Raw genomic sequence first — 270,186 nt, 5'->3', positions numbered from 1 at the left:
ATTTTGCAGAGTTTAATTGCAGTTATTCCAGTCAGGAAGATTTAATTGGATTAAATTAATTTAAAAAATAAAGATTTGTCAGATAACAACACAGAATTGTCTTATTCATAGAGAAGCCCCTAGAGTTGCCTTTTAATTCTATCGAATTTGTCATTAAGAGACAATGGCTTATACCACTCACATTATCAGAAGTCACATTAAGAAGCAGCTTTTAGAATTTGGTACATGATGCAAGCACTGAGCAGTAAGGTCAGACACACAAGAAAATCAACAATCCATAATCTTGTTGGATCAATGCAGTCTGAGCAGACCTTATTCATGCTGCGGATGACTGAATCCATTACTCTGCTTGCGTGTTTAAAGATAGAGAATGCAGATTCTCGCAGAGAGCCACCAAGAGAAGGTATGCCATTCCTGTGGTTGAATGTCACAGTAAGAGGTGGTGTGAAACTAATTTTTTTTTTTTTTAACTGCAAAGAGCTATTGTGAGTGTTAGGAAAGAAAATGTGTGTGGGTGAAAGTGCACTGTAAATTCCAAACACCAATCAGATGGGTCAGATGGGAAGCATTTATATTAGCATTATTTTTATTGTTATTAAAAGCATCAGAGGACTTTTGAAGTCTCTCTTCTTTCCTTCCTGTTTGAACTTATTTTCTTATTACACTCTAATACGATGACATAGATCCATCAAAAACTCTGACTGCATTTTGCTCTGTGGCTCCGTTTCCACCCTCTAACTTCCCTCCAGTGTGCTTCTTTGCTCTCTTCCTCTAAGCTCCTTTTTAAGAGCCTGACTTCCTTCAATGTTAGAGGAGAAGGGGAAAAGCACAAAAGTTGAAACATTTATATAAGTCAATATTATTAGTAACTATCATCTTTTATAGGTAAACTGAACCTCACAATTATTAGTCTATGTGGGTCTCGTCCAGACGGCAGCACTTCCCCTTAAAGATACAGACAGCCATTCAATTTCTTTGGTACGCTTAATGGTTAAATATTTTTCGTTTTCATTTTTTAAATCAGAAAACAGGGCTGAAATAAAATTTTTGCTCCAAGGAAATGTCTGTGTTCAGCTAAGCATGTGTTGGAATTTCCCAAAGATTATACTCCTCTTAGGCCCAATAAGTTAGAGGGAAATTTTGATTACAGTGCCTGGTACTTGTGGAGAATGTGATTAAAAACTGATTAAAGGCCTATCAAAAGATGTAGTTGAGATACTGGCTGTAATTTTAGTAGTTAATAAAAATCATGATCTCAGTGTTTCTGAATTTCTTTTGAAACTAAAGAATATATACTTGATCTGAGGAAATAAAAACAAGCAAAAACAGTTTATATAAGAACCTCAAAGACAGTCCTAATGATCAGTTTCTAACAATCGTGTGTCTAGGGGAGGAGAGGCCCCAGCAATCCTATGTTAACCTTTATGTATTTATGGCCTTTATTTTATATATGTTAAGAGGTAATTTGACATATAGTTCTTTTTCCTTTTCTTTAAACGGAAAACACATTGAATGCCATTGATACACTATGGGAATAGAATACTAATTCTGTTAGGAAAAAGGTGACATTTACTTGGTCTTAATTTAGAGAATAATTTATGTAAATTATTTTTAAAAAGAGCAGAGGATGTCAAGTTTTCCTGATAAATTTCAAGTGAGATCAACACATTCATTGGCCCATCATTCCATATTTATTTCTTTTAAGCTTTCTGATTCTATTTTTATTATTGTTAAGCAAAAACTATTAAAAAATAGTCTGATCACATCTTACAGGTAATGAGTGGTCACCTTGAACTCAGTCCTGAGAGTTTTGTTATTTGAGACCTTGTATTTGAAAAATACCTAGAACTGGCAACTTTACTGATATGCAGCTCACTTTATGCATTTTCATTAATTTATTGGAAGTGGATGTGATGTCCACAGAAATATGTTAGAAGGGGCTTTTGAACTATAGTACCATGTTCTTTTTTGTTCCTCTTCTTGTGTAGAAACAGTTTTGAATACACTGTCACATATAATTATTTATGAGAAAATAACAAGTTTAGACCATAGTTAAAGAAAAAGAAGTGAAGACTAAAAAATTAAAATAGACTTTGCCACATTTTCAACAAGCCTGGCACTTTTCTTTTTTGTTTCTATTTTTTTATTGTTGGAAAATGTTTGTAGGGGACCTCGAGTGAAACAGACTTAAAGACAGAATCACATTTTAGATGAATGTGGAGTAAATATCGTTCTTTTTTTGTACGCCTAAGAAACAAGTCATTTTCTGCCTTGTATTATTATTGTTTTTATCCTATCATATTTTTTGTTGAGATTCCAAATCTTTTGAAAGTTTATATCCCTTACCCAAGGTGCAGCCAAATCCTTGGCATATAAGTGTGTTAATATCAGATAAATGGAGAACAACTCAGTTTTGTACTTCACATCTCTATCACCATGCCTACCATCAGTTTGTAGTCTATTGGAGGAGAAAAGCTTGAGAGCTATAGCACAAGGCAGGATGAAAGAAATACTTTAAGTAATGATACAAGCAAAATGATAGTAAATTCCAAAGTAGGAGTAATAGCGTAAATTTGGGGATAGAGGAAGGAAGGGGACTGGGAACCTTCATAAAAGGAAGCCATACTAAGCCTAAATTTTTAAGGATAAGGAGTGTTTCCACAGGCTAAGAAGGTAGAGGAAACTTGTGTTTCCTGCCTAGAGGCTGAATAAAGCACTTCCCGTGTGGGGACTAGAAATCAATCCCATTAACCTGGAGCTTCTCTTCCTGGAGCAGTGGGGCCACATCACCTTTGTTCCTGGGTAGCTCTGAGGAGTTCAGACTTTGTTTTGCACAAGGAGAAGGGGCTAGTGAAAATTTCTGAGCAGAGAAATAATATACCGTGCAATATACATATATAGGAAAATGGCTCCGGTATTAGCAGAGAGGGTGGATGGAAGCCGGGTTTGGCAGTTGAGATATGTGAGCCTCTGAGGCTGGAGTGGCAGTAAGAAAGGAAAGGGGAGCCAGATATGGGATACATTGTGGGAGCACATGGAGACTAGAAACAATCCTGGTACTGCCCTCATCATAGCTGAGCCTTTCTCTTCCCTGTAGAATGTAGTTGAAATCCCTGACATGACACACGGAAGTCCTCTTCCTTGCACTGTTCCTCTTTCCCCTTTATGGCACACTGGGCTCTACCTGTCTAGACCTCTCTGTTCTTCATGCTCTTGCATAGCCCTTTGATTCTGAATATTATATTCCCTATGCTAGACGTATCTTTCTCTTCCTTCTAGTTTCTGAAGATCTACTCAATTTTTAAGAACCCAATTCAAATATTATCTCCTTTTTGGATGTTTTCCTACCCATACCTCTCTTGTCCTCCTTCCTGGGGATGCTGGTGGATGTAGTTGCTCTCTACCCTGCCTTCTAGAACAATAGGCTCATCTGTCTTTTATAAAGCTATTTTAGTAGCATGCCACCATACATCTATCAGAATGGCTAAGAGAAAAAATAGAGAAAATCCCAAATGTTGGTGAGATTGCTGAGAAACTTGGCCATGCATGCACTGCTTGTGGGAATATAACATGGTATAGTCATTCTGGGACACAGTTTGACAGCTTTTTTAAAAAAAAGTCTAGGGGAGCCTGGGTGGCTCAATCCGTTGAGCATGGAACTCTTGATTTCAAAAGCTCAGTCATGGTTCCAGGGTCATGGGATCAAGCCCCATATGCGGCTCTGTGCTGAGTGTGGAGCCTGCTTAACATTCTCTCTCTCCCTCTTCTCTCTGCCCCTTTTCCCTGTTAATGCTGTCTCTCTCTTAAAAATTAAAAAAAAAAAAAAAACCTTAACACTGAAATACCCTATGATCCAGCACTTGTGCTCCTAGGCATTTATCCAAGAGAAATGACAGTGTCTACTCACACAAGAACCTGTACATGAATGTTCATTGCAGCATTATTTGGAATAGCCAAAAATTGGAATAAGCCCGGATATCCTTCAGCAGGTGAATGGTTAAACACACCATGGTAAAACACACTGTGGACTACTACTCAGTAATAAAAAGGAACAAACTACTGATACATGCAATAATTTGGATGAATCTTTCAGGTATTGTGCTCAGAGGAAAAAAAGTCAGTACTTAAAGATTACATATTGTATGATTCTATTTGTGTAATGCTTTTGAAATGACAAAATTTTAAAAATGGAAGACAGATTAGTGGCTGCCAGAGGTTAGGGATAGAGGAGGGGGTGGGAGAGAGGTGGGTAGAGTTATAAAGGGGCAGTACAAGTCTTGTAGTATGGAATTGTTCAGTACCTTAACTGTCGTTGTAGATACAGGAACCTACATGACTGATACAATTGTGTAGAACTAACACACACACACACACACACACACACACACACACAAGTGAGTACAAGTAAAACTGGTGAAATCTGAATAAGATGGGAGGATTGTATCAATGTAAATATGCCAGTTTGATACACAGCAAAACCTTGGATTGTGAGTAACTAGTTCTGCGAGTGTTCTGCAAGACAATCAAATATTTTTAATAAATTTTAACTTGATAAATGAGCGATGTCCTGTCATATAAGTGGTACATGATACTGAACATCACATGATCACAACTGAGCCAATGGTTCTTGAAATTGACTTTGATATACAAGTGCTTTGGATTACAAGCGTGTTTCTGGAGAATGCTTGCATACTTTACTGTACTATAGTTTTGCAAAGTGTTACCACCGGAGGAAATGAGACAAAGTATAGAAGAGGTCTCTCTGTATTATGTGTTACAACTATATGTGAATTTATAATGGTCTCAATGAAATTAAAAACAAACAAACAAATAAAAACCTGCCCTGATTATGTAAAACTGAAAATTGGTTACATGGCCTTGTACCTGAGGGCAAATACAGTGACATATATCTTTGCACTCCTAACCCCTAGTAGGTTGACAGACACATGATAGGTGCACAATACATAATTGCTAAGGTGACACTTTTAATTAAGAGACATGAATACAAGGTACAAATTTGAGTTAAGGTAGATAAGATCTCTCTCTCTCTCTCTCTCTCTCTCTCTGACTTTCTTACTCTTTTTTCTTGAAGTGTTGAATTTGAAATTTGAGTGGGATATCCAAATTAGAGGTATCTAGCAGTGTGTCTATTCTCTCTAGCATTCTAGCTGAACAACAAATGTTCTAGATGTGACTCTATGGTTCAAGGCTGTATGTATGTAGCTCAGTACATTTCGTGAAAAGGACTTGATGAAGCTTTCATAGTCCATTTTTCTCTAATACTGGATATTCTACCTGACCAACTGAAATTCAAACAAAATTATCACATTCTGAATTGTCTTCTCATTTTATAGATGGAACCTATATATTGATTTTGATCCTCAGTTTAAATTCTTAACTCTTCACCAAAGGGATTATTAGACGTTTTCCCTTAAATCTAAGGGGTCAGGTATAGTTTTTAATTAAAGATCAATTAAAAATGGGCAAAATAATATTTGACATGAAATCAAAACATTAGTCAATGGTCAAATATAAATTCAGTTATATGTATTATTGTTATATATCCCTTTTAATATTGCTTTGTAGGAAACTGTTGTCTGTAAAACTAGGGTACAGGTTTTAGTATCACAGATTCTAGAAAGGAACTTTAGTAATCATTTAGTTCTGTGATCATAACAATCTTAACAATCTTGATTGTCTTCTCAAGAATCTCTAGGCATTTATATTACATATGCTCCTTCAGCCAGTTCTTGAGTTTTATCACCTAGTTGTTCACAGTTATTTCTTTTTTTTCTTTTCTCAGAAAATTTTTTTAATTTCATTTTTAAATTTATATCCAAATTAGTTAGCAATAATGATTTCAGGAGTAGACTCCTTAATGTCCCTTACCCATTTAGCCCATCCCCCCTCCCACAACCCCTCCAGTTACCCTCTGTTCTCCATATTTAAAAGTCTCTTATGCTTTGTCCCCCTCCCTGTTTTTTTATTATTTTTGCTTCCCTTCCCTTATGTTCATCTGTTCTGTGTCTTAAAGTCCTCATATGAGTGAATTCATATGATATTTGTTTTTCTCTGACTAATTTTGCTTAGCATAATACCTTCTACTTCCATCCACATAGTTGCAAATAGCAAGATTTCATTCTTTTTGATTGCTGAGTAATACTCCATTATATATATATATATATATATATATATATATATATATATATATATATATACCACTTCTTCTTTATCCATTCATCCATCAGTGGACATTTGGGCTCTTTCCATACTTTGGCTATTGTTAATAGTGCTGCTATAAACATTGGGGTGCATGTGCCCCTTCGAACAGCATACCTGTACCCCTAAATACCTAGTAGTGCAATTGCTGGGTCGTAGGGTAGTTCTATTTTTAATTTTTTGAGGAACCTCCATACTGTTTTCCAGAGTGGCTGCACCAGCTTGCATTCCCACCAGCAGTGCAAAAGAGATCTTCTTTCCCCGCATCCTTGCCAACATCTGTTGTTGCCTGAGTTGTTCATGTTAGCCATTCTGACAGGTGTGAAGTTGTATCTCATTGTGGTTTTGATTTGCATTTCCCTGATGATGAGTGAAGAATGTTGAGCATATTTTCATGTGTCGGTTGGCCATCTGGATGTCTTCTTTGGAGAAGTGTCTATTCATGTCTTTTGCCCATTTCTTCACTGTATTATTTGTTTTTTAGGTGTTGAGTCTGAGCAGTTCTTTATAGATTTTGGATACTAACCCTTTATCTGGTATGTCATTTGCAAATATCTTCTCCCATTCTGCCGGTTGCCTTTTAGTTTTGCTGGTTGTTTCCTTCACTGTGCAGAAGCTTTTTATTTTGATGAGGTCCCAGTAGTTCATTTTTGCTTTTGTTTCCCTTGCCTCTGGAGATGTGTTGAGTCAGAAGTTGCTGTGGCCAAGATCAAAGAGGTTTTTGCCTGCTTTCTCCTCGAGGATTTGGATGGCTTCCTGTCTTACATTGAGGTCTTTCATCCACTTTGAGTTTATTTTTGTGTATGGTGTAAGAAAGTGGTCCAGGTTCATTCTTCTGCATGCTGCTGTCCAGTTTTCCCAGCACCACTTGCTAAAGAGACTATCTTCATTCCATTGGATATTCTTTCCTGCTTTGTCAAAGATTAGTTGGCCATACGTTTGTGGGTCCATTTCTGGGTTCTCTATTCTGTTCCATTGATCTGATTGTCTGTTCTTGTGCCAGTATCATACTGTCTTGATGATTACAGCTTTGTGATATAGCTTGAAGTACGGGATTGCGATGTCTCCTGCTTTGGTTTTCTTTTTCAAGATTGCTTTGGCTATTTGGGGTCTTTTCTGGTTCCATACAAATTTTAGGATTATTTGTTCTAGCTCTGTGAAGAAGGCTGGTGTTATTTTGGTAGGGATTGCATTGAATATGGAGGTTGCTTTGGGTAGTACTGACATTTTAACGATATTTGTTCTTCCTATCCAGGAGCATGGAATATTTTTCCATTTTTTTTGTGTGTGTCTTCTTCAATTTCTTTCATAAGCTTTCTATAGTTTTCAGTGTATAGATTTGTCACCTCTTTGGTTAGATTTATTCCTAGGTATTTTATGTTTTTTGGTGCAATTGTAAATGAGATCGATTCCTTGATATCTCTTTCTGTTGCTTCATTGTTGGTGTATAGGAATGCAACTGATTTCTGTGCATTGATTTTATATCCTGAAACTTAGCTGAATTCATGAATCAGTTCTAGCAGTTTTTTGGTGGAATCTTTTGGGTTTTCCATATAGAGTATCATGTCATCTGCAAAGAGTGAAAGTTTGACCTCCTCCTGGCCAATTTGGATACCTTTTTTTTGTGTGTGTTTTCTGATTGCAGAGGCTAAGACTTCCAATACTATGTTGAATAACAGTGGTGAGAGTGGACATCCCTGTCTTGTTCCTGACCTTAGGGGAAAAGCTCTCAGCTTTTCCACAGGAGTTCTTTCTTATGTCCAAATGAAATGGCTTCTATTGGCAAAGACTATGTTGTATTCATTTTTGTGCTTCTGCAATCTCTTGTGTTAGGCAACAATGCAGTACCCATATTATGTGTTTATTGACTGAATCAATGGCTAAATAAATGCTTTATTTTTGTCCCATTTTCTCATGTCTCTTAAGGAAAAGAAAAGCAGACCCCCCCCCCCCATTATGATCAAGTCAGCCCTTAGTCTTCTCTTCTCCAAGTTAAATAACTGGAATTAATTTAACCTTTTCTCATAGAGCCTAATTTCCTTTCCTAATTAATCATCCTTACCATTCTCCTTTGAATCCACTTTAGCCTTTATACATCCTTTAAAAATTTATCACCAGTTGGACCCTCCATTACAATAAGGGCCTCATTAATTTAAAATATATTAGCTTCATTACTTTGTGGCTTATGTCCATTATTTGTAACCCAGTTTTTCTTGGACCACATAACCCTATGACTATTTCTGCCACACTGTAGGGTTTTGATAAATATTTGTGGAGTGACTGAATTTGGTCATGTTAATATTTGGTCTTGTTATATGCCTTTCTCCTTGAGAAAAGGTTACCAAGCTATGTTCTTATCTGGCCCAATATCTTACAGATGTAATGAAGACATCTCTTTTCTGCTTTTATTCAAAGGGCAAAGGAAACATCCTATTGACAGCCACAAGCTTTCATAATTGCATCCCCGTGACAATGAACACATTTCTACCAGGTCAAGCTTGCCTACCTGATCCTGTCTTCTCAATATCTTCTTTGAACAACTTCATGTGGTTGAATTCCTAGTAAGCCCATTATACCAAGCCTGTGGGTGTGATCAAGCACATTTGAATTCTAGTGGTGAATGCTGTGCTTACTCTGACACCTTTGTCCCATAATAATATCATATTACCTTTTTTAAAACATAGATATTATTTAGGTATTTAGATTTTTAAATTTAGTGAAAAGCAGGAACTGTGTTTCACTTACCTTGTGCCTTATACAAATGACTTGGCCATAGTAGGCACTCAAGTATTTGTTAAACTAAAGGCTCAGTGAGTGAATGCCTTTTTTAAAGCTTACATTAGTTCAGTGAGGGTGGTGTATTTAGTTTTACTAAAATAGCAAACAATAAATATTTGCCAATTTATTGAAGCTGCTATTCTTATGCCTTTGATACAGGAAATTTGGCAAATGTTATTATTTTAGCATTCTTGGATTCTATTTAATTCACAGTCTGTTATTATACCAAATAGATGTTGGTACTTTCCCAGTGTTTCCTAAACTGGGAGTTGACCCATAGGGAGATCATGGGCTGTTGTCAGGAAGTCACAGAGACAGCATCTCCAGTCCCCTGAATAGCTGCTTGGAGAAGAGGCAGTGAACTGTGGGTGACCCAGCATTCTCCACCTACTGCCTCCCCTCGGGCACTTCCTTTCAGATTTGTTGTGATACTGAGAGGGAGACCAGAGCTACTGCAGGATCTGTAAGATGACAAGTAAACTTACATTTTTGGGGACAGTTGATATGAGCCATGGAAAACCCAGGGGAGTCCACAGGATGAAAAAGTTTATGAAATCCTGGGGTGACCTCAGGCTGATGCTAATTGAATTCCCTTGACAAAGGATCTTAAATGATGTAGAGCAGTTACTGTTTTTAAATGAGTGCAGGGAAAACAGTTTTCCCAGGGTGTTTCATTGAAGACCAAAAGGTCACTCAGATTCTGCGGTTACAGTCATGTGCAAATCAGTCTTTGGATTAAGTTAGGACTTAATCCAAGGGATCTGGAATTAGAAGACTTGGGTTTGGCTTGGTAATTGTATTGTTCTTATTAGCTGAAAACAGTGTGATTTCATTTTAGCATCAAGGCTTAAAATGTGTCAAGCAAAACATTTGAATTTCTATTATTTTTAGCAGAAGAAGTTCAAAACAGTCTATACATCTACAGTCTATTAACAATTGGCAGCAGACTTGATTTATGTTTGTTGCACACCAGAGTGCAGACTTTTACCTTTCTCTGTGTTTTACACACCTCACAGAACAACCTCACTCAGACTTATGATGTCTCCCATCCCTGTAGATAGGGTTTTCTCAGGACATACATAGTTCATGTCCATTTTCTGCAGAAATTATTAGTAGCTCCCTGCCTATCATTCTCAAAAATGTCCTATAAAGAACTCTTTTTTGAATTCTAGACTGATGGGTCTTCTTAGACACCTCAACCTTGATATGACATCGACATTCTACCCTCTGTATGCCAATACTGAACTAACTATATCCTTGGAACTCCTTGCTTTCCTATATTCCTTGTTTCCCTTGTCACTCCCCAGCTCCTGTGATCTCCATATGCATGTTCCTCCCCCATTGAAATCCATGACTCTCTACTCTCATTGGAATTGTTGCCCAGAAACTTTCTGGGTACTTCTTCTCTTTCATTGAGGATTCTGGGTGGATTCTTGCTCACAATCTCTTCCCCTCCTAGTCCCACTATCTATCTGAATTACTTCAGTGTTCATTACATGACTGTGGCATGTAACACCATTGGTTGCCCAAAAGCCATCAGCTGTTGGGTTTTCATCCCAGACAAAGGAAATCTGCTTTTGTTTATGTCGGAATGTGCTTAGCTCCAGGAAGAACATAAATGCTGATATTTTCTAATTTGCTGGTTACTCTGTGGGTAATTCTAATGTGCAACCAGGCATAACAGTCATGGCTCCAAACACATCACAGTAATCTCAGTTCCCTTTGTAATGGTCCAAGGCTGCTCACACAACCCAGTTAGGGAATTTCTACAAAAGTTTTCTGGGAAAGTTTTGCTTTTATTATAAAGAAAAGAATTTTATAAGAAAAAGTCTTTTTGCCCTTTACTTTCCTTCTTTTTTGGATGCTCTCCGATGATGATGCTTTTAGCTGTTGTAGCCATCTGGAAACTCTAAAGTGGTAAGTCAACCTGCTGAGGATAGCAGGATAGACAAGGGTAAAGATCCTGGGTCTCTGATGCTACTGTTTAATCTATAAACCTAGAATCTGGCTAACTCTGGAATTTAGGTTAGGATACTGTAAATATTATTATGTTAAAATCACTCTGTCAGGTCTTACATATTTGCTAAAAGCATACTTATGATAGATTTAACCTCCTTAGAGGCCAAAACTGGAGGTCAAAGAACTTTTTCTGTAAAAGGCCAGATGACAAATATTTTAGGTTTTGTGAGCCATATAGCATCTGTTGCAATTACTCAATGTTGCCATTGTAACACAAATGCAGGCAGAGACAATACATAAACAAATGAGTGTGGCTGTGTTCCAATAAATTGCTATTTACACAAATAAGCAATCAACCAGATTTGACCTGTGGGCTATAGTTTGGGGACCCCTGTCCTAAATCTTCATTAAGAAGTGAAGGAATCAGCTTCTAGAGGGCTAACTACATCTTTTGGTATTTTTTGGGTAAGATAAGATTAGCATCCTCTTCTAGGGCAGTGTAGGAAATTACTGCCGAATTGGGAATTGAGTACAGGGAATGCAAACAGACATGGATTACCTGGACTCAAAGGTAAGAGAAAGGACTATGGGGAGACAAGAACCTTAGGCAGGACTCCCATAGAGGTTTTACATAGTCATTAGTAATTCTAGAGATCTTTGTGTCATGTGAGTAGAGAGAAGGAGACATTACCTATATTACCAAAAGGTTTATGGAATTTCCTGAGGCATCAAAATCTATTTTGACTCAGAACTTCAACATTTGTTATTTGGAGAGAGAAAACTTTCCTGGGGTATATAAATGATGGTGGGAGGACAGAAGGTGTGACTGAGAATCTGATTTATCAGGTTGGGCTTCTGTGGGTCTCCTACTGAATGCACAGACTTTTCTTTCTGTAACGGTTGTATATAATGGACCAGTTTTTGCCATAAGATCTGGTCTTTCTTTGATAGAGGCACCACCTGGTTTTAATTTACTGATTCACACACATTTTGGAGGGAGCCTAATGCATGCTACTTGACATCTGCAAAGAGCCTTTGCTGGAATATGGTGGAAGTGTTCAGCTCTGTGTTGTTGGTATTTCCCTTGTGAGGTTTCTAGTTGGACAATGAGACTCAGTAGGGTTCCTGGTAGAAGAAAAGGAGCCCATTCTTTAATTCCATAAGTCCTCCACAATGGTCCAAGTAAATAGGGCAAGGTTGCTTTTTTCCCCTACTTTCCCATTAAGACTATCTTTGCTTATTTAAATTTGAATCTATTTGTGTAAAAATCGTGGAAGCACCATGGTTACCTTTAGGGAAAAGAAATGGGAGGCTGGGAAAGGAGGTCAGGGAGACTTAATTTTTTATTGAGTATGTATAATATTTGAAAATTCTATCAACTTATATTACTTTATCCAAAAAATTTCTTTTAATTACCTATATTTTTAAAACTGCTGGATGCATATCTGTCAGATAGGGTTGGTAGATGAAGCTAGGAAAGTACACTGTGAAATTCATTTCAGATCCTGATCCCTGCTGGGGACAACTATGTATTCTCACACATTTAGCTGTGACCAATGTTTATGATCATTTACAAAAGAGTGCATGCATCCTGGCTTGCCTATTCACAAAAACTGCAACATAAACACTGATAAAATTACACACCATAGATCTATGAAGCTCATCCATTGGAACTTAATAGCTTGGTAATGTCAGTCCCAGTGCTTGCTAGAACCATAGCCCTTTGGCCCAGGCTGTCATTTTCAGGACTACAATTCTTGGCCTCCATATGTCCATAGTTGACTAGTGAAAGTAGGAGCTGATGGTGCAGTTGAGTGGAGGCTAAAATTACACACATACAAATGTCATGAGATGGAAAAGGAGTGGTGAGGGGACTTGAACAAATAGAAGTTATAAAGGAGAATGAATCGATCAGTAGAAGTTTTGAGCTAGGTAAGTTACGGAGTTGATGTTGAGCCATTTAGTATTGGAGGAAAATTAAGAATCTGTACCACCATAGAAATATGATAATGATGTGATGTGATGGAGGTGTTAGCTAATACTATAGTGGTGATCATTTTGCAACACAGGCATACCTTGAAGATATTGCAGGTTTGGTTCCAGGCCACTGCAATAAAGTGAATGTCACAATAAGAGTCAAATTTTTGGTTTCCCACTGCATATAAAAGTTATGTTTACACTATACTGTAGTCTATTAAGTGTGAAATAGGATTATATCTTAAAATGTGCACACATTAATTTAAAAATAATTTACTGCTAAAAATTTCTAATCATCATCTGTGCTTTCAACAAGTTGTAATCTTTTTGCTGGTGCAGGGTCTTGCCTTGATGTTGATGGCTGCTGAGTGCTCAGAGTGGTGATTGCTGAAGGCTGGGGTAGCTGTAGAAATTTCTTAAAATGAGACAAGAATGAAGATTCCTACCTTGATTGATTCTTCCTTTCATGAATGATTTCTCTGTAGCATGTGATGCTATTTGGTAACATTTTACCCACAGTAGAACTTCTTTCAAAATTGGAGCCAATCCTCTTAAACTCTGCTGCTGTTTTATCAACCAAGTTTATGTAATATTCTAAATCCTTTGTTGTTGTTTCAACAATATTCACAACATCTTCACCAGGAGTAGATTCCATCTCAAGAAATCACTTTCTTTCCTCACCCATAAGAAGCAACTCCTCATCCGTTCAAGTTTTATCGTGAGGTTGCAGCAATTCAAATATAATAATGAAAAACTTTGAAATATTGTGAGAATTAGCAAATTGTGACACAGAGACATAAAGTAGGCAAATGCTGCTGGAGAAATGGTGCTGATAGACTTGTTCAATGCAGAGTTGCTGGAAATCTTAATTTGTAAAAAACTCAATTATCTACAAAGTGCAAGAAAGCAAAGCACAATAGAATGAGGTATGTTGTAGATAAGTGTATCAAATCAACATGTTGTACACCTTAAAATTACACAATATTATATGTCAATTATATGTCAATTAAGCTGAAAGGAAAAAGAATCTGTACCAAAAGAAAAAGAGGTACAGAGAGTAATCGAATACCTTCAATAGTATTGCCTTTACAGGGAAGATGTGTGTACTTTGCTGCAGAAGTCCCTAGAGTTTCCCCCAATGCAACTCCAGTCTTTGTGAAATTCACTTGTTTCTGTTCTTGGACTCTCATGAGGTATCTGTTTTTGTTTCTTTTTATAATTAATCTACTTTCCTTGACTTAGCCTGAGTGAGTCTGTGTTCTTTCTTTCCAAAAAACTTTATTTAAACTAATTGAAATTCCTGCTCTGGGCTTTAGTTGTTTTCACCCAAATAAAGAGTCTCTTTAGCTAGAAAGGCTAGGATCATCTTATCATCCTTAATGGTTACGCCATGAATCTTAAATTCATTATCTCATGTTGATGGAGAATATATAAAACAACTCCAATAACCAAATGATATTTCAAGATCAACAAGTAAAAAGTGCAAATGATATTATAGATTGAATATAAAAGAGAGTGTATATCTGGGAGGGAGAGGTCACTGAGTATAAGAGGAGAGTACAAAGAATCAGCCAGGGTCAACCCTGAAAAAAACTGAAAATACTTTTTCTGTCTATGTTTCTCCCTACCTTCTCCAGGCACACATCTTGCATTCTATGTCTATAACTCTTAGCTCCCACAACCACTCTTATTTGAGCTGCCATTGTTATAACCCATCTTTCTTCATGCACACCTTGTTTTCATACGTCAAGAAAATTGGAAGCTCTCGAACACTCTAAGTAGAACCTAAATTTCTAGTGCTCAAGGAATTAGAAAAAGGTGAAAAAGCCCAAAGTTAGCAGATGTAAGGATATAATAAAGATAAGAGGAAAAATAAATAAAGTAGAGAACAGGAAAACAATAGAAAAGATTGATAAAACTAAGAGTTTTGATTCTTAGAAAAGATGAACAAAATTAACAAATCTTTAGCTACACAGAGTATTTTATTCTAGGTTTGAGATGCCTATAGAGCCCTGTAAGGTAATGTAAAGTAATGTAAACATAATGTAAACATACATTCTGTTTTAGTTAAGGCAGGGAAGACAGCTACTTGCTGTAAAAAACAACCCTCAGATTTCAGTGGCTTAACATAATACACTTCTCACTCATGTTACAGAGCAGATTAGGTGAGGGATCCAGTCCACTTCTACTCTGTGGTTCCACCATCCCCTAGTCCTCCACTCAATCATTTGCATTTGGCTAGAGGAGAATGTATGAAGAAAGAGTGTCCATTTAAAACCCTTTCAACCTTGGCTACTATGTCACTTGTTTACATTCCATTGGTTTAGATCCAACAGGGCTGGGAAAAGTAGAGCCCAGGAAGAAGAGAAGAACACAGATATTGATGAATACCAGAAATCTCTACTATGTGCTTTCCCCTATATTTTGGAAATGCCTTACCTAGTCAGTATTTTGTTTTCCACTTTTAGATAATCATAAGAAATATTTTTCAATGATAGAAAAGCCCCCGTAAAAATGCAGTGATAAGTGGCAACTGGCATTCCTATTAGTGATAGGAACAACCAGAGGTAAGGGTAAGAACTGTGACAAATAGGAGAACACATGCCCCATCTATTAGGAGTAGCCGTTACTCAGCTCTGATTATTAGCATTAGGAAATATACACTCAGTTTTTCTAGATCTTACGATTTCTCAAATGAAGTGCCTGGTTTTGTATGTGAAATATCCCATTTTCAATATACAATCTCAATTATAAAATAAAAATTGCTCATTTTGGTTTCCTATAATTTATGAAGTAATTCTCAAGAGAAGTGGCAAATCAAAATTGTGTGTGTGTGTGTGTGTGTGTTAGAACCAACTGTATTGCATATTTTTATATACTTTCTATCATCTCTGTCTTCTCCCTCTACTCCCTATTTATTGCCCTTGGCCACCGTAAGGTATTAGCTGATATAAATGTAAGAGTCTGCCCCTAGGTATTTGCATCATAACAAAAGATCCTTGAAAACACACACACAAAAAAACCCTAAAGTAATGAATTTCCAACTATAAAATTTTATATATAACTAACTATTAAGAATATTTTTCAGTAGGAACTGCCCCATGACCTTCCAATCACATCTTGTGGGTGGCATCCATTTTATCTGCTTATAGGAGTGTGTTGGTTGAAAAAGCCTTTAGTTCTGTAAGCATTAAGGTGTTAGATCACCATCCTCTGATGACCTGACTGACTCTGTGTTTAAAGCTCTAGAATGAGTTAGAATATCCTCACCACTCTCTGTTCAATAATCCTCGCCAATATTATTTGGCAAATGTCCGCTCTGTGAGCAGTGACTGGCACTATTATGGACTGAATTCTATTTCCCCAAAATTTGTATGTTGAAGACCTAATTTCCAATGTGACTGTATTTGGAGATAGGGCCTAGAAGGATGTAATATAGGTCAAATGAAGTCACAAGAGTGGGGCCCTATTACTAAGGTGTTGGTGCCCTTATAAGATTAAGAGATGCTATAGCTCACTCACTTGTGCTCGCCCTCTCTTCATGTGTGCACAGAAAAAGTCTGTGTGAAGACAGTGAGAAGGCTTCCATAAGCCAGGAAGAGAGGTTTCACTAGAAATCAACCCTACTGTCACTTTGAACTTGGACTTCTAGCCTCCAGAACTACAAGAAAATACATTTCTGTTGTTTAAGGTGCCCATCCGTGTTATTTTGTTACATCAGCCTGAGCACATGTCACCTGTGGTCTTAGAGTGTTAACGGGCTTCCATGAACATGTAACTTACTTTGGGAAATATGTGAAGACATGTTAGAACTGAAGCACAGATCTTTCAGAGGTTTCAACGTGATGGTTCACCAGAGACATTTGGCTTACGGGTTAATTTTGCTTAGCCCAGTCCCTTTAAAATGTGAATTGGAGTGTTTTTAAAGAGGCATGCATTCTCCAGTTTCCCACAGTTCCCAGTGCTCCTTATGTATCACTCATGACCCCCTCCACACATTTATTTTTTGCTTAGTCCCTGGAGACACTTGTATGACCTGGAATGAGCCCAAGTGTCCTTATTTTGCCAGTGATGAAGAGGTATTGGGAGGAGGTGACAGAAGTGACATAAGAGGTAGGAGGCAAGAAGGTAAGAACCTGGGCCTGGAAAGAAAGAGTGTAAGGAAATAAGATATCAGGCACAAGGCTTGTGTATAGGAAGTGGCCAATCCAACCAGGGCTGAAAAGACTCCTCTGGATTGGTGGGTAAATGGCAGGGTGGCAGAGCCTTCTCTTGGCCCTTTTCTTTTTCTGATGTTGGTAGCTCCTAGTACCTGATCTTCACATTGAGACCATAAAAATGCCAGATACTTGCTTCCCTAGCATTCCTTGCAGCTAGAGATGACCCTAAAACACACTTCCAATGAAACATAAAGGGAAATGTAACTGTTTTCTTCCCTCATGTAAAGAGAAAAATATATAAGCAGTGTCCCTGTCCCTTTCTTTTTCACTTTGGGTGCAGTTGGGTGAGTGAGTACAGTTGGGGCTGTACTGTACAGCACAATCATGGGGCAACTGGCTGGAGGATCAAAGCCAACATGTAGAAAAGTGTAGAGCAGAAATGTGGAAAGAGACTGGGTCCCTGGGAACATTATTGATCTACTGAACAACCACTAGGTCCGCCCAGCTTCAGGCTTTCTTGTTACATGAAATGTAGAGCAAACAAAAAGACAAAACAAAATAACAAAACCCTTTCTTCAGGCTACTTTCTGTTGGGCATTTTGCTAATTGTATCCCCAAACATCCTAACTGGTATACTTAGTGAGAACGGGTCCAATGGAGCAGTTCTAACCGAACTGGGCTAAGAGAAATTAATCTGTAGGCCAAAGGTATCTGGTGAACCATCACTTTGAAACCTCTGAAAGAACTCCAGTGCTTCAGTTCTAACTGGGATAGGAAGTGACAGCTGTGGTCCAATTAAACTGAAAGTGAAGGAGAGAGACAGTGGCTTGGCTGTGAAGTAAGGCAGAGAAAGAAGAGATTAAACCTACAACTTTCTTCTAAAAGGCAGTATATGTGAGGGTGAAGGGTGTAGACTCTGGATTCACAAAGACACTGGCTTAGATCCCAGTTCTACCTTTTGTTGTTGGGAACTGGTAATTTAATCTCTCTAAGCCTCTGGTTCCTTATCTGTAAAGTGGGGATTTAAGTGTCCTTATTTTGCTGCTGATGAAGAGGTACTGGGAGGAGGTGACAAAAGATGTGACGTAAGAGATAGGAGACAAGACAGGTAAGAACCTGGGCCTGGAAAGAAAGAGTGTAAGGAAATAGGATATTGGGCACAAGGCTCAAATATAGGAAATGGATTGTGTATACACAGAGGATTGTTGTTGCAAGGCTTAAGTGAGTTCACATAGGTGAAGCTCTTAGCACAGTGGCCAGAAGCTGTTCAGTACAGTTAGCTATGAGCTAGACCATCACTGACCTTTAGCCTTTTATATCTGCTCTTGCATATCTCCATCTGGATTGCCCCATACCTACCTCAGACTCCTGGTGCCTCCTCTCCCTTCTACCATATGCTCTTCCTTTCTGCTAATTAGGAAAATGTCTTGGGTGTAGCAGAAAGACATGTGGCATGCCGTGTGAAGCTACATGTTTGGGCTTGGATAGATTTAATTCACAGAGTATGCTATGTGCTGTCTGGTTCTCCAAGAAACCCAATAGAAGCTGATCTCATCCTACTGATTGAATTTGATGACATGCTTATCATTTCCTTTTACAGTTTTTATGGTCCAGAATGACTCTGTTGCCAATATCTTCTGATAGAGGGAATTACTTTTCCAGGCAGTGCAATCATGCTATTTATCAAAAGAAACACTGGACAATCACAGTGGACTTCAGCGCTGTGTCCTGAGCCATCATCTGGCCAACTCTGGGCAAGAAACTTCTTTGTTCTTTAGAGACTGAGCTCTATCCCCAAGCACTAACAGAATCGAGATGGAAGAAGTTGGAATTCTTCATCTTGGTATGTAAAGAATAACTTACTGTTTATGCATATTAAGGGACATTTTTAAAAGAAGCAATTATAGGATGTTTTGTCCCTGTCTCGCCTGATCTCTGAGATCACCTGACCTCTCCATTTTAACCTTGGTTTTTTACATGAGGGGTGTTTGTACTCTATGTTTATGAATCTGTATCTATTAAAACAAACACTTTATGTGTAATTCATTCATTTATTCAATATTTACTGAATGCCTACTATGGTCCTGGCATTGTTTTAGGTGCTGTGACACAGTGAGGTTCCTGCTCCCAGGAAGCTGAACCCTGGCCTTGAGATACATGGTAGGACAGACATGGGTTGAAGGCACTGGGGTGCAGCAAAGGGGAATGTTCCAGGAAACAAATGGCAAAATTGTTCTGAATGGAACACTGGGTGTAGAACCTACATTTCTTAAAGTGTCAAGGATGCTATAAAACAAATATCAATTTTTCTATCATGCTTCTAACTATACCATTTACTATAGCATTGAAATATTCAGAGCTCCTATTTAAATCAGAAGCTGTTATGCAATCATTTCTGAATGAAGGCAGTAATGATTAGTTATAATATGGTTTATTATATGAAATTAGTAAAACCTGAGGCCTCAAAACATAATATGCACCATAAAATCCTGATACAATGTGGTTAATCTATTCTTTGGGGTTAGCTCAGTCCCCCTCAATTATCATTATAAAAAGCTTTCACTCCAACTAGAAGAAAGAGCAGCTTAATTTGTAAAAGAGTTCTATATGCTGCTGCCTTAGTTAAACAAAGACAGAAAAGCAGGAGGATGGAATGTGGATTTGGTGAAACACTGGCATAGAATACAAAGCAGCAACGAGTCCTTAATATAAATGCATTCCACTTTAATAATTACAGGTGAAATGAACTATTTTGGGGGAAGAATAATGGGAATGAATCGATTCTATTTCAGGTTAACATTTTGATGTGAGGTTTTAAGCATTTGTAATTCCAAGTTAAGAAACACAGAATGTGGCATTTTTCATTTTTGGTATGAATTTCTCTGTTTATGGATACTGTTTCTATATGCAATATGTATTTTTTTTTAGTATAACCATTTTCCTTCTCACTTTTTTTTTTTAGAACCACATCCCTCCCTAAACTACCCTGCATCCCTTGCATTAATCCCTAGGCTTCTTGAGGGAGTGAGTCTCCATAGTAATCTATGGATTCTATACCCTATCCAATGTCTTTTTCAGGGATTTTAGAAATGGGAATAAAGCCCATTCTGCCTGTCTCGCTCTGAATTGCTGAGGCTGTAAGATGTGATACTGGGGGTGGTGCTAGTCTCCATATTTCTTACCATGTGGCGTGGTCTCCACAGTCCAACAGAAGATGAAGCACAAGCCCAGAGGAGCAAGAGGAAAGACAACACAAGTCCTTGTTCCAGTTGTTCCCAGGTTCAGTGCCAGATTTCTTTTCTTGAATTGTGTAAGACACTCTGCTATCCTGATTTTCCCCTTTTTGATTCAACTAGTTCAAGTTGGGTTTCTATCACATGCAACCAAGCAATTCCTGACTAATGCAGTCACCCTTACTGCTGCCCTATATGAGCTCTTCAATAAATTCGGTCTCTTCATCCTACTTTCTTTTCTTTTCTTTTTTTCTTTTTAAGATTTTATTCTTAAATAATCTCTGCACCCATTGTGGGGCTTGAACTTATAACCCTGAGATCAAAAGCCACATGCTCTACCAACTGAACCAGCCAGGCACTCCTCTTCAGCCTACTTTCTAAACCTCTTTTGTGTTCCTGCCTCCATACCTCTGCCTTAAGATCATCACCATTCCCTCCCCTTATGGAAGCTCAGTCTTTACCAGCATCCAGCCCAAGTTCCACTTTCCCTGACTACCTGGGCAATCTCTCTATCCTTAGAACTTACATAGCCTTTGTTCTCTATATATGCTCACTGGCACTTTCACTTTCCCCAAACTAGACCACAAAGTCCTTGAGCACTGAGGCAACGTATCCTACCATTGTGTCTCTCCAGAGCCTTAAACAATGTGTTTAGTTTTGATAGGATGATGTTGCCAGCTATTATTTTATAGATAGATGATAATCTTGAACTTATAATTTAAATGGAAGATTAACAAATATAATGAACTCAGTTAGCTGAGTAATTATTTTAGGATTAGGTTAAACTGAATGCCAATAGTTCTTATAGTGATGACTTCTATATAGAGATATTGTTGTATAAGATGTACACACTCTGTTTGGCAAGGAGGATGTGTTTTGAGAAATCGGACCTCTAATAATGCCACACAGGATTGTTAGAGCACAGCTGTCAAGACCATGCATTCCTGGCATCTTATGACAGTAACCTCTTCCATTTTCTTCAAATGACTTGAAGTCATGACATGCTTCTGGCCCAATTTTCTTCTAGGTGTTTTTCAAGCAATAGCAGGTCAATTATCCCAGGCTACAGAGATATTTATGATGCCATTCTAATGTCACTGTATTTCCACAACCCTGGGATCATCTGCTGAGTTTCACCCTATGTTTTCACATCTATTTCTTTGAGGGTGACACCAGCTGCATTACAACTAGTATAATGATAGCATCCAGCATGACATTTTCCTTGCTTTCTTTGGGCCATGTCCAACTCTATCACTTTCAAATGTTATGTTAGCCATTAAGAATAAAAATTCCTGACCAGACCCAAAATAATTGGCAGAAATAAAGACCGAAGAAAGTAGATACCATGCAGAACATGCTTACTGTAGGAGAGCAAGGCAACATACTCAGAGGCAATGGTTTTTGCAGTATGTGTCTCAGCTCTTATTGGCTGAGTGCCTACAAGTATAGCTAACACTCAGAACATGGGGGGAATGTTCAGTAATAGAGAACCGAAATGGATAGTATACATATATTGATACATGTGTATGTAATTTGGGAAAATACTTCAGAAAGATATCACTTTATAAATTTTAGGGACAGAAAAACAGGGTTAAACCTGGTAACTTAGAAAATGGAGAACTTAAATATAGACATATACTCAAGTTACAAATATGGCTTCTTTGCTAACTACGAATGAAGGATTCAAAACTCAGGACTTTGATATACATTTGTGAAAAGGAATGGAAGGAGAGAGGTCCTGAAAGGTGAAAAAGTAGATCACAAAAATAACAGACTGTAGGTCATAATACCAAGGCAGTTACAAACCAGAGGTGGGATGACCATTGTTCTAGTTAATGAAGACAACAAGATGGAGAAAGACCTCTGGATGAGCAGCATAGGAGGAAGTGTCAGAAATGTCTGGGTCTCTGCGTTGGGCATGGACTTGTTGGGATTGCATTCCCAGGCTGCAAGACTCTGAGGAGCAAATAAAATATTCTCTCATGAAAACCCCTGACAAGCCTCCATCCTGGTCAAATGACTCTGGCCATCTGTATTATTCAAAATAGTTTGGGTTAACTCAAAAATGCAGAGAAGCAGTTTTTCCTTGAAAAAGCTAATGCCTATAAGCATTACATATGGATAAAAGTTAGCAGGCCATCGTAGGTCCACTGGATTTCATCTTAATAAGAACTTCCAACCTTAATTAAAAAAAAAATTTTTTTTTTGCTACTCAGGGCAAATTATAAATTAAGATTTCAGCTTCTGGCACTGCAAGATCAGAAGAAATGCTGAACACTACAGTTTTGAGAAATGAGTACAGTAAAATACAGAGGAAAGAAGTCTCTCGTCCTGTTGTGTTCTTGAGATGACAGCATAATATGGTCACATCCCATTTAATTCCTAGCTAACTCCAAGGCTTCCCTCCCCAGTAGGGCCAGCCTCATGGATCTACAAACCTTGCAGTGGTACATGGCTCTCCTCCCGGAAGGGGCCCTGTGCTTGCTTTAATGTTTTGCTGTTGCTGTTGGGACATGCTTAGCAATTTTACCTTTGAACTTGTGTTTTGTAAATAGAGCCTGAAGGGGCAAGGCGCACACTTGTGAACAGAGGCGCTACTCCAGAGGTATGTACTGGAGGGCACAGATCTTCAGGTGCCAGAGGCTGCAGGCAGCAGTGTATACATGGAGTATCACCCAGCATAGACAGAAAGCCAGGGGTGGTCCAGGATGCCAAGGGGATCCAGAGGAGATGGCTGTGGCTGGACCTGGGTCTAGATTAGTGGTGGCAACAGCAGGGCTGGCAGCCTTGGGAAAGGGGAGGGTGTGGTGGAGGCCAGTACTGGGACCCAGGTTGTGACACTGGCTTGGTGGTTCATCTTGGTAGCTGGGCCCAAGAGCTTCTGCACAAATATTAATTCTCTAGACTGAGCATGGGTATAATATCTCCTGGCACCGGGGTACCTGGGTGGCTCACTCGGTTAAGTGGTTAAGCATTCAGCTTTGGCTCAGGTCGTGATCTCATGGTTCGTGGGTTTGAGCCCCACATCGGGCTCTGTGCTGACAGCTCTGAGCCTGGAGCCTGCTTCAGATTCTGTGTCTCCCTCTCTCTCTGCCCCTCCCCCTCGCCCCACCTGCAATCTGTCTCTCTCTCTCTCTCTCTCTCTCAAAAATAAATAAAGACATTAAAAAAAAAAGAACCACCGGCACCAAGGAAGTAAACTTTTCCTACAAATAATTACAAAACAAAAGCATATCATGGATATTGCAGTAAAGCATATTAGGGAGTTATTATCACTTTTCAAAGAGTTTAGAATTTCTGGGTTTGAAAACTGCTGCAACAATGTGAAACAAATGTCCACAGGCTTATAAATAGAAATTAAATTAAAAAAAATTTTTTAGTTTATTTATTTTTGAGAGAGAGAGTGGGGGGGGGAGGTTCAGAGAGAGAGAGAGGGAGAGTGAGAATCTCAAGCAGGCTTCACACTGTCAGTGCAGAACGTGATGTGGGGCTTGAACTCATGATCCACAAGATCATGACCTGAGCCAAAAACAAGAGTCAGATGCTCAATTGACTGAGCCACCCAGGTGCCCCCTAAATAGAAATTAAATTTAAGGATTGTCCCATTAGAAGGAAAAGAACACTATTTTCACATGAGACTTCAGACGAACCAGTTACTAATGAAGATGACAATTGTAAAATTGATTTTTCCTTTTAATTGAAAATACAATAGAGGAGTCTGGGGGAAGATGGCAGAATATGAGGACCCTGGGGTCTCCTTGTTCCACATTTACAATGAGATATCCACATTCAAGTAAAAAAAATGGGGAGAGTGATCAGAAGACTGGTAGAACAAACTCCACAACTAAATATAGAGAAGAAGCTGTATCTGAAAGGCAGGATGGGAGCTGCCTGCAGGAGGGAGGTAGCTGTGTGCATGGAAAGGACAGAGAAACAGGCCCTCACACCAGGGAGCTCACACGCATAAGGTTAATCCCCATAATTTTTGGTTTCAGAGGGATTGAATTCCATAAGTTTGTAAAACCAGTGAGACTTGGAACCTGGAGCTTTAAAAGTCAGCTGACTCAGCACTAGGTGAGCCAGAAGGGTGAGTGATAACTGAGTCCCGGCCCTTAAAGAGACAGAAGCCTATGCAGAGAGGCAACATAAAAATCACAGTTTACACAGTGCTGGGGGCAAACAGGAGACAGATCTGTTCATACTGATTTTGGAGCATGTTGGGGGACTTTGAAAATGAGGGAGGTAGCAGGCATCATTTTCCTCCCCTGCCCCCCGGCATAAACACAGCGCCCCCTGTGGGAGATAGCGCTGCACAGACACTTGCTATATAACCAGCTAGCAGTGTGCCATGCCCACAAGTTCTCCTGAGGACTCGCCCACTCCAAGGCTGCTAGCCATTCCTGGGCTCAGGAAAATTTTGTTAGCATGCATGCCCCACCCAGCTGCTAGCCACACAGCTGCCACTGCACACCATGCCCAGCTGCATGCCCCCGGCTGCCCCAGCACACAGCCCCCAGCCACTGCAGCACTTCCGGGGATCCAGCATAAGACTAGTGACCCAGCACAAATTTTGCTAACATGCCACCCTGCTTCTGAGTTCCCCAGCAGGTACACCCCCTCAGAGCTGGCCTTCTTGGGTGCCACTAACACTACAAAGAGAAAGCACATTCCACAACAGGCAGAGAGCCAGTGCAGACAACTGCACTGAAAGGAAAAGTGACTCAGACACAACAGCAGGGCATAAGCAATGAACATAAGATACTGTCCTGAAGGGCCACATCCTGGTAAACAGGAGACAGTGCCCTGCAGGACACTGAAGGACCTCTTCTTCATAAAGCCACTACTTTCAAAAGTAGAAGACATAGCTGACTTTCTTAACACACAGAAACAGACAAAAAGAGGCAGACAAAATGAGAAGACAGAGAAATTTATCCCAAATGAAAGAATAGGACAAGGCCACAGCCAGAGATCTAAGAAAAACAGATATAAGTAACGTGCCTGATAGAGAATTTATTTATTTATTTATTTATTTATTTATTTATTTTTAAATGTATGAAATTTATTGTCAGATTGGTTTCCATACAACACCCAGTGCTCATCCCAAAAGGTGCCCTTCTCAATACCCATCACCCACCCTCCCCTCCCTCCCACCCCCCCATCAACCCTCAGTTTGTTCTCAGTTTTTAAGAGTCTCTTATGCTTTGGCTCTCTCCCACTCTAACCTCTTTTTTTTTTTTTCCTTCCCCTCCCCCATGGGTTTCTGTTAAGTTTCTCAGGATCCACAAAAGAGTGAAAACATATGGTATCTGTCTTTCTCTGTATGGCTTATTTCACTTAGCACATAACACTCTCCAGTTCCATCCACATTGCTACAAAGGGCCATATTTCATTCTTTCTCATTGCCACATAGTACTCCATTGTATATATAAACCACAATTTCTTTATCCATTCATCAGTTGATGGACATTTAGGCTCTTTCCATAATTTGGCTATTGTTGAGAGTGCTGCTATAAGCATTGGGGTACAAGTGCCCCTATGCATCAGTACTCCTGTATCCCTTGGGTAAATTCCTAGCAGTGCTACTGCTGGGTCATAGGGTAGGTCTATTTTTAATTTTTTGAGGAACCCCCACACTGTTTTCCAGAGTGGCTGCACCAGTTTGCATTCCCACCAACAGTGCAAGAGGGTTCCCGTTTCTCCACATCCTCTCCAGCATCTATAGTCTCCTGATTTGTTCATTTTGGCCACTCTGACTGGTGTGAGGTGATATCTGAGTGTGGTTTTGATTTGTATTTTCCTGATGAGGAGCAATGTTGAGCATCTTTTCATGTGCCTGTTGGCCATCCGGATGTCTTCTTTAGAGAAGTGTCTATTCATGTTTTCTGCCCATTTCTTCACTGGATTATTACACATGGAAAATCTGATAGACTCCACCAAAAGTCTGCTAGAACTGATACATGAATTCACCAAAGTCGCAGGATACAAAATCAATGTACAGAAATCAGTTGCATTCTTATACACTAATAATGAAGCAACAGAAAGACAAATAAAGAAACTGATCCCATTCACAATTGCACCAAGAAGCATAAAATACCTAGGAATCAATCTAACCAAAGATGTAAAAGATCTGTATGCTGAAAACCATAGAAAGCTTATGAAGGAAATTGAAGAAGATACAAAGAAATGGAAAAACATTCCGTGCTCCTGGGTTGGAAGAATAAATATTGTCAAACGTCAATACTACCCAAAGCTATCTACACATTCAATGCAATCCCAATCAAAATTGCACCAGCATTCTTCTCAAAGCTAGAACAAGCAATCCTAAAATTCATATGGAACCACAAAAGGCCCCGAATAGCCAAAGTAATTTTGAAGAAGACCAAAGCGGGAGGCATCACAATCCCAGACTTTAGCCTCTACTACAAAGCTGTAATCATCAAGACAGCATGGTATTGGCACAAAAACAGACACATAGACCAATGGAATAGAATAGAAACCCCAGAACTAGACCCACAAACGTATGGCCAACTAATCTTTGACAAAGCAGGAAAGAATATCCAATGGAAAAAAGTCTCTTTAACAAATGGTGCTGGGAGAACTGGACAGCAACATGCAGAAGGTTGAAACTAGACCACTTTCTCACACCATTCACAAAAATAAACTCAAAATGGATAAAGGACCTGAATGTGAGACAGGAAACCATCAAAACCCTAGAGGAGAAAGCAGGAAAAGACCTCTCTGACCTCAGCTGTAGCAATTTCTTACTTGACACATCCCCAAAGGCAAGGGAATTAAAAGCAAAAATGACCTATTGGGACCTCATGAAGATAAAAAGCTTCTGCACAGCAAAGGAAACAACCAACAAAACTAAAAGGCAATCAACGGAATGGGAAAAGATATTTGCAAATGACATATCGGACAAAGGGCTAGTATCCAAAATCTATAAAGAGCTCACCAAACTCCACACCTGAAAAACAAATAACCCAGTGAAGAAATGGGCAGAAAACATGAATGGACACTTGTCTAAAGAAGACATCCGGATGGCCAACAGGCGCATGAAAAGATGCTCAACGTCGCTCCTCATCAGGGAAATACAAATCAAAACCACACTCAGATATCACCTCACACCAGTCAGAGTGGCCAAAATGAACAAATCAGGAGACTATAGATGCTGGAGAGGATGTGGAGAAACGGGAACCCTCTTGCACTGTTGGTGGGAATGCAAACTGGTGCAGCCACTCTGGAAAACAGTGTGGGGGTTCCTCAAAAAATTAAAAATAGACCTACCCTATGACCCAGCAGTAGCACTGCTAGGAATTTACCCAAGGGATACAGGAGTACTGATGCATAGGGGCACTTGTACCCCAATGCTTATAGCAGCACTCTCAACAATAGCCAAATTATGGAAAGAGCCTAAATGTCCATCAACTGATGAATGGATAAAGAAATTGTGGTTTATATATACAATGGAGTACTATGTGGCAATGAGAAAGAATGAAATATGGCCCTTTGTAGCAATGTGGATGGAACTGGAGAGTGTTATGTGCTAAGTGAAATAAGCCACACAGAGAAAGACAGATACCGTATGTTTTCACTCTTTTGTGGATCCTGAGAAACTTAACAGAAACCCATGGGGAAGGAAAAAAAAAAGAGGTTAGAGTGGGAGAGAGCCAAAGCATAAGAGACTCTTAAAAACTGAGAACAAACTGAGGGTTGATGGGGGGTGGGAGGGAGGGGAGGGTGGGTGATGGGTATTGAGGAGGGCACCTTTTGGGATGAGCACTGAGTGTTGTATGGAAACCAATTTGACAATAAATTTCATATATTGAAAAAAAAAGAAGATGTGGTATATATACAATGGAATATTAATCAGCCACAAAAAAAAGAATAAAATTTTGACTTTTACAATGACATAGATGGAGCTAGATAATATAATCCTAAGTGAAATAAGTCAGTCAGAGAAAGACAAATGCCATATGATTTCACTCATATGTGGAATTTAAGAAACAAAAGAAACAAGCAAAGGGAAAGGAGAGAGAGAAACAGCAAAACAGACTCTTAATTTTAGAGAAAAAACTGATGGTTACCAGAGGGGAGGCAGGTAGGGGGATGAGTAAAATAGGTGATGGGGATTGAGGAGTGCACTTGTAGAACTGAGCAACAGGTGATGTATGGAATTGTTGAATCACTATAATGTACACTTGCAACCAGTAAAACACTGTATGTTAACTGGAATTCAAACTAAAACTTAAAAAAGTAATTGGTAAAAAAAAGAAAAATACAACAATAGAATATATTAGTAGGTGTTTTGAATTATTTACAAATTTATGACACCATTTTTATTTTCTTGTACAATCTCCATTTCAGAAAATGTTAGAGGAAATACTTAAATGCCACTGTACTTATTTACATTTATAATTAAATTCAAATGCATGAAACTGATTTTATGGGGAATTATTCTTTTAAAAATTTTTCTGCAAGAACCATTGGCTCCTGATCTACTAAAATTAATAAAATATTATTTATTGTATTATAAAATTAAGGACCAAAATATTTTCTATAATTTGTCCATTTATTTTGCTACTTATGCATTGCTATTTTCCCTATTACATTTAATAGGTAAAAAGATATTTTTAAAGGAAAAAGGTTTATATTTTAGTAACTTTAACTGTACTTTCCTCTTCTTTTTGAACAAGAGAACTTGCATTCTTTTTTAAGTTTATGTATTTTGAGAGAGAGGGAGAACACAAGAGAGAGGGAGCAGGGGAGGGGCAGAGGGAGAGAGGGAGAGAGAATCCCGAGCAGGCTCCACCCTGTCAGCATGGAGGCTTGATCTCACCAAGTGTGAGATCCTGACCTGAGCTGAAATCAAAAGTCTGACATTTCACCAACTGAGCCACCCAGGTGCCCTTGGACCTTGCATTGTTATTTTACACTCTGCCCCGCAAATTTTGTAGTCAGAACCTGCTCCCTTGAGCGGTGACCCCTCCATGAACACACTCAATATCTCCTGCCTTTAGGACAGTATTTGCCTTGAACACAAAGAATTGAAGAAACTTAGGGAGCTTGACTCTCTTAAGTGTCAGTATTAGGTCTCCTTGATGATAGTCTCTTTTTGATAATGACTTCTACTTTGTTTTCAACATCATCTTCTCTATACCTTGGTTTTTGTGCCTGGATTTCTGCTCTTCTTTCCAGCTTCATTCCTAACCACTTTCTTACCCCTACCCCTTCACAACAAAGGAGAGACTATTGAGACACCCTTAGTTGTTGGTACATGAAATGAGGCAGTTTGGAGAGGCTCAGTGTTGAACCAGAACCATCTATTTGAGTGGAACAGGTTCTGAAAGAGTTGACTATTTTGCTATAGAAATCTCAGAAAGACATGCCTTTGTATTCAGATGTATGATCCCTGGTTGTCTCCATCCCTATTTTCCCATTCTTCATCAGAATAGACATTTGAGCAGGGCATATGGCTGCCAAGGAAAAAACTACATTTCCCAGCCCCCTTTGTAGCTAAGTGTGTCTCTAGGACTCAGCCTGATCAATGGGATGTATGCTCAGACTCTAGCAGCATTAGATGAATTTAGCAGCACTAGATAGCAGGTACATGCTTTTTTCCCCTTCTTCCAGGATTCTGCCTGAAAAATGAATATGATGTCTGGAAATCCAGCTTAGCAGAAGGACAAAGGGATGGTGGAACATAAAGTTAGAGCAAGTTTTTGTGATTCAGAAAAAAGCACCCGTTCTGTAAATCCTTTATTACCAGATGCAGAAAAACTTCCATAGTAAATTCAGTCTGTTCTAGGAGAATGGCATTGTTTTAGGACTGTGGAGTACACATTCTGCACAACAAAACACAACTTGTCTATAAGGAGTCTGGGCCCCTGAGGACCTCATGGAACAAGGTTTCAGTACCTCCCATAGTTACTTAAATCTGGACTTTTATATATGAGAGAATAAACTTTCTTATTCAAGCTATTCAAGGTTATTTGGGGTTATTTGAAGCCAAATCTAATCCTGATATGATGACCTATATTGCTTATCACCATTTTAATGTGCTCTAGTATAGTTGCTTCTCAAATCTTTTTTTTTAATGTTTATTTATTTTTTGGAGGGGGGAGGGCAAAAAGAGGGGGACAGAGGATCCCAAGTGGGTTCCACACTGACAGCAGTGAGCCCGATGTGGGGCTCTAACTTACAAACCAAGAGATCGTGACCTGAGCAGAATGCTTAACAGACTGAGCCACCCAGGTGCCCTGCTTCTCAAATCTTAATGTTCATATAAATCACCTGGATATCTTGTTATAGGGCAGGTTCTGATTCAGCAGGTCTGAGGTGGGGCATTTCTAACTAGCTCCACACAGATCACCATTTGAACAGATCACCATTTGAACAGCAGGTTTTTTATGAAACCATACATACTGCTATCTCTTCTTGAGTTAGGAAGAGAGAGACATCTTGTTGTTGTTGCTGTTTTGTTTTTTAGTTTCCATTTTTAGAGCAAGAGAGTGGGGGAGACCGGCAGAGAGAGAAAATGCAAGCAGTCTCAATGCCCAACATAGATCCCAGTGCGGGGAGCCCAAGGCAGGGCTCCATCCCATGACTTTGGGATCATGACTTGAGCCAAAATCAAGAGTCAGATGCTCAACGGACTGAGCCACTTAGACACCCCAGAAGAGAGACTTCTTTTAACTTTACCAGCCATTGTTGTAAAGAGGTAGATCATTATTTTTGAGGTCTGATGAGAAAAATACCACATTATACATTTCTACAATTTAGAATCCTTTTAAGATGGTTTCTCACAGTGTAACCTGTTGACCACTTGTGTAAAGAAATTGGTTAGAGAAAAACCTTTCTAGGGGGAGGCAGTTTGTTAAAAATAGTGTTGTCCTCTCAAGGCAGTTATTAAATCAGAAAACCTGAGTATGGGATCTCAAAATCCATGACTTTAACCAGCTGCCCAGGTGATTCAGATGCACTGTAAATTTGAGAACTCCTGCCTCAAGAGAAAGGAAAGGCAGGCAAATGAAACTATAAGGGCTTTGGCCAGCAAGACTTCTAAACATATCCACTGCCTCGAAGAAATGCATGATGACTTGGTGAGAATGGGAAATAAATGCAGACTAGAGCCTGGAAGTCCCTAGGAGCTGGAGAGAATAAGCATGTCCATGGACTGTTGATACAAAGCCAGAACAGGTAAACCCTGAAGGGATGTTGACTAAATGTCGGTCACTAGTATTGGGAGCTAAAACACTCACACTGAAGCCATTGTTTTGATGCTGATGTAAGAAGAGGAGACCCACCTATAGGCAGCAGGTAAGTTTATTTTACTTGATGTCTTGGGAACACAAAATAAATTCAAATAAAAAAACAAATTTAGAACAACAAATTTCAGTTCCAAGGACCAGATTTTTTTTTTTTTTTTTTTTTAATTTGAGAGAGCGAGCAAGTGAGTGTGAGCTGGGGAAAGGGGCAGAGGGAGAGAGAGAGAAAAAAATCTTAGCATAGAGCCTAACTCGGGGCTCAATCCCACATTCCTGGGATCCTGACCTGAGCAGAAATCAAGAGTCAGATGCTCAACCGACTGAGCCACCCAAGGCGTCCCAGGACCAAATTTCTTTTACAATTTATCGTTAGCCTTTGGCTTATTAAAATTGAAAAATTACTCCTGGAAAATGCCTAACAAATCTACATTTTGTGCAACTTAGAAAAAAGATCTTGCAGAGCAGGTTTAGGAAGAGGAAGTATTTTGAAGCCTTTATAAAGCATAAAATGGAAAGAGAATTTCCCCTTTAACTCTATTATTACTAGGTTTTGTACCAAATGAGTGTGGAGGTGCAATTTATCTCTAATAAAACTTTGTTCAGAGACAGTCAGAACTTTGCTTCATCATTCTTGAGGATGGAACAACTCTCCTTCACTAATGCCCCCACCCACCCATTCCTCACTATCAACAATTTTACCTAGTGACCCACAGCCCTCCAAATCATAGAATCTGAGATCAAAACACCTACCATTCTGATCAACTCTCCAGGATTTGAATCTAACCTACAGCCTGTATAAAAATGGCCCAGGCTAGTAATGGAGACTTTCTTTTCTCCCATGCAGTTTTCACTTTAAGGAGGAAAATCCAAATTTATCTCCTCATATATTTTACCCCTTGTATGTCGAACTTTTGAGGGCTGCTTCTACATGACACCTCTTTAAATATTTAAAGAGAACAATCAATCTACCTTCTTTCTTCAGGCTAAATATCACCAGTTTTTTTTTTTTTTTCCATTTAGGTTGTAGAGGACAGAGGAACATTTATCTCCTTTATTATAGCTACTGTATGTCTATTAATACAACTCAAGGTCGTATTAGTTTCTTTTTTGGAGGGAGAGTCACATGTTGACTTATATTAAGCTTGCAATTGAATAAAATATTCATGCCTTTTCCACAAATGGTTCTGGGATATCACTGTCTCTCTGTCTTGTTGTTTTGCAGTTTGGTTTTTGAGTTGGTTGAATTTCGTCCCTTTTGTACCATTCAGTATTCTGGGATCCTAGCTTTTCGTCTGTTTCTTCCTGTCACTGCATTTGCTTTTTCTCTCAGCATCATGATCTGCAAATATGATGACCATGAGTTTGATATTTTTACCCATGTTGTTGCATAGGCAACATTCTGTACTCCATCACTGGAAATCTCTTTTTAGGCTGGCAATCACCCAGTAATCAGTACTTGAGGGTCACTTTTCTAGTTATAGATTCTTCTACATGTCCTAGTATCTGGTTCACATCTTTGTAACTTGACTGCAAAGATCTTCTGGGAGATTTTGCTTAATTCCTTTATACTATCTGGATGCACTGTAACTATAACATTTCCCTAAGTCAGTCCTTTAACTCTATTAAAAAAAACAACAACAGGGGCGCCTGGGTGGCTCAGTCGGTTAGGCTACTGACTTCAGCTCAGGTCACGATCTCACGGTTCTTGAGTTCAAGCTCTGCATTGGGCTCTGTGCTGACAGCTCAGAGCCTGGAGCCTGCTTTGGATTCTGTGTCTCCCTCTTTCTCTGCCCCTCCCCTGCTATCTCTCTCTCTCTCTCTCTCTCTCTCTCTCTCTCAAAAATAAATAAATATTAAAACAATAAGTAAATCCAATCTATTTTATATCAAAGTCTTTACTTATCCACCTGGGCTGGGACAATGAGTTGATGGTAGTGAGCAGATTGTGAAGGGCCTTGAAAATCATGATAAGGGGTGATGACTGTTTTGCAAACCGTAGGGGATTCCTGCAGGGGAGCAAAGGAGCAACATAATTACATGTAAGTGTAATGTATCCAGATGGACGGCAGCTGCCCAGGTGCCTGGAGAAGCTGACATCCAGAGGTCTGAGAAACTGAGGGTATATCAGAATAGGGCTAGCATGTGCCTAATATATCAAAGAGGGATGAAGCCAAGGCCATTGGTTTTTGGTCAGGGCACATTTTCCTAACTGAAATGATGTTCTTGAGACATTGCTGAAGCTTTTTCAAAATCAGAGAGGTTGTAAGTCTACTTGCTTATGTTGAGCCACAATCTTACTCCTAGCTACTGCCTCCTATTTGTTCTGCTTCTCTCTTTATGAGCAACTTTGAAAGTTTATTCCTCTTTCTGTATAAGAACTTAAATATTTTAAAACCATGCCCATTTCCTTTTACTCAGGCCAAACATTTCCAATTTCTGTACTAGAAATGTTACTGACTTAGCATTATCTGAAATAAGGGAGTTAGTCTCTTATGCAATATACCTTATTAGAAAAATGTAAACGTAAATTCAATTTTCATATTTTATTTTAATCTTATTTTTGAGCCAGTAAGTTTCAATATGTGAAAAAAATTCCCCTGAAGTATCTTTAAGATTTAAAAAACCCATATTTTTAAAAAGATGTGAACAATACCTCCCTAATTTTCCTTGCTTCCAACCAAGATTTTCATGAAATAAAATCTCCACTAAATAGACTTTTTGGAAAATGGAAAAATTATGATTAATTGAAATTTTTTGCCTGAAAAATGTTTTTTTCATTGTTTTGGCCTTTAATGTTGAAAACAATTTCCTGACATATATATGCTATGAAGATATCCTAGAAAGAGCATAGTTAAGTTCTTTCCAGTTCATGAATTTTGTAGTAGGTTCTGCTATTGTCCCACTTATTCATGGTAGAAGCAGTTAAAAAACAATCTGTTTTTTTCAGACTATTGTTTACCAAAATAGCAAGAGTCAACCAGGAGGCAAGTAGAAACAGGTGAAGGAGATAAAAGGGAGAAAGATCTCTTGATGTCTTGGCTGGAGTAAAGGAGCTAAAGGGATTTAAAGTAAGATTACAAAAGGGACAAAATAGCAGCCATTGATGGATAATGAGTTTAGTGTCAGGATGAGGACTTTAGCTTTGACATCATAGACAAAATAGAAGCCACTGCAGTTCTTAAGGTGAGAGGGAATTAATTACAATGTCAGGAAAAACAACTGGTCGGCTCTGTGCCCATGAACCAAGTGAGCCAGATCACCTGGGAGCCTGCAGTAAACTGGAAGTGAGATGTTAAAGCATGCATTTTGATGGCGGTGAAGATAATGACAGAAAGGAGTTGTAGAATTTGTTGGACAAAGGAGAGAAGTCATTTTGTATATGTTAATGGTGCATTATGGGCTGGTGCCTCAGAGTTGTTCTTCATCTATCGACACCAGATCAGGGGTTCTCGACCTGGCCCTCTTGGCATTTGGGGTTAGGTAATTCATTATGGTAGAGGGCTGTCCTGTGCCTTGTAGGATGTTTAGCAGCAGCCTTGGCCTCTACCCACTAGAAGACAATAGTACTCTGTACCCCTCAGTTGTAACAAACAAAAAAGTCTGCAGATATTGCCAAATGCCCCCTGGGGTGCGGGGGCAAAATCAACCTAGCTGAGAACCAACCTGCCTTAGACCCTTCATTTGGCACAACCTTAGACCCTTCATTTGGCACAACCACCCTGCCATGTCCAGCCCCTGGAGAAGCTGTGCTGATAGTCAACATTTTTTTCTGCTGATTAAACTACTACCTCTGACTGTCAAAAGAGAAGGAAAAAAAGGTTGGAAAATGGAGAAAGGACCGCACATGCTTTACGGTTTTATTATTTTGTAAAAATAGTAAACGTCTTATGAACTAAAGTAGGATTTACTTTATTGCAGTTAGAAGGCTTTTCTTGCCCTCGTTTTCTGTTTAATTCCTTCCTTTAGCCCATATTTTCTGCTTAATTATTATTCTCTCATTTCTTGAATTTTGCCTTTTTACTCTGCTTTGATGTTTTTCCAATTTTCTGAAATCTCTGTATTTTATTTTGTGACTACAAATCATTTTCAGAAGCACAAGAAGTATTAATGAAGAACATCAAACAATCTTATTAGTACTATATCACTTTTAGTAGCTTAACTCCACATTAAAAAAAGAATCACAATTTCGAATTCAATACCAATCATTTCAAGTATTTATAACCTCATTTAAAAAACTAAGTGTAGATTAAAAACAAAATTGATTACAAAGTGGTGAGTTGAAGCCATTATCTTTTATGTGTTTTTTATTTTAATCAATAGGTATCATTTTCCAGGGAATTATAATTTTCGGTGTTTTACCATCTGTATTAATCTCTTGCTTATGGCTGATTTCTTTTTTCTTTTTTTTAAATAATTTAACTTTATTTTTTATCTTTTAAAATAAATTAATTAGTATATAGTGAAGCAATGATTTCAGGAGTAGATTCCTTAATGCCCCTTACCCATTTAGCCCATCCCCCCTCCCACAACCCCTCCAGCAACCCTCAGTTCTCCATATTTATGAGTCTCTTTTGTTTTGTCCCCCTCCCTGTTTTTATATTATTTTTGTTTCCCTTCCCTTATGTTTATCTGTTTTGTCTTTTAAAGTCCTCATATGAGTGAAGTCATATGATATTTGTCTTTCTCTGACTAATTTGCTAATTTTGCTTAGCATAAGCAGTTCCATCCATGTAGTTGCAAATGGCAAGATTTCATTCTTTTTCATTGCCAAGTAGTACTCCATTGTATATATATACCACTTCTTCTTTATCCATTAATCTATCAATGGACATTTGGGCTCTTTCCATACACTGGCTATTGTTGATAGTGCTGCCATGAACATGGGGGTGCATGTGCCCCTTTGAAACAGCACACTTGTATCCCTTGGATAAATGCCTAGTAGTGCAATTGCTGGGTCGTAGGATAGTTCTATTTTTAGTTTTTTGAGAAACCTCCATACTGTTTTCCAGAGTGGCTGCACCAGCTTGCATTCCCACCAGCAGTGCAAAAGAGATCCTCTTTCTCTGCATCCTCGCCAACATCTGTTGTTGCCTGAGTTGTTCATGTTAGCCATTCTGACAGGTGTAAGGTGGTATCTAATTGTGGTTTTGATTTGTATTTCCCTGATGATGAGTGGTGTTGAGCATATTTTCATGTGTCAGTTGGCCATCTGGATGTCTTCTTTGAAGAAGTGTCTATTCATGTCTTTTGCCCCTGGACTTTGCCCATGGAAAATAAATTCACTGGATTATTTGTTTTTTGGCTGTTGAGTTTGATAAGTTCTTTGTAGATTTTGGATACTACTCCTTAATCTGATATGTCATTTGCAAATATCTTCTCCCATTCTGTTGGTTGCCTTTTAGTTTTGTTGATTGTTTCCTTCGCTGTGCAGAAGCTTTTTATTTTGATGAGGTCCCAGTAGTTCATTTTTGCTTTTGTTTCCCTTGCCTCCAGCAACGTGTTGAGTGAGAAGTTGCTGTGGCCAAGATCAAAGAGGTTTTTGCCTGCTTTCTCCTCGAGGATTTGGATGGCTTCCTGTCTTACATTGAGGTCTTTCATCCACTTTGAGTTTATTTTTGTGTATGGTGTAAGAAAGTGGTCCAGGTTCATTCTTCTGCATGTCACTGTCCAGTTTTCCCAGCACCACTTGCTGAAGAGACTGTCTTTATTCCATTGGATATTCTTTCCTGCTTTGTCAAAGATTAGTTGCCCATACATTTGTGGATCCATTTCTGGATTCTCTATTCCATTGATCTGAGTGTCTGTTCTTGTGCCAGTCCCATACTGTCTTGATGATTACAGCTTTGTGGTATAGCTTGAAGTCTGGGATTGTGGTGCCTCCTGCTTTGGTTTTCTTTTTCAAGATTGCTTTGGCTATTAGGGGTCTTTTCTGGTTCCATACAAATTTTAGGATTATTTGTTCTAGCTCTGTGAAGAGCTCATGGCTGATTTCTTAAAAATAAATTCCTTCTGTAGTGGAATTAGCATTAATTCCATGCTCTTCACAACTCAGTTTTCAATGATCCTCATTTCTTTGTGGTATGCTTTTTCCCCAAGAGATGTAAATCTTCAATATTTTTTTGCTCTTTGAGGGACAAAGGTTTGCTAGAGTGTAACGTGACTTCCCCACTACAGCATTTCCAGGTGTGGCCATTGACCATTATCATGGGGGCTGGGGGTGGGGGGGGTGTTTTGGAGAGATCATCCACAACCTGGTTGGGACCTATTAGCCTGGGAACTCTAACCTGTACTCCCATTTCCTCAACTGCCCATCCTCTGCATTTCCGGAACCCTGATTTTTTTCCCCCCCAAGAGTACCTAGTCCTACTTAGGAGATCTATCAACCAATTGTAATGTTTGCAACTTACTTGGATCTCAAGTCAAATAAACTTTTTAAACACACACATACATCCATGAGATAATTGGGGATATTGAATACTGCCAGGATATTTGTTGATGTTAGAGGCTGTTCTTGTTTTGTTTTAAAGGAGATAGAATTTTATTGAAAACACTGCAAGGGAGAAGTGGGCAGGACAGCAAAGGAGAGACTACCAGGAGGCAGTGGTGGAAGGCTGTAGTTAAGGCGGGAAATGTGGAGGTATGGGAACTCCTTTTTTGGTACCTATGGTGGGTTGTAAGTAGCCCATTGGTCAGCTAGGGCTTATGGATATTCTTGAAGTGGGCCACCTAATGAGCCTGTTTGCATTCAGCCTGGTGGTCACTGTGGGCCCTTTTACCCTACTCAGGTTTCCATTGCTCAAGTCTGTTGACTAAAAGTGGCCTCTACATTCCCCCCTGACAGATCAACAATGACAAATCTTTGGCATTTGGGCAGAGGTCTCATCTTAGGAGCTGCTTCCTGCTGGACGGCAGGCGGGCAACTTGGGCGGTGTGATGCACTGTCCATCAGCTATAGACTGGAGCATGGTATTCTATCAGTGCCGGTAGGCAATTTGAAATTACCTGGTAGCCAGGTGCATGGAATTTGGTGGGGGGGGGGGGGGAGCGGTCCTCTGATGGTATGGACTGGAATCCTTGTGAAATCATCATTTGTATATGGAATTGTTGGATTCACTCATATGCATAGGAACATATTTTGCCTGTCGATGAAGATGGCAGCTAAATCCATGGGAACAAAGGAAAAATTGTGGGACTTGAAAGAAGCCAGGCGGCTAAGAGTTGGCCAGCATTAGGAAAAGATCCCAACCAAGTCCATAGTGTGTGCAGATTTGCCCTGGACGAGAGGCTGCTGCCAATTGAGCTATATGTTGGGAACAGAGGCCTTGGGAGGATGGAGTGGAAGAGGAGAGAAGAGGAGAGGAGAGGGGAGGGGTCCTTTTGCCCTCATAGGCCTGCATAGTCCAACCTGTTCCTCTCAGACCTTCAGACACTGGGGAGCTGCCCTGGCCTGAGACCTTCAGTTGTCTGAGGAATACTAGGGTTACACTGCTGAAGGCTGAAAAGAAAGGAGAAGGAGGGAAGAATACCTTTGAAGGGCAAAGGGGAGAAATCCCTCACTCTTTAGGGCAAGAGCTATCCAGTGGGTTCCCCCTGGGGCTTTGGATCCTCTTTGAGGCATAATCTCCGCAGGAGGTAGTCAGTTCCCCAAGGAGGAGTCGGTCTACCAAGGGAGAGTCCTGAGAAATTCCTGGAGAATCTGGGGAGAGTCCTGTCCAGGCAGGCAAAGGCTGCCCATGCGGTGTTAACCAAAAGTAGTGCGACCTCATCAGGTGGAGCCAGCAGCACAGGCAGTGAAGGAACTCCCCAAGGAAGAACAAAGGAGATGGAAGTTTATTGAATACACTGAAAGGGGGAGTGGGCAGGACAGTAAAGTAGAGACTGTTGTTTTTTTGAGATGTGACAACTGCATCACGGTTTTAGTGTTTAGGAATCTTTATCTTTTAAGGATATGTTACTGATATATTTATAAATGGCGTAGCATGACAGCTGGATTTACTTCAAAACAATGCAGTGGTGGGGATGGGGAAATGAATGATGCAGATGAAAGGAGATGGACCGTGAGTTAATTGCAGAGCTGGAAGGTGGGTACATGGGATAGGGTTTATTTTCTCTCTTCTTATGTCTATGTTTAAAATTTCATTTTCCACAAAAAATACACACCATTGTATTTAATGACAGGAAAAGTTAAGGGAAAGAAACACAGGATGCAACCACCTCCTGGTGGCTAGGTACTTAGGGAAGTGACTTCTTTCCAGCCTGTGGGGATAATCTTGATTGGCTTAAGACAAGTTTTATTTCCCTTTCCAGTGATTGAATTAGGCACAGTATGTGATGTAGTTGTTACCTGTGGGGTAAGAGAAAGTTTGTTGGAGGCTTTAGGGAAAGTTTCTCTTAAACCGAGGAGAGAAACATTAGCCAAGATCCCTCTTCGTCCTTTGGCTGTGGTTGTGAATGGGCATGATGTCTGGAGCTTTTTATGGCTGTTTTGTGACTCTGAGGGGTCTAGCCTGAGAACAAAATGAGAGAGACACTGAGGATGGCAGAGCAGAAAATGGAAATTTCCCAGATCCTTGATGACCTTGTTGAGCTACTGAAACAAACAATACTGGATTGTCCTTCTGTCTAGATTTATTACGTAGAATAGTAAATGTTCTTATTTTTCTTATTGTTTAAACTATTTTAAGTTAGAGTTCGATTTCTTTCCTTCAGAAAGCATTCTAAGTAGACTATGTGCACACTCTGTAACACAGAAATTTTACTCTTTAGGTATATACCCTAAAGAAACTCTTGTACATGTAAGCCTCTTGGAGACATGTTCAAGTTGTCTATTGGCAGTTGAATGGATTAATGAAATCTGATATATTCACGTAGTGGAATATGATACAGCAATAGAATGAGCAAACTGCAGCTCTGCACATCAACCTAGCTAAATCTCACAAATGTGTATTGATTTTTTTTTGTTTTTTATTTTAATGTTTATTTTTGAGAGAGAGAGGGAGAGAGAGAAAGAGAGAGAGAGAGAGAGAAGCAGCACAAGTTGGGAAGGGGCAGAGAGAGAGGGAGACACGGAATGAGCTGTCAGCACAGAGCCCGACATGGGGCACCAACTCATAAGCTGTGAGATGATGACCTGAGTGGAAGTCAGATGCTTAACTGACTGAGCCACCCAGATGCCCCTCACAAATGTATATTGAATGAAAAATGTTGGACAAGAAAGTTTATGTGTAATGGTGTGATTACATTAAATGAACAAAATTAAAAATACATTGTTTGGAAATACATATATATCTAAGTAGTAAGGGTATAAAGTAAAGTAAGTGAGCAGTTACCCCTGAGAGAGTGTTTTCCTTTAGAGAAGGTTGTTAGTGCAATCTGGGGGAGCATGTAGGATGTTTACAAGGTACTGGCAGTGTTATTATTCTTTACCTGCATGGTGGTTTCATAAGTGTTGCTTTGTTATCTTAAAAAATGCACATCTGTTTAATTTGCTCTTGTGTATGCATTGATGATATTGCAATAGATTTTTTTTTTAAGTCTTAGCCAATACAAATAGTGTTGTGTATTAGAAATGAACTGGATATGGATTTAAAAAAATGTAAATGAAGATTGCTACTTAAATTAATCTTGCTTTGAGCATTTCATTATCATTATTATAAACTGAGCTTTTGTTTCTGTAAATGGAAGAGCTGAGATAATGGAATCACTTCTGAACATTTTCTGTTTTTCCCATCAGATAGCACCTCATTCTGCCTTTCCTTCTCTTTTTCAAGCTTACTGGCTATTGGCCTGGAGTACAAACCACGTGAAACTTGTGAATTTGAGCCTGGTGTCATAGAAACTTCTGTAGTAAATACAGCTATAAGAACAGCAGGGCCTATTTGAAAGCCCCAAAATAACATCATTAGGCAGGGCCTCAGGGAAGAAGTTCAGTCTCCTTGAGTTGACTGCCTTCAATTCTCAAATTGCCCTCTCATTCTGAACTAGGTTTTGATCCATTTTAAAATCTCTTGTTCTTGGTGGAATGATATTTTGGTCCCAGGCTTGTAGCTTATGCTTCAGAGAGTCTCTCTGAGACATTGTCACTCTGAGAGATTCATTGAGTATTTAGGGAAACATCTATTCAAGAACAAAGGAAAAAGTACTTGACCATTACTTCTGTGATACTGATTTTTTTTTTCCTCTTGTAGATTAGTGGAGTTTACAGTTGGAGAAAGTCAGAAATGTTCTGACTACGTCAGTTTTATTACACAGATTACTTTTCTTTGGCTCACCTACTTATACATATTGTCATTTTTTCTTTTTTTAATGATAGAAGTTTAGAATAATCTCTTAGGTAAAGACAGTGAATGAAGGGGTTTTCCCAGGCAAAATAAAGTGTAGGAAAAGGACTGTAAGTGGTTTAAAAACAAGTTTTGGTAATCATTGGTCAACACTGGGCCAAAAGAGTCATGGTTTGGGGATAAAAGCACTGAGCTACTGAGACAACCTGAGCTTTATCCTTATGGAGACAATGTGGTGTGAATTGTGCCACCTTAGTGAGAAGTTGACTCTACACTTGACAGGAGCCCTAAATTAAAGAAGCAGGGCCTTCCATTTCTAGAGGACTATCTCAGTTTCCCTCCCCTTTTTCCTTAGGATTTTAACTAAGTGCTCACAGAAACTCAAACTCCTGCTAGAATTCTACATGCTTTCAAAATCCATGTAGAATGAAAACAAAGACATGAGCTCTCCTGTTCATCAATTCCTCACCACTTTATTTACGAAAAAAACTTTTTTTTTTTTTTTTTTTTTAGTTTACTTACTTTGAGTGAGAGAGAGAGCTCACACGTGCATGAGCAGTGGAGGGGCAGAGAGAGAGAGGGAGAGAGAATCCCAAGCAGGCTCCATGCTGTCAGCACAAGCCTGATATGGGGCTCCATCCCACGAACTGCTATATCATGGCCTGAACCAAAACCAAGAGTCAGATGCTTAACTGACTGAGCCACTCAGGTGCCCTTACCACTTTAAATCATCATTTGGCACGTTTATATTTTTGCTTAGTCCCTAAAAAGCGTTCAAATTTGGGACTTCTAGTTGATAGAATCAGGAGAGATTAGGGAATTAGCAGTACCTGATGCTTCCTGAAGTGCAGGATTTGCAACCAGAAGAAATTATACAGGAAATACAGGGCTACTTGAAAATCCTAAGTGTAGAGTAAATAAAACAAGTACTTATTACTGTAGAAATATGATAGAATTGGTCATCTTAAAATCTCCTATAAACCCTTTATATTAAGCGAACAGAAAATGTTATAGGTAAATTTAGAGTATTTTGAGCATGGTTTGCCAGGTAAGGCAAACTTCAGATGTTATTTCAAATGTTATCTCATTCTACTGTTAGGTTAGGAAAGCTTTTCTAAGTGGAACATAGTATTTATTGCTTTATCAGTAGAAATACTGATAAAAATACAGTAGTTAGTTCCTGATTATTAACGTTTGTTGTCCTTTTCAAACTTAGATTCAGTGGACCCTGGTTGCTGACGGATGAAGTGTACTCTTCTTGAGTGGGAATAATTTCTATCGTCTTTAAAGATCATCTATGAGAAGCAAAATGGTATAGGTAGTGCGGCGCTGGGCTGAGAGCCAGGTGGCCTTGGTTCTGGCCTAACTACCTGTGTGACTATAGAACAGGCACATACCCTGTTGGGTCTGTTGTTCACCTGCAAAGTGAGAAAGATTGAAACAAAGTATCTCAAGGTTTATAATTGGAAGTTCACAGCAACATGTCAATGGTCAGAAATCTAAAATATGACCCCAAAATATGAGGACTTGTGCCATACAAATGCTTACTGTCAACATGTTAGGACTCAATAAACGTAAAAAAATAAGTCAAAATAATCTCCAATGATATTATCAGTTGATTTTTAAAAATCACTTTATATTCTTTACATAACTGAAGGACCAGTTTTTCACCTTCTATGGTTGCTCAACTTTTTTTTTTTTTTTTTTTTTTTTTTTTTTGAGAGAGAGAGGGTGCAAATGAGAGACAGGCAGAGACAGAGAATTCCACAAGGGGCAGAGAGAGAGGAAGAGAGAGAGAGAGAGAGAGAGAGAGAAGCAGGGCTCCATCTCACCAGATGTGGGACGTAAACTCACAAACCGTGAGGTCATGACCCCAGCTGACGCCAGATGCTTAATAACTGAGCCACCCAGGTGCCCGACACTTTTTTTTATGTAACTTAAAAAGCATTTAAACTTTTAAACATCACACAGACATCTACTTCTAAACTATAAACTTAAATTTAGATACAATGAGAGTGAGTCAGAGTTAAGTGTAAATTCCATTTTAGAATTCAAGCTCATTCCATTCCTGTTTGTCACAGCCACTTCGTAAGCTACTTGAAGTGGGCTCTAGACCTTTACTGATCTTCGTCTGATCTTCCGCATTCTTGCCTGGTCAGATCACTTAGTACTGTACTCAGGTGCTATCATTCTCAAAGATGAGGTTTTTGACCCATCCCCTGGGTTGTTTTTCACGGTGATGATGGATTTATGATAATTGATCGACATCTATTGCCATGCCCTTGGGAACAATGGCACACATTTTTTAAAGGTCTTACTGTGGAATTAAGTCAAACTAACTGACTTCTATGCCTCAAACCAACCCTCCCCCCAACTCCAGCATTCATCTATTGAATGTGTTAAAATGAATGAGTGATTAGTTAAGTACTTAAGAGTGTGAAAAGTTCAGTCTGTAGCTGTGATCTGCTTGGAACAGCTGAGGTACAGAGTAGATTCTCAGATTTTGGGATGTCAGCAATGAGTGAAATTTCAGAAAAACAAAAATTGGGGATGCACAAAGGTTTGCTGACTTGATTTTGCTAGGTGTAAATATTTAAAAACCCATAGCCACCATTAACATTAAGAGAAGTCATAATTTATAACAGAATGAACTTTTTGTACTAAAAAGGTTGTAAGGATAATCTTCAATATTAGTATCAACAAATTTAGGATTTTTTAAAATGTTTATTTTGAGAGAGAGAGAGAGTGAGAAAGAGAGTGAGAGAGAGTGCAGGGAAGGGGCAGAGAGAAAGGAAGAGAATCCCAAGTAGGCTCACACTATATACATTCAGACCTCAACATGGGACTTGATCCCAGGTACCCATGAGATCGCGACCTGAGCAGAAATGAAGAGTTGGGCACTTAACCAACTGAGCCACCCAGGAGCCCCAACAAATTTAGCTTTATGAAAACTTCACTCAATCTTGTGTTCATCTAGCTTTCCAAAGCAAATGTTGTAATCAGTATACAAATTCCTGTAGGGATTTTGATTGGAATTACATTAAATTTAATTTATAAATTTAAGGAGAGAAAGAACTTTTTTTTTAAAGTTGAATCTTATCTATGAACATGGTTTGTTTTTTCTAATAACTTAATTCTCCTTGACGCTTTCAGTATAATAACTGCATTTTTTAAGCTTAAAAATTTCTTGTGTATTTTAGGCAGTTTTAATTGCATACTTTTGAGTTTTTGTTACTTTTTTTAAACAGAAAAATGAACAAAAGTTTAATGACATGTACACTTCCTGCATACATGAGAGAGACCCAGGAAAACCGAGTAACTTCTTTTTGTTAGTATTTTGGATGGGATTTTTCCCCCATTAACTTCTAATGAGTTATAAAATGTAAAAATAAATATTAGTGTTGGAATATCACTTTGAATCCAGCAGCTTTGCTGAATTAGCTTCTTCACTTTATATCATTATGTTTTGTTTTTCTTGGATTTTTTTATGTAGTAAATTATATCATCTATAAATGATAGTTTTATTTTTTCTTTTCTAATCTTTAGATCTTATTTGCTTTCTTTTGCATTGGATAGGATAGCTATTTAAATTCTTATAGATGAGGAAAATTAGCTTTATATATGTAAATGAGAAAAATGGTAGCATTAGAATTTGTCCAATATTTTAATTCTGAACAATTTATAAGACTATATATAAAACTTAGCAAAATAGAGTATATCATATTACTATTGCTTGAGACAAGATGTTTTCTCAATTCTGCACATAAATTTTACTACATAATGAAAATTATCTCTTATTCTTAATTTCATGAGAATGCTTCTAGGGGTACCTGGGTGGCTCAGTCAGTTAAGCATCTGACTTTGGCTCAGGTCACAATCTCATGACTTGTAGACTCAAGAGCTGCGTCCGGCTCTGTGCTGACAGCTCAGAGCCTGGAACCTGCTTCGAATTCTGTGTCTCCCTCTCTCTCTGCCCCTCCCCTGCTCACTCGCGCACGCTCTCTCACTCTCTCTCAAAAATAGTAAAAATTTTTTAAAGATTAAAAAAAAAAAAGAATGCTTCTAAAGTTTGTCTCTACAAAAGATGTTTGCTGTTTGTTTTAAAGCTCTTCTTATGGAAGTTTTCTTCTATCCCTACTTACCAGGACTTTTTTCTTTCTTTGAATCTTGAATAAGTATTGTTGCATTTTTATCGTGTCTTACAAAAATCCATTGCAATGATCATTTTATGATCATTTGATATGGCCAAATGTATATATCTTGTCCTTTATGCTTTTCTTGTGAGTTTTTAAATCTCTATTTTCCCCTACATTTTCTAATGATGAACTATTCTTACAAGTCTATTTGGTCATGTTGTATTTTGTTATATAAAGCTACATATATTTAGATACAAAGTTAGACTTGCTTAGCTAATACTTTTTTATAATTGTTGCATTTATGTTCACAATGAGATTTGTTTCTTATTTTCTTGAACTGTCTTGATTTGGCATAAATATACTAACGTCATAAAAATCAGCATTTTTTTTCTCTTGTTATTTTCTTGAAGAATTTATATAAGATGGGAATTATCTGTGCTTTTAAGTTTAATAAAGTTATATGCTTCTGGCTTTGGGGGAAAGGATATACTAATGTTGGATTTCTTTAGTAAATATTGACCGGTTGAGGTTTTTTAAATTACTGATTGTTCAATACTGGTAGTTCGACATTTCCTAGAAGATTTTCCATTTTATCAAATTTTAATATTTGGTGACATTAAATTTTCTAATACACCTGTATTATTTTTTCAAATCAAAATTACCTATAACGTTACCCCTTTTCATTACTGGTATATTTAATTTGTGTGCTTCCCCTGCCCACCCCCCACTGTTATTCAGTGGATGCAATTTCTTTTTTTCCTCTCTGGGAAATGGAAAATTTCTTTCTAAATCTGATATTCTGCAATATCACTACATTGCACACCAGTGTATTTAATTGGCGTTTTAAAAATGAAGACTCAAATCTTTCTTCACTTCTGGAAAATTCCCAACTATTATCTTTGTAAATATTGAGGAGAGACTCGATTTTATTCTTTATCTGGAATGCCTCTTAGAAGTGTTTCGCACCTTCTCATACTTCCTTTCATTTCTCTTAATGAAATCAAATTTTTTTCCTATTCAATTATTTTTTTCTGTTTCATTCTGAAAAAAAAAATGTCCTTAGGTTTCTCTTCATATTCTATTTTCAATTGCTTTTAATATTTCTTCTATTGAGCTTTTTAAAAAATTTCATTTTTATATTGAGAGTGAGGGAGAGAGAGAGTGCTCTTGCATGCATGAGTGGGGGAGGTGGAGAGGGAGAAAGAGACAATCTGAAGCAGGCTCCACACTCAGTGCAGAGCCCCACTCAGGGTTCAATCTCACAAACCATAAGATCGTGACCTGAGCCAAAATCAAAAGTCGGGTGTTTAATGGACTGAGCCCCCTAGGTGCCTTGTCTATTGAGTTTTTTAATATCAGTTTACCATTTTATAACTTTCTGTTTCACAAAAAAAGATTTCTTTATATCTTGGAAGACTTTAAATGTACTCATTTAAGCATCCCTTACTCATTCTCTTATTTCTTTGCTGTGAGTTATGTCTGTTGTCTATTATCTTGATGCAGACATTCTCATATGTTTTACCATTCTTCTCTGTGAGCTCATTTTCCTAGGGCATTATCTTCTCTTAGAGCTCACTTGCGGATACCCTGGATTGTGGAGATTTCCCTTTTTAGCTTTCCTTAGGGGCTTTAAATATCCCTGAGCAAGCTCTTAAGTTTGTGTTTGACTCTGAACTTTTTGGTAGTGTTAACTAGGCCTCTGCAATCATGTGACACATATCCAAGATTCTGGAATCACATGGCTTGAATAGATGATTTGCTTATCAAGTCCTGTTCTCTTGCTTGAAGACCAACCAGTTTTTCACCACAGGGGTAAGACAGGTAATTCTGACTCTTATCCTCAGGTTAGTGTTAACATACACACTCTTGGCTCTGTTCATTCCCAGGATCTGCCTCTTTACCATCAGTTGCCAGACTTCAGCTCAAAATGACTACATTTCTGGCATCTGGGTATTTCTCAGTATTCCTTTCATCCACGCTATGTACATAAATATAAGTGTAGTTTAATATATTTTATTTAGTATTTCTAGTTTACTTGAGTGCAAGTGAGGATTTCAGGTATGTACTTACTATGTCCTGTTGGCTTAGAAATCTCCACAGTGTTTCCATCATACAAACACAGAAAGAAATTTCTTACAGGTCATACGTAACTCATAACTCATAAGGATGAGTTATGTTTCTTACCACAAATCTTAAAACTGAATGTTTTTTTAGCCACTATGTAGTTTGGGTACAATTTTTTGCTCACTTCTAGCACCTACAGCTACAGAGTCCTGACTGAGCTGCATTTATGTGAGATTTTCCTTTTCTCTGACTCTCGACTTTTAATTTTGTACTTCAGCATTTAATGAGCTTTTGTAAACTTTCTCATTTATTTTTGTAGAATGAGGTGGCATATAAATAAAATTCTGTATTATAATTCTGTTTATTTATATCTGTTGGCCATACAAATCATGACCTCAAGAAGTACAAGAACTGGATTCCTCTTTGAATCTGTACGGGCGGTGTAGTTCCTAGATTGTAGCTGGTGCTCAATAAATGCTGGTTGAGCGAAGGAATGAAACACCGGTAGTATAACTCTTATTACAACCCTTTACTTATTCTTCCCTTTTCCTTTTATGTGTCAGCCAGGCAAAGTGCAGGTCTGGTTGTTAAGAGTATCAGTGCATGTGGACATGTATTCTCCTTTCTAGAACAAACAAAAATCCCAGACTCACTGTCAAATATCTAGCCTTCTTCCTCATGTATTTTCATTGGAAAATTGATTTGTTCTTTATCATTTATTCAAAAACCATTTTTCAGAAAATTGCTACTTGTCTAAGAACTATGGTAGGCCTCAGTAATTGAATATGAACAAGGCACAAGTCTCTGACTCAAACCTTGCAGTTTGGTAGGTAGAGGAACACTTGCTGGCAGATATTTTAAGCTCCATTGAGAAGCTGGACTGGAAGGTAAGGTCTGCTCAGAAGCCTGAGGGGAAATACATATGGATGGGGTTGGGGAGGAAGACAACCATGCTCAAGTCACTTTGTAGGAAAGGCTCCTACTTGGGCACAAACAAGAAAGAGTTAAGGGGATGAAGTCTTTGTGTTGGAAACCAGTTGATAGAAGGTCCTTGAATAGAATTCAGAGTTCTGCAGGCAAGAGTTGAAAAGCCGAGTCTAAGTATAAAGTCAAGAAATAGTTATTTTTGACAATTCTTAAACGGCAAAAGTAGGGTTTCAGAGGTCAGCAAGATGCCACAAGGCATGCAAAGTAGAGGCTAGAGTTAAATCTTTGGAACAGTAATGCAGGTATTACTGTCTTTTGTTTGGGCCTGACGTCTTGGGTGTTAAATATTGTTATGGACTAAATTATGTCCCAAAAAAATCCATATGTTGAAATGGGAACCCCCAATATGATTGTATTTGGAGAAAGGATGTTTAAGGAGGTAATTAAAGTTAAGGCCTTAAGAGTGGGGTCCTAATCCAATAGGAGTTGTGTCTTTATAAAAAGAGGGAGAGACACCAGGGATGTGTAAACACATAGGAAAGTCAATGTGAGGATATAGTGAGAAGGTAGCCATCTGCAAGCCAAAGAAAAAGGCAAGAAACCAATCCTGTCGACAACTTGGTCTTAGACTTCTAGCCTTCAGAATTGTGAAAAAATAGGTTTCTGTTTTTCAAGACACTTAGAAGTATTTTGTTATGACAGCATTAGCAGACTAATATACATACTCTCTTTTTCTTAAAAGAATTCTAATATGCTTTGGACAGTAGGTTAGTCTTTGTCATCTACAACATTTTACACTTACTCAGTCTTAATGGTCACCAATATCCATCAAAATGTATTTTTCAAAGAGGTATTGTACATCTTATTCTTGCCCTCTCTCTGTTCCTAGCAGGAGATGGGCACAGCATGGTCTGAGGGCAAGGCCCCAGACAATATGGGGAACCAGCTTCCCAGCTTCTAGCTCTGTGCAAACACAGGAAGCATTAATTGCTTACGGCCTCCCTGTCCTTATTGTAACATGTGTGGAACTTGTTACTTTCCATTTTGCATATTGATTATTTCTTGCTTTGCATTCCTGTTCTCAACCTGTATCTTTTGATTGTGTTTCTCCTCTTAACTCTTGAATATATATTTGTGAGCTAAGAAGAAAATGTTATTCTCCACTCTAACACTGCTTTGAAGTATACAAAAATTGTCATTTATTAGAGCAAGTCATTTAAATAATACTAAAATGCATTATTTGGGGTTCTTAAAAAATGTCATTCTTTAAAGATTTGTGAGGTGAGAAAAAAAACCAAACCAAAATGTATCACTACCAAGCTATGATAAAACTAAAAACTTTTGCCAAAGAACACTTGCATAATGAAACAGTTCCTTTTCCCATTAACATAATTGTTTTGCATTAATAGATTTGTTAGTAATGAATTAAATACGGCATAGACCTTTATTTTTCTTTTTTTCTGACCCAGAGCAATAGTCTGCCTTCCTGTAACTTTCATTTATTGGTTCTAGGCCTTCATCTGGATCTGGGCATAAAATGTGAAATCTCTCTTCTACCTGACAGTACTTCCAATATCTCAAGATGATCATCATTTTCATTGATACATCAAATGTGCCATCAAAGAACCCATATTTTTTTTTCACTTTGGCCAAAAACTGTCATGAGAGACTAAATCATGTGCTTAGCTGAAAGTTAGATGTCAATTCACTTTAATTAAATTCAAGTTAGTGAGATGTGCAGGGCTCTAGAGAATAATGTCACAGTTCCTTAGCTGGCTCATACCTCGCTCTCTGTCCCTAATCCATTCTCAACTTGCTGACATTTCCACAGGTACTTGTGCTTAGACTTCAAGGACATGAGGCTGAGACTTCACATCCCTTAGGAGTGATTATTTCAAAATATTTCCCCTAAACATGTCATGTGTTCCCACATTGTTGTGCATTGCATATGTTGGTCCATCTACCTAGACTGTCCTTCTTCCTCTTGACCATTCTTCAAAATTCAGCTCAAATCTAGTGAAAACTATTCCTTAACTCCCCCAGGAAAAGTTCATTGCCCCCAATTTTCTGCTCTAGACACTTGGTTCATGTCCTTCTTCTATCCATTATGTGACTTAAATGTCTGTAAGGGTTTTGAGGGCAGAGACTCTGTCTCTTTAAAATTTTGTATTCTAGGGGTGCCTGGGTGGCTCAGTCAGTTGAGTGTCTGACTCTTAATTTCAGCTTAGGTCATGACTCCAAGGTCATGGGGTCAAGCCCCATCTGGGTCTCTGCACTGAGCATGGAGACTGCTTAAGATTCTCTCTCTCTCTCTCTCTCTCTCTCTCTCTCTCTCTCTCTCTCTCTCGATCTCTCTCCCTCCCTCCCTCCCTCCCTCCCTCTTCTTCCCTCTTTCCCTCCCTCCCTCTCCCTCTACCCCTCTCCCCTGCTGGGCATGCTTGCTCTCCCTCTCTCTCTCTCTAAAAAAAAATTATATTCTCAGTAATTCGTTTATTGAGTTGACCCTCAATAAATATTTGTGGGACACATGTTGCCTGGAGAATGAATGCATGCTCAGATAAAGCTTAAAAACCACAAATTTTTATAAGACAACTAGTCTGATTGAAAAAAAGATAGTAATGGTGGAGGTTGCCAGTAATGAAGGACAAAATCTTTGGGAACAAAACTAATGGCCTCAGATGATTCTGTACCCAATCATAGAGTGTTCAAAAGGAAAATCATTGAGTTAGTCCCAAGGCATATCATGGCCATGGCTACGTCTGCCACAGAGTGGCCTCACAGCACACCAGCAACTTCTTCTGCCTTGCCTTTCTGGGAAGTTCATACTTGACAAGGTTTTGAGTTACACTGCCCTGAATTAGTCACCCCCAGGGTAGGAAGTCCCTGCTTCCTATCCTCTAAGTATCAACACATGTACCTGTATTATGACAGCCCAACTTGTAGTTTACTGTGGCTGGAATTGGGCTAATCATTTATCATATCTTTTATTACACGACCCTCTTTTTCAACCTTTCTTCATGCTGCTTTTCTCTTCCTTCATCATGATTTCCTCTCTTCTTCCTCAAATGACTTTTCCCTTTTCTCTTGCACTTGCCCTTTCCCCTCCTTAAAATCACTTATATCAATAGCCTTTACTATCAAACTGAGGCATGATTTGGGATTTCGGTGCTCTGGGTTTGTTCCAATAATCATCCCATGCTACTTCCTTGTCTCATTTACCCATGCAAATTAGAGAAATATCCACAAGGAAGAGTTTTTGCTTTACCGTAGCCAACTAATTTTAAATGAAATAAAATCTATACTCTTAAATCAACTCTTGTGTTCCAGAACAATATCAGGGGCCCTGGGAAGATAAAAAATAAAAAGGTAATATTTTTCCATCAAAGAACATGAACAAAATCAGATAATCCCAGAGGTGCCTAGACAAGGAGTATCACCCTTGGAGCAGACAGAGGCACAGATGAATCTTTCCTTTTTTTCCCCCCCCCCCATATTCTTGCTTCTGCCTAGCTGGCAGGCTGCCCTTAGGTTGTGCAATGTGGAGACCAGGCGTCTCATACTGAAAACAGTAGGGCTTCTTTCCTTTCTTCTCTCCACTCAAGAGAAACCTTTGGGACTATGATTAGCAGTACAATATGTCTGTGAAGAGAAAGAGTAGGAAATTATTTCAGCAGATAGTAAATTAGGAGCTATAGAAGAACATGGTATACATGATCCAGACCAGATCCAGGTCTTTAGAGATAGTGTGATTCGGGTAGAGGTGTCATGAAAGAGAAGGGGATGTAGGGTTTGGGGAAGAGGAACTCTTTGGAACCAAATGGAAGGTGTCCTTTGGCACTTTTATGCCTCAGCCTGACCTTGGGATGGAATTATGTCATTGCTCTACCATTTCAATTATTACTATGAAATGTGTTATACACAAATATAGATGTGAACCATTCTAACAACTCCAGGATATTTGAAATGGAACCACAAAATAAATGGACATAATTTGGAAATTTTTGAGATTTCAAGTACTGGTGAGGATGAGAAGCAGTAAAGATGGGGATGCTTTTATATTATTGAGGAGAGTTTAAATTGGTACATAACTTTGGGGAACATTTAGCAACATTTGGTAAAACTGAATACTCGTGTAGCCTTTGACTCAAACATGTCACTGCTAAATTTATATCCTAACGTGGAGGTGGGCAAAGTTTTTCTGTAAAAGACAAGATGATAAATATTTTCAGATTTGCAAACCATCTGACAGAAACTCAGATTCTGTCACAACTACTGAACTCCACCACTATAGTGTGAAGGCACCTATAGACAATGTATAAACAACGAAGCATGGTTGTATTCCAATAAAACTTTATTGATGAAAACAGATGGCAGGCCAGATTTGGCCCACAGGCATGGTTTCTGATCCTGCACTAAAGAAACAATAATATACACAAAGGTAAATGTACAAAAATTTTCAAAATGGCACTGTTGGTAATAGAAAACAATAGAAACAACCTTAATTCCATCACTAGAGAAATGGACAAATGAATTGTTACATATATGTTCAATGAAATGCTATAACAGAATAAACAAGAACCCTATATCATCATGGATAAATCTCACATAATGTTTATATAGGAAGGATGCAGACATAATTATACAATGTAAAGTTTTAAATATAGAAAACAATTATATTGTTTTGAGACACATGTAGTAAAAATACAAAGACATTTTTGAGAAAGACAAACACGAAATTTAGGATAATGATAAGCTATGTGGAGAAAAAGGTAGTGCTGCCAGGGTGGGACACATTGGAGACTTAAACTGAGATTTAATGTTTTATTTCTTAAGCTCATGGAGGATAAACATATGCGTAAATGAGTGCTCATTATATTATATCCTAGACTTTTTGTATGTCTCAAATATTTTATGATTGAAAAAATTTCTAGGGGTTTTAATTTTGAATGCCTTTGCATTGAGCTGCAGCTTTTGACCCGATATGCAGTTGCAATTACCTTATCTCATTCAATGGTGTGGCCCACATCGTCAGTCCAGGGGTGTTTGATAGCACATTTAACATAAAAACATTTGTGCTGGACGATGAAAATGCTTTCAATAGCTCTGGTCTTTCAGCAACACTTTGATTTGTGATTGGAATAGGTTGCTATGGAAAATTGCTGGCTGAGAGGAGAAAGGGTTTTTAGGATTTTGTTTTTCCATTTATTCATTTTTATACTTTACCATGACTTCAGTTTTCTTGACTAGATTCCATGGTTTCATTGTTGTTCTGTTTGGTTTTCTTTTTCTTTGAACATTCTAGTAAGAGATTCACCAACAATCTTTGTCCTTTATTTCACATCTTAGTTGGATGAGTTTAGGTCACCAAATCTTCCAAGTTAGGTGACTTTCTTGTTCTCCAGAGAGGATGAGACAAATTGGAAGTGCCTTCTACATGGGGAATTGATTAAGTTCAGATTTTTCCCACACTGGGAAGATGCTGATTTGGATTCATAGTCATGATATGAGTCAGCCGCAGCTGGGAACATATCGTCCACTTACAGTGAGCTGTTCCATACTTGGGAAAGGTGACAGATGGACGGGGCAGGAGAGAGAAGTATTGGATTTGTTCTAGTATTTAGGAATTTTTTCCATAAATACATGCCTTGGACTACCACTCACTTTTGCATGGCCCTTAGGCACAGCTGTCTGGGAAGGACTCTTGTTTTTGTCTGTACTGGGCACAGAAGAAAAATGGTCTTTGAAGTTGATGAAATTGAAATATCTAGGAGAGATTCTAGCCAACTGATTGTTGACATAGAAGCAAATACCATCAGGGCATCTCTAATGTAGCCTATATAGGCAGGATTGAGTTACAACAAAGACTAGAAGCATATAGTTTGTATGGTTGTTGTGCTAAAACAGTGAGAGTTAATTTCAGTGTGAATTGGCCTGTGTTTATTCAGCACACTGCATTCTATTTTCTCCACAGCTGTTCACTGCCATACATTTCTGATCCAAAATACAAAGTTGTCCAAAAATTGTGGAACACATTGACCTGATCTTCCCACTAGGGAAATAGCATTACAGGAAAGATGAGATTATTAGAATAAGGCTTTTGTGGGAAATTCAATATTTCTGGATTTGTAGGAAAGATTAGTTTCCTACCTCTCTCTACAGCAATTTATCTTCATTATTAAAATCTGAGACTAACAAATGTGTTTTCCAACAAATGTAACTTTGATATTCAAAGAATTTAATAGGACTCTTGAAAACTGAAATGGCAGCAAATATTGAATTAGAAATTATGAGTAATGAGAATGAGGGTCATGGGTATGGAATGCAGAGTGTAAACACACTAACTGGTAGTAAATTTAGTAGAGGGGTCTAGGAAAGTCTCAGCAACTCATGACAAGATCTATTTAAAAAAACTCAAGAAAGAAATGTATTTAATTACTTATAGATGTACATGATAAATAAAATATGCTGTCAAAATATTGCTTGCTAAGATGCTTTACTTGAAGGTATGTATAAAAAAAATTACCAAATTAATGCACTCTTACAAGAAGTGATTACCTCTTAGAAGGAGAAAGAGTATAGTGTGTCGAATAAGAGCCTGGTGTTTGTAGCTAGGTTCTAACCACTATAGATACCACCTTGCTAGTTTCTCTTTGAAATTTAGTTTTTGCACCTGTAAAGAACAGATTAATTACTTACATTCATTATAAAGATTTAATAAGATACTATAAAACAGTGTAATTCCTGGCACTGCCAATCAACACTCAATTCATATCTGTTACGACTACATTATGTAATTGTCATGTCACATTTCTTATTAGTAGAACTAAGGTAGACAATTTAGTTCTTAATTGAAAGAGCAATCTGAATTAATGAGATCTGAATTAAAGAAGTTTTTCTCTAGCAAGTTTGGCATTTTGGATCTCCAAAGACAATGCTTTAATTAATTTTAAGAAAGCATTTTATTTATGTATTTATTTTTGAGAGAGAGAGAAAGAGAGAGGGAGAGAACCAAAGTGGGGGAGAGGCAGAGAGAGAGGGAGACACAGGATCCAAAGCAGGTGCCAGGCTCTGAGGCATCAGCACAGAGGCCAACACGGGGCTCAAACCCATGCACTGTGAGACTGTGACCTCACTGTGAGACTGTGACAGTCAACTGACTGAGCCATCCAGGTGCCCCAGGAAAACATTTTAAAGTAGCTACTGTGTATAGTCAACTATGAAATATTATGGAAGAAGAATTAAAAAACAGGGATTTCCATAGTTTTACATTATTTCTTTGAATTTATACCTTTTAAAATGTCAAAGTTACGCTTGTTGAGAACATTAAAACTATAGAATGTGCTTCTGATTACAAATAGCCACTGCCAGGGGTGCCTGGGTGGCTCAGTCATTTAAGCGGCCAACTTCAGCTCAGGTCATGATCTCACGGTCTGTGAGGTCGAGCCCCGCGTCGGGCTCTGTGCTGAAGGTCAGAGCCTGGAGACTTCTTCAGATTCTGTCTCTCTCTCTCTCTCTCAATCTCTCTCTCTCTCTCTGCCCCTCCCCTGCTCATGCTCTGTCTCTATCTCAAAAATAAATAAAAACATTAACAAACAAAACACAAATAGCTACTGCCATAGGAGAATTAAAGTTTATTAGCTAAATTGTGTTTTAGAAAAGTATTTGGAATAATAGTGCAGAGATTAGCATTTTCTTATTCTTCGTTACAAGAACTTTTATGTTTCTCAGTTGGTTGGGTTTGATTTTGGCTTCCCAGTGGGTTGACTATAAAACTCAGAAGGACATATGATTGGAAGGAGAAGCAGAAATAATTTTGGAAGAAGTTGGGCTATTCTTTGGGTGGAGATGGGATCAATGGGAATTTATTTTCTCATTGGGCAGGAGAGCAAAGAGGAAATACAGTGCTCTCTGAACAATTGTCAACCCCTTAAAAAATGAGCTCTGGCAGGGGCAGTACTGAGGCAACTCCATATGCCTTCTTCACAAGGAACTTTACTGGAAAGAATGAGAATAGAGCTGGAGGAAATGACCAATTCTACATGACAACGGAGAAGTTTTCAGGGGACTATCTTTTACTGTCTCCTGAGAAATGAATGCATTGTGTGTAAAATGAAAAACTGTATTTCATGGTGGTGTTATTCAGATCACCTAGGATTTAATATGATTGGCTATTGTTGATAATGCTGCTATAAACATCAGGGTGCATGTGTCCCTTCCAATCAGTATTTTTGTATCCTTTGGGTAAATCCCTAGTAGTGCAATTGCTGGATTGTAGGGTAGTTCTATTTTTAGCTTTTTGAGGAAACTCCACACTGTTTTCCAGAGTGGCTGCACCAGTTCGCATTCCCACCAATGGTGTAAGAGATTTGCCCTTTCTCCACATTCCCACCATCATCTATTGTTTCCTGTGGTATTAATTTTAGCCATCTGACAGGTGTGAAGTGATATCATTGTAGTTTTGATTTGTATTTCCCTGATGATGAGTAATTTTGAGCATCTTTTCATATGTCTGTTAGCCATCTGGATGTTTTCTTTGAAAAAATTGATGTCTTCTGCCCATTTTAAAACTGGATTATGTGTTTTTTGGGTGTTGAGTTTGATAAATTCTTTATATATTTGGATACTAACCCTTCATCAGATAGGTCATTTACAAATATCTTCTTCCATTCCAAAGGTTGCCTTTTAGTTTTGTCGATTGTTTCCTTCGTTGTGCAGAAGACTTTTATCTTGATGAAGTCCAAATAGTTCATTTTTCCTTCTGTTTCCCTTGCCTCTGGAGACATATCTAGAAAGAAGTTGCTAAGGCCGATGTGAAAGAGGTTACTGTCTATGCTTTCCTCTAGGATTTTAATGGTTTTCTGTGTCACATTTAGGCCTTTCATCCATTTCAAATTTACTTTTCTGTATGGTGTAAGAGTGGTCCAGTTTTATTCTTTTGCATGTTGCTGTCCAGTTTTCCTAACACCTTTTGCTGTAGGGGCTATCTTTTTTCCATTAGATATTCTTTCCTGTTTTGTCAAAGATTAGTTGAACATATAGTTGTGGGTCCATTTCTGGGCTTTCTATTGATCTGTGTGTCTGTTTTTGTGCTGGCACCATACTATCTTGAACACTAGAGCTTTGTAACATAGTTTGAAGTCTGGAATTGTGATGCTTCCAGCATTGCTTTTCTTTTTCACGATCACTTTGGTTATTTGGGGTCTTTTGTGGTTCCATACAAATTTTAGGATTTTTTGTCCTGGCTTCTGTGAAAAATGCTGTTGGTATTTTGATAGTAATTGTGTTAAATGTGTAGATGTTGGGTAGTATAGACATTTTAACAATATCTGTTCTTCAAATCCATGAGCCCAAATGTCCATCAACAGATGAATGGATAAAGAGGATAGAGTATATATAGTGGAATATTACTCAACCATAAAGAATGAAATCTTGCCATTTGCAACAACATGGATGGAGCTAGAGATTATTATGCTAAGTGAAGTAAGTCAGAGAAAAACAAATACCATATGATTTCACTCATATGTGGAATTTAAGAAACCAAATAAATGAACATAGTGGGGGAAAAAGGGAGAGGGCAAACCATAAAACAGACTCTTAACTATAGAGAACAAACTGAGGGCTGCTGGAAGGGAGGTGGTGGGAGGATGGGTTAAATGGGTGATGGGTATTAAGGAGGACACTTGTGATGAGCACTGGGTGTTGTATGTAAGTGATGACATTAAATCCTACATCTGAAACTAATATTACACTGTATGTTAACTAACTGGAATTTAAATAAAAACTTGAAACTATATTTAAAAAAAGGCCTTACATTAAAGTTACCTTTTATTTTTAATTGTTTCCTTTGCTATGCACAATTTTTTTTTTTATTTTGATGTAGTTCCAATAGTTTATTTTTGCCCTTGTTTCTCTTGCCTCAGGAGACCTATCTAGAAAGAAGTTGTTCAGGCCGAGGTCAAAGAAGTTAGTGCCTGTGTTCTCTTCTAGGATTTTAATGGTTTCCTGTCTCACATTTAAGTCTTTCATACATTTTGAACTTATTTTTCTGTATGGTGTAAGAAAGTGGTCCAGTTTCATTCTTTTGCATGTTGCTGTATAGTTTTCCCATCACCATTTGCTAAAGAGACTGTCTTTTTTTTCCATTGGTATTCTCTCCTGTTTTATTAAAGATTAATTGACCATATAGTTGTGGGTCAATTTCTGGGTTTTCTCTTCTGTTCTATTGATCTATGTATCCGTTTTTGTGCCATTACCATACTGTCTGGATCACTAGAGCTTTGTAATATAACTTGAAGTCTGGAATTGTGATGCTTTCAGCTTTGCTTTTCTTTTTCAAGATTGCTTTGGCTGTTTGGGGTCTTCTGTGGTTCCACACAAATTTTAGGATTGTTTATTCTAGCTCTGCATAAACCTTCTGCCCAAAAGAAAAAAAGAGAAAGTAAAGAAAAAGAAACTGATAAGTACAAGCAATTGAAAAGTCATATAGTTTTCTCCTGAAAACATCATTGTGCTTAGAGCAACTTTCAACTAACATCTTCGTTTCATTAAGATGTAAGTTTAATAAGTAGCAACAAAGAAAAAAAATGGAAAGAAAAAAAAAGCTTTAACATGAACGTTCTTTAAAATCCATAGCTCTATACATATATAAATTAATATTGTGGGAAACTTCAATGTAAGGCCCATATTTAACTCCATACACATTTGTCATTTGTAATTTTGGAAGTACTTTGTCAAGGTTCATTTGAGGATCTTGTTTTTTTTGGAGCAGCTGGTGGAATAAATTCGATGCCTGTTTTGTGTTTGTTGTGTGAGTGTGAGTGAGTGAAAGAAAGTAAAGGAAAAAGGAAACTGAATTAAGTTGACAAGATCTCACCAATGGATGATTAGTAGAATTGGCAATTCCATATTGGTAAGTATTCTCACTAACTTTTACAAATTTAGTTCTTACATACATGTGTTATGTCACATCACAATCTTTTTGAAGAGTTTCCTCTCCCCCACTCTCCGTCCATTTAGTTTGGGTGGGGCTCACACTGGCTAACTCTAAGGAAGAGGATATATTTCAAGTCAGATTAATGACCATATCATTTGTCCTTGGTCACTGTGATTGGTTCAGAGTTGGGGACAAGATGTAAGGTAAGCCAATGCTATCTAAATAGGCTTGCTAAACTGGTTTAGATCATTTCCATCTTTTTACAGAAACCTTGACTGAGAATAAAGCAGATACTGAGGAAAACAGGGCTGTGAAATAGAAACACAGTGTACTAATGATATCATGTGGGACCCTGGATCCAACTATTCAAAAGCCAAATTCAGCTCTTACATTCCTAGTTATATGTGTCAATGATTTCATTTTTGTGGTTAATTTATTTTGAAGTTGGTGGCTGTCATTTCCAACAAAGATATTCTTTTCCATTTTCCTCTCTTCTTCCATCTTTCCTTTTACATTTTCCTTCCCTTTCCTTTTTATCCTTTCTTCTCTTCCTTTCCCTCTTACTTAAGAGTTCTTCAAAAGAAACTACAGCAAATAGGATCAGGTCATACAAGGCACTGAAAACTAAGATAAATGTTGGACTTTATCATGTATATCCTAAAGCTATTTTATTTTGGAAATACATAGCATGATAAGAGTTGTACATTAGGATGATTATTTGGGTAGAAGTGCATAGTAAACACTGATAAATGAAGAGAATACATACATGAAGAGTGATGAGGGTGTTACCTAAACTTAAAGAAAGAGTTATTGCCTTGGTGTGTTAATCTATTGGGATAGAGATGTAGGAATAGATACAAATAATAAAAATTTTTAAGAGAGACATAGGTGGAAATTGCTAGCTAATCAAATAAGAGGGATAACGGAGAGTTGAAGATGATTCCGAGATATTGAGTATATAATGATTGGGACTTGGATGCAATAAAGGATTATTGTAAATAGAGAAATGGTAGGGAAGGTGAATTCATTGAAAGTTGAGTTTTGTTCTTGCTGAATTTGAGTAAGGACTTGAAGAAACTGGTTTGGAACTCAGAGACATCATTGTTGAAAATAGCAATTTGGAAGTCCTAATCAAAGGGATCCTTGATGTGGGCTAGAAGAGAATGTTGTAGGCAAGAGAATGCATTTCACAGAAAGAAGCGTAACTGAAACCTAGTGTATCCTGACAAATGTTAGCTGCTATTATTGTTGAAGAGTGAGCAATAGTAGGGTGCTTTCTTAATGTGGTATTGAATTCACCAGGGGACAGAATGGAGATGCAAAACGGGAACCAACTGTCAAAGCTGCATAGAAAGTGGAACATGCACACTTGCTGTTATTCAATGGCACAAACTGCTCTGCAGTGAATGAAAGACACCTGCAGTGTTGTAGTACAGTGCAGCCAAGACACCAGGAAAAGCAACAGAGCCTATTTTAGAGACTGTTTTTAACCAGCATCAGGGGTCTGAGTAATGACTCTGTCACATGTGATCATGACTCTCACTTATCAGATGGGAATACAAATCTCATGAGACTTTTTTAGGTGAAAAAATTCAGAATGTCCACAATTGAAGCAAATATGAGTAATTTTTGTTTTAGTGTTATCTGATGTCATTCTCAATAACAATATTAAATTATATTAAACATTTTATGGTAAGCATCAGAATTAAAATTTTATTAACAACTAGCTATCAAATACTGGCAAACACTTTTTCCTAAGAAGATTACCGTAAGAAAATAAAGAAAATATCTGTTGTGAGGATAAGTTAATAAAACCATATTTATGAGAAAAAGATAATGCCTTATGGAGTTGATCCCTGAGACAGGTACTCTTAACACAAAAGCAAAAAAAAAAAAAAAAAAAAAAAAAAGGTAGTTTTGTAGTTTTGTTACTTTACAAAATGTTGGACTGAACATTACCAAGAGTCAAATCCTGAGTCCACACATGGTGCAGATTAATCAGTAGTAAGTATATTATTGTGTCCATATAATAAAAGTTAAATATCTTTAGGAAAGAAAATATAGAATCTATGTAGACAATAACAGAGTTGAAAGATTTACTTTCCATTGATTGGATTCTCTTAGGTCAACTTCTTAAATTACTTCTAAGACATGTAAGCCATGCTCCAGGTCAGAATCACTAAGGCTTTTAGCTATTAATCCCATTCTTAGATGTCCTGTCATAAAGTTCTAATACCAGCTTTGTATTCATTAATTGTAAAAAGTATCAAGTACTAAATTGACCCCCACTTCCACCTCCAAATTTGTATGTTGAAATGTTAACCCCCAGTACCTCAGAGGGTGACTGTATTTGGAGATTAGGTCTTTAAAGAGGTAATTAAGTTAAAATGAGGTCATTATAAAGGACCTAAATTTAATATGATTGGTGTCCTTATGAGAAAAAGAGATTAGGACACAGACACACATAGAGGGAAGACCCTGTGAGGACATAGGGAGAAGACAGCCATCTACAAGCCAGAGAGAGGTCTCAGAAGAAACCAGCCCTGCTGGCACCTTGATCTTGGACTTTGTGTCTAGAATTGTGAGAAATAAATTTCTGTTGTTTAAGCCACCCACTCTGTGTTATTGTGTTATATACAAAAGCCCTAGAAAACTAGTACAAAAAGGTATGATTTTGAGCTTTCACTCCAGGTATTAAACTCCTGATTGTAACAAGATAATTAAACAATCAGACAATAAGCCGGATAAGCCAGATGATTTTTTATTGATTTCCTCCTTTATAATTTGCAGTTGTTTGGGAAAGGGAAGTTTGTCCATTTATTTGCTTGTAACCCAGAGGTGGCTGGGATCCCATAGTCATTCTGGTTTTTTCCAGGAACAACCTTGAGGCAGGAATCCCTTTTCTCCTTATCCAAAAAAAGAAATTGATGTCATAAAACAAAAATGTACATTCTGGTGTACTTTGGGTGGTCTTCCCTGGGTAGGCAATTCTCTGTGCTCTCTATATTGTCAGAGATGATTGCTGGGAGAAATAGGCACTGTTTGCATGATTCCACTGGCAGAGGACAACTGGAGGCTCATGCCTGGAACTCTTGACTGCTGTCCTATGTGCGTCTTTCCTTGGCTACTTTTTGACCTATAACCTTTCACTATAATAAATAATAACCATGAGTATAATGGTTTTTGCTGAGTTCCCTGAGTCTTCTAGCACTGTGTTGAACCTGAGGATGGTCTTGGGGAAACTCAAACTTGAGACTGGTGCCAGAGAGGGTCTTAAGGACCCTCTGACCTTGCATTAGGTTTTAAAAGTGAAGGTGGTCTTAGATACTCCTAATCTTTGCACTAGGTCACTCACCTTTTCTTTCTATCCTGGAGCCAGGGCCCATCCTGAGGTGCATTAGCTGGTGGTGGGTGGTAGAGAAAGCCACACCTGTTTTTGTTCTATAAGATGAAAGGGAAGGGAGGTATATGTCTACTGAGCTCTTTTCTTGTGGGCCTGGAAGATTAGATAAACAAAGAGACTCTGATCCCCTTGTCAGTAGAACCTCATGCCTGGTGATAGTTGCCTGTCATCTCTCTGCTATCTGGTGGGCTGATGGGATAGAGGGCTTGGCATTTTTTTAAAAGTTTATTTATCTTGAGAGAAAGAGAGAGAGCACAAGCAGGGGAGGGGCAAAGAGAGAGGGAGAGAGAGAATCCCAAGCGAGCTTGGTGCTGTCAGTGCAGAGACTGACAAGGGGCTTGAACTCATGAATCGTGAGATCATGACCTGAACCGAAATGGAGTCTGAACCTTAACTGACTTAGCCACCCAGGCACCCTCAGAGGGTGTGACATTTAAATCAGGAAGTGGAAAAGGGAGTGATAACTCCCAGTTCAATAATGGTTTTTGTTTTATTTTTTCTTTTATTTCCATTCTTAGACTAAATTTTGTTTTTGCTATCTCACAGTTCTCTTTCAGGTGAGGTATATTCAACATCTTTATTATAAAAGGGTGGATTCCTTAAATCAATTTTTCAGTTTATATAACAAGTAAATTTACTTTGGAGGAGTAGTTTTGTTATGAAAACCTACTATACTTTGCTTTTAGAGTGGCCAGCAATGGGAATTCTTGGAATGAATTAATGCAGATTTGGATATACAGTTGATTTTCATTGTTGCAGTTGTAGTCTATACTGTACTCATGTTGTGTTTTATAAAGCTGCCATATACACTGAATTAGTGAATACTGAACCATTGCCCCTAGGGAAAATACATGGTTAGTTTCCTGCCAATGACTGGTCATAGCATTGTATCAACTGATCAATAACCTTGTTTTATGTATGCTTCTCTGTAAAGACACCTTATTTAATATACTGTTGATTCAGTAACTTTGACCTCATGGCCAATAACACTACAACTTATGCCTGAGAGAAGCTTATCTAACACATTTTTTTTCTCCCTTAAGCACATCACAGCCTTCTTGCACTCAGGAGCACTAGAAGCACTTTGACACTACTCTTGGGCCCTTTTAAACTGTAGAATCACTGACAAAAGGCACAAAACTGTGAAAAATGTGCACTAAATAGATCATGAAAAGAATACTTAGTTACAGTATGAGAGCTGAAACAAGAAGGCAGAACATTGCATTGTTTGACCTCATCTGGGAACTTGCACATGGAGCAACTCAAATTTTTGGCACTCGATGCCTACTAATGCCTGCAAAAGTCCTGCGAGTATTGATTTTGGGCTTACAAGTAGATTTTAGCAAGTAGGCAAATTCACAAATAATGAGGATTGACTATCATCTGAGGAAAATGATGATTGTTCTAAAATATCTTTAAAAGGAAATTGGTACTTTGGTTATGATGTTAATGTCTCTGTAAGAAATGAGAGCTTCTTATATTTTTCCCCATCATTCCAAAAGGGATAAGGCCAGAATCCCTATTCCTGTGACCTACCTAATGTGTCAAATGTGTGCTATGAGAAGTCCTCAGTCTTGGTAAGGAATTTGGCTTGTTTGCTAGATGGTATTCCATTCTCGGGGATGTGAGGATCCATGGACTCTCTTTCAGGAATAAAAGTTATTGTGAGGAGAGAGGTAGAAAAGGAAAGAAGAAGATGGTTTCTAGGTACTATTGATTAAAAAACAATCTGTGAGTCTACTTAGATTATGACTAAAGTAGTAAGATCAGAACCTCTCCAGTGATGGACTGATCCGGACTGCTTTTCCAGCTGTTGTAAGGCATGACAGTAGGGCTCCACTCTTTTTTCCCCCCAATAAAGACTTTACTTCTACATATTTGCAATAGAGATGCCATCATCTTTCTTAATTGCTTTGCCAGAAGGTTCTGCGAGTATTGTTACAGTTCATGGATGACCTCTGAGCTGCTGACTGCAGTAGATTGAGTCTTCAATCAGGAACAATAATAATGGTAGTGAGTACTCATGGAAAGCTTTTTATGCTCTAAATTCTGTTGTAAGCCCTTTACATTTTTGAAGGCATTTCAACCTTATAATAGGCCTTTGAGGTTAGAAATAGTATCATTCCCAGTTTCTGGATGAAAAAAATGAGGCATAGTTTAGGTAATTTGCTCCAGAAGACATACATATAGTAAGTGACAGATTTAAGACTCAAACAAGGCCATCTGCTTACAGAGCTCATACTCATACTGTTCTTTCTCAAGGAAGAAGCAAACTTAGAAAATTTTTAAGTTCAAATTTCACTTGTCTAGATGCTAAGATTAACTTTTTTAAATTGAACTAAAAGCTGTATAATCTATTATAAAATAAAACAAAAATGAGATGCAGTTACTGACAATATCTCACAGTGTAGATTTGAGTAGTTTGGGTTTATAAAGTGTTTATCCAACTTTAGCGTTGGATAATTAGTGTTCAGCAATCTGATGACCCATATGATAATCCTCATGTGCAGCAAGTAGAACAGGGAGAGGATGTAAGGATCCATTTGTGAAGGTCTTCATATTACAGACAAGGAATATGGACAAAGGATTGGAGTGCCCAGTGAGGTGGATAGTGAGAGACAGAAGTCTAGTGTCCTTGGGGAGGATGGCCAGGGAGGAGTGTGTTACTACAAGAACTCAAAGGCTACGGCCAGGGTGACTGGTAATCTAAGAAGGGCTGGATAGACACAAGGCCAGAGGAAATACTGAAGGATAGCTGAGCCAGAGAGGAGTCAGAAGGCAGAGGGGCAGATAGATGTTGAGGTTAAATTACATGAGCAAGACAGGGAAGCCAGAAATGGCAGAAGTCAGCATAAGGAGCATTTCAAAAGGAAGGACTGAGAAGTCAATAGCAGGTCAAAAGTCAATGGTCAGTTTTGGACAACCTAAATCTTAAGTAGGCAGGTGATTGGGGCTGCAGAATGGTGGGCCCAGTGAACCCACAAGGGGTGTGGATAAGAGGCTGGTGTCAACCCGGATGGAGAGCTACCTGGTAGGACAGGAGGAAGGGCAGATGGGGCACAAGGATGGAAGTAGAGAAGCCAGAAAAATGTCCTTGGCACATTTCTAGATAGAATCAGAGACCTGGGAAGAGGGTATTCCTTTGTTTGGGGAAAATAGATGGGTCCTTCGGTTACCCAGGAGTTCTATTTTATAATTTACATAGTTGCCTTATCTTTAACCAGAGCGATGTCTCCTAGAACTTAGTTGCTTTTGGGGGGAGGAAGGATGTTTCATGTTTCTTTCCTCTGCGTGCAGTTAAATAGCTGTGCCTTATGCTGATATTTTTTCCCCGGGTAATGTATGATTTTGTGGGGAGAAGGGAGTAAGTGTTGAGAGTTCTGTGTAGGAACTTTGTATTTGAAAGGGAGAGTAGGAATGATCATTACTTTATGCTGGGGAAGAGATCAAAAAAAGCATTTAAAAGGCTTGTACAATTCAACTTTGATTCATTTGTTCAGTGAATTGTGGTTGAGCTCACTTACCACATGGAGGATTCTGCTGTGGGAATTACTCTAGTGAGAAAGACAGATATGACCCCTGGACTCCTGGAAGATACATTGAGTTGCTAAGTTAACTGAATAAAATTGTCTTCTTAATTTTTGGTGTCCTTTAAAACTGAAAACCTCAGAATGTACTGAAGTGTAACTTCTAAGCTCTGCTGTAATTATGTCATGGATGATAGTAAGACTTTCTTTCTTTCTTAATTAATTACATAAGACCACTCTCTTCTTCTGAAGGTAGAAGGTACTATTCTCCTGAAGGGACATTACTATTGCCAGTTATCTTGTAAAAAAACAAAAAAAAAACCAAAAAAAACAAAAAAGTTCGTCCAAGAGTAGAAAATGAAAGGGAATTAGACCCTGGACCCTAGGGAAGGATAAACAGTTCTCTGGGGCCTCAAGTCTAGTTTCCAAGAGCAAAGAGTCAAGAATACTTTCATTGGTGGGAATAAGTTGGTTTCTGTCCATGGAATCCGCTCTTGGATTAGTCAAGGAGATACCTGGATGGGCCTAGAACTGCTGACGTTGAAAGGAACCATGGCTAGTAGGATTGTAATTTACTTTGTTTGCTATATTTCAATGACTTTTCTATGCTCCTTTAGTAGAAAATTTGTCAAAAGTTGTCCTTTGGTCTCTGCTCTCTCTGTAGAGAATTAAGAGGATTTTAATTGTGCATTTGGGATGCAGCTGTGAAAGCAGCATGGCAATGGGTACTATACTGGATTGAACAGTGCCCCCTTCCCCAAATTCATGCTATCTCCAGAAGCTCAGAGTGTGACTTTATTTGGAAATAGGGCTATTGTCGATGTAATTAGTTAAGATGACCATACCCCGTAATTCAGTATGGCTGGTGTACTTAAGAGGCACAGCGACAGACGTGGAAGAGAATATGTGGAAGACAAGGATGAGGCAGAGATCGGAGTGATGTGTTTATGAGCCATGGGGTACCAAGGATTGCCAACAACCACACCAGAAACTAGGAAGAGGCAAGGAAGGATTCTCTCTTTGAGCCTTCAGAGAAAGCATGGTCCTGCTGACCCCTTGATTTCTGACTTCTAGTCTATAGAACTGTGAGAGAATGACTTTCTGTTGTTGAAACCACCCAGTTTGTGATCCGTGGTTATGGTAGCTACAGAAAACTAATACAGACTCTTATTCACATGTGCCTAGAACATACCATTAAAATGATAGAGGACTGTATTCCCTTCTTCTAAGAACCATAAGAGACTCTTAAAAAAGGGTTTATGCGATCTGAAGAGAAACTAGAGCACGAGAGAGAGACTCTTAAAAACTGAGAATAAACCAAGGGTTGATGGGGGTGGGAGGGAGGGTTAAGTGGGTGATGGGCATTGAGGAGGGCATCTGTTGGGATGAGCACTGGGTGTTGTATGGAAACCAATCTGACAACAAATTTCATATTAAAAAAAAAAGATGTACATTTTACATTTCTGAAAAAGGGGTGGGAATTACAATTATAGCCTACATTTTTAATGTAATTGTTGCAGGAATAATCTTACCTCAAACAAGACAGGACCTTATTTTCCCCCCACAGTTCAATTAATTTTTATTTTATTTCATTGATGTGGCACAAACTTAAGATGTCCTCATTCCCTCACCCCCTAAGATTTATAGCTACATTTCAAAGTACATGTGTAGTAAGTACTACTGTGTGGAAGGGGGTAAAGCTGCATTTGTCTGGGCAGCATCTTTCCCTGCTGGGAATGTCCATCCTCCTCTCTAGGTATCAGTCCTTGGTCTCTGTGGGTCTATTGAGATTCTCTGTTCCTTTGCTCCTGGCCTTCCAGGTCTATTGGTATTCTTTGGTAAGTGCAAACCATGCTAGGGTATAGAGATCTCTAGGGTGTTGTCTAGGGTCCTATTTCCTACATTAAGTAAACAGCTTCTCTCTTTTAGTGTTTGGGGATTGGATAGAATATTTTTTTAATCTCTACCTTTTTGCTGTCACCTCTCTTCCATGTGGTTATGAACACAGCCTGGTGGCTCTGAGTGTAAGGTAGGGAAGGGAAAAGTGGGGAAATATTGGTGGGAAATTATCAGTTAGCTTTCAAAAATGCTGTACATCTACATTTCTCTTCTAGAAAAATAATTACTAAAACTACCCTCAAAAATCCTATAAAAGTCATCTTTCTTTTCTAGGTGGCCCTCTCAAGCTCCTCCTACTCACCCACATCACCATGCTTTGCGTCTCCATCCAGAATGTGTTCTTCGAGGACAGTAACTCCCACAGGCAAAGCAGCATCTGGCCGTGTGGGTGATCTATTCTTCAGCCTCTCAAAGATGTGTAGGTAAGTCTCGCTAAAGTTACTGCCTCCTCCATCTTGGGTTTGCTGCTTGTTCCCGCTAAAGTTACTGCCTCCTCCATCTTGGGTTTGCTGCTTGTTCCCCCCATGATGTTCTCTGTCCTTCCAGGACAGTCCTACTATCTCCAGGTTGCTCAGGCACCCGCACTGGCACAACAGTCCACTTGGAATAAATCTCTGTTGGGCCTCACATAAATCAAATACTAAGCAGCTCATTGCTTAAGGCAGTAGGCAATGTGGGCTGGTTCCCATCCTGGAACTGCAGGCACATTTTCTTTCACCTGAGAGTCCAGGAAAAGTCTCAGAGTCACTCATGTCTGGCTCAATGGAGAAGCTAGACTAAGGCAGCCAAGGTGTGTTCAGGTCCTGTGTGATGCCATTCATGGACCATCTCTGGTTTCTGACACCATCTAAGTCCTCCCTAGCTTCTAGAGTAGTAGCTGTGAGTTCTCTTTGTGAGCGCAGTCTACCATGCAATATCTATTTTTCCCTCAAGCAAAGAAAAATGAATGGTACAGGTGCCTTGAAGCTCTTAGAGATTTTGGAACTGTGCAATAATACCCTTCATGGGTTTGCTGACCATTGGATATGCGAACTTAAGAAAGCTGTAGATGAGAATCTCTCATGTCACAGAAAATAAGGATCTTGGACAGTTCAGAGTAATGGATGTGGGTGAGAAAGAAGATAGCCATTTTATCCTTGACTCAGATGGTAATACACTCTCTCAATAAAGGATTATAGGGAAAGGGCTAACCACTTAAGGGGTAACTAACAGAAGAAACCAGGAAGGAGTCCAAACAGATTTACTAGCCATTAGGGCCAATGTATAGTTGTAGCTTCAGAATCCCATCCTTTTGAAACTTGACCACTCAAAGATTACTCCATAATTAATCAATCTATTTTCTTTGGGGGATCCCTTTTTAGATATCAGATACTTTCCCAAATGACAGCATATCTCTATTTGTACTAAGGGGACTAAGAAAAGGATTCATGTCCTTGCTTGAATCAATAAAAAAGTAGTCTTCTTTCATGGTTGGTGGGCATGGTGAAACATCAGGAATCAAAGATAGAGAGCTATGAAGATGGAGGGGGAAGTAGGGCTCCTCACATACCCACTTGCATACATTTCTCTTCATAAATCTCATTTTTACTGAAGGATTAAATAATTGCAGGTTTGATTTTTAAGAGGCAAAAGAGTATAATACTAAGAAGTTAGAGGTATTCTGGTCATGTCACATTTGGCCCAACTCCAGAGCAGAACCATCTACCTTATGTGACAATGTCTGGTTGGGGCAAGTCCTAATGAACTGCTATGTGATCTTCCTACTTATTCAGGAGTGTGGGGCTTGCTTCACTTGATTTGTGGGCTTAACAGAAGGATACAGTCCAAGGACTGGCACTACCAGTCAAGAGAGCTTGGCTTCCTTGGCTCTATTGGCTGCATTGCCTGCATCATCAGTGAATTATTTGAGTTTTAACTAGCATTGCTGTGCTCATTTGGGGTCTTACATGCCAGATATCAATATTTCAAAATTCTCTTTAAGAGGTTTTTTTCCATATACCAAATATTTGAGAGGAAACATTCATCTGAAATACTAAACATTTTAAAAGGGGGAACAGATTTTTTTTTTTTTTTTTTTTTGCATAATGGGAATGAAGAAACTAATCTTTTTGGAGAAAAGCACTTTCATTTTTGAGTAAATGTGCATGAGTCCTATTTTGCTACTGATTGCACATTGGTAATTCTTGACTTGTACCATTTCTGACTTGTAATCTAAGTCTAAACTTAGATACTTTGGATTACTCAGATAGTGGATGTGACTGTGTCTCTGTAGGATGGTTATGGTATTTTGAGTATAGTGCTGGAATATTTTGATCATTCATGCTAATACATTCATTCAATGTATTGTGATGAGCTCTTTCTCATCCACACTCATGTTTCCCTATGTTCTGAAGAAAATTTATATCCCAAGCAATGCTTATAGGTATTTTTGTTGAGGGGGAAGGAGCATGAAGGGGACAGTTTATGGTCACCTTAAACTTGAGAAATTCTGGGTTAAACAAAAGTGGAGCAGGTGTCTTTGTTGAAAAACTTTTCTGAACTGTTCAATATGCTGTGTACATATTTTGAATCTCTAGTTTTCCTCTCCCTTTTTTTGGTAGAATATCCGTTAATATTATTCAGGATCCTTTTTATGTCAGAGAGTTCGGGAAACACTAGTCAATTCTAGGGATACAATGAGATGCAATTGTTTAATCATGACCAGAGGGATTTTAGCCTCTCACCAGATGGTTGTGAAAGTAAAGCCCCTGGAGCAACTGTTAGCTCCTTTTTTGGAAGGCCTGATGAGAAAGATGTCTCTTTATCTCAGATAGCATTATATAGACTTTTAGAGAAGGAAAACGAACCAGAGGACCTGTAACTCTGTGGCTTTGGAATGCTGTATTTTAGAGCATTTTATTAACATACCTTTGTCAGAAAATGTTAGACCGAATCTTAAAAAGTGTCCTCACTGTCTACTGTTGTACAACAATTTCGCCAATATGTAGTTTGTTAAAACGACAAAGGTGTCACAGTCTCTGTGAGTTGGGAATTCAGGAATGACTTAGCTGGATTGTTCTGGCTAAGAGTCTCTTAGGAAGTTGTAGTCAGGATGTAGGCAGAGACTGCAGTCATCTTAAGGCCTGGCTGGGACTGGAAGGTGTGTTTCCAAGTTGGCTCACCTACATGTCTCTTGGCAGGTGACCTCAGTTCCTCACCACATGTATGTCTCCTTAGGCTGCTTGTGCGTGTTCATGACATGATAGCTAGCTTCACTGACCATGAGTGATAGGGGGAGAGAGAGAGAGAGAGTGAAAAGGAAGCTGTGGTGCCTTTCAAGATCTTGTCTCTGAGGTTGTATACTGTCACTTGTGCTTTATTCACTTAGAAGTGAGTCACTAAGTCCAGCTCACACTCAAGGAGATTTAGGTTCCACCTCCTAGAAGGAAAAGAGTGAAAGAATTGTGGACATATGTTAAAGCTACCACAGGAGGTTTAAATAACAAGGACATGAGAAGAGGCAAAATAGGGCACTGCCTAGACTATTTAGTTCAGCACATCAATGCCATCATCAAGAATCCAAGTTGTTTCCATCTTCTGTTCTGCCATGCTTAATGACTTGGCTTTGTGTTCAGGTTAGTTCCCAACATAGTTGTGAAATGACTGCACAAATACCAGCTGTCCTGTCCAGTCACAATATCCAGAAGAACAAATGGATTGCATCTTCTTGGTGTCATGATTTTTGCATAAGGGAACCTTTGTTGGGAGCTCTCCGTGGCTTTCTGTCTTGCTAGTGGGTCAGAACTACATCATATGCTCAAGACTAAACCAATCACAGACAAGAGGAGGGAGATGGCCACGAGTGTCTTAGGTAGACTTTTGTAGTCTCAGGGTCAGGACACATGCCCTGAGGTGGTGGACCCTGAAACAGATTAGAGTTCCCTTTACAAGGAAGGGCAGGAAATGACTACTAGGTTGACAATGAACACGTAGATTGCCATGGATCCTTCACCTCCCTCCATAACAGTCTTCCAGTCACCATGCCATGTGTACAGGACAATGTCACCTCTTTTGTAGAATATAAAGGCTTAGGGACACCTGGGTGGCTCAGTCGGTTGGGCGTCCGACTTCGGCTCGGGTAATGATCTCACAGTCCATGAGTTCGAGCCCCGCGTTGGGCTCTGTGCTGACAGCTCAGAGCCCGGAGCCTGCTTCGGATTCTGTGTCTCCCTCTCTCTCTGCTCCTCCCCTGCTCATGGTGTGTCTCTCTCTGTCTCAAAAATAAATAAAAAACATTTTAAAAAATTAAAAAAAAAGAATATAAAGGCTTATACTTTAGACAGAAGATCAAATCTGGGGAACCCCTCAGTTGTTGTTTATATAAAACTCATTCTAGTTAAAAGGTCTAAAAAAATGAGAAAATATAATCTCAAAACACATCTTTAATAATATTCAGTGTTGTTGGAAGAACAGGTTAGAGATGAAACTAAATTCACCACTCACAAGAGAACTATTATACCAGTGCGGGTAGGGGTAGGGCTACATTTCTTCTCATTGGTGTTATTAACAGAGTAAAATTTGCCATTTGTCCTCATAGAAGCCTAACACTGAAAGCAAAGTCTTGAGCTGTGTATTAAATGGTCTAGTATTGAATTGGCTGTCTTATATGTTATTTCTCCTCAGTTTCAAACTTCTCAATGCTCTTGCTAAATTAGAGCCCTGCATAAGGCATTGCTCTTGCTTCTCTATGCTCTTGAGACCTGCAGAGCTATTCAGGTTTTCAGCATTGCTCTCCCAAAGTGAATCTCTCCAGCATTTTGTCATGTCTCAGCTTCAATCCGTTTTAGTAATTTCATGGAGTTTTTACAACTGCTGGACAACTGCTTGAGACAAATTCAAGGGAACTGAAGGGAGAGAAAAAAGCAAAAATATCTGCCCTTGTTAGGAGGAAGGCTAAACTTGCTTACTGCAGAGGAATTTGGCTAGGTGCTTTGCATTTAGTATGTTTTTCTTACTACTTCCCTTCCTTCCTTTCCTCATTCATTCATGTACTTATTTAGCTTTGAGTCTACCTAAGGATTTCAGTTTCTAATCACTCAAGGAGCAAGTGAATAACTGGGAGTAGAAAACATTGTTTGCCACACAGGAGTTACCATGACAAATGGAGTAGCATAGGAATTCCAGTACACAGAATTAATTCCCTCAGGATTTTGCCAGCCCTGAAATTGTGTAAAAGTTGCTGTACAGATTTCTTATTTCCTATAGAATTCTGTCAGTCATGCACATGTTAAGAGAAAGAAAGATTTAAAAAAAAAAGCCAATTTGACAAAATCAGGGAATCGAGCTTAAAAGTGTCTAAATATTTGTGGCCAGCACAAGCTCCTTAGAGCATGTGGTGGGGAAAGGCCCTTGACCAGAGGCCAGACCTCTGTAGACGTGGTTTGCTGTTGTTGGCTTCTGAGGCCCTGAGGCTGACCACCAGGGTAGGTGGAGGACTAAGGACTTCTTGATTCCTCAACCCATTGGCTTTCCCCGTTAAAGGGCTTTGGCAAAATTCCGTACTGTCTTAAAGTTTGCCTTGTTTGGATTATATATTTGCTCCAAAAGGCATAGCACTTTATAAAATATTCATATCATTTCACAAGATTATTTTGCCAAGATTGATTTGGAACTAAAGGCGTTGTAGGACCCCATAAAAAGTTAAGCTCCCACAGCTAGCTACCTGTTCATGGTCAGTCCAATAGCCATTTTCCTCTCTTTCTTGCAAAGGAAACTCCAATCTACCTCAGATACTCAGCGAGTATCTACCTCAGGATAGATATGCTGATCACTCACTCAGGAATACATCTCGATCTATATAAGTCACTCATGGTAATTCTCCTCTTGCCTGCGATTGGTTTAATCTTGATCATGTGATGCAGTTATTTCTACTTGCAAGACAGCAGAAATAAATGTATCATGTAAAATATCATTTGCTAAATGATCCTTTTCCTTTTTTTGTTGCGGGGGGGTGGGATTAGGGAGAAGAGTGTTACTTACTCTACCATATTGGCCCTGATTGGCTCTAATTCTAGATACAAAACATACACATTTACTACATCTATCCTAATGGAAAACAAGTGTATAATGATTTAAAGAGTGCCATGTTAGACAATATTCCAGAATAGGTGTGTGTGTGTGCGTGTGTGCGTGTGTGCGTGTTTTAAACTGGGACACACATACTGCAGGGGATACATGAACATTTTCCAGAGAGTATGTAAGCTAGGATTGTTTTAAGGAACAAACTTCCATTCTTTAACTTCTAAATGAATTCTTTCTTAAATTGGCCACCTAAGAATATGTCTGTAATCTATAGGTTCTCTCTTCCCATCTCTCCTTCTATAGTTACCTCCCTCCCACTTTATTCATTCTAAATTTGACTCTGATGCATTGTTCAGGACTATCAAGGTGCTCAAGGGACAATTTGAGACTTCACAGCTCATAGGGAGCATTGTGTGTGTGTGTGCGTGTGTGTGTGTGTGTGTGTGTGTGTGTGTGTGTGTGTGTGAGAGAGAGAGAGAGAGAGCGAGAGAGAGCTTCTAATAGAAAAATCTTAAGTGAGAAACATGTTATTTCATCAGGTTTCAAGCTAAAGTCAAGACTCCTTGCTTCCATTATCTGTGTTAGAATTGGAATTCAGAAGTCAGATGGTTAACCAGGAACACAGATTAATACATGCATTTCAATTAAAATACAATGTCAGATTTTTTTTTCTGACAAAAATTAAGTCTGTTCTGCCCAACGGATTTGAAAGTGAGTGCTTTAATTGCTATTTTCCCCCTAAGGACAGACAATTTCTATAAATTAAAAAAGCTAAGTCTGAGACTTCAAGATTTTGAGGAAAATCTATTTAAAGCATGTATATTATATTCCAGAAATCACAACCTTTTCAACTATTTAAATTTATGATAAAAATTCTAGATGTTAAAAATTTGTGGGGTGTAAATAGTTTGCAAAATTCTTTTAGGGGATGTATGACTAAAAGTATTTGAAGACTTGTACTCCAAAATGCTGTATTATGTCAGATGGAGAGGGATAGGAGTAGCCCGTGGCAAAATTGTGAACTGAGGAAGCCTCTGGCATTTATCCCTCCCTCTTTCTCCACTCTAACTTTCCCCTGGAGAGTTTGTTTTCAAGATTTCTGGCAGCAGGGCTTACCCAGTCCAGAGCCTCCAAGGCTGCAGATATCTCCATAGTCCTTGCTCTTCATTCCATTCTGGGTTTCATTCCCTCAGAGCCCTGACCTCCAAGAGCATCACTTGACTCATCTTTTAAACTAGTCTACCAGGTTATATAATGGACATTGGACATTCTTTTATGACTGCCATCATGTGGTTTGGAAATTTCCCCATCATTTGGGTCTTGATTGTATGCTAAGCCTGTCTCTCATGATAAAATCTGAAAGTTCCAGATACTCCCTTTTCCAACTCCTCACAGTAATAGACATCATCACTTCTAAGCACTTGACACATAGTAACTCATTTAATCCTCAATAATCTTGTGAAGTAGATACTATTAACAAATTGATGCCGTTCAGGAATCTGAAGCACAGAGAGAGAAAGTAACTTGCTCATGGTCACACAGCAAGTAATTTGAAAAGCCAAGATTTGAACTCAAGGAATTTGATTCCAGAATCTAAGTTCTAAGTCACCATACAAACGTACATGGCCCAAGTTCAAACACATATAATCACTGCAGACTTTGGTTCAAGAGCTGATATTTAAGAAAAACAGTGATAAGATAGTCCACCTAGGACTGGGAAGAGCCACTGTCCACTACCTGGACTCTCTAAGGACAGCAGTGACCATGAGTCCAGGGCTGGCTCAGAGTGCTGGCCATATAGAATTCAGCTTGGAAAGCCAGCTGGGTAGTTGTGGATCACTTCTAGAATGTGCCTATGATTGTGGCTTTGGCCATGCAACTCTCTACCTGGTTCTCTCTCTCTTCTGATAATCCTGAGAAAGCTTTTCCTCTTTCTTTCTTTCTTTCTTTCTTTCTTTCTTTCTTTCTTTCTACCTATCTATCTAGCATCTATCTATCTATCTATCTATCTATCTATCTATCTATGTAATTATATAACTCTTTATAATTACATTTAGAACTAGATACTATATAGAATATGTAGCTCCTATATATTATATCAGCCAGAATAGGCTCCTATTGCTTACAACAAAGGACCCTGATGGTGAGCTTTTAAAGGTGGGGGGGGGGGGGTTCTTCCCTTATATTCTTTTTGGCTTCCACCAACATCCCCTGCCTGGATCAGGTGCTCAAAACACATTTGTTACATGAATAATGAGCTGATGGACAACAAGGTGTTCGTGGGTGATAATAACTTACAGGGGCAACTCTTCTAGGAATATTAGCATCTAGATGAAGCCCTTAATGTCCCAAGGCACTGGTTGTAACCTACTAATGGGCCTTGAAATCAATTTAGTTGGTTGCTGTTAGCATTTTAAAAAATGAAATGGATCCATTTGTAACAGAAAACATTGGAAAATAGAGTGCAACACAGGTAGGAAGAACAAATCTTATTTTACCAAATGTTTGCTTTGATTGTGTTTATGTTTTTATGTGTTATGTTTTATGTGTTATGTTTTATGTATGAGCCTGTGTGTAGGCATATGTTGGTTGTGGGGTTACTATGGGCTAAAACTGATTGAAAACCATGGCCATAGGGTTCATGTGACTAATAGTGTGTTACATCTTCTGACAGAAGAGCAGCGGGAAGGATTGAGAGATGGTGTTCTGAATTGCCTTAATGATTGTCGGTACCACAAAATACAAGGCGGGTCCAAGAAACATGTAAATATTCTCTCACACTGTAGTAAGGTGGAAAGAAAAGGCCACAATTCACTTTGCTCCTCTCACTCACTCCCCTGCCACACAAATACCTTTTTTTGGCAAGATGAATTATATCTTAATCATCCATTCTAGAATACAAAGTAATTACATCTGGGTGAAAGGCTACTAAAACTTGTAAATTGTTCTGTTCTCATACAATTTTTTGTATATAATTACTAGTATATTTTCAAGTATAAAATATTCACAGTAATATACCAGTATATCTGTATTTCATGAATTGCCTTTCATCTACTTGCCCTCAGCTTCATCCACATGTGTACCTCACGACTTAACAGGGTGTGTGTGTGTGTGTGTGTGTGTGTGTGTGTGTGCACCTCTAATGAAAGGGTACACTTAGGTGACCAGTCTTATGTTCCTAACCTGAGTGTCCTTGGACATGGCTGCCTAAAATTTGGGAAGGCTGTCTGTAGTGAGGGGCATGCGGCAGAAAGACACACAAAAGACATCAAACCACTTTGCGTGACATGGAAGTGTGCTGGGGAGAGAAGCACTGACTGAGACCCAAATGCTCTTGAGCCAGTTCCCAAGACAATGTTGTGCCCTTTTTCTTCATCTGCGATTGCCTTCTTTGAAGCTTTACCCAAACCAGTCCAGTCAGTTTTTATTAGGCTAGTGTCTTATTTGGCTAGCCTCTTCCCTAGAGGCTGACTCTGAGAAGAGAAATCATGGGCAAGTAATTTATTAAGGAAGTTCTCCCAAGGGAAGCAGGAAGGAAGTGGAGAGAGCACTGTAAGAGAAGAGTGTGAGGTGTGATTTCAGGCCAAGTCTACGGAGGGTAGAGCTCCCTTGACCAGAGACCAGAAAGCTGACTTTTACCATCCTGTACCAGTCATTGGCTTAGGACTACTCTGGGGGAATGCAAACTCCCAGGCATGTCCAGCTCCCTGTGTGTGTGCATCTCAGCAGCCTGAGCAGGTCCTCAAAAGAAAAGTCATGATAAGGCCACAGAAAGCAACAGCACAACAAAACCAACACAAAGGCACAGAAAAGGTCAAAGGGATCCAAGGGCTTCAGGGTGGATTTGTAACATTTGCTATATCCAGTTAGAGTGGCTATCTGTGCCTATACTTAAAAGAACTTTTTTTTCATGTGGAATGATTTGATATTTGTTTAATATTTGTATATATTGTGAAAGGATCACCACAGTAAGTCTAACATCCATTACCATATATGGACTTTTATTAATGCCGATGCATAGTTGAAGAGAATAAGTGAAAGTGAAAAGCAAGATTTTTACAAAAATTAGGAAGGCTACTCCCGAGAGTGATGTTGGGCACATTCCTAGTTTATATCAGAGAAGACTACACATTTAAGCTTCTCAAGTTTAACTACCTAAGATGGAAATGTTCTGCCTTAAAGATGTATTCTTTAAGCAGAAGAAGAGAGGCTGAGAACTCTATTTTTCAATAACTACTTCTGCTAAAGACCTACTGATGTCTTGCCTACATGGTTCTCTATGGTGATCCTTGGATCTGAAGTAAGAATATTTCCCTTAGCCTCGTGCCTACTTTTGCACTTGACTGCTATTTCCACTTCTATTTTTTCCTATTTATTTTCTAGGATACTTGCATTCACTTTATCCCCTAATTCAAGCTGGGCATCCTTTTAGTTTTTAAAAGTATATCTTGAATTTAAGATGCCCTCATACATCATTAGGTAACTTTAAAAGCTGGTATTATTTCAGAGTGGAATCTGTTCTACTTCTCTTATCCTCTCATACCTTGTTAATCTTGTGTAGTGATAGGACCATCCCTACTATCAGAGCAAGAGATGCTGAAAAGAGAGAACTGAGAAATTGCCCTTTCCCTTTTGTGAAGTAGAAAAACCTGTTCTCAGTACCCATCATTTCTCTGCCTTATTGTCCTATTAGTTCCTTCTTTTGGTTTCTGGTTCTCTCCCTTCTGGTCATTTGGTGTCATCATCTTATTCTTTGGTCATATAGGGTCCTGAAGTACAGCCTCCCCTCCCTGTTAATGTGGGAAGATGCCTATTTAAATCTTAAACCTCCTTTTCTCCCATTACAGTGTACCTACCCTGAGTTCTATTTATACAAGGTCATTGTTGCTGCTAGGAGATAGCTTGATGCTTTTGTCAACTAGTTTGTGGTAATGGATTAAAGACAACCTATTAGTCCCACCATCTCCCCAAAACACCTGCAGATTTAAGAGGAATACTTTAATAGGACTCTCTCAATGAGGCAGTGTAGTGTAGTAGAAGGAATGAAGTCTTGGATTTGAAATTAAAGTGACCTTGGATCAAATCAATCTCTTTCTTATTCCCTAGGAGATCATCCGTAGTTATGTAACCTCTCTGAATCTGCCTAACCTGCCTTTATAAAACTATAAAAAGGGGATCCCAACACTTACTTACCTCCCATATTTTGGGGGCTATTTAATTAAAAATTATAAAGAGTATCTAAGTTAGTGTCTGATATGTAGTAGATGTCTTATATATTGCAACTAATACATTAAAAATACTGTAAACCAAATAATGCTGGTAATCTTCATGAACAAATATTTCTTAGGCACTTTGTACAGAAAGAAAGAAATACAAGTGGTACCTCTGAAATTAGATTCTACTTCACCTATGCACTAAACCAGGTGTTTTATAGTCTATTCATCCAGTAGCCAACTCTTCATTTATTTGTTAACTTACTTATGGACTTAGTAGGTACAAAAGGCTGGGCTGGGTACTCTGAAAGATATAAAAAATGGGTACATAGTCCCATGTTGGCTTATAATTGAGTGTGGCGAATCAAGTCTTTAGGCATTTTGGATATTGGAAAGGCAAGATATTGATCCTCTTTGAAGTTTGTCTGTGAAAGTTCAGAGTCCAAGAAAAGAGACAAATCTGTATCTTTTAGGAAAATTGAGGAATAGATCATTTTCAGATACATAGAATAGATTATAAGTCAAGCTCCAATGGTAAGGTCAGTAACTGGACACAGTAGATAGGCAACAGATTAGTAGTCAAGGGCATCAGGAGAACAGGGGAATGTGCGGAGTGGATAAAGAGGCTTAACAGGTAAATCATGTTCACCTGAAATGCGGCCAGGCAGACCCTAGCCCATCTTGGGTTTAGCCACTTGTGGGAGTCACACCACACTGAATGAGGGAGCCAGAGAGAAGAGTATGATAAACGAAGAGAGGAAGGAAAAAGCTGACGAGTGTTGTCATAGCAACTTATACCAATTCATGAAATGGGAAGAAAAAGTGGACAAAAAGTGAAAAGACTGTTTTAGTTTAAAAATTGGATATTCTGGGGTGCCTGGGTGGCTCAGTCGGTTAAGCGACCGACTTCGGCTCAGGTCATGATCTCGCGGTCCGTGAGTTCAAGCCCCACGTCGGGCTCTGTGCTGACAGCTCAGAGCCTGGAGCCTGTTTCAGATTCTGTGTCTCCCTCTCTCTCTGACCCTCCCCCGTTCATGCTCTGTCTCTCTCTGTCTCAAAAATAAATAAACGTTAAAAAAAATAAAAAAAAAATTGGATATTCTAGCATAAAATTTGTAATGTTAGAGAAATTAAGCTTACTAGATGTACATCTGTATAAGGTAGATGGTACAGTGCTTACCGTCTGAATTTTAGAGCAGAAAGACTGGAGATTACGTTTGTTCTTGCCACTTATCAGCTGGTTACCTTTGGAAAGTTATTTGGCCTCTTCACAACTTAATTATGCCATCTATGAGATAAAAACTAGAATTTGCTCATGGGATAGTTCTGGATACTAAATGAAAGGCTGTGTATATATGTCTCAGGACAGGGTGTGGCACATAGTAGGTAGGCAATGAGTATAAGTTATTTGGGGTTTGGATTTTACATGTCTGTCTGGAGGTCTCCTCAAGCTGATGCAGCCTCTAATATGGTTGTGACTATTTTTATGTCTTTAGCTGTTCATAAAAATAACTTTCAGACACTATGACCAAAGCCAAAAAGAAGTTATGTTAAGCCTGAAGAATAGTAGCACACTTATGAGTCATTTAATCTCTTTGCCATTTCTTTTTCTTTCGTATTTGCGAATTATTTATGGGATTTGTGCTTTTGGGGAAAAGTCCAAACACATCTCCAGCTCACTTAGGCTCCTGGAGGGTCCCTTCAGGGACCAGAAGGATTTCTGCCACATAGGAGGTGCTTGGTCAGGATTTGTCTTAATGAATGGCATTGTAAATGTGGATGATACCAATGCAGATATTTGGTATTTATTGGATTGAACTAGCAATAGGTAACGTTCCTGGGAAAATGCATAAGTCAAAATAAGGAAAGCAAATAGGTCATTTATCCATCAATTTACTCAGAAAAATGTATTGATCAGCTGGCATGTGGCAGACACTGCTCTGTGCACTTGGGATAATCCAGAATAGCGGATGAAGGGATGATTTCTAGAATACTTGGCAGCCAGTATCACTTGAACGCTAATGAGAACTACCACTAGTGATGGTAGAGGTGCTCTTCTCTGCCAGGTGATGCTCCCCCTGAAGCATCCCGGACCAAGAAGGGGTTGGGGTGATAGAAGACCATTGAGGGATACACACCAGTATGTATATAAGGACGAGTCAGAAATAATAATTTTATATTTGGAAACTTGTGTTTTAGAAAGCCAGGTATACTGATGCATTCTGGCAGTGAACAAGACAGGTAAGTCCCTTCTCATGGGGTTTTCTTTTGGGCAAGTTACTCCAATGGCATTAGAGGGCTTCTCTCCTGGGAGTGCCTTGTAGTCTAAGGTCTTGTAGTTTAAGGCCAAGTTCCTCCATTCCACAGCCCAGGGCTGTGATAGTGACTAACAGCACCATGCCCAAACCCATACTTGGCAAGCATTTTTATCCTTAGCACCAATCATACTGTTTAAACCTTATCTTAGAATTAAAAAAAAATTTTTTTAGAGGTGGGGGGACAGCAAAGAGAGAGAGTCTTAAGCAGGCTCCGAGCTCAGTGTGGAGCCTGATGAGGGGCTTGATCTCAAGACCCTGATATCATGACCTGAGCTGAAATTAAGAGTTGATTGCTTAACCAACTAAGCCACCCAGGCACCCCTTAGATACAATTTATAATTTACCATAAACTTCTTCTCATGGAGGAAGCCGATTCTGAGAAGTCTGTGGGTCCTTCTGAGTTGTTCAGTTCTTAACATCTTTTTGGTTGTGAGGATACCCTCCTACCATTCCCCCATAATAAAGACAGCAGCCAATTAATTCTCACACATTGACTGTCTCTGATATTCCCTGTGAGAACTCTCATTATAGAAAAAAGATGATTTAACTTACCCTTATAGAGAAGTGACAAGTTCTTTATTTAATCTGTATTTATAAACATTTAAAATGCTTTTATGTCAGAGACTAAAATTAATGTTATCTTTCTTTGGTACCAAGAGTGAAAATTCAGGGTGGTATATGGACAATCAGAAGTGCAGATGGTTTTACCAGGGTATAATCAGGATAAATTTGGCTAGCTGAGGATAATTGAATTTAAGGAAATGGAAAATATAACATTAGTCTACGAAAAATTCAGTCATTTATATTCTCTTGTAAATGTGCATTATATGATAACAGTAAATCATATGGTGCCTGCCTGACTTACTAATCAAGTCAGTCTTAGATGTGGAAAGAAGGAAATCACAAAGCTGTGGCCCAGACATTTAAATTATAACTGCCTACCTAATCCACAAAAGGAGGATTTTATGTTTAGAATTGCAGGGATGATAATGCAATGATGGCAGAGCAATCTGTATCCAATTGTGGCTCACATGTTCATCACAGAACTGTCAGATGAATTGTTACTGTTAGATCTGTTATCTATCTTTGATTGGAAAGACTGAGAGAACATAGATTGGTATTTAGGCTCTGGGTGGAATTTGTATCAGAAACTGAAAATGACATGTAGATGGGATATATTTGATGTGTCAGCCCTTACGGAAGGATAATGGGGATTTGCACAAATATACTTCTCTGCTGTAATCTCTGTTCAAGTATCTCTGTTGTCTTTTTGGTGCTTTTAGATCATAAAGACTTAGAAGCCACTTGGGCTGGAAGTGGCTTCACATGGGAAAAGCAAATTTACCACTCAGTTCATTACCCAATGATATAGCAGCAAGCTGCTCAATTCAGTGATAGAGAAGCTGGTCATATTTCATTTTGTAAATGCATAAAATAACTCTTTAATATATAATCCTTTAATTAAGCAATCTTCAATATAAAGATCAATGTTGTTTAAAATACTAATAACAAAACCAAGCCCAAATGAGCACTTTGTTGTTCTGCTCTTAATCAGGGAAGAAACTCAGCTCTATCTTCTTGCACCATCTCAGTTTTTCACAAGAATTTGTCTTTCTCTCTGTGTGTATATAGAGGGGTGGGAGCTAGGAATATAACTTAAAAAAATTGGTATTACTGACAAAGGTAGGGAAAGCAAATATTATACAGGTAAAAACAGACACAACCTCAGTAAGTTTTTAAGAGCAGTTTTAAGACATATAAGAATTCTAAGTTCTTTGCTTTTAAACTATAGGCTTATATATTTCCTAAATATTAAGAGATTATTGGGGACGTGGAGGCGGGGGCGGGTGGGCTAAATGAGTGATGGGCATTAAGGAGGGCACTTGGAATCAGCACTGGATATTATATGAATCACTGGGTTCTACTCCTGAAGCCAATCCTACACTATATGTTAACTAACTTGAATTTAAATAAATTAAAAAAATAAAAAGACTATTAGTAGATGTGTTACCCTAATTTTTTTCCCTAAGCAATAGAAGTATTTCCCTATTTGTAGAAGTAGGTAGATGAAGTGATTTTACTGTCCCCTCCTCCTTCTCCCCTCCTCCCCTCTTCTTCTCACCCCCTTCATCTCTCTCCTTCCCTTCTTTCTTCTTCTTTTAATTTAACAGGTATTTATTGAGAACTTGTTATGTAAGATATAATAGCCTAGATATTATGAAGTTAAAACTTTAGGATCACATGATAATAATTAATATTTACTTAAGTGCTATTAGACTTTGGTTATGGCAATTAGAAAACATATTTCTAGGGGCGCCTGGGTGGCGCAGTCGGTTAAGCGTCCGACTTCAGCCAGGTCACGATCTCGCGGTCCGTGAGTTCGAGCCCCGCGTCAGGCTCTGGGCTGATGGCTCGGAGCCTGGAGCCTGTTTCCGATTCTGTGTCTCCCTCTCTCTCTGCCCCTCCCCCGTTCATGCTCTGTCTCTCTCTGTCCCAAAAATAAATAAAAAACGTTGAAAACATATTTCTATGAAATCACCTACAGACAGGAGGGATAAATTGCTTATTAATTTTCTTAGATTGATTTGTACTTCTGTGGCATTTTCACTTTGCAATTTAATTGATCCTTTAAGTTAAATTATGTCTGAACTGAAATTCTCCAGTAACCTCTCTTTCACTCCAGTAAAAGGCTAAGTTTTCACAATGGCTGACAAGGCCCTACACGATCTGTCATGTTGCCTCTCTAAATTCATGTTATTCCTTTATCTCCCAAGATTATGGAACGCAGCCAAAGTTGTGCTTGGAGTAAAATTCATAGACTTCAATCTCCTCACATTAACAAGAAAGGATTTTAAATTGTTAATTAAGTATTTAATTCAAGAAACAAGAGAAGAAATCAAGCAATCTTTCACTAGTCTTTGATTAGTGGGAATGACTAATTTCACTAATCTTTGATTAGTGGGAATGTGGGTAATTTAATTTTCTTCTTTGTACTTGTATGTCATTTGCTACATTTCCATAATAGCATATATTACTTTTTAAATCAGTAAAAAAATATTTTTTTCAGTGCAGAATAAAAAATTTAGGTTAGGAAAAGGGAGTCTATTAATAATGGAGAAAAAAAGTTAGAGTAAACCCACTAAGCTTGGAAAAAGAGAAGATAATTCAGGTTTCATAGTCTGTCCCACTGTTTGAGTCATAATAAGACTGTGAAGTAATCATGGAAAAGTTAGGATGCCAACAAAGAAGTCTCAGGAAGATATCAGCTACGACAGAGATGAGCCAAGAAAGCAGAAGGAAAAACAGCATGTTTAACACAGAAGGCAGCCACATTAATTTTGTCAAGCATGGGAAAATTAGATTACAGAGAAGGAACATAGGAAAATATGTCTGGGTTGAGAACCAGCTCAGATTCTCTTCAGGAAAAAGTCAAGCAAGAGTTCACTTTTGGTGTCATGTGGTGTGAGTTAGACTGTAGAATTCACTGGCAGAGTACTTATTTTCAGTACTGGACTCGTTGTCAAAACACTTATGTTCCAATTATGTTTTTAATATTTACCAACATAGGACCATGGCCAGATCATTGACTCTAGTTGGACAGCAGTGTCCTTATTTTAAAATACATATGCAAATATCTGCCTTTCCCATGTCCCAAATTGTGGTGAAAATAAAATTTCATCAGCACAGGAAGTGCTTTGAAAAATCACAGTGTGTCATTGGAACGTAAGATTCTGTTTATTTTTAATAGTGGTGTATGCTGACCTCTGTTAGAGCCAGGTTCGATTCTAATGAAATGACACCTGTCCTTCAAAACCAATACTATAATCAAGAATTCAATAATACTAAATGACATGTATGATGATAAAATGTACTGAATATTGAAAGAATAGATGGTATTGGGGCACCTGGGTGGCTCAGTCGGTTAAGCCTCCGACTTCGGCTCATGTCATGATCTCGTGGTTTACAGGTTCGAGCCCCGTGTGGGGCTCTGTGCTGACAGCTCAGAGCCTGTAGCCTGCTTTGGATTCTGTGTCTCCCTCTCTCTCTGCCCCTCCCCCCTCACGCTCTGTCTCTCTCTCTCTCTCCTTCAAAAATAAATAAATATCAAAAAATAAACAATAAATAAAAGAAAGAATAGATGGTATTTAATTGTGGGTTCCTGGACTCTCAAGGAGGAACAATAAGGAATTATATTGTGACCCAAACATCTGCTGTGAGTTCCTATCCCTGCCCTTTGCCCCACCCCAGTGTCTAATAGATTTGCACTGAATTTTGCATTATTAACACTTTGAACAGTACACAGGGGTATTTGCTCAAGATTTTTTGGTGGAAAACAAAGTACAAAGGTCAGTCTATTTGTTAATTGATGTTAAATGAGGCTAATCTTAGTCAAATGTAATGGGGAAATCAGAAGCTATGGGAGGCAGGACATAAAATATGTAAGTTATTCCTCAGAAAATGAGCAGATACTCTGGTTTAAGTGGTTGGTGGCCTTTCCTGTGTTGATTATCTAAGTTCACGCATAGACATCTGGATATTCGTTGTTACTATATTTGTATATGCTGGTTGATGATCAAATATACAAACTTTGTAGACTCAGGTATCCAAATGGCACTGGTACCTGTTACACAACTTCATTTGGATGTTCCAGAGGCATCTGAAACTTAACACACCTAGAATAAAATTCTTGATTTTTCCCTCAAAAATCTGTTCTTGCCCTAGTCTTCTCCATCTTAGTAAATGACCACCATTTACTCAATTGTTAAGCCAAAACCCAGTTACAATCCTTGATTCTTCGGTTGCTCTCCATCTCTAAAATGTGTTGTGATCACTTCAGTTTATCTCTACTGCTGTGACTACTCCAGCATCTTGCACACACACTTTTTCAACAGCCTCCCACTAATCTCCCTGCTTCCTCTCATGCTGCCCTGCTCTGAAATCTAGTCTCTACTTAGCAGTGAAGATGGTATTTTTAAAAACCTAAAAAGAAAACAAAAATGTTGCTCTCTTTCTTAAAATACTACGATAGCTTTAAGTCACAATTATGATAAGATCCAAAGAATTTACCATGAGCTATAGCGGGGTTGATACTCATCCAGGATACACTGGTACAGCCATATGGATTATTTACAGACAGCGCCCAACCTGATTGGCTGATGTTCATGCCACATGAGGTGTTCTATGTTTTGTCTATTACTCCTGCTTCTAAGGCCTTACATGAGCTAGTAGTTCTCAGCTGGAGAATTTCAAATGTCCTAGAGGACATTTGGCAAAATCTGGAGACATTCTGGGTTGTCACAATTGTGGAGTGTTACTGGCATTAGGGAGGGGCCAGGAGCAATGCTGAACACCCTGCAGGACTCAACACCCCCCTGCAACACAGAATCATCTGGCCTTAAATGTCAATAATGCCCAGGATGAGCCACGCTGAGATCACTCTTATCCCTGCCAGCCTCATCTGTACTGCTCTCTCTCTCTCTCTCTCTTTCTCTCACTTATTATGCTCCATTGCCTTCTTGGTCTGCCTGGCAAATGAATACTCCCCCAGGAGTTCTCTATCATATTATTTGTTTAATTTTTTTTTCCTAACACTGAAGCTGTCTGATGTTACCTTGTTAAATTATTTGTTGTTTTTTCTCAACCACTCTGACCTCGAGTGTAAGTTACATGATAGAAGAAAGTATTTCTCTGCCTCAGCGTGGAGAGCAGTGCCTTGATATTTGCTATGTGTCTATCTGTCCCTTTCATACCCATCCTTCTCCCCCAGACTCACTTATTTTTCACTATTGCCAATTCCTAAGCTCCGCTCAATCCCCAGTCTCTAAAGGGTGTAGTGAGGTTTTAGGATAAGATAAGCGTATCAGTTTCACACATCATTGGGTAATAAAAAACAGTCAAAAGTGTATTGATTAGTTTTTAGTCCCCATCAGATTGTCTCTGATTTAAAATGACTGCTTTGTCAACATCCCCAGCATCAGCAGCATAAAGCAACTTCAAAAGGCATGATAACTAAAGACATTCCCCTGAGCCTTCTACTTGGATGATATTCTAAGACTTGTTCACCAAGATTGTTTGCCTAAGCATCCTGTGCTTAACTTGAGTTATAACTTTCCTGGTGATTAAACATCTTACAATGCTATTACAGAAGATCTGATTTCAATTTACCCTGATAGCTGTGTAAATATTGTGATGACTCCTAACTTCATGTGAACAGCCTCCCCATCCTGACCTTGAGATAACTCCACTCTGGTCATAACCTTAAGGCACATACCCACAGGGGTGTCTGCTCTTGTCCATCAACAATTACAGTCTCGGTGCCTGAAAATAAAAGACATTCAGGCAGCCCGGATCATCAGTACAGTAAAGAGCTGGCCAACATTTGAGTTGCTTTGGAATCAGTAGGTTAGTTTGTCTTTGAAATTAGGAAACCAGGTTAAATCACCAAAGTACTTGTAGGGCATCTAGGTGGCTCAGTTGGCTAAGCTTCTGACTTTGGCTCAGGCAGTGATCTCACATTTTGGGAGTTTGAGCCTCTCATTGGGCTCTGTGCTGATAGGTCAGAGCTTGGAGCCTGTTTGGGATTCTGTGTCTCCCTCTCTCTGCCCCTCCTTTGCTTGTGTTTTCTCTCTCTCTCTCTCTCTCATAAATAAATAAACATTTTTTTTTTAAAGTAATTTTGCTTTTGAAAAACTGCTTGGTTTTCCATTTGGTTTGATTCTAAAAGGTCAAATTTCAAGGAAAATCACTACTAAATCCCCCAATTTCACCATATTTAATTTTGCTTCAGCAGGACCTCAAACAAATGAATCAAAAAAACCAAAGCAAAACGAAACAAAAGGAAAAAAAATCGCACAAGGTGTGCTGACAGAAAATGTAAACTGATTTTAAGCCTTTATCACAGAAATGTCCACTTTTCTTGAAACAATAAAATTGTTCATCATAAACAGAGCTATTTATATTGATTATATTTAATATGCTGTATTTGAAGTAAGATAAGCCCAGAGTTTTTCAAAAATTTATTATTATTCTATTATTATTTACAAAACTGGAGTAATTCACAAGTTGGAGTTACTGTATTTTTTAGACCTCATAAAAATTCTGCTCTTATTACCCTTTTTGTCTCATGATAACTATAAGATTGTAAAAAGAATTGTGAATGCTCGGGCACTCCCAAGATTAAATGGTAAATCAGCTACTTAAATTCAACCCTTGAGATAGATGTATCTTCAGACACCATTTGATGTGGCCTTAATTTTCCATTGTGTTATTTTTTTTAATGTTTGTTTATTTTTTAGAAAAAGGGTGAGCGGGGCAGGTGCAGAGAAAGAGGGAGACAGAGGATCCAAAGCAGGCTCCGCCCTGACAGCGGAGAACCTGTGGGGGGCTTGAACTCACTAGCAGAGCTGTGAGATCACAACCCAAGATGAAGTCAGACACTAACAGATTAAGGCCATCCAGGCAGCCCCTTAGTTTTTCATTTTCATGTTCTAAAATGATTGAATAGTTTCCTTGTAAGTTTTTGCTTTGGAAATAAGGAATAAAGTTTCAGTAGAAACATTTTAAAATGATACTTGACTGTCCCCTGAGATAATGCCCAGTGATAACCTATAGAGGAGAAAGAAAGTGTTCTAAGAGCTTATCCATTTTGTCTTTGATCGGTGAAACAACTGTACTGCTTCTTTTCTTAAAAGCCTCAATTATTTTCTTTACTCAACTTACAGTGTACACAGAATCTCCCAGCTGTCCGAGTATTGCCCAAGTATCATGTTTTTGTGTTATTTCCCTATTTAGTTCTGAACTTTTATATGGTAATCACAGTGAAAGCAAAGAGCCATTTTGATGACTGGACAGAAATTATTTGCAGCTGCGGGGCTTTTTAGCCTGTGTTTTGTTTTCCTGGGATTTGGATGATCTCTTCACCTAGACAGGAAGGTCTGGCTGCAACTGCCATATAACGTAGCAAACCTTCTGACTGAGCTGGACTTGCTGAGTCGTGTCATGAGACCTGCTGCTGCGATGTCAGTGGCAAACATGGGGAATCAATAAAGTTGTTTTCCACTGGAGTTCTAGATTTTTCTCTAATTTAGTGCTTGATTCAGTTTTTCAGTATTTTCCTTTCATGTAGTAGAAGATGGGCTTGACTTTTTAAAAAAATTTTTTTTAATTTTTAAAAAATGTTTTTATTTATTTTTGAGACAGAGACAGAACATGAGCAGGGGAGGGGCAGAGAGAGAGGGAGACACAGAATCCAAAGCAGGTTCCAGGCTCCGAGTGGTCAGCCCAGAGCCCAACGCGGAGCTCAAACTCATGGACTGTGAGATCATGACCTGAGCTGAAGTCAGACGCTTAACCACCTGAGCCACCCAGGCGCCTCTGAACTTGACTTTTATTAATAAAAGATTCACTAACCTTCACATCCTAAGAAACCCAAGTCCTCATAGGGTTGACGGAAGCCTAAACCAGGGTCATGGATGGTTGCTCTCATGGATGGTTTCTCTGGGGCAGCCACTCTCCAGAGCCTCACGTCAGTCTTCTGAGTGGTTTTCTTCATATGCACAGAGGAGAAATCAAGTTTTTGAATACATAAGACTGTAGGCACTCTGCATGTTAAAGTCTTGACCTACATTTCCTTCAGGCATTCTCACTGTATTCTTTGCAAAAAAGGGAGGAAGTTGAATTTTTTTCAATATATCTCAACCCTCTTTAATTTTTAATTTTTCTTTAATTTTTTAACATTCATGTTTTTTTGAGAGAGAGAGACAGACAGAGTGTGAGTGGGGGAGGGGCAGAGAGAGAGGGAGACAGAATCTGAAGCAGGCTCCAGGCTCTGAGCTGCTAGCACAGAGCCCGACATGGGGCTCGAACCCACGAGCCATGAGATCATGACCTGAGCCGAAGTTGGATGCTTAACCAACTCAGTCATTAATTTTTATTTTTTAATCTAAGTAACGTATTCAGCATAGTGAAAAATAAAATTGTTTAGACTTGCTTACAGTCAAAATTTAGAGTGCATCCTCAAGGAGATTCTCAGTGTAAATGGTGCGGGATCCTCTTCATGTTAGAGTGTACGGATTAGTTCCCTTCTAGTTCATTCTGAAATGTGGCTTCCCCCTCCCTTTGTCATCCAATCCATCTATTCAATATATTTTTCAATAGGACCCCAGGTACCATGTGCAGATCACATTGTTATTAGTAATTTAAATGAGTGCCCTCTGTTATTATATTTATTTCCCTTCTTCCCTAATCCCCATTCCCATTCCTTTCCACCTGCCTTTCCCCTATTGGAAACCACAGTGATGTATTCACATGTCCTTTAAATATACAGTATGCAATTTTTATAATATGCACCATTGTGTTTTAGAGTTTTTCATTTATATAAGTGATCTTGTGCTTTTTCATTCTGTTTCTACTTTGTTCACTAAATTTTCACTTTATCACTTTTCTGTTGCTACCTAGTGTATCCTGGAATGCATTCACTCCTCCTTAATTATCTATTTCCCTAAGTTTCTTCTAGCTCCCCACTACCATAATGACCACTGTGTACATATGCAAAGACTATTTGAACACACGTACCCAACAGACCTATGTGAGAAGGAAACTTACATGTATCCCAGGAGTGTAATTGCTGTGTCATAGGCCATGCACATCTTGCCATTTTCTACCTTTGATGTATTTACTGAAACCCATCAATGTACTGATAAACATCACCCTGCTCTCCTTCTCTTTGCTGTTACACATTTAATCATTTTGTATTCCTAAATCTTTATTTCAGTGGAATCTTGAGAAGGATTGGAGGCAAATGTGTGTGCTCAATTTAACATTTGCACTGGAGGTCAACCAATCTTTTTTCCAGTGCATTATAGATAGTTGGAGTGTGGCACAAAGAGAACGACTAAGAGATGGGGTGGAAAAGACATTCCCGTTGATGTTAAGCTGTGTGCAATTGGCCATAAACTTGTCATTGAAACGCATTACCTAAGAAGTGGGACACTGACTAAAAGGAAAGATTGTATCTAACTAAAGGTAGGCATTGGCAGTCATTGTTGTTTCATAATTTAGAGGCAGTAGACTGACTTTCACCCCAAAGCATGACAATATTTCTGGAACCAAAGGCCTGTTGTCTTAGCTGACCCTCGCCAATAGGCATAGGGATTCTATTCCAAGGTTACCGTTTTTCTTGAGTACTACGACAAACCATGCCATGTTAAGTCCTAAAAGTAAAACAGTTTCAGTAGTTCATTTGACAGGACTTTCCCTTTGATTTTAGGTGGTTTTGTGATTGCTCGAACAAGACACCTCTGGGAATACTGCCATGAAGTACTCAGAATTTTGTTCCCTGGGCCACTCAACTAGGTGGCTATGAGAGGGTTAAATCTGATTTGTACTTGGAAAAAACTAGAGCAGGACTTTATAAAAAGGTGAATGCTTTGCTATCAGGGTCTGCCTACATCCCAAAAGCAATGCCCATGGTCATGTCAGCACTTTTTAAAATTGGAGTTTTCTGGGTATAACCTGTCAGGGACGTCTTTGGTTGGATTTGAAGCAAGTGAAAGTGGAAAATAGCCAAGCAAACCCCAGATGACAAGGTATTCAGCTACACTTCAAGGCACTTAACCTCCCTTTTCCCATTCTTTACACTCATTAAATTGTCCAAAGTACAGGTAACGATTCCGCATTGTTCAGGGTGGTTGTCCCACTGCAGTACTACTCTGCTTTGCCCAAATTGGACTTCTGCAGCTCATAGGTATATCTCATGGGATGAGTGGAAGTGATAGCTTGTAGGTCTTGTGATCTTGGGGACTGAACACTTGATTTGGAGTCATGATTCTATTACCCACAATTGTCTTATCTGTATACTGGAGGTAATGGTAATACGAGTCTCCTTGCTATGTTAAAAGCTGCTGTGAACACCAAATAAAGTGATGTAACTAAAGGTCTAAAAGGTTTGTGTTCCTGATGTTAGGGGTTGAAATGTGTCCACAGTGCCCCTCTCCTGGATTCATATGTTGAAGTTGCCAATCCCAGGACCTCAGAATGTGACTACAGTTAGAAATAAAGTTTTTAAAGAGTTGCTTAAGCTAAAATGAGGTCTTTAGAGTGGGCCCTAATCCGAGATGACTGGTATCCTTACAAGAAGAGGAAATTTGGACACATGATACACCAAGAACACCCAAAGACAGAGGCATGATCATGTGAGGACACAGCAAGAAGGTTGCCATCTGCAAGCCACTCAGTCTACAGTATTTTGTTATGGTAGCCTGAGAAGACTAATATACGTACTTGCTAGTACGTTGGAATTAGTCGCTTTCATGTTATTCTCTTCATCCTTCACAATTCCAACAAATACCCATTTAGCATCTAACACACTGGACTAACTACTGGATATACAGAGGCAACAAAGAGACAGAGACATCATACTTGCCTTCAATTATACAGACATATATTTTCTAATAATACCATCCATTCTGTGGTTTGAATCCATCCTTACTATTGTTTACTTTTCAACATATTAAAACTTTGTGTATTTATTTTGTTAACTATTTTCACCTCTGGAGTGTAAGCTCCATAGAGCAGAGAGATTTATTTTCTTCAATGTTTTATCCAAGGTTACTAGAACAGTGTCTGGCACATAGTGAGGGATCAAGGATATTTGCTGAATGAGTAATTACAGCTTAGGCCAAATAACATAAAACACATGAACAAGGTGTCATGATCAGGAAGAACATATGGAATATCTAAGGCTCAGAGACAGTCAGAACCTTCTCCACAGTCACAGAGCCTGTGCATGATAGAGGCACTCAAGTGGGAAGCCTGTGGGGTTCTAAGTCTCCTGCTGTTTTCTGCATCTGTTTGCTCTCTTCTAAAAGGTTTCTTTACTTAGGTCTTTACGAAGATTAGCTAAAAGCTAAAACTATAAAATAAACTTCTTATTTAGCATATTAATATTTAACATTAACAGACAGAGCAGCAAATGATAAATAATATACAGATAACCTTGGGCTTAATAGTCAATTACTCACCGTGGCCTTTACCAGGGGACATTTTGACATGGTCTCTGGCTAAGTCTTGGCCTGGGTCTTCTTGTTCAGTTGTCCCCATTCCATATCTCCAACCAGAGTTACCCATAATTTAAACTATCCTCTTTGCTTCCAGTATCAGTGAAGTTCCTCCCTGTGGTGGACACCTAAGGGACACCACTCCACTTCTCTCTCCCTTTCACATAGCCATAGCTAGGTCACCATATTCCAGTATGGCTCTGCTTGTGCCCCTGGTCACACTGGGTTGGCCAGGGGGAACTTGGTCATTGACTCAGCTTGGTCTTGAGGCCATAAATCTTCTCTGAGATTTATTCAGTATCTCTTTAGAGTCTACAACTATGAGATCTAAAACTCAGGAGTTCTATCAGCCATGCTTTCCATCATGTGTAGCAAGTGTGATGAATGGAGCCAAGCTGAGGAGCGGGGAGATTCCCAGCAGTGTTCAGGTCCTTGGTCCAAATTATCCCTCATCTTCAGTCCCTTTGCATTCTTAAGGCTGAGTTTTGTTAAATTCTCTGGTATCATTACAAATAAGATTTTCCTTTTCACTATGCTAGTTCTTTTTTTTTTTTTTATTTAAAAAAATTTTTTTTAACGTTTATCCATTTTTGAGAGACAGAGACAGAGCATGAGCAGGGGAGGGACAAAGAGAGGAAGACACAGAATCCAAAGCAGGCTCCAGGCTCTGAGCTGTCAGCACAGAGCCCCATGCGGGGCTCAAACTCACGAACCACAAGATCATGACCTGAGCCGAAGCCGGATGCTTAACCAACTGAGCCACCCAGGTACCCCAACACTATGCTAGTTCTAGTTGGTTCCTGTCATGTATTTACAAAAGCAGCCTAATTAATACAAATTCCAGCCTCCCTGCCTTCAGTGGCTCCAAGTGTGTTTCCGAAGAGCAGGCTTTCTATGCTAATTGCACAGACTTATATTTCTAACATTATTTTAATTTCTGTCTAAAATTTCTACTGCACAGAAAAAAAAACCTGTGATAAACACAACTTTGCCAATAATTTCACCTTATGGACCCTGAGTATGGCAGTGGGGAAGGCTTCATAGGCCTTTTTTGGCTTTAGGCAGGAAAAGGATGACCTGAATGTCGTCTGTGAGGATGCTTCATTTCTCGACACAAATGTCACCTCTAAAGATACCCCCTCCTGCTGCTTTTGTCCTGATGTGGAGTTAGCTGTTTCGTGGAACTTTGTAAACTCGAGAGAATTAATTCAGCAAAGATTGGTCAGTATCTCTGTGTCCCAGGCTCTCTGGTAGTAGTGGGGGTTAAATCCGAAAAAGACAGGTTTGATCCCCCAAGGAGTTCACAGTGAGGCAGGAGAGGCAGACAGGTAAACAAACAGCTACAGTGCCATCTGGAAGGTGTGCTGGGGTGAATGGAGAAAGGAGGAAATGATGAATTTGCTTAATAGGGTGTATTCAAGGAAGGCCTCATAGAATAGGTTATGCAGGAGACGTGCTTCAGAAGATGGCCAGAGCTCACAAGACAGAGCAGACAGGCGGCTGAATGCACAGAGACCGTGCAAAGACATAGCAGAGCCGCGGCACAACTGCGGACTGCTGGGGGTTACAGTGAGCGGGACAGGGGAGAGGGGAGAATGGGCAAGGACCCAGTCATAGGAGACCTTTGTACCCTGAATTTAGGTGGTAGATCTCTAACTTCAGTGCATATGAAAGTCTTCTGAAGACATTACTAAAATTCAGACTCCTAGGCCCCATCTCCAGAAATTCTGACTCAGTAGGGCTGGGGCAGCAGCTACAAACCCTAAATTTTAAGAGATCTTTCAAGCGACGAATACGTTTGTGGGTCATAGAGAAACACTTTCTTTGAGAGTTACTGGTTCAGAGGATAGGAAGTTGTGAGAGGGTTGTCATAAGCCAGAGCGGCACCATTAGGTTTTGTTTTACAGTGATTGGAGAGAATGGTTAACATGTGGAAAACATGGCAGGATGGCCATGGAGCCTCCTCAGGGTCCAAGAAGAGCTAACGAGGCCATAGCAGAAGAAACGGAGACAATAGGACAGACTGAGAGATCTGAAATAAACAGAATTGATAGGGCCACCTGGGTGGCTCAGTAGGTTAAGCACAGTCAGTTAACCTCTTGATTTCTGTTTAGGTCATGATCTATGGTTTGTGAGTTCAAACCAGAGCATCGGGCTCTGTGCCAACAGTTCGGAGCCTGCTTGGGATTCTTTCTCCCTCTCTCTCTCCCCCTCCTGAATGCTTGCTCTCTCTCAAAATAAAATAAATAAACTTAAAAAAAAAAAAACACCCAGAATTGATAGATGATAGTATCAGATTAGGTGTAGGTAATTAAGAAGAGGGTATCTGGCTTAGTTTAGAAGGATTAGATGGGTTGTACCAGTAACCAGAATCGGCAACATGGTAGTACAAGCAAGTTCTGAGAAAAGATGGTGAATTCAGTAATTGGCATTGTACAAAATATGTCACTATTTTATTATTAGAGAATGAAAATCAACTTAGTGTAATGGTTAAGAGCACAGACTGCTTGCGTTTATATCCTGGTTCTACCACTTACCAGATTTGTGATTTTAGATAAGGTATTTAATTTTTCTGTGTGGTAGCTTCTTTATTTGTAAAATGAATTAAATAATATTTCCTTCCTCACAGGTTTCTCGTAAGGATCAACTGAGTTAATGTTTGTAAAACACTTAGAACAGTGCCTGGCAGATAGTAAGTACTATATGATGAATACATAAATAATGAAATCTGGTTAATATTATAAATTTGAACAAACTGGAGAGTCTCTGTTGTTCTTCACTCCTTACTACCATAAGCCTTGTTAACCTCAGAAGTTTTATAGCTGGAGGCATATTTTAAGTGAAAGAATGATATTTACTAGTTTCTCATTGTGTTGGTGGATTGTGTTTTCTTTTGTTTTATTTGGGGAAGTGGACAGGTTTGGTACTAACTGCCCAACGGACCATGTGTGGGAATTGTATGTGGTTGGAAACCAAACACCTGCCATTCTGAAGTGCCTTGGGATTCCTGGCCAAGGGGAAGAGAGTTAATAAACGGGTACCCAGGCCTCACTCTCAGTTCAAGCCCCATCATTTCCAGTGGCCATTGAAAGTATACCTGAAAGAAGAAGTAACCAAGTGGAAATTACCTCTTCCAAATAGAAGTATAATCAGAGTTAAGATGATGGTAACATGATTTTCTTCTGAATCATAATATTTTATCTATAATGTAAGGAGATACACTGAGGGGGTTGTCATAAGCCAGAGCAGCACCATTTTTTGGGGGTATTGACTTTTATTATGGTTTTTATAAGTGGGAGTAAGCTTAAAAATCAAGGAATTTTAGCTGGCAGAGCTTGGCATCCAAAAGCCATTTGTAAGTTATTGTGGGTATTCTGAGTGGTGGAATCCACAAGCTTTCCTGCTTATCTAAATTTTCTTTTTCAGATACATTTCTGAGAAGTGATTCTCTCAGCAAAATGTAATAGGGGCAATTCTTATTTTAAATGACAGCTCCTGATCTAGTGGAAAGCATTTTTTATCTCTTTTTCTATTTGTCTTATAAGGCCTATTATTAAAGAATGCTTTTAGGAAAAGTAGTACTTTAAAATTGAATAGTTAAAGGGAAGTTTAGGAAGAGAAAATTTTAAGGATTTTTATAGCAAAGAAAGTCACAAAATGAGGGAAAAATTATCCCTTGGCAAAATTTTGAAGTAGGTGAAATTTGTCTTACGTACTTCTGATTTTACTTTTAAGGGAAGTGCTGCTCACCCTTACTTTTGCTTATTATCCATGATTCTCCTTATAAACATAGACTCTGAAAAAGTTCTGATATAACCAGTGTCTTGTTCAAGAGATGAGTGACTGGTAAAGGTGTTTCCCTTTACCTGTCATATTTGCATTTAACAGAGTTGCTAGTCAAAAGTACATCTCCTTCCTTCCTTCCTTCCTAATTAAAAATAATTTTTAAAAATTTTAATTCCAGCTTGGTTAACATACAGTGTTAGTTTCAGGTGTAAAATGTAGTGATTCAACATTTCTATACATTACTGAGTGCTTGTCAGGATAAGTGAACTCTTTTAATTTCTTCATCTATTTAAACTTTCCCTCTCCCACATCCCCTCTAGTAACTATCTGTTCTCTATAGTTAAGAATCTGATTTTTTATTTGTCTCTTCTTTCTTTGCCCATTTGTTTTATTTATTAAATCCCACATATGAGTGAAATCATATGGTACACATTTCTCTCTGACTTATTTCACTTAGCAGTATAATCTCCAGATCCATCCATGTTGTTGCAAATAGCAAGATTTCATTTTTTATGGCTGAATAATATTCCATTATATATGTACCATATCCTCTTTGTCCATTCATCTATTGATGGACACTTGGGTTGCTTCCATAATTCGGCTATTATAAATAATGCTGCAATAAACATAAGAGTACATATATCTTTTCTAATTAGTGTTTTCATATTCTTTGGGTAAACACTCAGTAGTGGAATTACTGGATCATAGGGTAATTCTGTTTTTAATTTTTTGAGAAACCTCCATAATGTTTTCCACAGAGGCTGCACCAGGTTGCATTCCCACCAATAGTGCATAAGGGTTCCTTTTTCTCCATATCCTCACGAACACTTGTTGTTTCTTGTGTTTTTTATTTTAGCCACTCTGACAGATGTGAAGTGATATCTCACTGTGGTTTTGATTTGCATTTCCCTGATGATGAGTAATGCTGAACATCTTTTCATGTGTCTGTCGGCCATCTGGATGTCTTCTTTAGAGAAATGTTTGTTCATATCTTCTGCCCATTTTTAAATTGAATTATATTGGTTTTTTGGGGGTATTGAGTTTTATTATGGTTTTTATATATTTTGGATACTAATCCTTTATCAGATATGTCATTTGCAAATATCTTCTCCCATTCCATAGGTTGTCTTTTAGTTTTATTGTTTCCTTTGCTGTGCAGAAGCTTTTTTATTTTGATGTAGTCCCAATAGTTTATTTTTGCTTTTGTTTCCCTTGCCTCAGGAGACATATTTAGAAAAATGTTGCTATGGCCAATGTCCGAGAAATTACTGCCTGTGCTCTCTGCAGGATTTTTATGGTTTTAGGTCTCATATTTAAGTATTTAATCCATTTTGAGATTATTTTTGTATATGGTGTGAGAAAGTGGTCCAGTTTCATTCTTTTGCATGTAGCTGTCCAGTTTTCCCAGCATCATTTGTTGAAGAGACTATCTTTTTCTCCTTGCATATTCTTGCCTCTTTTGTCATAGATTAATTGATCATTTAATTGTGGGTTTATTTCTGGGCTCTCTATTCTGTTCCATTGATCTATGTGTCTATTTTTGTGCCAGTACCATACTGTCTTGATGACTACAGCTTTGTAGAATATCTTGAAAACTGGGATTGTGATACCTCCCTTTTTATTCTTCTTTTTCAGGATTGATTTGGCTATTCAGGGTCTTCTATGGTTCCATACAAATTTTAGGATTGTTTACTCTAGTTCTGTGAAAAATGCTGTTGGTATTTTGATAGGGACTGCATTAAATCTGTAAATTGCTTTGGGTAGTATGGACATTTTAACAATATTTCAAGTACAGCTCTTTGAATAATGTGATTTCAAACACTCTAGTCAGCTCAAGAATAGAAAGACATTATTGTTTTAGAATTGGTGTGCTGAATCCATCTGAATCATCCTTTTTGTTTGTTTGTTTGTTTGTTTGTTTGTTTAGAGAGAGAGGAAGAGAGAGGGAGGGAGCACATGTGAGTTGGGGTGGGGCAGAGGGAGAGAGAGAGAGAGAGACAGAGAGAGAGAGAGAGAGAGAGAAACTTAGGCAGACTCCACACCCAGCATGGAGCCTGCCATGGGGCTCCCTCTCAAAACTATGAGACCATGACCCAAGCCGAAATCAAGAGTTGGACATTTAACTGACTGAGCCACGCAGGCACCCCTGAATCATCCTTTTAAAATCAGTTTTTTAGTAGAAAGTGTTGAAGAGAGCACTCTTTGAGGCACTCTACTCTGTGACAAGTGGCCAGAAGCCAGGCTACACTGAGATAGGTCTAAAAATGGCCTATAAGGTACCAGGTAGCCGCACTTCACAAGTCACTCAGAATGGGTATTTTTGGAGGGAGAAGTGTCTCTCTCCTTAGTCCTAGCTCTGTGTAGTTCTCAGAAGTCTTTCTCTAAAGATTTGTGATCTAAATAGACTTCGGGCCTATATATCTATAAGATAATAAATCTGTGTTTGTTTTAGCCGCTGAATTTGTGGTAGTTTGTTACAGTGATGATAGAAAATGAATCCATCTCTTAGTCTCTCTGTCCCTTTTATCATCATTCTCATTTATCTCTCTTCAGTTATTTTTCTTGCCTGTCAAACATCATTTAAGACTAATAATAATAATGGCAACTTGTAATAAGTGCTTAAATGTGACAGGCATTAAAATAAATATGTTACATGAATTATCATATCTAATTTTCACATTCTTACTTGAGGTAAGTACTTTTATTTTCCCCATTTTACAAGTGACCAAACTAAGGCTTAGAAAGAGTAATAGCCCAAGGTCACATTGCAGTTAAATGACTAACATGACCTAAATACCAGCTGGGAATGCTTTATCCCTGGAATCAAGTGAAAATGGCTGGAATGCTGACAGTTTCTCAGCCTATGTAGAGCTAAAGCCCTTCTCAGGGATTTAGTCATGTACAACTTTTACATTCTTTTTGGTAGTTACTGTGACACAGAAACGTTTGAGAATTATGAGGGTTAGCCACTTTCTCCCAAAACTTGCTATCAGGATATAAATGAAAATAAGTCTCACCTCAAATTCTGCCACAAAAATGAACATTTATTAAACAGACGCTCATTAGTATAGTGGGCCAACACTGTTCATAAATGCATAATTTAGCAAGTTCTAATACTTTGTCCTTTCAGGTGCTTCAACCACACCTTGTACAAAAGGTTCACTTAGGCAGATATGACCATGTTTCGGAGACAAGATTCTATTACCTTTACAGATGTTCCAGGTAACCATCAATCCTCCTAAACTAATGGTGGGACACCAGACTTCTTAGAGATCAAACTAGAATGCTGTGAAAGTTAACTTTATATGTCAACTTGAATGGGCCACAAGGTGCCCAGATATTTGGTCAGATATTATTCTGAGTGTTTCTGTGACGGTGTTTTCATATGACAGTAACATCTTAACATAGATTGGTAGATTGAGTAGAGAAGATTCCCTCCATAATGTGGGTACAACTCATCAAATCATTTGAAGGACTGAATGGAAGAAAAAGGTTGACTCTCCCCTAAGTAAGAAAGAATTATTCCTGCTTCACTGCCTTTCACATTTAGACATTTTTTTCCCTGCCTTTGGACTAGAATGGAAACATTGACTCTTTCTGTGTTTTGTGTCTGTTAGCCTTCAGACTGGAACTACACTACGAGTTCTCATGGGTCTCCAACTTGCTGACTCACCTTGCAGATCTTGGGACTTGCCAAACTTCACAACTCCATGAGCCAATTCCTTATAATAAAATTTTGTAACACATACATTAAGACACACACACACACACACACACACACACACACACACACACACGTCCTATTAGATTTCTTTCTCTGGAGAACCCTAATATAGATTCCATCCCTAAGGGTGCAGGGTAGGATCCTCTCCAGAATCTTATATCTTGTGTATTAGTTTCAAAGTAATAAAGTATCACAAATTGGATATCTGAAATCAACAGAAATATATTCTCTCATACTTCTGGACACTAGAAGTTCAAAATCCAGATGTCAACAGGGCCGTGCTATTTGTGAGACTCTGGATAGAATCTTTACCTGTTCTGGTGGTAGCCTTCAATGCATGGCATTCCTTGGTTTATAGCTGTATAATTCCAGTCTCTGCCTCCATCATCACATGGCAGACTACCTGTGTAGGATTCTCTCTCTTCTTTTTAAAGGTCATCAGTCATTTTTGGCAACGGCCCTCCTAACTTGAGCATGACTTTATCTTATCTAATTACATCTGCAACAATCCTATTTCCAAATAAGTTTACCTTCTGAGGTACTGGGGGTTAAAACATCAACATGTGCTTTTAGGGGACACAGTTTAACCAATAATACTTGTTCATGCAATATCTCAACCAATTCACATATAATGACCTTTTAATTTCACCAATGAAATCCATTTTCAAAAATTCATTATGCTATTTAAGCTTTTAATTTCACCAAAGAAAATCCATTTTTGATGTGCTAATTATCAGTGTCATGCTAAAAGCCTCAGATGTTGATGGAGATAAGGAGAGCTTTAGGAACAAGCTAGCTGACTACCCTGCATGATGCATTTTTAGGTCAATAGTTTACCTCAGAGTTGAAGTTTGAATTGACTGGCATATACACAGTATCACAGTTTCTATGCTTAAGAAGTTTAAAGTAAATCAGAGATATTTTAATGTGTTCTTTTTTGTGCTACATCAACTCAGCTGCACATACATATTTCTCCATCAAGAAATTCACTCACAGGGGCATCTGGGTAGCTCAGTCACTTAAGCATCAGTCTCTTGGTTTCGGCTCAGGTCGTGATCTCATGGTTCATGGTTTTGAGCTGTCAGCACGGAGCCTGCTTGGGATTCTCTCTCACTCTCTCTCTCCCCTGCCACCCCTCCTCTGCCTCTCCTCTGCTAATGCTCTTTTTCTCTCAAAATAAATAAATAAACTTAAAAAAAAGAAATTCACCCACAGAAAACATTTTTTGCATTTGGTCAACTTTAGGCTGATTCTTTTGCTCTTAGGGTCTTACTCTTTGCTTCCTAGAACTTGTCAAAGTATATCCCTCCCAAACAAATCCGTTGCTCCTCCTAAGAAGAATCCTCATGATTCAATTTGTTCTTCCTCTCCATGTGAATATACTAGATGACCTACACTATTTAACATGAATAACATGTTTTATAGTCATAAACAATAAGACAAATTATAGCATGGCATGCAACTGCTGACAAAAACTTGGGATATTCAGTTAAAACTTGGTTAACAACTATTAACGGAAGAATAGCTATACTTTTCAGTCTTAGAAGAGAGTTGAAAGGTACATAAAATAATTTTGGAAAAGTCATTGCTTTTTTATTTAAATGGGGTGGTCAGAAATATGTGTATTTGAAATAACTTTAGAATAGTTTCCAGCAGTATGTCAACAAATGGAATTTAAGGAAATTCTAGTTACTGTCCTGCCACTGAGCAGATGTGCAATTTTGATAAGCCTCTATGCTTCACTTGCTTCCTCTGATGTTGGTAAATGATCTCTCCTTAACTAGTATGAGTATGTAGATACAACTATACCTATATCTATAGTACCAGTATCTATATTTGTGTCTACATGAGAGAGACATACATATGCAAACACACTCATTTTTGTAAACTATTTGCTATTGTTCATATTGTTCCCATCTCATGGCTCCCACAATTTTTTTTTTTTTTTTTAATTCTAAGTGAGCTTCTGTGTACCTACAATGAGACCAATATGCAATGACCAGTTGCCACTCAGGCAGAAATTTCTGTATACCTTTCAAAATAGATTTAGTCATTGGCCCACCACTCAAAAACTTTGTACTTTGCAATCTAGTCGCTAGATCCATAGGAGTACTACCCATCATTCGTGTTGAGGATTGGAGGTTTGAGATTGTGGTAAAAAATTGGATGATGCTTCACATCTGCCTGCCATTTAGAGGCTTTGTGCTTGAAGTGTGGTTAAAAGAATGTACCTCTGCAATCTGTCTGTAGAGGCTGTTCTGCAACAGAAAAAGCAAATTCAAGTGCCATCAGGGGTTAAGAAGCTAACACCTGAAAGAAGTGGACTCAATGGGGACTGTGGTAAAGTTGGACATGCATAATACTTCTAAAAACAGCAATTGTCTCTTGTCTCTACCCAATTGTTGCCAATAGTGATAAGGGCCCAGAGTTGTCACTTAACCCAGTATTTTTAAGTGAAGCTAGAAGTCTATACACTATGTATGAAATTTGCAAGTAATATATTATTGGTTCGACTTCTTTGAAAAATAAAATCCATCTCTGATTTTGGTCCATTTGTTGTGGAAAAAAAAAAAAAAACACGCCAGGTTGTAACTGGTGTTCTACACTGATAATTAAAACAAAAACCAAAATCTCCCTGACCATACTCTATTCATCCTGTTTGCTTGGCAAAGAAATCTGTTAACAGTTTAACTTAGAATTTCCTAAATGTATTTCAACATAAAATCTGCTTCTTTGTTGAGGAGGGTGTATGTGGACATGATATCTATAACTTTTTTTAAGCTGTTTCATGTAATATTTGGAGATAAACTGGAAACTGAGATCCTCTCTATGATCTTGGGCTCCATGTTTCTGTAAAGTTGTCCTTTGCTTGATGAATTAAGACAAAGCCTCAATTTCTATGTTAAACTCTGGGTTAGTGGTACCAGTAGTTTTTTCAGTAGCATCATTATTTTTTTTTCCTCAGTGGAGAGAAGAACTAGCACCTCTTCATAACTTTCTTTCCTGAACTTTAGAAGACCAGTGTCAGGGACTGGGCATAGAGGGAATGGAAAGTGACCACTTAACAGGTATAGGGTTTCTTTTTTGAGTGATAAAAATGTTCTGGGGTTAGATGGTTGCACAACCTTGAGAAAGTACTGGAAGTCACTGAATTATGCACTTAGACATGGATTAAATGGTGATTTTTGTTATGTGGATTTTACCTCAATTGGAAAAAAAAAAGCCTTTGGCACAGGGCCAAGATGTATATTTACCATAGAGGGGCATGCAGTATTAGATAAGGGTGCCATGTTTTGTTTTCTGAATAGATGGCTCCATTTTTCAAGTTCTTCTGTTGTGATTCTTAACCCCCCTAATAAGCAACCTAAAATTTGCTTGCTGATATTTATCTATTTATTTATGAGTTTATTTATAAGTTTATTTATTTTAAGTGATGGTTACACCCACCCTGAGGCTCAAACTTACAGCCCCAAGATGAAGAGTCGCATGTTCTTCTGATTGAGCCAGCCAGGCCCACCTTCTTGCTGATATTTAAATATTTCTTATCTATGCTTATAGGTGCTATGGTCTGAATTGTGAAACTGCCTCCTCCCCCAAATGCACGTATTGAAACCTTAACCTCTAATGTGACTGTAATTGAAGATAGGGCTTTTAGGTGGTTAATTAAGATTAAAAGAGGGCATAAAGGGGGACATCTGGGTGGCTCAGTTAGTTGGGTGTCCAACTTCAGCTCAGGTCATGATCTCATGGTCCTTGAGTTTGACCCCTGCATCGGGCTCTGTGCTAACAGCTCAGAGCCTGGAGCCTGCTTCAGATTCTGTGTCTCTCTCTCCCTGCCCATCCTCCACTCATTCTCTCATTCTCTCTCTCTCTCTCTCTCTCTCTCTCTCTCTCTCTCTCTCTCAAAAATAAATAAACATTAAAACAATTTTAAGAGGTCATAAAGGTTAGTTAATCCAATATGATTAGGATTGGTAGTCTTACTAGAAGAGGAAGATCTCTTGCTCCCTTGCTCCTTTGCTTCCCCACTCCCTCTCTCTGAATGCACTGAGTAAAGGCCACGTGAGCACACAGCAAGAAGGCAGCCATCTGCAAGCCAGGAAGAGGGCTCTCACCAGAACTGGATCATTCTGGCCTCATCTCATCTCAGACCTCAAGGCTCCAAATTGTGAGGAAATAAATTTCTGTTGTTTAAACCATCCAATGTATGGTATTTTGTTATGACAGCCCGCCATTCTCTTTCTAACAACTCCTAGCTGAGTGTCCATAGAGAAACCCACAAGAGAGCTCTATATTTCAAGGCAATGGAGTGCATCCAAAGTTGGCTGGGAGTGGCTATGTATCCCCATAGTGCTTTTCAGCATTAGCTTGTATACATTGTTGAACAGAACTTACGGTTTAGGCTGCACCACATGTATTCAGTCTTTTCTAAAAGACAGTTGTGATCAGAGCTGCACATAAAGTGACCTGGGTGTAAATCTGGAAAATGATGGATGGTCTATGTGTGCTTTGTATTTTCAGGGCTTTGTGTCCATGTAGTCTCTGTGGAATTTCTATGCAATTAAGTTAGCTTCATCAGTATCAACTGGGATCTTTGGAGGAAGATAGGAACTCTGATAACAAAATAGCCACTATTTTGCAAGGCCAGTATTAGGCTAAGCCATAAGCGTTCACTGCTTCCAAATTTCTTATCATTTCACTCTGTCCTGGTGGCAACATAGCACCATGTGGCCTATGTTGTGGGCTGCTACTTACAACACTGGGTGAAGCTGATTCCCTCGAGGACATGGTCCAGCTCCCAGTATTACATACTGCCATCCACATACCAGGGTTAAGTCTAATGTTGCTCCTTCCCTGGTGACCTTAGCAGTTGAAGAGCTACAATCCTACTGTGGATTTTCAGTGGTAAGGAGCACAGATTACAGCAAGGACATGTTTATTCAGCCAGTTTTCTATATGGGTAAGCCAAACAACAGGAAAATTGCCCAACATTCTCCATGGCCACATTCCTCTGTAGCATAAATTGTGCCATTGGTACATGTTAAAAGATTTTTTCCCAAATCTATATGTTGCTAAGGACTTTTATTATTCCTATTGTATTAACCTCTCGAGATCTTAGAGCTGCTTCTCTAATCCTGGAGTGTGAAGAAGGGAACACTTTAAGGGCGCCTGGATGGCACAGTCAGTGAAGTATGCAACTCTTGGTCTTGGGGTTGTGAGTTTGAGCCCCACATTCAGTGTACAGATTACTTAAAAATAAAGTATTTAAAAAAAAAAAAGAAGGAAACACTTCAGCATTGAGAAAACCCCAGTGGTCCCTCACACCCCTTGGATGGGAACATGCTCTCTATCCATTCACAATGAAGCAGGTACGTACACTAACCTGTCTTTCAAAACTGTTTCCCTTGAATATATAATCATAATAACTGACTTTTAAAGTTTGGCATAAAGTTTCACTTTACCAGCCTCCCTTTTGAATATTCAAGATAACTAAGTGAAATTTATTAATTCCTTGCCCAGAGTAGACTTATTAGTGTAAGATTTATATATACTGTGATTTTTGCTAAAAGAGCTCCTATTCAGTGATATTTTATGATTAAATAAAAAGGATAATCTCCTTTTACATTTTATTTTTAATTTAAATTTTTGTAGATATCATCTTCCCATGGTTCTAATATCAAACAATATGAAAGAGTACAACTTAAACATGCTCGTTCTCATTGCTTTCTTACTTCAGTGACCTATGTCTACCCTTTCAGACAACCATTTAGACTCATTTCTTTATATCCTAGATCAATGTTTCGCAAACTTTTTTCATCATCAATCCACCAAGCAGCCTTTGAAGACATTTTTTTTTCCTGATTAAATGAGGAAAAATTTTAAACCCAAAGTTATTAAATATTAAAAAATATTAAAACCCAAAGTTTAATATGCAGATATAGTGTATATCTGATTTTGCACTATGTAACTGTGCTTTATGTATAAAAATATTAAGATTTTCCCCCCACCCAACAACTAAGTTTTGCTCTGTTGGCGGTGATATAATGCTTTGAGTATGCATGTTCTGGATGTTTTATGCGTATACAAGTAAGTACAAATGCATTCTATTCAGCTTCTCATCACCAATTAACATTAATTATGATTGCTTCTTGAAATCACTGTCCCTCGATTCAGTGAGACTGCACTCTCATAGTTTCTCACTTCTCTGGCTACCATTTCTCAGACTCATTGTCTCATCCTCCTAGCCTCAAACTTTAGGTGTTAGTTTCTTAAGGTTTAGTTCTAGACTTTCTTTTTTTCTTACTAATATTCTCTCTAAGCAAAATTATCTATGCTCAAGTCTTCAACCTTCTGGAAAAGGACAATTTCCAAATGTATACTTTCAGCACAGACCTTTTTTCTGACTTCCAAGCCTGGGGATCCAGCAACTTAACTTCCTACTTCAACCTCTCCATTTGGATGTTTTATGGGGATCTCACCTTCAGCACATGAAAAACTGAACTCAGTCTCTTTTTTTCTTCTAGTGTAGTATACTTCCATGAATGGCACTACTACCAAAGAGAGACCAGGAGATCATTCTCTCTCATTCACTCTCTACATCTATTCCATCACCAAATTGCCTTGATTTTAATTCTTATTCTTTATGTTTTTCAACTTTATCTATTTCTACTACCATCATTCTGCACCTAACCACCACCACTTTCACCTGAATACCACCACAGCTTTTTTTAAAATGTTTTGTTTTTTTTTATTTTTTTGAGAGAGAGACAGAGAGAGAGAGAGCAAGAGCTAGTGGGGAGGGACAGAGAGAGCAGTGAACAATATGACTCTGAGCCAAGCATGCTCTGTGCTGATGGCAGACAGCCCCATAAAGGGCTCAAACTCACTAAGCCTTGAGAGCATGATCTGAGCTGAAGTCAGATGCTTAACCAACTGGGCCACCCAGGCACCCAACTACCACAGCTTTTTAACTGGCCTGCTAGGGTTCATTCTTGCTTCTCTTGACTCTCTTTCTACCCATAACCCAATGTGATCTTTTATAATTGCAAATAAGATCATATCAACCCCTGATTGAAAACTTTCAAGGGCCTTGCTGTTGGAATCAATATCAAGATATTTAATATGTCTTCTAATGCCTCAGATAATCTAGCCTCCTGATTACCTTAGCAAACCCTACTCTGTGTTGGGATTAGATGAGCTACACTTGGTCTCTTGAATTTTGCTCTCTTTGTTGTTTACTTGTGGCAATTATAAGCAAATAATTATGCAATGGGTAGTTTTATGTCTGTCTTTAATTGATTATAAGCCATGGCTGTCCTATTAGACTAGAGTCTAAGAAAACCCAAAGAAAAGCATTTTGAGTTGTATTCTATAGCGACACAAAAGCTGCTGTGTTCTCATAGGTCTGAAATCTAATCATAAAATGACATTTATATTTGTTATTGCCTCTTTCTGTTATCAAATATGATTCAATATAATAGTTGATATAAGGGAGATCTGTAGAAGATACAAAATGGGCACAGAAAAGAATGGAGCCTAATTAGCTCCAGGTAAATCAAAGACTTCACTGAAATTATGCTTGCCTTGAGTATTCTAGGTATGTGGCATCGATTTCTCCTTGTTATTAGCACAAGCATTCCCCCTTATGTATCAAATAGCCACCAGAGTCACTGCCACATCTTTCTTACCCAAGAATCCCATGCATTAGCCTGGGGGCAAAGACCTTTGTAGCCACCACTTAGCCCACACAGAAATTAGAGAAGGAACACGACACATTTGGCTATTCCAAAAGCAGAATCCAAAGCTACCACCAAGGCAGTTCTAACAGGAACACTTCCTAATCTCTGTACCTGAAGTCTCTGAGCTTCAGGTGCCTTTGATATTTTCCACTCTAAGAGCAGTTCTCTTCTAAATGCATTCTAGGCTGTGGTTTTATCCATTATTCCTTTCTAGTTGGTTTTCTTCAGGGATTCCTAATCATTTTGTGATTTTTTCTTTATTTTCAGGATTTTCAGATTCTTTTCTGTCATGTTTAGGTATTTAGGGCAAAAGTGTGTTCTCAGAGCACCATCTTGATCCAATATCTGGAGCATTCATTGTTGACATTTTTTATAAACAGTGAACCATAAAATTATGCCTAAGCCTGTTACAAATGTTTCTCAAGTGTTTCTGACTTTTTTCTTTAATTCTTTACATTGGTATAATGTTTCTGAATACATAAGGATGTTTCATCTGAATTATCTCATTCCTTCCTAAGACAACAATTTTTCACTATGCTTTTTAAAAATGATGTCTATTGTATGTTGGATGAAGAATAAGAAATACTGTTTAAAATATAAAATATGAACCTTGTTATATATTGCCCTAAAAATTGGCAAAAAAAGATTTTTCCTTTCTATATAGATTGGAAGCTGAATTTATGACAGATTAAAGGAGGGAGAGGCTGGAATCTGGGAAGCCAGCTAGGAGATTTATGCAGTAATCTAAGCACTATCTGATGAGACCCAGGGCTAAAGTGCCAATACAATGGACAAGAAGGTATAAATGAAAGAAATATTTCAAGGAAACACATGATAGGTCTTGGTGAAATGTTGGATATAAGTGATGGGAAGAGGCAGTCCAAGGGGATGCCAAGGTTTTCAGTGTAGTCTGCAGAAGACAGTGGCATTATTTGTGGACACAGAGAACTCAAAGGGAGTGTCTCCTACTTCCCAAGTGCACACACTCTCACACTGGTGCCTTGAAATAGTTGCTATAAGCCTTGAATTTAGTGTAAGGCTATTTCATCTTGGACCCCATTTAAGAAAGTTTATTCCTGGAAGTCCTAGAAGGATTTCATTACAACATCATTTTTCACTTACAACATGATTATGCAACTTGCATGTAATAGGAGAATCAAAAGTAAGGCTCCAGAGTATTGGTCTGTCCTGTAAATGAGCCTAAAGACCTGAAATCTGAAAGAAAATTTGGTGAACCTATAGATCCAAATTGATAAGAAATAAGAATACTAATAAAAATGTACAACATTATCCTGAATTAGTTTAGGTTTATGTTCACTGCCCCAAGAAAAATTACCAGGCACTGTTAGTAGTCGGATGACCTGATTAAAAAATACTGGGCAGATAAAGTTGCCTGTGGGATGGTAGATATTTTTGGACTTCTCAGCAAGATTCCTGGAACCATTCTGTTTTCAGCATGGCCGGGCTTGACCTCCTCTTGCAGTCCTTGGAAAAATAAATACCAACAGGTATGGCAGGGTGGGAGAGGGGTGAGCCAGCAGGGGAAAGGCTGTGCCTGGTTCTGGATCCCTAGCAGATCTATGGGTTCATTAGCATTGCCCTTTTAAGACCTGTCTTCCTAGCTTCATTCCCCATGGCCTCTAAGGAGCTTCAGTTTCCTAATTTATACTAAACAGCAAGAGGAGATGCTGTGGGACACAGCTGCCTGGCATATTCTCATCTCTGACTCAAATATGCTTTTTTCCTTGGCAAAACTTTTTATTCTGAAAGCAATTTCTCCTGTCCAAACTTGTTAGCATTTCCCTTTCGGTGGATAGATCTTAAGCTGCAACATTTCAATTGTGCCTGAGATTTTCTTTGGCTAGCCAGAACTAGTGTCTACCTAGTACTGTGGAGTCCCTTTTTTAGTCTCTAACAGCTGAAGACTAAAATCTTTGCTCAAAATGACTCTTTCTCAGATAAGGGCTTTTTTGTGGGTGAGAGATAAGGGAGATGCTTAGTATGCTATAATTTGAAGCATTCAAAATGACCTCTTTAACCACTTCTTTCAGCCCCAAGAATTCACATTCTCTGTCAGCTATGTTGTCAGAAGCATGTAGGCAGCAGAATTGACCCCCAGAGCTGCAGATGTTTAGGATATTTTGTCCAAAGTTGGTCATTTATTTTTCAAGAACAGTCCTTTGGCTGGTCATCCATATGTGGCCTTTTACTTTGTTGAAGGTTCCTTGGTGGGAAATGGGAATGAAGATGGAGTTTTTTGTGAGAAACATTATGACAAAAAAACGTTCTTCTGTGTACTCTTGTTGGTGTTGGATGCTCTAGAAATATACATCATAAATGTAAATATAAGGGTATGTGGGGCATTTTGCAGTAATGGTGGGGAAGGCTAATCTACATGACCAGATTGAATTCTAATCTTTTAACTGTCTTTGGTCTTGGCTAAATTATTTAGTGTCTTTGAGATTCATTTTCCTCATGTGCAAAACAAATGATTCAGAACTTAAGATTCCCAAAGTCCCTACTAGCTCCCAAATTCTTAGAAACTTTGCTAAAGCTTTTTTTCTAGAGTCCCTTTATGAGTGTTACCCTGTTCCTCACAGACAAAAGCTGGACCAGATGCTCTTGGGACATAGAGAATGAGACTAGACCAGGCAACCTGGACTTGGTTGGAAAGACCTAGGTTGCAGAAAATCCAGATCATGTAGATAGACATAAAAAGGAATAAAATCGAGAGGAATCTCACTTTGTGGAGACTGGTGGAGGGTCCGGGGGTGGGGTTGGGAGTGGGGGCTACATAAACAAGGACCATGGACTTCTAGGTCAGTAATTCTCAAACGTTAGCATGATTGGACTCACCTGGAGAACCTATTAAAACACAGATTGCTGGAGTGCCTGAGTGGCTCAGTCATTTGAACATCTGACTCTTGATTTCAGCTCATGTCATGATCCCAGGTTGTGGGATCAAGCCCTGTGTTGGGCTCCATGCTGATCATGGAGCCTGCTTAAGATTCTCTCTCTCTCTTTCTCTCTCTGTCTCTCTCTGTCTCCCTCCCTACTGACCTTCCTCCCTCTGCCTCTCCCTGGTTTTTCTCTCTTTCCAAAATAATAATAATAATAATAATTATTATTATTATTATTATTATTATTATTATTGCTGGCCTACCTCCAAAATTTATGATTCAGTAGTTCTGATGTAATGCTTGAAAATGTGATTTTTAACAAGTTTTCGGTGGTGCTAACGCTGTTTCCAAGGACCTCTCTTGAGAGCCATTGCTCTAAGTCATTTTCTCATTTTTAGGTGTTGCAGCCTGAAAGGAGTGTTTTAAAATGTTCTAAAGTAGATTCAAATAGTAGAGGGTCACAAGGGTCATTTTTAACATACTTTTCAGTTGATTTCAGGCTTGGCATTGGAAGGGCTGCTACTTGGGGCAATGGCTGTGGCCATTTCCTGTTGCTTTTCTGTGCTACCATTTCGTCTCTGCTGCCATCCAGGGGACAATGAAAAGCCACACATGCATTCATTTATTTTTCCATTCAACACATATTTTATTGAGTTCTTACTATGTTCTATTCACTTTTCTAGTAACTGGGGATCTAGGGATGAACAAGACAGCCAAAAATGCATCTATTCATGGAGTTTATATTTCAGAGTGTAGTGAACAGAAACCAGCTCAAGGAATTCCTTTTGTCCCAAGATAAGACAATTTAGTAATCAGATTTTTTTTTTTTTACATTCATTTATTTTTGAGAGACAGAGCACTAGTCGGGGAGGGATAGAGAGAGAGGGAGGCACAGAATCAAGTAGGCTCCAGGCTCTTGAGCTGTCAGCACAGAGCTCGACCCAGGGCTCGAACTCACAAACCGTGAGATCGTGACCTGAGCTGAAGTCAGACACTTAACTGACTGAGCCACCCAGGTGCCTCAGTAATCAGATATTTTTATTGCTTGCCTACCCTACACCCAGCCCCCTAACACCTGGCTAAGGTTAGAATAACATGTGATCCACACACTCAAGAGGCTTAAGGCTTATTTGGTTGGTAAAACCAAATCATATGAAGCTACTAGAGTTTGATTCAGGGAGTATTGAGTATATGCTCAATTTTTCACTAAATGCTAAGTTATGTGGTACTGATTTTAAGGTCAAAGTTCAGAGAAGGAGAACCATAATCTGCACTGAACAACTATCCATTGTGTTAGCAACTGAGATTCGATTCTCTAGTCTGTAATGAGTGTTCCTTATGCTTTTAGTGAAGGCAGTACCACACAGCTTTGCACTCAGTGGCCCCAGTGCCTGGTCTAGTTCCTCCCCAGGTAAACTTCTGATGTAGTGACCTCTATGTCCCACAGTGTAGGGGTGACAAGCAGTCACTTTCATCTAAAGACTTCCATGCTTACTCTTGGCACTCCCAACCCTGCTTTCCAAGAAAATGTGCAGGCCAGCTTCCATTTGGAAATCCAGCACATGCTCTTTGAATTCTGTGGAAATTTCCTATTACATCTGTGTTTTATCAACGTGCAGCAATATTTAACTAGCATGTTTCTATAAATAGAAAAATTAGGAAGAGATTAAATTGAAACATACAGAAACAAAAGAACTTAAAATTAAGAAATATAGAAGTTGGTATCAAACTTACAATCTACCACACAGTTGACAACAGCTGTATATTGAAAGTATAGTCAATCAATCAAACAATGCGTATACTTATCATCTCCTTTTTTGTCGCAAGGAAGCTGAAAAGAAAATAAAGACTTAAGTTTAAATGTTCTTTTGATAACTCTGGACAAAATCTTTCAATCCATTTCGTATTTGTCATCTTGATACCATAAAGTAGGCAAATTTAGATGCCTTGACAATCAACATGGTGATTCTTTGGGTACCAGTAGGCACTGACAGGTCGTCAGATAGTTGAGCTAAGGGTGTACTGTGTTCCTGTTAGTAAAGGCAGTGTGGAAAGCAGTTAAGAGTGTGGGCTCTGGGATTGAGTGAAGTTGGCGATAGTCCCAATCTTTGTTCTTAATCACCCACCATACTGCTTCACAGTACTTTTTATGAAAGACCAACGTTCAAGGCAACTGTCCAAGAATGAATTCATGCCTTAGGAGCCTCAATATAAGGTTGTGAATTTGCTTTTAGTTGTCTTTATGTATGGAAAGGGCATTGGGCTGCAAAACAAGACCCTTAGGGCTTATTGTGGCTTTGACACTCTCTGTGTGAACTTAACTCTTTGGGCATCAGTATATTTTTCTGTAAAGATAGGTTAAAAAAAAAACTATGTTCATATTTTATATTCACTTGAAAACAGGGACAGCACAGCTAGATCTCTGGAGGCATTGTCTATGTGGGCAGACAGGACCCTAAGTATAAACACCCCAGATCCTCTACCTTGCTTCCTCCTCCCTCCACCGTAAGAGGACTAGCATACAACCAGAGAGAGAGACAGACAGACAGACACACAGACTGAGAGGGACCTCTCCGGCTGGTGTTTAGCAAATTAACCAAAGCTGGCTCATCTATAATCTGTTGTTATTCAGGTCTGTTTCAAAACATAGGGTAAAGGAAACAAGAGTTATGTCTATTTACAAACATCTTTACAGTTGCAAATAGTTTTCTTTCACCTTTCTTTTCCCCTCCAAGCTGCCTTTGGCGTTCATTATAGCCTGGTTTTACCTGCATAAAAGCACCACTGGGGAGGAGTGGTCCTGTACAATTTGTCCTCATTCATACCCCAGGGATGGCCTTGCATGTGGGGTCAGGGTGGCCTGTGTCCAAGGTGTTCTGCTTCTGTAATATTAATGAAATCAGCCTCCTCCAAGAATGTCCTCAAATCCCCTGAAGGTTCTTAGATGTTGCAGTTTGCATTTAGCTATTTACATTAGCAAAAACTGTTGTACAAACAGGCACTGGCGGCCTGTCAGTCAGGGCCCTGCTGGCTTCACTTCAGAGAAGGAATCAGAAGTGTGAGTTAAATGAGCCCAGCAGGCATTTAACCTCTGGGTCTGGAAAAATCCTGACTCATGGAGTGATTTGGGAGGTGGGAAGGCCTACCCATTTGGTAAAGAAGCTTGAAGCATCTCAAACCAAAGCTTTAGTAAAAATGATGATGGCGGTACCTGGGTGGCTCAGTCAGTTGAGCATCCGACTTTGGCTCGGGTCATGATCTCACGGTTTGTGGGTTCAAGCCCTGCGTTGGGCTCTGTGCTGACAGCTTGGAGCCTGGAGCCTGCTTCTGATTCTGTGTCTCCCTCTCTCTCTGCCTCTCCCCTGCTCATGCTCTGTCTCTCTCTGTCTCTCAAAAATAAATAAATGTAAAAAAAATTTTTTTTAAGTGATGATGATTAAAGCTAGCATGGAGTAGTTACTATGTGCCAGCAACTGTGCTAATAATCCTCAAAACCACTGGTCATGAAGATAATGCTTTGTTCCTATTTTACATACGTAGAAACTGAGCTACAGAGAAATTACCTTGACCAAGGTCCTAAGCTATTAGTGGTGGTACAAGGGTGAATGCATGCAGTCTGTCTTCAGATCCTGTGCTTTTAGTCATAATTCCATATGGCACCATGAAAATGGATTCCCTATGGGTATGTCATTTGGTACAGACACTTTCTGAAACAATTTAGTTGTACATATGAAAATAAGCACTAATTAATGAATTCAGCAATTCCATTTATTAATATCCAGCTTAGAGAAATGCACTCACTCATGTACCAGCAGGCATTGGTTGTACCATTTTTTGTATTAGTGAAAAAATGCAGTGACCTATATACCTACCAGTAAGGGGATGGATGAATAAGCAGCAGTCCTCATATTGTGGAATGACACCTAGCTATTAAAAAAGAATGAGGCATATTATGGAGAGATCTTTAAGACCTGTTATTGAGTGATAAAGCAAATTGCAGAATGAAACAAAGTGGTATGATTTATTTAAAACACCCAAAAACAATCCTGCCGATTTTTCTATGCATCTATAGGGGTGTGAAAAGTTCTGGAAGACTGCAAGCAGAGTAATAACAGTGGTTATTTCTGGGAAGGGGTGGAAAGAAAGGTAATGGAGATGGTAATCAAAAGGATTCTGGCCTTACGTGTCAAGTGAGGTGGTTTTTTTTTTTTTTTGCTTTTTTTTGCTTTTTTTTTTTTCCCATTTTCACGTCTTATAAAATTAAAAATAGAAATTGATAGATGGATAGATAGATGAATTAATTAATGATTATAAACATTTTAGTGTAGTACTCCAGATTGGGAGAAACCCCCAGTAGGAATTAGGAATCAAAGGATGATGGGGCTGGAAGGCACCCTAGAGATTTTCTAGTCTAATCCGCATGCCTTACCAGTGATGCACGTGAAGCTCATGGAGGTTATGTAGTGTGTATATGGTCCCCAGAGAGTCCTTATCACAGTGAGCCTGGGATACAAGGCTCTGACTAGGGAGCACGTAGACTTCTCACTGTGAGCTCATCAACCGGGGTTCCGTTGGCAGGAGACCCTGCAAGGGACTGCCCAGCAGAGCGCAAGCAGGGTTGGTCCCATGCTCATGCTGGGGTGAACTTGGTGTATGTGCTCCAATAGCCCAGAGCAACAAAAGCTGCTGAGCCCCTCAGATGAAACAGGCTTCGGTAAGATTTTTCACAGACTTTAGGACAATTTTTCCACATGCATATTCATCATGGAGAGTGTTTCTATATTTGAAACTATTTTTTTGTTTGTTTTGGGTGGCTGTGTGGCTTGGATTTTTGTTTTTAATTCTTCTTTGAGAATAAAGAGAAGGAAAAATCCTACATTGCTTTCAGCTTATGCAGCCTCCCCAGAGGTGTGAGATATAAACACAGTCTGTTTCCTGTATGGCTTTCCCAAGGGCACTGAAAATGTGATGATATTTAATTGGCTGTTCCATGTCTTCAGTGCCTTGGTAAAATAGCAGACACAATCACGAAATGAGAAAGAGCATCTGTGGCTGAATCATGGAGAACATGAGCAGCTCAGGAGAAAAGAGCAGCTTCCGTGCAGTTCAGGCCTTAGACGCTCAGAGAGGAGATATTGATGAGTTTATATTCACCTTTAAAAAAATCAGTATTTACGAAGTTTGTATTGGGAGAGGCTGCTCTTTGTTGCCCATCTATGTGCTCTGTTCCCCCTGCAAGGGGTAGCCCAGGCCCAGGTGCCTTGGCATGGTTTTAAGAAAGAAATCCTTTGTTGTTGTTTTCAAAGGAAGGAATAGTAATAGTAACTAAGTGCTTGTTTCCGTGAAAGACCTTTTTAAAAACAAGTTAATAGATTTTATTTTTTAGGATAGTTTGAGGTTTACAGAAAGTTTGAGTGGAAACTAAGGGGATTTCACACATGTCCCTATCGTTAACATCTTGGATTCATGTGGTACATTTGTTATCATCAATGAACCCAACCTGACCCATTATTATTACCTAAAGTCCACAGCTTACATTAGGGTTGACTCTTTGTGTTGTACTTTCTGAGGGTTTTGAGAACCGTATAATGACTTGTGTCTACTGTCACAGTATCGTACAGCATAGTTTCACTACACTAAAAATCCCTTATGCTCCACCTATCCATCCCTGCCTCCCCATCCCCAAATCCCTGACAACAACTGATTTTTCTACTATCTCTATAGCTTTACCTTTTCCAGAATATTCTATAGTTGGAATAATACAGCGGGCCTTTATTTATAAGTTGGGGTCTTTTAAGGTAAATTCACCCTTTTTGGGTGTAGTTCTATGAATTTTAATAAATGTGTGCAGTAGTATAGCCACCACCACAAACAAGATAAAGAATGCTCCCGTCACCCCCAGGCAGCTTCTTCATGCCCCTTTGTATCAAGTTCTTTATTTGTCCTTCAGTTTTTACTACAGACCTCTGAGGGGAGGCACTCTATTATGTCTACAACGAGGGATCTAGGCACAGAGAAGTTTAGTGAGTTGCTCAGGGGCACACAATGACTAAAAAAGTGGAGCCAGTATTTGAACCTTGGTGATCTGAGTCCAGAGCACATGTTCTTGATGCCTGGTTATAATGTCTTAATGTCCTATTTGCACACCGCAAAAACAATGACACTTACTGCATCACAGAACATAGTATTTTAAAGAAGGATCTCCTAATTTACTAGTAAAGTAAATATGGCCCCCCAAATGGAAAGGGTTTTCTCAAGGTCCCAAAGGGAGTGGTAGGATAGAACCAGAACCCAGGACTCCTGACTTTAACTATACTTTTCCAGAGCATGCTTTGCTCATAATAGGTACTTCATAAATATCTTTTTGTTTCAATTGAAGTAAATTCAAATTCCCAAGAGAGGTGATGACAAGCCAGGGTGACAGTAGGTCTGACAAGCTCTAAGATGCTACACATCTCTAGCCTTTGAGGTCATGCAATATTCACAACTGCCCCCCAGGTCAGAATGTTGTGAAGAAAGCCTGAGGGTAGCAGAAAGCCTGAGGAAGCTATAGGTCAGTCGCATAACATTATGATAAGGTGCCCTATGGGGCTTTGGCATGGCAGCAAAAGATACAGAAAAAGAGATTATACATGTGAAGGTGGAGAAATTATACAACATTGCCTCAATTCTCTCTCTCTCACCTTCCACCCACCACTTGGAGAAAAAAATCTGTTGACAGCCCATCCCCCAGGGTATCTCTAGAGCTCCTGTCTCCTGACTGAAAGCTCATTAGCAGATTGCCTGACTTCTCCAGAGGAAGAAATCCTTAGGAAATGGATTCATGTTTTGCAGGACATTAAGTCTTTATCACAAATATTCAGTTTGGGGGGAAAAGGCTAAAAAGATAGTTCTAAAGTCTCTGACATACTTATGTAGCCAGGTAATAATGACTTGTATAACTCGCTAGTATGGCTGTAACTTTTTTTTTTTTTAAGTTAGAGCTGAGTAATTAAAGAGATTTCCTTTCTAAGCCATAGATATTAGAGTAAAATTAATTTATTAGGCAACAGTATTTGTCATTGATTTCTATTAGGGAAGAGATACCAAGCTGGAAATAGGAAGGGGTTTAATTAATAAATTCTCCAACACTCTACTAGCTTATAGACTATGCGAGGAAATGGCCAGAAAACAACTAGAGAACAACCAGGTGCAGTAGAGTTAGGACAATAGCAGTTCAGAGAGAAGAACATTCTGTTGGGGTCACCAGTGTATCTGCAGAGGCTTCATGGAAGTTGACTACAACAAAAAGGATGAGTAGGATTTAAGGAAGTGGCTGAAACAATGCCTGGTACATAAAACATTATCCATAAATATTTGTGGAATTAAAATAAGGAAAATACATCTCTTATGGGTAGAACAGAGGGAAAGAGATGGGACTGAGCACAGTCAGACTAAATGAGGCAGAAAAAAAGTGGATCTCAGATGTGATGGATAGAGTAGCACTAGACTATAGTGGCCCCGAAGGGAAATGACATTTAATGGCAACTTTCATGTGCCAGACATTGTAACCGAACCAATGTGAGTTTGCTCCCTGGTGAGTCAAAAACTGCACCAGGTTGAGTTGTCACACAAAGAAAACTTTTATTTGCAGCAAAAAAGGAGATCACAGTGAATGGCTTCCAAAGCCATGACTCCCCCAGAGAGGGTGAATGGATTCCTTTTGTTTAAGGTTAGGATGAGTATCTAGATAGGAAAGCTCAAGCATCCTATGTAGAGGTGGGCAGGAGATCTCACGTGCACCTTAAGGAAACATGTCTACAAATACATTGTATGTTACATAAATGAAACTGAGATCCTCCTTGGGCAGGGATTTGAGTAATATAATAAGGTAAAGGTAATTGTAGGCCATTCATTGGTCACTCTATGGTCCATCTGTGCAGACTTGAGTCAGGTTTAGCCTGGCCTGGGTGGTCTGGGCCCAGGGAGATTTTTGTCAGGGCAGTCAGTCTCCATCGCCTGGGGGATAGTTTTGGGTTTCATTTGCCTGAGTTAAGAGGGAAGTTAGAAAGAAGATCTTAGGGGAAGTGTATGACAGAAGTTAGTAAGTACAAGCAGGTGAGCAGTAAAGGCCAGCTCTTGGGGTCTTGCTGGTGACAACATCAAAATAAGGATCACTTACCCATTTGAGTCTCAATAATCTCCAGATATGGATTCTTACCATCTCTATTTTATACATGTGACTATTTAAGCTTCGAGTGGCAAATAAATTTTCTCAAGGTCACACACCCAGTGATCAATAGATTAGTCATTCACTCCCTATTCTCTTAGACAGTTAAAGCTCTCGTTCATTTTATTGCATTATGCTCTTTCTCAGGACACAGGTTTGGGACCAGGGTGATAAAGCCTAGACACCCTGTATCCTCCTTTCTTGAGGAAGGAAAGGGAAAAATAGTAATTTAAGAAATTGTTCAAGTGTTACATATTCAGGACAGGATAGTAAAGGATGAGAATGGAAGTTGGAGGCCTGGCCATAAAGACCCAATTAAATAGTGGCGGCAATGGTGACAAGACCAAATACAAAATTTTTTGAGACAAACCAAAGCAAAAAAGTTTAGGGACAGGTTAGAGATGAGAGATGAAGGAGAGGAGAAGCAGTTCAAGTGAGTCATAAGACTTGAGGGCTGACAGAATAGGGGAAAAAGTGACACTGCCTTGGGAAGAAATGACTGGCCTAGGAAACAGAACCATGTGGGTGAGGGGACATGTTGATTTGCAAATGGTATCTGCAGACATAAATGGAAATGTGCTGCAGGCTTCTGAAAATATTAGTGTAGCCAAAGATCAGGCTAAAATACAAAATTGGAAGTCTTTTGCACTGAATAAAATCATGAGTCCCCCGGCGAAGTGTAGAACAGAACCTTAAATCCTACATACAATAGGAGGTAGAAAGACAAAGAGAATCCAAGAAAGCGACTACATAGACAGTAGTCAGAGAAGTGGAAGAACAGAGATGATAGATAGATTAGATAAATAGATAAAGATCTGCCATGAAGACGAGGCAGTAAACAGTTTATAGGAAAAATGACTAGCTCCCAAAACTGTCAGATGACATTAAGACAGTGTTATTAGTTAGGATACTGGCTGAGATTCTATAACAGAGAATTCTAAATGGCACCATGAAATGTTTCAGGGCAGGTCTGGTGATTCCACAATCATCAGAGTCCCAGGCTCATTTTGTTTAATTGCTCTGCCTCCTAACACTGGGTGAGGTAGACTGAATGTTTGTGTCTGCCCCCCTCCCACCCCAATATTGATAAGTTGAAATCCTAACCCCTCATGTGATGGTATTAGGAGGTGGGGCCTTTGGGGAGTGATTAGGTAATAGATAATTCAGGATTAGAGCCCTTATTAAGGGGACCCCAGATAGCTCTTTTGCCCCCTTTCCACCATGTGAGGTTAAAACAAGAAGACAATAGTCTGCAACATGAAAAGGGCTCTCACCAGAACCTGACCATGCTGGCACCCTGATCTGGGACTGTCAGACTCCAGGACTGTGAGGAATAAATTTCTGTTGTTAATAAGCCACCTAGTCTGTGGTACTTCATTAGAACAGACTGAACCAAGACACTAGGCTTCCTTCTCATAATCTCAGTGAGTTCCTGCAGTTCCTGCTGTCACATCTGTATTCAAGCCTGCCGGAAGGAAGAAAAGGGGAATGGGAAAGGCCTGCCTTGGAAGCTACACAAATCAATTTAGATTCCATGGCCACACCTGGCTACAAGGGCATCTGGGAAATTTAAATCTTCAGCTGGGCAGCTATGTGTCCTATTGAATTTTAACTATTTACTGTATAAAAGGGGAAGCATAGATACTAGGGGACCACTTAACAGTCTTCACCATGAATAGAAAGGATAATAATTCAGAAGAGACCCTTAAGTTTGATGAGCTGTTGGCTACTACAAAAGCCTATTTAATTTTTCTTCTTGCCTCCAGCCTTACTGTCTTCCAACCCATTGTCTGTGCTGCAATTAGAAATACTTTTCTAAAGTGTCACTCCTCTGCTTGAACACTTCATTGACTCCTCAGTACTTTCAGGATAAAGTCCAAAACTCTGAACATAGCTGGGCTCTCATGATTAGAACCTCACCTACCTGTGAAGATTCACCTCTCCCGACTCCCCTCCCTCACACAGCCTATTACAACCCACATTTCTCCCTCAATTTCTAGTGTTGAGTGGAATGCAGTGTTAATATCCTGTCCCCTGGGGTGTGAAGCTCCTGTTTCCTCTTCTTGGTATGCTTTTCTCCATTTTGTTTGGAATCCTCCTACCTTCCTTCAGACTAACTATTATGCACCAGGGTGCTTTCCTTGACTTTCCAGGACAGAGTTCTGTGCCATATCTACGTGTTCCAGAAGCATCCTCCATGTTACATGTCCCACTTATTCAAATCTGCCTTGGAATGCTTGGTTTCTCTGTGTTACCCACTAAACCATCAGCAACCTGAGGAAAAAGGTAGCCCCTTATCCAAATTAGTACACCCAGCGGCTAGTGCAAGGCCTGGTACAGAGTAGGAAATTTACAAGTATTGACTGAATGAAAGAAAGGCACAACTCTAATGAGTGAAAGACTCCAAAGCTGTTATTTAGAGAAGCAAGTGAAAACACTTTGAATTTCCTGCCCACTTACAGTTTCTTAGACTCAGTCCCCTCTGCTACATAATGAGGAACTTGTTAATATGCTGACAAATGGCAAAGAAAATGGATTACTTTGACAAGGAACATTAGAGTGCAGCATTCATCTTATAACCTAAAACATTGTTGGATGTCATGATTCCATGTCTCAGAGTTAGGCGGATTGTTTTTGGCAATCCCCATTTCAAGGGAGGGAAAATTGCCTATTGTAAAGGAGGCATCCACAACCCACTATTTAGCAGAGTGTAAGAGCTTATTTGCTTATTACCATGGCAACCACCAGCCCAACATGGCACATCAGTATACTTGTCTAGACAGCACCAAATCTATCAGCATTTCCTCTTTTGTATGCCTGATTTTAAACAGGCAGGTGTGGTTCCAAGGTGCTATCGGGAGAGAAAAAGATTTTTCTCTCCATGTGGGCAAATGAGAGTGTTGAAAGCCTCTTGGGAGCATCTAAATGGCTAGCACTGAAATCTGAACTAATTTGAAAGCTCTAGCGTTAATCTGTGTTTTTTAATAAAACCATACTAGAAATAAAGAACTAGAAATACATCCATATGGCCTGCCAACTGAATCTAAAAATAGTTTATGTGAAACAAAGAGCTCACTAACTTTTAAATTTATGGCAAACTAAGAATTTAAAATGTCTTTTAATTGTATTTTTCTCCTTGTCATCAGTATTTGGACTCAGATATCAAAACTGTAAACCAAACATTTATCAGCTTATAATATTTATAATATTCTTTTCAAGGGAGGGATTTGGGCAGACCCAAACCCTCCAGACCCAGTCTCTTGAGGCTTGCTGAATCTCAGGGCCAGGGCTTTCCACAGGCAGAACCTTCCCTAAAACTTGTTTGGTCTTAAGTCTTTGGCAATGCTGGAAGATCCACCAGCAAATGTCCTCCAGGAATGTTTTGGAATGGAGGACCTAGAAGGATACATGTATATTTCCCCTCAAAGTTGATGGAATCTGTGGTTTTGACTAGTTTATAGATATGAATAGAAACTTTGAATTGTATCTGCATACACTTAACTATATGACTGGTGACTGTGTGCAATTTATTCTAATTTGATAGTAAATAACTGGGGTTATGCAGGAATATTTGTCCCAGGCATCACATTCATAAAGGGCAGCAAATTTAGAAATTGACCTTGTCTGCAAACAAGCATATACAAAGAGTCAGGGACACAGTGACAGGATTAGAACCAGCTGGCATTTATTATATAACTTGAAACCTAGGTCCATTACTGTACCACATTGCTTTGCAGAGCACTTTGAGATAGTATAGTGTATAAGTCTCATCATCATTACATGCAGGGCATAATTATGTCACATTGTTTTATGTGTATAAAAAGCATTTGTTTGTTGCATATAAGTATTTAACATGGAAAACAAAACATGCTTGTCATATCTTCATTTTTAAAAATATATCAGTAGCCTCATGAAACTGAAGAGACCACGTTTGTCTCATGGCTGAGAAGCCTCTGGGATCAGGTATCACTTGTATTATTATTTGGTCCCCTAAGTCTTTTTGCTTGACTTTATGACATTTGGTGGATGCTTAATAAAACATTAGCTTAATTAGTGCATCAATGAATGAACCATGAATATCAATAAACACATTTTGGTTTCTAATCAGCTTCTCTTAAATTCCATACAAATAGCTTTAAATAGGCCTTAGGCATGGTTAGCTAATGAAAGAAATGTCACATCCAGGGAATCAACCCAGGCCATTTGTGTATCCTCTTATTGAACTGTATAGTCGAAGAGTCATAGGGAAGAACACTAAAATATCAGTTATCAGGAAGAATCAGGGGGAAGGTAAACTTGAATTAGTGAAAAGTGAACTGTAGTGTATCTTTTAAAAGAAAGAAGTTTTATTCTTCTCAAGTTAATGTAACTCAGAATATGAATGTGATGTAACAGAGGTCAAGCAAACTGTTCAACCAAAACATAATAACAGCAAGAAACCCTCTATTAAGTTGCCTATGGCTGCTGTAATAAGTTACCAACAATTTAGTGGCTTGAAACAACACAAATGTGTTCTCTTAAAGTTCTAGAGATCAGAAGTACAAAATTCGCTCCACAGGGCTAAGTCAAGGGCTGTTTCTTTCTGGAGGCTCTAAGGAAGAATCGGTTTCCTTGCATTTTCAATCTCCTGGAGGCTTCCTGCCTTCTTTAACTCACATCACTCCACCTTCTTGCTTCCATGATCTCATCTCCTACTTCTCTTATTCCTTTGACCTTCTTGCCTTCCTCTCATAAGGACCCTCAAGATAACACTTAGAGCCCATATGGATAGTCCAGGGTAATAGCCCCTTTCAAGATTTTTAAATATAATGACATCGCAAATCCCATTTTACGACACGAGGCAACATTCATAGATTTTGGGGATTAGGATGTGGATATCTTTTGAGCCACCACACATTTTACCATGTCTTTTAATCCCACAATGTTTGTACCAGGCACCTCATTTTGTCTAGGTTTCCTCATCTGTGCAGTCAAATTGTATTAAAGTAGTTATTCCCAACCTGTTCAAAAACTTTATGGTAAGAAAAATGGAGTCCTCTCTTTCTACTGCCCCTCCCCCAACATTCATACACACCAGCGTCTGGTCAAGGACACAGATTCTACAACCAGTCTGTCTGGCACAGTACCCACTTTCCATTTACTAGGTATGCACCTGCACAGGCAAGTTACCTTACCTTTCTGCACCTCACCCTCCCCATCTGTAGAATGAGGATAATAATAGCACTTCCCCCATTAGAGTGGCTTAAATTCATTAAAATGTGTAGTGTGCTTTGCTTGTTTAGTAAGTGTTAGCTGTTAATACTCTTTCTAAATCTAAGGAGACACTCAGACTTCCACTTAACTTATGTAAATTCAAGTAGCTCAGCAAAGAGTGATGACAACAACATAAATAACGTGAATATCTACTCTTGCCCTTCTCAGTTAGTGAATGCCCAGAGAGGGAGGGTGGGAGGGATGGTGTGACTCATTGTCCCTCAGCTAATCTCAGTTCCCCTGTTCTTCTGCTTCTGTCCTCCCTTGGGTAAACATCTTGTGGCCCTCAGTGTAATTCTAGAGTTTTAACATCTGTGGTGTTTGAACAACATTGTCCTACTAATGCAAGCTAATTTGCAACTGAAAAAGAAAATGCACTCAGCTGAGGAAGAGAGAGAGGCTTCAATAAGGGTGAAGTGTGTCTGTGCTGTACCTATTGGGAGATGCGTGGAGTTCTTCCCCAAGGAAACTCAAGTAACTTTGGCTGTTCCCAACTTGACTTCTAAGCTCATCCATGCACTTATATACAGCTCATTGGTGCATCTAACAGTACACCTTGTAATTCTTGGCTTGGAAAGAATGTAATATCTCCTCTAGACAACCATCTAGCACCTCAATTTCAACCATAAGTTTGGGGCATGGATATATTTTTCCCTAGAAAAAAGAAAATATTAAGACATTTCAGTAACAAGAGCATTAAGAGTTCAGTTGGGCAGAAACTAGCACTAATGCTATCATTAACTATTACAGAAATCATGTAAAAATAAAATGAGATGATATATAGAAGTCTACAAATGATCAGCACTTAGCAGTGATGTTTAAGAGCAACAATATGATCACACCACAGTTTTCCATTTAGAGACCCCTGCGTGTTTCAGAGATCCATCTCAGAGTGCTAACCAGAGAGGCTAAGCACATCTTTGACATTAGCCTTCTAAACTATACCTTCAAGAAGCATGAAACATTACCAATTAGAAAAAATTGAAATGTGAACTCCAACCCAGTATTTTCTTATCTCTACTCTGGTTATTACTCAGTGCAGGAGTTTCTAACCTATTCTGGATAACTGAGCCCTCAGAAACTCTAAGACCTCCCGCTAAGAAAAAATGCATACCCACATTCACATAAACAAGCCTCCGCATACAATTCAGTGGTGTACCCTAAGGAGGATGAAGAACTCCAGTATTAAGAACTTATTCCTATAAGAATTCAAGGCTTTGGGATGCCTGGCTGGTTCTGTTGGTAGAGCATGTGACTCTTCCTCTCAGGGTTGTGAATTCAATCCCGTTGAGTGTAGAGATTACTTGAAAATAAAACATTAAAAGAATTTAAGGCCTATTCTTACCAAATCCCTGTCTACCTTTCTCTTTCTTCTCCAAACATTGTCTCTTCCACTATAACCATATCACGCAGTATCAAACTCCGTTTTGTGCCAGGCCTCAGATTCTGTTGGTGAACCTTTTATTTCAGCTGCAGAGACCAGCTTCCTATAGGTGTAACTTAACTGTATTGCATTTCAGCTATTCCTCTTATTTCTTGCTTTCCACCCCAGGACTTTTCTGGAAGGAAGGCAAGGATGCTGTTGAGAACTTTCTTGACATTAGCACATGTGTAAACTTGAAAGTACACAATAGTTAGCATGGGGCAACCCTTGACCTGTGGAGGATAAGAGCTAAGGTTTAGCACTCCCATTTCCAGCCCTGGGGTAGATCATTCTGTGTATCCTCGGAGAGTCCCAGCACAGTGGGGTCTCACTTGATAATTCACCCTTGTATTGGCTTTTCCCCTGTCTTTGCTTCATTCTTCCCAGATTCTACCCCTATTCCCTGGATTACATCTCAAAATAAATTACATGCATGCAAGCTGTGGTCTCAGACTCCACTTTTCAGGAGAAACTCAAGTTCAAGTACACAGAAACTATACAAAATAATTTCTAGCTCCACCCTTTCTTCTGTTCTTTAAGCCTAAATGACACTTTTCTCCCTTCTATTTGGCACATCTCTTTATATTCAGAGTCTTGCCCAAGTATCATCTACATCAGAGGTCACAAACTGGATTTGGCCTGGTTTGGTCTACATAGTTGTTCCTATAACGTGTCTACTGTCTACAGTTGTTTACATGTTTGAGACTTGGCTTGAATCAAGTAGAAGTACTGTGTCCTATTCATCTGTGTCAACTCCACACACTGGCCATTCGTAAACACTGGGCAAAGTGTTATTGACTATTGAACGAGCAAGTGTTATTGACTATTGACTATTTTTGGAAAGTGTAAAGAGTAAGTGCCTTAAGTTGTCTTATCTGTGCCCCTTATAGATTTTGTGACCTTGGAAATGTAATTTTTAAACATTTAGTTCTCAGTCTCAGCTAGGAATCCATTTGGCTGTACGTAACACACAATTCAGCTGTAGCCTTTTAATCACATAGCAGTCTATATTTTTACGCAACAAAGTCCAGAAGTAAGCTGCTGAACAAATATTTCTGGGTTCTTTTGTTTTTTGTTTTTTGGCCTTTCCTTCCTGGTCACATAATGGCTATGGCAGCTCCCGTCCTCACATCCACATGCAAGGCAGGAAGGAGAGTGGAGGACAGAGATAGCTGTGTCGGTTCCTTCAAGCAAGAACCAACAAACATGCAAACAAAGATGTCCCAGAAACCCCAGATGATTTCTTTTTTATGAGTCATGAGTCTGAACTGTAGCACTTACCCCCAGCAGCAGGGCTGGTGGAAACAAGAACCTAGACGGAGGCAGAGCAGTTTCTCTCTCAAACACAGTCAGGCTTTTGTCAGCAATGAAGATGGGATGGCGGAATGAAGGAGTGGTGGGTAGGCACCCGGTAGTGTTTGCCGCAGTCTTACTTCACAAGATGGAGTAAGTACCTAACCTTCCAACTCTCCAGAGTTGCAGGAGATTCAAATAGATTTTCACTCTTGTAAAAAAGCTTTGCAGGAACGCCATGCAAACCATCAAGTAGATTAAATTGTGCGCCTAACAGGAAGATTATTGTTCCAGCCCACACTGAACTAAGTACATAGTAGGTACACAGTTATTTATTCAGCATTTAGATTGGCAAAACAAATTTGCCTTCTACTTCTGATAGAGGACCTTTATAAAATAATGTTATACACTGGACTGCTATGGTTTTCTTCTTTTGAAATGTATAGAGTATCACCATAGTGATAATGGTAACTATAAGAGCAAGGCCATCAACATTTCATTACAATTTAATGACAGGAAAGGGAGGAAAAATATCTTGTCATTTTAGTTGTATGGGAAAATTTTGGTAAGAACATACTGTAACTTGGCCAGGACATTTGCACTCTTAAGAAACCATACAGAAAACCAAAATACTGGTTTGATAGCTAATCTGAAAGAGTCATTCTGAGGCGTGGTGTCTCTCCCTGGATGTCAGTCATATGGACACATGGGCAAAATGGGAAAAAGTCACATTTTAAATTATCCACATGGTGTCCTATGACTCTGGTCATTGGCCTCCACACTCAGGAAGTATAGTGCCTCCTGGCCCCCCAGCTCGTGAGTTAACTGCATCATGCTTTAGATTGCGTCCTATTTAATTTTTTTAAATCAATTGATCATTCCATAAAACTCTATCAAATGTTAAGCTAAAACTTTGTTAACAAATACTTGTTATGCTACAGATAACGTAGTATATGTCATCGAGGATGAGGGCTAGATATATTTTCTTCATTTTACTGAAGTTTATGATTTCATGTAAATTTAGTCAACAGAGTATAATGTAGAGCCATTGTCTCTGATGATATCTCATTCCTAAATACTTCAGAAAACATCTCTAAAAAATATGGACATTCTCCTCCATTGATACATTTATAATATCCCACCTCATCAAAATTGACAGTGCCTCCTTAATTATTTAAGTCCATATTCAGAATTTTCCAGTTGTCTCCAATATGTCCTTTAGAGCTCATTTGTAATATATATAGATGTAAACATAGATTGTATATAGATATTTTATAGATATCTCTGTGTGTGTGTGTGTGTGTGTGTGTGTGTGTGTGTGTGTGTGTGATGCACCTCAAGGAATTGATTTGCAGAATTGTGGGGCCTGGCAGATATGAAATCTATAGGACAAGCTGGCAGGCTAGAAACTCTCCGGTGGGAGCTTCCTCCTCAAGGAAACCTCAGTTTTGATTTTCATGCCTTTCAACTGATTAGATGAGGCCCACCCACATTATCAAGAATAATCTCCTTTCCTTAAAGTCAAGTGATTGTAGATGTTAACCACATCTATCAAATACCTCCACAGCAACACCTACATTAGTTTTTGGTTGACAACTAGGTACTATGTAGCCTTGCCAAGTTGACACATAAAACTAACCATCACAGTGTTGTTTAACTTACTCCTCTAGTCCTGTGCTGTCCAGTATGGCAGCCACTAGCTATTGAGCATTTGAAATGTAGTTAGTCTGAGTTGAGGTGTGCTGCAGTGTAAAATCCATGTAAATTTAGAAGATCTGGTACAAACAAAAAAGAATGTAAATTATCTCATTAATTTTTATTATTATTGATTATCATTATTTTTATTATCAATTGCACATTGAAATGACAGTATTTTATATATGTTGGGCTAGATTAAATGTATTAATTACTAAAGCTAATTTTACTGTGTCATTTTACCTTTTTAAAGTATTCTTACTAGATAAAATTAAAAAGAAATATGTGACAACATTTTATTTCTTTTGGGTAGCTCTGCTCAAGGCTCTGTATTTTCTGTAATTGAGAAAGTAGGCTGCACAGATTTTATCAGACTAAAGTTGAACCCTCCCAGCAAGATTACATTGTAGAGATACTTCATATGGAAGTAGAAATTATCATCCTGTACACTATTAGTGATTTAGAGTCTGACCACTGGATCGAGGAGATAACCCTCTGATTTTTCCATGATAAAATTACGTTTTTTCTCTTTGTGACCAGAAAATAATTCACATCGTGTTAATTTGCCACAGTAAGAATGTCCAGTTTCTTACCAACAATTTACCAAATGGTTTCAACAGCAATTAATAATCCTTGCTTGAGTAAATCATTTGATCAGAAATTGTAAAGTAGCTGATGTCCAATTTTGGCATTCCTTAGACATAATTGTCATTATTCTATAAAGTTTTACTATTTAACTCAGGGCATTTGGTTACTGTGAATGCTCATTGGAAAGGTGGGCTAAATTAGCTCTTTGCTTTAATAAGCAATTTTCAAAGTAAGGAATTGATTTAATAGCCATCACAAATGATGACAAATTACTTTTCTATTGGTTTCTCTTTCTTGAATATCATTATAAACTCATGGGTTGTATTTTCATATATAGAATATCTTTCAATCAACTTCAGTCATAATTCTTTTTGATGCTTGAATTTTCACACCTTGGGCCATGGGAGCCCCTTCAATATGGTTCCAGTGTCCTTTTGACACAATCTCATCAATCCTAGAAAGCTCTCTTGCTTTCTGACACAGTCATATATCCCAGACTCACCTTGTACTCTCCTGCTCAGATCTTAAATCAATCATTTCTCCAAAAAGCTCTGGCTCCTTGTATTAGGAAATGTATTTAGAAACCAAGATCTTATGCTTAGAGTCATGATTTTTCTTTATTTACTTGTAATGCTAACTGAATTTCCTAGTCATAAACTTAGGGGTAAAAAAATGGAATTTTATATTCCTATAAGCAACCTGAATCTCCACTGATGTCAGAAAAGCTTACCAGTCAAATAAACTTTGTCCCTTCTGGATTCTTCTTAGCTTTGATTGGGTTAATATACAATCAAATTTAGGCCTGTTTCCTTTCCCTCAATCCTTTCCTTTTTCCAAAGATGGTACAGACTTGGGGTTTAGGATAGAAGGAGTGTTTCATTCCAGAAACTGATGTCTTCTTCACTTACGAGATGCCAAAGTTTTGCAAAACACGGGATGCCTTTTTTCAGTGGAACCCACAACTAACATGTCCATGTTCTGTCTGTTCCTTTGTCACCAGGTCTTTGTAGACCACTCTGTGTCCTCTCTCTCCCAGCTGCTGGGAATTTCTGGGTCTAGTGATGCATTGACAACCAATGCCAACCCCTCCTGGGACAGAAAATTTAGGATGTTCTCTTCCTCAACTCTGAGGCTCTTAAAAGTTCAAGGGGTTGTCTTCCTCTTCCTCACCACACATTTCTACTCTTTCAGGTGTTTTTTCTCCTGCCCAAGGCAATAAATATCACTAATTTTGATGTAGAGTGCCAAAGGAAACGTAAAGAAAGAAAGGCTTCTGTTATTATCTCCAAATTTTATTTTGTTGCACATTCCTAAGGATACATTTGCTATTCCCTGTGTTAGCTCCTACCTTTTCTACCTCCAGAATTTTGCTCATGTGTTCCTTTTGCATAAATGACCCTTCCAACCCCCTAACAGTCTGTGTATATTCAGATCCACCCATCCCTCAGGGCCCATACACACCTAAAAATATCCCTTTCTTTTTCTATTCTATTTCATCTCAGCCTTTTTTGTGGGATTTATTAATTTATTCATTATTCATTCTAGTCATACACTAAGAAGCTACTACCTACCATGGTTTGTGTTCTTTTATCTGAATGAGATTGTAAATTCTTGGGAAGGAGGATCAGGATCCCATCATTGTATTTCTGTATTCAGCAAATATTTTTGAATGGAGGAAGGAAGGAAGGACCGAATGAATAAGCATATGAATTGCTGACCACCCAGACTGCAGGAACTTTATCTCCTACTCAGCTCTGGACCAGGATGCTTATGGTCTTGGCTTTCCACACTTCTGTATCAAATTTATTCTCATCTTTATCTATTTTCTCTTTGTGTGTCTTTCTAATGGGAAGAGACCCCTTTTTAATCTCAGACTAGCCTTTACACTCATCTTCTGTCTCGAAACCATCTTCTAATTTCCCTGGGATCTTAATTCAGCAATCTCCCTTCCTTTATCTTTAGCCATTCCATTCACTCTTTTACTCAACATATAGATAGGATCAAGTGTTTCAAACCTTTAAGCCCCTCCCCCTTCCCATCTTGCTTGCAAACTCCTAACCTGCCTTTCCATCTTCACGTCCTGTTACTTGCATCCCTAAAGCTATGTTCCAGCTGTACTGAAATATCTGAACCTCTTTTGGTTCACTTCTCTTACTTGCTTTTATAGTTCTTTCCTTTGATTGAATATGCACTCATTCTTTACCTTATCCTTTGCCTCTCAGTCTCAGCTAAAGCATTCCCTCTGGGAAGCCTTCTAAGACTCCCACAGAAGAGCTGGTCGTTCTTTCCTGCTATAATTTCATCTAGTATAAGCTGTCTTGTACCTGTTGTCAGAGCTGCCTCCCTCAAATGATTGTGGGGTCCTTGTGGGAAGGTTCAAGATCCTATTAATAATATGTGTATCCCCAGTGGCTGGCTGTAGTAGGTCCTAAAAGCTTTAACTGAATGGACAAATGAATGAACAAATGACACTAACTATCTCATTATCTATAGCTACTGTACTATGCCCAGGAAAAACCCTATGGTAGTCCAAGCCAATGGGTGTGCTCCTCCTGTAGCAGCTCTGGCAAGGACAACATGACCTTGGCAAGGTTGTGTCATGTATTGAATAGGAAATCAACTAACTTTCCTGTTTATGTAGTATGCTGGCCAAAGGAAAGATGGCTGTGTGTGGTGAAGGCAGCAAATGAAAAGACCTTCTGTTCAAAGAATGTTCCTCTCTTTCATTTCACAGGAGGTACCTCCTTGGAATGTAAACCCTAATTCAAGGAGGGTTAAAACAGATCTTGCTCACAAGGGCAAAGACAAGTAGATGGTTGTGAAAATCGTTATTCCAGTGTCAGAACCTTTTGCTAAAACAAAAAGGAAAAAAAAAACCTAATAATTATCCATCTTGGCTACAAATTCTATCGTTCATTGGAAATAAGAACTAGGGAAAAATTATTTAAAATTGTCTAGCAAAACCCATTCATTTCGCCCACCCTAATTCAATTTTAAAGATGAAGAATCTCAGTCCAGAGTAGTGGGAGGTAACCTGTCCAAGGTCCCATAGCCAGTAATTGGCAAAACCAGTACCTGAGCTCAGGTTTCCCGATATTTTACTCAATACCTTTTCAACTTGATTATGCTAAGTATATGCATAAATAGAAAAAGTACATGAAGAGGGAAAGTGATGACTGCAACAGCTGGAATGTATCATGGTACTATAAAATACTTTAATAGCTTGGATATGCTTCCAGATATTCTCGCATTTGTCATTTCCTTACATTGATCTATGAACTGCTGTCAATCTTTCCTGACACTTAAAATATTTTAGTTGAAAATAACTATTTTATGTCTTGGTTCTTCAACTACAGGATGCCTGGTTTTACTTTTGGAAGGATCAGGGAGATCAATGACATAATTAATGAGTGTCACAGTGTTTGGTAATGAATCTGCCAAATTGCCATGATGTAGCTGTTAAGAACTATGAAGGGTCTGAAATTTTACCATACTTGTGATCTTATGAGTTAGCTCCATGGTTGGGTACAGAAAACATGAAACTTGTGGGTTAGGATCACAGGACTTATCACTTATGGCAATAGCACTGGCCAGAGTATCATCTCTGGCACTAATCCCACAGGTGGAAGGCCACACAGAAGACCAGGTGACATCTGCCTTCACAGTGGGTTGGTGTAATAGAGGAGGAACTCAAAGTCTAGTGAATTTAAATCCTTTTTTTTAAAGTTTATTTTGAGAGAGGGAGAGAGATGGGCAGAGAAAGGGAGAGAGAGAATTCTAAGCAGGCTCCACACTGCCAGCACAGAGCCCAATCTAGGGTTTGAACCCACAAATTGTGAGATCATGACCTGAGCAGAAATCAAGAGTTTACACTTAACCCATTGAGACACCCAGGCACCCCAGGAGTTTAAATCTTTCATAATAAGCAGTAAGGCTGCCTGCTCTTTCTCTAGAGGGAGATAGTATCTCTATCTTCCAAGGCTGTCTCCTATATAAACATATACAATTATCCTGGAAAAGATAATCTGAAGCAAAGATAGTAAATCTGCTCACAAGACATTTTGAAACCCACAGAATAGTGTCTCCCACTAATACCTAGACTGCATTTCTATACTGCCTTGGCTTCTGGTGAATTTTCCCATGAGTGGGCCACTCCATCAACTACTCTGATTAATCTGATTGACACCGGCTGGGACCAAATTTGTCAAGTAGTTATAAAAGTATTTAATTAAAGCTACTATCATTAGGACTTCCAGGAACAGGATGAGGATGTCCTGCAGCACTAACTTGAGTTGTGCCCCCAGGGTCTCAGACTCACCTAGCTTTATAAATCCTATAAACCACTCCTGTCTGCTATAGAAAGTCAGGTGGTTTCTCCTTAAATTGTTAAGCCTGAGGCATTAGATCAGGTACAGCAGAATGCATTAGTGATTGGACATATTTCATCTTGACCTGCAGTGAGGAAGGAAGTCTAGGACAAGTCTGTCATCCACACCAATTCTGGTCTATGAATTGAGACTGACCCAAATGCCTTCAAGTGCCAAAATGGTTTCATTGATCAGTACAGCTAAAGTCAGGTGGAACTTTTTGCACTGTCTTTTATGCACTTTTATAATTGAAAGATCCCCATTGTAGAGAAAACCATCCTGAGGCTGCCAATAAATAGCAAGTCAGTTGTCCCTCTTGAGAATTTTCCCTGAGAAACTAAAAATAACCTTATTTTGGAGAGATCTTCACAGTTGTCTGAAGGCTACATGATCTAGAGGTGGTGTTTCTTTAAACACTTTCAGGTCTCTTTTGACCATCTCTAAGGTGCAAAACATTGTGTTTTAGGGAAGTATGCAAGTTTTTGCCTGGTTTCCACAAAGAAGTACATGTTGTATAAATGTTGTTTACAATCACTGGGCCCACCAAGTGAGACCTACTTTTGTCAGACACAGGTTGATAGTACCTCCAGTGTGCCCTCCTAGCCAGCTTAGGGTTCCAAGTGTACTTACAGTAATTGAGTCTAATCCTTGCTTTTAGAAAAACTGCCTGAGGTATTTCACCTTGGTCTATTTGTCCATGGCACCACCAATGTGGCATTTGTCCAACCCATGAAATTATTGAGCATTGGCTATGGCAATGGGAGTGGTTAAAGGATCTGAAAGTACCAGAAAGTATTTTGCTGGGACCTTCCTCTGCTGTTTTTGAGATTTCTTAGTGAGGTGAAAGGAATGGTAACTAAATCAAGGTCAGAACCATCTGGTGGGGAATGGCAGACCGAGCAGCTAGTTAAATGTAAAATGCTTCCAGCAGTCATGGTGAGCTGTACTAGGACATTTTCCTTCCTAAGGAAGGCTCCAGAGTGGTTCCAAAAGATGAAGATCACTAATGTCCCTCTTTCTCCTGTACCTACCAAGGTCTAAGGTATTCATTTTCCTGGGGTGAGGGTTGTGACTATTCTTCCATTGCCAAAAAATGAGTATGCCTCATTCCAGTAGAAAAACATCCAGAAATTGACCTTATTCCAAATCATTCCTTCCTTACCCTTAGAATTTTCATCTAGAGGGTTTTAATGCAAGAAAGTAAAGACTTCTAAAACTTACAGAAATGCTTTATGTCCACCACTTTGGCCTGCATGGGCCACTTGGCAAGCAGTGTATCAACCAGGTGGCCATTATCCTTATGATCTAGAACCATTAAATCCAAAAGAGAATAAGATGGTGGCACCAGAATTAAGTTTGAATTTACTAGGTCTCTTTGTCTGGCTGCTGCCAAGAGGGTGTACCAACCAGGTTGCCCTGAGGTTGCCATTAGAGGAAAGAAAAGTTGTCATGTTGAGGAATGGTCAGGATGAAATCCCAAGTTTTCAAAATAGATCTGCATAACAGTCTGCCCCTTTCTTCCTGATTATTACCCAGGAAATGTCTGAAAGACGATGATTCCCTTCTGGTGACAGCCACATTTAGTGAACAAACTCCCTTGATAAAGTGCATGGAACAGGAGATGAGACAGGTAGCCGTAAGTCTTTTGGGGTTGTTTTCTGAGAAGGTCATTTCAACACTCCACCATACAGAATATCTTTGGATGCTAGAGAGAGTGAAAGGCCCATCAAATACTTCAACAACTAGCTCATTGTTGAGTGTTTTTTTTCCCAATAAAAATCATGTATTGTCAGACTCTGAAAAACTGAAAACATGACACAGATTTGTTTCAAGAACCACAGGGGTGTGACCAGAGTTGGCTGATGGGATTGGAATAGTAGTAACACAGGAATCTATAAAAGTGTCAGCAGAAGAGAGGAATCACCAAGAGCCCCAAGAGGGAATAAAAGGTCCAATGTAGTCAGTTTGCAAGGAACAGATGGAGTCCATTTGTATATATGGTGTGACTTCCTTCACCTTGACAAACAGGTCAACCTTTGTCAAGAGTCATGACTTGAGCATGTAATAGTAACCTTGGCTTCAGAATAAAATGTTCTTTTTGTTCAGTCTATGATGGTGGGCGTATTGCCATATCTAGTAAGATCACACATGTACACAGAAGTAGTAGCAGTCTGATTGGTGCAGGCTCCACTAGCAGCTTGACTCTAGTTTGTCTCATCAAAGAGCAAGCCCTTACTGTGGGTTTCTCTATGAGTGACCCAGATGTTTGACAAAACAGCTAAGTCATTGGCAATAGCCCAAGAGTGAATAAACATAAAACATGGTTCATGAAAGGGAAGAATGGTCAAAACTGTAAGAAAAGGCTTTAGTCCTAAGCATTGAGAATAGTGACCATGTCCATTTTTGGTTCTGCATTAATGGCACTGAGATTGAAGAATGACAGCAGCATAGGGAACACCATTTGGTTTTAGCTTAGCTGAGTCATCATTGAACCAGGCCCAGTCATTTAGGGGAGCCTCTGTGCATTGAAGATTCCACTGAGCTAGTGGCTTTGCTTTAGGCAGTATAGTTGGGAATAAAGTTTACCTCAGGAGGGCAGTTGCCATTTCTTTGTATGAAGCCAAAATCCTGCTTGGGCAAGGCTGGCTGTGTTATTGAATATACCATTATGGTTTGATATGTGAGGCTTGATGTACCATTCATATGTTCTTAGTCACTGAGTCTGTGTCAACCCACCTTCAAATGGGATAATCAGTCTGGAGAGTTATAAGACCTCTGTGGGTCAGATGTTCAGTGTCAACAATATACCAGTAGCAAGCTAATAGCTGCTTTTCAAAAAGGATCTAGCCAGTAGCTTGTCAGGGAAATGATGAATCCAGAACCACAGGGGTGCTTCTAGGTGGAAGCTTCCAGGTGAAGGTACCTTTTGCCACAGGCTTCAGTAGGCAAAATCATCGGGCACAGAGACTTGCAGCTCAAATGGGCCTTTAAGGTCATTGGGCCATACTTGGGATGGGCTTGAGAGATGGTTGAATAGCAATTTATGTGTTTCACCTGCATTTCTTTACTCTTCCTGATCAGAATTCCTTCTGGCATTTGAGAAACTGGGAAGTACAAGCATATAACATATCAGTTCTTATTGTAGTTTCAGATGTGGAAGCAGCAATAGCAGTACATTGAATTGGTCCAAAAGGCACCACCCATAAAGTCACATTAGTTTCCCTTCTCCACTGTGAGTCCTACCAATCCTTATTAGTAGAGTCCTAATGCCCCACTCCTCATAGGATTGGTAGGATGGTGAACTGGGTACCTATATCCAACAGAGCCATAAAAGTTTGAGTCCTTCTTCCTCCCTAAAATTTCCCAGCATACTTAAATGGATATATCTAACCATTAGAGACAAAGTGATCTTGGCCACAGCCCTGTTACTTTCTCTTAAAGTAGCTTAGGCTAGAGGGAAAAGGAGAGATCAGGGGCATGGAGGGAGAGAATGGCTCTGTGTCAGTAAATACATCTTTGTATTAACTTTCAGATTAGAGTGTTGTGGTGGTGGCTCATGGGTCAATCAAATGAACTTCTTATATTTTGGGCCTGCCTAGTGCTCTGTATCAGAAGATGAGATCCACATGAGTGACACCATCTATTTCAGCTTTGGATACCTTTTGGCCCAGTAGTGACAGTCACATTGTTTTCTGGCATGGGATGTGAGATTACTATCCTTTGCCTGACTTGGGCTTGATTCTTTGGCACTTTTTTTTTTTTTTTTTAAGCAGTCCATCTTGATCTGGGCATTTGATTGTCTTGATAACATCTCTTAAGTTTTCACCTGATTTTGACATAAGATTTAGTAGAGTTTTCTAAGTCTGATCATAAGAATTTATCTAGATTCTCATAAATTTATCATCCTCTAGTGAGTTACCTTCCACAGCATTGTAAATTCAATCCAGGGCACCAGGAGCCAATATACGTAGTATCAGCAACTTACCTATGATTTCCCATGGGGGTTTGTGTAGCCTGTGGCTTAGTATGTGGGTGAGGTAGCTGAGTTTAAAGGGGCAGGAATGGGTTGGACAAATTAAGTAGATATTTAACATTCAGATCCTTTGTCCTCTAACAAAGAGGATTAGCAAGATGAATGGGGTGTTCAGGTCAGGAGCCAAGTTCAGGTAAGGTCTGGACTCAGGAGGTCAGACACCAGGTAGTTACTAGGTCTTTTCTCTGAGTTTGTTCATTGTGAGGCAAGAATTTTGATGGGAGAACTAAGCTTAGAAGCCAGAAAGAATGGATGTAAAGGGACAGAATCTGGAATCAAAGGTCAAAACCCAAAGGAAACTTGATACATGTGGGTGGAAATTGGAAAGAAGACAGAACTATCAAGAAACATTGTCTCTATGGGCCAGTGAGTGTCAGACTATCTTTGAGGAACAGGTTCAAGATAATCATCTCTCATTTGGTCTTCTGAAATAGAGTCTTAGCTAGTTTCCCTGACTCCAGGCTTTTCCCCTGCCAATTCCTCCTCCATGTGGCTGCCAGAGTTCCATTTATGAAATATAAATCTGATTATGTCACTACGCTGCTTGAAAACTCTCCTTTGGGCTCCCTTTGCAAAAGGAGAGTCTGAACTCTTTTGCATGACATTTAACGTTCTTCACGAGCAGGACACAGTCTGCTTTGCAACCTCATCCCTGTGTCTCTCCAACATGTACCCAATGTTCTAGCCACACAGAATTACATGTTTTTCCCAAAATACACCATCCCCTTTCATGCCAGTTTGCCTTTATTTCCTTGCCTTGAATGACCTTGTCTTTGCCTGGAAAACTACTTGGTTCAAGCCCAGCTGTCTTCCCCTCCATACAGCTCTCTAACCAGCAGTCTGTGCTCCCATAGTATCATATGCACATTGATTATGATGCCATATTAGAACAGTGTCTATGCCTGTATTGTCCACCAGACTGTGACCTTCTTGAGGGAACTTGTCTTATTGATTACGGTAGCCCCACTGCCTACTACAGTCCTTGGCATATAGGAGGCACTTATTCAATATTTGTTGAATGCATTAATATCTTTATGATACCCCAATTTGTTTCCTTAAAGCAATAAGTATTTCATTTTATCATGTTATAGATTAGGGCCTAAGACTCTGGATTATTGTGAATAATAACACCAATCCATCAAGTATAATATTAATGACTTTATATTAGATATCCATTTTTCATTTCCAAAGCAATCAGCAGTAACTGATGTTAATTAAGCACTCTAATCTTTAAGGTTATTAAGTGTGAAATTAAGCTGAAGTCATCCAAGGGACAGCAGGTGAACATTGTTTTAGGAAATTGAATGTGTATTTTTTTAAGAGACGGGTAGGCCATAGTTTATTAACTGCATTTTTTCTATAATATTCTTACTATGTGACCAAATACAGCACATCTCCCCCACCCACACATATGTACATGTCAACTTTTCTCTTCACCTATTGTCTAAAAAATAAATATCCAAAGGAAATAGATATTTTGTGTCAAGTTACCAATAAAAACAAAATATACTTATGGAAGCACTATTTGAAATGTTTCCTGAAAGTACCTCCTTGCAAAACATACTTCTTATGAGCTTGGCACTGTACTGAATCTCTAGAAGATGCATAGTATTTGAAGGTCAACTGACATGGCCATACTCTAGAAAAGGATAGTAAATGGAAAACCTTGTCACTTTGGAGGAGTAGCTTGATTTTTCAGTATCTTAGGCATCAAGTGGCCATCTTGTAAAACATCTTTGACTCTGCCAGTGATCCTTGTCTTCATGCTAAGTATTATGGAAGTGGAATTAAGAACGATTTTAGCATCCCATAACACCCCTTCTGGTGGCAAACATATTGACCTTCAAGGTTCCCTGACCCTAAACTACAAATATATGTAGGAAGCAAACCAAAAGTGTTCATCTCTTACATTGATAACTATGATGCAGTAGTACCCATTTTTCCAGTAGTGAAGCTCTATTGCATTTACATATTTAGAGTGGTAATGATCGTTCAATATATAAGGAAGATAATATCAATCATGACATTTTCCCACTGAGCATGGGAAAGCCAGCTACTAACAAGCAATGAAAATCAGCTTTCAAGAAACTATACATTTTCTATTTTCATTCTAGTGCATAAGAATACATCTTAAAATAAGAAAATAAATCCTAAGTACTGTAAAAGAAATCCAACAAATACTGATTGGGTATTGGAATGTATTTTGAAGATGGACTCATTCAGTATACATTTCAATCCTTTTCCAGCTTTTTGCCTTCCACTAAAGAGGCTGGAAAGCTAAGGGTTAGAATTCCATACTCCCTTGCAATCAGAATGTGCCCATGTGACCTAGGTGCCACCAATCAGTTGGCTCTGGAGGAGACTTGAATATTAAAATGAGAAACTTGAGGTCCTGGCCTTGGAAAGAAAATAGTTTTGACATGCACAGTGGAATTAGAGGCTGGTTCTTCTGGAATTACTGTGGTAGAAGTTGTGGTGTTCATATGCAAGCATGCTCAGTGCTATGTTTCGGGCTGCAGTTACATTGGTTTACTAGAACAGTCTATGGCATGAACTGGGCATTTTTCCTAACTTTGTTGTTCCTGGCTAGGTAATATCTGAGCCTGCTTCTCTAGCTCTCCTAGAGATTTGTGAACTACCAAAAATCCCTTTGTTTCAACAAATCAGAGTGTTCTCTATTGCTTGTTATCAAGAATGCTGCATGTGTCTCTGTATGTGAACCGATCACATACATATTTCCTATTCTTTGGAATATTTTAGAAACAGAGATATACGTTACACACAAAAAGAATTAAAAAAACATGTTGAAATTGTGGAGTTAAAATGGAAAAAACATAGGGAGATAAAGGAAATAATGGGGTCAAAGTTTGTAGCTGTGGCCCTGTCCTAATCTCCTACTCCAAATACTCCTCAAACTATTTGCAACTGAGAATAAAAGGGAGAAACAAATGAGTAACTTGCTTCAATGTGAGCATTGCGTCACTGGGTCTCTTGCGAAAACACACAGGAGCTCTGGGCTTTATTTTTTCTCCATTAAGTGTCAAAGGATCTAACATTAATATTCATGAGCATGTATAATAGAATAATAAAGCTGTTTAGCGCAAAGAGAAATTAGATTCTGCATGATAACTTTGTAATATACATACTTCTTACCTGTAATACAACATCATTGTCCTCAACTCTGACCAAGATAGGAAACAGTTAATGAGGAGACTTATATCTCTTTACTGATTATGAATTAGCTCAAGCACAACATACATGCGAAAATAAATAATATTTGTAATGCATTTGTTGAACTATTCATAGCACTTTACATAAAGACTTATCTTATTCCTTGTCTATTTCATGGAATTGATTTATTTTAACTAATATATACCCTATGCACTCAAGGGTATATAACTGGAACACTGTGTACTAAACTTACCTGGAGAAGACTGTAAATAGCAGGTGCAAAAATTATGTATAGAATTCTATACACCTTTGAAATACGAGATCAAGCTTTGATGAACTATCTGGCTATACTCAAATACGGAGCGTAACAGACTTCACATAAAAACTTTGTTAACTCCCTAAAAGGATTATATGTTCACCAATTTCAACATAAATCTTCCCATCCAGCTGTTTCTATATATAGAAAGCACAGTATACTGGAAAGAACATAGGCTTGGAAATCAAATAGAACTGTGTTTGCATTCTAGTGCTGCCATTTACCAGCTCTGTGGCTCTGATCATGTTACTTAATTTCTCTTCACATCGTTGCATAATGGAAGAAATAATACCTACTTTACAGGGTCTAGATATTAATTATTATTTCTTTTCCCCTAATTGCTACCTCCACCTGTGGCCCCTCAGAATTTGTAGAAAATGAGCATTCACTTCACTAATCTATTAGCCAATTTTAAAAAGTAAATATTTATATGTATGTATGTGTTTATTTATATGTATAGATACATGACACCCTAAAAATAAACTCATAAAATACTTAAAAATACATTTGTAACTAGAAAACATTTATTAAGGACATTATTGATTTTGTTCCTGTTTGTCATCTGACTTCACAGAGTAATGATTTTATTAGATTAAATAACAACCTGAGATTTTTTACTCAGAGAACATATTGAATTACTCCAGACTCCTCCTAGGAAATTTAAAACCATAAAATTAAGTGATATTTTGAAACTCAAAAACTTTATCTGTGACTGATAGACAAATTAGACTACAATCTTGTAAAGAGAGCTCAGCTCAAATAAATAATATTTTTCATTAATAATGGAATTATAAATGATCCTGGTTAATGAATAGTTTTATATATGTCTGATTATCAGTTTAATAACATGACACATTAAACATACATGGTATACATAATGCTTTTATTGAACTGTTTCTAGCATTCTATTTTGACAATTAAATATTCTTCTTCCTTAGAGAAAAAATATGTTAGAGAAAAATAAAAGAAACATATACATGAGTGCTTTAATTGAAGTCAGAATTTAGGCTAATTATAATCATGAGGGGACACAGCTAGATTGAGTAGTAGATAGAAAGATGGGGATATATGTGAACACACAATTTTCAGTTTTATAATTTTTACTTAATTTGTTTTTCTCTATCCGTGATGTCCATCTTGTCATCTATTTTTTGTGCATCTTAATGGCAAGTATTTTAAAGCCTGTTTCATAACTATAATTTCTGGATGTCCTATGGATAAGTTTCCATCATCAATATTTTTCCTTTTGATTTTGATTATTTGATCTTGTCATTTGGTATGCCTGGCATGTTTTGTTTTGTTTTTTTTTAATCATCATTATTACATGGTAGACAATGTCTATGAAAGTTGTAGAGAGAATTTCAGGCTCTGTATGATTTTATGTTCCCATGGAGAGTATTTACTTTAGATTTTGGCAGGCAGTCAGAGTAAGGGCAGATCACCTTAATCCAGTCTGATAGGAAACAGACAGGAAGCTGTGTTTCAGTCTTTGTAAGGACTGGTTATTTCCATTGAGTCTTGCTTCTAGCATGTAGCCTTTCAGGGATCTTGACTGATAGTCTGGGAGTGTTTGCTATGGCCTTTCCTCTTTTGTAAGCCTTACTCTAGTTTTTGTCTCCCCACTTCTGTGAAACTCCTAAGCTCTACAGTCTCAACTGCTCTGCTCCTCAATCTCAGTTCCTCTCTGTGTCTGTTACTCCTTCCAGTTTCCCAGCCTCTCAGCTGTCCACTGTAAGTTTGTGAATATGTTAAGGGAAAAGTAACACCAAATGTTGGGCTTACTATTCTACCCATCCCCTCCCCCCAAAATCTTGGACTCTCAAGTCTTTACTACATTAATAGTTCTCTGTTGCCTTCAAAGAGCTCATGTCCATTTTTTCCAGATTTTCTGGTTATTTTCAATGGGGGAGTTGGTCTGAAACAAGCTAATCCATCCTAACTGGAATTTGCCTGTGCTTCTATATGTGTTGATTGATACATAGACAACTCTTGCTAATACAAAATTTGATTAACCAATTTTCAAATTAATTGAGTTTTAAAAAATAAAGGTGCATTTAAAAAATATATACAGAAAATATTTCAAGTGTTTTCATAGTAGAAGAGGCTGTTGGTGCCATTTAGAAAGCATCATAATCTACATAATATTGCTGCAATGTGGGATCATTCTGCACCCTCCAAAAATGATCTCAACAACCTTTCTCCTGTAAACAGCGTCTTCTGAGTCCTAAGCCATAGCCAGACAAGTAGTGAAGGCAAAATGTAGCTAAAGAAGCAGCTTCCAGTACCAGAGCTAGCACTATGATGATGAATAAATTAGATGAGGAGAGAAAGGGATAAAAGGAAACATGGAACTAGAGTTACATTTCTGCCCTACTTGCTTCCTGTTTTGATATGTTTAAAAAAAAAAGGCTCAGCTAAGAAATACCAATAACAGACATTTAAATAGAGTAACTGTTGGCATTTGTTTTTGTCAAGAAATTTCTTTGATGTTTTCCATTCTTAAATACTTGTTCTTGATTTGTTTCACATATTTGGATTCAGATTTAGAAGTATAAGTGTATCCCTAAATATGATTACATTAGTGACTTTAACTAGGATTACATTAAATCTGTTTTAGAATACATTTGTAAGTTTTTCTTTTTTCCTATACACATGCATGATTTAAGTAACTCATTTAAGCCAAAGAAAGGAGATGACTTTTTTAAAAGAAGGGGATATGACAAAATGGAACTAAAAATGTATCTGAAGCTACACTTCATATTTCAGTCTTGAATGAGTCATTAGATCTCATAATTTCTCAGTGTCCTAATCAGGAGTATAAAGATAACATAACAGAGAACGCATGCGAGTCTAACAGGACTGCCACACTGCATAACTCCAGGAGGTGCCAGTCATGGGCTGTGTGCATGGTGTTTTCTGAAGTATTGCAGGGCAGAAGTCCTGTGTCTAAGGCTAACATCTGATCTCTTGGTTCTCAGTCCTAACTGTATATCAGGATCCTCTAGAGAGCTTTCAAAAACATGGACTCCAGACCTACTAATCGGGATCTGAAAGGTTGGGACCCAAATATATGTCTATACATATTTTTTAAAGTTACCCAGTTGTTTTTGCAGCATGGCCAAGTTTGGAAACTTGTGGTCAAATTCATTCCTACATCTATTTCTAGAATGCTGTTATAGATTTAGACTTCTCTTGTCCTCAGATGTCACCTTCAAATGACTATTTTTTTCATCTTTTCTCAATAATCCATTTTAATCCTTGACAACTTTTATCATAAAAAGTTTTTACAGCTTATCTAATAACATTCAGCTGAAAATTAAGCTTTCCTATAAACTTTTAATAAAACAATGAAGGAAGACTGATCACGCTCTGTAATTTATTTTTAAATAGGAAATATTTTAAGTATGTGGAAGATCACATGTGTATAAAATTTCCATCCATTATGATATATTTACCTATTCTTTTATTTCTGGTCATGTTTTTTAATAGTTTGTGGGTAGTCTTTTAATTATGTAAAGATCTAGAAGTGTAATATTTTCAAGCTTAATTGATCTTTCTAAAGAATAAATTTTGTCCCTTTTATTTCTAGTAATACTATCTTAAATCTGTACTTGATATTAATATAACTACTTCAACTATTTTTAGTGTTTTCATGGTATATCTCTTTCCATCCTTTTATTTTCAAATTTTCTGATTGTTATGGTAATATTTTATTTTTATAAAGTCTGAGAATCTTAGATGTTTAATTGGAAATATTTAGACCATTTACATTTAATGGAATTATAACACCTTCACTTTAAATCTATCACCTTACTATTCTTGAGTATTATCAGTTTTTTCTTCTTTCTTGCTTTCTTTTGGATTAGTCAACTATTTTTTTCTCCGCTTTCCTTTTGTTAGTTTACAGACTGTACATTTTTTATTACTTTAGTGTACTGTATATATTATGAAAGACATTTTGACTTAATAGAGTCTATTATAAGTTAGTAATTTTAGCACCTCTCAGACAATAAAAGGACCTAATAGTACTTCAAATCCATTTTCCAAACTTTCACCTTTTTACTATTATTGCTATGTATTTATAGTGTATATAATTTTAATGTCACTAGACATTACTAACATTGGTTTAAACTTGTATATTCATTTAATCAATCTTCTTTACTCTTTCTGGAGCTCTTCATTCTTTCATGCAATACTCTGCCTCCATCCAGGATTATTTTCCTGTTGCCTAAAGAAATATTTTGGTATTTCTTTCTTTCTATGTGGGCCTGTTGGCAATGAATTCTTTCAGTTTATATTTTTTTGAAAAGTCTCTATTTTTTATTCTAAAATTCTTTTTGAAAGAAATATTTTTAAGAGATTTAAAAAATAATCTTTTTGGTGAATCTTTTTACTGATTATAGGATTCCTCTTTCTTTCAATTGTAATGAGATATAATTGACATAATTATAATTGAGCACTGTATAAATTTAAGGTGTACAGCATAATGACTTATACCATGAAATAATGACCACAATAAGTGATATCCACCACCTCATATAAATACAAAAAAAGTTTTTTCCTTGTGATAAAAACTTTCAGGATTTACTCTGTTAGAAATTTTCAAATATATCATACAGCAGTGTTAACTGTAGTTATCACATTGTACATGACATCCCTATAGTTTATTTATTATTATTATTTATCTTCTAATTGGAAGTTGATACCTTTTTGTCACCTTCATCTAGTTCCCCACCCGCCTGCTCTCTGCCACTTCTGGAAACCACAAATTAGATCTCTTCTGTTTGTTTCTAGATTTCACGTATTAGTGAGATTCATACAACATTTGTCTTTCTCTGACTTATGTCAATTAGCATAATACCCTCATGGTCCTTCCATGTTGTTGCAAATGGCAGGATTTCCTTCTTTTTTTACTGCTGAGTTGTATTCCATTGCATATGTATAAATCATAATTTCTTTATCCATTCATTTATCAGTGGGCACTTAGGCTGTTTCTATGTCTTGGCTGTTGTAAATAATGTTGTTTGTCTTACTATTGCCCCTTTGAAGACCGTGTGTCTTTTTTCCCTCTAGCTGCTTTCAAGATTATTTTCTTTGTCTTTAATCTTCAGCAGTTTCACTCCATAGTGAGAAGATGTGGTTTTCTTGGACCTTATCTTGCTTGGGGTTTATAAATCTTGGATCTGTGGCCTGATGCATATTTTTTGTTCCTTTTTCTGTGTGTGCTTCAGTTTGGATCTCTTTTAACTGATCCATCTTGTGTGTGTGCATGTGTGTGTGTGTGTGAGAGAGAGACAGAGACAGAGACAGAGAGAGAGAGAGAGAGAGAGAATTCATCTTAAGCAGGCTCCATGCTCAGCGCAGAGCCTAACGTGGGGCTCATACCCAGGACCCTGGGATCATGAATTAAGCCAAAATCAAGAGTCAGACACTCAACCAACTGAGTCATTCAGGAGTCCCTAACTGATCCATCTTCTATGTTACTATGTTCTGTCTAAACTTCTCCCAAACCCAGCCTTTGCCTCCCTTATTTCAGTGATTGTATTTTTCACTTTTAGAATTTCCATTTGGTTTTTCATACTTTCTCTGGTGAAAAATTAATTTTCTTTTCCATTTTCTTCAACATACTTATAATAGTTTGAAAAAAATCATACAATAATCCTTGCATGCCTTGTAAATTTCTTTGAGTAACAACCAAGGCTTTTGGTAAAATTACATAGATTGTATATAGTTTTATCTCTCTACAGAGAAGATTTACTTTTCTTCTGGAGGAAAATTAGAGTAAAATGATTATTTCAATCCAATAAAATATGCAGATGACCTAAGTTTTAGACTCATCAATTTCCAAGTTTCTTTTACTACTAGATTACAGACTTAACTGGATTCTCAACTGTCAACTGAAAGCCTGGATTTCTAACCAGCCATATCTTCCTTGATAGATCCTGGGGTGAAATTCTTATCTCTGTAGCCTATAATCTATGATGTAACAGGTTTCTGTTTGGTTTCTTTCCAAGTTTGCTCACTGCCCCAACCCTTCCAGTTTAGTATTTGGCAAATGCTCAAGGGCAAAACTAAACTGATTATTGGATTGACTTCTTTAAGTTTCCTTGATAGGTCCAAATCCCTTCCTGTAGCTTTAGTTCCTTTTGTATTCTGCACTCCATTTTTTTTCTCACTAGTTTACCACATTATTTCCATTCCTTTCAATAATCTCCATACTCCCTATACTGACTTCAAAGCCTCTTTATTACTCCTTTTATACTCAATATTCCCAAGTTCCTACCACATACTTACTAGCATCGTAGGGCCCACAGTCCAACCCATTTCCTCTCATTAACCCCTAGAGGAATATGCCCTTCCAATTCTTTATATGTACCACCACTTCCTTTAGTCTTTCCAAATCTCTTTGGCCATTAATCTCAGTCCTTTCCAGCAGATAATGAAGTGGTGGTTGAACACCAATACCTAAAAAATTCCTGCAAAGTAGCTAGTACTGTCTGGTACATAGTAGCTACTCAACAAATATCTGTTCTGTGGCAAGTCAATGAATGGCAGACAGTAAATTTCTAAGCCAGAGGAGCACTTTAATCCCAATATTTCTCAAAAGATGAGCACAAATCAATTAAAAATAAAGTTACAGAAGGCAGTGGAGAGGAAAAGTATTTTTCTGTCTTTGCCTTTTGTTTAGTATTAAGCTCTTGGAATAGTAATCATTTTTACTTTATTATATCCCATAATATATCCTGATACAAGGAAGAATAAGAAACCTTATTTGAATGTTTGTCTGTTCCTTGTGTCTTGATTAAACATTTGAAAATTTGTATAAAGAGATAAGTCAGAGAATTAATTGCCTTTGAATAATTTTTCTTTTCTTTTACTGATCATATCTGCAGGTGTTCAATGTTCCAAGTAAACATATCAAATAGCGTAAGGACATTATATTTGCATAACTGAAACTCATGCTTTTTGATTTGCACATGACTATCAGTCTTCCACAGAATTCTAACCAGAGAAAAACCACTCACTGTAACAAAGAAAAACTGACTGAAGGTGTTAAGATTCTCCTTTCTTTATCCAACATTTACAATTTAGTACTATAATTGTTAATGTGTGTTCAGAACTCTTATAAAAGTTATTTAAGGGTATACACACAAAAGCGCAGGAAAGGCAGATTCCAGATATATTCCTGGAATATATCAGATACCAAAAGAATTAAGAAATAGTATTTCCAATTTCCCATGCTTATGCATATCAGTTCTCTGTTTCCTGAGAGGATGGTGAGGTAAGTCACCAGGAAATTGTTAACATGATCACTCAAAACAAAACTCTGCAATACATTGTTGCAAAGTGACCTCTCTCCCTCTCTCTCGCTTCCTCTCTCTCCTTCTCTCTTACTTTCTCCCTGTGGTAACCATAACAACCAGCTCCTTTCAGAGAGGTCAATTATTAAAAAGAATATGATCCATATATCACATAATATGATCATCTATAAAGTACAATTTGGACAATGCTCATTTTTTACAGAAATTGGTTTTAAGGCTATGGATATGTTCTAAAACTGGAGGTTAAAATAAAGGAAGAAAAATACATGGGAGTATCTAGAAAATCAAATGGAGATGACACATGAGAACATAAATGATCAGTTCTAATTTTTAACCTGTTATTACTAACCATCAGAGTTTGATGCATAATTTATCCTCAAACAAAACTGTGAGGATGGCTAATTTTGGAAAAAAAATATTTTAAATGTTATCAAGATTATTTATTGAAATTTACAATAAGAAACTTCTTTATGCCTGTAGCCATACATGCTATGTGCCTTGAAGAATGTTTGATAGAGAAGTCTATAGGTGGAATGGCCATCAGGAGGCTAATCCTACCAGCTAAATATTTTGGGAAAGTCACTTAACCTCCCTGGGCCTCAGGATTTTACTTTTTGAAACGAAGATGATAATACCTAGTTCATAATGTTGACTATCAAGGTCTAATGATATGCATTCTGCATGTGAACACAAATAGTAAAGTCCCTATGAGATGAAAGACAGTGTAGTAACTAAAAGCTAGTTTTTAGGGCTAGGCTGGCCTAGGTTAAAATCTGACTCAACAGTGTGTTAGCTATTAACTGCTGCCAAATTACTTAATGGGTCAAATCTTCAGGTTCTCACCCACAAAATGAAGATGAATCATACTCTCTCAAGAAATCGACTCACATGCCAAGTTCAAGATAAGCTATTGTATTACTAATACTGTAAGTGTGGTAATTACTCAACATCTAGTACATAAGTACATATGCATATAGTAATGATGACAATGCAGTGACCATCATTCCTGTATTAGAGCTACCGCTTACATTATATAGAAATGGTAGCTTTGAGTTATACAATCTAGAAATAAGGCCCTCGAGAATGTTAAGGATCCAAAGTGCTTGGCATGGATATGACTTCTTAGAGGAGGGAGGTAAAGATGAAAGATTTGTTTTTGTTTTTGTTTTTTAGTGTTTATTTATTTTTGAGACAGAGAGAGACAGAGCGTAAACGGGGAGGGTCAGAGAGAGAAGGAGTCACAGAATCCGAAGCAGGCTCCAGGCTCTGAGCTGTCAGCACAGAGCCTGATGCGGGGCTCGAACTCATGGACCGTGAGATCATGACCTGAGCCGAAGTCAGATGCTTAACTGACTGAGCCACCCGGGCGCCCCGAAAGATTCATTTTACAAAACGAAAAAAATCTATCATTTTTAAGTCATTGGCTTAAATGAATTGAATACGTTGATTATAATGTAGAATTGAATCTTGGTTTGTGTTAACAGTAATACCAAAGGAATTTTCCTTCATTTTCCCTTTTTAGCTATATTAAATGAATAAGTTAATGAATACCTATTATTTTAAAGCATTTTGATTTTCAAAGATAATATTTCATGGCCTTTGCTTAGGTCAAAGTAAATATTAAAAATAACTAAGCCATAGTATCGTACTTTACTGTAGGATTTTGCAGAAAAATTTCAGGGATCAAATTGTGATGAAATAAGCTGAACCCAATTTAATCTAATTGAAGAATATTAGTCTTTCTTTTTTTTTTTTTTTTAATTATATTTACCTTTTGTGAACTCATCATTTCTACTCTGGGACCAGGCATCAGGGAGGATAAGACTAAAAAAAGGATCAGATTACTGACTCTCATTCTAGTTATTCATCATTGTATAGAAAACAAAACCCTTTATGATAATCCCAGTGATTTGGAACTAATAAAAATCACAAGCAGGTCAGAGCCTCAGTTTAGCACTGGTAACTTGGAACAAAATCTTCACTAATGTCAACAGAAGAATAAATATCCCTGTAGATATTTGTCCTACTCTTAAACCCCTTTGTTTGGAAGCCCTTCCCTTCTGGATGAACTTGTACTTTGATACTTCCCAGCCTTTGAGATGGAACAGAAAGCTGAGACAGGTGCCGCTGTAGGTAACTTGCAGGAAGAATTGCGCGCCTAAAGCTTTCTATTTTGAATATACGTGTATGAAAGGGATAGCAACGTCCTTGTTGAAAGAGATGAGGTCTGAGATGGAAGACTCAAAAAAAAGAATTCAATCTTGACTTCTCTGTGAGGGGAGTAAGAGTGACAACTGATCGAGCCCGTAAAGATATTTCTAAGCTGAGGTTATAAACAATACATGTGCAATGGCACGTATCGTCACAGTTGTTTTATTTTCTTAGTGGTGTTCAAAATTCCAGTAATAGGTGAGGCAAAATCTAGAAGAGTTATTTTGAGTCTGGGTCTTGCAGAATAGTAAGCAAAAGTTCAGGGGAACAGAGAATTTAGGGCGAGCAGTTGAAGTGAGGCATTTTGAATGCATAATGGATAGAGAGGGAAATGGTACTTAGAGGGATCTGAAGTTAGGGGAGAAAAAAGAAGCAAAGGTTAAGGGGCACAGGTCCAGTGTTCATTTCACACTATTGTAATGTTTTTCTCAACAATGTATGGTTTGCTACTCTACAATTATTTCATGTTAAGGCTGCTTGGCTTTCTTTCCCCAATGAACACCAAGAATCAATTCCCTCAATTAATTTACAGAGTATTGACCAGATAAGCCAAGTAATTTTCAATAAGTATGCAGTACTTGTAACGCACTTGAAAGAATCACTTCAGTTAACATTCAATCTTACCTGTCAACGTTGAAACATAATTATAGTGCTCACACAATTCAGTAACAATTTTGTACAAAAAATAAATAAAAGACTCAATATGCATGAAACTTGTTAAGAAGAAACCATTTTTAGCAAAGCAAGATGCTCATTCATTCTTTGCAGTGATGGTGCAGCTCACAAAATTTCAGTACCAGAAACTAAACAACACAGGGGCTATACTGTGGTCTACATGTTCAACATTAATTCTTTCTTATGGAATTCCTCCAAAAGAAATTGAATTTAACTGTTTTATAAAGGCAAAATGAAACTGCAAAGTTTTCCAGAGTTTTTCAATAACAGAGATTCACTCAGGCTATATTAAATCAAGTGCATGATTGTTAGAACAGGACATGCTGGCTACATATTGGACATTATGGAAATGAAATGAGTTGTACAGTTTGATTTTGTGGAGACTGGCTTATGGGTCAGGAACTGCAAGGTGATTCACAGTCCAGTACAGCACTTGTGACCTGGTTATGCTGTTGCTCTACACCAGCAAAGGGTCGTTAATTCGTGATTTTCAACTGCTACCAACCACCTCACATTCTATTCTGTATAGTTCTTTGCTTCTTGTTATTCACAGCTTCTATTGCCTCAGAGGCTCTGCATACATGGCTTATTGCCTGCTTTTCTCCTATGGACCTACTATTCCCTCGCTGAGTCTCTTTCTCTCTTAATCTGCTTATATCTATGTCTGGATGTTTACCTGGCTAACTAATACCTCATTCAGATTTTGCTAGGAGATTGGTCTGATTGGTTCCTAGATCACTACTGTCCATATTATTCAGAAGTTGCCCACAGTTAGATTCATAGATTCTAGCTCATCTAGAGGCTGGCTGTTATTGTATCAGTCATGAACACACATGCATGAACACATGACCACACACCCCACCATGAACACACACACAGTCACAAGCGTGCACACGTGCACACACACACACACACACACACACACATACACACACTTGGGCCAGTCAGCAAGGTGGCAAAATTTATGCATATCAATGTTGTGACTCTTATAAATAAGACTCCTTGGAGGAGGGGCTGTGGTAAAAACACCACATAGAGTGGGAACTGTGGATGTAGGAGGCATTTTTAGGGTTGGACTAAAAGTAAATCACAGAATCACAAATGAATGTACAGTTTTGTCCAGAATCCTATAAATCCTAGACTAAGGTGATTGGCCTAACTCAAGTGGAAGATAGAAGTGGAGGGACCTAGGGGCGCTTGGGTGGCTCAGTTGGTTGAGCATCCGACTTCAGCTCAGGTCATGATCTCACGGTTCGTGAGTTTGAGCCCAGCATCAGGCTTACTACTGTCAGCAGAGCCTGCTTCGGATCATCTGTTCTGCTCTCCCTGCCCCTTTCCCACTCGTGCTTTCTCTCAAAAATAAATAAAACAGTAAAAACACACAAAGAAAAGGAGTGGAGGGACCCAAAGGGAGAATGGTAGGAAGAAACCATATTAAAAAGTACTTTAACCTTTTGAGGAACCTCCATACTGTTTTCCACAGTACCTAGACCAGTTTGCAATGCCACTGGCAGTGCATAAGGGTTCCCTTTTCTCCACATCCTTACCAACACTTGTTATTTCTTATGTTTTTGATTTTAGCCATTCTGCCAGGTGTGAGGTGATATCTCATTACATTAACTATACTGAAATTAAAACTTAAAAAAAATTTTTTTAAGTGCCTTAACATCTAGACATGCAAGTACAAGTTTCGTTATGTAGTAGACTAAGTGGCATTAACAGATTTCAAACAGTACATTGATGAGGGCAGAATTTAACAAAGTCCATCCTGGCAGTGGTACAAAGCGCAGGGAAAGAGAAGCTGAGGAAAAGGGAGTCATTTGTAACTGTAATCACAAAATAATCATAATAATATAATACTACTTAATAAATATTTCGTAAGTGCATACTATGTGTACATTCTAGAAATATAAAGGCTTTTGGTATGGTCCCCGCCATCACGGTGCTTACATTCTGATGCAAGACACAGAAAAGCAATGTGGCGATTAAAATCTGAATAGTAACACTATCACAGGAAAAGCGTAGCATGTTAGGGTAGCCCATAAGAAGGTATGAAACCCTGACCAGAAGTTCAAGGAAGGTTTCGTTTCCTAAAGGGGAATATTATCAAAATTGAGGCCTGTGGGCTAAATGGAAATTATCCAAGCAAAGGATGAGTTTGGGAGGAAAAAGGTGGGCATTCAGTTTCGGCACAAAGACTTAACCGCTGAACAAAAAAGAACAGGGCGAAGCAGTTCTGCCTGATGAACCCGAGTGTTTGAGAAGACTGTTTTTGGTTTGGTTTTAAACACCACGTGTTCTGATCTGTGCTGGGAGCTGGAGATATGACTCTGAATGACAGACATGCCCCTCCCTAGTGGAGAATGACAGCACCCTCGGGAGGGCAGAGGAGCAATTATAATAAGTACAGGAAATACTCTGAATGAGAGAGGAGCTGAGATAATGGTGGCTCATGGGAGGGGAGGCTAACAGGATCTTGAGTGTCAGAGGCGTAAAATTTTAGTGGCATTCTTCTATATAACTAAAGGCTAGCCAGGTAAAGAAAAGAGAGATGATTCTTGCTCCAGGCAGCAGGAAGACCGGGTGCATATGTCCAGAGGCAAGAGTGAGTACAGAACTATTGAGAAGTGGTGAAACAGGAGAAAAAGTCTCTCTTTGCTCCAAGAGGGAAAACCGCATTTACACCTTATTTAATTGAATACTTGGGAAGAAAGAGTTTTGTTTTGTTATAAATACAAGATGTTCCTCTTTTAAGCATTATCTCAGTGGATTAACTTCACTCATGGAACTGCTTTTTCTGTGGGAAAAAATTTTTTTAACTTATAAAATGTATGTTGTAAGGAATGTTGCAAATGTTTTCAAATTGTCCTTCAAATCTTTTTTTTTTTTTTTTTTAAGAACTCTTTCATTTTTCTTTGGGGCTTCTAGTCATACAAATAACCTTCACTCAGTTATTTCAGTCCTCTCTAATAAAATTTATTTCCACCTGCTATTATTTTTCTAAAAATCATCTTTAAAAATTGCTGTCTTAAAAGTGATAATTTCCTTGTTTAAAAAAAATCAGAGATTTTTAAAAGAAAATAAGTTGCATAGAGTTTAAACCCGTATAATGACAAAATTGGTTGAATTGTTTTAATCAATACACATTTACATAATATTTGGTAACTTCCAGGCAAGATTCCTTCATGTTTATTAGTCATTCCTAAGAGTCATCTGAAAGAAAGGTTAGGATTGTTATTCTCCAATGATTGAATAACCTGATGGGATGTAATAAAGTTAGTGATTTTTTCCCCATCTTATAAGAGAGTCTGTACTAAAATTGGGCCTGAAATAAAGCATCTCTGACTTTCCAGTTGTTAACATTGAGTCAACAACGAAGAGGTATGAGATTTTGTTTAGGATTTTATGTCTTTATTTTATTTTATTTTAGCTGACATCTATAGTCAGATACATGAAGTTATTTTTTAAGATAAATTAGGTTTAATTGTCTTACATGCAGCCTTGTAAAGACATCAAAATTTGCCAGCCCACATTTTTTTTTAAAATAGACTTTCCAAGTAGCCAATTCCCCAGCACAGTCTGTTCCCTCTCCTCTAGCCAAAAGCCACATCAAATCTGGCTCTCCCTGGAGGTCTAGGAAGGACCAAGGCAGGCAGGTCTCTGTTTCAGGAAGCATGATCTCTGGGGGTCTTGTTCCCACACCAGACACATGTTACTAAAACACACCAACCTCCTCATGCATTTAAGTTTATGTCAGGTCTGTGACACAATCCACAGTTTGGTCCATTTCTAGGGGCAGGATCGAAAGGACCTATTCAAACTTACAATAGAGAAGAACTGGTTACTCCCTTAAAAATTTTTTTTAAAAAATTAAAAAACATAAAATAAAAAGGACAAACTTTTGGATTGGCACCAGAATCCAAATAGTCAGGGCTAGAAGGCCTGAATTAGATACTCAGTGTCCTTCCCATGTTGGACCAAGAATTCAAGGCTGAATTGATCTCCAAGGCTGGTGGTTATAACAAATATGCTGGGTAATTTACACCTCCACCCCCCACCAATAACACTTGCTGAGAAAGTATTTTTTCCTTTCTCACTCCTCATGCTTTGCTATAGTAGAATATGGACATTATGATTGTAAATCTGTTATCCCTCATTGAAGAGCCCTGGAGGTCTATGCCTTCTCTGCAGTAGGCTGATCATCCTTCTTGACAAAGCTTAGCACATGAATCTCCCTCTCTCTCCCTGTATGGAAATACTCTGGGACAACACAGAATGTAACTATGTCTTCAAGGCTATGTCAACAGAGGTAGCAGTACCCATCCATAGTGATAGTTGGATATGTGTATTCTTTGACCCAAGGGAGCAAGGGGTGGGATAGGAGTAGATTTACATGGCTATTCCTGTCCCTAATGAATAGGCCTATGCATGTTCTTCCCCTACTCCCAGCTATTTATTTTGGAAAGTTTCAAACCTACAGAATGAAAAAAGCATAATACAGTAATGCTCATACACCTTCTCCTAGAATCACCAATTGTTAGCATTTGTCACATTTGCTCAGTCTCTCCTTCTCTTCTCTACCTCTGTAACAAACATGCATTTTCCATTTGATCATTAATTTGTTTATTTGCTAAAGCATTTGAGAACTCATTATAGGCCTTGTAACAGTTCATACCAAATAGATGAATGTGTATCTGTTAAAAAAAAAAAAAGGACAAATCCTATAAAAACAAATACCAAGATATTTGGTATTTATACAATACCACTATCTAATACACAGTTCTAATTTTGATTTCATCAACTGTCCCAATAAGGAACTTTATACTTTTTTTTTTTTAATCTGGCATCCACTTAAGAGCATGTATTAGATTTCATTGTCATGTCACTTCAGTCTCCTTTTTATCTAGATCAACTCTCCTGCCTTTTACACTTTTTGAAGATCCCATACCAGTTGTTTTGCAATTGTTCTTCAATTTTGATTTGTCAGATTGTTTCTTCATGATTGCTTTCAGGGCACATAGTTCTTCTCAGGAATACTACATGAATGATGCTGTGGCCTCACCAGTACATCTATCAGTCAGGGAGCCCATACTTCAGAAGTTACTTGATTCTTTTTTATTTCCTTCTGTGTGGTTATGTTATCTATTTGATACATAGTTAGGTTCATTTGATTCTGTTTGCATTAAATTTTGAATCCCCATAATTTATTTAACCTTGTTATTTAATATATAAAATATTGGGACGCCTGGGTGGCTCATTCGGTTAAGTGGCCGACTTCAGCTCGGGTCATGATCTCGCGGTCTGTGGGTTCAAGCCCCGCATCGGGCTCTGTGCTGACAGCTCAGATACTGGAGCTTGCTTCAGATTCTGTGTCTCCGTTTCTCTCTGCTCCTCCCCCGCTTGCACTCGGTTTCTCTCTGTCTCTGGAAAATGAATAAATGTTACAAAATTAATATATAAAATATTAACATGGTCCAAAAATTAAAATTATATAAAATGAGATGATTAGTGAAATCCTATCCCACTTGCTATAGCTTCCAGTCTGTTCCTTACAGATTCCCTATATATAATAGATTTCTTTTTAGACTTAACAGATTTCATTAGATTGATTATTCTTCCCACACAGACATACACACACACATATTCTTTCTCTCATATATATCACATATTCTATGTTGCACCTTACTTTATTCAGTTAACCATATGTTCTAAAACTTACTTCATACAAGTTAATATAGATCTTCCTCACTATTTTTAAACACTACATAATACTTCATCATGTGGCTGTATCGTAGTTTATCCAGCTGTCTCCAGTGTATGGGCATTTAGTTTGTTTTCAGTATCTAGCTATTACAAACATGGGATGAATAACCTCATGCATATTTTTTTTCTGTATTGTTGTAGGTGTAAATTTAGGGGGAAATTCTAGGTGTGGGATTGCTAGTTTGAAGAATAAATATCTATAGAGCTTTTTTCCCTCCAGAGCAGTTGTACAATTTTGCATTCCCACCAGTGATGAGTGGGAGGGCCACTGCATCTGTATTGTTAAGCTTCTAAAGTTTTGCCAACTTGATAGGTGAAAAATGGTTTCTCCGTTTAAACTGCATTTATCTTATTACAAGTGAAGTTGAACATTTTTCTTATGTTCATGAGCTCTTTCTATATGACTTTCATGTCTGCTCATTTTGTGTGCCCTATTTTCTAATATATATAAACATGTATAAATAATAAACATGTATAAGCATATATATGTTAAGCATATATATATATATATATATACACACACAAATTTGTAGAAATTATCTATCTATCTATCTATCTATCTATCTATCTATCTATCACCTATCTATCTTTGCTCTTTTTCTCCTCTACCTTTTAGAATTCGGTTCCATATTAGGGAAAGTAACTTTTTACCTGTACTACCTGATGCAAATGTTGGTTAGCAATTTGTATTTATCCTTGATTTTGCTTATGGTGTTTTTCTGCCATAGAAAAGGATTGTATTGTTGTTTAGTGTAGTCCAAAAGTGTCACTTGTTTCTTTTATTACATCTGGATTTTAAGTAATAGACAGTTTTCCCGCCACTTAGGTCATAAAAGAATTTGCCTGTGTTTTCTTCTAGTCCTTTATGGTTTCATTTCATTTTATTTTGACATTTAATTATCAGTTTATTCTTGTGTAGGTGAGGTATAGTGTCTTTTTCCAGCTTGTTATCCAGTTATTCCAAATCATTTGTTAAAAAGTCTCTCTGTTCCCAATGTTTTAAGATGCCACCTTCACCATATACTACATTTCCATATGCCATCTCTTTCTGGATTTTTTTTTTTTTTTCTGATCTGTGGTTCTAACTAAGCATTCATGGTTAGTACCACGCTGCTTTAATTCTGGAGATGTCTGTTAACATTTCTAATGGACTAGTCCTTCCTTCATTTCTCTTATTTTTCTCTTATCTCATCTCAAATCCTTCATTAAGCCTGTCCTGGCTACTCCAGAAAGCAAGTTTGGAATCAGTTTGTTAGTTCAAGGATGGGGGGAGTTTACTAGTTTTATTGGGGTTACATTACATTATAAATTAATCCATGGAGAACTCATATCTTTATGATATTTATTCATCTTATTCAAGAAAAAGAAATATCTTTCTACTTATTCAAATATATTTTTGTGTTACTGAGGAAGCCTTGCACATATCTTAAGTTTATTCCTATATATTTTATCTTTTGTGTCTATGCATGATTTTGTATCTTCCCCCTTCCAAATTTTAACACTAGTCTCTGTGAGGGACACAACATAAAATGACATTGAAAAATTCTATCAGGAAATATAACTGATAATACATCAGGGGATTTTTAGATGATAGGTCTATTAATAATGTTGAATATTCTTTCTTTGTGACAATAATAAATATTAATAGGCATTTAAAATGCAACCTTGTCTTTGTACTTGCATCAACATAAATGCTTTGAGCAACAGAAGATAAACTTAATGTTGCTTACAAAGGGAGAACCCCAAACATTAGAATATTATCAAAACGAGCATGTAATTAAAAGGAAGCAGATAAAGAGGATCAGGAAAGGAGATCATTGCAAAGATGTGTACAGAATTCAGAGACAGCAATTTACTGTTTAGTATGATGTGCATTTTAGACAAAATATTCCATTGGTTCCTGTGACTACATCAATCTAGACTTTTTTGAAACCTCTCTGAATTAGTTTTCTCTACCTTTGATAATCACCTCTGTCAGTTTTTATCAAGATGTGCTCCATCTAAAGCTTCTCCTCTCCTCGGGAGGGTTCATCCACTATCACAACTTCATTTCCCGTCCAGATAAAATAAAATCCCTATCATTAGACTTTACCATTTCCCATCCAGATAAAGTAAAATCCCTATCATTAGACTTTACCCAAGTAATATTTTTACCTCTGAACGTGACTCTGTGGTTGGTATCAGTGGCACTTGTTCATATCTGTTAACTTGCTCCACAGCTATATTGAACTCACCTATCCAAAAGCAGAACCAATCTGAGATCCCAGTTTGTGTCTTTGGCAACACCATGCTCCCCAGTTTTGACTCCAGTGTTCCTTAGTCCTTTATGCTCAGTCAACAAATTCTGTGATTTTTTTTTCCCCTTCTTATTTCTTGCTTCTGTTATTTCAACTTCATTCTTAAGGTCATTGTCACAGTCTGCTGGAAGGGCCACCTATGGAGCCTAAAGTCCCTTGCAATCCACTAAATATTCTGCAGGATGTTTTGCATTTTCAGAAAACAGAATGATGAAATTATGTTTCCATACACATTAAGTAAGTTTGGATGTAAAATTCTAACTTAAAAAAATACATGATATATTTTTTAATAATCTTGGTCCTTTTACTTGTGCTGAAGGACATGCTAGTTTGCTTTGGATAATTTCCAGGAAATGGGGTGCATTTGAGTTGACATTTTCACATTATTAGTTTGTTATTTTGTACATTTGCTAAACTGTATTTTAGAAAGTACTATGCTGTTGTAGACCCTGTCATCTCTCTTGTAGAGAGCTCTGCAATGTCATGCTCACTCTCTTTCCTGCTTCTCATCTCTCATTTCAATACTCTTTCCTGCATAAGGCACCAAGTCCATTCCTTAGGAACATACCATGCTCTTCAATATTTCCAACAAAAAGGCTTTAACAATCTTGGGGGTCACATGCTTGATCATTCACCTATTTCTTTTGCCCAAGACAGATTTTCTCCCTGTCCTTTCTAACACTCTATTTGACACATCTTTAATGTTTTTTGTTCATTGTGTTCTTAGCCTTAATAGCATCCTACTTAAACTTACACTCAACTAAATCTTATTTTTCCTTCAAGGTTCTTTTCAAATTATTCTTCATTAAGCCTTTTCTGACTACTCCAGGCAGCACCGTCTTCTCCTTAAAGCCTATAGTAGTGGTTCTTAATCAGAGATACTCACCAGAATCCTCTATTTTACATTTAAATTAAAAAACACAAATGTCTGGGCCCTCTGCCTGGAGATTTTGATTCCATAGGTCTGAATACATAATCAGAGAACTTTATTTTTTCAAGCTCCACCAGTGATCAGAGCTAGCTTCATGATTGGCGGGATCCCATGCAAAAGAGAAATGCAGGGCCCCTTGCTCAAAAAGCAATGGGGAAAAAAGCCTTTTCCCTCTCCTTCCATTATATCCCATTCAACTTGTCATGATATTTTGTACTTGCCATTTAATGTTGTTATTTTTAAAAGAGTAAAATTTTGAGTTTTTAGGATGAATTTTATTGTTCATCTTTATATTGTACAGTGCCGGTTTTAAATGTATATATAAGATGATTTAAGTGCTATGTGATACCACTGAAATTATGCAATTCATACTCCGTAGCTCATGCATGCATATGTTCTTTTCTTATCAGAACAGTGGAAAACTCACAGGCTAACTGAACTGTTTTTGTTTCAGTTCTGGTATGCCCACATTCTACCAACTCTCTCTACCTTCCACTTATTCAAGAGTAAAGAAAAGTCAGAAGGAAAAGCACTTAGGAGAAGCCTTCTCTTTTTCCTTTTCTGTCATTATTTTGAATAAGTGTTTGGTGAGTTCAGGGAAGTAACACAAATAAGAGAGGAAATGGTATGATTTCTTGGTCACCATGGCCTTCTTTCTGCATTCAAAGCAAGTGTGGGGATGAACACAAAAGTAGTCTCTTGGGGCTTTCATCACCCCAGCACCCGCACCTCAGTCATAGTGTGAAGGCAAATGCACATTTAAAAATAGGAGGCTTGAATTTCCCTGTTGAAAATATGGAAAGAGAGTCTCCTCTCCCCTCTTTTCTTAGAGCATTTACTTTAAAAATATTATAATTGAGAGTACTTTCTGTCTCAAATGTATGTAAATCTTTAAAAACTAAGTAATTCTTTTGCTAGCTTAAGGACCCCAGGAATGTCTTTCTCACAGACCTGAGAACCGTCAGTTGCAATGTAGTCATCAGGGAAGGTAATGCCCGTATATCCCAGTTTCTATGGGAGGGTAGGAACCCGGAATCAATCACAAACTACCTCCTTTGGTAAGGATATGAGAAGTTTATTTTTCCTTTGGATAAAGCCATTTAGCTAGCAAAATGGTCACCCCAATTTCCAGGTGCATTTAGGATGAGCCATGTGTGACAAATGGTACTGTGAAGTCCTCTTACTTGAGGACTAGTTATCGTTTATCTTGAGAACATGTGTGATAATGAGTTATCTCTGCTTGGCTCTATAAAAGAGCGAAATTTCTGTCTTCACAATCTCTTCAGTAGATTGCCTGTGATACAGATCACATTATGGTTGAATGCTTATTCAATAAAAAATGTTTTTTTCCTCATCTACCTTTGTGGAAAGGTTGCCTGGGTTGGAAGGAGATTTTGTCTAAATATATCTCCCCAGTAATATCTACTTTGAGCCTTCTGAACTCCCATGAACTCCAGAATTCTATGCTCTTGGGCCACCATGAACGTTGTAGGTGAAAGGGGAAGCAAGGGATGACTGTAGATATACATGTCATGCACATGCTCTGTTGTTCCATAGGACTTCATTTACAAAACACAGGTTGTAAGATGAAATTATTAAGAATTTCAAGATGGTGGGGCGCTTGGGGTGGTTCAGTCAGTTAAGCGTCCGACTCTTGGTTTCAGCTCAGGTCATGATCTCTTGGTTGATGAGATCGAGCCCCGTGGCAAGCTCTGCATTGACATTGCAGAGCCTACTTGGGATTCTCTCTCTCTCTCTCTCTCTTTCTCTCTCAAAATGAATAAATTAAAAAAAAATTTCAAGATGGCATCAGTAGAACATTAAACCAAGTGTGGGGCCCTTTTAAATTCAGGTGATCCTGTGTGTCTGTAGAGGCGGTATGTCTAGGAAGCCTGCCCTGTTGGTGATTCTCATATGGACCCCTAATTAACAATCACTGGCTTACAGCAAATACTATCCAAACCATTGATCTTCAGTTCTAATAAAATGCCTTAAACAATGAAAATGCCAGTAATTTTTCTGCATGCTTATTACTTTTTAAATTATATTTCATTAAATACAAAATTCCATTACCAACAAGTTCTAAGAAAAAGACAAAATTCTTCTAAATTTCATCGTATCTACCTTTACCCTAGAGAAGTGGACTTCTGGCTAAGTCTTAGAAACATTTTATTTACAAATAATTTTCCAAGTAAATAACATCATCCTTTACCTGGTTCAGAGTTTATATAACCAGAGATATGTGACTATAGTCTTGGACAACCTTAAGTCAGAAATAACTGGTATTAAATCCAAGTATTTTGTTCCTTAATTAAGGGGGAAATGGAACCAATCTCAGACTTTGTTGCAAACATTTGTATATACATTACAAGAGTAGATTAGGAGCATATGAGAAATGTAGGCCGTATAAACAGCAAGACTACAACAGAGGGAGGAAACGAAGAAAGATGTTAAAGGGATTGTATAATAGAATCAACCATCTCAGGGCAAAAAGTCTTCTTTAACACCCATCAATCCCACATGGAATTTAACAATGATAATGCCAAATCTCCCAGGAAATGTTAAAATAGCTATAGAACTCTATATTGACCAAGGTATGGAATTATATAATCCATTTTCAAAGATTTTTTATTTCATTTCTAGACAGTCTATGGCTTAAACAATTTAATTGCCCATTTCTCTATGGTCTTAAAAAAGCAGGAGTTTACTTTAATCATGTTTGTTAAAATTAAATTTGACCTGTCGCTCAAACTCCAGCTCTACCAAAGGAAGTATAGTATCCTTTTCCAATAACCATTATAATGATAATTTTTAGGTCAAAATATCCAGGTTAGGTCACTAAATTTAAGGTGGGAAATGGTATAATTATCTAATTAATTCCCAGTAATCTGTGCTTAGTATAAAGTCCCAAATAATAACAATGTGTGAGGGCTGAAATATGAATGAGTTCTTGGTTCTTGTAGACTTGGTGGTCTTTCCTAACAGTTTTTACATTCGGTACTTTCTACACATTTCTTTGTTTTCCTCTTACTTAAAGTCTACTCTCCTTCTTCCATAAATGTGTTCTATTGAATTGTCTAAAACTTACTTCATGCTGGTACACTCAGTTTTCAAAGAAAACCAGTTTTTCTATAGAGGATAAAAACACCATCCTCCTCAGGGCCTTTGCAGTTGGAAGGCTTTTCTGATTCTTTGAGGCTGCTCGCAGTTCTCACATTTCAATTATCTCATTTAGTGGACTCATTTCATTTGAAGATAAAACTGGCACACTTTTGAACTCATTTGACATGTGAGACCCTGCAACCCAGCAACCCTGTCTGCTGGCCTTCCCAGTTTAGCTCCAGAGACTCTACAAGCTCCAGCAAGATTATCAGCTTTATATTTAGTATCAGAAAGTGCATATTTAAATGATGGACTCCATAAATTCAAGGGAAGACAGCCCATGCAGAACATGATACCTGTAAGGTCTGGTCTGTTGTTCAAATTGTCTTTTCTTCTCTAAATTCTGGTATATCTAAGCCTGATCCTAAAAGTGTTCATATTTCTTATAGGCTAGTGATGGGGCCAGTATTCCTCCATCAATTTTAAGGCATAAGCAGAAAAGGCAACTGAAAGAAAAGGAAATGCCACAGGGTAAATACAAGCTGTAAGTTTTCAGTGTTTTTTCCTCCAGCATTTGCATAGTTCCTGGCACATAATAGTTACTCAATAAATAAGTATTTGTTGAATGGATGAATTGTTGAATCTCAATTTTCTTCTCTAATTTGTCCCACAGGCCACGTGTATTTTCCACTAGTAAGTTGTTTACTTTTATTTGTTTGTATTTGTGTACACTACAGTCATGTTTTATTTTCATTCCCAAGACTCTACTATTCCTCTTAGCAGTATGGGTACTATGAATTCTTCACATTTGCCTTCTATTACCCATTTTTACAGCAGGAACAGCAACCCTAAATACAATTTAGTTCTCATTTACTGGCTTGGTAGTTGTTTAATGGTTTTGTGCAAGGTAAAAGTGTCTCCACAATGTGATTTTAAGCTTCTTGAGAGCAGGAAAAATGCCACAAGTCTCTTTGTGTTATCTACAGGTTATATACAAATATTAGGTGATTAATAAGTGGTCATTATATCCTGACTGTTTGATTGACTAAGTCAAGTGAGTCAGCTCTTAGCAGTTATTCATTCATTCACTAAATATTTACTGAGCCAGACTGTGACACCAGTGAAAGCTTCAAGCAGACGTTTCTTTAAAAATATTTTCCCTTTGTCATGACTGTCCTTGTAATGTCTGTTTCACAATTTGGTGAAAAATAAGAATTATGTAAAGAAGCAGAAGACCTGAGTCTTGGCTCTTCCTTCTTGGTTCAGTGACTTTGGGATGCCAACCAATACAGCACTTGTAGAATAAATGTCCCTCAAAGATGTCCATATCCTAAGTCCCAGAACCTGTGAATATGTCACTTTACATGAAAAGTAGGACTTAAGGATTTTAAGATAGGGAGATGATTCTGGGTTATCATGTGGACTCATAATAATCACATGAGTCCCCAGAAGATGAAAGAAGGAGGCAGAAGAATCCGAGAAAAGAGATGTGAGGACAAAAGCTAGAGGTGAGAGAGAAGGAGGGAGAGAGAAAGAAAAACTTGAAGATACTATGCTGAGGCTTTGAAGATAGAGGAAGAGGCCGTGACCCAAGGAACGCAGACTTCTAAGAGCTAGAAAGGGCAGGGGCACCTCGGTGACTCAGTTGATTAAGTGGCCGACTCTTGATTTCACCTCAGGTCATGATCTCACAGTTCTTGAGTTGGAGCCCTGCGTCAGGCTCTGTGTTGACAGCTTGGAGCCTAATTGGGATCCTCTCTCTCTCTCTCTCTCTCTCTCTCTCTCTCTCTCTCTCTCTCTCTGTCTTCTCTGCCCTTCCCCTGCTCATTCTGTCTCTCTCTCCCTCTCTCTCTCTGTCTCTCACTCACTCAGTAAATAAATAAACTTAAAAAAAAAAAAAAAGCTAGAAATGGCAGGAAAACACACTCTCCCTTACAGCCTCCAAAAGGAATGCAAGCCTTGATCTTAGCCCAGTGAAAGTCTTGTTGGGCTTCTGATTTCCAGAACTGTGAGATAATATATTTGTATGGTTTTAAGTTTGTGGTAATTTATTACAGCTGCAATAGGAAACTAACATGGTGGTTAATTCAGGCTTTCCTGTTTAAACACCTGGCTTTGCTTCAGTAGTTCTACCTCCAACATGGGAACAATGAAAGCATATTCCTCATAAGTTGTTTGCTAAGCTATGCTTGAAGATTAATAAATATCCATTTATTCCATATGTTCTACATGTTTTCAGTTGATTTTAAAATACCTGTTATGACTGTTATTTGTATATTGTTTACCTATTTAATTAGTTATTCCCGGACGAATTAGCTAAATTTTACGAAAGCAATGTATTCTCAAAGTACTTAGTATATTTTAATGCATGAATAGTTTCTTAAATACATAAGTGGCTAGATTTCAGGGTTAAAGGATATAAATTCTCTGATCTGATTATTAATAGTAATAGAAATTTTACTTCCTATGTAATTTGGACAAATACATTTTTTTTAAAAATTCACAGACTATAAAAAAGAGGCAAAATCTAATCAAAAGGGTGATTCAAGCAACCGTGGAAAAATTTTGTGTCAAGGGAAATGGTTCAGAATAATTCAGATTGATTGTCCACACAGCTTGAATTTGCCAAATGAAGGCCAAGTTTCCACTACATTCTGCCGTGCAAGGCTTCCTTGTGAAGCAGTGTCAGCAAAATCACCTTGAAGTTTCTTACAGGAATCAGCAGTCATGAATAGAATATAACCATGAGGTAGCCAGTCCACTCCCTGGCCACTGACATCTTCATTTTATTTATTTTTGTGTATTCATTTAGTAATCATCCATCTGTACTTCCCCATCTACTTATACAAAGTAGAAAGATTTAAGAAGAGCAAAATAGAGACACAACACAGTAGAATATCAGTGTCTCCTTATAGAAGTCATTATTATACTACTTTAATCAAAGATACTTAAGCTGGCTAATGAAAACATTAATTCTTTTCTGTTTATTAAAGAGGCTATAGATTACACTTAGATCTTAGAAGCTTTTTACAGTAGACATTCACTCACCAACTTTCCTTAGCATTCATTAAGTATAAAGCATTACAAAAAAGAATGAGGAGAGTTCCTAAAACCTGACACTTCTCAAATTAAGGAAAAAGAGAATTCATTTGGGAACCGCCCATATTTTATTTGAATTCATAGCACTCAACTTGAGTGAGTGGCTTGGGGAGAGCTCTGTCATTTCACATGCCTGGTTATAATTGTTAATCAGTACAACATGGCCCCTTTCCTTTCCAAAGACCTGTTTGTATTCTTTGTATGGTAATGTTCAACTTGGAAGAGCTAGAAAAACTAGATATAACAAGAAACATTATCACAAAGGAATGTTCACATTCTGATGTGGCTTTAATATATGCCAATTGAGTCAATTGCCATCCACTGTATAAATAACACACGGAAAACTAAGCTATGGTTGAATCACCAGTAGAACTGAATTTTGTATATTCATTGCATTCAAATAATTTCTTCCTATTTTCTCCTTTCTTTGGTCTTTTCTCCTCTCTTCTTTCTCTTACTCACATGCTGAAAGATTGCCAGAATGTGTTTTCTACTGGTTCTGTCACATCTAGTCATCTCTCTTTTCAGAATATGATAGACAGTATTTATATAAGTGAAGTATCTCAGAGAAAACTGCTTTGCCCTTTTTCCATGTGGGTGCTGTAAGAGTAGAATCCAATTGTTATCTGGCCTGTGAAGACCTTTTGTGGGAAATCAGGCCATTTATTTTTTTATTGTATACCCAAGTTTAATTTACACAATCTTTATAATAGTTTTCTTTTAATTCTAAGATGTTGGTAACAACATATATGTTAAACTTTTTCCAAAAATATTAAACAACTGGGTTAGTTGGTTATTTAATTATGGTCTATCTCATTCTAACAGGATAGCTAGGGCAGTATATCAGACTCTAAACAAGACAATAGAAATTAAAAAATAGAAAGTTTGACTAGGAGAATGAGACTATCAGGAGGCAGGTAAGGATGCATTCATGCTGGCCGTAAGAGCTTATATAATTACAAAACCTGGGTCATAGATTGGGCTCTAAGCAATCAATTAAATGTGAATTTCTTATTGTCAATTAAAAATTAATATATTTGTCCAGAGAAACAAGTAGTTTCTTCACACCTTGGTCTAAAGCAAATTATTTGTGTAGTAATAATAATTCGTGCTCTCTGTCTCTTTGTCACACACACACACACACACACGCTATTGGGCATTGGAGCTGAAGTATATGTGTGGCTTCAGAATGTTTTTTACTAAGACCACTGAGGAATACCAGTGTCAGGTGAGGAGTGGTCGTGGGGACCTAGAGCAGAGGATACTACTGGCTGGGACTTGGGAGTAAGCCCAGTGAGGACATATCCAAAAGGGCTGAGAATATAAGACAGAGACATTTCCTAAACTGACAGGTCTAACGGCTGCTGCTGGCTCCATGTAGTCCACTCTGATATGCAAAATTCTGATCATTTCCCCCTGCTAGGGAGATTAACGTTTGTCAAGTCTTTAAAAATCCTAGTTCCCTGAAAGTGCCACCTTTAGATGCAATGGCATTAGTTCTGCATTGTACATTGATTTTCTTTACTTCATACTGAATTTTAAGAAAGGCATTGAAACCTGACATGTATGCAGAGGGAAGTGACAAGAACAAAGAAGGTTTCCCAAATCATTGTACCTGAGGAACATGTGACAGACTTGGTATTTGAGGACAACAGTAAGTTGGTACCAAGGATCTTTAAATGTTTAAGGCAATCATGTTAAAGACGTTTCTTAAAAAGTTATTTTATTTATTTATTTTTTCAATATATGAAATTAATGTCAAATTGGTTTCCATACATTTAGGAGGCCAGGAGGGGAGCAGAGCTAGAACCAATAAATGAAAGTAAGCACAGAGGACAGATAATTTAGCAAATAAGAAAGGACCCTCTAAGGATTAGAATTGTTTAAAATCAAATGAGCTGCTTTGAGAACAGTTAACATAAGCACCTTGTTGTTAGAAGTAAACAATCAGAAGCTGAATGAACATTAATGAAAGATGGGGCTCTTTTAGAGGAAATTGGACAAGGTGGCCTTTTCTGGCTCCTAGACAACTTGATGAAAAATAGTGATCTTCCTTCATTTTTCTCTCTAGCTTTTGCCCTGCCCTCACCCTCTCTCTGCATCTTCTTCCCTCTAACTATCTATCTCCTTCTAATAGCTTATTTATAAACTATAAGGACTCAGGAAGATGTAGGAATGCTTCAAACCTCACTCCTGCCCCAGAGTTGCCTCTCTCATCCCCCTCACCTCCCATTCACTGCTGTTGATAATTGATATTTTCCCCTATCTGATAAAATGTGCTAGACAAACACAGCTTCAAGACCTCTTTCTTCTCCCACCAACTCACTACTCCAAGCCACTTCTTACGTATAAATTGTGAAGTTACCATGGCATGCATGTGTTTTTTACCAACAGTAGCTTGCAAAACTTGGAGTAATGATTATTCACTTTAAGATAGAAATGAGTCATGTCTGAGATCAACGTCTCTCTGTTTAACAATGCCATGTTTCTTGTTAATGAAGAAAATCATAATGGATATTTTGTGGTCCAAAGAATCTATATTAAAGGAAGAAATGAAACAAGGTCCCAGTGAGGGATTACTAGCTGAGAACACGTCCTCTTCTTTCCCTCCAGGAAAATGGAACACAGATTCTCGTTGTAGTTCATATACAGATCTGATGTCCTCTCTAGGCAAGGCACTCAGTGACTTTGTAACTCCAAACCCGATGATGGCACCAGAGGAGCCCCGTGTATACAAGCCTTCTCTTGGATGGAACAGTTTCTCCTTTTCCCAGGCACACCCAGCCTGACTTTGTGGAAAGTAATTTTGTGCCAGATATCATTGTACATTCTTTATAAAAATGAGTGGAATGAGTGACAGCTAGGAATGCTGAAAAATATAACTTTATTTTATTATTATCATTTATTTTTTTATTATTATATACCATTGCCTTAATATTTCTCAAACCAAGTCCCATTGTCTTCATAGGTAATTTACAACCAAATAAGGTTTGGAAATGCTTCACATTCTGTGCATTCTTGGAGAGACAAAATGTGTATCAGTATATTGAAGGTTCTGAGAAGTCCTGCAGGAAAGAACTTGTTTAGACATGTTTGACTTAACATTTCCTCAACTTACTCGACCACAAAGAACCTTTCTTTCAAAGAACATCAGTGGAGCAAGGCTTCACTGCCCTGTTGGACACAGTCTGAGGAATGCTACATTATAGTAAACCAAAGGTAGTGTAGTGTACAGGTATGTAGCCTGCTACCTGACCTTAAATGGGTGCTTAATAAATACAACTTTTTTTTTTTTGTTTCTCAAGGCAGGAGTAACTAACTGTCCACCAAAAATTCATGCTGCTCTTCTTTACTGTAATTTTGCAGGGAAACAAACTACATTCCCAACCTCCCTTGCACCTACGTGAGCTCATATACAGAGTTCTGACCAGTGAAATATGAATAAAAATTAAACATAGCACTTATAGGCATAGCTTGTAAAAAACAAACAAACACACACACACCCAATGTGACATTCTTTCCTACTTCCCCAGCCTACCGGCTGGGTATATTGCTCAGGAGAGCATTGAGAGCCACATGTTGAAGATGGCAAACCCTCTATCAGTTTGAGTTCCTGAATTTTTTGTGGAGCAGAGCCCTCCCTTCTGTCATCTACCCCCCATCGCACATACATATCAATTGGATTTTACATGAGAAAAAAAAATAGTGCCTTATCTTAAATTTATGTTGGCCAGGAAGATTACTGAGTTCACCGCTACTTGGATAGGAAGATTTTATCATTGCTAAACAGAAATATAAGCCAACACCTACTTGATATGTCTAGTGTCATTAATTCATTTACTCAGCCATTCAACAAACAATTTATTGGTCATGCACAAGATGCTAAGTTTAAGAATATAAATATGACTAAATTACAGCCTCCATCTAAAGGTAAACAGATATTTATACAAATGAAATCACAAAATTTGGAAATTCCTCCAAGTGGTTATATTACTAGAATGAAGGAGGAAACCCATATATCAATTTAATAGATGTTTGTATGCTTGGCAAAATTCAACACCCAGTCAGCATAAAAAATGTTCAGCAAACTAGGAATAGTAAGGAATTTCCTCAAATGGATAAAGAATATCCATGAAAAAAACAAACAAATTACAGCTAATGTCATACTTAAATGTTGAAGAACTGATTGTTTCCCCCTTGACATCAGAAACAATGCAAGGGTGCCTACTTTTCATCATTTCTGTAAAGCACAGTTCTGGATGTCTTATCCAGTGAATCAAGGCAAGAAAAATACACAAAATGCATAAAGGTCAGAAAGGAAGATTTAAAAGTATCCCTATCGGTAGAAATGATTGCTACAAAAAACCCTAGGGAAACTGAAAACTGGCTAGAATTAGAACTAATTAATTCATCAAGATCCCAGGATGCAAGGTAAATATACAAAAAAAATGAATTGTATTCTTATGTGCCATCTGCAAACAATAGGAAAACCAAACTTTTCAGCAGAAATTTATTTTTAGGAATAAACTGAACAAAAAAAGTCTAATATTTAAACACTGAAAACTAGAAAATGTCACTGAGAGAAATTAAAGACAACATAAATGAATGGAAAGATATACCACGTTCATGCATCAAAAGACTCAATTTGCAATTTTAACCAAATTAATGTATAGATTTAATGTAGTCAAGTGAAAATTCCAGCAGTTTAATTTTGTAGAGATAGACAAACTGATTCTAAAATTCATGTGGAAATGCAAAAGACCAGAATAACAAATGTAAATTTTTTTAAAGGTAAATTTGATGCTTAACCAACTGAGCCACCCAGGTGCCCCTTCAAATTTTTTTAAAGGTAAATTTGATAGGGCACCTGGGTGGTTCAGTTGGTTGAGCATCTGATCTCAGCCCAGGTTATGATCTCATGGTTGGTTCACGAGTTCAAACTCCACATCGGGCTCCCTGCTCTCAGCCCAGAGCCTGCTTTAGATCCTCTGTTCCTCTTTCTCTGACCCTCCCCGACTCATGCTCTCTCTCTCTCTCTCTCTCTCTCTCTTCCTCTCTCTCTCAAAAATAAATAAAGCATTAAAAAAAATAATAAGGTAAAGTTGGAAGACTTATCCTACCAGATTTAAGGACTCATTCTAAAGCTATAGTAATAAAGACATTTTTGTATTGGTGAAAGTACTGACAATAGAGATAAATAGGGTCCAGAGTAGACATATATATATGGTCATTGATATTTGACAAAGAAACCAAGGCAGTTTGATGAAGAAACAAATGTCCATTCAAGAAATTGTGCTTGTTAATGTTTGGGCAGTGGGTGTGGAGGGGCAGAATGAGCATTGATCTTTACCTTATTCTATACACAAAAATTAAATCAAAATATATCATAGACCAATATGTAAAACCTCAAACTATAAAACTTCTAGAAGAAAATCTTTGTGACCTTGGAGTAGGCAAAGTTTTCTTAGATTGAATCCAAAAATTATAAACCATAAATGAAAAAATAAATATTGGACTTCACCAAAATAAAAAACATTTTTGATATTCTTAAGTTGAAAAGGAAAAGACTGAGAGAAAACGTTTGCCACAGATATATCAGACAAGGGACTTGCTCTATATATCTAAAGAATATTAAGCCTAAAACAAGAAAACAAACAACCTAGTAAGAAAATGGATCGAAAGATTTGATCACAAAAGAAGATATAGGAATGACCAATAAGCATATGAAAAGATGCTGAACATTATTAGCCATCAATGAAATGCAAATACAATGGGTACCACTACACACCTGTTAGAACGGGTAAAATTTTTAAAACTTTGATCATACCAAGTGTTGACAAAGATGTGGAGCAGCTGGAGCTTTCCAGTACTCCAGGTTTAGTTTTTTTTTTTTCTTCCAAATTCTTATTTAAATTCTAGTTAGTTAACATATAATGTAATATTGGTTTCAGGAACTGAATTTATTGATTCATCACTTACATATAACACCCAGTGTTCCTCACAACAAGTACTCTCAATGCCCATCACCCATTTAGCCCATCCCATATCCACCTCCCTCCATCAACCCTCAGTTTGTTAAACTTCCATCTACCCTATGACCCAGCACTTCTAATCCTTAGTATTTACCCAGGAAAAACAAAACCTATGTCTACACAAAGACTTGTACACAGATATTCAAAGCAGCTCAATTTGTAATTGCCCCAAACCGGAAGCAACCCTAATGTCTACCAATAGGTAAATGAATAATCTAATTGTGTTTTATTTACATAATGTAATATTTATTACTCAGTAATAAAAAGGAAAGAACTGTTGATGTATCTAACAATATGGATGAATCTCAAAATCATGCTGAGTGAAAGAAGGCAGGGAGAAAAGAGCACATACCCTAGGATTCCATTTAAATAGAATTCTAAACAATGCAAAATAATCCGTAGTGACAGAAAGGAGATCTGTGGTTGTTTGTGGATAGGTGTAGAAGGAGGGAAGCTTTACAAAGGGTCACAGGTTAACTTTTAGGGGTGATGGAGATGATGATTATCCTGATTCTGGTGATGATTTCATAGGTACATACATATGCTAAGATTATTCAAATTGTACACTTTACATATGTGCACTTTAATGTACTTCAATTATACTAGGTAAGTTGAAACAATTTTAAAAATGAAAAAGTTTAGCTTGACAATTTTCTACCTTAGTCAACCTCATGCGTTTCAAAACTGATTTGTTAGCCTTTGTGAAAATCTGTACGAATTTGTACACATTGAGGCATTTTTTTGGCAAAACTGATTGCACCTCCAACAGACATCTTAGCTAATTCTTTAATTTTGTTGTAGCCGCCTGGCTGGTAAAGTTAAGGTAAACAACAACAAATTGGTTTGAATATTTGAGCTAAGTCATCTCCTAATGTATATTTTTCCCCAACTTGAAGAATATATAAAGTTATCTTGGAAAGATTTTTAACCTCTTAAGGAAATTGAAATTCCATTTTGCAAAATAAAATAAGAATTTACACAATATAGCTGAGTTGCCTCAGGGAGTCAGTGCATCTTCTTTGCTCCATCTCAAGGGGGAACAATTAGCATGAAGATTTTAGGTGGAGAAATTATGACCAGTTATGTAGTTGGTAAGTGTGTTGAAGTGTCTGTCACCTATAGTTTGGGGGTTGTTTCCTGCTGATACTGTAGAACAATGAGGCCTTCCTACTGTGAGTTCACCCAGAGTCTGAAAAAAGGTCTCTATTAAAAAAATACCATGTGGTTCTTTGTTTTCCTACACCCACTTAGTTGAATTTTCCACTTGTTGTGTATATTATGGAAAATTTCTGGCTTTTCTCTGCTTTACTCATCAAAATGTTATTTATAGAGTTAATTTAGAACTATCAGATGCCCAGAGAAGCTATTTTCAGCTCTATTTTGCAGAAGAGTCAAAAGTTTCATATAGTTAAGCGTAAATGGAATTAACTACTCAAAATGTAAGAGTCTAATTTGAAACACAGATTCTCCAAGTTATGAATATGTTCCAAGGTTGGCACAATATATGATCACATCTCTAAGGATTGCCATTTATACTCCAACACATGTAGAGATGACTCAATGCCTTTTTAGGTTGGTAGTTAACAAACAAATTGCTTTAGGTTAGGACACTTTGAATGAGTTCAATTTTATTGTGTGCTTACTAATCATACTGGTATAGTTCATTCAATATACTATGGAACTTTCTGTCCTCTTCATATGGAAATTCCAGGGATATAGCCATGGAAATAGGAAGGCAGAATTTAGTGATATGGAGTAGCATTAGCTCCAAGTATTTGCAGTACTACAATACTTGCATCTACCATTTATTAAGCCATTACCTAGTGTTAGGTACTATGCTAAGCATATTATTAATAACAATAGCTAGTATTTATAGATTGCTTATTTTGTATCAGATGCTATGCTAAACACTGTATGCATATTCTCTATTAATCCTTATAATTATAAACATGGATTAGCTGGATTTACAGGCGAAGAAAATGAGACAAAAACCAAAGTAGTTTTCCAGTAACATGGTTAGTAAGTAGCTGAAACTGGAGGAATTAATTCTTTAGTGTATTGAGCCACTTGTTTTCTCCTTGACCATTTTTGGAGTGTGCCTTTTTATTCCTAAAAGATGAAATAACTCCCCTCCTGTCTTAGTAGGTTCAGGCTGCTATAACAAAATACCACAGACAGGGTGGCTTATGCACAACAGGAATTTATTTCTCACGGTCCTGGGGGCTGAAAGTCTGAGATCAGGATGCCAGCATGGTTGGGTGAGAGCTCTCTTCTGGTTTGCAGACTTCTTGTTGCAGTGTGGTAGAAGGCGCCAGGGATCTCTCCAAAGCCTGTTGTATGAGACACTAATCCCATTTGTGATGGCTCCACCCTCATGACTTAAGTACTTCCCAAAGGCCCCACCTCCTAATACCATTAACTTTAGAGGTTAGGATTTCAAAAAATGAATTTTGTGGGGAGTCAAACATTCAGATCATCCCTTTTATGCCCTGATATCCTTTTTATTTCAGGGTACAGGACTCTTGAAGTGCAAAGAATAGTACTTGAGATCTAGCAAGTGCTATGAAAACAGATATGACCCAATTCTTTAAGCTTCAAGTAGAATTAGTCCAAATTTCATCACAAACTTGTAAGTTTTCTTCTGGGGATTCTGGGAGTGAGGATATATTATTTATCTAATATAGCATAACAAATTTCCCTAAAACTTAGTGGCTTAAAACAATAATTATTGATTATTTCTTATAGCTCCTGAGTAGGATATAACAGAGATGGCTTACCACTGCTGCCCAATGTATGGGCTTTAAAGCTGGAAAACTTGAAGACTGAGAACAGGAATCATCAGAGGCTTGTTTGCCTACATTTTTAGGAGTTGAAGTTGGTTGGGTGCATAGCTGAGCTGCTGGTTAGAATATACACACGTGGTCTTTCTACAATGCATGGGCTTCCTCACATATGGAGGTGTGGTTCCAAGGGCAGGCATCCTGAGAGAAAGCAAGAGACAGGTGGAAGCTGCATTGCCTTCTTTGACCTAGCCTCAGAAGTCATGCAGCATCACTTCCACCTTATTTATTGATTGAGGTACTCATGAGGATCCAGCAGATTCAGGGAAAAGAATCATACATAGGCTCTATCCTTGATGGCGATGTGTCAGTGTCACATTGTAAAAAAAAAAAAAAAAAAAAAAAAAAAAAAAGGTGATACACTGGTGTGGCCTTCTTTGCAAAGTAAAGGTTCCTACAGGAAGCAATAGTGAGGTATTGAAAAGCTTTCCATCACTGATGACCGTTAGCTCTTGCTTTTACTGAGTTAGTTCCATTAATGAATAGTCTGTTTTATATGCTCTCTCCTATTCTCTACCACTTAGAAGACTTGAAATCCAGCCTCCTTCCATGATATACACACACAAAGAAATACACCCCACCAAACTCTCACAAATAAAAACACTCATAGTCTTCTCCATGTAGCTGACTTGACTGACACTTGGAGTAATGGATGGGATTTTCACTGTAGCCAAACAAATTGCTCAAAATAGAACATTGGAAACCCCTAATTTGAAAAGCTCTATGGACCCTTTGCTGTGTTCCAGGGCTTTCCTCTCTCCCTATTTCCCTGTTTCTTTGTCTGCCTCTTCCCTCTCAGGAGTAAAAACTTTAAAATACCTTCCATTTTCTCATAAAAAGTAGTATTTCACCTTGGCTGCACTGAATCTCCATACCCTGCACTCAGGAGATAGACTCTCTTTGTCTGTGCAAAGACCCACTAATGTATTCTGCTAAACCACACAGGCCATCTAAATCTCAGCCTCACCTTTTCTCCCTCCTCCACCTCCTGTGTGAGGGGAAGGAGCAGTGAAGAGATTCAATCCTTCAGCTGTATGAATTATTCCCTATTCCCACCCCTGTCTTCTCCATGGAAAAGGCAGAAGTTGCTACATTCAGTTGTGGTTTTAAATAACATTCCCCCCTCTGCATTGCACTAGCATGCATTGAATTGCAGCCAGCACTATCCACTTAAGTTTTCCATTTCTGATTTCCAAAACATTCCGGGAGAGCTCCAGCCTCAGACATTATAAATATGCCTAAGCACAGAGCTTCTGAGGCAAAAATCATCCTACAATCTAGAAGCCTTCAAGTCTCCATTAAAATCTAAATCAAATAGGTAAATCCCACTTTTGTCCTCTCTCCTATAGCCCAATTCCAAAGCCTATCCTTAAATCCTGTGAACTTTCAGAAATAGATTGACTCAAGAGAGGCCTTTATGGAAACATCTAAATATGATAAAGATGCTCTCTGCATCGTCCCTAAATAGGCAAATTCTGGAAGAATATTGCTTCCCACATGGCAGCTATATTACAAATTGTAACTCTTTTCACCACAGTCAGGTCCTCACTGCTCCCCTGATCCTCTTAGCAAGTCTCCCTGGGCTCACTCCTCTCCACTCCCACAGCCCTGCTGAGAGGGTGGGTACCCTGTCATCCCACACACCTGCCTGCAGCTGAATGGATCATGGTGCCCACTGGCTTGGACTAATGTAATCAGATGGTTTCTGCAGAACAATGGGACAGGACTAAAAGATAATAGCTCAAAAAATCTGAGCAAGGCAGAGCAAACCTCTCAGCTGAGGCAGAAGCCCAAAGTAGATGCTAAAAGATTTGACGCGGATGCAATCTTGTTTAGCTTCCAGAACTAGAGAAAGAAATCTGGTTCCCCAAAGCCGTCTAGTTCCTGCTTCCAGGTCCTTGAGAAGTATGATTACTCCTCTTGCCCCTGGGCTGGCTGAGAGATACCACAACGAAACAATAAACTGACCCTATTCAACCACTTTGCAACCAAGCGAACAGAGATTATTCTACACAGAATCTGAGAAAGAAAATGGAAAGATATTCCTCTTTTCATTAATTTACTTATCTAATATTTTCTGGACATATATGCTGTAAGCAGTGAAGGATTTTAAATCAAGCAGTTTCCATACAGTGTAAATGATGTTCCTCCCTGATAGTCTAGGACCATTAAAAGGAAAAAAACATATTTTAATACTGAAGGAGATGTTGCCATTGTGAACTTATCCTAGATAATCAAAGAGCTTTCTCCAGAAACAATACACTATTGAAGTAGCTCTGAAGGTATTTTGCATTTATTAACACTCGAACAACAAACTTTATTTGAGAGGGCTTCATCACAGGGCTTTGCAAGATGCTAAAGAATATGCTACTTGTCAGCCTTTTTCAAGAAATCTCTATCTGCTCCTGAGGATGAGTGTCACAGCAAAACAAACAGGCAAACAAATAAAAACAAATTTGTAAAGTATTTCTAAGAAATTAGTGCCCATTTCGAGAAATGGGGTCAAATGCATTAGCAAATTAAGAAATGTAATGGATTGTGGAAAAAACCTACATCATGGTGAAATAAATAAGGAGTTGGGCTCTGTGTAAAGCTGCATGCGTAATTCTTGACATAAGGAACTCAGAGAACTGACTGATGCTGAGCCATGTAATACACAAACAGGATATGGCTCAGGGGAAAGGAAGTAGGTTCCACACTCAACTATTAAGCAAGCTACTTAAACTCATTGAGCCTGTTTCCTCATTTGTAGTATGAGGGTAACAGCATCATTACTGCAATGGGATGCTCTGAGGGTTTAACAATATAGTGTACCTGATGCACTTGGCACATGCCTTGATGTGCTCAATAAATCTCATAGTTCTTATTCTATAGTAGTTACTGTTATCTCCATTATTACGAATGTATCTGGGAATTCTGGTGCGACTTTCCTGGTATATCAAGAGCCTGATGTGTTGGCTGGAGACTGGAACATGACTCGCTTCTGCTCACCAAGACCACTCCCATTTCTGGTGTATGTGAATGTATGTGCGCGCACATGCGTGTTAAAATGGTCTCTAGAAAATCCAATACTGTCTGCCATCAGGCTTCAGTTTCTTTGTCTTTCTTTGGCTTTACTTACCTTGATCCACCAGCAAACCAGGAGCTATTTTGATATTTTGCTGTCTAGCCTTTAAAATTACCAGGAAAACAGTCAAATTGCTGAGCCTCCCCTCCCCTATTTATCTCAATCATCAACTATTTCACATAAGCCATCACACAGGCCATCAGATGACAGTTGGGCTAGGTGGGAAAAAGAGACCCAAACTGCTAGTAGAATATTACTGGAACCTTGCCATACTTTAATTATGCCCCCGAAAAATTTCTTTTTTTCCTCTACATCTACAATTTCTGGAAGTTTGGAAATCATAAATCATAATTAAATCATATACTTTGCCATCAAAATTCTTATTTTTTCTTTCTTAGATTATTCAAAGTAATAAAAAGAGCATTTTGGATTTAAAACTTGAGCCTAAAACATTTTTTGCTGCAAAATGTGGCTAGCATATATTTCTTAACATACAACCATACATTTATTCCTAAGTATCCCAGCGCTCTTACACTCCAACGGCCCCATCTAGAAATCTGTGTTTACATGCACATAGTACACAATTCAAATTGTACAATTGGTCATAATAGCTAGAAATGACCTACCTAGTTCCTGCCCCAGACAATCACTCTTTGTTTTTTGTGATAAACATATATTTTTAAAAAAACAACACAAAATGTAGCATATGTAAACATTTTCAGCTAGGATTCCTTGAGAAAGTTAAGTTCTGGCACATGAAGGTATCCATGGCATGTAATAAATTAACATTTCTCCTAGGCCTCAGGAACAGTATTATGTACCATACTTGGGAGATTTGAGGAAAAAGTTATAAAGACTCATCTATGTGTTGTGGTTCAGATGAGGAACTCTAGTTGAGAAATGCTTTCACTTAATAATCTAGCGTATAAATTAAATACACAGATATGTATAAGTATGCTGTCCTCTTACTCCTCCTCATGTTTTTCCCTATTCTCCCTCTTTTAGGTTTTTATTGAAGTGAAACATAAATCAGAAAGTGTATAAGGTGCATCAGTCTTAAGTGTGCATCAGGAAGAATTTTATATATGTATACATTCGTGCAACCACAATTCAGATCATGATACAGAACATTCCCATCATTTTAGAATGCTCCCCCATGCCACCAGAGGCAACCTCTACTCTAACTTCTATCATTACAATTAGTTTTGCCTGTTTTGAAACTTCATGTACATGAAACCATATCTGTATTTTCCTTCTTTCCCTCAACATGTTGGAAAGATTTTCCATGTTATCACATGTATCAATATATTTTTATTGCTGAGTATTATACCATTATATGAATAGATCACTATTTATTTACTCATTCTCCTGTTGATGGACACCTGGATTGTTTTTAGTTTGGGATTATTTTGATTAAAGCTGCTACAGACAGACTTATGCCTATCTTTTAGTGGATACAGGTATTCATTTATCTTGGGTATTTATTTAAGTGCAGACTGGGTTATGAGGTTGCCCTTTCATTAGCTTTAGGAAACATAGCCAAACAGTTTTGCAAAATGGTTATTCCAAGTTTGTTCATTCTCTTTAACTGCTGTACAGTATTCAGTGGATTTTCCATGATTTATTTAAACTAGCCCACTGATAACAGAAATGTAAGTTGTTTCCAAACATTCACTTTTATAAAGTGTGTCCCAAATATTATCCTTGTGCATAGATCACTTTTCACGTATACAAGTATAAGAAGTCTAAGAAGTAAAGTTGCTGGACAGAGGGATATGTGCATTATTAACGTTGGTAAATATGAATAGGGGTGCCTAGGTGGCTCAGTTGGTTAAGTGTCCAACTTTGGCTCAGGTCATGATCTCAAGGTTCATGAGTTTGAGCCTTGCATTGGGCTCGCTGCTGTCAGCACAAAGGCCACTTGGGATCCTCTGTCTCCCTCTATCTGTCCCTCCCCCACTTGTGCACATGCATGCGTTCTCTCTCTCTCTCTCTCTCTCTCTCTCTCTGTCTCTCTCTCTCTCTCTTTCAAATAAGTAAACATTAGAGAAATCTCTAGTGGATATGAATAAATTGTCTCCACTTGATCATAGCCAAAAGGTCCAGAAGTGATTTGTCTCCAAAGTGTTTTCAACTAGCATGTGCACCTCTGGCAAAATCTGACACTGTTTCACCTCATACACATGGCCACAGTAAATCAGCAAATGTTTGAACATGTCTGTCCAATATGTATAAATCATGTTTCTTTGTAGTTTTAATTTGAGAGTCTTTGAGTCTCTTCTCAAAAGTTTAAAAGCATTTGTATTTCCTTTTCCAGAATTTCTCTTTTAATATGCCTAATCTATTATTTTATAGAGTTGTTGGTCCTTTGTTGATTTATGGGAGCTCTTTGGATAATAAAAAAAAATGAGACCTTTCTCTGTGATATGAGAATATTTCCCCCAGATTGTTGCTTGTCTTCTATCTCTATTAATAATTGAGAGAATAATTTGGGATGTTTTCTTTACACCAGGTTTCCAAAGCATATTTTACAAAGCCCTTGTCTACTTTTTCTTTCACCACCCACAAGATGTGTCTTGATCATTATTAGTCAATAATTTATGCTGTAAATTCACTCTCTGGATTATTAAAAATAATCTTGCCCTAATGCACACTCTAGAGAATTAAAAGGAAGCCTGCATATAAAACATAAGTATGGTTGCTATCTTAGTTTTTTCAAGAAAGCAAAAGGCAAGTTACATTCTTAGTAATATTCTATGTTAGAGTCATTTGTTCAACTTTGATGTGTTCAAAAAAATTTCTAATGTTTATTGATTTCTGTGAGAGAGAGAGACAGAGAGAGGGAGGGAGGGAGAGTGTGGGCGGGGGAGGGGACAGAGAGAGAGGGAAACAGAATCTGAAGCAGGCTCTAGGCTCTGAGCTGTCAGCACAGGGCCTGATGCAGGGCTCTAACTCATGAACCATGACATCCATCATGACCTGATCCGAAGTCAGATGCTGAACCTACTGAGCCACCCATGCGCCCCTGAAATGTTTTATATGTGATGATCAGATTGCTCACACAACCCTAGGACAGCCTATACATCACAGAGAGATTGGTAGGCACTAACCACTATGCCCAAAGACTTGATCTGCTTAGAGGATCTCATACAATGCCCTCAAAATGAGGACTGGTATATAGACAGAGACCTAAGGTGATATTACAGAGATGCTCAAAACTATTGATCTCATTCATAAGGATGATTTTGCCTTATCCACTGACCCCTTCCATTAAAATCATAGTATTATAAGCTTGACATTTGCTCACTTTCTCCCCCATCAGATTCTTTGCAGCTGGGAACCATTTATTATTTGTATCAGTTTTCCATTGGTGCCATTACAAATTATCACAAATTCAGCAGTTATAAGGAGACTCATTCTTTTATCTCAAAGTTCTATGGGTTAGAAGTCCAGATCATCACAGCTCAGCTGAATCCTCTGATTGGATTCTTGTAAGACTGAAACCAGGGTGTCAGTAGGCTGTGCTCCTTTCTGAAGGCTCTGTGGGTGAATCCATCTCCAGGCTTTCCAGGTTGTTGGCAGATTCACTTCTTTGAGTTCATAGAACTGAGGCCCTTGTTTCCATGTTGGCTGTCAGCCGGAAGCGTCTCTCAGCATCTTGAGGCCACCTGCACTCCCGCATTATTGCCCCTCCTCCTTCAAGCCCACCACAGTGCATTGACTTGTCACATTTTCAGTCTCTCAGAATGCCCCCTTCTGTGGCATCTCTTTTTGCCGCACCTGGAGGACTTTCTTTGCTTTTATAGGCACATGTGATTAGGTGGGCACAACTGAATAATCTAGGATAATCTTCCTCTTTTAGGGTCTATAACTTTAATTACATCTGCAGAGTCCCCTTTACCATGTAAGGTCATATATTCAGAGGTTGTGGGGATAGGACATAGACATCTTTGGGGGACCATTAATCTACCCTCTGGTTTATTCTTTTCCTCTGTACTACTTCCTCCTCCTCCTCCTCCTCCTCCTCCTCCTCCTCCTCCTCCTCCTCCTCCTCCTCCTCTTCTCTCTCTCCCTCCCTCTCATCCATAGCATCTAGCACAATTCTAGGCATGCAGTGCAAGGAGAACTAACTGAATACTGGTTAGTTGAATGATGTTTTTAGAGCTCTTCATCTTTGAGGCTTCAGAGTAAATTCCAGGAATATATACTGAATCAAGAACTTGTTTCCTAGAAGAACAGAGTAGAAAAAAACACAAGGGGCTCTTCATCACCTTTTCCCTATGGCCTAGAGGTGAAGGGCCTGCCTGGTTCAGGAGTGTGGCTCTATGTCTTTTGGTCTAAGCTCACCTTTGGGGTTGCCCCAAGCACTTTGGGGTTGCTGTGCCGTGCAGGGCTCCGTGATGACACAAGCCAAATTTGGACTCACCAGGGTTTTTAGAAAAACAGAAAAGAATATTAAACACTCTGTAGAAGGCAACATATTTTTGAACAAAGAGATATCCTCTTGTGATAGGGGAAGAACTTTAGATCATTTCTAACCTTATCTTTGGTTATGGGTCTTCTTGGTAAAGAGCAAAGAGACATCTTGGCATGATAATTTTGATCACAATTTACCCAGAGGCAAATTCTTATTGATCTTTGTTGGAAAACTAAAAAGGACAGATTCTCACCCTTTCCGAATAAATTCACTGAAGATATTATGTTAGATATTCTCAGTGGAATAAATAGTTATTCCCAAACATCTTGAGCAAAGAGCTTTTGACTAATACTTCAGCTCCCACTTCTTGATCTGAATGAAATAAAAATAATACATCATTACCGTTTTTTGTGCGGTCAAGGACTAATGAGTAACCTCCAAATACCATTTGTTACACTTGTTTTAGAGAAGTAGATACTGACTAGTGTCTTTATGTGTGTTTATAATTCTGTCCACCCGACTAGGCTGCACCTTTCTTGAGCAGAGGATTCATCTTGAATCTAAGAACATGGTACAGTGCTGGGCGTATGGTAGCTTCCTAAATTGTTTTTAAATAAATACTCATAGAATCAAATGAAAATTATACGCACTATAATTTGCCCGCTTTACTGTCTGTTGTAACCTGCAACTGAGGACATATAGATAATGTATGAACCTGCTTAATAGTTGACAGAAAGTGTGTTTATATAGAGGAAAATTCTGGAATTATCAATACTATGTTGACTTTAGTTGAATACAGATGAACATAGAATCTAAAATAAATCGTTTGAATATCAACATTCTGCTATTTAAGAGAAACTAAGCAGCAGTAACCATTCGTAACAAGGTAACATTACCTCATCTAAACCTTCATGCTGTGAAATTCAGCATCATTTATGCTAAGCTGATTAATAATACGTAGTAAAGAGGATTCATGAAAAGGAACGTTTCAGGAAAATAACATCTTTCACGTGCTGAATCTAAGGTGATTCCAGGTATGTTCTTTATGGAAAACATACTGCCCCACGGTCAAAGCTGCATTTACGGTTCCCATAAAGACCCAGAGGCATCCTTGTCCCCGTGTTCAGTGAGAAGCTGGAAGAGATGACTTGGTTGCTAACACTGAGGCTTTTCACCTTTTCCTAGATGTGGAGCCAGACCAAGTAGGCTCAATCCCCATCCATCACCTCTGACTGTTTATCAGGAGTGCAAAAGAGAGACCCTTGACCAAGTAGAGTGCAAGTGAGATGATAATTTTACAAGTCAGCACAGTTGGAGGGCAACTAAAGAAATGCATTTAAGCAGGAGATCCCATTTGTAAATTTTCACACAACCATTCCATTCCAAGCTTTAAAGTCATAGGATTTTTACAATGTTAGAACCAGAAGGGATTTGGAGACACTTCTAGTCCAAACTCCTTGTCTTACAGACCATGGAATTCCTAATAATTCCATTTCCTCTAAAACCTATCCTTTAATGGTGACATTTTACAGTGGCCTTCATAACTAAGCTATTGTAACAACAGATAGATATTTTTAAATCATTCTGCAATCCTGGTTCATTTGCTTCAATTGTTGAGCTGAAACTGAAGTCGTGCAGCATGTTCTTAGGGACTGGGGTGTAATTTTTGGTTTACATTAGAAGGATGGGGAAATACTAAATTTTGATGGCATGATAAAACCCTGCTTCTAAATTTTCCGTTGGCAGATATAGCTATGTAAGGAATATATATTCACTTGTGCATGCATATGTATGCATGTTTGTGTGTATAAAAGTTGTGTGTAAAAGAGAATGAAGCTTCTGGCCAGTCAGTCCTGCTTTCAAATCCTGTCTCTTGTCATTTAGTAACTGTGTGTGCTCTCAGGCAAATTGTTTACTCAGTAATCCCGTATCTGTTAAAATGTATTAAAATCTGTTACAATGAGTTAAAGAATGTCTAACTCAAAGAATTTGTGGAAGTTTAAGGGAGATTATGCAGGTGAATGTGCTAACACAGAACCTCTAAAAACATATACATTAGTAGCTGCCCCTCTTATGACTTATGTCCCCCCTCATGTGTCTTTACCTACTGCTTACATGCAGTCTGCATCATTTCATTCTTTCTAAATGAAGCATCGGTGCTATTCCCCTAACAGCTAGAGGAAAAGAAAACAAGGCATTAACATGGATGAGAGATAGAAGTTTGAAGACTTTTTTGTTCTTCAAGCGAAACCAAAATTTTCCGTATTGAATGTTTCTTTCCTGGGAGAAAAATGGTTCTGTGCATGAGCTTTGGAAAATATTTTGAAAGAAGTCATTCAAGTCAAGCTGTCCCACTTTTTTCTCTTGCTTGCCCAGGGAGAGGGGATTGGGAATAATTCATTATCTTTTCTTCCTGACATCCAGTCAGATTAGCATCAACTCAACTTCAACTTTGGCACTAAATCATACTTGAGTTTGGTATGGTTAAGGATTAAAAAAATAATTATAATGCCTCAAATAAATTCTAAAGTTAAGCATGCCTTGGGGTGACTGGGTGGCTCAGTTGGTTGGGCACCCACGTTTGGCTCAGATCATGATCTTCACAGTTTGTGAATTCAAGTCCCATGTCGGGCTCTGTGCTGACAGCTCGGAGCCTGGAGCCTGCTTCGGATTCTCTGTCTCCCTCTCTCTCTGCCCCTCCCTCACTCATGGCCTGTCTGTCTCTCTCTCTCTCAAAAATAAGTAAAACATTAAAAAATTTTAAAGTTAAGATATGTCTTGATAACCTAAGGAGGGAAACCATAGTTTGTATAATTCTCCACAAATTCTGTGCATCTTTGAAGTTGAATATTGATGATGGAACAAACATTTAGTAAAACTTCGTTATTGTGAACTTATTAGACTCTTTTTTTTAAATTTTTTTTTAATGTTTATTTATTTTTGAGACAGAGAGAGACAGAGCATGAGCAGGGGAGGGGCAGAGAGAGAGGGAGACACAGAATCGGAAGCGGGCTCCAGGCTCTGAGCTGTCAGCACAGAGCCCGACACGGGGCTCGAACTCACAGAGTGTGAGATCATGACCTGAGCTGAAGTCGGACGCTCAACCAACTGAGCCACCCAGGCGCCCCTGAACTTATTAGACTCTTGAAACTATTTAAAAAAAATTTTTTTTAATGTTTATTGATTTCTGAGACAGAGACAGAGCGTGAGTGGGGGAGGGGCAATACAGTGTGATATGTGCTAAACTAGAAGAATGCCTGCCTTTCTGATCTCATCTTCACTACTCTTTTCTCTTACTCATTACACTCCAGCCATATGATCTCAATCACACTCTTCTTATGCCTTAAATACCCCATAGATTGATGCCATAGTACCTTTGCACTTGCCTTCCTCCCCTCTGATAGAATGCTCACCATCTGTATCTTTCAGTTACTGGCTCCATCTCATTTTGCAGGTCTTAGAGCTCAAGTGCCAGCTCCAAGACACCTTTCCTAAATATCCTTTCCCCCACCCTGCCCCCAGCCATTCTTTGGCACATCATTTAAAACATTTTTTTCTTTATCTTATAATTTGTTGATTTGCATCATGAATTGTGATTGTGATTATAGAATTAAGTTCCATTAGGACAGTGCCAGAGTCTGTCTTGTTCACTGTTCTAGCTCCAGTGCTTAGCACTTTCCTTTGTGCCCAATAAGAAGGTGCTCAACAAATACTTAGTCAAATGAACAGTGCCATGAGGTATCACAGGCACCATCGGGGAAGCTCCACACAGGAGGTCATGTTTTACTTGAGGCTTGAAGGGTGCTGTTTAAGATAAAGGATTAACACCAACCAGAGACTGATCAGAACAGTGAGTTGAAGAAGGTTTCCACCTAGAGTGAGTGAATGCATGGAACTGTGACCATTTGCATAAACAGAGAACTGAAGCTATTCAAAGACTTTGAAGAAAATGATAATTTCAGGTTGGGATAAGGTGAGTGTATGATGCCCATGGGACATTCAGGTAGGGATGCATCAGGGACTCTTAGTCAAAAGAGCTAGGTCTGTATAGGAGATGGAGATTTCTGCTACTTTTTACCTTGTGAGGCCACCAAGAGATTTGCCAGTGTGCTAACTACTCCTAAGCATAGATCCTTCAGGGACTACTTTAATAAATAAGTTCTTTTTTTGTAATCTACAGCACATTTTATGAAAATTATGGAAAATGTGCTGAAGCCAGTCTTTAAAACAGCGAGCTAGGCTTTTGGAAGGTTCAATCTTTATCTCGTTAATTTGTCTCATAAAATCTTCCTTTCATATATGTTACAAAAATACAGTTCTGTCTAATCTCTGTGTAGCCTAACTCAAGTTGAAGCATCAAAATTGTTGACTGCTTAGATTCGCAAGGATGTGATGGTATATCACCAACAGAGGCTCTGTTCCTGTGTATCCTTAAATCCCTGGAGTAGGGTAGATGTTAAAGTAAATTACAATTTGTGGAAAGTGGACGGAAAGAATTCAGGACATTTAAAACTGCAAAACTGTAAATTTGTTGACAGAGGAATGAAAAAGTTTCTGAACTTAACAACCAGTGAAGAATTACCACTCAAAGGATTTATGACAGAAAGAAATGTAACCCCTGCCCCTCATCAGACTCTTCCAGGAAAAGGCACTTATTCACCCCTTTCCTGGGCCTTTGGCTCTTGTCTCCCATTCAAACTAGAAAAGCACCCAACTCCATGGAGGAGAAATCAATGAACTGCTCATTTGAACTTGAGGTTTTGGGGAAGAAGCAACAGAACTCCAGGGGGAGAGACAAGGCTGAAAATACCCAGTAGACAATGAGGGAGGCAGACCCAAGAAGAGAAGTTTTCAGATGTCTGTCCTGGGCGGATTCAGTGTTGGGGAGGATAACAGAGCACCACCTTGCACGCCCTTCTACACTTGTGTTCTCGATTGCCTGAAGATTTCTCTCTTTAGTGAGGAGCTGAGGTGTCTTACCCTTTCAGTTCTTCAGGGTACAGTTGAGAGATTACAGTGCTTTAAGGCGCTGACCTTTTGGTGCAAACTTAGGCAAGTCCATGCAAAAGAAAACCTGGCAATTTGTCCTGGAACTGTCCTGATTTCAGCTTCTCAAGTGCACATTCTCAGAATTCTCAGGGAAGTCTCATGGGCTCTCCTAATCACAGAGTCAAATTCTCACTATTTTATTATAATGCCTTTGAGGATCTACAAAAATAAAACTTTACACAGTTTAAAAGAAATGATTAGGACACCTTTTCTAACTCCAGTAAGGTGTTGAATTTAGAACGAAAGGGCTACATACAAGGCCAAAGCCAAGGTGAACATGAAGTCATGATATGTGTGCACTTTTAAAGGAGCTATAATAATAGGTGTGTATGTAAATGAATACATGTGTGTGGAAGGCGGGAAGAGAATCTTGGTTTTTCAGGGGTGTTTCCTGACAGTTTGTCATTACCAGTATGGAGTGGAGTAACTAGCACATGGTGTCATTCAAAACCATTTTTGAAATAAATTGATCACCTCAGAGGATCACAAGCTGTTTTAGGGACAGTTTAGGTGCCATTTCAACAAACTGTTCTTCCTGAAGAACCATCTCCTTTCTGTAAATCACAAAAATGTATGGGGTAGAAGAAGGAAGACGAGTCTGTGAAAACATGAGAGAGGAAGCCAGAGAGTATGGCCAAGAAATTAGGGGAAGCCGAAGAGTGAAGGACTAACCAGTGTCCATCGGATCTGGGTTCAAGTCCCAGCTGTACTATTTACACTGTGCTGAGCGGAGGGCTTACCCTCTCTCTACCTCAGTTTTTCATCTGTGAGATGAGAATGTCACAGAATCGATATAAGGACTACATAAGCCAACTGCCTGCACATGAGTTGTGCTTGTTTCGAATGCTATGTTCTGTAAAACGGTGGGCTTTCAGCGAAAAGTAATGCAATCTAGTCATGATTTAGACAGGCTAATCAATGTTGCTAACTGAGCTGTGATCCTAAGTGACTCCCTTTGTTTTTGCTACCTATTCCCCAATCTTATGTGTATATGTTTTAAAAGTACAACAAATATATGTGATATTATTAGTTAAGCCTAAGCACCTTCATTATTCTTTGCATGTGTATTTCTATGAATTCCAGGGGAATCTGTATCTGAAGCTTCTGACAAGGGCTTACCTTCTTGACTACATCCACAAGGAGAAGAGGTACATTACCCCAAATTTGAAAAGCAGAAGTTCATTCTAAAGGCAAAGAATCTTCTGTCTTCCAATCAGCTGTTTCTCTCTTTGGTCAGTCTCCTCCTTTCGTCTCCAGTGAGTGGTCAGGTGAGGAAGGTGCCTCAGTGACAGTGCCCTAAACTCTAATCCTGGGTATCTCAGGCTGTATTAAAGTCTGGAGAATGGGACAGAATTTTGCTCAGCTCACAAGGTGCTTGAGTTAATTTCAAAATGAGAGCTAGTATGTACAGAATGTTGTAAACACAGCACAAGATCAAGGGATATTTACATCTAGGGACATTTTGTTACTCTACCTCTTGAATGATAAACACCACCTTCATATCATGTAATAGTATATAGTTTGTCAGTTTCTTAGAGCACAATTCTGTACTTCCCTAGTGCTGTGGAGAATACTCGTTGATTACTTTAATCAGTTTTAAAATTCAGAATTTCCCACGGAAAAAAAAACATTCTTCTTTGTTAAGGGTAATTAGCTAACACACACACACACACACACACACACACACACACACACGGGTGCACACACATTGGGATTTTAAAATAGTTTCCTTTTACTTGTTTTGGAACAGCATTCACCACCGGTATTATTTTTAAAGTTTTGCATCACCATTCAGATAACTTTTAAGGCAAGCAGAAGGCTAATTTTTAAAATGTGTTTCATATGGTCTGTTTTGCCTGGTAGGATAATCTGGATAAATCTTCCTTTGAGACATTCCTTCCATTTATCTCTTTGTTTCTGCAACAGCTAGCTTGTTCCTCACCTCCAGGAGGGCTCACTTGACTTTTCCAGGGATTTTCAATTATTTCCAGATGTTGGACAAAATACAAGATTGAGGGTGCCATGGTTTTCAGAAGATCCTCACCTCCTATGTTTGTCCTTTATTTTTTTATTTTTTGATAGAGAGAGAGAGAGAGAGAGAGAGAGCGAGCGCTGGGGAGAGGGGCAGAGAGAGAGGGAGAGAGAGTCTCTTAAGCAGCCTCCATGCCCAGTGCAGAGCCCAATGCGGGGGTTGATCCCACGACTATGAGATCATGACCTGTGCTGAAATCAAGAGTCAGATGCTTAACTAACTCAGCCACCCAGGTGTCCTTGTCCTTTATCTTTTGAATACTATGTTCATTGTTATGTTTTACAGAGTGACATAGGTTATAAGTCATCCTGTATTCACTTTTAAGTTCGTATTTCATACTTTGCTAAATTTACACTATTTTTCCTCCTTTCATTGCCAAAGTCCCCATGTCAGTGGCTTAATTCTTGATGTTTTGTGTTCCTTCCTGAGACTTAGTGAATTCTCAAATATGAAGGCGTTTTCTGAACTATTCTCAGTGTGGGTTTCTAAGTGGTGAAGTGGAGAATCCTTCTCATCTGCGCTGCCTTCAGCAGCTGTGTAAATACAGCTGGAAACTTGCAAGCAGACAGGGTTGAAATTGTAAATAGGTTTCCTTATGCGTTTTGGAATGCTGATCTGAGAACCACGGACCCTGAATTTCAGAGGAGCCTCCACAATGGCAACTTTCAGATACCTATTTAATGTGACTTTCTAGATTTAGACACAGCCTTGCCCTTGGAGACATATTACTTCTTCAGCTTCAACATATTTCTTGGACTTTACATCTTACAATACCCTAAATCTCATAACGAATAGAAATATTATGAATCCTCTACCCTTCTGAATGTTCAGTGCAGGGAAGGTGTATTAGTTTGCTAGGGCTGCCATAGCAAAGTACTACAGAGTGGGTGGCTGAAACAACAGAAATTTATTTTCTCACAGTTCTAGAGATTAGGGTGTCAGCAAGGCTGGTTTCTTTTGAGGCCTCTCTCCCTGGCTGGCAGATGGCTGTCTTCTCCCTATGTTTTCGCAGGGTCTTCCCCATGTGTGTCTATGTCCTCATCTCCTCTTCTTACAGGACACAAGTCACATTGGATTAGGGCTCCCCTTATGACTTCATTTTACCCTAACTACCTATTTCAAGACCCTATCCCCAAATACAGTCACATTCTGTGGTGCTGCGCATTATGACTTCAACATAGAGGGGACACAATTCAACCCGTCCTAGGAAGGAAGCACGAAGAAAAGGGAAATGATAAGAAAATTACTCAAGGCTTGTTGTTGGAAAATTGACTATGTGGGTTCTACATTCAGCAGACATAAAACTGAGCTCATTATCACCCCCTTCTCCTCCCAAATCCACTCTTCTTCTAGTATTTTCTGTTTTAGGAAGAAGCACGATCATCCAAGCAATCACAGAGTCAGAAGTCTGGGATCACCTTAGACTCTTTTCTCCAGTTAATCTGTAGTACTCCATCAAGCCCCCAAGGACCCCTGCAATTCATAATGTAACCCTACCTCCATAATGTAACTTGACTCCTTCTCTCTTCTTCTTTCCCATGAGCCATTCATGATTACTCACCTAGATTACTATAATAGTCTCCTAATTAATCTCACTTCAATTCTTTACCTTCTTCATACCCAAATACATCCTCTGAATTGCTCTAAGAATAATCTTTCTAGGAAAAAAAAATACCTGTTCACATCATGTTCAGATTAAATGTGTTCAATAGTTGTATATTGCTTTAAGCATAGGATTCAAATTTCTTAGTTCAAGCATGTACTATAATTCTTTCCTTTCAGTATGATTGGTTGAACTTAGGTCACATGCTCATCTCTAGCCCATTATCAGAGCCACACAACTTCAGTAATGGGCTAAAATAATTAGGATGTACTCCTCCGGATCACCTTCCCTGGAACTTGAGGGCTCTAAGGTAGAAAGGATGGAGACTAGGACAAGACAGGATTTCATTAACAAAGAGGAAGAGGACCCAAAGAACAAATATTCTAGTTAATAAATGGACAGAAGATATGAATAGACATTTTTCCAAAGAAGGCACCTGCATGGCTAACAAACACTTGAAAAGATATTCAACATCACTCATCATCAGGGACAAACAAATCAAGATTACAATGAGATAGCACCTCACACCTGTCAGAATGGCTAAAATTAACACAGGAAGCAGCAGATGTTGGTGAGGTTGTGAAGAGGAAACTTCTAACACTGTTGTTGGGAATGCAAACTGGTACAGTTACTCTGGAAAACAGTATGGAGGTTCCTCAAAAAGTTAAAAATAGAACTACCCTACAACCCAGCAATTGGACTACTAGGTATTTACCCAAAGGATACAAAAATACTGATTGGAAGGGACACATGCACCCCAATGTTTATAGCAGGATTATCAACAATAGCCAAACTATGGAGAGAATCCAACTGTCCATCAACTGATGCACATAAAGAAGATGTAGTATGTAGTACACACACACACACACACACACACACACACACACACACACACACACACACACACATATATGCCCAAAGGAATATTACTCAGCCATCAAAAAGAATGAAATCTTGCCATTTGCAATGATATAGATGAAGCTAGAGTATATTATGGTAAACTAGAATAAAGAGAAAGATAAATACCATATGATTTCACTCACATGTGGGATTTAAGAAACAAAATAGATAGAGATGGGGAAGGAAGAAAAAAGAAGTAAGCAAACCATAAGAGATTCTTAACTATAGAAAACAAACAGAGGGTTGATGAAGGGAGATGGGTGGGGGATGGGTTAAATGGGTGATGAGCATTAAGGAAGGCACTTGTTGTGATGAGCACTGGGTGTCCTATGTAAGTGATGAATCACTAAATTCTATTCCTAAAACCAACATTATGCTATATGTCAAGTAACTAGAATTTAAATAAAAACTTGAAAAAAAAAAGGAGAAGGAAAGAGACAATGCATGTTAGGCAAGTAACCAAAAACGTCTACTACAGTCTGTTCCTTCATGGAATTTACAGTCTGGTGGTGAAGACAGGAAAATAAAGCCAAAGTTACAGCAGTGTGATAAAGGCCGTGGCGAGCTCTGAGCACAAAGACTCCTTTCTAAATTGGGCCAGTGGTTCCAAGCAAGTTTCCTAAAAGAAGTGATACATAACCTACATTTATGAAGAAGGAGCAGGAAACGTTGAAGAAAGGGAAAGAGGCATTGTGGTGGCAGAACAGCAAGTGAAATAGTCCAAGAGTCATGCTGCAGAATCACTCACTGGGGAGCCACACATCATTGAGGCTGAGCAGAGTGACTCTGGAGGTGAAGCTCAGAGAAGATATGGTGCATAAGTTTTATTCTAGAAAGTTACCTATAATACCCATTACTTCCATGTGTGTAAGGCTACCTAGTACAGTATGCAGTTTCACATAACATGGCGCTCTGGTACTACCATATAAATTGCAGTTGAAGAATGAAGAAACAGAGACTAAAAGGTTAAATACCTTCTTCAGGGTCACATAGAGCTGGTTCTAACCACTTGTTTTTCTAACCGCTTTTACATGCAGCCTTTTGCACAGAGCTCAGATTCATGGAACTTGTTACCAGAAGCAGTGAATGACACAGACTGAAAATAAAATTGCCCGAATATATATTTGAGATACATTTGAAAATATGAAGATATATTTTGTGTATCTAAGGGAGGTGGAAGAAAGACCCTGTATCTAAAGTACCTTCTCCTTTTGACCAAATCCTCTGATGGATGGACTCTTCTTTGGCATTCACATTCATGTAAGGGACAGAACACAAGGGTCAGCTTCTGACCCGGGATTCTTATTTTCTGGTATCACCTGGCTGTCACCAGGCACTGATCAAATTCCTTAGCTCACGATGTGCCCCTGCCTCTACCCCAAATGTCCCTTTCCCCCTTCTTGAGTTTGCTGGCTTTTATTCATTCTTTACAAGTTCAGTTTAAGCATCACCTCCGTTACAAAACTTTCTTTTAAACCCCAGTCTGATTGAGAAAGGAGGCTTTATTCTCACAGTGTACCCTGGTGCAGAGCTCTGCAATTGTCCTTATTACACTGCACTGTAAGTTTGGCTGTGGTTGTGTCTCCACCCCTCACCCCAGACCATAGATTCCATGAAGATAAGGACATTGCCTACTTCTTTTTCCTCTTTCCTAAGAGAACCTTGCTTTTGTTCAGGTCTCTGTCTCTTTTGCATGTAGTCCACGTGACTCAGGGGAGGCCACCTCTCCCATCTCAACCCATGGATCTGATCGTTTGAGACAATGGTTCTCAATGAGGGGAACTTTGCCCCTTCAAGGAACATTTGACAATGTCTGGACACAAGTTTGGTTGTCACACTACTGGCATCCAATTGGTGGAGGCCAGAGATGCCACTGAACATCCTACAAGGAACAGGATATCCCTACTTCCTCCACCTTGCACCTTGGCCCCATCAAAAAATTATGCGGCACCAGAAGTCAATAGCACTGAGGTGGAGACACCCTGGTTTAAGTCAGTCTTTGTGTGACTTTGCTTCCTGAATGATCTAGGGATAAATAAATGCCCTAAGTAATCAGACTGAATCAAAGGACTCCTATAACTGGGAAAGAGACAGATGAGGATGATAAATCTAGAAAGTTGGATTGTGGTCACACTGTGGTGAGAGTTGAGTAGAAGGCTAAAGTGTGGTCTTTATCCTACAATGGAGCAAGGGGGTACGATGATTAGAAAGATATTTCAGGAGAGTGGGTCTACCCTACAACCTGTAGGGCAGATGGGAGCAGGGCAGAGGGTGCTCCCCTGGAGCACTAAGACATTTCCTGAATGCTACATTGCCTGAATGAGGTGGCATGCTGTGAGTTCCTTTATGTCCCTAGTGGTTAGTAGTCTCCTCTACCCAGAAGGACTCAAGAATGTTTCTTGGATAGTTGGATTATAACCATTTTCTGGAACACAGTAAATAGACTATGATTCTGACCCAGTGTTCTTATTTCTTAAAAAAACAAAAAAACAAACACACACACAAAACTATGTCACCCAAATATTTGTGGCTACAATGAAGAAAAATTAACACATAATAAATCCCAAATTTCCCTGTGTTTTTAAAAGACATCTTAGGGAAGCTTTGTATAAATACAAAAGTCAGTGTGTATGTGTGTGTGTGTATATGTTTTCATGTAGAAATAACTTCTGAACATATCTCTCTGGGATAGATTTTTGGTTGATGTGGCAGGGTCTTCTTGGATTTCTTTTTGAACCTGACTCTGAGGTCAAAGATCTCAATGTTGAGGTGCCCTTGACTAGCCTCTTGGGACTCGGACCTACAGAAGCAGCCCCCAGGTTTCTGCCCACTCTCACCTCCCCACTTACTCTTCAGACCATTTCCCTGGTGAACACTGGTGAACACTGGCCCTGAAGGCATTTAGGGAAGTTTGTTGAGTTTTGTGTCTTGCCTTTGTTCCTAGCAATGGCTCCAAGGTAAGTTTTTTTTGCAGGAAAAATGTGATGTTTTAGATTAATTCAGGAAAACTCCTATCTGGCCCCTTAAATGTTACACCCACTGTCAGATCAAGAAGTATTTGTTGCTGCAGTGGTTTTTGTAGTGTGAAAGGAGATCTATAGTGCTGGCAACAAGCTTATAGATAATTTTTTCTTTAGAATTAACAGTGTAAAATATTGCTTTTTAAGGTATGCTATTTCTGTACCCCCAAAAAAACTTATTTTTTTGATTTAAGACAATCTATAAACATGTTTTTGTAAATTCTCCCTCTCCCCTTCCCCCCTCATCTTTCCTGACTGCTATGATGGGAAAACACTGCTTTCAGTGATTAGAAGTAAAATGTGGATGGTAAATTTAGAAGACGTTATGATCTTTTATATCTTTTTTTCTTGGCAAAGCAATTTAATTAGGAAATAATCTTTCCCTCTAACATCTGACATTTACCATAAAATGATATCCTGTTTTGTTGGCAACAAAACCAAGTTGTAGCAAAATTTTGAGCTGTTACACTACTATGAAGACAGATTTTAAATAAACCAATATTTTTAAAAAAAAGCAGAAACACAAAGCACTTTTTAAAAAAGCAATCTCCAATTTTAAAAAGTATAATTTTAGGGCGAGGAGCAGTGGGAATAGGCTAAATCCTGCAAGGAAAAGGGAGCAAGAGGGGAGTGTGTCTCGGGCCGATCACACCAGGTCGCGGCTCACGGCTGTCCGCGCACCTATGGCCGTGTGCACACGTGTGTGTGCCCGAGTGTGCGCGCGCAGCCACTGGGGCCTCTGGGCCGGGCCTTGGGGGTGCTTCCGACCCCGGGCTTCCTGCGGGCTAGGGCGGGCACGCGGCCCTGGCGGGGCTGCGGGGCAGACCTGGAGGGCGTGCACAAACGCTTGCGGCGCCACTGTGTGTGTGTGTGTGTGTGTGTGTGTGTGTGTGTGTGTGCGCGCGCGTGCGCGCGCGCCTCCGCGCCGCCGCGGGCACCATTTTCTGCTTCGCTCGGGACAGGCACATAAAAGGGAAGGCGGCTGCCGCCCCGTCGCCGTCCTCTTTCCCTCAGATGCCCTCTGCTGCAGGTTTATTATTACAGTACGGGCCGCGCCGCCTCTCCCCGCGGCCTGGCGGCCTGCCGGGCTGTGCAGCGCCCTGGCCGCCTTCACGCCTGGCGCGCCCCCAAACCGCCTCCTCCGCCTCCTTATTTGTCTGAAAAGCAACCGCACGTCGAGGCGGAGAAGCCCTCCGGGGGGGCGGGAGAGGCTGGGCCGGGGTGTGTGTGCGCCGTGCTCCGGGGCGGGGCCGGGGCGGCGCGCCGGTCTGCGGGCCCTTTTGTCCCCCAGGGGCCCGGCAGGAGCAGTAGGGGCGGCGGGGTGCTCGGGTGCGGGGTGCCGGGGCGCGCTTGCTGGCCGCTCGCCGACGGGGCCCCGAGTCGCCGATTCCTGCAGAGTAAGCAGTCTGGCTCCGCTGCGGCCGCACAGTGGCAGCAAGGCTGGGGCGCTGGCGCAGCGCCAGCCCCATCAGAATTAGCTCATTGTTCACTAGCACACTGGCAGCGGAGAGCGGGAGAGAGAGAGAGAGAGAGAGGAGAGAGAGAGACTGAGACTCTTAGAGAAAGACACACACACACACACACACACACACACACACACACACACACACTCTTGGAGAGAGAGCGCGCGAGGCAGGGAGACCTTCCCCTCCTTTTTCCACGGCTGTACTTCTTGGAAGTGAAGCCGGTCTGGGTTTTGTTTCCCTTCCCCCTCCTCTCTCCTCTTCCTCCACCCCTGTCCCCTCCCCCTCCCCTCCCCCTCCCCCTCCCAGCTGTCTTTCTAGCATGATGCCCTTTTTCATCCACATTTGTGTTTCAGGTGTAGAGAGGAGAGAGTGAACAGGGAGCGGGGCTTTTGTCTGTAAGTATATGCCTTCCCATCCCCGGCCGGGAGCGCTGCTTTCTCTTTTGTGTCGGTTTCTTGCCATTGCTCTTAGCTGGACCCTTCAACCCTGCAGAGTTCATGCTTCTTCCCTCTAAATTTTAAAGAGCTGAAGGGTGTACCTTGAAGAAATTCTGGCATTTTGGTCCTGGTGCATTAAGGCTGGAATTTAACTTGAGCTTTTTTTTTTTTTTTTTTAATGCACAAGTTAAGAGGGAGAATTCTTTTGGGAAGGGGTGGGGTTTTTTGCTTGTTGGTATGGTTAATTTTTGTTCTTCTTGCTCATATAGCATTCTTAGGGACTGGTTTGTTTCTTTGCATTAGATGCACTTTGGTGCATGCACCCCCACCCCCTTTATTAAATGAATTTGTATCCCTCCATCCATACACTTTATTACTCTCTCAGCGCTGCTGCCGCCGCCAAGGGTCTTCTCAGGCATTCGATCTTGCAACACTTTTTCTGCATTTTCTTATAAAGCAGTTGAACTTTGGGGGAGGGAGGGTTTAAAAATACATGACTGCTTTTTGCTGGATGATGATGATAACAATCTGATTTGCATTTATGTGTATCTATAATAACATTATAGGAAAACTCTAAGAGCTTATGATACCCTGTTGGAGAACTTTTAGTTTTTCCATTCATCTTAATTTTTGCCATAACTTATGTTAACAAAAGAACCGTGTTCTGACGACATAAAGGTGGAGAGGAAAATCACTGCAGCATGTACATTAATGTTTATTTGGTATAAAGAGAAGGGCATAATGGTGTGTATTCCTGACTCCCCGCCCCCCCCCAGTGTAGTTTTTTTTTTTTTTTTTTTTTTTTTTTTTTTTTAAGACACGGAAGGTTATGTAATGCAGTGCCATTTCCAAAAATACCCACTCTGAGGCATTACACTACACGGTGGAAGGCTGATTCCTATTCTGCTGTCTTGATTGCAAATATACTGCCAGTAGTATGTCTGGGAACAAAGAGCAGCCAGAAAACAATCTATTTTTATCGCTTGGTTCTACTTTTAAGTTACTAAACCTTTTGAACTCCCGCAATTTAAAGAGGAACCAAACACTAAGAATAGCCCAGGACTCTGCAGAGCCAGGTACCAGGAATTTCTTTGTCCCCTATTTAAGCCTATAGACCCTTGGAAAGCTCTCTGAGAAGCCCCAGTGGTTACAATAATTTGCATGTAACTTATCTTAACCACAGAAAATGGTTATTTGTCTGTAACCTCTAAACCGGCATTTTTCATTTCCTGACCTGCGGTGAGGCGATTTGTCTTCTGTATTTAAACATATTTTGCAGGTTGATCTCCCTGGACTGAAGAGAGGGAGGGTGCAAGGCCAAGACTGTTACGATTCTCAAAATGGTAAGAATGGGTCATCAGAGGCAATTCTCAGTAGGTTCTCGTGTCTTGATTTCATATAAATATCAACCACACGCCTTCATCCCGCCTCAACCCCTTATTGTTCCTACCCCATTTGACCTTTAAAGGGGTCTTTCTCCGTCCGGCATGTGGGAGCTTTGCAGTGCAGCAATTGATATGAATTGGATGTGGTGAATTAGATCTTTTTGATTTGCAGTCATTTTGAACAGAAACTGAAATTCCTCTTTCAGAAGCAAAGATTTATTTAACTTGAACAACAGAAATGGTTCTGTTCTTTAAGAAGAGCGGTGTGTTGTGACATGCATGGAGGGAGGTGGCAGTCGTAGGGCTCAAACAAAGCAATGGGTCCTATTTTAGAGCTCGCCAGAAGTCACCCTCAGAGTAGGGGTCCATGTCCCGCTCATCAAACACCTGGACAGTCTGCTCTACTTAAGAGCAATATATGTGAAGAGCTTGGACTTTTTTTTACCTTCATATACCCTGCCTATTGTATCTCAGATGTAATTAGTGTTGATACTTTTTGTTGATGTATAACTTCACTTCTCAGAGGCATCTGCTCCGTTTCAGAAGTCAAGCACATTACCTCTGAATGAAAGGGTGACTATTTGTGACAAGCATTGTGATACAGAAGGCAGTTTCATTTTGGATAACTGTGGAAAGAGCGAAACAGATGAAATACACATTAAAAACAGCTGAATAAGTATACTGATCTCCTATGAAAAATTTCCTCCTTGGAAATAAGATTGGACTGCGAAGAAAATAATCGAAATGTCAGGCAACTTTTAAGTACATGTCCTACTGCAGATGTCTACACTGTTTAAAACACCTTTCTGCCACTCAGAATGTGTGATTTCCAAATTTAGTTTTAGGTTTTATTTTTTTTTTAATCGAGGGTGGAATTTAATGAATCAAAATTAAATCTGATATACTTGGTGTTTTCTTTGAGAACAACCCAAGTATAAGCTTCCAGGGAGAAGAATGAATCAGAGCAATTAAATGAGTTCAGTTTGAATCCTATTAGCAAGTAAGCTCTCTATTTTTTGTGTGTGCCTCACCTGCCCGTTCAACAGGTGGGTGGCAAAGCCTTGTGGAAAGTAGCTCTTGCTCGGACTTAGCAGATAGTGACCAAATTAAGGAACTTGAGGTGGACGGGCAAAAGGGATGAACAGAAAAGTAAACTGATCAGCAGGTTTTGTGCAAATGGTTCCCAACTTCCTATTAAGTTCCAATTAGCCACTGTCCTAGAGTGCTAGGATGGTAGTAAAATGAACCGCTGCACAGTATTTTTGTTTATTTTTCTTTTACTGAGACTGGCTGCATCACTTTGTCTTGTCGCTTTTTATCCAGAGTCTTACCTTCTGTGCCACCATAGGTGGACAGACCATGAAGGTTCACATATGCTGTAATATGTCAGGTGACCAGTTTGGTTAAACATAAATTTGACCACTGACTCTGTCAAAACTAGCAGACCTGACTGTAGGTCAAAAACTGACTATAGGTCAGGCTCAAAGAGTAAATACCGTGTTTCTGTATTAGTGAGTGGAATGAGCTTCGTGAAAGGCAAGCGTGTGTGCCAAAGCCGAGAATGAAAGTTGGAACAATTTGAGTGCAGAAGAGTAAATCTGAATTATTATTACATGTTGTTAATTTCTTACAGTTGTCCTTTATGTATGGTGGCAGAATGAGAAATCACAGTGTGTTGCTCTTGGAAGGATTTTTACTCATGGAAAAATTCTCACAACTTTTTGGTGACCCTTTCATCAAGATGTCAGTCCCTTTTGGCACAAGCCCATTGCCTGAAATGAAACCACCGACAGTTATTGTCTGTGGGTGATTCCAAGTAACTTTCTAACAATTTGCTTATTCTGGGAAGTCTGAGCCCTTCAAAGTTTCTGCACCTATTAATGTTAAAAAAAAAAGTTTCATTATATTCTTTAAAAAACTTATTAGAGGCATCTTATACCTCCTTTTATCCTTTTTGGCAAAATGGAGTTATTTTCTTTCCTTGATTAGAACTGGAATTACTTTGCTGATCTCTGTAACTAGCTTACATGAAGACTTAGCCTGCGTACAATGGAAACTTCTTCTAGGGAAGCAGCAGATTTAATACCTGGCCACCTCTGCAAAATATATGAACATGCCTTTTCTGTTAAACATGTATTTCCATTTACATAATTTAAAACACTAAAGAGGATCTAATTTCAGTGTATTTATCTGGTTTAGTTAAGGGCTTATGCCAAATACAAATTTATAATCAGCTCATTCCAGGGTACAAAATTACAGGTAGACTTCAGAATTCAAAACAGAACAATTCAGTATCTAGACATTTTACATATACCCTAAAATGATGATGTTTCACAACAATAATTTCAAGACACTCAAGACTCCTAGAGTGTCTTTGCATTACCAGAAGAATACAACCACTTTGTTAACTCTCCCAGGCACTGATCACAGTGTATTCTGTGTAGAGGACTCTCTGAGGGCAATTCTGGGGGCACCATTTACATAGTTAAAATATATTGTTATACAACTCAGGAGTACTGTCAAAGGTGCAATTTTGAGTTTACTTTGCTGTGTCTTAGTTGACCAGAGTGTTCTTTTCAATAACTCCTTCCCAAACTTTTTAGGTTATCTGGTATATGTGCATTTTTTTCCAGTTGCCTGTTTTATTTTATTTTATTTTATTTTATTTTATTTTATTTTATTTTATTTATTTATTTATTATTGCAATTAACAAAATATTGCAAGTCTGCAGAGATTTTCAGTATTTAATTTATATTTGGCTTTTTGCTAAATTTGAATATCTAAGATATATTTTGTATGGGTTTTTGGTATTTAGGTGTTTTATTTTAAAAGTACTTGCTTCAGATACATCAATGAGAAGAAAATACTTCAGAATGAGCAGATGATCTTGAATAGCTTGAAAAAATAATGTAATCCAGTGTCAAGGTTAAGTCCTGATTTACAATGACTACCCTCTGTGCAGTAAACTTGCCTTTGCGTATGTGTGTGCATGGACTCACAGTGGCATAAGCATGGACTCATTATGTTTTAATAGAGATCTAGGAATTGGAACTATTTAAGTTCTCTGTAAGGCTGATGCTGAGCTTTTCACAAAGATGAGTTGACTCTATTGTACTGTTCATAGAGCTCTGCTTTTTGTACAGTCTGTGAAGTGGCATTCATGGCTTACAAGGAGACTCTTTCAATAATCTCCCCATTAACATAAGGTTTTCTTATTTAAAAGAGAAAGACAAAGATTGAGGAGGAATGAGGTACTATTGGTCGCTGTGCCATTGGGCTTTGGAATGTAAATTTATAGGTTGCTCAGTTGATTGTGGAGTTGCTGAAGAGTACCTAGGAGGGTAATTTTATCTGGTGCTATTTTACACAAGGCCTTCCAGCGCACTGTAAGGGGGAAATTGGGGATTGTTTGGGGAATTAGGACAGTAGGGATGATCTATCCGGCTTTAACCCCAGCCCAGCTTCATCTTGAGTTATATAGATAATTCAGGTAGAAGGCATTTGAGCAGAAATCTTTGAATAAAGAGTTATTTAGAGTCTCATTCTATTTTAACCTGGTGGAATTCTTAAAAACTTGTATGTAAAGCAGATCATCATAAAATACTAAAGACATTCATTTTATTTGAAATCCTGAAATGAGTACTTCTGAAGTAGAAAAATAAACTTCTAAAATGTGAATACTTCACTAAATTAGATGAGGAACCTCTAGATTACAAGCGTTATACGTTAAATATTCATCCACACCAGGGATGGGGAGCCCTGGGGTGAAATACCGGCTCCCTTGGTCTTCCACATGTTTTTCCTTAGTGCTGTTCCTGGCTGAAAAGTCTCCTAAGGTCTTATCCTCACAGCCAAAGTGAAATGGAGCACTGACATAGTTATCAGAATAATTACGCTTAAAACAAAACAAAAAGCTTGATTTCATCTGATTCATCTTGGTTATTCAGAATGTTCCTGGAGTGATGTAGGAGTGGGAAGGATTTGCCTGAATTATCTGTGTAATTCCTTTGTTCTACGGGAAAAGACTAGGGATAAGGAAATCATATCCGCAAATCCAATTTGAATATACCAGAGGAAAATGTATTGAATGTACTTGGACTATGTCATCTTGGTTGATCACGATATATTAAAAGATTCCAATTTTAAACTGCTCCTTTGCTTTGAACTGGAAAACAGATTAACCATAAATCTCAGCCCACATCTGTAGAAATCATGGTTGCTAAAAATACCATTTATTGGGTCTAAATTTATCTGAAATGGGTATTTCTAGACATATTTTGCAGGTAGGGACAGCTTCAAAGATTTCTATCTTACTGGTTTAAAAAATAGCAGTGACCCTGAAATTGATCTGTGAGGGCATGATTAGCAGCAGCTAATGGTTTAGCAGCTCTAATGGTTTGGGATTTAAGCATTAACATGGCTCTCAACTAAATTCTAAATATCAATTCAGTTATTAGTAGCCATGACATGGTGTTAACCTGGGTGTAACACTAGATTATACTCTCCTGCGTTATTGGTTGGTTGGATCATACTCATTTCTTTCATTAACCAAATAAATTGCAGGCTCCCAGAGGGTTTATAAATTTCACATAGAGCGCTTAATAAAGTTTTAAATATATGTTAGAAGTTCAATAAATATTGGGTTGGACTTTTAAAAATTCATCCTTAAGACTTAATCGTGTTTAGTTTTGGTGATCTGGAAGTAACTTGTACCCTTACCTTCTTCTTAAGAGCTAGGAAGTTGAAGTGAATGTAATTTTAGTTTTCACAGTCAATCATTTTCTATTATTTACTAACAAGAGAAAAAAAATTGTGGTTAGTCCAGAAAGCCACTTGCCAAAAGAGAGTGGCTTGCAATTGCTCACATTTACCAGCTTTGGAGCCACACTCTGATCAACCTGGTGATACGCTAGGTTTGATCCAGCTGTGGTAACTTAGAGCTAATAGTAACTTTTCCTGTAGCCATAAAAATCCCCTCCAGGATCCAGGAGGAGCTTTGATCCCAGTACTGGAACTTTAAATCCCCCACTTTATAATCAGATTCTGTGATATTATGAAAATGACCTCGAGAACACAAAGGTGCCGTGACTAGAGAGTACTGAAGAAAATGAGAAAAGTTCTTGGTGAGATTGTGCACCTATTCCCTTGTCAACTGAACAAGTATTTTTTGAGCATTTTATTTGTGCTTGGTTCTTTGCATTACAGAAGATGCACACTTGACCTGTGCCCTCAGTCAGCTTAGATTTTAGTTGTGGAAAGAAGGCTAACATGTGTGACAAATTTAATGTAATGCAATAGAATCTAGTTCTAAATTGTAAGATGCAGAAGAATGATACTATTGAACACTGGGGAATGGGGATTGTAGGGGAAATTTTTTTTTAAGGAGGTAGAAATTAAGCCAGACCCAGAGATGGCAAGTATATGGCATGCATGCCATCACGAACTCCTGCTACCCATGTGGCAGACATTGCTAATCAAGCTTGATATACCCATTATTATTATTCAGCCTGAATCGGATTTCAGAATCCTCAGTATAGAGTTCCGTTAATAATTGGTTGGAGTTGGCACTCAACTGAAAACCTAGGAGTGGACTATTTGCTCCTTGACAGCAGGTGTCATGCCTTCTTAAGCTTTTATCCCTAGGGCTTAACACTAGTCCTTAATAATTATTAAGTGAATGAAGAACTAAGACTATTTGGATAGATTTAGATGGGAGAGAAGCGTATTCCAGATGAAGGGAATACATTAGAAACATATGCTTGCAAGAGTAAGCACGATGCATTTGTACACAGTAGAGACTGTCCTGTTTAGGGCCTCTGTGCCATCAAGCACAGACCTCACAAACTAGATCTAGAAGCCAAGGACTTGATGTGCTAAGCTATAGGAAGCCACCAAGCCAGCATCTTAGAGTTGGCCCCAGGCCATCACTCGGGTTCCAACCTGTCCGCTTCTTTGCCTTTTGATTGTGCCCAACAGAAAAGAACACACACTTCTATATACTCCTGGCTAGATGGTAGCTTATTTTGTTGTTGCATCTCCCTGTCCTCAGGCTGGGGTGGAGTGGTGGAGAGAAGGCTGGCCCCTAGCTACAAGGAACTGGGAAAGAAGAAGGGAGCACTGTTAACCTGTTTCTATTGAGAAGGTAGCACCACTTCCACTGGCCAATTACAGCAGGTTCATTAGCGCCCATGTGGCCGGAGAGGGTGTTGCTGCTGCCTGAGAGGAGGCACCACACTTCCCTTCATGAGGCTAACTGGGTGGAGCCACGTGCTAATCAGTTGTAACCACACGTACCCGGTTGGTTCCCTCTTTCCACTTCTTCCTGATTAGTCAGACATACTTACTCAAAATTCAAGCCAACACTGACATCATCATCATAAAATTGTTTACAGGCCTACAGGCTGTTACTAAGTTGGTCAATAGTCTAGTGACCATTTGAAGGGAATCTCATCACATGACACACAGAAGTTGGGGAAAGCCAAGACTGAGAAGGATTTTCCTTGAATTTCTTCTGGTTACAGCCTAGACTCATAGCTTAGAATCAGCTTCAAGATTCTCAATGTGAAATGACTTCACTAACTCTTTTAGTCCCTTCAGATGAGGCTGGACTTACCTGATCCTCTTGGTAAAAATAACATAGGTAAATGTCATTCCTTGAATTCTTTATGCCTACTCTCACCTCATACTTTTAAATAATTTATTTTTTAATTTCTGTGTTTAGACCTTCATAAATTTAGTTTCTGTCAGTGGGCAGTCATGTCAGGAACCATGTAAACGAATCTTATTTCTGGCCACAATGGAATATATTTTCCTAGAGGAACCAGGCACTTGTGACTCTAAACATACCCCAGGAGTCCCTCTGTGCCTTTGCTTACTCAATCCTAGAAAGAAGGCTCCTTCTGACAGAATAAAGCCATTCTTCAAGACTGAGTTTAAATAACAGCTCCTCTACAAAATTCACCCCTGCATATCCAGTAGGAATAATCTCATGTTTTCTCTGTACAGTCATCACACAACATTCTACTTATTGGCTGGGTTATTTCTGCCCATCTGTTTTTCTATCCTCCAAGTCTGTAAACTTGAAACAAGAACACTGGCCACTAGTACATGGGCATCATCACCTCTCTCTTTGGTAGTTGAGACTGTGATGCCTTGTGTTTTGTTTTGTTTTGTTTTGTTTCCTTTTCCTCTCTAGTCATGATGGTGAATTCAGATGTGGAAAAGTTTCATCACTGAGAGGGAACTCTAGAACAGCTAGTGAAGTTGACTGGCATTCTCTTTCTGCACAGTGGAAGGAAACCCTAACTTTCATTGACATGTCCTAATGGGACGTTGGAACAGATCCCATGTCTCTGAACCAGTGTGATTGTTGCTTCAGTACCTATCCAGGATCTGGCACATCCTTAGTGACCAATAAATGTCTGTGGAATAAATGAATGAGTCAGTAGTTGGGGAAACATGGAGATCTGTTATTTCTGGGCAGAACCAGGCGACTCACCTTGAGATTTATAGCTAGTAACAGCCGAATACTCTGCAGAATTGTGACAGCTCAGGTTATAAAATTTATGGCCCAGGAAATGAGATGAGCACAGGTAGATTTTGAATTTACTACTGAAAAGCCCCTCGTAATAATCATTAAAGGTAGCTCGGTGGTAGGGAGGTAGGGGGATAGCTAAGTGAAACCTACACACAGTACAGGAACAACTCCTACATTTGGTGCTCCTTTCTTTTATACTTCTTTTGACCTTCTTTTAGAGGTCCTAAAAGAGTCCAAAAGGTTCACTTGGAATGGCCTGCTGAAAGAGGAATCTCCTCTCAGGGTAGAATCACCCGTCTCATCTGCAACATTGCTGTGGAGAGCCATTATGTGCTGGGTTATTAATGCTGTTTTTCTAGCGGGTCCACAGTCTGTGTCTCAGCAACCTGACTGAGGCGGTCATGATGGTAAAGCATAATCAGCTTTGGTTTCACAAGGTAATGAAATCTTCATAAATATAATCATGGCCTATTATTACCTTCGAGTGGCTCCCATTTTAACGTTGTGCCTTAAAAGTGTTAGGATTATCTAGCTGGAGATGTTTTGAAGCCCTTGACTTTAGGCTGTGCTTGTTCAGCATTCATCCTTACTTTCATAGACAAAAATACAAACGGGACTCGTGTTTGAAAAGGAGAAAGAGAAGATACATAAGAGAACGTGGCCAATGAAAGGAAGGTCTGTTTGCCCCTTTTAAGCTGAAATCGGGAACCAGAGCCATTGATTGGAAAGAAAGGGAGAATAGCTCAGCAGTCATTGCCAGTAATAGTATGAGCCAAAGACTCCTACCAAAAAGTAATTAAAACAAGAGGGAGATTCATAATGTGCACAGAAGTTCTGGTGTGGTTGTCCAGTTCTAGCTCCTCTCCCTTCTCCACTCCAACCGGTACTCAGATCACCATCACACGCCACTGTCCTTTGATTACTGGGGCAGGTAACAGCCTTCCTGTCTGAACTGCGTTTGATACAATTCCAGCGGGGAAAAGTACTGCAGTCTGGTGGCTGAACAGGGAGAAATCTACAAAAGTTGTTGTGTTTAAAGTGGGTCCAGGCATTTTGAGGACGCTTTTGTTGGATAAAGTCAGTGTCGGATGGAAAACCTGTTCTTGGACAGGAAAGAAGAGAAATTAGGAGAAGATACTGCATCTTAGGCAACCGACATTCAGAACTGTCAAGGAAAAGCTAGAGTTGGTAGTCAGATGGATAAAATTTACTAAGATAGTAATAAACATGACCCAAGTGAGGGATTGCTACTAAGTACTTTTCCAAGAAGTACTGTTTCATGCCCTTCATTAAATGATGGTAGTGAAAGTTACCCAGAAGGCTTACTGGGATCATGATCTGAAAGTCTGTTCTTGTTTTGCCAGGCATTTGCTGAATCTTAGCCTGTCAGTGTGCTGTGTGGGTTTGGCAGCACATGGTTGAACACTTAGCCCAGTGCCTGCTGCATTGTGGGGGACTCGGTGAATGCTGGCTGAAGGAATGAAGAGTGGGCAGGGAAAGGAACCACTCTTTGAAACATGCACTATCAGGGACTTCCAGTTGTTGTATGGTTCAGAGAATTCAGTTTTGAAAACATGACTTAATTACAAGTCCAGTCCTTTCCTGCACAGACACCCCACGATTTGATGGCTTAGTTCCAAGGGAAAAAAAAAAAAAACTCTTTTGAAGAAATGTGCTTGCTGCTTTGGCACTTCCAGCCCAAAGTAATGGGATGTACTCTTGGCAAGATGTTCATTCTATAGGATTGAAAGCTACCTACCAAATAGTGACTACCTCACCAAAATTAAGGACACAGCAAATATTTTTTGATTAATTGGTTGGATAATTGAGATTATATACCCAACCAATTCAGTTAATACAGCATCAGAAATTCTGCCCACATCTTCTCTGAGTCCTCCTCATGTTCATAATTTTGATCCTTCCTTAAGTGGATTTGACTGTTTCTGAAGCCTGGATGCTCTGGACCATAACTGAGTGTCCATTTCATGCTGCCCTGTGGAGACTTGGGTCTAATCATACATCATGAAATGCCCCAGGCCCTTGCATATTTTGCTCACTTCTTGATAATAGAATCTTAAATTGTTCTGATCTTGTTATCAAGGTCTGGGAGCCAAGTCTCCACATCTTTTCATCTTTATTAAGCATATTCTTTTTCCTTTTTTTTTTTTTTTCATGATGACTGCTTTTAAAGTTTTAATTTTATTATATGAAGCTTAACTGTCTACACTGTCACAATCAATTCAATCAGGGATTCAATTAAATTTGTTCTTTGGCATCCTAGAGCAATTCATCTGATTATTGTGAATTTTTATCAGCTGTTCTTACACTGTTTAGACAAAGCCAGAGGGACGCTGTATTTTTGAGTGGGATGGAATACATTGCATCAGTGTAATCTGAGGATCACCTGCTTTGTTATTTGCTATTTAGTGCCTTCATGATGATAATAGCTAATTGGCTTGTTACCCCGTCTCTGTTTTTCCATTTTTCTGACTTTAGGAATATCTGCATTTCTTCTGCATTAATTAAATGTTTCCAAACGGAGTCAGGTTAAATTTGTTTCTCTTTCTTGAATTACCATTCTTAGTAGTTTATACACTGTCTCTCTGGGCTAATGAGTGTTTCTTTTCTTCCTCCACTAGGATGATTTCATATTTTTATGTAGTAGAGTTGACCCTTGAACAACACAGGTTTGAACTGTGCTGGTCCACTTACATGCAGATTTTTTTATAGATACAGGACAGTAAATGTATTTTCCTTGTGATTTTCTTAATAACATTTCCTTTTCTCTAGCTTCCTTTATTGCGAGAATACAGCATATAGTACATATGACATATGAAATGTGTTAATTATGGCTGTTAAGTTTGGGGGGGGTTAAAAATTGCACACAGATTTTTGCACAAGCCGTTGGTGCCTCTGAATCCCATGTTGTTAAAAGGTCAACTATATATGGTTTGTATATTTGAAGATCATTGATAAAGATAAGGTTCTAATTCTCCTTTAAGCAGTTTGTTTTTAAATTGAAATATTGGAAAGCAAAGTTACGGTGAACATGATTTCAAATACATTTGATGAAAGAAAGATCTTCTGAATTAGACTGTGCATTGCTAGGCCCTCTGGGAAGTTGGTTGAGAGTTCATTTGGGGGTCATATTAAAACAATTTGGTTTCTCAGTAAATGCCCTTTGTAATTAGCTGCAGCCATTGCTAGATACTTGTTTTGTTCTAAACATTTCCTTCCACGGAAAATTGAAAAAAGACAAAAGTGTGATGACCAGTGTAGCTTGGGTTTAATTAGATCCAAAGTCTTAACATAACCAAGCCAGAGTTGCCGGTCTAAAAGCAGTCTTTCCTCAAGGACTGTGGCAACACATGGATGCTGGAGAGCAAACCCTCTCTGCCCTCAGACAGTGCTAATTGGTTTTTAGGTAAGTTTTTTTTGAAGGGCAACACAGGCAGCAGAGCAACAAATATTTTTGAGAAAATGCCTCTTGATAGTAGGTGTCTGCTTAGTAGGCACTAAGCAGAGATGCTCAGCGCCTCCTGTACTTGGGGTATTGAAAACCGGCCCCGGCACTCGGGGGAGCTTATGTCGGCACTCGAGGTGGCCCTGGGGAACTGGCAGAGGAGGTCCATGTCTGTCGACAGACAGTATTCTATGAGAGGAGAGGCTGGGTTTGCATCCTGCCTTCTCTACTGCTGGGTTCTGTGGGCAGGCTCCCTGATGTGTCTCCCTCAGTATTCTCATCTGTAAAATGATGAGGATGATGGAAATGGCAGCCAGTCCAGATCCCCTTACGCGTGTGCTTCAACCTGTTGCGGCACTGTGATGTATTGGTGAATTTCATCCTTGGAACCACACCGAGGATTAAATAAGCACACCTGGGAAACATGCCTAAAGACATTATAGTGAACCCGCGTGTGCATTTCCACAGAAAACTGGGGTCTCCAGATTTACATACTCTCCCTGTGTGGGTTCCAGCAACTCCTGTGTATTGTTCATAGTTCTCTTCCTTTGGAGAAGTCAAGTTTTAACGATTGGTTTACAAGGGAAGAGAGACTGAGGGGGGGGAAAAAAACAAAAACATGAGGTCAGAGTATTGTGTTGTTGGAGAATGTAGTCAGGACTTAGAATCAAGGCCTGAGTTTCTTTAATTTTTTTGGTAATGTTTATTTTTGAGAGAGAGAGAGAGAGAGAGAGACAGAGCATGAGTTGGGGAGGGGCCGAGAGAGAAGACGACACAGAATCCGAAACAGGCTGCAGGCTCTAAGCTGTTAGCACAGAGACCGATGCAGGACTCGAACTCACAAACCTTGAGATCATGACCTGGGCTGAAGTTGGACGCTCAACCTACTGAGCCACCCAGGCACCCCTTGAGTTTCTAATACTACCTTTTTCATGTCCGTTAGAATATAAGTGAGGTAATTTTGCCTCCCAAGTTGGCATTCCTCTTCCTTTTGCAGTTACCTTCACACTCTTGATGTATGTGTGTCTTCGGTGACTCCCAGCCCTGAAACCCTACATCAATTTGGGTGGGTGGCTGCCCCTTTGGGTCTTGTTTGCTTCCCACAGTACTGCCTGACTGAGCCCTCATCCCTCCTAAATCAGACCATTTCTCCTGCCAGTGAGGTTGAAAATCCAGGTGGTGCACGGGGGCACATCCATCCTAATCTTACTCTTATCCTCTGGTACTTGTAGTTTTTTGCCAGTTTTCGCAGAGGACAGGTGATGGAAACTTCTTAGTGGCCTCTCTATGACCTGAGCACTTACAGCATGTGGGTACAGATCTGACTGTATTTTTCCTTTTTTAAAAGCCAAACTGATAAGACAGTCAGCTAGCATCTGATTTAAACTACTTTTAATTATAGCCTCTTGCAATAGAAATGACTTTTTCCCTCCAAATTTGGTGATCTGTTATGATACTGTTGAAGAGGTAGCAGTCTTTAAATGACCAAGGCAGTGTGGGGCAAGCATGGAGCTGCAGAGTGGCTTGGGCTGGGGGATTTGCAGCTGCCAGTAGAAGAGGGCACACCGATGGGAAGAGTGAGTGATTTCTTTGGGAATGAGCACTTGGGGACAAAATGCACACTTTCTGGAAAATTCAGTCTTGAACTTGTCAGCAAAAGGAATGCTTTGATATTTCCACAAACTCCTCAAAAGCAACTGGCTATCTCATCATCCACCTAGAGCAAGAAAAGTCCAAAATTCTTAGGTCTAGATAAAAAAAAAAAAATACTAGGGGCGCCTGGGTGGCGCAGTCGGTTAAGCGTCCGACTTCAGCCAGGTCACGATCTCGCGGTCCGTGAGTTCGAGCCCCGCGTCAGGCTCTGGGCTGATGGCTTGGAGCCTGGAGCCTGTTTCCGATTCTGTGTCTCCCTCTCTCTCTGCCCCTCCCCCGTTCATGCTCTGTCTCTCTCTGTCCCAAAAATAAATAAAAAACGTTGAAAAAAAAATTAAAAAAAAAAATACTAGTCTTTGAAGCCTTTAACGAAAGAAACTGATTTTGGAGGACTTTTATGTTGGTGAAAATTTTCATAAGGTTTTCGTGAGTAGCACATACTTTGGGACAAGAGGAAAGAAAAAATGGCATTCTTGGTGTGTAGAAATCAGACTTCTTATAGTTATTTGAAGGTGAAACTCAGCATACCTAACATTACTTAAACCAGCTAATAAAAGCAAGACGAGATGTTTCCTATTAACCTTGGAATGTGCTTGGAAAAAGTCCTGCTAGCTCCAGATGTCTGATATTGGAAAGCATATCAGCAGCATTACCCTCGTTTGTGACAGAAAATACCATGCAGAAATTCACAAGTGCCCTTTGTCATAGTGAGCGCAGTATAGTTTTCTTCTTTTTCTCCCTTTCTCCCCCCACCCCCAGGGCCTTCCTTCTTTTTCTTCTTCCCCTCCCTTCTCATCTTTCATCTTAAAAGTAGGAGAAACATTGCAAAATATAGTGTTTCTAATTTCTTAATTACAAGTAAATCCCAATTTGTATGAAGGAATAAGGTGGTCCAGACTTAGAAACCCAATGTGTTAAGTAAATATTTAGTCTGGTTCCACTCCAGGGAGGTAAAAGATTTTATTAACATATTTGTTGAGGTCATGGGGTCAAGGAAAAACTTATGCTGTGCTTAAATTAAGCCTGAGGGGCCCCCCCTTTTTTTTTTGTTTTGCTGCTAGTTAACAAAGGCCAGTATTTTTTTTTTCTGCTGAAAAGAGCAAATATCTTGTTTTGTGGCCTTTACTTTCTTATTGTTCATTCACAAACTGCTTAATCTCAAACCAGAGCTTTAAAAAGCTGCTTTATTTTTTCCCTTTGTTTGGAAAAATCTCTCCTTAGATATCCCTTATGAGATTTGTGTCCAAGCTTTGTTCTCGTACTTATTCTTCTGGTTTACTTTGGGCTGTTATCAGCTGTTTGTACTTTGTTTTGTCTTCATCACCGAAAAGAAAAATCGTCCATTAAAAGTCAAGATTTGAAGCATTCAACTTAATTCCTTGAGTCCAGTCCACAGTTTGGCTCGGATTACTGTACCAGGCTGACCTCCAGCCCAGGGGAGGGTGCCTTGGCAGAAATCTGAGAATTCCTCGATCAGTAACTCCCTTTTTTGGATTTATGGAGTCTTTAGGTGGATTGCTTTGTGCTGAGCATGTTCCTGTTGGAAAGGAATGAGGCAGGGGTGAGAGGAGGAGTTTGCGCAACACACGTTTGCAGCTGACCTCGGTGTTCACCACGCTCAAATTAGCCAGCTGTCGCTGCAGCCTGCCTTAAACCAGGCACCATCAAAGCCTGAAAAATCACACAACAGTCTCAGATAGTGGTGGCAAAGCAAAGTTGGATCATTGTGTTAACCTTTTGTGGCTTGCTCCCGACTTGATTCGTGGCTCCTCTCGAAAGTCTTTGCTATTATTCTTAGAAATCAAAATTTTAAAGACTCAGCAGCTAAACAAGCAGCATATTATATTGTGGAACAGAGTGACTGGGAAAGCTCTTTGCGCTGACGATTAATTTCACATGTAAACACTTTCGTTTTGTTGCCAGCGAGGAGATTTCCTTTTCCTTTCTCTGCCTCCTTGAAATCTAGAAATAAAATTCCACAGCTGTCAGGTTCCCACATATTCATCAGCGGCCTCTCAAGATGGCTTCATGACGAGCAGAGTGAATTTAAAGAATTCTACTATGAAAGTCTACACAGCTTGTCTCAGACACCCCAACTCACAAAGAATTCTAAATCTCTCGCCTGCCTGTAACAGGTAGTAACACGCTGCATGGGAATAAAACGTGGACGTTTTCCGTGCCCATAGTGGACACACGCACCCAAAGCAAAGCTCATGCCAGTGGGCTTAGCCAGTGTGAGCTCTCATCATCTTCTTGAGAGCCCGTTGTCTCCTCTACCCCTGTTTCTACAGGTTGAGAACTTGTCGGGCCACAGAAGAGCTGAGAGTGTCAGCAGGTGCTGTAATACAGCAGTGCCCTAAAAGGTCCTGGTTTCCTTTCTAGCAGGACGGCACTTATGGCTGAGTGCAATAGTCAGGTGTTTGCAATGCTTTCTCTGTAATTACCCATTGTTACCGCAGCCAGCTTCTGTGTGTGTGTGTGGCATTTAGGTGGCTGCATGTTTCATTTAGTTCCCAAACAAGAATGTTTGCCAACTTGGGCACCAACTAACACTTGCTCTGCTTTCCAGAGTGCGCACAGGTGACATATGTTATCTGAATGGCCCAGTGTTCTGTCTTTTTATGTCTTCTGGTTGCAGGGCATTTCCTCCATGGTGTGCTCCATCTCCAGACAGCACTCGCAGGGTTAGGCGGATCGCTAAGACTAGGTCTCTAGAGAGAGGGAGCTGAGTGCATCATCTTTTGGCACCATCTGATCTTTGATGTAATGCTGTTCAGAGAAAATGATCCTTGTAACTCATTTATGGTTTCAGTTTACATCCTGCCCTCTCACATGGCCAGCAACACCTGGGAGCAGACTAGCTTTTGAGGGAGATTCTTAACAGCACCACTTCAAAAGGTATCTGCAGAAATGAAGTACATGTATATGCATATAAATTCTCCTTGTAATACAGTACCCGCTTTCATGACCTCCCAGCCAATTAGTCGGAACAGAACATGTACACACGCAGACACACACACATACTGTTTAGTTGGCAGAGATTACGAAATATGCTACTTTGCCGTTTGAAGAATTAATTATGCAGGTTGGACACCTGCTGCCCTGGTCTGTTTTCCTAATTGCAGGGGGTGGGCACCTGTCCTTGTTAAGTCATAAAAGGGCCATGTGTGTGCATTCCTTAAGCACACAGAACTCCACCAAGGATAGAATAATTGTGGTCATTAACAACCAAGCCATGCAACATCTTCATAGCAGGTTGCTAAGAAGGTATGTTAACCAATTAATAAGTAAGCTCCATATACATATGTGATGTTCTGGCTCTGAAATGGCCATGAACCTTCCTTTGAGGGTCATTTTCTTCAAAGAGCTACTGCTAAAGAGAGAAGTGAAGAGAGGAAAATACAAATTTAGAACCAGGAAACATGTCAATTTGTTTGATTCTGTGTGTGGACCATACTATTGGAAAACATGCTGCAAGATTTTAAATGAAAAGCTTAGGAGAGGTTTAAAGAATTTAAATGATAATCTAGTTTGTGTGGTTTTAGGACCTTGCAGGAGTTGTCTCTGACTCCCCCCACATTTTATTTTTCTAATCTGGATACCAAGTAATAATTAATATATTCAGTGACAAGCATGAACACTCAGCCTTTCCCAGAATTCAAGCAAAACTTTTAACAGTAAAATTTTCCTTGCCTCTGTATTTTCTCAAACTCTCAGGTTTTCTTAATTGTTGAGGATATGGTTTGTTTCTCTGATTCCTGACTTCTGGAAGAATAGTATTCCAGAGGGTTTTGAGGATTTTGCTTGAGCAAGAGCAAACAACTATTTTATATATGGAATATATAGAATAATTTAAAAGAATATGTATCTTCTTGATAAAAGAATGCAGTCTTCTATTGGGAAGATTATGGCAAACTTTGGTTTACTTGTTTAATAAAACAATAGTTTTGTACTGCCATGTGTATTACTCAGAACGCTTACATTTCTGAGATGTAAACCACTACCAACAACAGAGAACTCAATGAAGTTTAAAAAAGAAAAAATTCGATTAATTGGCCTTCATGAAAAACATGAACTTGAATTCAGAAAACTGAGTGAATAGAATGAGTTGAAGCCATGTGTCCACCTTTGGAGCATCAGTTGACCAGGACCAAAAAGAATGAACAGGGTTAGGGTCCAGCAGGAACAGATGGACTTCAGGAAGACAGATCAACTTACCTGTTTTCTGACCCATATATTACCAGCACCTGATATTCAGAACCAGGTAAAAGACTGGGTACAGCAGCCTGTGGGGTTGCATTTGTGCTATTGCTATTATGGCCACTGAGAGCTGCAGTGAGACCTCCTGGCCATTGGGTGCTTTCCCACATGGACCTCATTACATCCTTACCCTGAACCCACTATCTTCCTTGGCTTGCGTTTGGTAACCGTTGGATGCCCTCCCAGATCTGCTCACTGCCATCCCCATTTCCTCTGATGACAGCACAACTGATGGTTTGCTGAGTGTTGGTTTTGTTTCTTTAGCCTGTGGAGACCGGTTCCAACAACTATTGTATTTGACATAACCTATACGTTTTTGTTAATTGCACTTAAAGCACACTATTAATTTGCTAGGGCTGTCAAGACAGAGTACGTTTGTTTTCCCACAGTTCTGGAGTCTGGAACTCTGAGGTCAACCTGTCGGCAAGGCTGGTTTATTCTGAGGCTGTTTCCTTGGCTTGTCGATGGTCATCATCTCCCTGTGTCCTCACGTGGTCTTTCCTCTATGTGTGTCCGTGTCCTCATTTCCTCCTGATAAAGACACCAGTTTTATTGGGTTAGGACCCACCCTGATGAACTCATTTTAACTTAACTGCCTCTTTAAAAACCCTATCTCCAAACATACCCACATTCCAACTGGGGGGTAGGTTTCTGACAGGAATTTTGTATGTGAGGGATGCACAATTCGGCCCGTAGAACACCCTTCTATAAAATGATCTTTTTAGAAGGTCTGTCATCAAGCCCGCCCACCCCCCACCGCCGGCACAACTAGATTTGCGCTCCTAAGAGGCAGGAACTGTATTTCTCTTCTTGCAGTCTCTAGAATCTAGCAGTGTCCTGGCACACTGCAGGTGCTTCCCATACTTGAAGTGAATGCATGCATAGGCAAAGGCATTCTGAGGTATTTGAAAGCAAGGGTAATGGTTGTCCTAGATCTTTTCCCTTTAGTCCTTTGTTTTAGAGTCTCAAAACACCACTAGTATGAAAAAGAACCAAGCTGTAATGTAGGTAGTATATTTCCAGTAATCTACCAACTTTCTCCAAATCCAAAAAAGGTTAAACATCCACTTTAGATGCTATAGCCAAGGGTATGCTGAGTTCTTAGAGACCAAGCAAGTTTTAAGAATGTAACTAAGATTTCTCTATCCCTGCCATTTTTGGCTTAAAGTTCTGAGTCTCAAGGAGACTGGAAGAATTTACCACAAGGCCAAAGTGACATTTCTTTTTCCTAAAGAACACAATGATTACTTTATGATTCAAACACTAAAAAATGCCCTTGGTCAATTCATGGCTAAATTAAATATGTTTCAAAAGGACAAATTTGGGTTAGGGGAGGAAGTTTCCTTAGTTGTGGGTTTTACTATCAGATACTCATGTTCCTGAGTTCTTTGGCAAAAAAAAAAAAAAAAAAAAAAAAAATCATTGTTTTTATTTAAAAAAAAAAAAGGAAAGTTCTTAGAAAAAACAAATTGTAAAAGTAACAAGCAAAATGATTTATGAGGCAAGCTATTTATCCCTGCAGATTGGACTTGAGCGGCTTTCATAGTGATGCTTTGAACCTGGGAAGTTAAATGCTGAAGCAGTGTCATTTTGTTAAAATGGAGTGTCACAGAAAAGCTCAAGAAAAGAGATATAACATTTACTTGATGTTACTTCTCATCGTGTCCGTGTGCCTAAGTTTTTACATGTATTTGTGTCAACATTTTTGGTTTGCAATGGCACTTCATTTCTCGCTATATGTGTAATATTTGAAATTGTACTTAAAGCCTGTTTTTAAAGGTAGTAATGTAAAAATGTAATCATTTTATATTTATATTACGTGAATCTACAGTTGGTTCCAGTTGGGAACCTCCTTAAATTAAGCACTAATTGGTACTTTGTATGCTGTGACATTGTTTTAAGCCCTAAAAAAAGCTTATATATTTTAGATTGCAATTTTGTGGTCTTCCCCCATTCCCGGTTAGAGGGAGTGTCAGGGGTGACTTGTCTGTCCCAAATGAGGCAGGTGGTAGAATTCTCCCAGAAGGATCTGAGCACAGGAGGGGAAAGCTGAACAAAAGAAAGGAGGTTCAGGTTGGGGGAACCACGTGGCCCAGAAAGCAGACCTGTCCAGAGTACGAAAATAGGTCCAGTTCTTGCAGGATGAGCTCTCAAATATTTAAGATACAAGAGAGGTGATAGGCAATTTGCATTCTGGGGTGATTTGAGGGCATCGGGGTAGTGGGAAGAACTGATGTTTAGAATCTGGAAATCTAGTTTTAGTTCATGTCCTATTCTCCACTCACTTGTGGCTTTGGGCAAGTGGGTGACCTTTTTGAGTTTTTGTTTTCTCATCTCTGAAATGAGAAGACCTATTTACAGGTTTATTGTCAGGATATATTAGGGTGATATATGCAAAACTAACTGGGATGTGCCATAAACGTTCCTGGAGTATGGCAAAGATGGGTACTGTTAAACTACCCCCAAAGAATCAACACAGCCATCCACTGCTCCTACCTCAGGCCCCCTGACCAAGCGGATTACCTGGGACACTGAAAACATTACACTTAGCCCAGTGACTAGGCTACCACATCTCTGCTTCCAAAACCAAAGATGTTACCTCTGCGTGTTAACCTAGTAGTGAGATGTGCTTCTCAATATTATTTATTAAATGTGAGGCTTATTTAGAGCATTTAGTGAATCAGATCTGGAGGGAATCTTATCTAATTTTCTCCCGTCCTCTCCCCTCCCTTCAAGCCAGGCTATATCAAATGTGAATTAACTCTGGCAGATGGCTGTTAGATTCTGTTTCTAAATTTCTTGAAGGAAATTTCACAGTTTTTCTTCTTTAAATTCTTTCAGTAATTTAACAATTCTTATGCCAAGTCCTTCCTTATAGCTGACCTAAATCCATGTTGTAATTTAATTCCTAACCCCCTACTCCTGTCTTTCCCAGAGATGGAGAACAGCTGGTCAGCAACCTTCTTATGATAATACCCTCTGTATATTTAGAGAAGAATTACTCAGTTTGACTCACGCTCTCCACCTTGTCCCAGCTCTGCCCCCACCCCCAGATTCATCAGCTGTTATTCTCTGAGTCATTCATGGCGATGCTGCCCATCTCCCTGCCTCTCTCTTGGACACTTTGCTACTTTCAGGCACGGGACAGTGTTGCCAGGGGCCACATGGACCTGGGGAGAATGCAGGCCGCTTGTTCCTGCCCTCATGCTTTGTGCATAATGTTGAACTTTATAATCAATTATCAGAATAACCCCTAACAGTGTTTTATGGGTGTGTGGCACATTTATCTCACGGAGTTTTGCAAGCATATTTATCATAGGTTGCTTTGAAAGTTAGGCCTCCCCAGTACTTAGTTTGCTCAGCCAGTCATGTCATAAGGCTGCCATTTAGCATGCTAAAGGTAACACTGATTGACATCTTTGTTCTGTTGGGACTTAGTCCTGGGAGACACTGAGCCAGAACTCTCCTGAGTGCAGTATACATTTGGAAGCACACAACAGTCTGAAAGAGGTGAATGGGCTTCCCCAGTGCTCCAAGTTGCCATCAGGAAATAAGTGACACTGAGGGAGACTGAGCTCATGAAGTTGATCCTGTGTGGTTTCAGAGTGGATGCTGTTTTTAATTTGAATGTGTGTGCTTTTATGTCTCTGTAGGTTTATTACCCAGAGCTCTCTGTCTGGGTCAGTCAAGAACCATTTCCAAATAAGGAAATGGAGGGAAGGCTTCCTAAGGTAAGATCCCTACCTACCATTTTGTTAATTTTTTTTTCAATTTCAAGGCAATTAAAAAAAATCAGTGTCTTTTTTAATATCCATCTAGTCTACAATAATAATCCATTGACATGATACTGTTATAACTTTGGAAATAAAATATACTAATATGTGTGTATATGTATATATATGTGTGTGTATATATATATATATATATGTACACATATATATGTACATATATATATATATATATATATATATATATACAAGATTCTTATATATATATCATATAAGAATCGTGGAATCAATTTATCCAATGTACATTTTACAGGTTTTCAATTTGTTCCATACTTGGGTAGATAAATTCCCGTATGGTGATTAAACTGAAAAATATCTTAAAAGTAGAAGATGATGACACTTTTGTCTGGTAATAGTGCCCAAATGTCTGATGAAATTCCCCAGGAAACAAAACAGAAGGAACGTAAAAAACTATTATTTTTCTTTCTTCTAATTTTTAGGCCTAAAAATATTTTCTACAAACATGCTTTCATTGTTCTGACATCTTAGGTATGACAATTTTCTGCCTTAAGAAAATCTGTCAAATTTACATTTTGGATTTTAGCACCATTTCCAACAGCAACAGTTTTTAGGGTAGATACCTTTGGACTTTGCTGTTAAGGTAAATATCAATTTGACCTTAAGGAGGAGGACTGTACTTTTTACCACTGACCTGTTGATTTTGCAATTAAGAAAGAAAAAGTGCACTGAAAATAAAATTTCCATTTAAAAGTTTCATAAGTGTAATTGACAAATGGTGAGGCCTTCCCAGATCTTATTGACTTTTTAATGTTTGAGAAATTCTTACTTACACTAAATGGTTTCAGCAGTTCCCTTTTACTGACAGGCAGAACTTGAAGAGATTGTGTCAACTGGCAGTTTGCATTAAGAGAAAACAGTTCTAAATCACTTTTAGTCTTTCAGAGAACTTCTGCCGGTGCAGAGTGAAACCACTAGTAGGAAAGTGGGTGAACAAAATGATTCTGGCCATGCTCTAGCTACACTTGTGCTGTCTTATAGAGCTGGGATGGAGGTGAGCTAGTGTACTGGAGCTTTACTTACGACACACACACACCCCATCTCACCAGACTACCTCCCCACCACCACCTACCACTCAACCACCCCCCTAGCACAGCCCCTGCACCATACCGCCTCAACGCAACCCTACCACACTGCCACACCGTCACCTTACCAACAGCAGTAGTGTAACTCTCGACATCCTTTACTGAGAAGCTCAGGGCATAATTCGTCCAAGCAGCTGAGGGTAAGACATGATAATGGAAGGGGTAAAGAGAGTATAGTGTTTTCATTATTTCTGTCCCATTCAGCCATCTGGAAGTCCTTGATACTGGTGACATCAACCAGAGTGACAAGACTAGGCAAGTTCTTCAATGAGGTCAACAGTGCCTCCCTTTTTCTTAGAAGGCCCATCCAGGTCATTGGCCTTGCCTCCACTGAGGCATCCTCCAGGAGGTTGGCACAATGAATCCTGAGATTCAGGTCTTCTGTTAATCTCTTTCCTCTCTTCATATGTGAAGAGTACTTTAAGCATATTTGTCCTTCCCAAGCACTTTCTTTGTAGAAAAGCATATCTTTGCATAATAGAGAAAAATAATTTTGACTTACTTGATCTGAGCCACATTACTGAGTAATTGGGGGATTCATACACTAACAGTCCTCAGCAGAGAGGGGCCACCCAGCTTGAGGTAGATGAGCCACAGGAGCATCGGTCTGTGGAAGTCACTGGACACGTCTGTTCCTGCTTCTCCAGCCTTCTAGGTTGCTGAAGATCCTCAGTCCTTGGGAGCCATTATGTGCTGGATAATGGAGGAAGATAGGATTAGTTTTGCCTGAATTCTTACAAGGCTTAACTTCTGGAGAAATAAGACTACATTGTAGTCTTCCCCTTGCTGCAGAAGCCTACAGTTGCTTCAGTGGGTGCAGACTTTATTCTTTTTTTCAAAAAATGAGGGACAGGGATTAAGGGCTAAAATCTAGTAAATTCCAGCCTCCAGAGGGAGGATGTGCATTACTTTTTCTCCCCAGGAGCTCCTCTCCCCCTAGGCTTGTTGGGTTGTGGTCCCTCAGGGTGCTTTGCTAGCACACCTGCCTGCATGGCTTACCGCCACTTCCTTGCAGTGTCCAGTCACTTGGGTATCTCCTATACAGCAAGTTGCCGAAGGGCAGGATGGACAGGGACTGTTTCTGCCTCTGTTTTAATCTTGGTAGCCTTAAAATCTGAGTACTCAAGCCACAGTAGGCACTCAGAACATGAAAAATTAAAGAAGACATAAATGTTTGGGGGGGCTCAGAAGAGAAAAAAACAGTAAAAATGGTACTTTCAAATCTGAAATAATCTCCTTCGTATTTTTTGGTCTGGAAAGACCTCTCCCCAAATTACCCAGAATCCCACCCAACTCTTCATTTGGTTTTGCTGTGTATTTTCCACGGAGGTAAAAGATCATTAAGACAAAGACTTACGTAGAGACAAATGTTCTATATATTCACTCTATATTAACGAACAAAGTATGAACTAAAGTAAGCAACTTTAAGACCGGTCACGTATAGAGTGCAGTTGAGTGAAATAACACTTAAGAACTTTTGATTTCCTTTCCTGGCCTGTGATAATTGGCAGCCATTGAATTCTTCATTTATTCAAAGCCTAAGTCTTCCATATCTTGAAACGTGCTGATGGCTGATAGAGGAGCAAGAACACACATTTTAAAAGCACCAGGATTATAGTGGATTTTTAAAAAAATCTTGGGGTTATATGCCAAAACGTCATGATTAAATTTATTTTCACAACTGTAAAAGACTCCCCAATATAATGATTTTGGAAACTTACCTAGATCCTTAATTGTGTGTGAGTGGTAATTATATTTTAATTCAATTTTCTGATTTTGTCCTATTGCTATTTAGTTGTGCCAAAACAACTTCTAAATCACAGTCTAAGACTGGAACACTGAAGTACATACTGAGTAGATTTTCTATACATCCAGAAATGTAGTATGCTCGCAGAGTCTGAAATTTTTAAACCCAAATTTAGGCATACCAGATGTTTAACATGAAAAATCTATACAGTAAATAAGACTTATTAAAGCTAAATTATCTATTACATTTAGTTCATCCTGGGGCTGCTGAAAACATTTATTCAATTTCAAGTTGTTTTAAAGTCCCTGACTTCTGAATTCTTCTTAAAAAGAAATTCAAATGCCATAATTTACAGACCTCAGAGCAAGATTATTACTTTACTCATATCCAGTCAAAATAGCTTGTTATAAATGTCCTATTGGAATATGTCACCTGAGCAAAAAGGGAAAAAAAAATCTCTTAAAACCATATTGGATAATGTACCTGAGACAACTACAGCAATTAATGGTTTGGCTAACAGACAGACTGTTGTCAAATCACTATTTTCGTATCTGATTGGGGCATACAGGGTTAGCCCTATATTTTTCAATTACACCTTGGGCAAATGGGCTTCCTTGACCTGCCCTCTTGCTGTTTGGTTATGATGGAGAGCTTCTCCTCACGGGTGCTTGATGGAGCATCAGTCACATTGCAGTTGGATTATTCTAGAAAGAAGCACAAACACCTCACTTATCAGGCTTGTGAGGACAGATTTAGAATAGCCCCAAGCCAAACTCGCTGATCTCACTCTCTCCTGGCCTGCGTTTCACACTGTCTTCCTCTTTCCCACTCCCACCTTTGGTACCGCTTGTGATTCTGATTATCAGACCCACATGGACTGGGCCAGGTGTTCAGAGAATGAACCATACATAAATTACATCTGTACAAGCTGTGATATTCTTTTAAACATTTTTTTATTATATGTTGTCAAACAGGCAATTACCCACCTCCACAGCCATTGAATGCTTTAAGCAAAATGTATTAACGCTCATGAGCACCTCTTACCCAACCTCATGTTGGGCCCTGTCTGATACTAGAAACTGTCCTCAGAAACCTGACTCTGGGGAATGCTGCCTCCCACATGGCTGGGCACAGCCATCAGAGAAGCACTTGATTCTACTGAAGCCAAGGCAGCTAGTGTTTAATTACTTCATGCCCCCACAGACCTAATATTTACATTCAGGCGAACTGTGTTTAATATGTAAACTCTGCAAAACATGGGGAGTTCAAGGATAAAAGGCGGGAGGGAGAGGCAAAAAATTTCAAATGGTTTCACAAGCATGACTAAGTGCCTTTTGTGTGTGTGTGTGTGTGTCCATCTGTTTGTGTGTGGGTCCACCTGCTTTTCAGGGAAGCCTTCCTGTCCCCAAGGAGGTGAACCGCAAGAAGGATGACAAGATTGAGGCTGCCTCCCTGACTCCACTTGGCAGCAGTGAACTCCACTCCCCAGGCATCAGTTACCTCCACTCTTTTTAATCGTTAACACCTCCATTTGTATTACATATGGTGTATGGGTATTGATGAGGTCATGGTATCATATATGGGATTTTTTTCTGTGTAAATCATCAAGTATAAGAAGAAACTATGGGACTCTGAGCCTTGCTTTAGAGAATTTACAGTGGACAAATAGGTATCATCAAACCAGTTTTTAATCATTCTGACTCAAGTGAAAACGCTCAGAATTTCACACTGTGAATCCACGTTTACAACCCTTACAGGTGGGCCTTCAGGCCTGGTTCTCGATGACGATGTCTTCCACAACTCAGACTCCCTCTGCTGTCACACAACCGGTCCACTCCTGCCTTTTCACTCACACAGCTCCCTACTGCTTCTTGCAGAGGCTGAGAGTCCCCATTTTTTTTTTTCATTTAGATGTAACAAGCCTAGTAGTTTATGTTCATCAATTGTCTGTATATCTCTATATTTTATCCATGTACTCTTTTGATGTATAGAAGTAGTTTGAAACTCATTGTTTCCTTGTGGTAAGTGACCGAGATGCTGCCACAGGACCTGAGACACTGATGAATGGTGCTATTTTGGACTTTCAACATGCTCCTTGGCGAGGTAGCTCTGACGGAGTTATATTTTATTTCCATGTTCTAAGAAGGTGTTGGTACTCTGTTTCCCTGAATGTTGTTCTCTAGACCGGATTGACTTGTTTTCCTCGTGTCTTCAGTGTGGCTTTCTTCTTCAGCGTGGTAGGTTGGCGAATGCTACCAGAGAGAGTAAGAGACTCACGTCTCATTGGCTGGCGCTCATGGACATGCAGTCAGTGGAGCGGGAGCAATCACAAAACTGTAACTTACTTACCAAATCTCTTCTTTCCGGTAGCCTCGCCTGCCTAGCTTAGAGAAAGACAAGCAATAATTTGACAGGCATTTTTAGGTGTCTCTTTTGGTTCTTTTTGTTTGAAAGGATATGGGGGGGGGGGGGGAAGGGCAAACTTTTAAAATACATGCCCTCCAGAAAAAAATCCAAAACACTGGCATCTGAGTAGGTATATGCAAATTACACCGTTCCCAAAAGTCAAGTTGGAAAACCTATCTATAAAAAAATTTTTTTTAAAAAGGCAGAGCACTCTTTTCCGGCAGTTTTGAGAAGCAAGGTGTAGATTTTACATTTTTGTCCTTGCTCCCAATGAAATGGATAAACAAAAATAAAATCAGACAATACCATCTTCTCATGGATTGTTGTTGTGTTAGCCAGTCTGAAAGCCCACCTTAATTTTTATATAACCGTCTTGTAGCTCTTCCTTTGACAAGGCAGGCTCTGTCCCGCCCTGTCATGCTTCTGACTGTTAACACAGATGATGCATGTAACTTCTTCTTTCTCTTCTTGCTCCCCCACTGGCCTGAGTTTCTTGTGCATTTTCCTCCTCCCTCCTTTGTTAGAATAGGTATATCAGCTGTGTAAATAGAGCAAGAAAACAGTATTCTGCATCTGTGGCATTTATGTAGAGTTGCAGTTGTGCGCTGCTGAAAATGCAGGCTTTTGTAACAATGTGATCTTTACTGATGCACTCACAAGTACCCAGTGTATTTTAGCTATTTTAGTAGTCTTTGTTCAATAAATATGCAAGCTGTAAGGTAACTGGCTTGGCTCATCATTGGAGAGGCCTACTTTTGAATGCTTTCCCTGGTTCATGTTAATTCATGTGTTCTCAGAGCCCCAAAAGTAGACCGAAGGGCAAATCTGGAAAGAGATAGAATCTGCTCTGCCTTTCATGTGCGTTCCCTTCTGAAGGTTTTACGAGATGAGGGGTGAGGCAGTGGCTTGTCGGGATGGTTTTGGAGAGCTGCCTCTGGATACAAAGAAGAATTAAACCAAGACCCTTTTTATTTCTACGCTTTTTCTTTCCCCTTTCAGGGTACTCCCACACACCTCAAAACTTACTCTTTCTTACTCCTTGCCATTAAGACCTACCTTATGGCATTCTTTATCCCAAAGATACCAGCCCTCACGTCTTCATGGCATATTTGCACTTAATACACAGATAAAAGGCTTATGCTTGGAAGAAGATACAAATTTGAGACACGATTTTAAGTCACTAATTCATAGGGGTCCAGCTACCTGGAATCTAGCACATGGTAAAAGGGCATCACCACAACTCCTGGAGGTCTCCTGTGACCCTGAAACCCAGAAATTCAGGGGGTTCATCCTCTCCCTGTATGAGAAACACAGCTGCTCTCTTCTCCTTCCAATGACAGTGAAACTTCATTGCCTTACCACAAGGTGCGAAAGTGGCTGGCTGGGTTCAGACACTTGAGTTTCACCTGAACAGAGGCTAAGGAACAGGCCTCTGAGATAAAGGCCAGAGAGAAGGGAGAGGGGCAGAAGGTGACCTTGCCCCAAACTGGGTGATCAGTTTCTGGAGAGGCAATCCGATGCTCTCTGAGAAATCTCGAGTCTTGACGTGTGTGTGTCAGGAAGGACTTTTACACTGGGGAGTTACTTTTGAAATTAATGCACATCTCAGATTTTGGTGAAGTGTCCTATTTACCCTCAAGTTTTATTAAGATAAAGGAGCCTTAGGGCAGAACTAAATCCCAGCTGCCTTCCATGTACTCAGAATTTGTCCAATCTGAAAGAAAAGTCTTAAAACGGAGCTACCACTACCTTTTTTGTTAATTCCGTCCAGAGGTTCCTATTTCTGAACATAAGAGAAGTCCTCCTTAAACTTAATTACCTTCCACCTTATAAACAACTGCCATTTTCCTTGCCCAACAGCTTCCCATCACCTGTATGTTATCACAGCTGGGAGGGGATCCATCTTGTCTCCCTGCTCTTGCTAAAGGGGAAACAGAAGTGATGAGGCCAGGCCATGGAGGGGGTACGGCCCAGGCTGCTTTATGCCCATCTCTATTAGTTATCTATTGCCACGTAACACATGACATCCACACCCTGCATCCTGGAACAACAAACTTTTCTCACCTCACAGATTCTAGTCCAGTCAGGAACAATTTAGCCAGTGCTTCCGGCTCAGGATCTCACGAGCTTGCTGTCAAGATGTTACCAAGCTGCAGTCATCTGAAGGCTTGACTAGGGCTGGAGAATCCTCTGTTGGCAGGAGAACTCTATTCCTCCACTCACAGGCCTCCACACAAGGCTACTTAAGTGTCCTCATGACCTCTGGCTTCCCCTAGACCAAGTAATTCGAGAGCTGGGAGCGAGCCACAATGCCTGTGACCTATTCTCAGAAGTCACTATCATCTATCATATTCTATTCATTAGAAGCAAGTCACTAAATATAGCCCACAATCACAGGGAGGAAATTATGCTCTACCTCCTAAGGAGAAAAATATTGAAGAGTTTATGGCCACATTTTAAAAGCAGCATACCATCTGAAGTTAAAGCACTCAGGGTAATTGTAAGCCAGGGGCTGCAAGTGAGAAGGTTAAAATAGAATCATAGCTACTTTCACTGAAGAGGTTTTTACAGTCTTTAGAGATCCAGAGAGAAGTTTCAACTTTCCAGATTGAAGGTGTCTAAGGATAGCATCCAAGAACTGTAATATTGGGGTTGCGTAGCCTCCATTTATTAAGACTAGTATTGTCACCCCCGAAGGGAAGATTTGGAGAATGTATTGGAAACTGTAAAAACAGGAAAGCTAGAATAAATGACGTCTAAAGTTCTATTCAACTCAGTGGACTTCAGTTTGCTGATGACAACTCCCTCAGCCTCCATGAAGCTTGAAAGATTCCCTTCACTTGAAACCTTCGGGACCCAGCTATGACTTGCTAAGCTAAGGGTTAATAACTGCTGAGGCAGAGGTAAAAAACTAGTGCGCTAGCTGGAGTCCATGCGGGAAACACAAACTCTGATTAGGAACCACTCTGTTCTCTCTTTGGAGGCAAACAACCATGTCACCTTTGGGCAGAGATAGCTAACCAACAGCCATGGATCAGATAGGACCTGTAGACTTGTTTTGCCTGCTGGGTGTTTTATAAAAACGTTAAATTGCCAGCATTTACAAATTGGAAGATTTTATGTGAAAATGCAGCTTTTTGTCTTCCCTTGAAAACTGGAAGATCTGGCAACAGAGGGGTTGGAGGGCCACCTCTGGCCCTCTTGGCCACTACCCCTCCAGGATCCAGTGCTCATAACCTCTTCTTTTCTTATACTACGTGCCTGCCACCGTTGGCTTGTGGGTTTGCAACACAAATCCCTGGTTTCAGGGAACGGTGATGTGCTTATTCACCAACAAAGGGCCAGGGAACCTTCTGAGACCTTTTAGTTTGGTAGCTGGGGAACATGCAGTTCTATATGAACACCAGACTGGGAACAGGCTTCCCTTTACTGTTCCCAGAACAGGGGCTGCTGCCGTCCCATCTGCACTCCCAGGTCCTCTTTTAAACTTCTGATGACCCTGCCTCAGTGACTGAGAAGACCATGGTAAAAAAAAAAAAAAAAAAAAAAAAAAATCTTGGACTGGGTCAGGTTAGGCTACACAGGGGTCTGATAAGTTCATGATTTTTAAACTAGGGTATGTGTGCTTCAGGGCATGTGAAGTGTTTCCAAGGAGTATATGCTCATGGAGAGTTCTAAGGGAATTAATTTCCAAATCCCCTAAACCTATTAGGCTTTTTACTAAAATTGATCTACTGAGAATCAGTCTGTATTTATATTAGCCCTTTCCCCACATTCTAAAAATGAAGATATAAGTTTCACCTATTCCAAATCTTAATATGACACATTGCCCTTAATATGACCACAAATCTCCAGATGTGGCGAAGAGAAAAATTCCTTTAATGGAACCTTTGTGGTCCTTTAAAGGTTCCTTTAATCACAAATCCATAGAACTTTTGGCTTCCCCTTCTTAAACACATGTTAAAAGTGATACATTAGAAAAACAGAAATAAGGTGTTTGGATGCTTATATGGTTTTTTAGAATTCAGACACATATGGTAAAGTGGAGTGATAGAAATAGTAACAATTTTTATATCATACCATTTCCTCTTCCACATCCTTACTCTCTCGTCAAAGAACCCCTTGCTTTTGAGGGAGAGCCCTGAGAGAACGAAGCATGGAGAAAATCAGTCAGAGACCTGGAATACCAAAAATGGCCTCTTCACGTACTCGTAAAGAGTTATTTTCCACAGTTCTCCTTACTCATCCCTAGGATATATCTTAACTGTGAAGAAAAGCAACTTAGGGCAGCTAAAGCAACATAGGTTTGCAATGCTGACTATTTTCAATGTAACTAGAGAGGCTTTAGGGAATACCATTGGTTTTTACAAGATAAAGTGGATAAAACCAAGGATAAACTTTCCTGTGCGTTTTCAGGTTTGATGCGTGTTAGTTAATACAGTTGTCAAAACCTGTTGCATCAAACCACAACATAAAGTACTCATTTCATTTATAGTCCATTCTCATCAGATTCTATCTTATTAAATGTTTAATATTTTTTTCATAATAAAAAAATTATGTGCTGCCAGACTGATTAGTAGCCTAGGACCTTTCTACATCATTGTGGTAGTTCTGATTTTTATACTAGTTCTTCTCCAAAGCCAGTCAGCAGTGTTTAATATACGGTTTTACCAGAGATCTACCATGCCTTTTATCACTGTTCTTACTTTCTATGAAAAAGAGTCTTTTGATTGTCTTATTTTAATAACTTAAACATGGAATCATTATATTAGATCTTTATAATTTTAATATTTGTCTTCAGTGATCAGTTTCACAAGATATGCTTTTAATCTTCACTGATCTGTATAATAATCTTCAAAATAGCCATGTGAATTGAAAAGCGAAGTCAAAGTTTTTTCTGACAGCACATCTGAGTTGGCTACTTGGTTTGGCAACAAAGCCTCGTTCTGCCAATAAGGTTTGTGACAGACATTTTCTGTGAAGGAGCTGAATTTGCAGCCCTCGAGTAATAGTAACATGCTTAAAGCAAAAAATAGGTCGAAGCATTTTATCAAAAGGCATTATTTTGGCAAAAGTGTAATGAAATGAATAATGTACCTGTTTTTCCTATCTTTTCTGAAGACACGGAATTTTAAAAGGTGAGTCTAAGTGAAAATGTTAACAGCATAAAAACAGTGATAAGTCTTAGCAGAGCTCTTTTGGTGTACTTCCCATAAATTAAGAAAGTGAATTATGCTAATGACAAGAACAAAGCTCTTTGCAAGTCACGTGCTTTCCAATTCACCGCTTGTAAGAAAAACGAAGAAGAACCTAATCAAGTTGTCAGGTGACAGAAGATTAAAAATATGTTTTGCAGTAGATGAATTTTGGCATCTAACACAGAAATTAAAATTATTGAATTGCATTGCTATAATATACTTTAAATTCCTGCAGTTTACATCTATAAACACAAAAAATTGAAACAGAATTGAAGTTGACCCATCTCCTTCTAGCAATAAATACTATTCCTCTACAGATACATGAACTAACTGAAGAAAGTTCATCTCATCAAGTGATGCATTTGCAATAGATCAAGCGATGCATTTGCTTTTTTTGTATTTATTAATTAGTATAATGTATTCATGTTGTTTTAATCAGTAGTGTATTGCTAATCGTGATAATTCAATCACACAGATTTTTTTTTTTTTAATGTCTATTTTTGAAAGAGAGAGACAGAGCATGATCAGGGGAGGGGCAGAGAGAGAGGGACACACAGAATTTGAAGCTGGATCCAGGCTCTGAGCTGTCAGCACAGAGCCCTATGTGGGGCTTGAACTCACGAACCGTAAGATCATGACCGGAGCCAAAGTCAGACACTTAACTGACTGAGCCACCCAGGTACCCCAGTCACACAGATTTTTTTTTAATGCTTAGAGTTTTATGGTCACAGAACATAAAAGTTAAAATTTTTAATTTAGATACATTTTTATTAAAGATAAATGTGTAATTAATAAAATCTTTTAAACAAAAATTAAAGTAAAATTTTGGAGGACAAATGGAATGAAAATTTGAGTTCAAGGAGAAAAGAAAGTCAAATTTCTGCAAGTTAAATAAGTTTGTTCTTAAAAATAGAATGATAGATTATCAATTGCCTTGTTTAGATTTGATTATATACACTTACCAAAAAAAATACAACTTTTATTTTAAAATGTTAACATTTATAATATGCTCCCAATTATACCCTTTGAAAATAAACTTGTGAAGAAAAACTTTATTAACTTAAAATTGCATGATGATACAGACTTTACTAAGATTCTCTTAGTATAAGAATCAAAACGTTTGAAAACCTCTGAGCTAGAAAACTACCTATTCACTGTTATTTTGAGGAACTCACTCTTGGCCAGAAATTCTTCCCACCCCACCACAATGCCTGAATTCCCCATTGTTCTGATGGAAGCCTTTAAAGTAGCTGGCCATGAACTTAAGGCACTGCAGAGGGTAAAACCCTGATAAGACATAGCACCAAAAATTTTTGATGGGGAAGCAAAAGATTCAGATTGCCTATCGATGGATGGTCTACTGAGGCACTAACCAACCACATGGGGGAGAGCCTAGACATCAACCTTCCTGAGCTGCAAATTCCATGAGTCTGTAGAGATTGGCAATTCTTCTTAGAGCCTTTAATTCCGTCACAAGGTCAAATCTCTTTAGTGGTAAAATCCTTTTCCCCCAGATTCTTCCAAACATGTCATTCTATCTCTATCCAGGATATCCAAAAGAGCTGGGTTAACGGTCACAGGAGGAGGGGGTGGGATGGTAAGAGAAGTGGGCTTGTAGAGCAGACTCCCAGCCTTTTAGTCCCGGAGACCCCAGCACTCCTGGGGGAAAGCCCAAAGAGCAGCAAGCAGCTCTGGAATCAGGGCAGAAAAAGGGGGTCACCGTTTATTTTATTGCGTGTGTCCATTAGGCTCACCCCTGAGCATAGCTACTGGAAGCAGTACGAAATTAATCTCTTCCCTCACACAATGCACAGTCCCATTAATGCACAGCTTAGCTATGTCACCGAGAGACCCATGTGGCTACGTGAAAGCCTCATGGAATAGAGAATTTTAAGAATGCATTAATTTGCTGATTCCTTCAAGTTGGGCAGCTTTAATTATTAGTTGGAACCTTTCTGAGCCCAACGCCTTCCATTACTTTCCACCCACCCTTTGGTCCTAGCTGGGCTCTCAGAGCTGCACAGACTAAGCGGGCTCCTCCTTCAGCACAGCAGCCTCTCACGTCCTGCTCCCCTTGCCTGTTTCTCCTCCAGGCCAAACTGCCTCAGTTCCTTCAGCCAGCATCCCTGTGATCCATTTTCTGGATCTCTCACCACCCTTAACGCCCTCTGGCCAAGAACGCTTGTTCATAGCTGACCCAGCTTCTTTTCAGAAATGATAGGGTCCGTGGCAGAGACTTCCCCTATGACACAGCTAAGCTGAGAAAGTGGGAGTCCTGGTTTCTGCCTAACAGCTATAGGGAGCCACCCAGTCCTGCACAGAGTTTCCACTATGCTCCTCACCACAGTGCTGTTCCCATCACCCCTGAGAAGGAGGGAGTCAGCCCCTTCTTTTTCAGAGGCCCTAGACCACCTCCTACTCTTTGCTTGAGCTGTTTGTGCCTAAGGGGCTGGCTTTCTGGGAGAGGGTAGCAAGCCAGAGTGCCTCCTCAGGCCCCTGCAGGGGCGATCTCCCTGCTGGCTCACGCCTTAAAATGCCAACACTAGTTTCTGAAAAGCAGATGTTCCCTACAGAACTGAGGGGCACTGCTTTCTAGGAGAGAGGGGTGACTAGAACTCTTTAATTTGTCATTAACAGCTAGGATCTGCTTTGTCAGATGTGATAATGAGGGAGTATTTGATGGGAGTTCTCCTGAAGGAGGATGATTAGCTCAGAGGGTCATGTGAAAATTGTGGTGGCAGGCCCTGGGAAAGGGTATGAAAGAGTCCTTGCTCATTGTGTGCGTAGGATGCCTGAGGGGCTATCATTTATATCACTAAACATATGGACCCTCTGCAGCACTGCGTGGTCAAGATCAGTAGTTCAGCTGAGGGATAATTCACTGCCCAGAAAGAAATGTTTTATCTAAGATGGCAGAGCCTTTTCCTGAAATCGTTACATTTCCTACACACTCATACACTGTTGGGGGAACGTCAAGTGGGGCAGCAGCTTTGGAAAACAGTTTGGCAGTTTCTTTAAAAAGTTAAAACATGGATTTAGCATATGACTCAGCAATTCCACTCCTAGAAATATGCCCAAAGAATTGAAAATAGGTGCGCATAAAAACTTGAATACAAACATACATAGCAGCACTATTCATATTAGCCCCAAAGTGGAAGCAACTTAAATGTCCCTCAACTGATAAATAGCTAAAAAAAATGTGGTTTATCCACACAGTGTAATATTATGCAGCCATAAAAAGGAATGAAGCACTGATACATGCTACAATAAGGTTGAACCTTGAAAACATTATGTCCAGTAGGGGTGCCTGGGTGGCTCAGTCCGGTAAGCATCCAACTTCGGCTCAGGTCATGACCTCCTGGTTCACAAGTTCAAGCCTCATGTCGGTCCCGTGCTGACAGCCCAGACCCTGGGGCCTGCTTTGGATTCTGTGTCTCCCTCTCTCTCTGCCCCTCCCCCACTCACACTCTGTCTCTCTCTCTCTCTCTCTCAAAAATAAACAAATATTTAAAAAATGCTAAAAAAATAAAACAATATGTCAAGTAAAAGAAGCCAGTCACAAAAAGCCACATATTGTATGATTCTGTTTGTTATTAAATGTCCGGAGTGGACAAATCTATAGAAATAGAAAGTAGATTAGAAGTTGTCAGGAACCAAGGAAGGAGAGAATGGAGATTGATTGCTAACAGATATGGGCTTTCTTTTTAGGGTGATTAACATAAAATGTGATGGTTACACAATCTTTTGAACACACTAAATTATACACCTTAAAGAGATGAGTTTCATTCATTAATTATATCTCAAGTTTAAATTATACACCTTAAAGAGATGAGTTTCATTCATTAATTATATCTCAAGTTTAAAAAAATTTAATGGTAAAAAAACAATCCAATTAGAAAATGGCACAAGGCACAAAGAGACATTTCAATGTGGAAAACATAGAGACAGCAAATAAGACACAAAGGTACTCGACATCATTAGCCATTAGGGAAATGCACATGAAAACCACAGTGAGACTTCACTAGACACTATCAGAATATAAACTAAAAAATAGTCACACGACGGCTGACGAAGATGAGGAAGAACTGGCTCACTCATACTTCATTGGCAGGAACGCAAAAATGTACACTCCTCCGAAAAACAGTTTGGCAGTTTCTTAAAAAACTAAACACGCAACTGACATAGGACCTAGCAATTGCATTCCTGGGTATTTACCCCAGAGAAACAAAAAGTTATGTTCATGTGAAAGCCTACGTGTGAATGTTTACAGCAGCTTGACTTATAACAGCCCCAAACTACAAACACCCCAGATGTCTTTCGATGGCTTAGCTAACCAGACTGTGTATATCCCTATCATGGAATACTACTCAGCAATAAAAAGACACGCATTATCGATGCATGCAACAACCCAGATGAATCTCCAGAGAACTCTGCTCAGTGCAAAAATGCCAAACATATACAAACAGGACAGATTAGTGGTTGCTAGGGGCTGAAGAGGGGGTGTGGGCAGGAGGGAGGGTATGAAAACTCCACATGAATGATCCTTGCAGTGACAGAGATATTCTGCATCTTGACTGTATCAATGCCAATATCCTGACTGTGATATTGTGCTAGAGTTTTACAAGATATCACTGGAAAAACTGGGTAAACTAAGTGTAAATGGGAACTCTCTATTTTATTTCTGACAACTGCGTGTGAATCTACCATGATTTCAGAATTGAATGTCTGCAAAACAGTTGTGACAAACCTTACCTATTACCTACATTGGACATTAATATTGTTTCCTATTTTTCACACTCTAAATAATGCTGTGACGAACCTTTATGCTCCAAAAGCTCTGTATGTATCTGTCGTGTTTCCTTTTATATTTTGCAAAGTGCTTTCCCAAGAGTCTGTACCAAATCACCCTTGATCAATAGGGTAGTCTGTCTGCCCTAGGACACCCCCATCAGGCTTGCAGCGCATACCTAGTTTGCAATCTCCTCTGATTTCATAGGTGAGAAGTAGTACCTCATTGCCTCTATTTTCTATTTTACAATAGTGTGGGTGAACATTTTTTAAATTATTTAAATCCCAGTTAACATATAGTGTAATAATGATTTCAGGAGAATTTAGTGATTCATCACTTACATATAACACCACCCAGTGCTTGTCCCAACAAGTGTCTAGTGTGAGGGTGAACATTTTTAATGTTTATAAATTATTTATATCATTTTATGATTAGTCTATTCATCAAGGACCAAGGGATGCCTCTGACTCTTCATGCATGAAGCAATGGGCACAGGAAACATTATCAACTGGTTAAAATTGATTCTAATTTTTTAAAAGTTACAGTAAAAGTGACAGACAGCTTTGGGTGTTAGGGGAATCCTGAGGTGAAATACAACCAAGGAATGGACAGGATGAGCAGGCACAGCTAGAGGTCAGAGGTAAGGCCCAGACAAGGCAGAATTTAAGTCTGGGTGAAGTCAGCAAACAATTTCTGTACAGAAAGCAATAGTACAGGGATGGGGGTGGAGGTGGACGTGGAGGGGCTCAAGAATAAAGAGCTGCATGTAGCCTTTCCTGGTGGAAAAAAGGAGCCAGGGGGGCCGATAAATACACAAAAATTATGTAAGAATCAAATGGCATAAAAAAACAAATGACAGAAAGCTAGAGCTAGAGAGATAGCCCAGGGTGCAATTTTAATTCCAGAACCAAGGTCCTATTGTTTCAACAGAGACCTATCTTTTAGAACAAATATGGGGCTAGGGTTGTTTGAAGATGTTTATGACTATGGACGTAAATCAAGAAATGGGAAATGTCCGACTGGTGAAATGTGTATGAGCCTGAAGAAATGTGAAAGCAGAAAATGATTTATGCTACTTGTAACGAATACAGATGCTGTGAAGGGCTCCTGACTGGTTTTCAGGACAAGGGCACAGAGTTAGAAATGAAGAAAAAGTGGTTGCTACAGACCAGCCTTCTCAATCTGTAAAAGACAAGAGAACCCTCCTGTGACTACACATGGATAATCACATCTAAACCATACCTACGAGGAAAGAAAATGGGCCAATATTATAGGATCTGTGTATTGCAGAGAAGTGAAGAGAACTCCCTACATCCAGTCTTCGACCGTGAGCAGGAAATGCTCCCAAAGCCTTAGATAAATAAATCTCTGATAAGACCTTAGATAGTTTCTTCTTGGATACTGCCCTTGATGGGAATTTATTTCTGCAAAAGATAGCTTAATCTATTTTTATAATACTTATAATTGCCAGAAAACTTTTTTTGAGTTGACTCACTATTTGCCTATTTCTGATTCTTACCGATAAATTCTAGTTCTCCCCCTGGAACCACACAAAACAATGACAACAATAGTTTATATTTAATGAATGTTGTCTATTGGCTACTGTGTACAGTATATGCATTATTTCCTTTAATTCCAATAGCATGTTTTTTTTTATTACCCTTGCCTTACAGATAAATAAATGGAAGCAAAAGTGAATATGTAACATACCAAAGTTAGTATATGGAGACAGCCAATATTTGAACCCAGGCATGTCTGTGTCTCTAGCTTTTTTCTCTTCAGTGTTTTGTTAGGTTCTGCTAAGGGGCTTTGAAACTCTAAGCCTTTGCCCTTGTGACAGTCCTGTAAGTCTTGGGAGCCAGCTCTTCCTTCAGAGCTACAGATTTCTGCCACTAAAATATCGTCCTATCTAGAGATTTCTCCACGAAAAGTATGGTCAGATTACACGAAAGACAGAGAGCTGGCATTTCAGATTGTATGAATTGTTGGCAGTGACTTTGTCAGGAGGTAACTAATCTCACCCACTTCTAAATATTACCTACCAAAATTATCTATCATTATTCACAAAGCAAATAAATAAACAAACATACTAAGAAAAACCTCAGATTCAGTGAATGATCGAACTGGTATAGGACAGTTAGCAATTCAGTAACAATAAGGAATGTTTTCTCCCTCCTCATCCTGGGAATTCTGGAAGATCTCCTTAAGCTTATTGTCGAGCTGCAGAAACACTGAAAAGGGTCAGATGTAGACAGTAGAATTGTGACATCCTAATGTCACTAAGAAACATTTTTATGTGACTACTGTCACATTGTGGAGGAGAGAGAAAATGTAAAGCAGTTGATTTCAGGAAATTTAACAAGGGGTACCATCTCCTTCTTGGCTTTCCATTTCCTCTGGAAAAAAAAGATGCCTTGGTCTCTAACCAACTGCCCATTACTGACCTCTCTCATTTGCAGGATTCATGTAGCATCTGTTGCTGTATTTTTCAGAAATAGGTTTCTTTCCCTTTTTCCAACAATAGAAGCAAACCGTAACTGTAAAATCATGTTCAAATATTCAGAGAAGGTGAAAACGTTCCAAAATCACAGACCCAAGAGATAACGTCTTTATCTTCCAGATATTTCTATTATATATATATTATTGTATGTATATTATGATTTTGTTTTCAAAAGCCAAACAGTTATAGATGTACTGTATGCAACTTGTTTTTTTTTAATTTAACAACATGTTGTGAACATTTTCCATGCTAGTTTATGAACCTCCCTCTTGTCTGAATGTCTGCTTACTACCCCCTTTTTGTTACTATACCATAATTTAATAACTAGTACCATACTGATAGACTTTTACATTGTTTCCAATTATCCATTGCTATAGATACTTCTACAATGAACATAATTGTGTAAATAATCTTTGTGCCCATGTGTGGGCATCACCGTGGGAGAGAAAGGTTGGAATGTTCCTTGAAATGAAATCATAAGGAAAAAGGATATGCACAATTAAAATGTTCAAATCTGTTGCCAAACCATTCCCTAGAAAAACTGCAATAATTTATATAGCTACCAACAGAAAATATGAGAATTCAGGTGTATTTTAGTAGGTTTTCTCTGTGTAGATACATCATGCTAAGCCACTCTATGTGCTGAGATGCTACATCACACCTCATGGGTACATCACACCATGTGGAGCTGTAAGCCTGGAATTCACAGGGCCCAGAGTTCACAGGGCCTCATGTACAGTCCAACTGTTCTGGAACACGAGTCAGTCAGCTGCAAAGAAGGCAAATATCTCTATGGCCTGGCTTTCAAGCCAAAGAAGCACTTCTCAGTAGTAGAGCTTTACTGGCTGAGCTTGGGGCTCTGATTCAGAATATAAAGACAAGACACAGTCTTTGTTCTCAAAGAGTTTATCCTAACCTAAATAGGATTACTTTACATGGTAAAAGGGACCTTGAAGATGTGATTAATTTAGGGATATTGTGGTGGGAGGTTTCTTGGAATATCCAGGTGGTCCCAATGTCATCACAAGGGTACTCAGAAGAGGGAAGCAGGAAGTTCAGACAGGGAATGCAGTGTCATTCCAGAAGCAGAGAGGTATTTCAAGATGCTACCCTGCTGGCTTTGAAGATGGAAAAGGGGGCCACAAGGCAAGGGATGCCACGAGTTTCTAGAAGATGAAAAAGGCAAAGAAATGGATTCTCCTCTAGAGCCTCTGGAAAACACACAGACCTGATACTTTGATTGTGAAAGCCATTTCAGACTCTTGACTTCCAGAATTATAAATTTGTGTTGTTTTAAGCCACTAAGTGTGTGGTAATTTGTTACAGCAGCCTTAGAATACAAAATATTAGAGAACGTTTAATGGCGGTTAGTATTTCAGCTCAACTTTGATATGCACATAAGATTCTAGTAGGCAAAAATGAGAAATAGAATTCCAAGCAAGAGAACAGTGTGGGCAAAGGTGCAGAGGTAAGAAGGGCGAGGCAAGGTGTGTTCAGTAGGCATGAAAAAGCATGAGAGCCTTTAAGAAAGGAGAAACCTGGGTGATGTGCATACAAAAGACAATACCAGACCTTATATACTCTGGGTTCAGGGAGTGCTTACACGATGTCAGAGAGGATGTGGAAGGGATCCCTCTTGAGCAAAACCTGGGAAAAAGAATTTGGGTCTTTGAGGTTCAGCTAGAATTCAGTGAAGAATAGCATAGGATGGGCACTTTGGTCAAGGGGAAAAGGATAGTGGGGGGGGGGGGTGGGGGGAGGGCAAGAATACAGCAATGACAGGGACAAACAGGGTGAGGAGCGAGTGAGCAGAAAGGAAGTAGGGAGGTTTAGGGCAGGCTAAGGGCCACCTCTAGTACTGAGGCAAGGGATTTGAACTCCTGTAGGGAAACACTGAAGGAATTTGACGAGACCAGTAATATGGTTTGATTTTTATATTCTTTTGTTCTCTGTAGAATGAGGGTGCAAAGTCACCAGTGCTGGCTGGTGAGGAAATGGATGATTCTTGAGTGGAGAGGAGATTATACTCAGGTTTTTTGGCTGCACAGCTCATGTACTCAGACATGTTATTTTATTTTGCATGCAGCAAGCTGACTTGGACAGTTTTGAGGTTTAGGGTGGCACTGTAGGTGAAGGATGGTGAAAAAGCCCTTGACAGCCACACAGTATAATGTCATAAACAATAAGCTGGAAGTCAGGGGACCCAAGTTATAGACACAACTTTCCAACAGTGACCTACATGAACTCTGGCAAATGACCACATGTCTCTGGGACTCGGTTTCCTCACGTACACAATAAGGGTCTGAGCTGGGCTAGGTGTGGCAGTGGTGGGGGATACAGTTTAACTATGCCAATGGCTCTGAAAGCATTTCTACTTTCTATGCCCAGAAACCCAGGGTTTTAACATGTAATATTGTATAGCCCAAGTCCTTCCTTGGCCACTTGTCACTATGCCGTGGTTTCTTTTTTGCAAACAGCAGATCACGGAACAAACTGCACTTCCTATTTGGCCAAAAGCACAGGCTGGGTTGCAGGACCAGAACTGGCTGATACCATTGCTAAGCTGCCACTTGGGCTGGTGGAATCCTTAAAAATATTGGTCTTTGTCGAAGATGTAAAGGAAGCAAAATGGGAGACCACAGAAGGAAGGGAACATAACAAAGTATGGTTTGATCATCAACACAAAGACATAACAAAGTGATAAGCAAATAGCCCAAAATAAGCAACAGCCAAATTTCTAACACGAAAGAAAAACAACTGGGCTTCAAAAAAATCGCAAAGGGTTTCCCTGGAAATTCACACTTATGACCACCAGCATTAATCTCCAGATTTCAAGGGATTGACCATATGAGTCATTGATTAAGCAAGAACTTTTAGATCAGCCATAGGCTAAATGCCCTTCTAACATGGCCATGACTAGTGCTGGAAATCAAGATTTCAAGGGTAACCCAGGGTCACCGTTCAGAGTTCAGTTTGTGTATTTTCTGGCAAAATGTTGGAACACCAGGCCTTTTTCTGAGACTGGATATCAGTCAGGAGACATGGTGAGAGTTACAGTTAATTCAAGTTCGGACACTGGCAAGGGAGTGACTGACACAGGAAACCTTTCTGACAGCAAAATATACAGGAAACACTGCCTTTCTGCCCTGGAAAACTCTGATGGTTTGGTTGCATTGAAGCTTTCTTGGAAGATTTAACTGAACAGTTTCTTGGGCTCCTGTCTAACTTTATGATTTGATTAATCAGATAAGTCTCCTTAGATGTCATCTTCAGTCATGGAAACCAAAGGAGAACCTGGGGCAATGCCACGTCATATTACCAGGTAAGGATGAGAGCTAAGGGAGGGAACTCAACAGGAACATGCTCATATTTGCACTTCATTGTTGCTATTGTCATTGTTGACTCAGGGAATTGGAGAAATAAGCCTGTGCCAACTAAACTTATTACTACATGGCCATTAGTTGCTAACTGCTAAAACACAGATTGCTCCTGACCTGAAAATCCAGAACTTGCTTACCACAACCATTAAGAATAATTGCATGGGCATGCTTGATGTCTATGCCAGTAATATTTGTTCTAGAAAGTAAAATTCAGAAAACTCTGAGGGAACTTTGAAGTAAACTGTGAGGTAAGTAGCAAATCAAACATCATGGATACCTTGTGTAATTTTCTGTCACCATTAACAAGAAGAATGAAGCTCTGGAAACCTGCCAGAGAAATGTTCAGCAAGCATTTGAGTGCTTCGTCTTGAGTGTGTTTGAATCAAGTACTGGACACCCCAGAGGTGGCTGGGAAGTCAAATGCAGAAAGCAGATTTGCACACCACAGCTTGTCTGTTAGCCAAGGTCTTACTGCTGGGCCTGGAGACTGGAGGCTTTGTTCATTTCATGAGTTTAGCCCTGTGGTCCTTTCCACCACACCATTTCACTGATCCCTGATGGAGAGCTGTCTGTTAAAACCTTCTAGAAAGTTAGCATTTAGGACACAGCCTAGGGTTCTCAGAAAAACCACCAGTTAAAAATGATGCCATGCTTTGCAGACAAGAGAGGGGATCAGAGTAGAGGAGGAAGGCTATTACCCTGACACTGATGTCAACTGCATCTCCTTGTTTTATTTTTCTAGACTGTAGGACCTAGATGTTATTGCATTTTGACATACGTATTAACCCCTGAATTGTGTCCCTCCCAAATTCCTATATTGAGGCCTTAGCCCCCAGCACACCAGCAGAATAGGACTGCGTTTGGAGACAAGGTCTTAGAGAGTGATTATGAGGCCGTTAGGCCGGGCCCTAATTCAACAGGACTGACGTATTTACAAGAAAAGCAGGAGACGCCACATATGTTGGTGTGCAGAAAAAAGGCCATGTGAGAACACAGGGAGAAGGCAGACATCTGCAAGCCAAGGAGAGAGGCCTCAGGAGAAACGAGTCCTGCCCACACCTTGATCTCAGACTTCTAGCATCCAAAATTGTGAGCAAATTAACTGTCCTTTAGGCCACCCAGTCTGTAGTGTTTTGTTATGGCAGCCCTAGCAAACTAATGTAACTCCAATGTTGGCAAATTCTCTAGCTTTTTGGGCAATTCTTTCATTTAAAAAAAATAATGACCATAAACAAACACATCGATAGTCTAGAATCCCATTCTGTGTTATGTGGAAGTCTGGTATTACCAGATTCTTATCCACCCTACCGCCCCTACTAAATTTTTGAGAATTCACTTAGGAATGTTTTCATGTTTCATTAAACAATTTGGTGATCCCTGTACCCCTCAGCCAGTTTTCTTGCTCTGAATGACATTCCTTGTTTATTAGCCATTCATCTTTTACCATCTCCTAACTTGCTTCCTCCCTAAGTAGGAACATTGGATCCTCCCACATGAATACTGGCTATTCCTCCAAGTACCAGCTAAGACTGTGTAGCAATGTTTAACAAAGGATTATCAAAGTATAAGCTGTTAGGCAATAATCATGCAAAAAGCACAAAGATTCAAAACTAGCTTCTAGACAGAATATCTATTAGACTCCCATCCTAGGGACTTCCAACTGGGCTCTTCCATAGGTTATCTTGGCCCTGAGCTGCCATGAAGGGACCACCGTACCTCTATGCACAAGAAGACTGACCTTGCTCTCCTTCAGCCAGCACTGAGGCCTCCAACGTCATCTCATTCCTAAGAAAAGGGAATCGCCTTGGAGACAGGATAAAGGAATGACTTTTAATATGCCCTGGATGGCTGGCAGGGGGAAATCTCCACCCTCCAGAGTACACACCCGTTGCCACGGACAGAGTGTGGGCTCACCCACAATAAGACAACCTCACAGTCCTTGTGTTTCATTTTTCAAAATCTGGTAAACAGTTGTGTAACTAAAAGGAGCAGTTACACAGGAGATGGTTCGTTAAATTAATTCATTTAAAATTAGCTTTTAAAAGATCACAAAACGTCTTTGGTATGCAAGAGACTCCATTCCTTGATTTGGTAGAGAGCTAGAGAATCATGCCTCTGGTTATTGCTTTCTCAAACACTTTCTTCACGGTGGTTGGTAGTTGTGAACTAGTAAGAAAAAATCTTTCTGCACGAAAGAAGAACATTTAGGGTAAGGAGAGGCTTCACTCAAGAGTACGTGCTTTTCTAATATTCTTCTTTCCCAACTATCATCTCCCAATACCCCTACCACAGTGGTGACAACCATAGATAAATTTCCGGACCCAGACTGGTAACTGCGCTGCACCGTAAGAACAACAGCAACAGTAACAATAGAGGCGCCACCTATCTGGGTCTCACGATGTGACAGACATGGCATTACTGCTTTACAAACATTTTTTTTTAACGTTTATTTATTTTTGAGACAGAGAGAGACAGAGCATGAACGGGGGAGGGTCAGAGAGAGAGGGAGACACAGAATCCGAAACAGCCTCCAGGCTCTGAGCGGTCAGCACAGAGCCCGATGCAGGGCTCCAACTCACAAACCATGAGATCATGACCTGAGCCATAGTCGGACGCTTAACCGACCGAGCCACCCAGGCGCCCCAACAAACATTATCTTGAGTATCTTCATCACAACCTACTCTGAAGTAGGTAATATTACCCCATTTTCTAGATGAAGAAACTAGGTTTAGACAGTGAAGCGTTTTGCCCGTTAATCTCGCTTCTCAGAAAGCTTTTTTTTTTCTTCTGAACATTTACTCTTTTTACTTTTTTCACTTTAAGCTGATTCTACGGATACCCTTTTGTCTAGGAGACCATGATGCTAATGATATTTAATTGGTTATTGGCATTGCTCTTAGCCAAGATCGTAAGTACTGACAGTTTGTTTTTCCTAGGAAAACCTAATATCCTCCATCGGTTTTGGAAATGTAAAATGGTTTTAGGGTCAACTTCTCTTAGGTCGGTAATTTAATTCATTTGGACCGGGATTCGGTGAGAGACTAGAGAGGCCACTCTGTACATTGTGCTGTGGAGATACCAAGTAGAATAAGATACTGTCTCTGCTTCCAGGGTTCTGCATTAGTATTGTTAACTAAAGCCTCCTCTTTGGGGACAGGTTACATGGTAGGTGCTCTCTGTACAATGTTTCGGGCACGGAACTTTGAGGTGCTAAGAGAACAGAAATGACATTCAACCACACGATCCATTTTAAATATTGTTTGGAAACCATTAAGGACCGGCAGCTCTTCCAAACGGCTCATAAGTGGTACTTCTGGCAGCTGGCAGCCAAATGTTTGCGGAGAAGAAAAACCCATTCTTTTGTAACCACAAATGAAAATACAGGAATCACTAGCCTGACTCCTCCTTAAATGTTCTTTCGGGGAAGGGCCAGGGTGGCAGACTGTGCAGGTACACAGGTAATCGGGAAGCATATACCCTGTGGCAGTCGCTGGTCTAAGCAATACCCAGCTGACTGGCAAAACATTAAGAAAAGGAATTTGCAGATCGGGCAATGATAAACAACAGGCAACCAAAGGTTGAAGCTACTAAGATTCTTGGGTCGGAAAATGATGTCAAGAAATTTCATGTTGCACAACAGCATCCTATTTCAAAGAAAAAAATGTTCTCATAGGCCATTCAGAAAAACTCACCAACACTAAAGGATATTTCTAGTGGCTGATATCTATCTGGTAGACACAGCGTAATTATTTTTATCATTTATGTGTATTGGTTTTTTAATGCTCATAATCTTAAGAGGCCTGGTTTCAAGGTGAGGGAACAAAGACATTCCAGTGCTGGGGCGGCATCATTCCAGTCTGGAATACAACGTGATTATCCCAATCTGAGCCATATACAACTGTCACAGTCCTTAGGGGCTTTTGCCTTTGTGGCCCCCTTCTCCACTTAAAAACTAAAACTAAAACTCTCTTACAACTGCAGTGGTATGGAGACAAATACAATCCAGACTGGATTTATTATTATTCATATTTATTACATTCTTTTTTACTTCTGACTCTAAAAGGAAGTGAAACTAAGATTTTTTAGGCTCCTAAAAATATGGTGGGCTCAAGGTACCATGCCAAAGGGGTATATTGGCCCCATGCCCAACTAAAAATACTCTTTATGTGACTCTCTTGCAGCCCTGGGGAGCCTTGTAACATCAGCTCAGTTTCTTGCAAATTATGGAAAGGAATGATGCCTCCCTCTTCCTTATTCTTTCTGTCTAGAATTAAGGACATGAACCACACAGCTGTAGCATTCATTCTGGACCCAGGAAACCATAATGTCTTCTTATTAAGGAGAGTAGAGCAGAAAATAGAAGGGGACTTGCTCCTAATGGTATTTTGAGTTGCAGCATTAGCAAAGTCTTATTAGATGAGGAAAAACAAGATAAACCCTACTTGTTTAAGGGGGAATTTGGTTTTCTGTTATGAGCAGCTAACTTCTCTCCTAACTCATGCATTGCCGCAGGGCCTCAGCACCGTTCTTGGGTTAGGTACAGCGATGGGACTTCCAACAAATCTGTTCGGAACATTAGGAAGCAGCCTGAGGACCTGGAACTCACTGCAGTCGCCATGAGCACAGAGGGTGAGTATAAGACTTACTAGCTCTCTGAGAATAAATGCAGTGTGAAGAAACTCTGCCCTTTCCAGATGGGACTATAGAGCCACTGGACTGTAAGAAACCATGCTTGTTGTCACAAACCCACAGAAGTGGTCACTCTATCACAAGACACAGGACCTTGAGACGTGGGTTTCAGCTGCCTACACTTGGCTGACTCAGCTACATTTGCAGCTGCTGAGAGGTCTGGAAGGGAAGAATGCGATAGCAAAGAAAACTGAGCCCATCTTTTCTAGCCCCTGGAGGAGCTCCCTCAGCAAGGGGGGGAAGGCCACACCCTAATGCTCCAGGTCCCGTGCATATGAAGAAAGGAGCTCCCCTGTGGGAAAGGTTCAGCACACGTTAGGGGTGGTCCCTGCACCCGCTTTTAGAGCCCCAAGAGCTGGCAGGCATATGTCCCTGGATCCGGCATTGTGCAAGTGAACAAAGTCATTGGGCAAGATTCCTTGCCCATGGTAGCAAGTGAAAAAAATCAACTGTAAAATAAAACCTGTATCAGAGAAGTTTCTTGATGGAATTCATAAGGCAAAAGGTCAGAAAGTTGAACATGTAAAGAGAAGCAGTTCCTATAAGCCTATTCTGAGAAAAATCAGACAAATTACTTTAGATAAAGGGCTTTTTGAGAGATCCCACTCTACTGAGGGTCGGTGGCCTGGGTAATGTCTTAGACATATTCATTTTGATTTTGATTTTTGTCATTTGTTTGTTTATTCAACAAACACTAATCACTAGTGCATGTAAAACACTGTGAGGGAAACAAAGACTCCATCCCTCCCTTCGGGGGGTTAATGAGCTGGCAGGGCAGATTAGACAAAAGCAAAGACAAAAATAAGCAAACAGAGAGGACCTATAATGAAAATATCATGGAGGCATGGGAGGTACCTTGAGTGTTTAGAGCAGTGGCTCCTCAGCTTGTTTACATATGAGAGCCACTTGGGGATCTTTAAAAATCCCAAAGCCCAGGCCATACATCAGATCAACCGCAATCTCTGCAATGGGATACAGGCACCAGGAAGCACCGGAGTTCTCCCAAGTTGTCTGAGTTCAGTGTGCAGACAAGTTTGGGAACCACCGACATGGAGAAGGAAAGTGGGCCCTCTGTCTCCCAAAACAACTAGGGCTAATCTGAGCTGAGCCTCACAATCATGATGCTCAAAGTGGGGACCCTGGGAGCTTGTTATAAAAGCAGAACCTCAGGATTCACCCCAGGCCTCCTGAACTAGGCCCTGCACTTAACAAGACACTTGATGATTACAGACACAACACTGGAGAAGCCCTGCAGAGCAGTACTTCCAGGTGTGATCCCTGGATCAGCATCTCCTGGGAATGTGTTAGAAATGCAAATTTTTCATCCCTCCTGAAGACCTACTGCATCAGAAACTCCAGGAGTGCAGCCCTGCCCACCTACAGTTTAATGAATCAGAATCTGGGTGATTCTGACGCATACTGATGTTTGAGAACCACTGGCTCAAAACAGGAGTATGTTTTACACAGATGAAGAAGAAAAGTATGTTAAGAGCACAGACTGAGGAAACCTCAGATAGCTGTTAGGGAACCAGACAAGAGGGATGGCATGTGGAGGCAAGAAGCAGGAGCAAAAACTGGAGAGGTTCTCTGGACAGCAAAGGGACGGCCCTCAGTACTCTTCCAAAACGTCCCTTGAAGATGATCTGCCCATCGTATTTCAGACATTCTATTCACTCCTAAAGAATACAGATTTGCTGCAACTACAAATACCCAGAAAAATGTACTGAGGACTCTAGACATTCTAAAATATTTTTTTTTCATCTTTACGGGAATTTTGAGTCTCACTAGGTAACTGTTAGGAAAAGGATAGCACTCATCTGTATATAAAGGCTCTGGTGTGTGTAATCAAAAGTCAGCTTAAAGAGGTCAAAGTGTCATTAGTCCATATAAATTTTACTCCAGCACTTCCTGATGAAAGGATGCATTCTAATTCTCTATGGCTAATTGTTCTGAAAGGAATTGTTTCAGAAGGGCTTTGGTCTATGTATACTGTGCAAATATAAATGTGAATATGCAGGTATTTATTTGTGCATGTGTGTTAACAATTCAGAAATATGAAAACAGTAGTTTTTGCTTGTTGGTAGCATTTTAGATAATAGGTAATTCTTGCTTTTATTCGAGCACAACTATAGTTTCTACAGTAAGTATTTGTAACTTGTATAATAAATTTTTTTTTCAAGAAGAAAAAGATGTTGAAAGATAAACAGAATGAAGTTCTATTCCATGAAAACAAAAGGTGAAGAGGTTTTGAGCAAGGAGTTACCAGTACAGGAGTGGAGCTCAATGCCATACTACCCTGCCCCAGGGCTGTTAATTTCATCAAAGTTGATCCCCCTTTTAATCTACTTTATATATTGAGATTCTCTGTAAGCTTAGAAAAAAGACTTGATAAAAATAATGTCTGAAAACCTTTGACGTGGATAGATGGCTCCCTGAACTATCCTGAAATGTCACTTTTCTTGACTGCAGTAATAAGGGCAGGACAAGGCGAGCTACTGTGGAATAAGCCAACGTTGGGTTTTTTAAGAAGGAATACCCATCTGCTTTCCCTGTCAGATCTAGAGGTAGTGATATGGGTCTCCACTGGAATTCTAAAAATTCTCCAGAGAAACAGAGTAAGATGTATATATGTGTATATGTGTGTGTGTATATATATATATGTGTATATGTGTGTGTGTATATATATATGTATATATATATGGGGGGGGCAGGGAAGGAGGGAGGGAGGGAGAGGGAGAGACAGAGACAGACAGAAAGAGAGATTTATTATGAGGAACTGGCTCATGTGATTATGGGGGCTGACAAGTCCCACGGTCTGTGGTAGACAAAGCTGGAGACTGAGGAGAGCTCACGGTATAGCTCCAGTTCAAAGGCCAACAGACTTGAGATCCAAGAAGAGTAGATGTTTCACTTCAGGTCCAAAGGTGGGAGGCAGTGGAAATGATTCTCTAGCTCAAAGACCATCAGGCAGGAGGAATTTTCTCTCATTTGGGGAAATGTCAGCAGTTCGGTTGTAGATTCTATTCAAGCCTTCATCTGATTGGATGCGGTCCACCAGCCTTAGGGAAGGCAATCTGTTTTATCAGTCTATTGACTTAAATATTAAACTCACCCAGAGACACCCTCACAGAAACACCCAGAATAATGTTTGACCAAATATCTGAGAACCTGCAGCCTGGTCAAGACGACTCGTGAAATTAACAATCATATCCACTTAGAGAAATGTGACCTAGGTGGGGGCCAGACCACCCCTATAGGGTCTGAGCTTTTCCTGGATTACTTTTTGCTTACAACAAACTTGCCTTCCAGGTTGTTCACCTGAGACAATCCTGACTGCTACATTAACAGAATCTGAGGGGCCCAAGGCCAACCTGAAGACACTTCCTTGAAGTGTCATCACCTTCTATGTCATCTGGGGCTCCAGTATCTGGTGTCATCATAAAAGTGGCCCAAAAGGCAGCACATTTATTTCTATCTGGCAGCACCCTCCCTGTGGTCCACCTCTGCGACCAACCTGCTGTTGAGAAACATGACATTTTAGTCTTTTTCTCCATCTGTGAATTGGGAATACTCATCATAAGATTTTGTGAATCTTAAATTAGCACAAATCATCAAATGCTACACAAGTGGCAATTCCTATGATTAAATTTTAGTAGTAAGAACTAAAAACATATAACAGAATCATCAACATATCACCCTTTTTTAAATATTTAAAAAAAATTTTTTAACGTTTGTTTATTTGAGAGAGAGAGAGAGAAGAAAGTACACGCAAAAGTGGGGGAGGGACAGAGAGAGAGAGAAAGAGAGAGAAAGAGAGAGAAAGAGAGAGAGAGAGAGAGAATGAATGAGAATCCCAAGCAGGTTCGAAAATGTCAGCGCAGAGCCTGATGTGGGGCTCGAACCCACAAACTGTGAGACCTGAGCCAAAGTCAAGAGTCAGATGCTCAACCAACAGAGCCACCCAGGTGCCCCAACTTATTACTCTTTTTACACTGACAATGACTGGCACCATAAACTCCTGGAGGGCAGAAACCAGACCACAAAGCTGCATAGCTGCTAGGTAGCCACCTTCCACAGTTATGTGCCTGGTACAAACACAGCTGATGATAAAGGAATCGTTTTCTAATCTTTTCCAACTGGCTTTAAGTACCCTTATTTATTGCACATTCAACAGATCTCCAGAAATAGGGCTGCCAGATAAAATTCAGGGTGCCCAGTTAAATTTGAATTTCAGATAAACAATGAATACTTTTTTAGCATAAGTGCCCCATGAAAATCATTTACTGTTTATCTGAAATTCAAATTTAACTAGGCATTCTGTATTTTTATTTGTTAAACCTGGCATCTCTATCCAGAAAGGCAGCTGGCAAACTTTTATGTTAAAATTAAACACTAACATTTTCTTAGGGGATGAATATTTAAATTATATGCCATGTGAAAAATATCATATTTAAGAGTTTCTAATGGTTCATATGATTGTTTGGCATTTAAAAATGATTTACTTAAAAAACTAATGGACTTAAGTGGATGTCTTGACCTTAGTTTTGTCTGTAAGATGAAGGTAATAATATCTTGTGGATGGGGCTGTTTTGAAGTATATGTGAGAAAGTTCTTTGTAAATAAATCCCCTAAAAAGAGATTCAGTGGAGCATGAACTTTATTGTTGGACATATCTCTGACAGAGTCCCAATGTTGCAACTTATTGCTCTGTGCTTTGGAAAAGCTACTTAACCTCTCTATACCTCATTTTCTCAACCATGACATGGGGAGAAAAATAAAAGCAACCTCATAAGATTTCTGTGAGAAGTAAAAGAGAACATGAATATATGGTGCTTAGTGTATAATAAAGCACTTCTTAACTGTCCTAATTTATTCAAAATCTAGAAAGGGTGCCTTTCTAGAAAATCACTAATGTAACATAGTAGGAAATTAAGGGCTTAACTCCAAGGGTACACTCCTCTGAGCATCTGTTAAAATAGAGAACGTTTTCCTCCTGTGCCATCAGGTCCTTAGGCCACGGTGTTGAAGGAATGAGCAGACACATGAGTGAGGCTCTTCCTGCTGGGATTCCTCTAAAATACCAAGAATGGTGACTCTATGTACTCTGAACATGTCATTACAGGCTTTCGTGCAAATGCAGCAAGCCTCAAAAGGTTTAAATCAGTTCAGATCATTCTTAACTCTGTAAAGAGCATTAACATCATCATCAGGAAAAATACAGCAAGGTTTAAAATTGCCACCTTGATCTTAGGAATCAGCTTGGTGAGGCTATAATAGTAGCTATGCAGTCATGCTCCTCATTACTGCAGAGCCTTTCGTGTGCTTCTTCTACAGAAAGAAACCTAAGGAAATCATTAAGAATGAGAAGTTCAACTGTTAGGTCAGGATCTCAGACCTCTAAGCTGAGCTCAGGGGGCATGAGGGACTGTACTGGGCTCGTCCATCTCTGAAGAGGGTTAAAGGTCAGGCTTGAGAGCAAAGACACAAGATGAAAGGCCACACATCTTTTTATTTTTGCCTCCATTGGATAAGAACAGCCTATTGTGTTGCTCTTACTGTGTTGGAAGGTTCCTCAGTGGCTGGTGAGTATTTATACTAAAGGCATGGCCAATGAATATATGTTCTAGAGTGTTCCACCTGGAATGATTCAGGTGTTCCTGATGGTTCATGAAGAGTGATTAGATCACAGTCCACCTACTGTCCTAAGGCTCAAGTGTATTTGATTCACTACGGGATCAGCGGCCATTTGTTCCAGTAATTGTGCCATCTCTTGCTAACCCTGTGATCATAAATTCTGCATCTTAAAAAGTAAATCTCACTACTTAGGCAGAGAGACACGTTTTATTGGCTGACTTGCCAACTATTTAAAATGGAGCGTTTAAAAAAAAAAAGAAAAGAAAAGATTAAATTGATAGAGTTAAGACAAAAAAGTAGTTATGTTCTCTAACTCCTCTTCAGGGCCAGCCCGGCTGAGGATGGCACCAGAGCCTTCTCACATCCCCGTCGGCCCCGCCCACTCGCATTTCTCCACGCAGCTGTGCCAGGATTTCATACAGGGAAGGCCTTATGCCACGCAGCCCTTTCAGACGTCACATCTAAATCATCTTCATTAGCCTTGAAAACTTGGATCCCTAGCAGGGTTCCTGGCGCCCCAAACAGAGGAAGCCCTGTGTGTGAGCGCGAGGCACGAAGCCACAGAGGCGACAGCACCCTCTGGTTGAAATACGTTCTCAACAACTTGTGCACCACCGAGCTGCTGCTTTTCTACTTCTTTTGGTGAAGGGAAACTTCAAAATATTTTGAGCATATGAGATTTACAATGCATGTTGAACAGAGGGAATCATGCATCATTTAGACATTTTTTTTTCTGTGCCTAAGGAGACATATGGTGGTCGTGCTTTCTAATTTAAATATCAGAACCCTTGTCTGTATTTGTTGAAGGGACAGAATATCCCAAATCAGGACAATCTCAGAAAAGCCTCTGTGCGAATGATAAACACGCCTCTCAGGAGTTTCTAGACCAATGACCTTTCTTCGCTCCAGGATCAGCTAAGAAGTCAGTCCCTCCCATCTTTCCCTTCGACTCTCTCAATTTTTCTAATCTCTCTTCAGTATTTTATGTTGATAAAAGTTTTCTCCCCCCTGAATTATTTGACCATCATCCAGGCCCCAGGGAGAAACATCAAGATATTAGCATCCTTCAAGCTGCTGGGAACCTCACTAGTTGAAAACCTCATATGCTTCCTAAACATAAATGTGGCTGATAGGAGCAGACTCCATAGTCCGTGAGACGTGGACTGCAGAATCAGCTGTCTGCCCCTCACTCATCGCTGACTCTACCTGCAGATGGCCTCCTTCTGCATAGTGAAAGCAGTCCTGATAATGAGAATGAGAAAAGCTGACATATAGCCAGGGCTTCCTAAGTGCTGGGAACTTATTAATTCACTTAAATATCCACATAGCTTCCTTTTCATTCTTTCTGGGAGTTTTGAGAGTTTCCAGGAGGATAATGTTTTCAAATGTGTAGACTAAAACCTTGCTTTATTCTTAAAAGCAATGCTTAGGATTACAGGAGAAAACAGTCCAAAAGCATGGGTAACCGAGGCAAAAGGAGATGCTGGCAGTGTCCACAATCTCTTGCTCTGTGCCAGCAAAGGCTAGATGGGAAGTAGTGTTCCCCCAAGGCAGGAGTGAGGAGGCAGGCCCTCCCCCGGGCTGGGAGTCCAGAGGTCCTGGCCAGATGCCTCTCAGGCTTGCTCACTGAAATCCTAGCCCTTGGGCTTCGTCCCCCATCTCCTGCATTCCTCCTGTCCCCAGAAATACCTGGAAAACTGTGGAGAGAGGGGGTGGGTCCAAGATGTCTGCACAGGAGGATTTCAACATGGCAGATGAAATGTGGCTGTGGTGGAGCCACATTTGCATAGCAGACATGCTGCTTTTACTCAGTATGTTTTAGGAATGTACATAACTGATGTCAGGACACCGACAAAGACTATGGTGGGGCAAAAATCCTAAGATAGTGCTTTTCATTGGCTTGTGGTTGACCTCACTAGGGAGAGAAACTTTACAGCCGACTATGCCCAGAAAGAGCGCCCTGAGCCAAGAGAAAAAGGGCAGCCCTGGAGGAAGGAAAGGGGCCCAAGACAATGACTCTTATGTCATCTCCCTGCCTGGGGCTGGTTCCCCCAGGACCTAAGCAGCAGCAAACTCAGCTTGCTTTCTTTGTCCTTATTGAATTAGAAGGAAGTCAAGGAAGCCTGTATGATTGTAAATCAGGGAAATGCGAGTGACTTTTAAAAGCTTGCAACATCAAACTTTCCCATTGGAATGGAGCCAACCCAGGGCAGATGTGTCAAATAGCTGCTTTTGTCTGCCTTGCTCGCTCACTCCAGGAAGTAGTGGGGGGGTGGGTAGAAAGGGGTGCAGGAAGATGAAAATGTAACCAGTCATGTTGCATGCAGTCTCAGGATGGGAGACCTACAGGTAAATGGAGCCCCCCTATTGCCAAGAACAGACTAGGAAACCAAAAGCAAAAACAGAAAACCAACAGCTCTCTGCACAGGAATGAGAGAGGAAGGAGGCGAACTTAGTGGAAAGTCAGGGCTGCCTGGAGGCATAACAAATAACCACAGGCTGGAAAAGTACAGTGGAGGGGAAATGTGGGCCAGGCGAATTCCTCCCTGGGCTCAGGGCGATTTTCCTTGGCATCCCATCAATTATGTTACTGTTGCCTGTTTGAATTTAATCATCTCAGGCTCTAAGTAAGCACACTCTCCCTATCTTCACAAACCTGGAGTGGGAGAACCGTCTATGGCTAACAGGAGGCCCAGAAACCATAAAGGAAAAGGCTGACAGATTGGAATGATTAAGAAGCCAAAACCTCTACTTGGCAAAATCAGTTCACATGAACGCATTTAAAAGTCAAATGAGGACTGTGGGAAAATATTTGCAACACATATAAAAGGCAGAGAGTTAACGTCCATCATGGCTAAAATGCTCCTACAAAGCAGTATAAAAAAACCAAAGGGGAGGGGGAAATGGGCAAACGATAAAAAGAGGCATTTTAGGGCAGAAAATTACAAACGGCCAATAACCTTTGAAAAATACTCAAACTAACAGTTACAGTAATTTAAATTGAAACAAAGGAGTTCTCTCTTTTTTTTTTTTTTTTGGTTAAGTTGGCAAAATTTAAAAATATTTTGATGACATATAGTGTTTCTAAGAGGATAAGAAGATAAGCCCCTTTATATTCTATTAATGGGTGTGTTAATTGGTATGACATTTTTGAAAGACAATTTGGCAGAATTTAGCAAATTTAAAACAAACATTTTCCAACCAAGCAGTCCCACTTACAAGATTCTATTTCAGAAACGTTTTGAGTCTAGAGGGAAAGATGTGTGTGTGTGTGTGTGTGTGTGTGTGTGTGTGTGTGTGTATGCGCGCACCCATGCACATTGTGATGTTATTGTAACAGCAACAAATTACAAGCAACCCAAATACCATCGATGAGAAAAGAGACGAATCATAGAACACTCATACCCAGGAATATTATGGAGCCACCAAAATGATGTGGCAGATCTAAATGTCCTGACATAGTAAAATACATTAAATGAGAAATAAAGACTCAGAAAAATACACACACATATATAGCATATGTGTGCATATATATAGAGACATGTATTGTATAATCTCATTTCTATAAAAATGAAAGCAATACAGCTCTATGTGTGTACACACACTAAAAAAACCCCACCATATACAGAGAACACATACACACATTCTAAACTGATAAGAGTCATTAAATGTAAGCAGGGGTGAGGCAATTAACCAGCAGAAGATTGGTTTTTATTTGTTCTATTCCTGTGTTGTTTGAATTTGCTGCTATATTATCTACTACTTTTATAGTTAAAAAGCATGATCAACAGATGTAAACAGATGCACACATGCATTCATGTTACCCTCCTATGGTAAACACCAAGGTAATTGTAGCAGAAGAGTATGGTGTACACAGCAAGATCCTTTCTTGCTCTTTCAATGTTTTTATTTTTTTGAGAGAGGGACAGCCAGGGAAGGGCAGAGGGAGGGAGGGAGAGAGAAGACCAAGCAGGTTCCACACTGTCAGCACAGAGTCCAATGTGGCGCTCAGTCTCCCGAACCACAAGATCGTGACCTGAGCTGCAATCAAGAGCCCGATGCTCAACCCACTGAGCCACCCTAGCACCCCCTTTCTTGCTCCTTCAAGATTCTTGACTGGCAGAAATGGATAATTTTGGAGACAGCTCTAAACTGAAAACAAAAGGAGCTGGACACCCTCTGCCAGGGATGTGAAGACCAGGCATTTCAGCAGAACCCATGAAGCAGCCGTCACCATATTCCCACCTTAGTGTCCGTAAAACAACCACCACCAAAAGTCACCTTCTGTAAACTTCCCATTTCTTTGGATTCCTTATGAGGCATTAATGAGGGAGTATGCAGAGTGTTTGAAAAACAGTTGGCATGTGATAGGGGACACGTAGATGATGTTATTATTGACGCAGTAAGTACCCCTCTCTACCTCACCTCCCTGTGCGGAAGGAGGTCCAATTCAATGCACATCTGCTTTCCCAAAGGCAGAGCTCTTCCAAGACTTCCCTAGTGAAATGTGGGCAGATGACATAAAGTGGAGGCTGGTGTCTCCCTGCTTCGGGATGGTGGCAGGTGGTGTTCCTGGAGTACTGGAATGGGTCTTAGGTGAGGTGCACAGAAGGGTAGTGAATGGCAAAAGGGCAATGGTCACTCCTCATTCCCCTGGTTTCCTACGGAATCAAGTAAAAGGTGAATCAAGAAATTCTTAGGTTTCTCATAAACCTGGGTCGACTACAGAAGAAGGGGGCCAGGGGGACCTGCTGGTTACTCTGTGGGATTTCCAACTGAAGTTAACAAATAGGTAGGAGGGTGAGAGAGAGAAAATGGCAGTGATGAGTGGAATCCTCAACAAAGGACAAGCTGGGCCCACAATGGCGCTGGTCAGTGGCTATCATAGATACACAGCCTAACAAGTGTTGACGTGACCTGCTGGCTGCCCTGGTTCTAAGAAGATCATCATTTGAATCAGCTGGCAGATTCCTTTTTTCCCCCAGATTTGCAGCAAAGGGTTAAAACTAGGGGGTGAAGACTAGGGAAAGATCCTGGAGATAAGAGTATTCTGGGGTTGAAATTATAAACTAGAATTTTTCTAAGTATTTGGGATTAAAAAAAAAAAGTAAGTTTACTTATTTTTAAGTAAACTAAGTTTAAACTAGAATGAAATAAAGATAAGAAACCTGTTCTGGGCAGATTCTGTAGTGTGTGTCTGTGTGTGGTTAGGAGGAGGGCCTGAAGGAAAATGAGCCAGGGGTCTGGGGCCAAGAAAGGCACGGGTAGTTGTGAGAATAAGGCAGGCATTATGCTTGCACAAATCTCCCTTCTTCCCCTCTGCTACATTCTTTGTTCCCCCTCTTTGCTACTGATGAAACATTTCCCTTCCTCTTCCATGAAGTCGTAAAGATTGAATGGGTCCAAGAGAAAGGAATTAGCTCACCTACAAGGTAAAAGCAAAATCAGGAGGGTTTTTTGTTATTGTTGTTGGTTTGTTTGTTTGTTTTAAAATATTTTTAAAGCAATATACTGGAAAAAAGCATTGAAAAGAGAATTCAGGAGACCTGTAATTGGGAACAAATATGAAAACCTCTTTTGGGCTCGGTTTCCTCATCCATAAAGTCTGGCATTTGGTAGCAATAGATGGTCTCTAAGATTTCCAGTACTTATGATTTCTGCTTTACTTCTTAGAACTGAAAGGGGCCTTGGCTAGCATCAGTTAAAATCCCGAATGTATATAAGAATATTCTATGAGACAGCCCAAGAAATGTATTGGATTTTATGAATGGATGCCTTTATGCTTTAGTATAAATTGGTAATTACCTTGATATTATCTAAATCAAAACAGTGGTTTCTTCCAGCTATGCCTAAAATTCATATTACCTATCCCTTCCGTGTGTGACTACAGCATTAATCCATCAAAGGGCTCTGAACCAGCCACAGGCTGAGTTTCCCTAAAGCTCTCTGCAGAGGAATATAATGGCTACAGACCATTGACACACCTCAGCGGACACCAGGGATGCTCAAGGATAAATACTATTAGGGTTAGGTTATGGCAGAGGCAGCAACAGACACAACCCTAAATCTCAGGGGCTCGGTAGCCATCAAAGTTTATTTCTCACTCATGTGAAGTCACATGGGTCAGCAGAGCTGACATTCAGTGACTCAGGGGTCTGGGCTCTCTCCATGTTGTACTGCCAGCATCTCAACACAAGATTCCAAGTTCATCCTTCAAGGGGTGATAGACACGGACAGAGAAGGCACACCAACAGTTAAGAACCAAAGGTACCATATCACTTCTCCTTGCATTCCTACCTGCCAGAACTCCGTCACGTGGATCTAACTGAACCGAAAGGACCCTGGGAAGTGGAGGAGAGCACGTGGATCTTCAGCGAGCACCTCGCTGCCTCTGGATGAAGTGACGACGCAATCAGGGACATAAAGTCACCAAGTTAGGAGCTGTTCCCTGTCTGAGCATGTTTGGAGTGGGTGACCAAAAAGCCTTGGTTTTTTTAATCTGTGGCTTCTTTAAACTATTTCTTTTTCTTGTCAAAAAATTGTTTCAGCTTGGGAAAATTGAGGCAACTTGCTAGGAAGCAGGGCTTCATAGCTCTATTTCATCCCATCTCGAGAGAAGGTTGCCTTTAAGTGGCCACATCACACTGTTGATTCACGATAACTTTAAGCCAACGAAAACCCTCACACAATTGTTTAGAGAAACTGCTGCCAAGCCAGGCCTTAACATCCTCTAATTGTGCTGTTCACTTTGCTTTAAGCCTAAATGCAGGACTTTATATTTACTCTGTTAAGTGTCATCCTGTTATTTTCAGACACTTGCTTCAGCCCTCTGAAGTTTTTATTCTGTCATGTATTGTAATAGCTGCTTCTTCAGAATTTGCATCCTATACCAATTTGATGAGTAGGTCTTGTGTGTCCAAATGCAAGTTCTTAAAAACAATATGCCAGGGGCAGAGCCCCCCGGTAGAACACCAGAGACCTCTCCTGAGAGACATCATCACGATCCATTAATAAGCACAGTGGGTTCATTTGTTACACCCAGTTTCATTTTTCTTTTCTTTTCTTTTTTTTTTTTTTGAGAGAGAGAGAGACAGAGACAGAGAGACAGAGAGAGAGGAAAGGGCAGAAGGAGAGAGAGAGGGAGAATCTTAAGCAGGCTCCACACCCAGCGTGGAGCTCTACGTGGGACTCAGTCTCACAAACTGTGAAATCATGACCTGAGCCAAGATTAAGAGTGAGACACTTAACCCACTGAGCCGCCCAGGCTCCCCTGTTCCACTAGCTTCAGATACTACTTACCACAGTATCAACCAGTTGGCATTTCTCCAATTTCTCAAGGATTTCCTAAGACCTCATAACATGCCTGGATGAAAACTAAACTCACCATCTGCCTTCCTCAGCCACTCCTACTGCTCAGGAGCCTATTGGTTGATGGCACCACCATCTAGCCCGCTATGCTGGAAAACTGGGGCAATCCCAGACCCTCTCTCTCCCACACTTTCCTCAGAAGCAAACTGGTATGAAGATTAGACTGGTATAAAGCAGTGAAGTGTTGCCACTACTGAACTGGACTGTCTCCTCCACTCGCCCCTTATGCCAGGGCAACTGCCTCTAAGCTGCTCTTCATGTCTCTGGAACTTTCTCCTTCAGTGTATGCACTTCATCCTCACTAAAGTTCTTTCAGAACTACAGGTCATATCACGGGACACCCCTGAATAAAACTCACTGAAGCCCTCCAGAGTAAGAATGGTAAAAATATCTAACACATTGTTGAGCATGGGCAATGGCCAAAGAGAAGACCAGCATGGCTACTCTAAATGGGAACAGGGTACCTTCTATTCTTAGACCCTAATGTTTCTAGGAGGCACACTCCTGCACCCTCCACCTCCATCCCTCAGTTTGGGCAAATCCCACATTTGCATCTCAACACTCTAGCTCTCCTTTCTCTGTCCTCTCAAAACTCCTTCCTCAACTCAGAAAAGGTCTCAGTCCCCTCCAAGGCTGGGAAGCTGCTGCTTGGGTCAACGTGCAGTCTGCCCCCCTCCCAGGGAGAAACTGGCTCCTTTTTCAGGCTTTGCTTTACTGAGTCAGAGGCAAGGTTTTAGAATTCAAAAATAAATGAATAAATGAATAAATACAACAAGAGTGAACCCCCAGCTTCATCCCTCCCCCAATCACCAGGCTCTTAGAAGTGAAAGCTTTTAAAAGGCTTTCTTTTTATATTCTCAGCCAGATATTGGACTCTGTTCTGGCTGGATTCTTGTGTGTCTTTTCTTCTTTGGGGCAATCAGCTTTAGTCTCTTGGTCTGGTCAAATGGTGAAAGGGCCACAAGGTAAAACAAGATTTTCTGAGAAAGGAAAAGAGTTCTCATAATATTTCAAAATACTACCCTGATGCTTTGTTAATCTGTCCCCCTACTCTACTAAATTCAGCTCCATGTGGGCAGGGACCAATGTTTGCTTGAAGTCTGTTTTCCCAGTGCTTCAGACACATTAGATGGTCGTTAAATGCTTAATGATTGATGACTAAGCCAATGGACAAAGACAGACCATGTCAATGGCATTTTGCTAATCTACCAGTATGCTAATTTTGTAAAAAAAGAAATCAAATAATTTGACTTAGTTCCTCTGTTGTTGAGTGGCTCAAACTGCAGGAATAGGAAAATATATGCTCCTTTTGAATAGGATTTCAGAAACCACAGGGATTTCAAGACCACATCTGTGGTGATCAATTTTTGTACAGGGGAAAAAAAGAAAGGCAAATTCAATAAAACATTTGCAGATAGTGGTTAATTCCTGTGCACTGGGGATGCATAATTCTTCAAAGAGAAAGGATGTGTTTTATTGTCTTCTCACGTTTATGGATGTTTTCTCTCATTATCATTTAATGAATGCAATTTTATAAAAATAAATGAGTGGTTTTGTCCGGATCCTTTTTCTCAAAGTCTGTCCAGCTTATTGGGCTCCCCACCCCAGACTGGACCTTAATAATGAGTATACTAACAAAACAAAAAAGTAAAATCATATTTCCCAGGTGCTAACTATTAGAGCCTCTTCATTGTTTGTTTCTAAAAGGAATCTTTTTCTTTTGTGTGATTTCTGCTCTCCTTTATGTGACATTTCAAAATAAACTATTGACCTTGTGTGGTTATTAACAGACTTCAGTGGATGGGTGCCCACAGCTGGTGCTGCATCTATGGAATGCAGGTAAAAGGAATTGCTGGGCTCCTGGAGGCAGCATGACAAAGAGGAGGTAAATGAATGAGTTCCAGGGCAGAGAATAAGGTTTGAATTACTGCCGTGCAACTCGCTCTGAGGGAATTATTTAGTACTCAGAATATGACTGGAATATTTTACAGTAACAATGAAGGTTACACCACATCTATGGATTAAGCCAGTGACTTGCTACCTGGATCCCTTTGATCTCATTGAAACAAGAGCTGGGGAGAAAGTGGATGTGAGGTTAGGTTAGCATAGGGCACTAGCTACCTAGATGGCCAGGGCTGACCCAGCTAACCTGGACTGTTGGGTGGCGTCCCCACTCTCCTCTCCATTCTCTTGTACTTTTCTCAGGAAAGCACAGCCTTTGCAGCTAGAAGTCCACGCTGAGCCTCCTGAGTGGTTATGCTTCCCAATGAGATTGGGCCCATTGGCTTTTAAAGCTTATCCATGGGTCAGGAAACCTTATGTTCCCCAGTTTTCAAATACTGGGTCGTCAAACAGACAAGTTATGAAAAGTACAAGAGAAGATTTTCTTAATGCATCCATGGCTACTATATTAGCTGTGTGTGCGTGTGTGTGAACAACTAAATATAGTGGGTTTTCTTTATCTCCTGGTTCCATTTTTACACCCAGTTCTTGAAAAGACATTTTACTCATTCTTAGTTCAGAAAAAATTAGGCCTGCTTTGCAGATCAGCTGTTTTCAATTATGTTACTCCACCCACTCTCTCTGTTTTTCTGGGCACTCATTTACCCGCTGAAGGATTTATAAGGCAGCCCTCTGCTCTTTCTCAGCCTCTGCGGTCACGCTGCCTCCACACACCTAATCTGCTCCTTGGGGAGCTTGCTAGTTCTGAGCCAGGGACGGTGCCAAGTAGAATATGAGAGTCCCTCTTCCTTCCCACCCCGTACTCCCAAACATTTGTTAGTAGATGAATATCAGCCCACAGAAGCTATTTTGCAAGAATCGTTATGTTTCTTCATATCTTTAAATCGGTTTAAATCTGTTCTGGGTCTCCCTCCCTCAAGGATGTAGGGAAACGTAAATTCCAGTCATTACTGGGACTCCCCACCTTCAAGGCCTGTGCAGGAACTTATACATTGCCCGATTAACAGGGTGGCCCCTCTGATCCCAGGCCACTGTCCTTGCTGCTTACTGCTGAGATGCTTGTTGTCACAGTCCCAAGGGGGCCACCAGCCCCAGCAGCCACCCTCAGGGTGCTGAAAGCTTAGGTGAGGCCAGGGCCCCCTGAATCTAGAGCCAGCTTTCCTACATGTCCTTGACAGCTGTCCCAGGGGTCTCATCCCTCCCTCAGACTTCTGTCAAGGAGCAGTGTGTGATCCCTAATGTTAGAGGGACCCTCTGACCTTCACCTTCTTCCACTGTCTCAGGAGATCTCACCCACCTTGCAAGTCACTTCTCTCTCTTCCCTCTCCGGAACACCTGGCATAATTTCTTCAGAGGGTTTAAGCTTTCACAAAAGACAGGAAAGGCCACTGACATCAAGTCTTCTGTTGTGCAAAATCCCTGATGCAAGCAAAGTATTAGGATGCTTGAAATGAGAGGATGGAAAAATACAGACAGTAAAGTTTTTGCTCAAATATTACCATCCTGTTTGCTCTTTTTTCAACTAGTAAACGCTAGTTAAGAGAACCATCGGGGGAGATCTGGAAGGAAGAAGAAAGGTCGCTGTGACACAGCGGCATCTTCAGAGGTGCCCAGGCAGGTAGTCGCTGCCCCTGTAGTGATCTCCTGTGTTGTCCCTCAGAGAATGCTGGGGCGGGACGGGATAGGGAACTAGGGGTGGGGATGTGGCCTCTAAATCTATATTGCTCCATGAGCAGTTCTTCATTTGCTCCTTTCATGTCCTCTTTCTTATTCATTGCATTCTTCTTTGTCTTTCCTCAGCATAATTTCAAGTTGTGTTCCCAGGTACTACATGACTGGTACAGAGTTGCCTACACTTTGTCAAGGTACCCCAATACCACCAAGGCCTAATGCTGAGTGGCTAGTCACTGGGTCAGCTTAATAAAGAAAATAGCCCACAACCCAGCCTTGGTAACATTCAGATACCCAGATAAGATCGAATGTGATTTGAAGGTTGAGCAATCACCCTGCAAGCGTTTAAGCCAGTTTAATCCATAACTGTCTCCTTCATGAAGCAACATTAGCTTTTTGCTGCAACCTGGGCTTCTCATGCTTTTTTGCATGATTGCCTTCTTCTTGCTTTCTTTCAAATTGTAGCAAATGTGAATTTCTGGGCCACTCACTGTTTTCCATTTCACTCATTTTACATACTTATATCTGTTCAATATTTATAAATATTTTAGCTTGTGAAAGCTGTTTAGTATATTTCCATTATCTACCTTTGTTGTATAACATCTGCTTTGTTTCATATGCTCAATACAAAAAAAAAAAGTTTTTGAGCTAAACAAATATGCAGAAGGTTATATGAGTTTGCAGGTCACGATTTTCTGTGTTCTTTTTCCATCACAAATTGCATTTCACTTCTCTTCTCCACATATTTTTATCCTACAGAACAGAGGTCGGCACACTACTTCCCGTGGGCCAAATCTAGGCTACACTTCATTTTGTAAATAATGTTTTGTTGGAACACAGCTGTTGTGCCCATTCTTTTAAGTGTTATCTCTGGCTTCTTTCACACCATGGTGTCAGTGCCGAGTAGTCATGATAAAGACTGTATGATGTGCAAAGCCTAAAACACCGCTACCCAGATCTTCACAGAGGACATTTGCTGATCCTAGCTGTGGGATAATAACACTAACCAAAAATCCTTTCTGTCACCGAATCTTAGAGTTTCAGAGCTGGAAAGAATTTTAGTCTAAGAACGTCACTTGACAGAAGATAAAACAGGCCCACACAGGAAACAACTTTCACTAAATGCTTATTATGTGCCAAGCACTGTGCCTCAGCAAATATTATCTCCTTGAGTGCCCACAACCAATACTATTTCTTGTGGTTTTTTATAGATGAGTAAATCAGGACAAAGAGCTTAAATAACTCACTCATGGCCACATAGCTATTATAATAAATGGAGCTGATGGTGCTTGGCTCAGGGAGTAGGACTGCAAAAATTGAAAACAGAACCATTGCTTCATTCAGCCTCTAAGCTAAAGAATTTTCTGTAAGACCCGCAGAAGGTAAGTGTCAGAACTGAGGTAGTGCCTGCTTTCCTGGTCTCCCTTAAAATTCAGTAAAAGTCAAGATTTTTATTGACCTCTATGCTCTGTGACCAAGGAAAGAATAGGGCCTTCTTTGCCTGTCTTTCCTGAATCTTGACTAAAAATAAAGTGACCATCGGCTGTGGGGTAGGACTTCCTGTTCAGGCGTCAGTTTTTTGCTAGGTGAGTCACACAGCTATGGCTGTTTCCTGGAAACTTCCTTGGGGTTTGACTAACTCCTGAAAAGTCTGCACAGAGTGGAAATGGACACCCGTTACAGGTCCCTCTGCTTCCATGAGGAAATGGGACTCCTCCTCCTCAAGAAATCTGTTATGGCTTAGCCTTTCCTGTGTTCAAAAAGTACAACAGAAACCACTATTTGGGGTGATAAAATTCATAGCTAACATTTCCAATAGGAACAACCTGGGGAAATATGCTGTAAGAATTACTGATTCACCAGAAAATTAAGTGTCTATTGATTACAATAATACCTGAAGCTTCACGGTCATTGGGATCCACATGATCGGGACTCCCAAACCCTCAACACCTGGCCTGGCCCTGCTGCCTTAGAAATGTATACTTCTCACTTTTTGTCAAACTTACCTTCGTGTTGTAACTTCTCAGTGTTTTGTAATTTGGTTCTCTCCTTGGGTTTCTGATACTGTCCTTCCTAAATATTTTTTTCCTGAAACGAAGGCTTTCTCAGCGCTTAAACCAGGCTGCTCTTCTACTACAGAAAGTCCCACAACTGGGCAGGTTGTTGTCTCCATGTAAATATTATCTTCCGCTGGGTGCCTGAAATGGAACAACCTAGTAATCTTCTATTTCCCTAGTCAGTTTATATTCCCATCTCCACCTTGACTTCTTACCATGCTCCTGCTCTCTGACCCACCTCATCAAATTGGAATGCTTCAAATATCCACACCAATCTGTTTCATGTCCCTGTCCTGCCTTGCTCCTTACATTTGATAAGAAGCCCCTTCTCCTATGAGAGGTCAGATGTTTTCCATCACATCATATCTCAATGTCTCAGGGAACTTCCATGGACCATTTCCCCATCTTAAGGTCTGGATTAAAAGTCAAGTCACACGAGGGGCATCTGGGTGGCTCAGTTGGTCGAGCATCCAACTTCGGCTCAGGTCATGATCTCATGGTTCGTGGGTTCGAGCCCTAACTTGGGCCCTGTGCTGACAGCTCAGAGCCTGGAGCCTGCTTCAGACTCTGTCTCCCTTGCTCTCTACCCCTCCCCCCCGCCCCACTGCCTCTCTCTCTCTCTCAAAAATTAATAAATATTTAAAAAAATTTAAAAAAGCCCAGTTAAGTCACCTGAGCAGCAGCCTAGCATGCCAATTCGTGAGAGGTTAAAAAAAAAATCCCTGGGATAAATCATTATAGAATTACAGTACCAGTTAATACAGGTTTTCATATATAACCATAAAATATAAATTGGTCCCCCTCCTACCGAATGGAAGTTAAAACCAGACAAAACAGCAAACAAGCAAATTCCCCTCCAACTCTGATCTACTACAAGTGAGTTTTTATGATCCCATCGCAGGATACAACCCTAGTGTTGCCACCACACTGAAACTGACCAGTAGACAATTTTTTTGGAGTCAGCTGAAATCCTCAAACCCAATAAAGTGGAGAAGCATAAATGCGTATTTGACTTATGTGAAATCAATGAAGATGAGCCACCAACGGGAGAGCAAGAACAAAAATGAGAGCTGAGCAAATAAGAATTTAAATAGTATGAACAATTCTGCCAGCTGGTCTCCTCACGGCTCATGTGGACCTACAACAGTGTTGTCAGATAGGAGGAAAACAAATCCCTAGAGTTAGTGGGATTACCATATTACCAATACCCATCTTTATTATCTCATTCTTCATCACACAGACACTGAACTCATTGTTATCGTCAGTATCCGTCCTCATGGTGAGTCACCATTATTACGACCAGAGCCAGGCAAAAATATGAAGGATGCATGGTGAGTATTTAGTATCATTGTTTTCCTTTTTTTTTTTTTTTAATGCTTCTGTTCTCCTTATCTTGCTATCATATAATTTAAAATATGGTAGAGTTATGTTTTTAATGTGTATACTTTAATATGTCCTCTATATCACTATATATTTTACACACGTATATTTACATACTGGCATAGAGAAGCATATATACCATACCACATACACTATTCTACATTTGATGTATAGGATTCTCAAGGATTACCTTGAGAAAATATGATTATCACTTTGCTCTTGGGACTTTGCAACCCAATGTCTACATTAGCCACAACCAACTAAAACTACAGAGTAATGCTACCTTTTAGGAAACCTAATAAATGCTACTAAACATGTTATCTGATTTAAAAAATCACGATAGAAACCAAGAACTAGAGAACAACTGGGAACCTTTTTGCCAACAGGAAATCCAGGAAAAAGAACTTGAAAACATATTTTGAACAAAGCCTAAAGCTAACATGCTTAACTTCCATTCTTAGAATTACCAAATGACCAGTTTTGAGTAAAAACACTGAAATGTAAGATGGTTCTAAGTAAGTTAAATGCTGTATGTTTAGTGCCTCAAATAAAGCCCTTGTTTTGAATTGGAATTTTATAGGAAATAAGGTAGGCCATTTCCTTCAAAGGTATGCCATTTCCTTCACATGAAAGGTCAGTTTTTTCCCTGTCCTCATTAAATAAATTGTAGCCACTTATTTAAATAATATCATCTTATTGAAAATTCAGATTATTAGCCTCTGTCAATTTTGGTTTGCCTCCTTTTTTATGTATCTTCTTGCATTTATTCTGAATTAGCTGTTTCCATCAAACTCAAGCCTTTCCTGTGGTAAAATCAAATAAATCAAAAAACAAATAAAAATCTCCTTTGACCCCATATTCTCTCTGCCCAGTGTTACATCATATCACTTTCCACCCAAACTTAGTTAAAGCTATTTGTAAATTTGAAACTTGACTTATTCAGCCTTCTAAGTGGTCTCCTTGATTTAATTAATTCCTGATCCAATCCATTCTCCAAACCATGAATAACTTTCCTAAAATACAGATCTTATCATGACACTCTCAATCTTTTTTTTTTTCTTAACTTTTTAATTTATTCTTGAGAGACAGAGCATGAATGGGGGAGGAGCGAAGACAGAGGGAGACACAGAATCTGAAACAGGCTCCAGGCTCTGAGCGGTCAGCACAGAGCCCAACGCAGGGCTCAAACCCACGAACTGTAAGGTCATGACCTAAGCTGAAGTTGGACACTTAACCTACTGAGCCACCCAGGCGTACCATGACACTCTCAATCTTGAACTCCTTCTATTGCTCTCTGTTTCTCTAGGATAACATCTTAATTTGTGTGTAAAGTTCTCTACCACATGGGGCTCACCACCCTCCTTACCACTCTCAGCCCTTGCTGCTCACTTACACCAGTGGCTCTAGCCCATCAATCTCTCCTGTTCAGTTCCTCAGTTGTGCCATGCTTGGTCTCTCCTCAAAAGTAACTAACTCACTCACCCTTTATCGCTCAGCCTAAATGTCTCTTTTTCATCAAGGTCTTTGTTGGGGTTCCTTGCCACATGCTGTCACTATACATCCCTCTTATAACATTCACCACATTTGTAATAACTGCTTTAATGCATGTACCTAAATTCCATGAAGGTGGAGACATATCTGCCTGTCTTCTCGACCCCTTTAATTCCAGGACTGAGTACAGTGCCTGGCAGGTAGAATGGACATGATAAATATTTGTGAAATAAGGAAATAATATTATGATCTAATAACATAAGGGTTCTATTTTGGAATCTTACAGATAAAACATTTCAAATTCTCAGTCACTCCTTTCTTTCAGGTTTACTTCAGTTGGCTTTATCTTTCTAGAAGAAAAATGTTTTGCAGTCCTAGAATGTGTAATCTATTTAATAGACTCAGACTCTGCCATGAATGGAGAACATATTCAGTAGTCATTCAATAACAAAATCAGTGTTACTTCTAATTTAAAAAATGGAGATGTAGGAAGAGAAGACCTTGAAGTTGACCTTCTTACATATTGTCCATAAATGATGTTTTAAAATTTTAACTCCAAAGTAAATATCAACAGTATAAAGAGTCCTCAAAAAATTAAAAATAGAACTACCATATGATCCAGTAATCACTGTACTGGGTATTTACCCAAAGAATATGATATATACACCTCTAAGTTTACTGTAGTATTATTTACAATAGACAAGATGCAAAAGCAAGTGAAAGTGTCTACTGATAGATGAATAAAGAAGATGTGATACACGGACACACACACACACACACACACACACACACACACACACACTGGAATACTACTCAGCCATAAAAAAGAAGGGAATCTTGCCATTTGAACAACATGGATGGAGCTAGAGTATAATGCTAAGTGAAATAATCAGAGAAAGACAAATACCATATGATTTCACTCATATGTGGAACTTAAGAAACAAAGCAAATGAACAAAAAAAAGAGACAACCAAGAAACAGACCCTTAACTACAGAGAGCAAATTGATGGTTACATAAAGAGGGGAAGTGGGTAGGAGGATGGGTGAAATAGGTGATGGGGATTAAAAGTACAGTCATCATGATAAGCACTGAGTAGTATATTAAATTGTTGAACCACTAAATTACACACCTGAAACTAATATAACACTGTATGTTAACTATGCTGGAATTAAAAATTTTAAATTAAATTAAAAATAAAATATTAAAAGTATTAGAAAATGTTTAACAGACTCTAGATACTGCATAGGTATTGGAGAGATACTTACATAGTTCATCAAATCTAAAAGCCATCAAAGAAAACATGGTATATAAAAATTTTAGGGGTGCTTGGGTAGCTCAGGGTCATGATCTCGCGGTTCATGAGTTTGAGCCCCGCTTTGGGCTCTGTGCTGACAGCTTGGAGTCTGGAGCCTGCTTCAGATTCTGTGTGTCTCTCTCTCTGCCCCTCCCTTGCTCGCACTCTGTCTCTGTCTCTCAAAAACGAATAAATGTTAAAAAATTAATGATCAGGAAAAAAATATTTGCAATATATAATCCAGAAGAAAATGTAGTATAT

The 270,186-nt window shown here is 39.2% G+C and overlaps 1 protein-coding gene and 2 long non-coding RNA genes across 9 annotated transcripts; 1 reads left to right on the top strand and 2 right to left on the bottom strand.

The window, feature by feature from the left end:
• Positions 1 to 114,320: 114,320 nt before the first annotated feature.
• Positions 114,321 to 117,063, bottom strand: LOC122201233. The gene is made up of 3 exons (XR_006194117.1): positions 116,988 to 117,063; positions 116,431 to 116,485; positions 114,321 to 114,389 (listed from the first exon to the last, which is right to left on the bottom strand). It is a non-coding gene; the product is annotated as an uncharacterized LOC122201233 (long non-coding RNA).
• Positions 117,064 to 117,215: 152 nt separating this feature from the next.
• On the top strand, positions 117,216 to 227,234 carry LOC122223981 (neuronal regeneration related protein). 3 transcript variants are annotated; one of them, XM_042945139.1, is made up of 5 exons: positions 117,216 to 117,272; positions 199,086 to 199,127; positions 200,449 to 200,512; positions 221,121 to 221,198; positions 225,495 to 227,234. In XM_042945139.1, the coding sequence occupies exons 3-5, from the start codon at positions 200,510 to 200,512 to the stop codon at positions 225,618 to 225,620; spliced, it is 207 nt and encodes a 68-aa protein (XP_042801073.1). In that variant the 5' UTR covers positions 117,216 to 117,272; positions 199,086 to 199,127; positions 200,449 to 200,509; the 3' UTR covers positions 225,621 to 227,234. The 3 variants fall into 3 exon arrangements, with proteins under 3 accessions (XP_042801073.1, XP_042801081.1, XP_042801063.1); XM_042945147.1 differs by lacking the exon at positions 117,216 to 117,272 and adding an exon at positions 198,279 to 198,296; XM_042945129.1 differs by lacking the exon at positions 117,216 to 117,272 and adding an exon at positions 198,482 to 198,663.
• On the bottom strand, positions 214,149 to 268,828 carry LOC122223989. 5 transcript variants are annotated; one of them, XR_006204595.1, is made up of 11 exons: positions 268,751 to 268,828; positions 265,709 to 265,900; positions 263,329 to 263,450; positions 230,592 to 230,652; positions 228,576 to 228,783; positions 223,358 to 224,809; positions 222,861 to 223,051; positions 222,427 to 222,492; positions 222,047 to 222,106; positions 217,598 to 217,998; positions 214,149 to 216,109 (listed from the first exon to the last, which is right to left on the bottom strand). It is a non-coding gene; the product is annotated as an uncharacterized LOC122223989 (long non-coding RNA). The 5 variants fall into 5 exon arrangements; XR_006204598.1 differs by lacking the exon at positions 222,047 to 222,106; XR_006204594.1 differs by lacking the exons at positions 222,047 to 222,106; positions 222,427 to 222,492.
• Positions 268,829 to 270,186: the final 1,358 nt, after the last annotated feature.

The sequence above is a fragment of the Panthera leo genome, chromosome A1, assembly GCF_018350215.1.
Source record: "Panthera leo isolate Ple1 chromosome A1, P.leo_Ple1_pat1.1, whole genome shotgun sequence".
Taxonomy (NCBI): Eukaryota; Metazoa; Chordata; class Mammalia; order Carnivora; family Felidae; genus Panthera; species Panthera leo.
Note: the sequence above shows the minus strand (reverse complement) of the source record. Positions and strands in the feature narration are given on the sequence as shown.

What these genes read in the sequence shown, in the direction of transcription:
- LOC122223981 (XM_042945139.1), top strand. An exon ending in TGGAGGGAAGGCTTCCTAAG is followed by an intron (nt 221,199 to 225,494) that starts GTAAGATCCCTA and finishes CCTGCTTTTCAG; the next exon opens with GGAAGCCTTCCTGTCCCCAA.